The sequence below is a fragment of the Lathamus discolor genome, chromosome 1 (assembly GCF_037157495.1).
Source record: "Lathamus discolor isolate bLatDis1 chromosome 1, bLatDis1.hap1, whole genome shotgun sequence".
Taxonomy (NCBI): Eukaryota; Metazoa; Chordata; class Aves; order Psittaciformes; family Psittacidae; genus Lathamus; species Lathamus discolor.
The window spans coordinates 4,130,929-4,418,374 of NC_088884.1; the positions used below are offsets into that span (position 1 = coordinate 4,130,929).

Here is a 287,446-nt window from a genome sequence, read left to right on the forward strand (position 1 = left end):
TACCGTATCCCTTGGCTGGGCTGCCCGCCAGGAAAACATGACTGGGAGGGTGATAAGAAGGGCGCTTTGCTGGGGAAGGCGGTGGCGTCACTGCTGACAGGGACCTTGCCTCATCCCCTCTGAGTATGCACTGTGCGGCTATCCCGAAACTGGAGCATGGGGTGGCACAGGGGAGCAGGGACAGGGCCCTGTTGCTCCTGTCACCGCGGAGGAACCTGTGACAAATACATGGTGGGATGGGGCTGGGGATGTGCTCTGTCTCGCTGCAGGCTGGCAGTAAGGAGTGTGGCTCTTCTTGGGGTGAGAGCACGAAACCTCTGCCCTGCCATGCTCTGTGTGGTGTGCCTGGGTGCTGTGAGGTCCTTTATGGGCATGGGAAGAAGAAATCACAGAATGGCTGGGGCTGGAAGGGACCACTGGAGGTCACCGGTGCCAACCTCCCTGCTCAAGCAGGGTCACATACAGCACACTGGGTGTGAGGGAAAGCATTTTCACAGTGAGGGCGGTGAAACACTCCAGGCTGAACAGCCCCAACTTCCTCAGCCTGTCTCCATACGGGAGGTGCTCCAGTCCCCTGATCATCCTCGTGGCCTCCTCTGGACTTGTTCCAGCAGTTCCATGTCCTTTTTATGTTGAGGACACCAGAACTGCACACAATGCTCCAGGTGAGGTCTCACAAGAGCAGAGTAGAGGGGCAGGATCACCTCCTTCGACCTGCTGGTCACGCTCCTTTTGATGCAGCCCAGGATACGGTTGGTTTCTGGGCTGCGAGCGCACACTGCAGCCGGCTCATGTTCATTTTCTCATCGACCAGCACCCCCAAGTCCTTCTCTGCAGGGCCGCTCTGAATCTCTTCTTTGCCCAGTCTGTAGCTGTGCCTGGGATTGCTCCGACCCAGGTGTAGGACCTTGCACTTGTGTGCAAGTTAATGCTTGGGGCAGTTAATGCTATTAAGTGATGAAGATGTACGGTTTTTAACTTCTGGGTAGCACTTGGGCTTGGATTACTTAGAGCAGGACTTATCCTCGTGCTGCCAGGGCTGTGTGGTTCATTGTCCAGCTCTGGGAGGTCAGCAGCAAGCAGCCAAAGGACAACACTGATTAAGTGCCCATTAGTGAGCATGGCACATCCTGAGCACAGGCAAAAAATAGCACAGGAGTGTGTGATTAGGGGCTATCAGGACTTACCCACACAAGATGGATCATTGCAAGCTGTGTGGATGACAGGGTCTTCCCAGCCTGTGTTTGCTCTTCTTCGCCTGGTGAGGGTGCTCCATCAAGAACATGCTTGGGTGAGAGCTTCTGAGATTATCCACTGAGGTTTTCATATTGGTTTTGGTAAAACAAGTACTAGGGTTAAGGGAATGTAGGTGTCTGCTATTAGTAACAGTCAACAACAGTGATTTGGGGGGATCTGATCGATGTGTATAACTATATGAAAGGAGGGCACCAAGAGGATGGAGCCAGACTCTTCTTACTGGTGCCCAGCAACAGCACAAGAGGCAATGGGCATAAACTAAACCGCAGGAAGTTCAGAAACCTGAACATGAGGAAGAGCATCTTTACTGTGAGGGTGACTGAGCATTGGAATAGGTTGTCCAGAGATGATGTGGAGTCTCCTGCCCTGGAGATACTCAAGAGCTGTCTGAAAACAATCAAAGAATCATAGAATGGTTTGGGTTGGAAGGGACCTTCAAAACTCATCCAGTTCCAACCCCCTGCAATGAGCAAGGACATCTTCAACCCAGTCAGGCTGCCCAGAGCCACATCCAGCCTGGCCTTGAGTGTCTCCAGGGATGGAAATAGACCTCATGGAGGATAGACCTGGTAGCAGCCTTGGAGGCCTCCTAGCAGCCTTCCAGTACCTGAAGGGGGCCTATAGGGATGCTGGGGAGGGACTCTTCGTCAGGGACTGTAGTGACAGGACAAGGGGTAACGGGTTAAAACTTAAACAGGGGAAGTTTAGATAGGATATAAGGAAGAAATTCTTTCCTGTTAGGGTGCTGAGGCACTGGAATGGGTTGCCCAGGGAGGTTGTGAGTGCTCCATCCCTGGCGGTGTTCAAGGCCAGGTTGGATGAAGCCTTGTGTGGGATGGTTTAGTGAGAGGTGTCCCTGCCCATGGCAGGGGGGTTGGAACTGGATGATCTTGAGGTCCTTTCCAACCCGAACTGTTCTATGATTCTATGGTGCACCCACCACCTGTCTGGGCAGCCTGTGCTGTGTTTGTGACCTGAGCTGTGCAGTGACCTGAGCTAAGATGCCATCTCCTTTCATAGAATCATAGAATCATAGAATAGTTAGGGCTGGAAAGGACCTCAAGATCATCCAGTTCCAAACCCCCTGCCATGGCTCGTGGACTGGCTCGTGGACTTTCTGATTTATGGTACCAAACCAACCGATTTTGAGCTGGCTATTGTTATGGTATCTAAGTGGAGATATGGCCCCCAGCAGTGAAAAGCTGCTGTAGGGATTACCTTGGTACTGTCCCTTGAACTCAACAGGCACACTGTACCCCTTACATGGATGCCTTGACACATTAGAAGACCTATGTATGTTTGTAGGACAAGTAGGACCTATGCAAATGGTCAGGTTTCATGGGTGGGCCGTGGAGTGGCTGACTAAAGCACCTTTCTAATCCACAAGAAACAAAGACTGTAGCATTATAAATGGCAATTGCAGTAATAGGGCTCGATTTGCTTCATTTTAGGGTTGGTATCAAAAATGACAGACCAATCTCTTGATCACAGAGTCCCAGACTGCTTTGGGTTGGAAGGGACCTTAAAGCTCATCCAGCTCCAACCCCTGCCATGGGCAGGGACCCCTTCCACTGGAGCAGCTTGCTCCAAGCCCCTGTGTCCAACCTGGCCTTGAGCACTGCCAGGGATGGGGCAGCCACAGCTTCTCTGGGCACCCTGTGCCAGCGCCTCAGCACCCTCACAGGGAAGAGCTTCCTTATGCATTGATTTCTTCCTTACGCTTCTTGATGCACTTGTATCTCTCCATCAGTGGGTGACTAAGGGAGCTCGGGGTGATGACCCCCACAGTTAGAGGAGATGAGTGCTTCTCCTTTGCCTCTGGTGTGGTGCAGGCCCGCTGGGACGCAGGAAGGACATTGCTTCCTCGTTGCGCAAGGGAAAAGGTCACCCGTCGGGCTGCAGTGGATGCTGACCGATGCGTCACCGCCTGCTCCCGCGCCAGCTTCACCCCATTGCCAGCACTCAGGCGCTGCTGACTTGCAAAGAGTGCCCAGAACAACCCCGTTTCATTGTCTGGACACTGAACCTTGTCCTGGACCAGCCGCAAAGACAGGGCAGGAGTAAAGTCCTCCCCCTTGGTCTGCCTCCGTTGCCTTAGGATGTCACCAAGAAGTTGCCTTCGTGCAACTGCAAGGGAAGAGGCCACTGAGGGCAAGGGGCAGCAGCTCCGCAATACAGCAGGCGCCTGGAAAACTGGCATTCCCTGTGCCATTGGCTCGAGAAGAGCTGACGCATCCCTCAGGAGTCACTGTCATCAGTGGAGAGACCTTCAGTGCCCTTGGCTCTGCGGATGATGTGGCTCCTGTTGGTTACTCAGCACAACACCTGGGAGCTGCACTTGAATGCTTGGAGGCAAAAGCTGCCAGACTTGGTCTCTCTTCCTCCTGGATGGAGACCAAGGCTCCAACCTGGCAGTGGGACAAGTCATGCATAATATCCAAGTGAATAGCTGCGCTGTGGAGGGAGATGAAGAATGAGGTTATCTCAGCTCGGAGCAGAGCAATCCAGGCAGGTGTTTGCTGGATGTGGTGTAGAGCAATGTCCTTGATGGGCTTGCTGAGGAGGGTATGGGCTAATACAAGCTGTAACTTGACATGAAATGCAGCAGTAATAGACCTGCATCCAACCACGCCACTATCTGTCTCCAAGAAAGAGATGCTTCTGAAGTGACTCACAGGTGCTCAAGGTATTTCATCTAAGGTGCCAACATCATTCTTCTGCTATGCTACAGTATGATTGGTTAATGTGTGAAGTCAAGCACGTACCAGGAGTTGGAAGATGTCAGTGCTATGCAGGTGGGGGAGCCAATGAATCGCATTCTTGCACGTGTGGCATGTTTGGGTAACCCACACAATAGACAACACCTTTAAATCCACCACTGAAACCTGAGCAGACCAGGTTCCAATGTAGTCAAGAAACTGTGCTCAACCTTGCATGTGGTGGGTTTGAAGAATGGAGGTCACCCAGGCATCACCTCTCCTGGTCAGAGAGGATTTGGCAACCATGGATCTGGCCACCACAGCCAGACCTCAGCAGTGAGGGTGTTTATTATGGCACATCTAATTGACAGATAAAGAACCTGGGGTGCAGACCATTGAAGCAACACACCCATAACCACAGAAGGAGGTTTCAGGGCTAAGTCACGGCTGTTGGTCTGGTGGTTGGTGCATGTGTCCGTACTTTGGAATATGCAGGCTTGGTGCCCTCCTCCAACAGGCTGCCTGGGTGCCCTCTGAGAAGCAGTCCTGTGAAGCTGAGCTCCATCGTGGCTCTGGGGTCCATAAGCAGGTCCTCCAAGCCTGACAAGTTTGCTTTAGAGCCCACTGAGATAAGAGGGAAGAGCAAAATATCCCAGTTCACAGTATCCATGTTCACAGCCCCAACCCTCCTGCAGAGTAGGGTGCCCTCATGCTTTGCCTTCATAATGCACCAGGGTACCTGGTTTTCCATTCCAGTGATGGTCTGTCTGCAGGGAACACAGTATCCCACCCAACGGTGAAGCAGTCCCACTTTGCAAGCTGTGGCAAAGGCCCTTGGTCTCGCTTTGTCTCGGTTTCCCAGTTGAAAAGCAGGTCTTGGTATCTTCCTACCCTGCAGAGCACTGTGAGGATAAGTATGTTTAAAGCTTGGCTGTCGTTCAGGTTCTAGAGTACTGGGAGCCACTGAAGTGGCTTAAAGAGGTGGTTTAAAGTCAATTAAAGCAAAATCTTTACTCTGAACATAGAAATAGGAAAGAAATCACAGGTCACCCAGCCCTTGTCCCTGCCAGCACAGGGCTGTTCTGTGTGTTCACTGGTCTTCAGCACTGACAAAGTGTATGTGCAGGGGGCACCTTCCAGTCCTTCCACAAGGAGAAAAGTCAGCATTTAACCTAAACAATTCCTCTCTTCGTTTCACTCCTTTATTCCCATTTATCCCCTTGGCAATCCATCACAGAGCTTGCTTCCAAGCTAATAACGGGGGAGTTCCAGCAGCCCTGAGATAACGTTAAAGGGATGCCTGCTACCACATCTGTTTGGCCTGCGAGCATCGCTTGGCTAAATTAAAAGCTCCCAGGTGCCTGAACTGATGCAGAATGGATTCCCTGCATGAGGTCCCCTCCTTCTTCATGCTTGGCCAGGGCACAGTGTAGGGTTTCATCCATCATTGGATGAATCCAGTCTCCTCCAAGTTACTCTTGAAGGTGGAAAAAGTGTGCTAAATGCATGCAAACGGTAGATGTTGAAACACTCCATGCTCAGAAGCCCACAGCAAATACAGCTGGGATTGCCCATGCCACTGGCTTGCATATTGCACCTTGGATCCTGTGTTCAGCTCCAAGCCCCTCACTACAAGAGAGACATTGAGGGGCTGGAGCGGGGCCAGAGAAGGGCAATGGAGCTGGTGCAGGGCCTGGAGCCCAAGTGTGATGGGGAACGGCTGAGGGACCTGGGGGGGTCAGATGGAGAAGAGAAGGCTCAGGGGGGACCTGATGGCTCCCTACAAGTGCCTGAGAGGAGGATGGAGCCAGGAGGGGCTGGGCTCTGCTCCCAAGGAACAAGGGATGGGACAAGAGGAACCGGCCTCAAGCTGCCCCAGGGCAGGTTTAGATGGAGCTGAGGAACAATTCCTGCCCCAGAGGGTGCTCAGGCATTGGAACAGGCTGCCCAGGGTGGTGGTGGAGTTCCTCAGTGCCATGGGTCAGTGGTGGTCTTGGCAGTGCTGGGGAACGGTTGGACCGGATGAGCTTAAAGGGCTTTTCCAACCCAGCTGATTCGATGAGTCTATGAAAACAATGGCACTGCCTTCTCACAGTTGAGCCCTCACCTCAGTCCCTTGGGTGTAAATCTGCCTTAAACTCAAATCTGTTCATTCTCATTTACCTTCTCGTCTCGTTTTGACTCTGACGCTGCAGACACAAACCCCATTTGTATTCCACGTCTTTACAAGCAGCATTTTCTTCACAGCTTTCAGAAGGTGGTTTTTGTTCGTGGTGTCCCTCGGGGGGAATTTTGGCTTCAGCAGCTGAGATGATGCCGTTCCAGCACCACGAGCTGCTGAAGACTTCACTGCATTGCTTTTATGCAGAACATTCTTTACTTTCACTCTAATGACGTGCATCTCAGGCCAATAGATGAAAGAAAACAGGGTATTTTGGTATCTTTTCACTCATGTAAAATGAGCAAAGCTCCTCAGCACCACCCTGGGAAAGCATTAGCTCAAGATGCACAAGAATATACGCACAGGCAAAGCTTTTGTCGCCAGGAAATGTTTCTCCAGCCCCATCCACACGTGTGTTTCTGCCATTTACCACTTTGTTTAAGCCCTAAGTAAGACTGTTACCTAAATAGCCAAAGCATTGTGGCCTACAGCAGTCACGGGGCATGGGACCAGAGGCATGGGCAGGATTTGAGCCGGATGGGACATGGTTTGCTCCGTGCTGGAGGCTGGCTTGACCTGTGTGCCCTTGGAGATCATAGAATCATAGAACGGTTTGGGTTGGAAGGGATCTTAAGATCATCCAGTTCCAACCCCTTGCTGAGCTGATGTAGAATGGATTCCCTGCAGGAAGTTGAAGGGGTAAATGTAGAATCATAGAATAGTTAGGGTTGGAAAGGACCTCAAGATCATCCAGTTCCAACCCCCCTGCCATGGGCAGGGACACCTCACACTAAACCATCCCACACAAGGCTTCATCCAACCTGGCCTTGAACACCGCCAGGGATGGAGCACTCACAGCCTCCCTGGGCAACCCATTCCAGTGCCTCACCACCCTAACAGGAAAGAATTTCCTCCTTATATCCAATCTGAACTTCCCCTGTCCTTTGGTTCTTGGTGCTAGGAGCCTAATTCTGTTCTTGCCACTCACTTTTATTCATGTTTCTCCTCTGTAAACACCAACCAGTCCTGCAGTTGTTATATTTTAATCAGCATCCTCTCATGTCAGGCTGGACCTCTTTGTGCAGCCTTAGAAATGACAACATCTTTATTACGGAGCGCATTATCGGGAGTCACTCTCCTTCAGTGGGGCTATTGAGAGAAATCTGTGCCGTCTTTGACCACTGAAATGGAAATGGTTTCTAAAAACAACTTGACGTGTCACCCTTCCCTGTGAGCTCACCGATGACTTGAGCCATTCGCCTCTGTTCATGCCACCCATTCCCTCACACGCTGAGAGGCTTTTCCGTCAACTTGGATGACAACAGCAGGTCCAGCTCCCGGCAGTGACAGCATCTGGGGTTGGATGAGGCCATAAACCTCTTTGAGCTGGCTCTTTTAATGCTGTTGATGCAGGTGCCGTGTTTTGGGAAGCCCAGCTCAGACATTCATCCGCGCTTGCACATCACCTCTGAGATTACATCCTTCAACCAAGCTCTGAATTCAGTTCAACCATGAGCTTCTCCTGCCTCACCGAAGCTGCTGTTTAGCAAGTCTAAGCTGATTTTGGTCTTCACCCGAATAAAAGACATCCCATGGACCGGCGTGGCTCTTTGCTGTGTTCTGCTGTCTGAAGCGGTACCCAATGCATCAATGTGATGCTGAGTGCAGCTGATTAGTGCTGCCTCATTGAACCCATTTCTTCACTGGGTACTTTCTGCAGTCACTTGTTGAGAAGCACGTGCTCTCCTATTGATTTGTCCTCAGCACTGGATGCAAAGGGCAGCAGGGATCCTGGGGTCTCTTAGATGCTCCATCTCCAAGCATCAGCAATTAGTGGTACAGCAGCCCAACTGAAGGAAAAAGGCTTGGCAATGTGCTCTGTCATCCAAAGCCTCCCTTGCTGTCCTGTGTGCTGTTTATTCTGGCTTATGGCTTGTAAAGAGGCAGCAGCACAAAGGAACGAGGCCTCTGTGGTGCTGCACAAAACCAGGACAAGGGAATGGCCCTTGTCACAAGCAGTCAAGACCCCCCCCCCACCCCAGGTCACATCCTGTCCCCACAGTCTGGTTTTAGCTGACCACTGCCCAGGATGAAGGATCTGTATGCGCATCCCATTGCCTGGAGAGGAGAAGGCTGCGTGGAGACCTCATAGCAGCCTTCCAGTACCTGAAGGGGGCCTATAGGGATGACTCTTTGTCAGGGACTGTAGTGACAGGACAAGGGGTAACGGGTTAAAACTTAAACAGCGGAAGTTTAAATTGGATCTAAGGAGGAAGTTCTTTACTGTGAGGGTGGTGAGGCACTGGAATGGGTTGCCCAGGGAGGTTGTGAGTGCTCCATCCCTGGCAGTGTTCAAGGCCAGGTTGGATGAAGCCTTGGGTGGGATGGTTTAGTGTGAGGTGTCCCTGCCCATGGCAGGGGGTTGGAACTGGATGATCTTGAGGTCCTTTCCAACCCTGACTATTCTATGATTCTATGATTCTATTTTATAGGTCTTGGTGGACAGAAGGCCAGTGGGCTGGTAAAGCCTGAGCTGTGCCATGGTTGCCCTGGGAGGAGAGGAGCTGGAGCAGGCTGGGACCTGCTATGCCTCTCTCTTTGCCTCTCTCTTCCCTCCTGTGCTGTCCATTTTCCAAAGCAGCTTCCAACTAAATGTCCATTAAAGGGTAGCACAAGGATGTTGGGGACCATAACCAAGCCTGCTTCCCTACAGAGATGGGTATGGGAAAGGGCAAAGAGATGGTCTCTTGGTTCTCTATCAGCATCTCCCGATGATCAATGCCTTTGGTTTCCATCCCTTCACCTCTGACTGTGTCTGGGGAGCCAGTGCTCATCCATGGAAGGTAAAGGCAGCTGGAGAGAAAGAAGGGGGCTGTGGGAGAGGTGAGCATCCTGCCCAATGGCCCCTTGAGCTGAGCTGCCTCCTTGCCTGCACCTTGCTCATAAGCAACACTCCAGCTCCCCAGAGGTCTCCCAGCACTGTCAGACCTTTGCTGCTTATGAAACTGCACGGAGGAGGCTATGAGGAACCTGCCTGTGAAAAATGGGAGGTGATTCCTGTCCTCCTGCCCCGCATCTCCAGTTCTGCCTCTCTTCTTCCTTGTCTCCATGCCCCTGCTTTGCTCCCACCATCACCCGCAAGCATCCAGCGCTGCAGAGCATCTCCACTCAGTATGGAGCAAAGATGCTAAAGCCCTGACCTGAGTGTGGGTGATGAGACATCATCTGCTCTGCTGCAGCACCCCCAATAACTGCACGTGACAGCTCCCATAGGAATGCTGAGGGATATTAGCATCCATCTCGGTCAGCAGGGCAGCAAAGCCTGGTTCCTGCATCTGCCTTTCTGAGCTCCTGCATCCGCCTTTCTGAGCTCCTGCATCCGCCTTTCTGAGCTCCTGCATCCATGTGTGCAGCCATGTCCTACTGCATCCCTCCTTTCCCCACCCATGCCCCACTTTCCTCTTTGACCTCCTGCTCTGCTCCATCCTTAGCTGCTCCATCCATCCATCCATTCATCCACCATCCATCCATCCATCCATCCATCCACCCACCATTCATCCATCCATCCATCCATCCACCATCCATCCATCCATCCATCCCCATCTCCCTTTCTTTCAGCTCCTCCTGGAGGAAGGAATCATTTCTCCAGCTCAGCAGTTCAAATGCCACCTCAGCTGACCTGGGCTGAGCCCAGCAGTGGGGAAACACAAGCACACTCAGAAATGAGGCCCCCAGGTCACTATCAAATCCCTGTCAGCACTGCATCTGCTCTGTGCCATGCATTCAGGTGCCATCTATAGGCTCCCAGGCTGCAGCTCCTTGCTTTCCAGACTGAAGACCAGTGGAGGAGATGTTTTGCTCAGCATTGCCACAGGGATGCTCTAACAGAGGTTTTGGGTACCGCCAAGCCACTCGGCATCCCCAGTGAGCAGGAAGGTTTTCAACCCTCATTTTCAGGACGCTTTGGAGCAGGACCCACGTTCACCACAGTGTTTCTCTTCCTCAGGCACAGTGGTAGCAACGAGAGCACTGGAAGTAGCTGATGTTTCCTAATGACTAATTAGTGCGTGTTTTGAGGCCTGACTGTCCTCTGTCCCTTCTCGCGCTGCTTGTTGAAGGGCTGTTGTGCTTCATTTGCAAGCAGCGTCCTTTGGGCTGCGGATAGATGTGCTATATGCAGGAGAGGGGCTGTTTGGGCTGCAGAAGGGCTAGAAGCAACGAGTTACTGCCTCCATTTACCCATCACAACCCCACCCTGGGACAAACCCAGGCCAAATGGGTTAAAACTGAAACAGGGGAAGTTTAGATTGGATATAAGGAGGAAATTCTTTCCTGTTAGGGTGGTGAGGCACTGGAATGGGTTGCCCAGGGGGGTTGTGAGTGCTCCATCCCTGGCAGTGTTCAAGGCCAGGCTGGATGAAGCCTTGGGTGGGATGGTTTAGTGTGAGGTGTCCCTGCCCATGGCAGGGGGTTGGAACTGGATGATCTTGAGGTCCTTTCCAACCCTAACTATTCTGTGATTGTATGATTCAAACCGAGGGTCACATCCAAACCACAACCACTGCTTTTGCCCCTCTGCCCCTAACAGCACTGTCTGCCTTGGGTTACGCCTCATCCTCCGCCTTTTCCATCGCCACCAACCCCTTTCCTTGCAGCGAGGGGTTGTATTTTCCAGCCTAACCTTTGTCTCGTTGAGCCAGTGACTCATCCCACTCATTAGCTGAACTTTGAATATCTCTTTATCCGCTGGATCCCTTTCAAGCTCGTTCCCTGGCAGCGGAAGCGCCTTCGCTCTGCTCTGGATTGCAGAGGAGCTGCCTGCATCGCTCTTGCAGCGGCATCTGCCTCCCTGCCTGAGGCACGCTAATAGAACCCGATGGATTGCAGCCATCCCTGCCTTCCCCTGCCCCGGGGGTTAATTGCTAAGAGGCAGCCCTGAGCATTTAGGAAGCATTCCCCCCCCCCCCCCCCTCCCCTTTGCTCCACTCCAGGTTTTCAGTTGGCACCTCTGTTCTTCCACCCACTGCCTCTGTCACTGCTGCAGTTCGTGTTTGCAAGGAGACAGGATCGCTCTGCAAAGTGCTCATAGCTGGGTGCTGGCAGAGCACAGCAAGAGCTGCCGCCTCTCCAGAAGGTCCAAATCCTTCCTTAGTTGCCTCCTCTGCTTTTCCCCCCTTTGCTCCATGCACAGACCTCCCAGTGAGAGCGGGGATCGCCATGTAGGGAGGAAATTTCTGCTCCTGCTGATGAACGGACAATCTGCTCTAGTGTGAGGTGTCCCAGCCCATGGCACGGGCTTGGAACTGGATGATCGGAAGGTCCTTTCCAACCCAAACCTTTCTGCGATTCTGTGATCTCAGCGGAAGAGCAGGAGAGGGTACGGGTCAGGTGTGAAAGGGCATGGATGCCTTAAGGAGCTTAAAGCAGATTGGAGTGATTTAGTGACCTCAAATCACTGCTTCTGACATGCTCCTTTTACCTGATCAATAAGAGCAGAGGGTGCTCGGTCAGAGGGACAAACCCTTCCCCACTGCTCCCTTCGAGGTGAACAGGAGAGGGCTTTATCTCCGGGGAGGACCACCAGCCTCCCTCGGGCCCTGCTGCCTCCTCCGGCTCATTTAGCAGCCACCCATTATCTCCCGTCCCCCTGTTCTCCTCATTTAGCGGCACCAATCACCTCCCCAAATTGCTGGGCACGTGACCCAGAGCATCTCCTCCAGCATCCATCCCCTGTGCCTGCTTGCCTGCACGCCAGTAATTTGTGTCTCTCCAAGCCAGGGAGCTGGAGAGCTCTTCCCTACGAGGAGCCGATGATTCACGTCCCCAGCAAAGGGAATCGATAAAGCGTGACTAAGGCAGCCCGGCATCAGGGTGGTGATTAGAATCTGCCTCCGCACCTTCGGCCGGAGTGGCGATTTACTGATTGCCTTGACAGCCTTTGTCCCGTGGGGTCTTTGCCAGGCTTCCAAGCAGCCCTTTTTTCCCCTCAGACACTCAGTTTTGACTCCGGCGCAGGGTTTGGATCTGCTGCCTTTCTGAGGATGGGAACTTGTGCCGACCTCCGCGTTTCGCGGTGAACAAGTGGGAATGGTAATTCGCACTGCTCTGCACCGGCCCAAACAGAGAGCTGGGTGCTATAAATCACTGCTGTGCGGATTGCTTTGGGGCAGAAGACTGCCTGAGAGCTTTTGATTTATGAATTCGCCACCAAATGTACCGAACACACAGATAAGATAAGTGCACACTGGACATGGAACTAATCACATACTATTGCAGCCAGGCATCCATGAGGTGGTACGTTAATGCTCTGCCATGAAACAGAGGATGCTTTACGCCTTTTGCAGCCCAGCTCCTAAGGGTACACACATGTAAATGCAAGTACTCCATGGTATGGGGATGGCTTAGTGCTATTTAACCTGCCAAAGGTGGGGTATAGCTGATTTTTCCTGTTCAGGGTGATTTGCGCTTTGCCCGACTGAACTGCACCTTGAGCCATCGTTGTAGCTTTGGACAAGGGCCTGTAGGGCCAGGCCAAGGGGAATGGCTTTACCCTGCCCGAGGGGAGACTGAGATGAGCTCTTAGGCAGAAGCTCTTCCCTGTGAGGGTGCTGAGGCGTTGGCACAGGGTGCCCAGAGAAGCTGTGGCTGCCCCATCCCTGGCAGTGCTCAAGGCCAGGTTGGACACAGGGGCTTGGAGCAAGCTGCTCCAGTGGAAGGGGTCCTTGCCCATGGCAGGGGTTGGAGCTGGGTGAGCTTTAAGGTCCCTTCCAACCCAACCCAGTCTGGGACTGTATGGATCCATGATTCTGTTCCTCAGTGCTCCCCCAGTTCACCATGTGCTGAAGCCTTGTAGGAGCAACGTGTGGGTGCAGGGATGTGCCTGGTCACCAAACCAGCCCCATCATGGCTCCAGGAGCATTTCCCTGCAGCTTTGTCACCCAAGCATAGCCTGGGCAGGGTTTTTCTTTGCCAGGTTAGTTCATGTCGTATCAGCTCCCAGTTCAGGTCATTACACAGCCCTGTGGCAGTGAGGGGAGGGATATGGGGACTGTGGGGCTGTTAGGTAGGGAATGGCAGCCTTAGCTACAGGTAGTGTGGGGATGGGGCTTCGGGCCACTGGCTGGTGCAGGAGGCATCAGGGAAAGGTCTTCTTGTGAAGAGGGGCTGCAATGAAGACCCTCCATGAGGGTAAGGTCCTTGGGGAGGGGGGCACAGAGGTGGTTCTCATCCCCTGGTGCCATGAGGAGCAGAGACCCTGCCTCAGAGAAGTCCCCAAAGGCTGCAGAGGTGATGATGGGGAAGAGGGAAGCCAGGCAGGAAGAGGCACTTCCCTGTGCGCATTAATTCCTGGCACAGAGGTCGCAGTTTCCACAGCAGTCCCTGAGGCTCAGCCTGGCCTCCCTAACCACAGGGAGCTGAGAGACCTCTCTAATACCTGCTTGTCATCCTTACCCCATCCAAGCAGTGTCCAACGGGATCAAGTGCTCGAGGGATGGAGGAGCACAAACACCAGCTTAAACGCTGGGTTTAGGCTCTGCCTCGTCGTATCCCCAGTCCATCATGGTCCCATCTACCCGAAAGAGCTGCTTTAACACCCCAAAAGGACAGCTTTCTCCCTCAGCCCTTCAGATGTCCGTTTGAACTCCTCTCTCCACTCACCCCCACATTCTAACTACAAGCAGCATCTTCATTACCTCCGTCACGGTGCATGGGGCTGCCTCCAGGGGGCAAGCCAGGATGCCTAAATTAGCTATAGGGAACCTCTATAGGTGACTTCAGCCTGTCCGGGAGCAGTGAGGTGTTCCCCCATCACAGACCGTGTCTTCCTGCTCTGCTCAGCCCACTGCAGCCCCTGGCTTTATGGGATGCTCTGGGTGACAGCATCTCACTACCTGGGCATCTCACACTGGATAAATAAGCAAGAAGAGGAGGTACCAGCAGTGCTAAAGCACGTTGCTGATGGAGACATGCATTTTCTGTGGCCTCAACTCACTGCTCCCCTTTATATTCCTCCTAGTTTCATGGATGCTCTTCCAACAGAAAGGAATATAAAAGCCAGATCCCAGCTTGGTGTTGTAGGGGTGGGAGCATCACTGTGCCTGGTGCTCACGTTCCTGAGTGGGGACACCCTGGTCCTGCTGGGGACAGTGGTGTTGCAGGTGAGGGTCCTGCCCCGGATGCTGATGCTGTGGGCAAGCACCCTGCTGAGGACAGTGATGCTACAGGCAAAGGTATCGCTGGGGATGGTGATGCTGCAAGTGAAGGGCCTGCTAGGGATGGTGACGCTGCAGGTGAGAGTCCCACTGGGGACAGCCATGAGTGAGCATCCCGCTGGGGACCCCCGTATCCCCATCCATGCCGCTCGGATGCAGGTCCTCATCGCAGCCCGCCTGCGAGGCTCCAGCTCCTGGTGTGTTCCCAAGCCCCAGTCAGATGACAGGGTTATTTACTAACGCTGGCAGGAAGGAAAGGCCATAAATTCCCCAGATATAACGGCTGAGTCAGAGAATGAGGCGCCTGCAGCCAACTCCAGCATGGCCTGGAAGAGCGGCTCAAAGGGAGGGGACAGGGTCAGCGATGGCTCAGGCTGTGCCCCCCTCACTCAGGAGGTCCCTTGGAGGCCCAGAGGGGTACCACTCAGGGAGGTACCAGACTGCAGGTCCTGCCAGCATCCCGGAGCTGCTTTCCCCATGCAGGCCACCCTGTGTCTGCCTCCCGTGCTTGGAGGCAGTGGTTTCCTTTGGGCTCCTGCCCTGTTTGAGGATCCCAGTATAGTTGGAAGGCCTTGCAGCTTGCCCTTCCACCCCGGGGACTGCTGCTTCTCTGGCACCAGAGCAGAAGGTTCAGCCTTCGGGGGCTGAAGACCACGGTTATCTCCTGCAGGGGTTTCCACAACCCCTTGGGGTTCTTGTTTCAAGCAAATAATAGCATGTTCCTAAAATTAGCCCTGACATGCTGCAAACGCCAGATCGACACATTTCATTAAGGGGAATGCAAAAGCCACGCCATAAGGAGACATTTGGATCCATCCACATGCCTTTTCTTTCCCCTCTGTTTGTTTGGTTGTTTGGGAGTGAATTCTCTAGCAGGCTTCAAGCAGCCACAAGCCAAACCGGATAAGTATTGCCTCTCCAGAAGGGTTTGTCCCATGCTGCCTGCCTCCTGTACAGGCTCCATGGTTCACCCACCTAGACCCCATCCCCAGTGATTTTGCTCCCTGTCCTCTCATCCATCACTGCATCCATTATTTCTGCTCTTTCCAGGTTTATTCCTGTTCCACCTCAGGAGCACTCTGCACCACCTGGGAAGGAATTCCAGTGCATGATCATGGAGGGTCCTATAGTTTTGGATCCCCACCCCGCATTTAAGGCTTTACAAAAGAGTTGGAAATTGCAAAATGTGGAGCTTGAGGACCAGATGCCACCACATCTGCAGGCCTCTCGGGTATTTGCAACCCCTCTACATGCCTCCTGGTCCTGGTGTGATGCTGATGTCTAAGATGCCGTGGTGCTGCAATCCCAAGGTCAAGTGGTGATGCTCTAACTGGAGCATCTCCTACAGACACAGCCAGGAGAGAGGATGAGGTGCTGCGACCTGCTATATAAACCAGAGGTGAAAGCAGCCCATTCCTGCCATCTCCACTTCTTCATTCTGTCCCTCACACCTCCATCCCCAGCACATCCTGAGAAGGTTCTTGGAGCAAGCTGCTCTAGTGGAAGGTGTCCCTGCCTGTGGCAGGGGTTGGAAGTGGATGAGCTTCAAGGTCCCTTCCAACCGAACCAGCCTGGGATTCTATGATTCTAAGGCTGATAAATGAAGGTCTCCCCTTCCCATTGTGTCTCCTGGTTCCCTCTTCGAGGGTAACACTTTTCCCATCACCAGCCTGATTTCCTTGCACCATTGAGCTTTATCTATGAGGAAAGACAAAAGTCACTAAATCAGCCCCAGCAACAACCAGCGTTCTTCTGGCCTCTTAGACAGCACACAGATGCTCCCAGGTCTCTGCTCACTATTCCCTCTCTCCTGATGGCCAGGAGAGCTCCGCTCAGTGCTTCAGGGACATGGCCTATGCTACTTGGGCGATTCATGGCTGTTGCTCAAGACCTCATGGACAGAAAGGTCTTGAGCAACAGCCATGAGTGGCCCAAGTAGCGCAAAGAGAAGGCGGTCGGAGGGGTGCGTAGGCAAGCACAGACCTAGGAGGTTTCTGGTGGAACCAGTCTAAGCCATGTTAGCAAGGTCACAGCACTGGAGGCGGTGAGATGGGACTCATGTTTGAAGGCACAATGCTCAACACCAGCCTTTCGAGAGGTAGGTGGGGAAAGGAGGCAGGTAGTGAACATGGAAAGGTGGCTGCATTCAGTGGGCTGCTGTGTTTGCTCCAAAAATGGATCTCATAGAATCATAGAATCATAGAATAGTTAGGGTTGGAAAGGACCTCAAGATCATCCAGTTCCAACCCCCCTGCCATAGGCAGGGACACCTCACACTAAACCATCCCACCCCAGGCTTCATCCAACCTGGCCTTGAACACTGCCAGGGATGGAGCACTCACAACCCCCCTGGGCAACCCATTCCAGTGCCTCACCACCCTAACAGGAAAGAATTTCCTCCTTATATCCAATCTAAACTTCCCCTGTTTCAGTTTTAACCCGTTACCCCTTGTCCTATCACTACAGTCCCTAATGAAGAGTCCCTCCCCAGCATCCCTATAGGCCCCCTTCAGGTACTGGAAGGCTGCTCTGAGGTCTCCACGCAGCTTCTCTTCTCCAGGCTGAACAGCCCCAACTTCCTCAGCCTGTCTTCATACGGGAGGTGCTCCAGTCCCCTGATCATCCTCGTGGCCTCCTCTGGACTTGTTCCAGCAGTTCCATGTCCTTCTCCACACATCAAACCAGCTAAAGGAGAGCTGGGCATCAGAAAGACCTGCGAAAGACACCCAGAACTATATTCAGAGGGTTAAAAAGAGACACTGAGTGGGCTAAGCGGTGAGTAATGAAGATGTCACTCAACAAGATGAGACGTTTCAGTGCTTTGTATTGGGTGGAAATTTCCAGGTGTTTGGAACAAAACCAGAGAAAACTCTTGATTATTTACAAATCTGCTCCAAATTTACTGTCCTTTGTGTGTCCTGTTTTCTACTGGAAGGCATCGGCCTTCCAAGATCATTAGCAAAGATGTTAATGAAATGTGATCTTTAGCCCTGACTCTTGTTCTTCCCTGATAAATGCGCCTTGCCCAATGTAGCACATTCTAGGATTACTTCCTGCATCTCAATGTGTTTTCACTTTGTACAAACCACAGTGCAGACCAGTGCATTTTTTTCCCCTAATTTTTGTATTTCCTGAGACAAAGAAGCAAAATGCATTAGTCAAAATCAAAACACATGTTCCTAAAGGCCGGGCTTGCCTTTATCCTCTGGCTGTGCCATTCTCTAATGGCATTCTGCTTCACACCAAAAAGAGCTGGAAAAGAAGCACACTGGGAATTATCTGCACCCAGCATCCCTTGAGCCTGACTTTCATGGCAATTTTATTCAGCATCTGGCTTCTGCAAAGTTTCTCCCCATTGACACTGTTGCGTGGACAGAACCGAGCTCTAAATATTTCATTATGGTATTGTCTTAAATATTCCTTCTATTATTTTTATAGGCTGGTGATTGCCAGAATTATTTCTTCCCCTTTTTTGTTTTAAATCACTGTGGCATTTCCTTTCTTCTGCCTCTCAGGATCATATTATCCAAAGACTTCAAAATACAGCCACCCGAGGATCAGTATGTTCACTAACTAATCCCGCTATTAGCACCTACAAATGAACGCTGCATGATGTCCCAACATACACAGATTGATTCCTTACATATAAAATGTCTCAAGACCCCATTTTTCCTCTTTATCACTCCCCTTTTCCTTTCTCCCTGCAGTCAGAGGACAAGATTTAAGGAGCACTCAAAGCACTGACCCTTTTGGCTTGTTGACGGTGTTGTTTTCCTCTTCACTGGCCTCCCTGCCACATTTCTGGGTGCCAAAGCCCTTAAGTCTTCAATGAAGACCAACGACCAGCAACCCTTCACTGTCTCAAAAGGCTCCCCCTTGGTTACCTCCCTCTGCTTTCCAGCCATAGGCAGATGGTCACCCGCAGAGGGCTTTGCCAGCTGGAAACGTCACCATGGCCCAGCTAATTGTTAGTGTCTTCAGCTGGAAGGGACAGTCTGCACCACTCCATCAATGGCAAGTATCGTCCTGACCCCAGATCCGCTGTGGCTGCTCCAGCGAGTGATGCTGCTCCGTGTTAAATGGGATGGAGCAGCTGCTGGGTGGGGAGGAGCGGCTGGAAGGGGAGCACATCCAGTGGCACAGCTGGATCCAGGAGCGCACATCTGTCCACAGCTCCCCCATCCTTGAGGAGCCTCTTGAGACAGCCTGGGCCAGGTTTACATTGGACAACCTCCTGGCCTTCAGCCCTGGGTAAAGCCTTGCTTGGGATTTTCCATCCTCCCTCACTACTGGCTTCCCTTCAAGCATGGATTTAACCCCCCCAGATCCCTGTTTTGCTTTCTAGCCCTGTGCAATTCATTCCATGCTGAACTCCATTCACAAGCTGCAAGCCCAAGCTTTCCCATCCATCCCCAGTCTGTAAGAACCAGATTTAGGAATGTCTTCCAAAGCATAACTCATCACACGAGTGCATGCAGCAGACTCTTGCATTGGGATGAGCAGCTGAGTTGGAGAGAAGCAGAGAGGGGGTGGAGGATTGGCTGGAAAACCAGGAAAGCTCAGCGCAGCCTCAAAGCAGCAAGACAGCACGACCCAGTGGTTTTAGGGAGGCTGGGGTGGTCCTTGGGCCTTTCAGCAGGAGCTGCCTCACACTGATGCTGCAGCGAATGGCGCTGATTAGCCACGGGCTCCTTTTCGAAGCATCATGCCATCCTCTGGCTCCGAGGAGCTGGAGACTCAGCCTCATGCCAGGCAGCCATAACCAGCTGTGACAGCTTTGATTTCGCCTGCGCTGCCTCCAGGCTCTGCTTCACCACCCGAGGAATCAGCCCTTGCTGACAGCTTGGTCACCTCTGTCTGCCTGCAGCTCCTTGCTCCAGTGCGAGATGCTGGCCACGGATGCTCCCAAAATAGCAGGGAGGCTCCTGGCTTTGGGGCAGATGTCCCTGCACTGGCCTTGCTGTGGGGGATGCACTTAGTGCTGGTGTTTCTGCACTCGCCGTCCAGATGTGCATCTGTGGGAGGGGAAAGGCGGAACGTGTCAAGTGCAAGCCTGACTATTTTGTCTGCTTATTATGTAACTAGAGGAGGCTAAGCGGGAAGGAAGCTCACAGGCTTAGGGGATCCTGGCAGGGACAAGCCTGGTTTGCTCAGGCCACCCTGGCTGCAGCTCTGCAGCAGCCATCCCTGGGCAAAAATCACCTAAGGCAGGGTCTCTACAGCCTTTTTCTCCGGCACAAAGGAGTTATTGCCCTTGGAAATACCCCAGACAGCCCCTAAACACCTCATCCCTTCTCCTTACAAACTCAACCACGCCAGGGATGCTCTATTATTATTCAAATCACAGCGATCTGCCTTTCCTCTCCCATGTCCATAACAATAGTTGGTCTTTAAAGGGTATTTTCCCTGCATTTATCCCACACCAGGATGCTCTGTAGTGATTTATACAGAGGGATACTGAGGCAGAGAGACAGGTAAATGTGTTTTTCAGTGGCTGAGCTCTCAGGAGTTGCTGCTTCTTTGGATCTTCTACCCCACCGACCTGCCTGAAATCAGTGGGGAGGAGAAAACAGAGGTATTTGGATGTGACATCCTCATCCTACCTCCAAAGACGTTCCCCCATGCCCTGGGCAAGCCACTGAGTTTATTTGTGAGTCAGAAATAACCACACCACTTAGCAGAACGAGGGTGAAGAAAGGAGAATGTGGCTTAGCAGCACTAAAACCCTACCATGCTCCTGCTAACCCTGGATTTCTGAACCTTCTCCTTCACGCACTTTACCAACACGTTCACAGTTGCTGCTTATTGGATGCAATTATTTAGCAGCAGAATAATTATACGGAATTATTTTGCAGTTTAATGGATAGAATCATGCAGCAGCAAAAGCTTTTCCTAGCGGGGTTTCGATATTTGCCTTTTCTCCAAGAGGTTTTTGCCTCGGTGATACAGATGTGCGGCTACAACCTGCTGCCTGCAGCCATCGAAGGAGGAAGGAGCAGTTTGGATATGCAGAGCCCAAGGGCCCAATGTACCCCACCTGTATTCTCCAGGCTGCAACAACACTTATTTGCACTGAGAAAGCGGTGAAGTTTCCACTGTGCTGAAGCAAGGACTCCAGATGGCACGGAGCCGAAACAAGACGCCTGGATTTGCGAGCGCAAGCCAAAGGTGGGTGGAAAACGCATCTTGGAAACCGTCTTGGTAGCACTTTGCTGCCTTCTGAAGTCTTCCTGGGGTGTGCGAACGTACCTGGCACGTTTGCAGCTGTAAAGATGGTCCTCGCAGCCACGTACAGCGCTTCCAGCGGCACAGACACGACTCCTCTTGGTGCTCTCCTGGAACAAAACCGCGCTTTATTTTTCTCACTTCCAAAATAAACTTCCTTCCCTGCACTCCCACAGAGAATCGCCACCGGGAAGAAAAGCTGTGCAGCCTTTAATACCCAGCAGATTGCCTCGCGCTCCGCTCCCTCTACCCCAGAACCCGAAAGCAGAGCTGGGCTCCTGTTTACAGAAAACTGGAGAGCATCTAAAGATGCCTTGTTTCTAAATACACTCGCTTGTGATTGAAAGAAGCTGAGCTAGTCACATCGGAGGAGCTCATTAGAATGTGAACCCGCATTGCTTTTAATTGCTAGCGCTAAAATTGTCATTATTTATTTTAAAAGTCGAGGTGCATGAGAATATGTGTTTAATTGCAAACAGAAGGAGGAGGTGAATTTTAAACGTACTTTGGAGATGCTGCAGCCTCAGCTCTGGATGGTTGCTTCCATGAGAACATGCCAGGGGTTGGCTTTTTTTCCCCCTGCAATTCCTCCTATGCAAACACATAGAATCACAGAATGGTTTGGGTTGGAAAGGACCTTAAGATCATCCAGTTCCAGCCGCCTGCCATGGGCAGGGACACCTCACACTAAACCATCCCACCCAAGGCTTCGTCCAACCTGGCCTTGAACACTGCCAGGGATGGAGCATTCACCACTCCTCTGGGCACCCTGTGCCAGCGCCTCAGCACCCTCACAGGGAAGAGCTTCTGCCTTATCTCCAACCTGAACTTCCCCTGTTTCAGTTTGAACCCATCACCCCTTGTCCTATCACTCCAGTCCCTGATGAAGAGTCCCTCTCCAACATGGCTTGATATATTTTATTCCTCTTTTAATGCGTCTCTATGTTTGGCCTTTCCTTTTTGCAATCCTATTTCCCATCTCCTGCAATTCTCACTCTTGGAGGAGTCTGGAAAATCGTTCCAGATCCGTCATTATTGGACGTTTTTCTGTTCAAGCTGGTAAATAGCTCGATTGTGTGTAATTAGTTAAAGATGGGAAGTGCCGACTAAGTGCTAAGCAATGTTACAGAAGTGTGATGTATGGCAGACACACGTGCCACCAAAAAAACATAATGCTGTTTTGCACTGAAGTAGCACCTTTTAGCCCAGGTTGGCAGAGCTGCTCGCTATCCCTGCTGGAGGTTGTCAGCACCCTGGCAAATTGCGTTATTGTCTTAATACACATTTAGAGCTGAGAAAACTGAGGCACAGAGCAGTGAAGTCCCCATTCCCCTGGTGAGTCAGCAAATGAGCCTGCAGCAAAGCATCCCAAATCCCACTGCCAGCTTCCATTAGGAGTGATGCTCCATAAGCTACATGGCTGCTGCCACGCTCACTGTTGGGAAAGCCTTGGGGTCGCAGCCTGAGACAAGCTGGGAGCAGAGGGGGAGGATGTTTTGGACGGGCTCTGCAGTCATTGCAGCCCACCAGTGCTTGGGGAAAGGACCACTGGGTCAGTGCATGCCCAAAGGGGATGGTTGTAGTGTGCTGAGACAAGTGGCTTCTGTCTTCAGAAAGACTCCCATCCTAAGAAAGGATGGAGACTGCTCTCCATGGTCAACTGCTTGTTAGAAGGAGCACGTCCATCTGAAGGCAGCAAGGTTCCGTGTTTCTGTAGGGTTTGCTATACTGAGGAGGGAGAAGAAGAGCAGCTTCACCTCTTGCTGCTGGCCTCATGTCATGTCCCAGCTCATGCTCATCCCATGGACACACACGAGACAAAGCTGTCCATTAACTTGAGGACTTTCTGCCTGCAAAACACAAGCAGCCATGTAGTGAGCCAGCAACAGGTCACGACATGATGGAGCCATGGCAGGCCACTGCTCTGTGCCTAAGGTCATAGAATCATAGCATCCCAGATTGGTTTGGGTTGAAGGGACCTCAAAGCTCATCCAGTTCCAGCCCCCTGCCATGGGCAGGGACCCCTTCCACTGGAGCAGCTTGCTCCAAGCCCCTGTGTCCAACCTGGCCTTGAGCACTGCCAGGGATGGGGCATCAGCCAGGAGCTGGGATTTGCCACATCCATGAGATGCTGGTCCAGGCCCAGCCCCTGGAGGGCTTTGAGCAAGATGCTTGTCATCCCTGCTCTGTCTCCCTTTGCACCATATCCCTCTCCTTCCCCTTGGTGGTGAGCAGAGGCCTTGCAGCCTCTCCCTTCCTTTTCAAGACCCTGTATTGCTTCTGTAACTGTGCCCTTTCTGGATTTTGAACATCCTCTGGAAAATCTGATTTCACACCATATTTGTGTGTTTAACAGAAACAATTCCAAACACCAAAACCCAGGCCGTGCCCTGCCTGCCGCTACGTAGCATTTGTGATAATTGGATTCTCGGAAAGCCAAGCACTTTCTGGGCTTTAATGAGATTCAGACTTTAATTACTGTGTCCCTTTCCCAGGCATGCAATGGGAGCAGGGAGGAAAAGGACCATAATCAGGTCCTCGGTATGTTGCAAGAGTCAGCCTTGCCGGATCACGCTTTGGTTCCTTAATGAGGGGCTGTTCTTGCCACACACATTTGGAAAGCCAGTTTCTCTGCATTGTGACCTGTATAAACACCCTTTAGGAGCTGGGCAACAAACCACCGCTGCGTCATCTCAGAAGGCACTTCTTCACTGATGGAAAGCCAGCAGAGATGGCTCTTTGGACCTTCAGGATGAGACAAGGACATGTCTGGGGCTGGTGCACGCTTTCATTAAGGTCTTGATGATAGAATCACAGAATCAATTGGGTTGGAAAAGCCCTTCAAGCTCATCCAGTCCAACCGTTCCCAGAACTGCCAAGGCCACCCCTGCCCCATGGCACTGAGGCCTCGTCTCCACGCTGTGTGAGCACTTGCAGGGACAGTGCCTGCAGCCCTGCCCTGGGCAGCCTGTTCCAATGCCTGAGCACCCTCTGGGGCAGGAATTGTTCCTCAGCTCCATCTAAACCTGCCCTGGTGCAGTTTGAGGCCGGTTCCTCTTGTCCCATCCCTTGTTCCTTGGGAGCAGAGCCCAGCCCCTCCTGGCTCCATCCTCCTGTCAGGCACTTGTAGGGAGCCATCAGGTCCCCCCTGAGCCTTCTCTTCTCCATCTGAACCCCCCAGGTCCCTCAGCCGTTCCCCATCACACTTGGGCTCCAGGCCCTGCACCAGCTCCATTGCCCTTCTCTGGCCCCGCTCCAGCCCCTCAATGTCTCTCTTGTAGTGAGGGGCCCAGAGCTGAACACAGGATTGGAGGTGCAGCCTCACCAGTGCCCAGCACAGGGGCATGATGATGATAACGGAACAGGGTGGTCCTTAAGCAGGGTCCGGAGACCACCATCAGCTTCCTGCAAGCCCTTTGCAGGGCTCTTCTCCCCCTGCCTGGCACAGATGCCAGGCGAATCCTGCCCGTAAGGCTGGGAATGACTCACTTGCTGGCTTTCTCACTTCCCCGCCTCCATCCTGGAGGATGCGGTGTTTTGTCACATCTTATCTGCACTGAGGTTGGAAGAAGCAGATGAATGCAGTGGTTTCATGTCCGCAGAGTGATAGCCTCGATGGAGGGATGGGGTCATTAGCAGAAACACGTAAACTTCATCTGGGGTGGAATCAAGATAACCTCATGGTCATCTGAGAGGACCTTTAAACATTGAGCCATGTGATGATGTTCAGATCCAAGCCAAGAGGAATTAATTAAAAGACAAAAAAAAAGGGCTTTGTTAGACACTACATCGAATTCCTCACAAATGAGTTGATGTATTGCCTTACAGTGTTCCCACATCCACTAGTTTCAGAGAACGATAAGAAATCTCCCTATCTACACGTTCTTGATGGTCCCACGGCTTAACATTTGTCATTGCATCATCCTGTAGATGGTCAGAGATTTATGTCACATCCTGCCTTTCCCTTTGCTGTATTCAGGACCGAAGAATTGCCCTGTTAAAATGTCCAGGATTGCTCTTCTTTCCATTTCCTGACCTCTTTTCCAAGCTCCCAGCTATCTCCCTGGTTTTCCATCACTTATAAAGGTCACCGCTGCTGCTTCTTTCCTTCTCTCAGCAGAGTACACGCTGTCCTTGCCTAGTACATGCAAGCATTTTCTTGGAATTACCTTCTATTTAATCACTGCTGGTTTCACATGCAGTCATGTACTCTAGGTGCCTACACAGCGCGACGTGACTGCTTCTTGCTGGCAGCAGGGGAAGCCAAGGTCTAAGCGGGCAGGAGCAGTGGGTGGCTTGAATCACTCTTGACATGAGACACCCCAGCAGCCACCGTGGGCAGGTTTGGCACCTCCGGTCTGCCTGTGGTTGTGATCTCCATAGGGCCCTAACGTTACCCGGTGCTGCTTGTTCTGTCGGCTGGATGTTGGCATCTCAGCTGGCTTAGGAAGAGGAAACGTTGGGGCTGTTCAGCCTGGAGAAGAGAAGGCTGCATGGAGACCTCGTAGCAGCCTTCCAGTACCTGAAGAGGGCCTATAGGGATGCTGGGGAGGGACTCTTCATTAGGGACTGTAGTGACAGGACAAGGGGTAACGGGTTCAAACTTAAACAGGGGAAGTTTAGATTGGATATAAGGAGGAAATTCTTTCCTGTGAGGGTGGTGAGGCACTGGAATGGGTTGCACAGGGAGGTTGTGAGTGCTCCATCCCTGGCAGTGTTCAAGGCCAGGTTGGATGAAGCCTTGGGTGGGATGGTTTAGTGTGAGGTGTCCCTGCCCATGGCAGGGGGGTTGGAACTGGATGATCTTGAGGTCTTTTCCAACCCTAACTATTCTATGATTCTATGTCTCTATGGCGTGGGGCTGGCATCCAAGGAGCCACATGGGGAGCTGGGGCTGATGGGGCTGGTGCTGCAAGGGGAAAGCCCTGGATGGGGCTCAGAGCATCCTATGGGATGTGTTTTATGTGGCCATCCCCTCCAGCACTGCACAGACAACGTCAGGCAGAGCAGATCCCCATCTTCTAGCCCTTACCGTGTCTCTCTGGAGCTTCTTGCGCTGTCACTTTCGCAAGTCCTCTAACTGTTCTATAGCACCAGTCCCCACGCTCCGCACTTCTCAGTTCCTCTTCCCCTACCTTCCCTTTTCCCGTGCAAACCCTTCTTGATTCATGCTTTCTTCCCTGCTTGCTTTGCCCTTTCTCATTTCCAGAACAAGTTATTTTTATCCTTGGCTCTGTGTATTCCCGGGGGAGCCACGTCTGCTGCTGCTGTCCTGCTGGAAGAGGCAGGGCTGTTCTGCCTCCCTTGGGCTCATTCCTAGGGCTCTGCAGCAGGAATGGGTGGTAGGTGCTTCCCAGACATCCAGGGATTTGGGAATCATGGGCAAATCCATAGCTTTGGGATACATGTAGGGATATATTCGGTGAGGTTACAGCACACCCTCAAGCTTCTTCCAGCATTTCATGGAGCCGGACTGCCCGTCTTCGACAAAGATGATGGGATTCATGGCAAAGGGCAGAAATAAGGGTCTTGGGGGAGGTAAGAGGTATTGAACTGGAGGGCTCCCACGGGCTCAGAGCCTCACCTTGCAGAAGGGCACAGGCAGCCTTAGGCCTCACTGAGACAAATCCCAGGAACAAAGTGTCTGCATAAAGGCTCTTACCCTGAGGCTTATGCAAAGCAAGCTCCTTCCCTCGCTGCAGTGACCAAGGACCTTGAATATCCTTCACTTAAGTCTGGACAAACATGGATAAATAACTGTTCCAGATGAGACCAGGACACTGCCTTTTGCAGGTGTCCATCCTGTCACCCCCAGGACCAGGACAAGTTGGGGTCTGCTTGGTTGGTGTCATGCAGCATCACTTCAGGACACAATTTGAATGTTTCCCTATGTCCCAGTAAACCAGCAAGGAAAACCCATACTGGATGGAGTTACAGGAAGCCTGCTTTATTCCTGGCTGATATCCCCTGTACTGTGCTTTTCCAGGTGCCAATGTTGAAGGATATGGTGACTTGGATCATTCTCCTGTCTCTCTTTGGCTTTGGGTAGGGTATCCTCCTCCTGTGGCGCATCTGGAGCAGGACTCCTCATTCTGAGCTCCATGAGGAAGCCCCTGAGCCCTACATCAATCCATGGATACGGGAGCAGGTCAGGAAAGCAGCACAGATGGCACCGACACAGCCCACAAACCTCTGAGCTCTGGCTGCCAAGCCCATGCAGATGCCTGCCCGTAAGCGTGAGTCCATCCCAAGCCTTCATCACGTCTCCCTCCTCTTCTCAGGAAGCAGATTGCAAAAGCATGTAACCGCAGAGACCGGCAGCACCTGAATGGGCTCAGGCACAGGTCCATGCCCATCTGTGACTCCTGGGAAACTGCTTCCTACAGGGCAGGAGAACTGAGCTTGGTGACACACAAAGCTTCCTGCTCGGAATGCCGCTCCCCTGTCTCCCCAGATAATGGAAACGCTGTCCTGCAATGGACCGGAAACTTCTGGATCTATAGGAAAGAACAGCCCCATCCCATGTGTTATCCCAACGCCTCCCTAAACAGCCTTTCCTTGGGGATAGCCCTTAGGATTGGGCTCTGGGTAGTACAGAGAAGGCTATTTTGGGTGCATTTGCTGCTGGGGCAACCTCTGGAGAAATAAAAATGCAACTTGAGATTCCTCAAATAACTTGCACCGAGAGAAGACTCTTCTTCCTTCACATAATGTTATTTCTGTCTTTGGTTGAAGGAAAATTAGTCCCTCTTTATAGGAGCAGTGCGTTCCCTTTATTTCCAACTTGAACCTGAGTGCCGAGGAGGGTCTGAAGTGAGGCATCTGGCCACGGCCTGGAGGGTGACCTTGATGAGTATATCCTTCCCGAAGCCCTGCCTTTCCCAGAGCTGCTGCCAGTATTCCCACCTACTTAGTACAAACCCAGGAGCAGACACAACAGGCAGCAACCCTCTAGAATAAAGCAGCCTTTCTGAGCCTTCAGGGAATGGGCACAACCTCTCCCTAGGGAGGGCTGGGATGGGGCAGTGGGTTTGGCATGAGGCTGTCTTACAACGGGCAATGCACCACGACAACGTGGCCACAGAGCTGCGTTTCATCAGGCCTGGCAAGCGAAAGGATGCTCTGCTTTTCCAGAGGTCAGGAATTACCCCTCCTTATGGAGCTCTCTGCAAAGATTTAGGAGCGTAAGTGGTGGAGAGGATCAGTTCCAGGTTATCTGTGGTTTCTCCCCTTCCCACTCCTGGCTGTGGAGATCATGAGTGACATGTCCATAGAGGGGGCAGAGCAGTTGGCACAAGATGCTGAGATGGTCTGTGGCTGGCTAAATACATCTAGGGAAAAGAGATGGGAGCTGGCATCATCTCCATGTGGCCTGTGGCTGGGCACTCAACAGGAAACAGGGAGGGCCCAGCAACCTCACCGGAAAAGTCATCTTTTGCATGGATCAAAGCAGGAGATTGTGTCCGGAATGAGAAAATAAATAGTGTGCGAAACGTCTGGTCATTTAGAAAAGAGGCAGAGGGAGAATGTGATTCCCTGGATTGGGCTGGTATATTGGATGTATCCTGGGCTGCATCCAAAGGAGCACTGACAGCAGGTCAAGGGAGGTGATTCTGCCCCTGTACTCTGCTCTGGAGACACCCCCCCCCCCAGTCCTGTGTCCAGCCCTGGAGTGCTCAGTACAGGGAAGACATGGACCAGCTAGTGATGGTCCAGAGAAGGCCACAAAAAATGATCAGAGAGCTGGAGCATCTCTGTTATGAGGAATGGCTGAGAGAGCTGGGCTTGCCCAGCCTGGAGAAGACTCCAGGGAGACCTTATTGCGGCCCCTCAGTACTTAAAAGGGACCTGTAAGAAAGATGAGAGATGCTTTCTAGCAGGGCCTGTTCCAACAGCAGGAGGGATGATGCTTTTAAACTAAAAGAGGGAGGATTCAGGCTGGATGTGAGGAAGAAATCCTTTACAATGAGGGTGGTGGAACAGTGGCACAGGTTGCCCAGAGAGGGGATGGATGCCCCATCCCTGGGGACATTCAGGACCAGGTTGCATGTGGTTCTGGGCAACCTGGTCTAGTTGAAGGTGTCCCTGTTCGTTGCAGAAGGGTTGGACTGGACGAGCGCTAAGGTCCCTTCCAACCCAAACTATTCTATGATTCTATATTGCCTGGCAAGCAGAAGAGCCAGCCTTGCAGAGCTGGGACAGATCTCAGCGGTGTTATCGGGAGGGCACTGGGACAGCAGTGACATTGATAATTCTCACATACAACAAGAAGAGGTTAAAAACATTTGTTTGCAAATCCAGAGCATAATTAGCAATGAGTCATGGAAAGTGTTGTTCCAGCTACTGTAAAAACAAGCCAGTGCTGAAGGGTCTGCTGGTCATTTGAAAGCATGGAGAGAGCTTCAGCCCGACATTCCTTCCTTAATTGCACCACTCGCGGCCACTTGCTCTAAATTAAGCAGACGAGAGCACAAAAGAGCTAATGCACTGCTCTGAAAGACAAACTATTAACCAAAGTGTCTCTCAGATGTTTAACTTCAAGGAGGCATGATCGAAATCTCATCAATTATGATCAGCGGACATGAGAAGGGCTTCGAGTTCATCCATAACGTAATTTGCAGAATAATACAAATTAAAGATGTGAAATCTCTTTTAGGTTGAGTCTATTCCAGTCCCCGGGGTGAGAGAGATGGGTCTCCGTATCGTGCTTCTCGCTGTGCTGCGTGCATGCCATAAACACGGTGTAAGAAAAGGTTCCCCAATGTGCTTTTGTTACTCAGAGGATGTTGTTATTGAATATTTCAACTCTGGGCTTGGAGCAAGCTGCTCTAGTGGAAGGTGTCCCTGCCCATGGCAGGGGTTGGAACTGGATGAGCTTTAACGTCCTTTCCAACTCAAACCAATCAGTATCTGAAGGGGGCTACAAGGATGCTGGGGAGGGACTCCTCATCAGGGACTGTAGTGATAGGACAAGGGGTGATGGGTTCAAACTGAAACAGGGGAAGATCAGGTTAGATATAAGGAGGAAGCTCTTCCCTGTGAGGGTGCTGAGGCACTGGAATGGGTTGCCCAGAGAAGTGGTGAATGCTCCATCCCTGGCCAGGCTGGACGGGGCTTGGAGTAACATGGTCTAATGTGAGGTGTCCCTGCCCATGGCAGGGGGTTGGAACTGGATGATCTTAAGGTCCTTTCCAAGCCAAACCATTCCGTGATTCTATGATTGTGTGATTCTACGATTCTACAGTTACAGACACAAGCATGTTTTGTGCCTCTGCAGGCATGTTCTCTTCTTTTGTCTTCATTGGCAGTTTTCTCTTTCCAAACCCCACCCAGTTGTTCTCACATCTCTTCTCCTGGGTTACAGACAGCTCTCTGATGTCCCTGGCATCCTCTTCCTTTAAACACTTTGCACAAGTCCCCTGCCCTCAGCGGACTAGTCAATGGGAACAATGAACTTAAGAAAGACCGTGACATTCCCCATTGGAAACCAAGATTGAGTCCTTCACTTCCCACTGTGCTGCTGACAGCAATACTACTTAGCACTTCTACCCTGTGACGCATTACCCAAACATTAGCTAATTATCCTGCTGACTCCTTAGAAAGTGGGCAATTAAATAGTTAGTTCCATTCTCCAGATGGGAAAACCGGGACACAAAAGAGGTTAATAAGGGAAAGGCCAATCCTACTATGTAGGGTGGAGAGCATCCTATAGTTTGGAGGAGCAATGGTGAGTATGGGGCTTGTTTCACCCTTCTCATGTCTGCATTAAAGCTGAGCTTCTTCTAGTGTCTGTATAAATAACCGGCACCTTAGGAGAGTGATTCAGCCTCACCCAAGTCGTGTCCCATTGTGGTGGCTGAATCATCCTCTAGGAAGAGCTCGCACAGGCTCCACCTTCTCTACAGAGCAGAGGGGAAGAGAAGGACCTGGGAAGGTGTGGATGCCCCAAGCAGGCAGTGTGAGTCGTTTCCAAACCGCAGACAGCAATGTTGGCAGGATCAGTGCTCAAAGAGCTCCTGGATCCTGGGAAATGTTTTGCTGGTGTCATTTAAGCCACCTTTGATGCGCGCTTTGATGTCTTGAAGCACTGTGACAGAATGCGGGCCACAAGCGATGTCCTTCCTACTATCAGTTTGGTGACCAGCGCTCCACTACAACCACAAATTGAGGCTGTCTCTGGAGGGAGCAAATGCTGAAAGAACCTATTTTTAATGCACAGCGAAAGCGCTGAGCAGAAAGGTCTTTAAAAGAAAGCAACAGAAGGAGTCCAAACCTAATAACAGGAGCTCTAGCCATTGTGACTAAGTAGTTCATAGAATGTGTAATTATGGCACTATAGCAACTATTGAATTCCAAGGCACAGTCTGCATCTGAAACACAGGACAGAGCATCCTCTTTGGGTGATGCAGAGAAATCATCACAACACCCCAAGTGCAGGGAAGGGAGAAGCCCTGAAGTGTGTGATGAGCAGCGGAGGCGCATCCTGATGGGATCAGCGCGGCCCAGGCTGAGCACACCTGCCTGGGGGGGAAAGAGAAGAGCAAATATTTTTAGCCTGCAGCACAGCTGCGAGCATCTGAGCATCTCATCTGCTTCCTACGAGTGCTCGCTGCAGCGTGGAGCAAAGCGAGCGTGGGGGCACCTAATACTGGTGGGCACGGAGAGGGTGACGTGAGGGCATGTTAGAAAGCTCAGTTTTAAACGGGAAGTTCAGGTTAGATATAAGGAAGAAGTTCTTTACTGTGAGGGCGCTGAGGCCTAAAGTCGTCCAAAGAAGAGTTCAATGCTCCCTCCCTGGCAGTGTTCAAGGCCAGGTTGCACAGAGCTTTGGGAGATATGGTTTAGTGTGAGGCATCCCTACCCATGGCAGCGGGTTGGAACTGGATGATCTTAAGGTCCTTTCCAGCTCAATCCATTCTATGATTCTAAATTTTACCAAAGCACTGAGGATGTGAGTACGATTTGTGATGCAGTTCCCATCTCCCCAGCTTTCCCTGCCCTTGGCTGCCCCGTTTCAGTTCAGACTGGGCCGAGCACACAAGGGTACCAAGAAGATCTCCTTTCCTCAGCGTGGCTTGAAGCCACTTGCATCCCTTAAAAGGCATCTTCTGACTCGGATACACTCTCCTCCATTGTCTGGGGCATGTTGTTTTGCAGCTGGAGTCTGGTGAATGAAGCTGAGTTACTGACCTTGATTCAGAAAAAGAGAAAAAGCATGCTTGTGCTTTGTAAAACAAGCCTTTTAAAGCTGCCTTTTATGCAAAGAATTATGCCAATGTGCGTATGGAGGCGCTGGTATTTCTGGTCCCTTTCAATCTTCTGGCTCGTCAGTGAGCTCTTTCACTGATTTCAGCCTTTAACCAAAGGACGGATGCTGCAGGAGGTGGTGAAGAGGACTCAAGCAGGTATTGAAGTGCTTAGTCTGGGAGCAGATGCTTGGATCAGCGCCTGGATCAGAAGAGGTATTTTATTACGTTGAAGGAGGTATTGTTTTGCTCATGAGGAGGCACAGATGATCCCTCTCCCTAAAACCTCCCTGAAAAGGTTATATTTTCCCTTTATGAGCAAAGGGAAAATATAACCTTTGAGGCTTTCTCTCACCTCTTCTCAGTGTGGATACGCATTGTGACCTTGCAGAGAATGGGTCTCCATCAGCTTTGCGAGGTTTTTTTTTCCACTGTGTCATCAAAATGAGAGTGAGCAACCTGGTCTATTGGAAAATGTCCTTTCCCATGGCAGGGGGTTGGAACTGGATGAGCTTTAAGTTCCCTTCCAACGCAAACCATTCTGTGATGTGTGAGGCCAGTTCAGAGAGGTTTTTGCCGTGGCCCCTGATCCTTTTCCAGCCTTGCACACAGGTTAGAGGTGTATTTCTTAGAAGACACTATGGGAGCCAGCACATGTTTGGCTTGGGAGGATGTTCTTCGGCATGGTTCTAGCACAAACAGGTATGTTTAATCCCCTTGCACCATACACTGAGTTAAAATGAAGGTCCTGCCTTTGCAGAAGGAGCTCTGTTAGGTGAGCATCGCCAAACTCTGGTACGACAATACCCCACCAGGCCAGCACTCCGCTTCCGCTGGGGAAACAATAGGAGTTTACACAACTGCAGCCCACTGGAAGCTTTTGCGTTGCTTCACGGCTGAGCAACGAGACCCCAAATGTTACAGCTCTGCCTCATGTCCTTGGCTCTGTCGTGCTTTGGAAGGAAACACGCTGCGGCCTGCGCTGCCAATGCTATTTCCTCTCGCTTGTGCTTTAAAGGTCTCTTTTTCCAACAGCTGATGGGCTCCGCAGCTCCGGGGAGGACGTGAGATCCGGCTGGCCCACGATGTAGCTGGTATGGCCCCGTGCCATGTTGTTGTTTGTATTGCTTTCATTTTTTTGGCATCACTTGGCTCTTCTACGCAACTTGTTTTCATCCTGAACTATGTGCTCATTCCATATCCAAACACCCACGCCGGTTTTTGCATGAGGAAACTCGAAACACACGCGCAGTAGAGGAGCGAGTTTGTGACGGGGAGAAGGAGGGGGGAAGGAATGGGATGTTTGTCCCGAGGCACACACAAACAATTGTCAAATCCTCGAGCTGCCCGTGGCTGGATTTCCAGCTTACTGACAACAAGCATCCTCTTGGCAAAGGGATGCGGGGCACATCTCTTGCGGTCACCCTGGCCTCTCACAGCAGCTCTAGCCACTGCCCAAGGCACCCGGATGGGGACCTCCTTGCTCTCTGGAATGCTGTGCCCTGAACACCAAACGGACCCATTTTTGCTGCTAGGAGAGCTTACACTTCCCCTCTGTGGCCCCATCCTCACAAAGCAGCCAGCCACAGGCAGCTTGGATATAGCCAGCTCTGGTCCTGGAGGCACCAAATCGTGCTGGAGGGTTCATAGGATCATGGAACGGTTTGTGTTGGAAGGGACCTTAAAGCTCATCTAGTACCACCCCCTGCTACGGGCAGGGACACCTTCCACTAGAGCAGCTTGCTCCAAGCCCCTGAGTCCAACCTGGCCTTGAGCCCTTGCAAGGTTTCAGCAAGCTCCCGAGTGAGGGGGTCAGGAATAGGACTGCTCTGCACGGTGTTAGCCTCCTAAGTGCCCTCTTTGGGGTTCTCCAAAGCAGTGGATCTGAGTCTTGGGGTGGTGCTGGTACCATTGGGCTCCCCAGGTTGCATGGATTCAGTGTTTCATTAGTCCTGCAAACACAGCATGGCCCTGGACCAGCAGAGCAGGGTTCAGATTCTCTTGGTTTCTGAGTCTTTCCTATCTTTATGGCCCCACCGCTGGTGCAGTTGAGCTCCATCAGCCACCCTGATGGGGATGCAGAGAGCTCAGCTGGAGGCTCCAGGCTGCCCAGACCCGCAGGATGCTGCTCCCCTGCTCACCACACTCCTCCTCGCCATGCTGAGTCTGCTCAGAGCATGGAAAAACCCTCTCCCAGTAACTGTGTAGCACTGGGGAGGCTGAGAAACCAGGAGGAATCTTGCTTGCAGCTCAGGATTGCTTTGCTTCCTCGCAGCTTTCCCTGCTGCCTATGCTGCAGATGAATAAAGGCTCTCCAGGGCTGTCAGTACTGCGTATTTCACCAGCATTCACTTTGCTTTGAGTCTGAAATGTGCTAAAAATAAGCTGGTTTGGCATCCAGGTCTTGATTCTATTGGTAACAGGATACCAGGGCAGAGAAACTCCTGGGGTGGTTTGCACCGTGCAGCGGTGAGCAAGGGGCTGCTGCATGGCCTTCCTTCTCTTCCTCTTTCTCTTCCTCCTCCTCTTCCTCTGCCTCCTCCTGGCTGCTATGGGGCTGTCACCCACCACTCACTCGCAACTCCTTGAATTTCCTGTTTGGAGGTCACAGGTTTTATATGGCATTGCTCCTCTTGGGCTGGTTGTTAGGGAGGCTCCAACACTGAGGTGGCATCTCTGCCGCTGGGGTTGGGGGTGTATTATTAGTGAGAACCTTAGTAACCTATTTAGTGCTACATCCTTGGGGAAGAGAGGCTGGAAAACTGCCCACAGAGAAGGACCTGGGGGTGCTGATTGAGTGTGGGCAGCTTGTGCCCAGGCACTCAAGAAGCCACCAGCATCCTGCCCTGTATCAGCACCAGTGCGGCAGCAGGGCCAGGGCAGGGATTGTGCCCCTGTGCTGGGCACTGGTGAGGCTGCACCTCGAATCCTGTGTTCAGCTCTGGGCCCCTCACTGCAAGAGAGACATTGAGGGGCTGGAGCGGGGCCAGAGAAGGGAATGGAGCTGGTGCAGGGCCTGGAGCCCAAGTGTGATGGGGAACGGCTGAGGGACCTGGGGGGTTCAGATGGAGAAGAGAAGGCTCAGGGGGGACCTGATGGCTCCCTACAAGTGCCTGACAGGAGGATGGAGCCAGGAGGGGCTGGGCTCTGCTCCCAAGGAACAAGGGATGGGAAGGTCTTTTCCAACCCAGTTGATTCTACGATTCTATCACTCTGTGATTTCTTTTAACACTCCTGTGGCACTCTGAGGAGGGGGATGCCTACAGGCAGCAGTTCTGATAAGCCAAAATGTCACAGGAAGGCCACAAACTTCACAAAGCCTCATCACTGCATCAGGGAAGGGAGATGTGGGTGTTTGTGCCTCACATACGGACTCCACAGCACCACTGCAGAACCGTGTGGCTTTGATAGCAGTGAAAACCCTGCGAGCCCCTCTCCTGGGAAGGGTCTGGAGATGAAGCTCTTGCTGCTCCCTCTTGCTTTTTATAATCCCCAGTCGATGCTCAGCGCTCAAGGCTGCAGCACAAGTGTTCCATCCGCAGGCAGATCCCGCTGCCACATTCTCACTCGCTTGCCTAAAATAAAGGGGGAAAAAAATAAAAAGAGCCTTGTGCTAATTTAATCGAGGCAGGCATCGCTGTCCTGCCTGGTAATACCTCCCCAAGCTGTCATCCCAGCACACAGCTGCTTGTTTGTTTGGCTTCGTGTGTTTTCTGCCCTGCTCTGGAAATAATCTCCTCTCGTTTCTCAAGCAGCCCCAGGGATGTCCCAAACCTCCCCATTGCTTTGGTCTGGGGGAATTACCTTCAGGGGAAACACTGCAATAACCTCAGATAGAGAAATGCGTCAGAGGATAGTGGATGTAGGTGCTGGTTCCATAGGTGTTTGGAGCCAGCCTCCTGGCATGCAGCTCTGCAGTGGGACAAAGCAGTGCATCTAACCCTAACCCTAACCTTCATGGATCCCTTCAAACTTGAGCCTGGCACTGCAGACCCAGAGAGGTACCAAAGCCGCCAGTGAATTATTCAGCAGCAGCAACAGCAAGGGAGGAAATAGTTAATGTTTTAATAGCTGTTTAGTATCTTCATAAGTGATCTGAGGGTGCTGAGGCGCTGGCACAGGGTGCCCAGAGAAGCTGTGGCTGCCCCATCCCTGGCAGTGCTCAAGGCCAGGTTGGACACAGGGGCTTGGAGCAAGCTGCTCCAGTGGAAGGGGTCCCTGCCTGTGGCAGGGGTTGGAGCTGGAGGAGCTTTAAGGTCCCTTCCAACCCAAACCAGTCTGGGGTTCTAGGATCAAGTGCACCCTGATGAAGTCTGCTGATGATACCAAACTGAGCAGGGAAGGTAACACTTCAGCAGGAGTACCTGGACTGGATATTGGGTTAACAAGAACCTTGTGGAGCTCAACAAGGACAAGTGGAAGGTCTTGCACCTGGGAAAACACCATCAGCAGTGCAGCACAGGCTGGGATCTGCCCTGGGAGCGGCTCTGTGGAAAGGGACCTGGGGGTCCCGGTGGACACAGACTCCATAGGAGTGAACAGTGTGCTGCTGTGGCAAAGAAATCCAACAGGATGTTGGGGACCATCAACAAGGGCATCACCAGCAGGGATGAAGATGTCATTGTCCCACTCAGTGCTTGTCAGGCCGCACCTGGAATAACGGGTCCAGTTTTGGTCTCTGCTCTACATGTGGACAGGCTGGAGAGGGTCCAGAGAAGGGTCACAAAGATGATCCAAGGACTGGGAAGCCGTGTGAGGAAAAGCTGAGAGAGCCGGGACTGTTGAGCCTGGAGAAAAGAAGGCTCAGGGGAGACCTTATCATCATGATCCAGTATTTAAAGGGTGGCTACAAAGATGGAGACTCCCTTTAGACAAGGAGGCCCATGGAAAAGATAAGGGGTGATGGGCACAAGTTACTGCTGGGGAGATTCCAAGTGGACACAAAAGGAAAGTTTTCCCAATGAGAGCGTTGGAATCATCTCCCCAGGGAAGTGATGGATTCCTCAGTGTTGGACACTGTCAAGATTCATCTGCACAGGGTGCTGGGACATCTGAACCCAGGTCATGCTTTACCTGGAAAGCTTGGACCAGATGATCCTTGAGGTCCCTTCCAACCTGGGGTTCTAGGATTAAACACGTTATTTCCTAAAATCTCCAAAAGAAAGGAGATAAATAAGTCATTAAACAGGACACAACACGTGGGAAAACACTCGTGCTCCTTCCAGAGCCGAGACCTTCAGGTCTCTTCTCCACGGAGCACATGGCTGAGCTGCTGCATGGGTGGAAAGAGGGACCCAAGGGAAAGAGCCACCGTTAATCCTCAGTTTGCAAGTGCTTTCAAAAGGGACTGTCGGTTATGCTAAATGTGGGCATCACTTTGATTTCACTTGTTATTCGCTTCTATTTATCTATTTACTGTAATTTACGGTGACTTTAATGCCTTTAACTCCTTCTCAGGGATGCAAACCCCCACAGCCAAACCCACCCAGTGCTTAATCATTGGCAGAAGTGTCAAAACAAGCTGCTTGGATGTGTGGGATTACACAGGCAAATATTGGGCTATAGAGGGGAGAAGGGGATGGCAATGTGCAACCCACGGCACAGGGGCCGGTGCAGGAGCGCCGCGGGATCACATCCTGTTGGGTCTCCCTAGATCCCTTTCCCAAGCACTGATCCGCGGCCATGGGAACATCCCATTCCAGCCCCATGGTGCTTTCTCCTAAGCCCCACAGCCCAATGCAGCCCCATGGCACATCCCCCGAGCCCCACAGCAGCACCATGGGGGATCCCCATAAGCTCTAAACCCCAATGCAGCCCCATGGTGCATCCCCCGAGCCCCACAGCAGCACCATGGGGGATCCCCATAAGCTCTAAATCCCAATGCAGCCCCATGGTGCATCCCCTGAGCACCACAGCAGCACCATGGGGGATCCCCATAAGCTCTAAAGCCCAATGCAGCCCCATGGTGCATCCCCCGAGCACCACAGCAGCACCATGGGGGATCCCCATAAGCTCTAAAGCCCAATGCAGCCCCATGGTGCATCCCCCAAGACTCATTTCAGCCCTTCAGAGCATCTCTCTGAGCCCCACAACCCTTCTCAGTCCCATAGACATCCCCTTGAGCCCCACAGCAAGCCCATGGGGGATCCCTATGAGCCCCACAGCAACCCCACGGGGATCCCTATGAGCCCCACAACCTAACGCAGCCTCATGGTGCATCCCTCTGAGCCCCACTTCAGCCCTTCAGAGCATCTCCCTGAGCCCCACAGCCCTCCTCAGCCCCACGGGCATCCCCATGAGCCCCACAGCAACCCCACGGGGGATACCCATGAGCCCCACAGCCCAATACAGCCCCATGACACATCTCCCTGTGCCCCACAGCACAACGCAGCCCCCACAGCCCAAGGGGTATCATCCTTTAGACCTCACAGGCTCCATGCCCCATTGCTGCCCCATTGCTGCCCCACAGCCCATCTCCCCCCACTCCGCCGGGCCCCATAGCACCTCAACGCGCCCCATAGCCGCCGCGGCCCCTTTAAGAGCTGGGCCCCGCCCCTCGCGGTCGCTGCCGGGGCCGCGGCTGCCGCTGCTGACAACAAGATGGCGGCGGCGGGCCCGGCGGGCGCCGAGAGCCGGGTGCTGGGTTACACCCTGCACCGCTGGAGCAGCTTCTCCTCCACCTACCTGCCCGAGTGAGTGCCGGCCCCGGCCCCGGCGCCGCGCCCCGCTCCGCGCTGCTCCCCTCCGCGCCGGGCCGCTGCGGCCTGCGCCGGGCCTCCGCCTGTGGCCTGCGCGGGGAGGCCGCGGCGGCGGTGGCTGCGGTGAGGGGAGCGGGGCAGGCGCTGAGGCCGGCGGTGGTGTGGGGGATGCGGTGGGGCGAGGGGGGCTCGGTCGGTAGGCGAGGGTAGAGGGTTTGTGTGGGGAGGGGTTGGTTGTGGGGCGCTGTGGGGTTTGTGTGTGTTTGTGTCCACAGGGGTTGGGGGGGGGGGGGGGAGTGTTTATATGGGAAGGGATGGTCGGGGTTTAGGGGTCTTTGTGTGGGAGGAGGGTCGTGCAGTAGGATTTAGGGGGGTTTGTGTGTGTGTAGGTCTGTGCAGCAGGGTTTGGGGGGCCTGTACGGCAGGGTTTAGGGGCTGTGTGTGAGGGGGCTCTGCCTTAGGATATGGGGTGTCTGGGGGCATGTGGGGTGTGCAGAGCGGGATTTGGGGTGTCTGTACAGTAGGATTTAGGGGGGGGTTGTGTGTGGGTTTGTGCAGCAGCATTTGGGGGGCTCTATGTGAGGGTCTGAAGCAGGCTTTGGGGGGTCTGTACATCAGGATTCAAGGCGGTTTGTGTGTATGGGTCTGTACAGCGGGATTTAGGGGGCTGTGTGTATGGGAAGGGCCCGTGCAGCATGATTTAGGGGTTCAGTGTGTGGATGCTCAGCAGGGCTGGGAGGGTGTTTGGGTCGGTGGTTGAGCACCACCTCTATGAGGGATGCGTGTTGGGTCTGGGGAACGGTTGAGGGGCAGATCTGGGGGGGGCTTTGTGTGGTGTGTGTGGGGTCTGAGCTGCAGGTTTGGGGGTGAATAAGTGTGGGGGGGTGGCTGCTATGTTAGGGTCAGGTAGGAGCCTTGGGGAGGGATGGACACTGTGTGTGTGAGAGGCTGGTCACCACGTGAAGGGGGGAGCAGGGTCACTAAACCTTCCCCCTGCCCTGCCCCACAGGTCTGGGTATGTCAGGGGCCTGGGGCACTGTGTTATTTGGCTGCCTCTCCTGCCCCTGACCTCTGAAACACTGGGCTCCCGTCGTCTGTTGTGTGTGGGCTTGGGGAAAGGGGGTCAGCCGCTGCCCTCGTGTCCTCTGTATCTGGGGCTTGGCAGAAGGGGGCTGGAGCTGTTTTACAGCCATCAGTTTGTGCCGCTGCGCTAATGTGAGCCCATCCTGCATAGGAAGCTGGGCTGTGCAGCCTGTTAAATTCCTTTACTTACAGAAAGTAAGATTTGGAGTGACTACGGTGTGGTCCGGTTGTGCTGTTTTCAACACACCTCTTCAGGCAGTTGGCTTCAGTGTTGGAGGTCGGGAGGACTTGAGGATTACAGCTCTTGGCCACCTCTGTCACTGCGGAGTCCTGTCTAATCATTGATGGTGCTGGATTTAATAACCTTCGCTTGAACCCACGATCAACAAGCGACAGGGTTGCACGTTTGTGAATAATTCATGACAGGAATAATCTCCGCTTTCCAAAATGAAGAGAGCCTTTAACAAAGCCAAAGTTTTCCTGACTAAGCTCCTTGTTGTTGTGTCTTTCTGTGTATTTGCTTTGTTAGATATTAAAAAGAACAGGATTCTGTTCTATTTGATAATCTTTGGTAATGAAGTAATCCCTTTACCTTCCGTATTAACAAGGCTTGACTTTAAGGTGTTTCAGCTCTGTGACCACACTTGTAGTTGTTTCTACCAGCACTTATGGCTTTTGAAAGCATGTTAGTGTTGGTCCCTGAATAGAAGGATGACAGCCCATTATTGATCTCACTGCTGTGATATGAAAAGATAATTCTCCTCAATATTCCTTTCCAAGGCTCTCATTAGTCCTTTTTTGCTATAGACTTATGTTGGGAATTAATGTTCATGTGATATCTGCAGTGCTGCCCAAAGCCCTTAATGTCTTTGCCTTCTGCAATACAATTCCCTTTCCTGTAGTAGGGCTGGTGTTCTCCAAATGCATGACCTTGCATTCCGCTGTGTTTTATGATGTTTAAATGTGCTTATCACCAGTAAAAACAATGTTAAAGGCTTTTAAGCAGTGTTCAATAATCTCAGTGATGGGGTTGTTCTCCAGCAGACTGACCTTGAGTCTGAGGGATGCTGGTCCTATGCTGTGTGTTGTCTTCTGTGAAAGCTTTGGGTTTTAACTTGCTGTCTGTTAACTTCTGCTTCCCATGTTAACTTCTGGGGGAGAGCTTAAATGCTATGTGAAATGGAACCTGTGATTGAAGATGAGATTCTCCAAAGGAGATGATTTATGAAGGAGCACATGGGAGCGTGGGTTTTGGGGGATGGAGGGAAGATGAAAAACTTTTAACATGCTGGGACAGAAACATAACATCCTGCAGGGTGAATATGCAGATCAAGCTGAAAGTTGGTTTTAGGATTTAATCTGTGGAACAGAATGATCCTTTTCTGGAAGGATGTTGGGAATTCTGCTTATGCTTTAGTTTCAAGTTTCCTAGCTAGGAAGAAACCACATTAACCTTGAAGGAGAGGAACTCTACCATAATGTGTATAGGAATATACTGTTTGTTAAATCATACTGCTTGTCGTTGGGAGCTGTGTGGTATTGCAAACAGAGTGCTTTTGGAAGAGTAGCAGAGTGGATTTACTGTGGTCTTTGTCAGCTAAGTGCAATTTAAACACACTTCTGAAGTAGTTGTATGGTTTGAAATGTGAAACAAAGCCATGAAATATAAAGCTTTCATCATCACTGCCCAGGGGAGAAATGAGATGCCCAGTAACTTCCATCACATCTGCTTAGGTGGTGCTGAACTGATACTGAAGCTTTCCAGAACACTGAAATCATCTGATAACTGCTCTTTTTAATTAAAACAAAACCCCCCTCAACCAACCAACACAAAACAAACACAAGACCCACAAGTGTTTTGCAAAGACCTTTCTGGTCATGGTCTGGTTTGGCATCACTCTGTTGAAAACCACTTCTTTCACTGACAGAGAAGTTTCTTCTGTTGAATGCCAGGTTCTTTCCTGTTGTTCGGTGGTCGTACAAGGGGATTAGTGCTGGATCCAGTTTCTGGCTCTTTTACCAGTGCTGCAGTTTACTTCCATGTTTGCAAAGGCCTTTACAAGCATTAAATGAAGATTGTCCTTCTTGAGTCAGCCAAGGAATAATTCCTCTGTTACCCAAACTGCTGGAGTTGTCCTCTGTTGGCCGGTAGCTACCAGCAGGAAGACTGACTTGAGTATTTGTTTTAAAAGCTCTGTGGGTAGAAGTCAAAGAGCTGATTTAGTTCTAGTGTCTAGTTCAGTAGTTTGTGCCTTTGGGAAGCAAACTGATCCAAGAGGAAATGTGTTCTTGAAACATCTGGTGTTTCCAGACACACTCTGCCTGTGCAGAGGCAACCGTGTGTGGAGAGGCTTTGGCTTGTCCAGCTTGGAGAATGTTCAGCCCAGCACATCGCCTGAGACTCCTCTGTCAGATCCCTTCCTTTGGCTCTCCGTGGTTCCTCTCTGAAGGAATGGAGCCATGTGGGAGGTTGGTTGTTCCCTGATGTCTCACAAGGGGTCATCCCATAGATTCCCCCACCCCAGTCACTTCATGTGAGTACATATGCTTTAGACATATGCTGAGGGAGACCTGGATTTCATTCCCCTCTTTCCTTCTGCAGAAAGTGATGAGCTCAGTCACTCCTTGATTTTGGACAAGGAGGGAATAAAGAACTTACAGAAGGTAAAACAACCGTTGTTCAAACTTGGGTTATTTTCTGTAACAGAGAGAACCAAAAGCCATCGCTCTGCATTCTGGCAGAAGCACTTCATATCCTGCTTTTTTCAATAGCCCCTTTTTGTGCCTGCTCCAGTTGGAACTGAGGTGAATAAGAGGTGAAGCATTGTGCTGTGTGCATGGCAGTCGTGTCCCCTCAATTACTGAATGCCAGGACCATGGTTTCTAGTGCTTGTGTCAGACTTGTGACTGATGGCATCTTGTAGTTGGCTGATGCACTCAGGTCCTTCTGTGACTGTTTTGTGCAGCTGAAATCCCACTTCAGAGACTAACAAGAGCTTTTTGCTGTGTTATCCTCGTGTACCTTTGTGGGGAAGCTTCATCCCATTTATGTTGCTCAGACCTTCAGAGTCACTCAGGTTTTCCTGTAAGATATTTCTATAGAGGAAGATCAGCTGTTCCCTACATTGGTCTTTATGATTTTTATTGCTGTTTTGTTTGCTTATTTCTTGTGATCAGGTTATTCTTAATAATGTTAACCAAGATTGTTTTCCTGGCTGATAGCTAAATGCCATTAGCAACCTCCTAATTGGTATGGGTTCATGCAACCCATTTTTATCTGTTTCACTGTGGACTTGATAATTCCAGGCTTTTCCATTTTGACACCTCGAGTGGTGCTGCAGCAAGTCTTGAAGGCTGAAAGGCTCTGTTCTCTTTCCTAGAAAGCACACTGGAACCTAGAAAGATCCAGCTGACCTGTTGCGAGACACTTTAAAATAGCTGTGTTTTTGGTAGTTTTCTCTATTTCCATCAAACCAGGGGAAGCAAATGAAGTGAAAGATACTTTGTTAGTAAAATCTGAGTGCCTTGTACATTTCCAAAATGAGAATGCAAACGTTTTCTTTGCTTTTTAGTTAGAGGATGTGGCAGTAAGTTCCTGCCCAGTCTAACCAAACATGCACTGTGTTGGGTTTACTCTGAAACAGAGATGTATTCTCCTGTGCTTTCAACTCTAAGGCAGTGCAAAGCATTAGTAAGAGAGTGCTGAGAGCATCTGTACCAAACTTTTGGGGGTAAAGTCCATAAGGATTTAAAAACAACCCCTACAAAACCAGCCAGAAAATAACCTGAATTCCAGCTACCCTGTTCTGTGTGATTTCTGTAACAGGAAACACCATGTATTTGTGGCTAGTGAAATGTGATTCTCAGGTTCTCCTCCTACCACATGAAGCTGATGATTCAGCTGCATCAGGTTCGTAAGTCTCGTTAGAGGCGCAGCCAGGTCTCAGAGAATCTCGTGTTCAAGCTGAGATCAGTGATGACTTGTGAAAAGGTTTGGTTTTTCCTGTTCTGTTTTCTCATACTGGTCTCTGTATGCTTGGTGAGGTGAAGGCACTTCTTTTTAGATTTCAGCAGTTTAACACTGTCTAAACCACACCTAATGGTGGACTGCAGAGTGTGCTTCAGAACTTTTCTGGCAGGGTGATCTGTGTTCATGGTCCATACACTAGAAGTCTTCGTTATGCTCCATGATCAGAGGGCTGGAGCAACTCTGCTCTGGAGCCAGGCTGAGAGAACTGGACTGGTTCAGCCTGGAGAAGAGAAGGCTCCTTAAGGGGAGACCTTAGAGCAGCTCCATTGCCTAAAGGGGCTACAGGAAAGCTGGAGAGGGGCTTTGGACAAGGGCCTGTAGGGACAGGCCAAGGGGAATGGCTTTAACCTGCCAGAGGGGAAAGTGAGATGAGATCTCTCTCTTGGACAGGGTTTGGAGCAACCTTCTCTAGTGCAAGGTGTCCCTGCCTGTGGCAGGGGGTTGGAACTGTGTGAGTTTTAAGGTCCCTTCTAACCCAAACCACGCTGTGATAGTGCTTATGTCTTATGGTTTCGTACATTAACGTGGTACTGATGATTTCTATTTCGATGTAGAACCTTGACTTTGGTGTTTATTTTGCACATACAAGTACAAATGTAGTTGTTTCAACTGAAACAGCATTCATAGCTTTACTTGATCATCTTAATGTAGCCAATTCACTTGCCATGTTGTAATTGCTTTGCCTTGAGTGATGGGAAGATGAAGGGCACACCTGCAGGCTCTCTGGAATTACGTGTTTGTGATGTCTTTGCAATGCAGATCAATAGCATTGACTAAAATGAGCTGGGAGTGCAAACACTGCCCAGCGAAGTGAACTGATGGACTCTGTCACCTCAGGTGAACCCTGTGTATAGAAATGTTCTTGCTTCTGCTCCTTTTCAGTGTGCAGTGGAAAATAGTTTTCTCCCACTTGTTTGTCCAGAAACATGGAGGAAATCCATTAGGTCTTGTGTTATGACAGGCATTTTCTTCCCTCCCTACATCACTTTACCTGAAATTAAGCACTTACAAAGCAAAATAATTCCATAGAAAATCAAGTTATCAACAGGTTGAATATGTGTTAGGTGCTTCCCTAGTGTGAGAAGGGGATGTGGAGAGAAAGGAAAAGGTCAAGGAGGTGGAGGGCTTGAAGAAATAGCACACGAATGCAGTTATTGGCATCAGAAGTCCGACAGCTTTTTCTTCCCAGGTAAAAGCTCAGATGCTGAGGTCTGAGAAGAAATTCCTTTAAGCTTCAGTTCAAACAGCCGTTGCAGGAGAGGTTTGGCAGAGTTTTGTTCCCTGGCAGAAGGCTGAAGGTGAAACGCTAATAGCTCTAGTTCCCTGGTGTGCCTAACCTGGCAGAACCTGTGTAACTCCAGTGTACAACCTTTTTTGGGATGGCATTTTTGGGGAACATTGAGAATGTAAAATTTGCATAGGAGCTGCTAACGCCATCACATTATGGATCATTGGCTCTCTATGTGGTTTTATAGCTGGAAAGTTTAATAAAGGTGTTCAAGCTCCCGATTACTAATTACTTGGCGACTAGAACCCTATTTCAAGCAGAGCACAACGTCTTTTGGATAACTGTTGGTACTGCTCAGACATGTATAGTCTGATTTGTGTTATTCATGGCAAAGAATATAGTTTCTTACTCTGCACGTTCATCTTTTTAGCAGGTCACTGTTAGAATGCACTGTTGGGTTTATCACCTCCCCTGGTTTTATGAAGTGATCACAATTTTTAAGTTGAAGTTAAGTGGTGTGTGCAGCATCGAATCAGTTATTTAGTGGTTACCATCTCCCACCTGCAGTTCTGTGTTCTGCTCTGGGGCCCCCAACACAAGAGGGGCATGGAGCTGTTAGAGCAGGTTCAGAGGAGGCCACGGAGATGCTGCGAGGGCTGGAGCAGCTCTGCTCTGGAGCCAGGCTGAGAGAGCTGGGCTGGGGCAGCCTGGAGAAGAGAAGGCTCCTGAAGGGGAGACCTTAGAGCAGCCCCAGTGCCTAAAGGGGCTGCAGGAAAGCTGGAGAGGGGCTTTGGACAAGGGCCTGTAGGGCCAGGCCAAGGGGAATGGCTTTAACCTGCCCGAGGGGAGACTGAGATGAGCTCTTAGGCAGAAGCTCTTCCCTGTGAGGGTGCTGAGGTGCTGGCACAGGGTGCCCAGAGAAGCTGTGGCTGCCCCATCCCTGGCAGTGCTCAAGGCCAGGTTGGACACAGGGGCTTGGAGCAAGCTGCTCCAGTGGAAGGGGTCCCTGCCCGTGGCAGGGGGATTGGAAGTGAATGAGCTTTAAGGTCCCTTCCAGCCCAACCAGTTCTGTGATTCTGTGTTCCAGACTTCCAAAGCAAGCCAATACTTGACTTTCTTTAATTCCATATTAATATAAACTTCTAGAACCAAACATAGTTTTGCTTTTTTTGATTGTGGTCTGTTGAATTGTGTATAGCATTGGGCTGTAAGTTCATCTGAGTCTGAATTGAATAATATACAAATTACTGGAAAGGGAAGAAGGAATGCTGAAGATGTCGAGTGGTTACCTTAGGTAGCTGCTATTTTAGTCATTACTTGAAACTCAGTATGCATAATGTTAGATAAATTATTTCCTGGGTCAATTTAAATCAAGGAGCACAACCATGTATTTAAGTTGGGGACAGCAGGCTGCATGTCTGACTCCGCACTGCACCAGCAAACTGGTTTCTAGCACTTGCTCCTCCTCTGCTGGCATGTTCTGCCATTCCTGGAAAATGGCATGAGTTGGTAATGGAGGAAAATTACTGACTGCTCACTTTGGATTTGGTGGTGTTTTCCTCAGCCCTCTTTGCTTTTTTTACCCTAACTCCTGGGTTCATAATGTCACTTGCAAGCTGTGGGAATGTGCCTGAAAACACTGCTTAGGGCATGACCTGTGTATTTTTGAATGCTTTTCTCTAGGTACATTCATCAAGCAGCATTTGGTTCTTGTGATAACCATTTAGATACTCATTTCCTCACCTACGTATGAAAGTTGTGGTAGTAAAGAGATGCTCTTAACACAGGGGGTTAAAATGAAAGAAGAAAATTCGGAGTGTTAAATTGACCCGTAAGTAAGGAATTGCTGGATGAGTTCATACCCTGCTCTTTCAGAACACCATGTTACTGCATATTGTCTCCTAAAAATCCTGCTTTCTGGTACAGGGTTTGGAAGCTGCCAAGTATGAAAGTGATGTTGGCTTGGGGACTGGGGGATCATTTAGCAGGAATTGCGTATATTGCTTCAACATGAGGAATTATTCTATAATGCAGCTCCAGGGACAAATGTTTCTGACTTGTAACACAGTTCCTCATGTAACCTGTGCTTAAGGACAGGCTGATGTTTCTTTGCTCTTCCCAGGTCAGTATTTTGTCTTCAGGATTCCCTGGATAGAGTTGCATTGGTAGTAACAGAGCCTTGATCCTGAAAGGGAAGTTGATATAGTTAAGATTGTCCCACCTGGAACCAGGCATTTTACATAGAGTTCTCAGGGACAAAGCTCAATACCTGATGTTACTTTGCGCCTGGGGGGGCTTCAGTCTCTTTATCAAACATACATTCTTTTAAGGGCATCATTTTTGGGTGAACTTGATACTGAGTGAGAAGTTACAGTGCTGATGAGTATTGAAGTTGTGATTATGGCTCACATGAGGAATTCTTCATCTTTAGGTGTAATCACTCTGTTTTTGTGGATTCCTCTTTTAGGTGGAAATATTCCTAACATTGTGGCATGTCAGAGCATTGTTGGAATGCCATGAAATCTACTTCCTTTGTAGAATGTTTCCATATGTGTGTTAGTCAAACAAAAATACTCTACCAAGCTTGTGATGTTTCCAAAATACAGCTCAGGGGATTTACATGGATGTGTGTTAGGTATTGCTTTCCTCTAGTCGTCTTGTGAAGGGGCTGTTGCTTTCCAGGAAACTCATTTTGGAAATGAGGAGCAGTTCTATTCCACCAGTATCATGGAACATTTGTGGATCACTTTGGACAAGGGCCTGTAGGGACAGGCCAAGGGGAATGGCTTTAACCTGCCAGAGGGGAGACTGAGATGAGCTCTTAGGCAGAAGCTCTTCCCTGTGAAGGTGCTGAGGCGCTGGCACAGGGTGCCCAGAGAAGCTGTGGCTGCCCCATCCCTGGCAGTGCTCAAGGGCAGGTTGGACACAGGGGCTTGGAGCAAGCTGCTCTAGTGGAAGATGACCCTGTCTGTGGCAGGGGCTTGGAACTGGAGGAGCTTTAAGGTCCCTTCCAACCTATCTAAACTGTTTCCTCAGCAAGATGTGGTATTTGCTTAAAATGAAAACTGAACTTTGTTACAAAGCAGCCCTGGCTCCTGATGTCTTAAACTGCCAGAAGATTTTACTGCAATATTGTATGTATTGGCTACAAGTCCAATCAGCTCCAGAATTTAATCTCTTTTGACTTTTCCCTTGAATATTGAAGGGTAGAATTTGTGCTATTCTTGGGCATGTTATTAAGCCAGGGATTTATTTCTGCTCGAGGAACCTCTTGGAACCTCATCCAGGCTCAGCTGAGTGCATGCCGTGTCACTTGTGTTAGTGCTATATGCATTGCTGAGGAGGCTGCATTTCAAATACTGTTGTGTCTTAGAGATGTACAGATGAACATTGGGTATGAAATAAGCAAAAGAAATTATTCCAGATAATAAATAACAGGTTGGATGGGGCTTGGAGCAACCTGGTCTAGTGGAAGGTGCCCCTGCTCATGGTGGGGGGTTGGAACTGGAGGAGATTTAAGGTCCCTTCCAACCTAAACCAGTCTGTGATTAGTATATATAATAAATATATTCATATCTATAACATGAATAGTCATTCACTAATACAAGTTCACTAAGGACATCAGCATTTTTAAGCTGTTTTCTTTTCAAAAAGCAGATAGACATTAAGTACATGGGAAAGATCAGTTTTAGTGATGTAACAGTTCTTATATTTAAACCCAAGGCTGCTGTGGAGAGAGAACAAACCTGATAATCTTTAAGCTTAAAGGTTCAGCATCACTCACCAGTTAAGTTGCATCTAAGCTATCATCCCTAAACATTTAGACTGGTGATCATCAGCAATGTGTGAAGTTATGGTGATCACCAACATACCTGACTAAGCCTGACTTTAGTTATTCTCCTCTAATTTCCTCTGTGCTAACACTGTTACAACCACCCTGGAGCTGGGGAGCTCTTGCTGCAAAGGATTTGGGTTGCTCAGCGCTGTGATACAGTGAAAAGTTTAATCCATGATTTAGGGTTGCTGAGTGTCACTGGAATGGAAGTTATTCCACAGGCTCTGATGATTTGCTGGGAATTCATCACCCTGCTGCAGTTTTAGTCACTCCTGGTGACATTTAATTCTTGGCGTGTCAGGAGGAAGCTCTGAGGAATCCAAGTATTTTGTTTAGGGAAGTCTTAACTGGGTGGAGGGAGAGAATCCCAAGTACTTTTTAACTGGTGTTACTGGAAACGGCTGCAGCAGTGTTGGTTTGTGGTTAAGAAGCAATTTGTTTTGCAAAGGCTGAAGCTAAGTGATACCTGTTTTGTTGTCCAGTGGAGTTAGATGCGATCTGGTAAGGTGATTTCTGAGATCACTTTAAATCACAGAATGGTTTGGGCTGGAAAAGACCTTAAGATCGTCCTATTCTAGCCCCCTGCCATGGGCAGGGACTCCTCCCACTAGACCACGTTGTCCAAGGCTCTGTCCAGCCTGGCCTTGAGTAACATCGGATGAAAAGATACTGCAGAATTTGTGCAACCAAGGTAAAATCCCATAAATCTGCCTGTTCTAATGGATGAGAACCAAATCAGAACAATTCTATGAGGCAAAACTAACCTCAGCAAACCCCAACACAGCTCTTGAAGTAAAGTTTCACTTGTGAAGTGCACCAAGACGAAACAAGCACAAGCAATGGCCAAACATGGGAATGGGATCGACTGTGCATGTATAATTTGATTTTGATTTTTACCACTGGTTTGGTGTTTTGATTTGTTTTGCGTTTTCTAAAGTACAGGACTTCCTCTAACCCCGCTGCTGAGAAGTGCAGCAGCACCTCTTGCATAGTGAAACGAAGCTTGAGTAAAATGTGTGCAGCTTTTCGGTTTTAAATGCTGTGTTGTCATGGGGCTTGCCAGTTTACTTAGGCTGGGCAGGAGTATCTCTGTTGCTGGTGCTTTGTACTGGCTGGTGTGATGCCTCCACATGCTTGAAGTAGTTGGTCCACTACACCTTGCAACCATCTATAAACTTGCTTCAAGCTCCTCAGCAGTTTTGCACATGCATATGGTAATTATAAGCTTACCTGGGCCCCTCACTACAAGAGAGACATTGAGGTGCTGGAGCAGGGCCATTTCAGAAGTGCAATGGAGCTGGTGCAGGGCCTGGAGCCCAAGTGTGATGGGGAACGGCTGAGGGACCTGGGGGGTTCAGATGGAGAAGAGAAGGCTCAGGGGGGACCTGATGGCTCCCTACAAGTGCCTGAGAGGAGGATGGAGCCAGGAGGGGCTGGGCTCTGCTCCCAAGGAACAAGGGATGGGCCAAGAGGAGCCGGCCTCAAGCTGCCCCAGGGCAGGTTTAGATGGAGCTGAGGAACAATTCCTGCCCCAGAGGGTGCTCAGGCATTGGAACAGGCTGCCCAGGGCAGGGCTGCAGGCACCGGCCCTGCAAGTGTTCACACAGCGTGGAGACGAGGCCTCAGTGCCATGGGGCAGTGGTGGCCTTGGCAGTGCTGGGAACTGGTGGACTTGATGAGTTGAAGGGCTTTTCCAGCCGGATTGATTCTATGATTCTGTAAAAGGCAAAATAGCAAAGCAAGTGCAATGTAGAAAAATAAACTGCTTTAGAAATCACCTGAAAGAAACGGACTTACCAGGTCACAGCTGACTGTTGGACCGCAAACCAGGTATCACTTAGCTCTGGCATAGGAATAATTCTGTTCAAACCAGTTTCTCACTTATTTCTTTCAATGACCAATTTACTTTTGGTTCTTTTAAGCTACCTCTCATCACTGCAGCCCAGTGATACTCAGAGGCCTTGACTAAAAACCAACCACACAGTGACACTGCTGCAGACATTGCAGTAACATAGGTTAAGAAGTACTTCTTTATTCACTCCCCATAGTTAAGACTTCTTTAAGACAACCAAATTCAAAACTCCTTCTCTGAATATATCTGTGCACTGCATAATACTTGTGCACGTTTTAGTGTCTCAACAAAGAAATGTTCGTGTGTTTGTGCCCTTAGGCCATTTGAAGTTTGTGAGTGCTCCATCCCTGGCAGTGTTCAAGGCCAGTCTGGATGAAGCCTTGGGTGGGATGGTTTAGTGAGGTGTCCCTCCCTATGGCAGGGGGGTTGGAACTGGATGATCTTGAGGTCCTTTCCAACCCTAACTGTTCTATGATTCTATGAAGTAGAGAACTTTTCCAATAGAAAGGAGAGAAACTTCGTAACAAAATCTATAAAGCTTCTTTTTGTACTACTTTAGGGGAGTGCCAGTGGCCCACTGAGGTTTTTAAAACATGGTTTGAAGTCAGCATTAGTTGCATTAAGTGTCTGGGAGTTGCATGAGGGGAAAATTCCATGGTTCTTTCCAGATCCATGAACTGGGCTTTTTGCTGGTTGTGTTTCTCCCTTCTCCCCCCTGTTTTTTCCTGCTTAAGGCTGTGTGTACATTCCAGTGTCATTTAGGCTGGGCAGGAGTATCTCTGTTGTTGATACTTTGTACTGGCTGGTGTGATGCCTCCACATACTTGAAATAGTTGGTTCACCATGTCTTGCAGCCCTTTGTAAAGTGGTTTAGTGGTGACTTTAGTGCAGTCTAGTTGCTGTCTCCTTGCTCGTCTGTTTTGGGGTGGTTGTAAGAAAAAATGAGGAAGCATCACATAGACAACCCTGAACACTTTGTCCGTTTTCAGTCAAGCTGGGTTTTGTTGCATTCCAAATGCAGTGTAATGCTGTGGTACCTCCTCCTCTCCATGAGCTGTGTCTGAGTTCCAAGTCCTCTCAGAGCCGTGTGTGCTCTTTTCTGCACAGCTGCTCTCTGAAGAGCACTTTGAATGTACCAAGCAAAGCTGGTGTTTTGGATTTGTTTATTCTGAAGGACTTGTTCCTAAAGTCATGGATTTCTTGAGCAGCAGCTTCATGAAAATATTTAGGTTGGATACAAATTATAGCAGCCTTAAACCATATTTTGAGTGTTTTCTGCAAAGTTATCTTATTCCTCCCTTCCATCCCCACTGAAACAGAGAATAACTCCCCTTTAGGGACTGTCATGCCTGAAACCACAGAGCTGTTTGCACAGAGAGGTCCTCTGGTAGCATCAAGTGTGGGGACATCTCTCCAACTCCAGCAGAGAGCAGTTGGTACAGCGGATATGATGGTTTCTGGGTTGGCAAAAGGAGAAATGATCTTCCAGCAGTCGCAAGACCAGTGTCTGCAGGGGAAGAAAGAAACTTCCACTGCGGTCTGCCAAGCGGGCTTTCTCCATAAGGCAGCCACTTCTACTTAGCAGTGGGAATGCTTACAAGAAAGGCTTAGCTACTAATAGCTGGGAAGGAAGCTGGGTTATGAATTTAAGGCACATTAGTGCCTGTGGACATAGTATTGTTTGTGCTGTGAATAAAACAGCTCCTTCTGCTTAGCATTTGGTGCAGGATCGCCCCCAGAGTAGCAGAGCTACCATGACATCTAAGTTCTTCGGTAGCTACTTGCCAGTGTTGGAGATTGGGCGTTCTCTCTGAACCCCTCAGCCAGATGCAGCTGCTAATCCTTTCCTTGTCCTTTTGTGCTGGCACCAGTAGGAAACTGAATTGGAGCAGATCTGACTGAAGGAGTTATTTATGCTGCTCTTTATTATAGGTATGAGGAGAGGGAGGATCAGGCATGATGGGATGGAATGGTCTCTCTTGGCAGTGTAGATTGATGCTAGACTAGATCTTGGATCTACAGTTGATGGTTAGGAGTTCTCTCAAAGCACGTTTAATGGGTTGCTTTTCTTTCACAGGAAAAGCTTGCATAAAACTATTTGGTGCTTGTGGTAGCTCAAGGGCTTACAAATACCTTATTTTAATGCCTTGTGAAAATTCCATTGAAAATCATTGAGTTAATGGAATTTTCTGGAGTTTCTCAGATGTTAATCTAGGTGTAATATAGGACCTCCAGGTACCGTGTGAGAGTTTTGTGATGTCCACAAAAAGGGCTTTGCATGGAAAACAGCATCTGTCACTAGGATATGCATTTGCTTCTTACTATCTCATGACTTCTGGAATGCTTGAATTCCTCCAAGCTCATAAATTTCCCTAAAGCAGTGCAATAAATTGACTTTTTACATATGGACTTGTCTTCATTGTTTGTTTAATCTTCATAAAATAATAAACCATGTGTTTTTAAACATTTATAACTGCATCGACATTGCCATCTTCATCTTTTAAATTGCTTTTCAGCCTTAATTTTCGGTGAGCTGCCTGTGCCTCTCTCTTACAGAAGAGATGTACCGATTGAGGTCCTCTTTAGTTGTGGCAAACTGAGCTTTGGCCTGGAGAAGCAAACAAATCTACTGTTAAAAATATGATCTTTGGGATCTGTCCCAGTTATAAAATTCCTCTTTCCAGCAGGGCATTATCTGACCATGTACCAGTGCCAATTCCTGCAAATGTTGCTCAACATATGAAGAGCTTATCTGTTGTTTAAACAAATGTAATAGCATCATAAATAAAACTTCTTCTGTAGAGTGAGTTGTCTTCTTGTGTGCTGGAATTAAGTTCCACAAAGGAGAAGAGCCACATAGTGGTTCTATCTCCCTTCATGTCCCTTAAGTATTTAACATGATACAGATCTCCTTCAAGTACAGCAGTTTTTCCTCTCTCCAGATATTAAAAGGTATTAGGAAATTAATAGGCACCCTTTTGCTTTGCCTGTGGCATGGTATAGGAGGCTGCAGGTATGGTTGTTCTCAAAACAAGTGTGTTTTGGTTTCTAGTGGTGACTTTGTAGTTTGAGACTGGCAACTTCTATTAGAAATCTGTGTCTTATCCTAGAATCATATGGTTTAGTAAAGGTCTTTAAGATCAACAAGTCCAGCCGTTGCCCAGCACTGCCAAGGCCACCACTAACCCATGGCACTGAGGGTCTTGTCTACATGGTGTGGAGCACAGTTCCCCTTGGCTTGGTTGGTTCATGTTGTCCCTGTTACAACTAAAGACAGCAACTAGGTTTTCTTTTGGAGTTGAGCCTCTTTGTGCTGCAAACTAGATGTAGCTGGGTGTTTAATTATACAGAAATGATGTTTAATGGTGATGTTTCCCTTTTTGATGAGGTTAGAGCAAGAGAGTAGTGTTCAAATGTGTTGAATAAACATGACTAAACCAGCTGCATAGCTGTGATAACCACCATGCTATGATGGCAACCAGCTAAAGGGAGAGGGAACCTGAGCTTTGTTTCTGTGCTGTATAAATATCCTGACATATCTCAGCCAGCTCTCAATGTGTGTATTATTTTGGGCCACCTTGCTCTGGCTCCTTGCTCTCGCCCTTGTCACAGCACAGGACTGCTTGGATACCGTTGCTACTGTGGTGATCCTGGTCTGCCCAGTGTGGAAAGAGCGAGCTAATAACTCTGTCTGTTAATGCTCAACCTCTGACTTAACCTCTTTCCCTTCTGAGCTTTCATATGAGCACTTTTTCCTCCAGTTCTTTAGAGTAATCCAGATGCTCGTGTTCTTTTCCTCCTACACAGCAGATGGAGATGGCATAAGCCCTTTGGTGATAGCTTCCTTCTTGCTACATAAATTTTATGAGCTGGCAAGTTTGGTAGTTGGAGGGGGTAGAGCTCTTAAGCCTTGTCCAGCAGGTGATGCTTCACTACCCCCCCCCCCTCCATAATTATGGATATATATTAGTTTATGTATATATTTTAGTTTAATCTTTGAAGTAGGCTTTACCACATGGTTATAGGAGAGGGAAAGGCAGATCCCTCATCTGACTGTTGTGATGAATGGTAGAATTGTTTGGGTTGGAAAGGGCCTTAAGATCATCCAGTTCCAACCCCGCTGCCATGGGCAGGGACACCTCCCACTAAACCATGTCACCAAAGACTCCGTCTTGGCCTTGAATACTGCCAGGGATGGAGCATTTGTCACTTCTGTGGGCACCCTGTGCCGGTGCCTCACCACCCTCACAGTAAAGAGCTTCTGCCTTATAACTACCCTGAACTTCCCCTGTTTCAGTTTGAACCTATTGCCCCTTGTCCTATCACTGCAGTCCCTGATGAAGAGTCCCTCTCCAGCATCCTTGTAGCTCCCTCACACACTGGAAGCTGCTCTGAGGTCTCCACACAGCTTCTCTTCTCCAGGCTGAACAGCCCCAGCTTTCTCAGCCTGTCTTCATATGGGAAGTGCTTCAACCCCTGATCATCCTCGTGGCCTCCTCTGGACTTGCTCCAACATCTTCACACCTTTCTAAAATGAATGTGTTTAACTTTAGCCAAGAAACCTATTCTGAATTCACATTTGTTACCTGAATTTGTAAGAAAGCAACTCGAAGGTGTTTTTGCTGGGTTGAAGAGTTGGCTTTCTCTTGTTTTATTGTTCTAGGCTTGTAGCTCACATGAAAAATACTTGTTAAAAGTTGGCATGAGTTTGATGGTCATCTTCCACGCTCTTAAGTATGTTTGCAGCCCTCTCTTCGTTCCAGTCTCGCCTGTATAGTAAAGAACAGTGTTTGGCTTTCAAAACCATTTTACTGCTCATCAGTAACCTTAGTGAAAAGTTCTTCTCCCACTGAGGTGAATGAGCCCATTTTTTCCACGTCGCTGTGGACTGGAGCCTACGTCAATTCATCTGGTTTACATTGATTTCACAATTTGGCTTTGATTTTGCAATGTGGAGCTGCATTTCACAACCACAAGGGTTTGGAGGCGGATTTTGATGGGTCCTGTAAAACGGCAATGTAGAAAACCTCTAATAAGAGGGGGAGAACATTAGTCTCTGCACAGAGATGTAGGTAGTTGCATGAGAATCATAGAATCTTAGGGCTGGAAAGGACCTTAAGATCATCCAGTTCCAGTATTACCCAGCTGCATGTATGATACGTCTTACTGGAGACTCAAATACACTGTCGCTGTTCCTTAAGTGACTTCTGTCTTCTTGTTTTTTCTTTTAGGAATATCTTGGTGGATAAGCCCAATGATCAATCCTCAAGATGGTCTTCAGAAAGCAATTACCCTCCCCAGGTAAGCATCTGAATCTCTGCAACTCTGTAGTCATTGTACAGCTTGATATAGACTGGAATTCTCATTAGGCTGCTCCTATTTGTATTGACAGCCTTTGGGGGCTACCTTCTCTCTCTCAAATACAGGTTGTTGCTATATGAGTTATTTACATTTCCAGCTATTTATTTGGGATCTTTCACCAAATGCTTGGGTTTTGTGGGGGGGGAAGTTTCATGTTTCATCCTTGACAATAGCAGTCGTGCTGGAAATCATCTACCTTATGGTTGGATTAAGCTGCTAATGAGGCGTGTGGGTCCCCCTTTGTCAGTGCTGCTGGAAGCTGCTGGAGATTCCTGGCCTTCAGTCCTGGATCTAAAGAGCTTGTGTTTGTTTCTCCTAATAGCACATTTAGAAATGTAGACTCTGTTTAAAGAGATTTGAATGTCACCTCTTCTGTTCATTGAAGTAAGATTTATATTGATTTTTAGCCTCTAATTTGCTTTTCCGCTATTAATTAGATTATCCAGGAAAAAAATGATTAGCCTTTTTTTTTTCCCCTCCAGTAGATGTGTTATCATTGTCTTTATGCTAGTTCTGTACCTTATTCCTCTGGTGCTGTTTGGGAATCCCAGACTGGATTGGGTTGGAAGGGACCTTAAAGCTCACTCAGTTCCAGCCCCCTGCCATGGGCAGGGACACCTTCTGCTAGAGCAGGTTGTTGCAAGCCTCGTGCAACGTGGCCTTGAATGCTGCTTATTCTAGATATGTTTGTTTAAACACTGATGCAAAGTATTTATCCCTCTCATGCAAAGTTCTTTTGCTTAACTACTTATTTAATCCGGGTATTCTTCATGAGTTAAGTCTCACAGAGGATCTGTGTAGGTAAATCTTCCTGCTTTGTTTCGAAAGTGTATTAAGAATCTATAGTCTGGACTGGTGGCTTCCTTATAGCAGCAGCTCATGTCATCCAGCCGCAAAGCTTTCATCTTGATATTCATGATGAGGTTTCTATACTGTTGTGTCTCTAAAAGTGGGGTTTTCTTAGGAGGAGATGGAAAACTCCCCTATTGATTCCATTTATGTGTTTCGTAAACCTACTTGCGGAGGCTTAATTTTGATCCTCTGTGCATCTACTGCTCTTTTAATTTGATTTGTATATATATATATTGATAAACAGCAGAGGAATTTAATCCATAACCTTGAGCAGTTTTGGTCTATCTAGGAACTATTGATTTCAGGGTGATAGGTATTGAGCATATGCTGTATCCGTCTATGCCATCCTTTACTCCTTTCATGCAGGAAGCACATGTTTTCCTTAGGGCTTTCTTGTTCACAAAGCAAGGTTGCCTTGTGGCACAGCTTTTGAGTGGGTTCTTCACCTGAGGTGCTTTTAGTTGTGGCTAAAATTTGCTGTTTGATTTTTCTAAGCCATCTTGAATGTTTTGTGCTTTTAAAAACCTGATTTTAGCATGGGAATACATCTCTTGTAACTAGGTGCTTTAGAATATTCCCAGTTCATGCTTAAAGTTGACAAGCAGTGATACACGTTGCAGTCAGACATGTAGATGAAGCAGGGAGTGATTAGAGTGGTGAACTCCTATACAAACCGCGTGAGCTTGTTAGAGATGTCTTCCAACAGGTTTCATAGAATCATAGAAGGGGTTGGAAAGGTCCTTAAGATCATCCAGTTCCGCCCCCCTGCCATGGGTAGGAACACCTCATGCTAGACTGTGTTGCCAAAGGCTTTGTCCAACCTGGCCTTAAACACTGCCAGGGATAGCGCATTTACCACTTCTTTGGGCAGCCTACTGCAGTTCCTGATGAAGAGTCCCTCCTCAGATACTGGAAGCTGCTCTGAGGTCTCCATGCGGCTTCTCTTCTCCAGGCTGAACAGCCCCACCGTTCTCAGCCTGTCCCCATACAGGAGGTGCTCCAGCCCCTTAACATCTTTGTGGCTTCCTCTGGACTTGTTCCAACAGCTCCATGTCCTTTCTATGTTGAGAACACCAGAACTGCACACACTGCTCTAAGTGGGGTCTCATGGGAGCAGATCAGAGTGTATGTGTATTGGTCATGGCCTGAATGACGATGCTTTTGCAGAGCTATTGAGTCAAACCCTTGAGAAGTGGGCACTGCCCCACATACTGAGCAAGTCATTAAAACCAAACTTTAGGGTAGAGATGAATTAACATTATCATATATATCTACCTATATATCTCAGATCAACCTACATATATATATATATGTGAGGTATCTAGGTTTGAGGTCATTTCATCTGACTTGCAAAAAGGTCCTCTTTGTAATGGCGACTGAGATTTTGCAAGACAATAGTTGAACTTTATTAAATGTTAAAAGACAAAGCCAACAGAAAATTTGTCTGCTTGAGTGGAAAATGCTGAATTCCTCCTGCCTCAACCTCTGTATCCAGCAGTGAGAATATGAAGTGCTGTGTAGTTGCTCATGCACTCAGCAATCCCAGTCCTGAGCGTGCTGAGTGTGATGATGTATTTGCAGTGTCTCCAGTGTGTACTTGAGCTCATTCTCTTGCTTCTAACCTGAGAGTTTAATTATTCACATAAAGCATTTCTTTATAGTGTAAACTTCTCTGTTGAAAAGTTAACTGGAAAGATGGACCAGGGAATTGCAGTTTGTAGAGTCTGGTGTGCAAAGAATGCAGTTGTTGTTTCTGTGTATAGAGTTCCAAACTGTCTTGCCTCACAGTTGACAAAAGAACTTCAGATTTGGGCGCATTTTGCTCAAAACAGCGAGTGTTTGCACCTTGACCATTGAAAAACTGCCACATTTTAATGGAGGTTAAACTTTATGCAGGTTCTCTGCTTCCTCATTCTTGCAGATGCTGAAGTTCTTAAAGTGGGTTCGTAGCTTGGGAATCTTCAGTTGAAATAGTGGTGATTGAATTGTAAGTGTGGTTGAGAACTTGGGGAGAAATGAGCTGCTTTGTTAGAAGCTGGCTGTTTCCAGAGAACTGATCTATGCACATAACTCCCCAGAGTAAACATGGTGTTTTCTATGGAACATGGAGTTTCGAAGTGTTTTATGGTTTGGGTGTTGGCATCACTTCATTTAAGAACTGTTCACTTTTGTGGTGACACGAAACAAGTGGGTGGCTTTAACAGTCCAGGACAGGAAGTGAACTCAAACTTGGGCAAATAAAGCTTTCCTTGTTCCCAGCTGTGTTGGCTGACCTGTGGGCTAAGACACAACACAAGGACTAGTGTCAGTTGTGCTCACTGGAACCTCTGCAGCCCTCATTGCTGCTGTTTGACCCATCAGTGTCTCACCTTTGTGGAAGGATTTAGTAATTCCCTGCTGAAGGGGTAGGTGCTGTGCTGGCTTAGAGGTAAAAATACTAGGTTGATGAGAAACTGAACATGAGCTGGCTTCAGTGTGAGCTCACAGCCCAGATACTAACTGTGTGCTGGACTGCATCAAAAGGAGGGTGACCAGCAGGTTATGGAGGTGATCCTGCCCCTCTACTCTGCTCTGTGAAACCCCACTTGCAGCCCTGTGTGCAGTCCTGGTGTCCTCAACATAAAGAGGACATGGAACTGTAGGAACAAGCCCAGAGGAGTCCATGAGGATGGTAAGAAGGCTGTGAGGAGAACTCAGAGCAGCTTCCAGTGTCTGAAGGGGGCTACAAGGATGCTGGAAGGGACTCTTAATCAGGGACTGTAGCGATAGGACAAGGGGTGATGGGTTCAAACTGAAACAGGGAAGTTCAGGTTAGATATAAGGAAGAAGTTCTTTACTGTGAGGGTGCTGAGGCCCTGGAAGAGATTGCCCAGGGAAATGGTAGATGCTCCATCCCTGGCAGTGTTCAAGGCCAGGTAGAACAGAGCCTTGGGTGACACGGTCTAGTGTGAGTTATCCCTGCCCATGGCAGGGGTTTGGAACAGGATCTTAAGATCCTTTCCAGCCCATTCTATGATAAGTGAGTCCCTGAATGTTGTTATTCCCTTCCTGAGTGAAACCTTCCAGGCACCTTGTCTTTTAGAGCATTCCCCTTGCTGGGATGAGCACAAATCAGAAGAACATAGGAAAGAATCTGAGAACGTGTTCGGTAGCTCAACAAAGGTACATGCTTGGCAGTAAACGTGGCAGAGTCCCTATTAAACCCCTTTGAAAAGGGAAAGGAACTGAAAGTGGAAGTCTGGCCATTTGAAATGCTGCCATGTGACTATATTTAGCAAAGGGTTTCCCTAACTTTATGGGTATGGGAGAGTTAAATAATTCCTGTGGCCCTGAAAGCCACCAGTTGGTTGTGAATGAGTGCCAGGGATAGGAAATAGAGATGACAGCTGCTTTTCTGTTTATTAAACTAGATATCTTTTTCCAGTCAAAAATAGAATGACCCAGAAACTATATATTTAATAACAAACCTGTTATGTAGTAACCTATTCAGGCAGAAGAGGGCTGATGGGTCTATTTATAAACTAGTTCTAGGCTTACATAGGAAGTGTGAAGCTGGTGATGCTGCAGACCTGTCATAAATGCTCATCCTGGTGGCTCCAGTGATGGTCTGACTTGGAAGACTGAACGCAGAACAGCACTGAACTTCCCTGGGTGGCTTGATTAATACTGTGGTGAACAAAAGGGGCTTCATTACAAAGGCAATGGGTAGGTTTGTGCAGCAGCCCCAGTTATTTTGTTGGTTTGTGGTTTTATCTTTATGTTCCGTACAAGTTTCACTCCTCCCTAATTAACTATGTGAGCAGAACAGATAAATGAATAGAATCCAGTGTGACTTTAATTGCACTTGCAGCTTGCAAGGTGCAGTTTGAAATCTGAACCAGTCTATTTGATGTGGAGATGTAAGTTCTGCCCAGTTAAAGAGCATATGTCTAAAGTTAGTGGCACTGTCCAAACAACTGGTTTCAGTTCTGCATCTGAGAAGACCAGTTTTCCCTCTCTGGATTTACACCCTGCTGTGTCAGTGGTATCAGGAACTAATTTAAAGTCCATTAATAAAACTTACACTCAGTTGTGTGATGCACAAGCATTGCACATGGTTGTCATTAAATAGTAGCACATACTAAAGCTTCAAATGAGCTTGCAGTTGGCTGCAGCTGCCTGTGTGACAGGGCTGGATTTGCTTGTTGGTGTTGGGGTGTGTACCCTAACAAACTGTTAAGGTGCCATACATGACTTGCTCTGCTCTTCGGGTACCTTCACTTCCAAATGTGTTTAATCATAAAGCAAAAGTTTTACTCTCCTAATGTTTTGTAGCATCTTTGTAAGTGTTGCAATTTGAGGCTGAGGTTTTAGTGCTGTTACTCCCATTCGTGTCTGTGCCAGGCTTCTAATGAACAAACACTTCAGCTGGTAAGTCTGGGTTTTTAGAATGCTTCATGACTACTGGGCAATGAAACATACTGATGTTGCTTATAGAAATAGGATGGAAGAGTGTCAAATAGCTTGGTGTATGTCTGAAATCTCTAGGCTTGTTCTCTCCAGGTTGAATAAATCACTTGATTTTATGTACACTTGTATCACATCTTTCAGAGCTATAGTCTGACACATGTAAAAGCCTGGTAGCAGTCCAGAAATCTGCACGCAGCCAGCTGTTTGCAGCTCTTGAGGCAATATATAGCATAGAATCCCAGCCTGGTTCGTATTGGAGGGACCTTAAAGCTCTTCCAGTCCCAAGCCCCTGCCACAGGCAGGGACCCCTTCCACTGAGCAGCTTGCTCCAAGCCCCTGTGTCCAACCTGGTCTTGGGCACTGCCAGGGATGGGGCAGCCACAGCTTCTCTGGGCACCCTGTGCCAGCGCCTCAGCACCCTCACAGGGAAGAGCTTCTGCCTAAGAGCTCATCTCAGTCTCCCCTCAGGCAGGTTCAAGCCATTCCCCTTGGCCTGTCCCTTGTCCCAAGCCCCTCTCCAGGTTCCCTGCAGCTCCTTTAGGCACTGGAGCTGCTCTCAGGTCTCCCCTTCAGGAGCCTTCTCTTCTCCAGGCTGCCCCAGCCCAGCTCTCTCAGCCTGGCTCCAGAGCAGAGCTGCTTCAGCCCCTGCAGCATCTCCGTGGCCTCCTCTGGCCTCACTCCAGCAGCTCCATGTCCCTCTTGTGCTGCTGCCCCAGAGCTGGATCAGGGCTGCAGGGGGGTTCTCCCCACAGCGCAGCAGAGGGGCGGGATCACCTCCTTGCGCTGCTGCTCACGCTCTGGGGGTGCAGCTTGATGGAGCAGTTTAGCATGAGCAGATTGATGCCCATGGCACTTTTTGCTAGTGTCTTCTCAGGAACCACAGAAAGCATCTGCGTGCATGCAAATCCCGTAGTTAATGTTGATAAAAGACTGAAAATCCTGCATCATGTCTGGTTTGGCAGTGCTGCTTGCTTGGAGGAAAGGGCCACCAGCAGTGCCTGCAGTGGGAGGTGTCCTACAAGGCTTGATCTGCTTGTGCTGTGCCCTTATCACAGGGTTTTGTAACAAAATCCAGCAGGATGAGTAACTGTGATTCCGCACTTTGCCTCCTTTCTCTGTTGTGTCCTTTCCCAGAAGTCAGGCAAGAGAATTAAACACACTGTTTTCAGGTGTAAAACTTGATGTGTTCTGCAAACCAGGGTGTCTCCAGGCTCCTTCCAAAACCTGGTTCGTAGGGGGAAGTTAAATAAACCTGATGTTTGGTGCTTCCTGATGAATGGTGCAGGTGCTTCTCTACACAGGCTTTTCCAGTGGAACAGAGCTTTTCTTCCATCAGTGCTGGTGAAGCTGATAGCTGGGACCTGAGATAATCTGACTGTTTATACACTGGGGGGGTGGGGTGGACATTTGTGTAAGGGGGGAGTAAATGTTCACAAGGGAGAATATCATCATAGAATCCCAGACTGGTTTGGGTCGGAAGGGGCCTTAAAGATCCAACTCCCTGCCATGGGCAGGGACACCTTCCACTACAGCAGGTTACTCCAAGCCCTGTCTAACCTGGCCTTGAACACTGCCAAGGATGGGGCAGCCACAGCTTCTCTGGGCAACTTCCTTACAGTAAAAAACTTCTTCCAGGCATCATTCCATGTGTAAAGCCCCTTTGTTGTCTATTAAGTGCTTGGGTATATTTGCTATGGTTAAGAAGCAGTTGGTTCCTACATTGGCCACGCATCAAACTTGGTCTGTGTTCAGTGGTTAAATAGTGTCAGCCCAGAGAGGAAAAAGTAATTTGATGTTCTCTTAGCATGTGAAACATACTGTATTTATCTAATTGTGTATTCAGTTTAGGTTTCATTTCAGGCTGGAGTGGGCGTTTGAATCATCACTCTGTGTAGTTTTATCCTATTTGCCAGATTTCAGGAAGTCTTGCGTCCAACTTGAAGGAATGTATGTAAGCCCTGAATAGAAATGCTATTTTATAGGTATAGGTGGTTCAAGCAAATCTTTTTCCTGGTTAAACTGCTTTTACAGTAATATTCCTAAACCCCCTTTGTTTAATCCCAAGAGAAAATATAATAATGGGGAGGAACCATCATAGCTTTCATTCTTTGGCTCTGGAAACTAAGTGTTTGAAGGCTGTAACGCTTCTCCCTCAGTGTGTTTTGCAGCCTTGGCTTTCCTATTAAAACTTACTTGTTCTTTCTTCCACAGTATTTGATTCTGAAACTTGAAAGACCTGCCATCGTCCAGAGCATCACATTTGGCAAATATGAGAAAACACATGTCTGCAATTTAAAGAAGTTTAAAGTCTTTGGTGGAATGAATGAGGAAAATATGACAGATCTCTTATCCAGGTAAGATGGGATTTCATCAGCTATGAGAATCGTAAAGGCTGGACCAAAAGTCTTTTCCCCTTCACACCTCAGCAGACACATAGCTCACTGTGTACTAGAGCTGTGGTTGTGATCCTGCAGTTAGTTATCCTTGTTTTTATGGGCAGGTCAGAGAGCAGCAATCCCCAACACTTGCTCCAGGAAGCCCTCCTTATCCTGCTCTAACCACAGAGGATTTGTGGAGAGCAAATTCTTGGAGATTTGGAAGAGCTGAGGGCAGGGTATGATGTTGCTGGGTTGTGATTCCTTTCTTCTGTGTGCTTGAGGCACAAGAGAAATGATTCCCCAGGTGTGGCTAGCTTAGAGTAGCTTTTAAAAGCCCAAAGAACCTGCTTATGTCAAGAACCTCATTGCAGCTGAGAAGGCCTGAACTAGTCAGCTGCTCTGCCTGTCTTTAATGGGTAAATACATTAAATAAGCAGCTGGAAAAGCTGTGTTTTCCTGTGTTTAGTTTGATAGTTGCACTGATAAGGGCTTAAAGAAAACACCTTTTGGTTATTCCAGATATCCAGAACTGAGGAGTTGCTAATGTAAATTGACAAAGGCCTTCTTGAGGAGAAGAAAAAAGAATCATATTGAAATGTCTTAGGAATACAGGAGAAATGAATAGCAAGAAGCAGTCTATTTTTGGAGGCCAACAGAAGGAAAGTCCACCTCCAGGGAACGTATGGGTGTACATCATCTGTAGTCAAGTGGAATAGCCATGGAAAAAATGCAAGTTCTTTGTTGCAGGAGTCCTTCAAGACCACATAGAAACTAGGCACAACCCTTCCCACCCTTTTGCCCTCTTTAGATAGACCAGCCTTGCAGTTTGACTTCATTGCTGTTAGAATAGTGATTTTTGAGACCTAATGTCATGTCACTTGTACTGAAGTTGAATAAAAATACGTATTTTGGGTCCTGCACTTGTATCTTCAGTAAAATTCTTTAAGCTTTTTGATAAATGACACTAAATATTTGATGTTTTTAGGAAGTAGAGCCCATGAATAGCTCAGAAAGCACTTTGGTGGTGTGGTAACAGAGAGCTGATCCATCCCCCCTCTTGACAACGTGGTTGAGGCAGATCCCTTCCTGAAGTCACAGGGTGACAGGCACAGATAAGCAGCATTGATCCCATGTCAGTTCCCTCCTAAACCCACTCCCCAGTGCTCAGGAGATAGAAGGGAGATAGAAGGAAGTGGAGATGTCCCAGGGAGATAGAAGGTGGTGGAGAGGAATCCAGGCATTGGTCCAGCATGCATACTTATGATTCATAGTAACATGAACCATTTCAGGCATGACCTAGATTGCATTTATTAGCTAGTTCTAAAATACAAGGTAAGATTTAGTAACCTTATTTATTTTTTCCCACAGTGGCTTAAAGAATGATTATAACAAAGAAACATTCACCTTGAAGCATAAAATTGATGAACAGATGTTCCCCTGTCGATTCATTAAGATAGGTAAATGCATTTTTTCAGCATTCTGAGTAGAAATTAATCTCTTCTTATACTTGTGCCGATCTTGGCACTTGTGACTTCATTGTACTCAGGCAAAGTATCCAAGCTGTTCCATTTTGTGATCTTTTAGGCTGGTTAGACTGGAACCTAGTAATGTGCTGTTAATAAGAAGTAACAGCTTCATAATATAAATCCTGGGGAATGAAAGGGAAATACAGTCGTTGTCAAAACAGAGTTGTTGAGTCAACTAGTGGCTGGAGAAGCTCTTTCTGTCCTACTAGAAATTACTATCTAGAGCTTTAAATAAATCATTAAGTACTGGTACAAGTGTCAGCATTGGCAGCCCTAGAGTTTGAAAGAGGTTGAACTCTTACTCTCAGACATTCTCACAACACATAGAGCAACAGCAGAAGCCTTCCTTGTTCTCTTCCTAGTACTCTAATAGCTATGTCTAATCTCTGACTAAAGGTGACATCCAGGGGCAAAGAAATGCTATCTAGTGTTGTTTCTCTGGTGGAGCTAATGAAGGCAGGTTGCTGTGACCTGTGATGGGAGTGGGTAGGGAGCTCTCTTCCTTGCTTCATGCAGGCCAGAGAGAACAAGAGCCTTACAGTGGCCATCAGTGGATTTAAGCCAAGAATTTAGAGCATTTCAGCTTAAGTTTATCTTGCCCTTCCTATACTGTGATAGTAAAATAATGACTGGTTTTAAACTGGCTATTTAAGGTTAAAAATGGAGCAAAGAGGTAGCTGCTGAAAAATGAGATGTGTTGACTCATTGAGATGAATTGAGGAGTGTTTTGAAGCTTTGAGTAATTCCTTTGCCAAGACTTGGATGATAGCGGCTGTGCAGGGGCTCTCCTCAGAGCCCTCTGCTCGTGTCTCTACATGACTTTCTGCATCTTCTCTCATGTTTGCTTGTGGAATTGAAAGCTTCAGGCTGGGAATCAAACAGTTGTGTTTGTGCCATGAACAGTGGTGTTTCCGTTCTTAGAAGAGGAGAGCAATCGGTTGTGCATTGGGCTTGTTTTTGGCTGTTACTTTTGGAAGCATCCATAACACTTGGCTTTAGGAAACCTCAAGAGGTGCAGAGTAATAGAGTTAAAGGTTGACTACAACAGGAAAGTTGATTTCTGGAGCTTTCTGCTTTAGGTTTTTAGGAAATGTTATTTTTCACTGGCTAGAAACCAGCAAGTAGTTACTAGAGGGCTAAAGGATGGAAAGATTACCAGCTACTTGTCTGGATGTGTGAATCCTATCCAGCAAAATGGGTTGTGATGTTATGAAGTGTTAGCAGCAAGTTGAAACATGCGAGGGAACTGAAATGCTGGTTAATTTCTACTACTAGAGTTTTATTTTCTCTGACATGACATGAGTAATATTAATAGTTACATGGCTTGTTCTGTTGGGAAGTGGTTCCACACATAGCAATAGGGATCGAGGCCAGGTTGGACAGGGCTGGGAGCAACCTGCTCTAGTGGAAGGTGTCCCTGCCCATGGCAGGGAGTTGGAACTGGATGAGTTTTAAGGTCCCTTCCAACCTGAACCAGTCTGGGATTCTGTTTTACATACATTAACATCACTTTTACATCTGAAGGGGGCTACAAGGATGGTGGAGGGGGACCCTTCATCAGGGACTGTAGTGATAGGACAAGGGGCAACGGGTTAAAACTTAAACAGGGGAAGTTCAGGTTAGATCTAAGGAAGAAGTTCTTTACTGTGAGGGTGCTGAGGCCCTGGTACAGGTTGCCCAGAGAAGTTGTGAATGCTCCATCCCTGGCAGTGTTCCAGGCCAGGGTGGACAGAGCCTTGGGTGAAATGGTCTAGTGTAAGGTGTCCTTGTCCATGACAGGCGGTTGGAACTGGATGATCTTAAGGTCTTTTCCAACCCAAACCATTCTGTAATTTTATGATGTATATACATTAAACTCAAAAAAGATTTGTATTTAACAGGCATTTGCTTACTAGTTATAATTTGAGATGACTTCTCCTTTCCAGTTATACCTATAGCCTTGTGTTTCTTAACACTGTCTCCTATGAAGAAGTCCCTGTGCTAGGACAGAAATGAGAATCTCTTCCCTAATAAAAGCTTAATAAAGCCTCCAGCTGATGGGTAATTTGCTCCTGAAGTTCTGAGGGTGTTCTTTGCTGTGACACAACTGCAAACCCAGGTTACGAAATGGTGTTATTTTTCAGAGACACAGCTTGACTGTGTTTTGGGTTTGTTAGAATTTCCAAGCTCCTAGCCAAAGGAACTCACAAATGTGCAACACCGTGCTATGTTCCTGGTAATGCTGCCAGGACACAGGAGGCCGAAATCTGCCCTTTTGGACTTGCAGAGACTGACACGGCCGAAGTTGCTGCTGTTGGTGAGGTTTATGTATTTGGGGGAGGTGTTACAGTGAGTTCTGCAGCGACTTCCACCAGGCATTTGCTTTCTCATTCCACAGCTAAACATACTGTTAATAACACAGTGGTGAGGTTAATGTGGGGGGGGGCAAGGCAGGAGGAACAAGATGTGAGAAAGCTCAGTGGGGACCTGATGGCTCCCTACAAGTGCCTGACAGGAGGATGGAGCCAGGAGGGGCTGGGCTCTGCTCCCAAGGAACAAGGGATGGGACAAGAGGAACCGGCCTCAAGCTGCCCCAGGGCAGGTTTAGATGGAGCTGAGGAACAATTCCTGCCCCAGAGGGTGCTCAGGCATTGGAACAGGCTGCCCAGGGCAGGGCTGCAGGCACCGTCCCTGCAAGTGTTCACACACCGTGGAGACGAGGCCTCAGTGCCATGGGTTAGTGGTGGCCTTGGCAGTGCTGGGGAATGGCTGGACTGGATGAGCTTTAAGGTCTTTTCCTTTAAAGATGTTTTCCAGCCCAGTTGATTCTATGATTCTATTATTTTATGGGTAAATGTGTGAGAGGGGAAAATACTTCCTACTCCTACGAGTTCAATTGCTCTTGTAGTAGAGAAAGTTTCAGATTCATAGAAAGCAGAAGGAATAACTTCTCACTCTGTAAAGAAAAGACTTAACACTTCTTTGACTTAAATTAGTTCAACTTCAGCTCCTGTTGCTGTGCAGGCTTTTGTCCTCCCTGACAAGGAACTTGTGCATTTCACGTCACACCTCATCTAAGAACTTGGGAGGGGGAAGAAGATACGTATCCAGACAAAATACTGAAGAATAATCATTTTAATGCCTTTGAGCTTTGTTTCTGGCTCTGCTTTGGTGGTTACTCAGAGTAAAGCTTTTTCTTTGTACCGTGTCCTTGAAAGCACCAAGTATTGTAAAGGCTGATTTGCCATGAAGGAACTTGAAGAACTGCTGGTGTAATTCTCATGCCAGTTTGTTACTAGCATGGGAGTTACTAACAAGGCTTCAAGATTCTGAAGCTTTGGTGTGATAGAAATGAGCCAGGCTTTATTTATGGATGTTCTCAGTGTTTTTACACACGTAATTTGTTTGTCTGTCTACTGCCTGGAGAGGAGGAACACAGAAATTACCTTGAGAGAGATATTTGAAATGATTCTACTGTGTTTAATGCGTCTGCTACTATTTTCTCTAGTACATAGACTTTCCGTCCTTGCACCCAGGATCTTACATTGCTGTTACGTCCAAACTCTGCCCAGAAATAGGGATGAGATTTGTGTGTCACACTGACAAGTAATGCTTATCACTGTCTGTGTGACCGTTGCTACTTCCTTGCTGCACTTACTGTCTCCTCCTTCCAGGTCGGAGTTAGATGTGCTCTAAAAGGAGATGTGTCAAATGGACACCTCAGAAAAGGGCAGAGGATCCTGGGATCAGGGAGTAGCATCAGAAATGAGGAGATGATGCAGCAAAACGCTTGATCTTTCCTAATTGGTATAGAAACCACTTTGCAGTTTTAACCCTTTTGCTCTGTTGCTGTTCTTTCCCCTATGGAGTGGTTGTAAAAAGATCAGCTTCAGTTTTCTGTGCTTTACAGCACTGGGGAAGAACTTATTTTGTGTTCCCTGTGTAACTTAAGGACTATTTAAGGCTTTTCTTAAAGTAGGTAACCGCACACCAAAAATCTTGATGTTAAAATCACCGTTTCTAATGTTTTATTTCCTTAATGTGAACAGAACTGTTGAAAGCGCTGAGTTAACAGACGAGAGAAGTGTTAGCAGGTTGATGGCTTTGCATTGTTACTGGTGATAACAGTGGTGGTAGCTGCCCAGGATTCTGGTGCATATCGCCAGGATGCCTTTCATGTCGTGTTTGGTTACCAAGAAGGTGAACTGTAAAGTTTTCCTGGGAGAAGCTCATGTAAGTTCTGAGACAAACTGTTGAAAAGGAATCCCAGCCTGGTTTGGGTTAGAAGGGACCTTAAAGCTCATCCAGCTCCAATCCCCTGCCATGGGCAGGGACACCTTCCACTAGAGCAGCTTGCTCCAAGCCCCTGTGTCCAACCTGGCCTTGAGCACTGCCAGGGATGGGGCAGCCACAGCTTCTCTGGGCACCCTGTGCCAGCGCCTCAGCACCCTCACAGGGAAGAGCTTCTGCCTAAGAGCTCATCTCAGTCTCCCCTCTGGCAGGTTAAAGCCATTCCTCTTGTCCTATCCATACATGCTCCTATAAAAAGCCCCTCTCCAGCTTTCTTGTTGGCCCCTTTAAGCACTGGAAGGTGGACATTTCTTTGCGTTTTGCTGGAATACAGTGGGAAAGTGGTAATACTTAGCTTTAGTTTTTCACCCAGTGATTTCAGTGTTACAGGGTTACCCTCAGGCTCACCATCAGGAAATTGATGGCCTTAGTCCATTTGAGGTGGTCTGTGATTTGGCGCGGTGTTTTGGTGCAATGAGCTGATGGATAGACTTTGATTCTTTATATCTGACCAAATACCAACTTTAACTTCAGTTTGGTCTTGGTCTGTGTGTTCAGGCTGAAGACAGATCAAAGGTGTTACCCTTCCATGTGGTGTTTTGTTAGTCTGCTGCCTCAGTAGGTGGAATACCCCAGATTAAGCTGTTTTGTGGTATTAAGGTCCCTTATTGTAGCACTCATCTTGTGCAGGGGACAGAACTAAGCAGGGAAGAGGTTTCTTGGGCAGAGCATCTGCCATATGAACAGCAGATAAATGACTTCTGGTTGTTCTGACCAGTATTTCTCTCCTGGTTCCACACACATGCCATCCACTGGGAATGCTCTGAAAGCAGCTCACTCCATGCTGAACAGTCAAGCAGAAAACTGCTTGAACAGGATGATTTGAGAGCTCTAACATATAAAGTGTCTACTTATGGGTAATAAAATCATTTAAGAGTCCTATATTCAGAATCTCTTTGGCTCTTTTCTAAGAATCTCTTCCCTTGATGACTGTTCCCAGAAGTTGTCATGAGTCTTTAGCAATAGGGTTGTAGAAAAACCCTTTAAAATAGAGAAAATCATGTGTTTGAACATATGCTTTGTGCCCAGACGCATTGCAGAAAGTCATAGATGTTGCTTGCTTGAAGTATAAATACTTAAGAACCTTGAAGAGCTGAGGAACAACTTTAAGGGACATGTTAGGTTTTATTTCCTCAAGGAGCAGGTCAGAAAACCCCTTAATTGACCAAGTAAATCTCCGTGGTATTTTGTGGTGGTTTGAAAGTCACAAGGAATTTCCCTTTGTAAAAATAGCTTTGGTGGAAGGGAGGATGTAGTGGATTCCACGCTGTTGCTGGGAACTCCTCATTCACCTCTAATACTATCTTTTCCTGTTTATTAGCTCCAGTCAGCTAAAAAGGAAACAGAAGTATCTGAAATGAAAGCACTTGGTTTCGCTGCAGTTTGAAGGAGTTGGAGTTGCTTCAACAAGCAGAATCAAGCCTTAACCTGCAGCTTAATCAATAAATGAGTGCAAGACTGTAGGTGCTCACTAGAGAGGGGGAGAGAAGCCTTAGGTGAGAGGCTGCAGTGTGTGTTTCATGGGTCAGTTAATAATGTTTGTTCCAGTATGTAGATAAAACATGAGCCTAAAAGCTGCCCGGATTTAAGCTTTTTTTAAGTAAAAAGAGGAGTAGATGTAGTTTCTAAATAGAAAACTGACAGTTTTCCCTCCCTCCCTCCTCCACGACTTGCAGATGTTACTAATTCTGTCCCATTGAAACTACCCAAGCTTCTTGTCTTCACCATTAGGGGAAATAATTGTTGCTGACAAATGGGGAAATAAATGTACTGTGAGGAGCAAATACTGTCGCTAGTGTGCTCGCGATTCTCATCCATGTCAAAGCTTGTTGCCTCTTTGAGCTGGTTTAAATGATAGGATTTTTGCTCTTTTTGCTTGAAGTGAGCTTCTGCTTTGCAATGATCTGCTGTGTTAATGCTGCTTGGCACAGGTTGCTTGAAATGACAGCTTGAACATGATGTATTTGGTAATTCTCCTCAGCTTGCTTAAAGGAGCTAGAATTTATGTCAAATCAGAAATACTGAGTTTTGTGTGTAACCTGTTAAAATCATTCTGTTTGAAATAGTACTGTGTATATAGCCTATGATGAGATTAACACAGTGGTGCTTTGATGTTTATGCATCCTTTTTTCTCCTTTTCCTCTCTTCTCCAGTTCCACTCTTATCCTGGGGACCTAGCTTCAATTTTAGTATCTGGTATGTTGAACTTAATGGCATTGATGATCCAGATGTGGTCCAGCCGTGCCTCAACTGGTACAGCAAGGTAGGCCTCCATTTTAGATGCCTGTTTGAAGATGTGTCCTCTCAGAATCTTGTGAAACTTCTTTTACTGGAATTACTTGACCTTTTCATTCCTTGGAATATCAGCTCTTGAAACAACAAACATGCATCGTTGCAACTCAAACCACATGGTTGAGTTTTTGACTCGGAATGAATCCTGTTGGATTGTATCTGCTTATTCACTTAAACACAACAAAACACACCCCAAAACCACCACCAAAAATCCCTACCACTCCCCCCCCCCCCCCCCACACATAGACATCACAAGAAAGACAAAAGAAAGACTGAGTCAAAGGGGACAATATGGGTAAAATAGCACTTGTATTGGACGGGAAATGAATGTTAGCAAACCCACATTCCATTTCTCCCTCTTCTTGCCTTTTGATTACTCATTCTTTTACCATACCAGCCCTTCTGTAGAGCTATATGTGAGCATAGAGCTGTATGTGAGCCTAGAGCTTCTTGGATCCTATATGCAGCTTTTGTTACAGGGTATAAAAATGAGCTTGTTCTAAAGAGAATCCTTTGATGTCTTTCCTGTTGCAGCTCCTTGTACTTCCAATGTTTCCCTCTTAGTGTCTTCTTGCTGAATACCCTGGAACAGAGGGGAGCTGATGCCACTGGGCTGTGGGATGAGCTGATTTATGCCATTTGTCACTTTGATAGACAGAAAGTTCAAAGGGTTCTAAACATGAGTTGTATAAACTGTATGTAACTGAGTACAACAGATGTCTCTCCTGTGGGAGGGAAGTGCACATTGACAACCAGAATTCATTTTGCTGCTGCTTTTTATGCATAGATTTTTCTGGACCAGTTTAATGAAATTCATATTGTGTTGCAGAGATTCTGTTCCCAGTTAGAGTAATAGTGAGGAGTGGAGCAGCATCTCTCTGCTTCCAGAAAGAAGAGCTTAAAAGGGGATAAAGATTGTGCCTTGTAGTATTGGGACTGCCTCACCAGTTATAGTGCTGCCAGTATGTTAAGGAAACCCTGTGGCCTCTGCTGCTCATAACAGCATCACAAGCTCCTTCATGGAGGATCTAAAACCACCACTGGCAGCCTCAGTGGAAGTTGTAGCTGCTTTATGATTAAAGTGATACTGATGGTCCTCAGTCTTCTGGTTACTGATGTCCGATTCTGAAAGGTCCAATTGCTGATGGTTTTCTGTGCTTCTTTCTGCTGCTTCTGCACATGGTGGTGTCTCTGGCATTTTGGACCAGATGCTGCAACCAGGAAGCTCTGATTTTTTGCTTGTGTTGCTTTTTGCTCAGAAACCATCTGATGATGATATCACCATCTGGTTTGTTCCCTCTTATCCCATAGAATTGACACTTCTTGCGGTCAGCATATATGTAGTGACAGCTTCTTCAAGGGCTGCCAGCATTGTTCTTCTAAAGCTTTGAGCCCTGAAGCAGCAGGGCAGAGACTTAGTCATGATTGTCTGGGCTGTACTAGAATCAGTTGCCAAGTTTTTGGTGGTGGAAGCATATCTCACTGGTGTTCTCCTATCTTACAGCCCTGAGAGGCTGCTGTTGCTGGATCCACATAGGGAGGATCTGTGTTGACCCATATCTGGGGAAAGGTTGACCTGTTTCTTCCACTTCTTTGAGCTGGTGTGAATATTTTCTTGGAAGTCTCAAAAGCTCTGAAATCCAGTAATCCTTTACTGCCTGAGACATCAGACGGGAATAAGGTTCTACATGAAGTTGCCCATCCTTCTTGCGTGTGCTTTAACCAACAAAACACTCCCTTTAAGAAGGGATTAGAGTTGGGGATAACAGATATGGACCCAAAACAGCAAGCACACTCCTCATTCTCTAGGGCTCCCCTACTGCACTCCCTCCTTGCTGCTTTCTCCTTGCTGTCCAGCTCAGCCTACTGCCTCCTAAAGCCTCATCACTCTGCTTTTACTAAGAGTGGGTATACTTTAGCAACTAAATGGCAGTTAAGTAATGGCTATCACTTTGATACTGAACACTTAAATATTTCTACTAGTGTATTTGACAGTGTTAATATCTTAGTCTCATGTTCTCATTACATTTTTAACCATAGGAATTATTTACAGCTTCAAATCAAAGCTATTATTTGGGTTGTCATCTCTGACAGCGTTTAAAAAGGAGCCTTTTTAATACTTTTTGTACACCTTTTTGCATTAAAATAAGCTTTTTACATTCAACTTCTGAAGTATTACTCTGGTGTCGCTGAAATAGAAACTTTAATATTGCATTGAGTGGCCAACCTGTACCCAACAGTCATTTTGTGTTTTATAAACCCACTCTGTCAGTCACGAGAGGCTCAGTGGAAATATGCCAAGTCTGAGTTTTGTCTCACATGTAAACTGAAGGAGCTGAAATGCAGAAGCTGGTTATTCCTGGTGTGCAGCAAATCCTTTTGCTTGCTATCCCTTTGAGCAGCAAGGAACCTAAGGTGGTTTTTTGTCCTGGAATGATGTGAACGTTTGCTTAAAGACAGTGTCTAAAGTATCTCTTCAGAAGGAAAAAGAAGTTGTTGTTTTCAAGTTGTGCTGCAAAACTCTGCTTTAGCTTTAGTATTCCTTTGCCACAGTCTTGCATTTTTATCAGTGCATGTCCTTGGCCTTTTTCATGTGGGCTGGGAGCTGCTTATCTAAAACTGCATAGTTCTGACTATTTGCAGCTGTGAAATACTGGTGGATTAAGACCTAAAAATACAGCACATGGCCGTGTTTCTTTTTAGCTGCTTCAGTGTATGAGGTTCCTGCTATTCAGACCTCTAATTTTTGGTGCATGTCAGTGTTACTTCCAGGTTTTCAGGAAGATGGTAGTCATTTAAATACCATAAACTTCACTTGGAGCGGTGGGGTCTGTTTAGGAGCAAAATCTTGCCTGTAACTTCATTAGTTTTACAGATGCTTGAAGTTACATTTGCTTTTTACCACGGTGGATGTGTGTTACAGATGGAATTGGGATTATTTATCTTCATGTCCTGCTTAAACCACGACACTTTAATGCTTTAGCGTTTAGGTTGGAGGAGTCTATGTAAAATAAGTGGCTCTGCTCCTTATCAGCTTAAAAATCTGTTACTTATAGTTAGCAGCTTTGAAAACACAGTGGATGTTTGGTGTGTTAAAGCGCAAGCCGCCGCTCTCACACAGTTTACTCTCCTCTCACGTTTCTGTGCCTGGATGTTTGACCCAGCGTGGGTTTCTCACCCCTTCCCACAGCTGAGTGGGAAATGGGCAGCTTTGAATCATCCAAGGTATGAAAGCAAAGGTTCTGCTTCAAGATGCAGGGGGGGATATTTGGAAGGTAACGCTTTGGCGTGCACATCAGTCGGTGCTGCCATCGATCCGAAAGCCGCAGGATTTGAGGGCAGGAGCGCTGGTCATTCCAAGTATTCCTGATTCTCATGTTTAGCTTTTTCTTTCTTCTGCTTCTAGAAAAGCTGTGACCTACTTTTCCAAATTATTTTGTTATGTAAGAGTCATACAATCAACTTACGTAACGCTGAGAGCAAAGGCTTTTTCCTGCTCTGCACTTTGTGTAGGCCTCGAGCAGTGGATGGTGGGGAAGTGATGGTCACTCCAGAGATCTGGGGCACTGTGGCTCTCTCCTCCTGTGCTTATTAAATGGGATGCTACCACCTTGTACAACTTCTGTACACTGTTGGCAAGTAAATCCCTGCACAGCTTATGTCTTTCAAACAGCGTTCCTCTAAGCTTGTGAGCAATTTATGAGCAGCATCTGTAAGCTTCTGTCTCCAGGCATGTTCCCAGGTACAGTGGTGGTAAAAGACAAATCTACATGTCTCATAGGTTTTCTTGTGTTCCAGTAGTACCGTGAACAGGAAGCCATTCGCCTTTGCCTAAAGCATTTTCGTCAGCACAACTACACGGAGGCTTTCGAGTCGCTGCAGAAGAAAACCAAGATAGCTTTGGAGCACCCCATGTTGACAGACCTGCATGACAAGCTGGTGTTGAAGGGAGACTTCGATGCTTGTGAAGAGCTCATAGAGAAAGCTGTGAATGGTAAGAGAACCAGAGGGGTCTGGTATGTTAATTAGAAAAAGCATTGAGATGTTACTGCTTTGAATGTTGATGGGCTTAGTACTTCCACTGCATGTCTTAATGAAGAAGGGATGGACTTCTTCACCATTAGGAGTAAGACACGCTCCTAGGAGGGTGTCCCTTTCCATGGCAGGGGAGTTGGAACCTGCTGCTCGCTAAGTTTCCTTCCAACCCAAACCATTCTATGATTAGTAGTAATATAGTCCATGTGCTGTTCCATATCTAGCATGGTGTACTGTCAGCTTTTGGACTTGTGAGTATGTGTACGATGAAGGCTAAAAACTCGGCCAATGAAATGTCTCATTGCTGCTACTTTTAGAGTCTCTTTTCCCCAGAGATGACAACGTGGTGCACTTGAGGTGAAGATAAGCTCTTCATGTAAGTGTATGGCAAGCTGAAGGAGGGCCTAACTGTCACAAAAGTCACTGGAGTGGTGAGCAGGGAAGTGTAAGACTTCTCAGTAGTGATCTATGCCATGGTTTCTGGTTAGAGCTTACAGCCTAGTTGATGTTTCAGCAGTTTTCAGTGTTTGGATGAGAGTGCTGCCTTTGCTTATGTGGAAAACAGTGCTTGGAGAACGGTGTAGTTGTTACAGTGACTGGAGGCAGAGCTTGTTTTCCCTGCAGAGCATGAGCTTGGCAGCAGTTTTCATTGGAACTTCTATTAATTTTTTACTTGGAAACTTTCAGCTCAGAAGCACAGTGTGTAAACACCTCTCAGCTCCTAAAATGGGGGATATGGACTTTCTGTTGATGGAATGGGATACAGAAAGAGGTGGACTGTTGCACTGAAGTGTCTCCGAAGAGCTGTGCAGTGGTTTTGGATCATGGTCTGATAAAGCAGAGGTGCTCTTGGCTGTGGTGCAGTTACTCTTTGTGGCATAAGGAGAGAACTTTGTGTCTGCCACTGGAGTTAGGGGCTTAGTGGATCAATTCCGTGGATGTCTGGCACCAGAGATGTTTCTTCTAATTCTGGGCTAATCAGTCATTTTGTGATACCTTTTGGGTAAATGCCAACATAGGTGCTCGACTCCCTCAGTGTGGTTTGTATCGCTGAAGTTGGAAGTGGTTCTTGCGATCTGATAGAAAAGACAGCTTGACAGTCAAGGTTCGTCTGCTGTGAAAATCCACCATCTTCTTTTGAATAAGCTCCATCCTTGGCTACGTTCAAGGCCAGGTTGGACAGGGCTTGGAGCAAGCTGCTCTAGTGGAAGGCATCCCTACCTGTGGCAGGGGTTTGGAACTGGTTGAGTGTTAAGGTCCCTTCTAACACAAAACATTCTATGATGCTGTGAATAAGCTATTCCAGTAAGCACAATGTCATGGAGTTTACTGCAACAGGTCAGCAAAACCGGCAGTAAATCGCTTTCTACAGCGTTTGGCCCAAGGTTTCTCGACTCTATAGAAAAAACGGCTGAGTTCTGCCTTGCCCTGAGCTCCCTGAGCAGCTACAAGCATTGACACAGAGAGCTGCCAGCGTTCATCCTGCCCTCCTGAGACAGTGCAGCGGTGTTGGCTGGGCCGGCAGCGTGAGCAGCTTCCTGCAATGCAGCGGCTTTTTGGAGCTGGCAGCCTTCTCCTGAGGCTTGCAGGATGGGAAAGAAGCAGGGAGGGCTGGCTGGCTGGCTGCTCCTGCCTCTGCAGTGGTTCCCAAAGACAGGACTGCCTGGGGGGAGCTGATGAGCCCACCGACGTGAGGCAGGATCTGCTGCGAGCCAGAGCAGTACCGTGTGCTGATGAAGATGATTTTATCAATGTCTGCTGCCTTGGTTGGGGCTTAATCTTGTCAGTGCCTAGAGGCTGTCCTCTGTCTACTTCAGTGCAGGCTGCAGTAGAAACTATTTCTTGAATGAAATGGCACTAGACGCATGCTGAAAAGGTTCCCTTAAAAATGGACTTTTTATTTTCTTGGCCACTAATGAAGTGGATGTTTGTGCCCCAATTTTTTTTTTGTGCTGTTACATGTTAATTTCTTTTATTACTCAGTATTTAACATGTGGCATTTCTTCTGTCCAGAAGTTTTCCCTTAGGATTTGAGGTGTTTTGTTTCCCATTCTGTGTTGGGAGTGGGACTGCTGTCTGCAGTGCTCAGCTTTTCCACGTGTGGAAGTGCTGGCAAAGGACTTGGCAGGTAGAAAACCTCCTGCAGTGGAAGGTGTCCCTGCCTGTGACAGGGGTTTGGAACTGAGTGAGCTTTAAGGTCCCTTTGAATCCAACCCAACCCAGTCTGGCATTCCATGATTTCTAATAACAGACTGTGAATAACATAGCAGGAGAGTCTTCAGTTAGCATCATTATGTGTTGTCACTGCTTCTGAGGGACAGAATAGCATGCATGAGGATGTTTATATGGCTTCCTTTTAACGTGGCACTGGGCTGGCTGAAGTTAAAGGTCAGTGCATGCATCTGCTGTTGCTCTCTTGACCATCCTGAATGGTTCTTGCTTGTGGTTGAATACATGAACCTTCCCCCAGCCTCCTGCAAGTCTTTATACTGACTTCAGCTCTTGTACCCGTTTATAGCTCTGTCGCCTCCCAGCAGCCTTTGGAGGGAAGTGCCATCTATCCTGTGATACCAGAGCTGTATCCCGTGTTTGCTTGAAGTCGACACAACTGCAGGTTTTGCTAACTGGGTCGATCCTGCCCTTCCTCAGGACAGTGTGTCCCCTGTCCTCTCACTTGCTGGCACCAGTGCTTTTGCTGCCACTAGTGCTTTTGCTGCCACGTGGCAAACCAGGTCAGGGAGCTGAGCTGTGGTGGGGGAGAAGACAGGACAAACCTCTTCTGGTGGCCACAAACCCCCTCAAACTACAGCTGGAATAGACTGAAGCTGTACAAGGGGACAGCTGAATGCAGCTGGTATTAACAGCTGGATCCTTCTGCTTGATAGGATGGGAATAGATGTTTTCAGCCTTCAACATAGCTTCTACAGTATTGCCACCATCTGCTCCCTGTGGTCCTCCACGGTTAGCTGTCCTTCCGCAGTTCTGCATCTCTCCAGCTCAGCACCCAGCATTTTACTGTTTTGCTGTCTTAGCATCTCCATAGCTTGCTGCTTAGTCTCTAAGGTGTGGGTGTTCTTACGACTGAGCTCCTCTCTCTGCTGTTTTCCCAGATTAACTTTAATCCTGTGTATGGTCCGTGTGGTGTAGTTGAAGTGTGGAGTTAATTGCGATATACATATCCTTGTAGGATCCCTGCAAGCATTCAGCGAGCAAACTGTTCTGTTACACACAGGCCATAAGTATGTGAACTTGTGACCTCTTGCTGATCGCAGTTTTCATTGCCTTAAAGAAGCAGAAGTGCAGTGAGATTGACAGGGATCCTGCACACGCACTTCAGCCTAACCCATCTCTAGAGGCTGATGTTTGCAGCCGTGGGTATCTACGAAGCGAAATGCACTGCGTCTCTTCACAGGCTATTTCCGTAGGCTTAGTCATGGAGAAAAAGAGTAGGTGGTCAAGAATTAGTGCTAAGCAGAGAGCTAACTCCTGTTCTTTTGCATTGCTAATGCTGAACGCTGTCTTCCACCTCACAGCACCAGATGATTTCTTTTGAGCGCTCGGTGGCAGGCAGCCACGCTCTTCCCGCAGATTCTTTTGACTTGTGCATTACACTTAGAAAATGGGCAAATGGAAACTCTGGCAGCTGCCTGACTTCGTCTCAAAAAAAGAGAAAGGTTCCCTAAATCTCAGCTGCTTCACAGGCTCACTTCAAATGCTGCACATTTGGATTCATTCCTATAGCTTTCAGATGGCCTTATATTATTGAAGGGGGAAAAAAATCTGCTTAATATTCCTCCAAGGGGGGATGCGGAGTGCAAATGATTCAGTTGAGCTGTTTGCAGCTCCTGTAGACATTGAAAGCTGCTTGAAATGGGTTGAAGATCTGCTGGTTTCATATTAGTATTCTAGGGACTGAGGCGTTGCTTCTGGCAGGTCTCCTGTCACTGTGTGATATGTTTATCTGTTGACACATCGGCCCCATATGACAAGTAAGAGGTGGTGATGCACAGCCTGTGGGCCCGAGTGTCTGCAAAAACTTAGGATGCACACGCAGGAACAGTTGTATTCTCCTGGAATAGCTCTAGACAGACACACATGCCTTCCAGTATCCGAAGGGGCCTACAAGGATGCTGGAGAGGGACTCTTCATCAGGGACTGTAGCGACAGGACAAGGGGTGATGGGTTCAAACTGAAACGGGGGAAGTTGAGGTTAGATATAAGGAAGAAGTTCTTTACTGTGAGGGTGCTGAGGCACTGGCACAGGGTGCCCAGAGAAGCTGTGGCTGCCCCATCCCTGACAGTGTTCAAGGCCAGGTTGGATGCAGCTTGGAGCAACCTGGTCTATTGTGAGGTGTCCCTGCCCATGGCAGGGGGGTGGAACTGGGTGATCTGAAGGTCCTTTTCAACCCAAACCATTCTGTGATTCTCTATATAAAATAAGCTATATATATATGCCTTAATTGTACTATTAAATATGGTTGGATTCAGTTCTGAGAAAGTGTGGATGCTGGCTTGTTGCTCAGTAGTACTGGAATATATGGAAGGGAGAAGCTTTGCTGGAGACCCAGAGGCTTTGCTAGCGGACCCAAAACCAAGTAGATGGCAGAGTTTGTGTCCAATCAGCGTGTCTTGTGGGGAGTTGAAAGCAAATCTGATTTCTGGTAAGCAGAAAGTGCATGAGAATACTACAGCTTTGAGGCTGGAAAACCTGGGTGTATTTTCCTTGTTGCTCCCATGACTTGAGGAATCATTGAGTGATGGCTGGGGTTTTGTCTGGTGTCAGGTTTGTTTTCTGCTTCAGCTTTTCTTTAGAAGGAGTTTGACTGCACAGTCTCGTGGGGGTTTTGGGTGCTTTTCTTTGATTCTAGGAATGTCTCAAACCCCAGCACCCAGAATTTAAGGGCTACGTGCCCACTCGAAAGTGTTCGCAGCCATTGGCAGGGAATAGATTTTAGGAATCCTGTCTAGAGATGTGTGTTGTCTAAAAAGAAACTTAATACAGCTTTTACTTGTTGCTGAATGGCTTCAACACAATACATTTGTCTGTGGTGTTTATCCTTACCCTTTCCGGGTAACCTGTAATTCACAGACAAAATCAAGGCTTTGGTTATCAGGGAGGTGGAATTTACTGAGCTTTAACCACTGTGAACTCGATGTTGTTACGTCCAAAATGCGTCACGACTCGCTGTGAAGGGCTTGAAAATAGCACAGAAGCAAAGTACTGGTTTTGGCTGGGATTGTGGAGAGTAAACACAGGACAATGAAATGAGAGCTAAGGAAAAGGCTTCTTTTAAAAGCTTCCACTTAACACTTAGCTTTCTGTAGGAGCCTTGAGAGTTCAAGTGATTCATTGGGAAGAGCTTGACAAACCTGAGCAGGCCCAGGTCATCAGTGCCTCAAAAGCAGAAGCTTTGGAGACCTTTTGGTCTGCAGTGTTATCCTGGCAAGAAATGTAAGTAGTGCGCTAGGATAGGGCTGCTGTCGGATGCAGGATCCACCTAGAAATCTGCCTTCATTTCCCTGGTGGTGATTCAGCTTCCAAACCAAGCTGCTGCTGGTTTGCAGTGTGAGTAGAATGGATGTGGAACTGCTCCCAGCAGAAAGAAACATTTCTGGGAAGCAAGCTGGAGTATTTCCAAACCAGTGTCCCATGGAAGACAAGAACCATTATTAAGAGACTTGAAAGCACAGTAGGGGAGAAGTGTCATATCTTGACAAGTGCAGCCTGTGGGTGTGGAGCATGAGAGAGAGGTTAAATCACCCTTTCACATGGTATGGGGTGTAATTCATCCCTTTGAGCTATTTATGTCCGGTTATCTGTTAGCTGCCATAGGGATAAATACGGTTTTGCATTCTGTCCTGAAGACAACTGATAGCCAAAAGGCTGGATTTCTGTCTAGGTTTGAGGCTGGAAAAACCTGCCTGAGTCATAGAATCATAGAAGGGTTTGAGTTGAAGGGACCTCAAAGCGCATCCAGTTCCAACTCCTGCCAGGGGCAGGGACCCCTTCCACTGGAGCAGCTTGCTCCAAGCCCCTGTGTCCAACCTGGCCTTGAGCACTGCCAGGGATGGGGCAGCCACAGCTTCTCTGGGCACCCTGTGCCAGTGCCTCAGCACCCTCACAGGGAAGAGCTTTTTCCTTATATCCAGCCTGAACTTCCTCAAGTATGGGATTTCTTACAGCTCATGCATTTGTTCTGTTGGCTTTTCTGCATCAGAATTCACAAACTCTCAAGCTTAAAACATCTCACGTCTGGTCCCATCTTGGCAGATGCTGAGGAAGTGGGAGTTTGGAACCCTCCTCTTACAACCAAAATAAACCACTTTCCTACCTACGTGGAACAGACCTTTGGCTTCCCTCAGTTACCTTGTGCTGGGAGAAAGATGCTTTTGGCTCTAAGGCAGGTGAAAGAAAAACTGCTTTCATAGAGCATTGAATGCGCAAAGCTGAGTTTAGCAAAGCTGAAAGCAGTTTCATGTTTTAACACCAAATTCAGCACCTTTCAGGAGCTCTTGAGTGCCCTTCTTTTCCTATTAGAAGCTCTCTAAATAGAGGATTCATCTTCTCCCAGCAAACACTTGCTGGCTTGGGTTTTAAATAAAACCTGGATTTCGGTTATGGCAAACTCCAGGATGCCAAGAAAACGCTTTAAAATATGATCTGAACATTGTGTTTGTGCTTAACAAAGGTGTTTTTTTTTTTACCTTTTAGTAAATAAATAGGGATGTGTGCAGGGAGGATTATTCCTTTTCTGTCTGTCTGCCTCCCAAGAGATTTTCTATAAATAAATAGAGGCATTGGTAATCTGTTAAATCGTTCCCTCAAAGCCACACTTGGGTTGGAAGAACTACAAAGTATTAGATGCAGTTTGGTAACTTCTGTTTTCCTTGCTGTGCTCTGGAATGCAAAACTGATTCCTGAGCAAGTTTGCAGGGTAGTGTTCTGCCGCAGAGCATCGCTGTTGTGGTCTTACTCTGGTCTTGGACAATGACCTGTCTTGTGTTAGGTGACTAAGGACCCCTGATTGCATCTTCCATCAGAGCAGTGTATGTGCGATGTACTGTTTCAATACAGAACAGTGTGAGTCTATGATTTTGAGTCCTCAGTCTGCCTGTGGTAGTTGAACTGGGTGTCTGAACTCCCTTTTTTTCCAGGTAATGCATAAATGTGGAACAAATGTTTATTATAGGCTCATAGAATGGTTTGGGTGGAAGGAACCTTAAAGCTCATCCAGCTCCAAACCCTGCCACGGGCAGGGACCCCTTCCACTGGAGCAGCTTGCTCCAAGCCCCTGTGTCCAACCTGGCCTTGAGCACTGCCAGGGATGGGGCAGCCACAGCTTCTCTGGGCACCCTGTGCCTGCGCCTCAGCACCCTCACAGGGAAGAAATTCTTCCTTACATATAACCTAAATGTCCCCTCTTTCAGCTTAAAGCCATGAAGAACTTGTGTCTGGAGGTTGTGGGGTGGTTTTGGATGGGGTATAGCCAGTGGGCAAGAGGCTGGCCATTAGTGGTCTAATAGTTTGTTGTGCCTGCAGGAACATAAGGTAGGTTTAGTGGAGACATTTGGAGAACAATAGCAACAAGTTCCCCAAATGAAGCCCTTCCCAGACTAAAGAGCAGCCCCAGAGAACGTGGGTGCTATGAATCTCCTTCTCAAAGGATTAACGTTGATGTGATGTTCTGGTAACACGTAACCAGAATTGGGAGCTGCCTCTTGACGCTGCAGAGATGAAATGCGGTAGGTATACAGAAGGAGAGAGACAAGAGAGCTTGGATAGTGCTGGAGTTACAGCTTTGTACAGAGATGCTGCACTTGGTGTATCTGGCCACTGACCTAATGCATCTTCTGCTTCTCCTCTTGCTCAAGTCTGAAGGGAATGTAAACTGTTAGTTTGTTTCTCATCCAGGACTTGGTTGTCCCATATCATAGCGTTTAAACAATCTGCTTTGCTGCCCTTTTCTTAGCTGAAGCTCCAGAGATGCTGCCTGACCTGGTTTTAACTTAACATGTACTCAAATGGTTGAATTTTACATGTACTGGCAACTTTCCTTGTGCTTAAATAAAGGGGAGGGATTTTGTTCTGCATTAAATACTCTGCACAGGAGATTTATAGACAATTGGCATAACCTGGCAGGCAAAGTGAGGAGTATTTTTTATTTTAGTACTTACATATTTAGTTCAGTAACAAGTTTAACAAACTAACTGATATATAGAGAGAATTTACTTTAAAAGAAGGGTTTGGAGTAGCATTCTGGGTTCAGTTAGGCTGAAGTTACCTGCATTAGACATGATTCTGCTATAGTGAAAGTATAAATCGTAGAATCACAGAATGGTTTGGGTTGGAAAGGACCTTAACATCATCCAGTTCCAGCCCCTGCCACTGGCAGGGACTCCTCACACTAGACCATGTTGCTCCAAGCCCTGTCCAACCTGGCCTTGAACACTGCCAGGGATGGAGCCTTTACCATTTCTCTGGGCACCCTGTGCCAGGGCCTCAGCACCCTCACAGGGAAAAACTTCTGCCTAAGAGCTCGTCTGAACTTCTCCTGTTCAGCTGGAACCCATTACCCCTTGTCGTATGACTACAGACCCTGACGAAGGGTCCTTACCCAGCATCCCTGCACCCCCCTTCAGACACTGGAAGGCTGCTATGGGGTCTCCGCGCAGCTGAACAGCCCCAACTTTCTCAGCCTGTCTTCATAAACGTTTCACACAGCATAACTTCTGTTTTGCAGATGGCTTATTCAATCAATATATCAGTCAACAAGAATACAAACCTCGCTGGGGGCAGATCATACCCAAAAGCACCAAAGGTAAGGATTTCTCTTAAGAAATAACTCATGTGTTGCCAGTTCTGTCTTGTTCCTTTGAGGATGTTGAGTAAGAAAATAAGGCAAGAAAACCTCCTTTAGGACAGGGAAAGGTTTCCTCTATGAAAAAACTTGCATTTCTCTGCAAAGTTGGTGAAATGCAGCCTGGTATCTGGTTGAATAAGGAATGCTACAGGAGCAGTAGCTGTAAGTTCAAGGATAGCTAATCAGTTCAGAATCTAATCTCGGAATATAGGTTAAGCATGAGAGCAGTTACCTGTGTGACTGGATTGAACACGTGGAGTCAACTTGAATGTATAGCAAAGAGTGGCAAATACATGCATTATCTTAAGTGGGAGTATTTCAAATCAGATGCATCTTTTGAAGTCTTGGTTTGTTTCACAGTAATTCTAAACTGCAGGATCTCTTTCCATTACGCTTTGCCCTGGAAAAAGCAATGGGAAGAGGAGATTCTTAGCAGCAGCCTTGAGTACAGAAATCATTGTCATAGAGCACATGTAGGATTCCAGGTGTGACAGTACCCAAACCTCTTGGGAAGGGTTATCTATGAGTGCCAACAGAATGTGGGTTATCTTTCTAATTTTGCTTCCCATAGATGACACCTGTCCTGAATGCTTAAGATACCTAAAGTGGTTGGAAAGCTGCTTTAATGGGATAGTTGGAATTCCCTTATATGTGAGAATAAGTAATTAGCACAGAGCTATATCTACACTGTTACCTCTTTGCTGCCATCCGTGGTACATACCCTGTCATTTGAGTGTCTGGTCTCACTGCTAAGCCTTCAGGTAGCTCTCAGCTGGGGAGAGATGGAAGGAGAGCAAAAGGTTGTCTGTGTCCTCACAGCTGGAGAGCTGCAAAGGTAGCTCAGACCTCATTTGTGCAGACCTGCATGCTTCAGGAGCTCTCAGGCTCCTTTCCAAGGCTCTCAGAATCACAGCAGAGCACTGGATTCACTTCAGCTCTCTGTACTGTCAGTCACCAGGTAATTCAGTGTAAAGCTCCACAGTTTATAGTGCCCAGAAGAACTTTCCCTGGGAAAAGTGTTGTGCTAATGCTTAAAGAATGGTGAGTTACTAAGTTACTCAGCTTCCTTCTATATAGTATTCAGGCCATATGTGAGGCTGTATCTTTGATTTTCAAGTCTTCTTATGGCAAACTTTCCCTTCCCTCTTTGTTTGTTAAAGGTGATGGAGAAGACAGCCGACCAGGGATGAGAGGTGGCCATCAGATGGTTATAGATGTTCAGACAGGTGAGCAGTTGTTATATTGCTTATTTAATCAGCCATTTTTCATATAAATATGCAAATATGTTTTTCTTTGGTGACTGTTTTAACTTCAAGTTCTAAGGGAAACCAGAAGGACTTTCTAATAACTGGATTAAATCCTCTGCTTTCCCTCTGGAGCTATATTCCAACTGCCATTCCCAACCCCCTTCTTCTTACTAGCTCTCTGTTACACCTTAGTCATTGTCTTGACTTAACCAAGAAACCAAGAACAATTGGTTTTAATTTTCTGTCCCTCCTACCCTCTTTGAGCAGGAGCTTAAACAAGAGAAAAGGAAATAGGGACAATGATTTCCTTTATCTGCTACGTACTATGCTCTCTGAAATAATGCTCAACAATAGATCCGATGTGTTGAAACATGCCTTGGAGTGGCTTCTAATTTCCACAGTGTGCGAGAAACACTGTGTTAAATAGAAGTTGTTAAACATTTTTCTACCAACCTGTTTCCTTACTATGTTAGTGAGTGGTTCAGACTCAGCCTGCAGAGAAAAGAAAGGGGGTTGTGTGTGTGTGTGTGCATGTAGCAGCTCCTGGGATTGATGATCCCCATAATTCCCTTTATCTTGCTATTGTTTAATCAGATTTCTGTGGTATGTCTTAGAATCATAGAATGGTTTGGGTTGGAAAGGACCTTAAGATAACCCAGTTCCAAAACCCTGCCATGAGCAGGGACACCTCACTCTAGACCATGTCACCCAAGGCTCTGTCCAACCTGGCCTTGAGCAGTGCCAGGAATGGAGCATTTACCACTTCTCTGGGCACCCTGTGCCAGTGCCTCAGCACCCTCAAGGTAAAGAACTTCTTCCTTAGATCTAACCTGAACTTCCCCTATTTCAGTTTGAACCCATCACCCCTTGTCCTATCACTCCAGTCCCTGATGAAGAGTCCCTCTCCAGCATCCTTGTAGCCCCGTTCGCTCCTTACTAAACTAAGGAATGCATCTGCCTGCATTGCATCTTTGCTAAGGAAATAACTGTATGAGTAAAAGGATTGTTCTCGGGGAAGGAGAAACAAGATCAGGGAGTGAGCAGCAGGGAAGGCTATAGGGTGGCATTGAGAAAGTTGGCAACAAATTGCCATGCCCGTATTTGTTGTGGTCATATGGATGGGGAGTGAGGCATGTGACGGGATCGTCCCTTCAGGAGTAATCTGCTAAGTCACAGTGACCAAGCAGAAAAGCAGCAGTAGCTGCAGTCCTTGGCTTTTACTCAGCTTGTAGTTACTGCTCTGGAGGAAGCACTTGAGTTACTTTGTCTATGAAAGCAAACTGGGTTTTTTTCTCTCCTTTCGGTGGAAGAGGTTTGAGCCTCATTAGAATAAACGGCTGCTGGAGCGCTGCTGGTGTTTGCCTACAAAGGAAGCTGGGAACGCTCCCTAGTGGCATCAGCGGATACAAGTACCCGGTGCCTGTTTGACAAGAAACATGACGCTTGTCGAACTGGAAACGGTATAAACCTCCTGAAAGCAGGATAGTCCTGGTAGTGTGAGGCTTCCTTTCCACTCCTGTTGGTCTAAGTCTTAGTTAAGTGTATTATCTCTGCCTTTGACTCCAATTTTCACTCTGCTTTAACAAGGCAGTGAAAAGCAACAATATTTCTTGCACAGAACTGGCTGGAGACCACCTACTGAAGTAGAGTCACAGTGTGGGAGAACTGGACCTCCTTCTGTCCCACCACTCCTTCCTTCCTGCAGCTGTAGCCAGTGGTGGCTGAATGCCTTCAGGAGGGTTCTTTGTGGGTTATATGGAAGTTGTTCTTAGTTTTACTTCCAGGCTCACTGGGGCTTCTAAAAGCCTTAATCTCAAAAACATTATAACTTTTGCCATTCAGTTTGCCTCATGACAGGCCAGGGGAAGTTCTTGGTGCTGTTCTTAAAAGTGGCTGTTGCTGATCACTTGACTTGAGTTTTCCTTTTGAACATAGGGAGTGTTTAATGAGGCTGTGGGAATTGAGCCAGTTTTGTCAGGATGTGTTTTACAGACAGGAGCTGTGAAGCTGGTTAACCTGTAACAGATCTAATGTCAATGGAAGAAAGAGCAGTGGAGTACTTTATCCTTCAAAGACATCCTCCCTTCCTTATAGAATCACAGGAGGGTTTGGGTTGGAAGGGACCTTAAAGCTCATCCAGTTCCAACCCCTGCCATGGGCAGGGACCCCTTCCACTGGAGCAGCTTGCTCCAAGCCCCTGTGTCCAACCTGGCCTTGAGCACTGCCAGGGATGGGGCAGCCACAGCTTCTCTGGGCACCCTGTGCCAGCACCTCAGCACCCTCACAGGGAAGAGCTTCTGCCTAAGAGCTCATCTCAGTCTCCCCTCTGGCAGGTTAAAGCCATTCCCCTTGGCCTGTCCCTACAGGCCCTTGTCCCAAGCCCCTCTCCAGGTTTCCTGCAGCCCCTTTAGGCACTGGAGCTGCTCTGAGGTCTCCCCTTTAGGAGCCTTCTCTTCTCCAGGCTGCCCCAGCCCAGCTCTCTCAGCCTGGCTCCAGAGCAGAGCTGCTCCAGCCCTTGCAGCATCTCCGTGGCCTCCTCTGCACTCGCTCCAACAGCTCCACGTCCCTCTTGTGCTGCTGCCCCAGAGCTGGACACAGGACTGTGGGGGTGGGGGATACTGGCACCCACACACTTGAGTTGTTTCTTTCAACTCAGCAGAAGTCTTTGGTAACTGAACTAGAGAGCGCTCACTTTGTGCTTTGGGTTAGAGGCGTTAGGTCCTTTTCAAACATGAATATTTTCTTCTTCTTCAGTTGCTTAGAGATGAAGTGGAACACCAAAATCATACATATAAGGAGGTTCTGAAATTTCATACCACGCAGAATAGGTGTTGGAAGCAAATAGTATTCTCTGATGTGAAGGCCTGCTGTAGCTCTAACAGAACTATTAACAGCTTTGCTTTTTGATTAATCTTAAGAAAATATCAATCAGTTATTTCTGCCTATAGGAATCTAAGTTCATTTTGAACTTACTCAAAACGAATAAGTTGGGTGATGATAGCGAGCCTGCTGGATGCACGTGTCGGTGTTGGGATGAAGGATACATGTTGGTAGCAGTTGAGATAGATCTGAAGTTACTGATAGTATGTTAAGTCACTGAGACTCTATAGGTTCCACATAGAATGTAGCTTAACTGCATCTAAACTGCCTTTTAGTGTGTTTTGTCTTCCAGTTAGGGTAGGCTAAAGTAACTACAAGATCAGTTCTGGGCTCTCTGCTGCCAACAAGTAACTTGTGCTGTGGCTCATTTCCATCTGATGTTTGCACCCTTAATACCTGCTGCAACTGTCTTAAGAATAAGTGTAGTCATTTTTGTGCTTTGGAAAACAGTTAAAGCAGTTTGTAATGAACATATTGGCCATTTTGGGATACAGAACTGTGGATGCAGCCTGAGATGTTTCTGTATTAAAGAAAAAGGAGGTACTGATACAGTGTCTTCCATGCTTTTAATCGTATTAACGCTGAGACTGGAATGATGCTAATGGCATCATTTTGGGATGCTTATACAGAAATGTTTACCAAGAGGCATTCCTGGTTATAGTTGGAAACAACTGTTATGTACTTTAAAGCTTTAGCTGTAAATGAAAACAGAAGCTTTATGCTGTTTCTGCTTTTTTCCTGCAAGGTGCATGTCTTTATGTGGTTGTCCATTTGGGTGGCTGGAGAGCTTTCTGTCCTTTTCTACAAGGAAAGGGAAGTGTTTGCCTGGTCACAACCCATGGATTAAACCAAAAGTGAAACCAACCCCAAACTACGCAGGAACACACTGTGTTAAGTGTGCTGAATGTCAGTCATGAAAACCTACACTGCTGTTTATGTAGGCTCTGGTGAAATACTCTGGCAGTAAGTGTTGGCTTGTGTGTAATGCTGTGTTCCCTGATGCATTAAGGCCTAATACAGTTTTGGATGAGGATGCAGGCATCTAGTATTGGTACCTTGATTAATACCACTTTGATTGTGCCCTCTCAGACCTTTATAATTGAGATGTGCATGCATTTTGAAATACTAATGCTTATTCTGGAAGAAAGTGGGAATAGGATTGCCAAATTCCAGTTCTAAGGAATAATGTCAGTACTTTAGAGGAATGTGTGTACTGTGTTGCAGAGATTTGGTTTTATACTTCCATAGCTAAGGTGGAATTGATCTTCTCTGCTCTTACAGGGCAGACATTTCTTCCTTATATCCAACACGAGCTTGCCCTGTTTCAGTTTGAACCCGTAAATACCAGCTAAGCAACCAGGATGACTTTCTGTCTGCATTTCTCTTCTCTTTGGAAAGAGAATCGTGTTTTGAAGGAAAACATTCGTGAAATGGTCTGTATTGATGTTACCTCTGTTCACTCGCTGATGTGAAGCTCCTCTGTCATTTTGGTTGTACTTCATTTTGCTTTTCCTTTCACAGAAAGGAACTGTGCTTATTTCATTCTGTTAGATAAGTGCCAACAAATCTAAGTCGGGAGCAGTGGGAGATGCAGAGCAGTGGGCACAGTGTGCCCACAGTATATGCCAGCAACACTGTGGAAATGACGAGCCTGGCTCATAAGCAGCATAGAAAGATGAAAGCAGCAGACATGAAGGATGCTGTTTTGCCTGAGGAAAAAACACTGTTATCCGTAAGATACTTAAAGACAGGACTTGTGTACAAGAGGAAGAGATCTCTGAAACAAAACACAGATGGCTTCTGAGCTCTGAAACACAAACAGCTGCTGAATCCTGGAGGTTACTCAACTTCATGGTGCTCTCGCATTTGAGAGCAAGAGTGTATGCCTGAAAAAGCTTATATCCAGCCACCATCTACACTGAACTGTGGTGTGATACCTTGCAATATTTAAGGTCTGGCTTTACAGGTGTGTTCTAAGTGCTCCTTAGAAAGTGGCTGACGCTGCTTGCAGATAACTGAATCTGTGGTTACTACATGGGGAAATGATGTCCTTCTGCAGAAGGCTTTTGAGATATCTTACACCTAGATAGTAGGACAATCACACCCTAGAAGCACACCTTTATATTATAGAATCCTAGCCTGATATGTATTGAGATGGATCTTAAAGCTCTTCCAGTTCCAACCCCTTACCATGGCCAGGGACAACTTCCACTAGAGCAGGTTGCTCGAACCCTGTCCAACCTGGCCTTGAAGCTTGGGCTGGTAGGAGACTGAAAGTGGGATGCAATACCTTTGGGCAATAGTGTGGGCTGGGGCCTGACTGCGTGGAAAGAGGATTTGCAAGGTGGGAGATAGCTCCATGTGCGTCAGCAGTGCCCTTGTAGCAATGAAGGCCAACCTCCTCCTAGGCTGCATTAGCAGAAGTACACCCAGGAGGTTAAAAAGAGGGATTAACGTGGCTTCAAGCTTGGAACAGAGGAACATGTGGAGTGCTGTGCTCAGTTTGGGCTGTCTGGTATGATAAGGATGGTGCCAATCTGAAGGTGAGCCTGGTGAAGGGCCACCAAGGTAGACGGGGCTGGAGTGGAGATGTAATGTATGGGGAGATGCTTATGGAGGTGGTTTTGTTCAGCTTGTAGAAGAAAAGCCCTCCTCCCTGTACCCATGGGAGGAGCTCAGAGCTGTCTTCAGCTAGCTGGTGGGAGAGCATGAAGAAGAACGGCTGGGCTCGTTTTGGGTGGTGAAGAAGGATAGGATGAAGGGCAATGGATTCCTTGCAGCAAGGGAAATTCCAGTTAGATATTAGGAAGAATAATCAGCCATTGGAGCAGGGCACCAGGGCCTGAAATTATCCATCTTTGGAGATACTGAAAGTGTACCTGAACATTTCCTATGCACCCTGGTCTGTTGCTGTAGTTTAGCTCTACTGTGAGGGGTTTGGGAGATGACTGATGGGCTGGGTGACTTGCAGAGGTGTTTTAGTTCCTCAGTTCTTTCATAGGCAAGGTTAAATACGTCACAAGGATTGGAATGTGTTCATTGTACCAATCTATTAGGAGGTAAAACCCAAGGATGCTCAGTCATATCAAGCATCTCTTACCAGCCTGGCTTCAGCAGTTTGCCGTGAAACACCCATTAGCTGAGAGACATCCACTGAACCAGGATCCCCCCATGTGGAAAAGATGGAGTTAAAAGGAGTCAGAAGAGCTGACTTGGAGAACATATGAACCTGGACTGAAACTACTCCAGGAGTTGGGTATTTAACGGGGATTGGAGAAGGCTGCTTTGTGTTCTCTTCTGAAAAGTAGAAGTTAAGGAGAGGTTGACAGGAAATAGGTTAATTTTTGGGAACATAAGTTCTCTAATAATGTGAGGAATGCTCTTGCACCTTCTGGGCTTCTAGAGAGTAAGGGAAGAAAAGAATTCAGACATTATAGATACATTTTAGGCTGAGCAAGCAGTTTAGAAATAGTCACAGAGCATCTTTAATTCAAAGTGTTGAATTTGTATTCAAAAATAAATGTAGAAGAGATAAGGTTAAGATGCTGGAGGAGGAATTGGAGTTCCTAAATGTAGCTGGTAAAAGCTGTGGGTAAATATAACCACTTTCATGTTTTTCTTGTTGCCTTGCAGGTAGGATTGAAAATCCTTCTGCTCTGTCCCTAAAGCAGAATAGAGGTTTGCTTTAATAAAGCAGCATCGATATTGCTGTGTTAAATATTGCTGGGGTACAAAGAAATAATCCTTCCCTCTGCCAGAGCAAGATGCCCTGCTTGCATCTTCAGTTCCCCAGTGCTAATGAAGTAGAAATAGCTCTGTTGATGTGAGACTGTTGTGCTCTCCTCCTGCTGCCTGGAAGTTTGTGGTCTCTTCCCTGCATCTTCTTTGGGTATTTGCTGCTATGTTGTTTAAGGGACAATGCCTGGGAGCACTGGGCATGCATCGTGGGTCTGTCCTGTTGGATCTCTGCATGCAGGGTGAAAAATAACCCTAGAATCATCATAGAATCCCAGACTGGTTTGTGTTGGAAGCAACCTTAAAGCTCATCCAGTTCCAACTGCTGCCATGGGCAGGGACCCCTTCCACTGGAGCAGCTTGCTCCAAGTCCCTGTGTCCAACCTGGCCTTGAGCACTGCCAGGGATGGGGCAGCCACAGCTTCTCTGGGCACCCTGTGCCAGCACCTCAGCACCCTCACAGGGAAGAGCTTCTGCCTAAGAGCTCATCTCAGTCTCCCCTCTGGCAGGTTCAAGCCATTCCCCTTGGCCTGTCCCTACAGGCCCTTGCCCAGAGCCCCTCTCTAGGTTTCCTGTAGACAAACGCTCCCCATAAAATCTGAATTAGATAGAGCACAATGTGTGATACTGAGTGGGGAGACAAGTGAAGTTTGACTTCAAAACAAAACAAACCTCCCCCAAACCCCCAAAGTCACCAAACTATTTTCTTTATACCACAGGAGAGCAATTGCAAGTTTAAACCCTATGAAAAATGATTTTCTTGACATGACCAAGAGATGCATTTGTGCACCAAGGAATGTACCTTTAGAACCACAAGCCCTCTTATAAAAATATGTATATTGTTCTGTTACTGCATCATAAGAGTGAAAAATGAGTCATTCTGAGTCCGGGTCCTCATGGAGCTTGTCTTTCATCCGAGCTACAGTTTTCCATCAGGCCGAAACCCAAGTTTGGCGTGCTGTTCATGGCACTCGTGTTATTGCTGTTGCTGTCAGGCTCTAGGGATGCTCGCGGTTTACACATGCCATAGGTTTGTCCTCCTCTTTCAGCACTTGCATGCTCTTGAATTCTGTCAGCTCCCTTTAGGTAACTTTCAAAACTGAGAGTTTTCATCAGATTCATTCAGGTTTGCTATTAAATTTCATGTGAGACAACAAAGCCTTCACAGGCAGGCATGAAGTTTGGCAAGCCCCCAGTAGGATACGTCGCTTGGTGCCAAATCCTTTCTTTTCCCCGGCTATCAATGAAGCTGTTGTGGTAATGTGGGTTTTGTGAGCTGTGAGAATTTATGTGCACAAAGGGACCTGCTCTTTGCAGGGAACACTGGGAGCCCTGAGTCCAGGAGGAAGGGTAATTAAAGTTAATGAACCAGGGTAACCTTTCCATGGTGATGACCACTATCCTGATGGTAGGTAAGGGTCAGGGACTATTCCCGTTTCATACTCATGCTTCTAACTCTGCTCTTTAATTGGGGTTGGATTAAAAATTGGCTGTTACCTCCCAAATGGAAGTGGTTTGTGGATTTTAAAGGGAGTTTTTCAAAGCTCTGCAAGTCTTCAGTGGCTTGTTCTTCTTGGACTTGGCTTTGTGTTGTGTTTAAAAACAGTCTAAAAACCAAGTATTTTTAGCATTTGAAACCAGCTAGTAATGTTTCTATAATGGGAGCAGCTTTAGTTATCTCTCCATGTCAGGACAGAGACTCCTTCCTTAAATGCTTCCCGTGTTTGGAGGCTTCATCTGGTTTTATCAGTGACTCTGAGAAACCTTAGAACTCGCTATGCACAACACAGTTGTGGGTTTAGGCTCTGAAGATAGGCCTGACTTAAATCTCTAACTGTTCTGCTTCCTTGCTTTTGTGGCATCAGGTAAGTTACTTTAGGCAAGGCATATATTTCCCTTGAGGAGGACTTCATAGCTGAAGTGAGTTTTTCTTTCTGAGGGATGGACTAAACAGCAAAGCTTTCCTGCTGCTCTCTCTGAAGCATTTCTAACGTACAGATCTTGCACCAAACTGGGTGCAAGCTGAGATATCACTGATTGACTGCAATGCACAGTATCCAAAATGTTAACTACTGTTCTATCTTGACTGTTAATCAGGAGGCTGTGGGTTTGATTGTAAATGTTGAAGCAGCAAATATTCAAATTCCTTGAGGATACTCAAATTCCTTGGGAATTGGCTGGCTATCAATCCCAACAACTTCCTTTACTAAACCTAACCAGATTTCTTTGTCCTGGTGACTGGTTCCATTCAAAGTAAGAATCAGTTCCTGTTTCTCTTCTGTTTGTGTTTGAACAGGCCAATACCTCCCAAACACATGGGACATCTTTTAACGATAAAATTACCATGTTCTTTCTTCTTGTTTCCAGAAACTGTCTATTTGTTCGGTGGCTGGGATGGAACACAGGATCTGGCCGACTTCTGGGCATACAGTGTGAAGGAAAACCAGTGGACCTGTATATCCAGGGATACTGAGAAAGAGGTAAGTTCTGCCAGCATCCTGTTGTTCTGCTCTCTAACCATGTGCTGTCTCTTCGGCTGTGGAGTTGAACTGAGTCATGTTTATCAAACAAGCTCAGTGGGAGTGAAGAGTGTGCGGCTGTGACAAAGAAAGCCAGCAGGGTGCTGGAGAACATCACTAGCAGAGATAGATGTCATTGCTCCACTCAGTGCTTGTCAGGCCACACCTGGAATAGTGGGTTCAGTTTTAGTCCTTGCTATACAAAAAGGAATTGGGCAGGCTGGAGAGGGTCCAGAGAAGGTTTTGCCCAGGGAGGTTGTGAGTGCTCCATCCCTGGCAGTGTTCAAGGCCAGGTTGGATGAAGCCTTGGGTGGGATGGTTTAGTGTGAGGTGTCCCTGCCCATGGCACGGGGGTTGGAACTGGGTGATCTTGAGGTCCTTTCCAACCCTAACTATTCTATGATTCTATGATTCTAATATATGAATCATAGCATAGGAAAATGCTGTGCTTGAAGGGCTTGTATTCATGTGTAACATGCAGTGAGAACCACAGAATACAGACCCTTCAGTTCTGAAGGCTTCTGAAATGCTGACATGGGGAAAATATGAATGTGAAGTGTTGAGATGGCTGGAGGGGAAAGATTATTTCTCAAGAGTAGGTTGATTGGCCAAGAATCACTTCACTGAGTAGAACATGAGGTAAATAATTTGATAGGGCCTGAACACACAGACTTGCTGATAAACATTTCAGACCTGGTGCTGGTGTTGAGCTTCAGAAACAAATTGCTTATTTCTTTTCTTTAATCTTCTGTCAAAAAGGAGGAGAAATGGACAACCAACAGCTGAAAGTCTCTAGAGTAGCTGCCAGAGGCTACACAATCCCAAGAGCTTTTGTGGTATTCATTTGAGCCATTTGCCTTGACCTGTTTTGCTCAGTGTTTGACGTATGAGCCCTCTGAAATGAATGTAGCTTGGGTTAGAGGAGGTAACAAAAAGAAGGTCCAAGACCTTTGGCTTGTGTAATTCATTTTGCTGTACACAGTGAAATGTTAAAGTTCTATGTGTTTTTTGTGTTTGGAGTTCTTACTTCAAGTGCGTAACTTCAGGAACTCCATGCAGCCTCTTCTTGAAGGTATGAAAAGTTGGAGATTCCACCACTCTGTGACAAATTCAGCACCTGATTTCCTCAGCTACTTATAAAGTCTAAAACCACCTTATTTCCCACTTGTATTTTTCCAGTTTCTTGTTGCAACTGATTCATGAGCTTCTGTCCCAGGTTAAATAACGTTTAAGTATTGTCATTTTTTCCTGGCAAAGGTGGTTAGAGGTTGTAATCAAGTAGGACACATAGCCTGAGCTGAAAAAGTCTCACAGTAAGGCACTTCCTTTAACCTTCAAACCTCTGTGTGTTTGTCATGCACTTGCTGATTCTGATATCCTTTACAAAATGGGCAATAACAAAACTGAACTGACATTCCAGTTTCCATCATAATAGAGCTGTGTGAAGGTAAAATTGTCCTTACATTTCATACCTTTGTAAGTTGGTTTTAGTCTGATTTTAAGGTGTTTTTTTACTCTTAGTCCTTTCATCATTGCTTGTGACTACTTATAGAATCATAGAATGGTTTGGGTTGGAAGGGACCTTAAAGGTCATCCAGTTTCAGCCCCCTCCCATGGGCAGGGTCACCTTCTTGTGTTTAATGATACGATGCCAAAGGTGGTTTTAGCCTTCAAGGCGCCAGTCCCTGTTGTGTTGCCCCTGTTTCTCTTGAGCCATGGGTTTTCGTGTTTTCCTCACTGTTTCCTCAGCAGGTAACCTATTTTTAAGATAAGGAGGGGTGTGTGTGTGTGACAGAGTAGCAAGTAGAAATTGGGACTCATCCCTTTTCTCAACTGTATGGTAAACAGGTAGACCTTCCTTTCCTTTGCCTCCCTCTATAAGGAGGTTGGGAAAACGAAGAGCAGGTATAGAAAAGGTGGTGCAACAAATTGTCTCTTCTTTTACTTCTTGCTCTGTAGCCACTTAGTGTGTACATTTGGCTGGCTCAGGACACAGTGAAATATGGCCTGCTGTCAAAGAGGAGTTACCATGTTTTCTTCCTGCACAAACCACTGTGGGTAGTTCTAGTGTTTAAGGGATTGATTTCCTTTCTTGCTGGGATCCTGACCCATCCAGTTGGGCTTCTGTAAAGCTTGGGAGACCTGGCTGGGATGCGAGGCGTCAGCAGTGCCAGCAGCAGGGTATGTTTGCTCTTGGAATTCTTCCTGTCTGGCTTTAGCAGGGTAACACTGGGATGGGAGAAAGAAGGAATATGTGAAGGAGGGCTGCAGTAGAAGAGTTAGTTATTACAGTGAAGTGGCAATATAGAGATTTTGGGGGAAAAAAATACAGGGTGCAATGGAAGGTCAGGAAATGAAAATGAGAAATGGGAAGGGCTGAGAGGAAGCAAGGTGCGGGAATTGGAAAAAATAGGGAGAATGGGTTCCATGTATGGGCAGTTTTGAAGCAGAGACCTACTTAGTGGAGAAAAGTGCAAAGAAACGTGTGTAGCTTGGGAAATGGAGACCTAGAAGGACTTTCTGCATGGATATAGTCTGCAGTGGAGTTCAGAAGGAGAAGGGTGGTGGTGACTGAAGGGGGGACATTATCTCTCCCTACAGCTGCCTGACAGGAGGATGGAGCCAGGAGGGGCTGGGCTCTGCTCCCAAGGAACAAGGGATGGGACAAGAGGAACCAGCCTCAAGCTGCACCAGGGCAGGTTCAGATGGAGCTGAGGAACAATTCCTGCCCCAGAGGGTGCTCAGGCATTGGAACAGGCTGCCCAGGGCAGGGCTGCAGGCACTGGCCCTGCGAGTGTTCACACAGCGTGGAGACGAGGCCTCAGTGCCATGGGGCAGTGGTGGCCTTGGCAGCGCTATGGAATGGTTGGACTTAATGATCCAAAAGGTCTTTTCCAACCTGTGTGATTCTATGGTTCTATGATTCTGTACTTACAAACCAGCAAGTGGGTTTTGGGTTTTTTTTTTTTCCCCTCTTTATGAAGAGGTCTGGATAAAGCCTGATGTAGAAATGGAAAAGGTCAATCTCAAACGTTGAGAAGTAAATTCAAAAACAAAGACTCCAGATGTTTCTCTGATGGGGACATCAACTGCTCACAAACAATTTGCTAAAAGGAAATGTCTGTTGACGTGGAATTTGAGAAACTATTCAGAGTGGATTCCAGTAGAACTTAGTCTTGTTTTTATGTTTTCTTGTGCTGGTTCTGCTTCTGGCTCTTTGGTGCTAATCCATCAGTGGCTGTGGTTCAGTCAGCTTCTCAATCAAGTCGGCCACTCTTGGACAAGAGCAGGATATGGGGAAAGTTGCATTTTACCCAGTGTTTTCATGGAGGTAACACACAGCAACGCTTCTGGGATAAAGGTGCTGGGAGCTTCTGTTGCAATGTGTTATGAGAAGCTTGTGTGACCTTTTCAACACCCTCTGCTGCTGTTGTTGTTCTGAATTTGCCAGCGAGCTGGAGAAGTGGCTCTTTGTCTCCTGGAGTTAACAGTTAGACTACCAAAGCTTATTCTCCAGAGCTGTTTTATGCCAGGAACAGATGCTCACAGCACTGTTGGAGTAGCTGATAACTTAAGAGTCTTCAGGGGGTGTAGAGGACTTGCTTGCAGTGTTGGGCTGAACCTCCAGTGTACGTACCATAAAGGATGAAGAGACCTGAATAAGAACTTCCTACTGTCCCTTCAGCGTATGGACCTGGCAAAGCTCCTCCAGTCACGGTCAAATCCTCCTTCTTCTCCAATCTTGCATCTTTCTAAGGAGCTACACTATGGAGCAGCTCCTGACCTTTCAACTGGATGCACAACTTTGCCCTCTGTGGGGTTCTTAAGTACACAACAGCTCTGTGGCTCAGTTGGCATGGGGCACAGCCAAAGCTTGTTTAGTCTAAGAGCCTTTAAGGGTTTTTACCGTGAAGCAAGTGGAATGTTGTGACAAATGCTGTTGTCTCCAGGGTTTAGTAGTGGTGGTAGATCAGGATTTGGGAATAAATAGCTTTTGAGAAAATAAACCTTGTCGTTCCTTGGGCGTTTTGATCCCAGGCCAGTGTCAATGAATAGAGAAACTTAATGTATGTGTTTTGCTGTCTTAACGTTTTGAGTTGACAGCAGCTTCCTGTCTTGAAGGCTAATGTAGTGAAATTCATAGAATTATGGAATGGTTTGGGTTGGAAAGGACCTTAAGATCATCCAGTTCCAACCCCCTGCCATGGGCAGGGAAGCCTAACCCTAGACCATGTAACCCAAGGCTCTGTCCAACCTGGCCTTGAACGCTGCAAGGGATGGAGCATTCAGCAGTTCTCTGGGCAGCCTCTTCCAGTGCCTCACCACCCTTACTATAAAGAACTTCTTCCTTATCTCCCACCTGAACTTCCCCTATTTCAGTTTGAACCCATCACCCTGTGTCCTGTCGCTACAGTCCCTGATGAAGAGTCCCTCTCCAGCATCCTTGTAGCCCCCTTCAGACACTGGAAGCTGCTCTGAGGTCTCCACACAGCTTCTCTTCTCCAGGCTGAACAGCCCCAACTATTCAGTGTAGGAGGACAGCTGGAGTGAACTGTTGGAAAGACTTTGCTTGGTGTAAATTGATAGTTATGTGCACTCAAAAATAGGATTAAAATGCTGAGGGATGTTGAGGCCTCTGGAGATTTGATAAATGAGAATAAAGCAACGTAGTAGTTGGCATATTTTGTATGTCACTGGTATTCCTGTAGCTTGTCTCAGTATTCCCTAGAGACATGAGGAGAGATACAGGATCTCCCTTCAAACAGTGTGTTACTGCACAAATTGGTGTCTTCTGGGGTGTGTGTTTGTAACTGTGGTATGTTGACTCATCTTCATTTTGGCTTTTCTAGAGGAAAACCCTGCTCACAAACCAGCTCCTTGAAGGACATGGAAGTGGTGTGAGTGGGTTAGGTTCAGGTGACACTCTTACTTCAGAGCTCTTCAAGTGTTTCATGCCAAAGGTAGAAGTGGAGGTCTTGTCACGGTTAACTGCTTGAGAGGAGAAATCATTCCTCACAATGAAGTGTAGGTCAACAAGTACCTCCTGTTCAGCGAGTTCAAAACGATGCAGAGAACTGGTGTGTTGTAAGGTGACAGCTTGCTGCCAGCACCAAGTGCTTTTCCAGGGCGCTGAAAGTAAAAGCTGACAAGTGTAGAAAGATCTCATAAGAGTGAGAGTCAGGGTGAATTTCACCTGCCATTGTGTTTCCAGTTATGTTTTCTATGGTGTCTGCATGCGTCTCTTTACATTTGTTGACAGGGATGAGTTTACCCAAAGCTTCCAATGTCACATTACCACTTGATGCATCTATAAGCGTTTGTGACACCTATGACTGGCGTTTCTTTGGGTGTCATGCAGACATATGTGAGCTTCTCCATGTAAAGCTTTTACCCTGTGCTGTTTGAAGTGTAGGAACTGAACTAGTCTCAAATATTGACTCCTTCCCACAGATGGTGATAGAGTTTGGAAGATGCTTGAAGTAACTTGAGTGATTTTTTTTGTTTCCAATACTATGATGTTTATGGACTTGACATCTGATACACTGCATGTGCCATGTCCTACTTGTGAGTAGTTCCAGTTGTACGGATGCTCACTTGTACGAGATGCCTGGTGCCACAAAAGCTCACAGGGAGAAAGCAGCTGTCCCAAAATGCCTACGAGAGAAACTTGGATACTGCAGATACACCTCGGAGCCAACTTCCTAAATAGCATAAATGCCTACAAAAGCAGGAACATAGGAGGCAGATGCTGAAGGGAACCAAATGAAAAGTATTCCAGGCTGATCCTCAGTATCACATGCTAATGTTTTGTTTTCCTCCTTCCTTAGTGGCATAAGGGATTTCAGCTGTTCCAGCCCAGTATTCTTTCTCCAAAGGGTTAGAGAGAGACTTTGAGATGCCTGACGGACTTCTCCAGTGATTTCCACATAGGCAGCCTGCACCAAGAAGACCTTGTTGAGGGAGGAGTATCTCTGTTGTTACTGTTATTATCATCATCATTATTATTGATAACAGTAATATAAACATTTTTGGGAAGGTTTTCAGCTTTTAAAGATAACTCTTTATTTGCTTATGTTACTTCGTGTGCCGGAGGAGCTCTGTCCCCTCCTTTATTTACCCTTTTCAACTTGTTCTTAAAGAAAAGATCATCCCTATTTGCAAACAGCTCTGGGTCGTTAGTTACTTAGTACTGTCACTAGTGCCTGTAGTTCTTGCTTCCAACTTAAAAGAAGGCACAGAAAAGCAGCCAAACTTCAAGTATTTCTGACACCAGATGTTTCAGTGTGTGGAGGTACCTTTCCTTCACACATTGGTGGTGAATTTGGTCTTAGAGAGAAGGGACTGCTTAAATAAATGCATTATGTTCTAAAGGCAGTCCTCGAGGTTGTATGTGCCAGTCTATAGTTTATATGTGGATTTCCAAACTATCTTAAACCCTTCAGACGCAAAGGGTGCAGCATCTAAACTACTTTTACCCCTTGAAGTAATGCATCAAGCATAGATGATTTGTGGTGTTGGGTGCTGATAAAAATCACTGCTTCAGCTCGGGCTTATGATGAGTTTACTGCTCTGATCCTCATCTGGAATGCAGCTTTATTTTACTTATATGGCTTTCTTAGGAAGTTATTGCATCATCCAGTTCCCTGTAAATTGCAGATGAGGCAGTGTACAGAGACACACTGGAGTGGTTGTGAATGCATCCCAGGGAAGATGACACATTATTCAAATGCTTAAAACATTATGGAGTTTTTCAGGTAAGGATTCAGTGAAGCAATGGATATTGGTATAAGGAGCGCTGCTTTATATCCTTTTGGGTCTTAAAGACAAAGAAGTACATACCTGTAAGGGAAGGGCCTGCTGGAATCCCGGGAACCCTGCATTTCCACTGAATGGATAGGGAAAAAGGATTTTAAAGAAACAGGGGAGTATATGGAGGCAAAAGGAAAAATTATTCTCATGCCATCCAGGTGAAAGTAGCTTCACACAAGGGCCTGTAGGGACAGGCCAAGGGGAATGGCTTTAACCTGCCCGAGGGGAGACTGAGCTGAGCTCTTAGGCAGAAGCTCTTCCCTGTGAGGGTGCTGAGGCGCTGGCACAGGGTGCCCACAGAAGCTGTGGCTGCCCCATCCCTGGCAGTGCTCAAGGCCAGGTTGGACACAGGGGCTTGGAGCAAGCTGCTCCAGTGGAAAGGGGTCCCTGCCTGTGGCAGGGGTTGGAACTGGATGAGCTTTAAGGTCCATTCCCCTCATGTGTGGTTCACACATGAGTCAGCTCTGCCTTGGGAGCAGAGTAGTCTGTTGTTTCAGCTCGACTGTGAAAGACTTGAGTTACATTAGCACTCCTCAAGCTGTACAAATACAGAAATCCCTAAAGAAATATCAGTTATCCCAGTACGGTAGTGTAGGGGAAGCATTCTCAAGTAGTATCATAGACAAATCCTTTAGTTAAATTGTCTGGATAATTACGTGCTTGAAAATGTAGTAGGTTTTGTGGAGCTTGCTACTGATTATTTCTACCAATGGGTTTTGGACATAATAAGGGCTTAAACTTTCTGGACTGTCTTGAGAGCATGTACTGGCAGAACCGGATAGTACATTGATAACATATCAAGTTTTCAGACCTGAAAGAGCTTCATATGCTTAATAGCACTTAACCTATGAATTTTCTAGGGCATGTATGTGATGGGAATTTTACTGATACTGGGCTTCAGGAACTATTGGCTTCCAGTACTTGCACTGCCCTGTGCATGCTTTGGTTTTAGTGCTCTGTCTTTATAAGCTCCTCCACATGTGATTGCTGCCGTATGTTATGCTTGTCATAGAATCCCAGACTGGTTTGTGTTGGAAGGGACCTAAAAGCGCATCCAGTTCCAACCCCTGCCACAGGCAGGGACACCTTCCACTAGAGCAGCTTGCTCCAAGCCCTTGTGTCCAACCTGGCCTTGAGCACTGCCAGGGATGGGGCAGCCACAGCTTCTCTGGGCACCCTGTGCCAGCGCCTCAGCACCCTCACAGGGAAGAGCTTCTGCCTAAGAGCTCATCTAAATCTACCCTCCTTCAGTTTAAAACCATTCCCCCTTTCCCTATCTCTTGTTGTCCTCCTGTTACATAGAAGAGAAAGGTTAAGCATGGTGATTCCCACACCTCCAGCGAACATACTTGCACTGTTTCTTGTCTGATTTTCCTCTGTGTAGATCATTGTAGTACTGAAAGTGCCTTGTTTCTGCAACTGTGCCGCAGCAGAGACGAGCCATGTGCTGCACTTGCAGTCGTAATAGATGTGGTTTCTGGAGCTGGATAACTAAATGTTCTGTGAGTAGCTGAAAGATGAGAAACAAATCTCAGAAGACACAGCTTTCATTACCTACCTCTTAGTTCAAAAGAAGGGATGGCAGTGTCCACAGCTGTGTTTTTTCTATGCCCAAACCACTCTGTTCTGATGTTTTCCTCTTACCATGTTGCTGTAACAGCTAACAGAGGAAGCCTGCATTAAACTTAGTGTCTGTATCCCTGAGGTGGCAATCCCATAGCCATGCCTTAGCCCAAGGGGACAAATTATACAGCCACGTGTATGACTTTCCAGCACTTCTGGGTACAAACTACCCCTGTCACTTGTTGAAGACTATTTTCCTGTTCTCAGACAGCCTGTGGCTCTCAAAGCATTTAGACTTCTAATGTCATGTTTATCTATCACCAGCTCTTCATGGACAATTAATACAAGGAAAAGAAATCCCCTTTCCAACATTTTGGCCTTGCTGCATCCCCATCTTTGTGGCTGAACAGTTTATAAATGACAAGTTGAAATGTCTTTTTTAGCCTGTTGAGCTGAAGCTAAGCCCAAGAGTTTGCATCTATGGAAAAATCTCTTCTTGGCTGTCCCTTTGCTAGTCATTGTTCTTGGTAATGAGAGGACAGGGTGAACTTCTGATGCTTGCAGAAATGACCTCATTCAACATCCTGCAATTGTTAATGGGGTTAGTTAAATTCAGCACATGAGGGATGTTGTCCTCAGGGCCGTCTTTGGGAGCTGCTGAAAGCTCTGGTTCTGTGGTGGGTCATCTGTTGTATGTCATCGGTGGTACTGAAAGCAGAGCTGAGCAGCTGATGTGTGACAAAGCAACAATTTGCTCGTGAAATGTAAGAAGCTATGGTTTTAGTCACATTTCATCACTGGGTTTGCAGGTACGTTGTGGCTTTTGGTAGAAATAGCACAGTATTGATGTCCTTTCACTGTGAGGTTGTCCTGTAGTAGGGTATTACTTCAGTGCTTCTCTTGGTTGCATTTAGAAGTGAATCACATAGGCTGGATGACTAGTTTTCGACTGCAAACTAAAGCCTGGACAATGTTTTTGTACATGTTCCTGCAGCCTTCTTCACATAGATGAAAGAATAATCTGCACGTTTGAAGCTCTGGAAGGTTTTTTCACTTTTGCACTATTCCACTTGCTTGCTTAGATATTCTCTTGGTCATAGGATGCCTTGGTTTATTTACTGCAATATGAGACCCACAGTGTTACGCATTGCTGGGAGCCCTTGCTGATACCTTGGTGTGAGAGCACATAGCTCAGAAATGACCCAGGAACACGGCTCCCTGCGTTGGCAGCAGCACAGGCATCAGTAGCCAAAGTTGTTTCTGCACTGTAGGTAAACTGATGCACCGTAGCTGTCAAAAGCAGAGTATTGGTGCTTTAGGCAGTTCGTAAGTCGAATCGTAGGGTATGCTTTATTTCTTTGCAGGCGTGTTCATCAAGGTTCATCAGAACCCATCTGATGATTTGCTGGGTCATTCCTTTATGAAAATACCCTGGGATTAGTTGTTGTTGCAGGCAGGTCTGCAGGGAGACTAATTTTTTTTACAGGTTATCTCATGGGAATAGAGCATTAAAAGCAATAGAGCGTGAAGCATCTATTCTTTTTCATAGCAATGTTCATGTGCTGCACTGAGTCTGTGCTGTGATGAACCTGCACTGGTCCCTCTGGCAGCAGCTCTGTTCTGGAGCCAGGCTGAGAGAGCTGGGCTGGGGCAGCCTGGAGAAGAGAAGGCTCCTGAAGGGGAGACCTGAGAGCAGCTCCAGTGCCTAAAGGAGCTGCAGGGAACCTGGAGAGGGGCTTGGGACAAGGGCCTGCAGGGACAGGCCAAGGGGAATGGCTTGAACCTGCCCGAGGGGAGACTGAGATGAGCTCTTAGGCAGAAGCTCTTCCCTGTGAGGGTGCTGAGGCGCTGGCACAGGGTGCCCAGAGAAGCTGTGGCTGCCCCATCCCTGGCAGTGCTCAAGGCCAGGTTGGACACAGGAGCTTGGAGCAAGCTGCTCCAGTGGAAGGGGTCCCTGCCCGTGGCAGGGGTTGGAACTGGATGAGCTTTATGGTCCCTTCCAACACAAACCACGCTGGGATCCCTGAAGGATTGAGCAAACTGTAAGTTAAGTCATATGTAGGACTAGAAGGGATGGCCCTTCATGGACCATCAAATCCAGTCCATTCCCGTCATAAGGATCATGTCGTTTGATCTCTGAGCTTAATCAATTGACTTACAAGCTCATTGAACTGTCTTTCAGAGAAAGAACACTGGGGTGTTTATTTTTTGCTTCCAGTCTAAGCAGGGAAAGTCTCCCTGTGGAAGTTTCCGCTGGAGCCCAGGAAGTATCAACAGTGAGGAACTGGGCCTGTCCCAAATGTGTGCGGGCTTTTACGAAGGAGAAAAAGCAGCACTTCATCCTGTTGTGTTTTCCCAGCTTCGAGAGAACTGTGTGCTAAAACCCACCTCTGACTTTAATCTGCTCCATCATGTCTGAGTCAGATGCCCAGAAAGGACTTTGCAACTAAATCTATCTGGTTGCGTTGCTATAGGAGGGTGCTCGTAAGCACATTAGCCATAGCTCAAATACCGTGTCAGCTGCCTGACCGGAGGCTGCCTTCCTTGTCTTAGGTGTGGCTGCACTTAGAATCAAAGAATCATAGAACACAATGGGTTGGAAAGGACCTTAAGATCATCCAGTTCCAACTCCCCTGCCATGGGCAGGGACGCCTCCCACTAAACCATGGCACCCAAGGCTCTGTCCAGCCTGTGCCTCGAACACTGCCAGGGATGGAGCATAGCTTACTCAGAGTTAACTATTTGCAAATACTTGTTAGAAGCTTCCTAACTAATACTTAGAATCATAGAATCATAGAATAGTTAGGGTTGGAAAGGACCTCAAGATCATCCAGTTCCAACCCCCCTGCCATGGGCAGGGACACCTCACACTAAACCATCCCACACAAGGCTCTGTCCAGCCTGGCCTTGAACACCGCCAGGGATGGAGCACTCACAACCTCCCTGGGCAACCCATTCCAGTGCCTCAGCACCCTCACAGGAAAGAATTTCCTCCTTATATCCAATTTAAACTTCCCCTGTTTAAGTTTGAACCCGTTACCCCTTGTCCTGTCACTACAGTCCCTGACAAAGAGTCGCTCCCCAGCATCCCTATATAATAATATATATAATACTTGCTGTAAGACATTTAAGTGTTCTGTGTGACAAATGCTGTAGACCCATGGCATTCCAGTACTGGGCCTGGGGGGGTTTAAGCATTGTGGTTCTTAGCCAAGTTCTAATCTGTTTAATAGGCTTCCCAAAATGTTTATTATCAAAGCATATTAACTTGTATATTCTCAAAGAATATTCTTCATAACTTGTACAGCTGTAAAGGTATGTTGGAATATCTGTTATCTTTCATAGAGATTAGCAGGAATATCTTCCAGTGGAAATCTGTGGCTGCTGACGTGGTGTAGCTGAGAGCTTCATGTGCTGCTTTAAGCTTTTACTTAAGGCAGACTTGCAGAGTAATTGAATGAATGCAGTGTACATTCATCACCCAGAATATGTTTCTTGGAGCTAGACTCCCATCCTGTGTTCCTAGAAACATCTGAGAGCCCAATTTCATCCTTTGCTGTGCATGTACCCTCTGTGACATTGAAAGGTTTTTAAGACTATTGCTAGAGTTGTCAATTCATAGACGCCAAAAGCCATGCACAGCAGTCGCCCAGAGAAGCTGTAGGACCCTGGCAGTGTTCAAGGCCAGGCTGGACGGGGCTTGGAGCAAGCTGCTCCAGTGGAAGGTGTCCCTGCCTATGGCAGGGGTTGGAACTGGATGAGCTTTAAGGTCCCTTCCAACCAAAACGAGTTTGGGATTCTGCAATTCCTACCATCATGGAGAGGAGGAAAAGGGAGCTGGGATATGCTCTTTATGGGAGGGTCTTGCACACTTAAACCCTTGTAGACAGCACACGTCCCATGCCGTGGGCCTTGCCAGGCTGCTTTGAGCACAAGCATGGTCATGATGTTCCTGTTGTGTGACCTGCTCCCTCCTGTGCCTTGGTGCTCCTGGCACATGGTCAAGCATTGCACATGCATTAGAGCAATACATTAGCCATGTGCTGTGTGGTTTGGGCTGCTGGGCAATACGGATGTCCTGTGCTAAAACCCAAGAGATTCAATTATTTTATTAGGTTTCTGGTTGAGAAACTTAAAATGCCTTCAGCGAGGAGCTTGTCTGGGATGCAAGTGTGTTGTGTGTGGTTATAGTAGTTTCTCTTGCTGAATTTACTACACATCCAGAGTAAAGCAAATCGTTTTGAGCCACAGCTTCGATGAAGCATTTTGGGAAGACTCATTAACTAAGCCTGGCATTGATAAAGCACTAACAAGCTCTCATCGTAAAAAACATATAGACTTGAATGAGCCCCAAGAATAATCTGCATTTCCTTTCATTTCCAACATTAGGAAGAACTTTCCCTTTTCTTTTTTTTGGGGGGGGGGGAGGGATGGAGGGGTGGGTGGAGGAGGAAATGAATTCTCCTCTGGAACTGGGAAATGAGAGCAATTAATCTCTGCAGTTGTGTGTAGGCAGGAGGGACTATTTGTTGCCTGACAGCCTGCTCTCAGCACTGAAAACAAAGTAGGTTGTTTATGTCTTTTTATGTCCTTGTCCTAGTTTGCTTTAGGACAAGAGCATTTACCTCACGGTGCTTATTTTTGAACTTTATACTGGAGGCACTATTCACATTCCATTCAGTCTTTTACAGCACCAAGAAGGGAGAATTAGTCAGCTGTCCTTTGTTTTTATTTCCCTGGCTCTTGAACGGGCTCCAGGCTTGCTCCTGAGGTTTTTCATCTGGATCAGTGTGAATAAAGCAGATCATCTTGCAACTGCAACCCCTTTATCTGCAAAAGGTTATGATAACCACAAGAAGCCAAGCTCCCCTACGTTTTGTTTGGGGAGGTGAGATGGGAAGTGGAACTGGCTTCCTGTGGTCCTGTTCACATTAAATCAAGTTTATAGGTCCAAACTGAAACAGGGCAAGTTCAGGTTACATGTAATGAAGAAGTTCTTTACTGCGAGGGTGCTGAGGCGCTGACACAAGTTGCCCAGAGAAGTGGGGAATGCTCCATCCCTGGCAGTGTTCGAGGCCGGGGTGGACAGAGCCTTGGGTGCCATGGTTTAGTGTGAGGCGTCTCTGCCTATGGCAGGGGGTTGGACCTGGATGATCTTAAGGTCCTTTCCAACCCAAACCGTTCCATGATTCCGTGATTATAGGACACTTATAGAAGAAAATTGAAACAAAAAATGAAAGCTATCGTGTCTGTGCCTTAGTGGATGCCAGGATGCTGTTGCTAAGATGATGCACGCTGATTCTGGCATCAATAGTTACGTTGAGCAGACCCTCCCCTAAGGAGCTGAGTCCCAGTCCTTTCCCTCCTGTATAGGAACAAATCAATTATTCCATGGAGGCCGTGTTGTCTCTCGATGCCGTTGTGTTGCCTTTTGAAAGCGTTTTGTAAGTTAGTCCTTAAGTGGGATAATTGCTTTCAGCATTTGCAAGTTAAATGAAGAAAGCTCTAATTAGATTTGATAAAGTGGCTTAGCATGGGGAGAAGGCTTTTCATAAACTATAGTGTGTATTCACTTGGCGTTGCACAATTGAATCTCGTGTAGCATTGATGGAACCAAAAAATCCTATTTGGCCATGGTTGCTCCTTGGTGATTAAAGGCTTGAAAGCCTGTTGTATGTACTCCTAGTTGTAGATACTCTCTTCCTTTCTCTTACTATCCCATCCTCATCAGGGCATTTATCTGTATTTTAGAGATTGGAGGAGTTGCATCAAGACCAACCTGTTTGAGGAAGGATATTAGAGCAGGCTGCAGATTGTAACGCTGGAAAAACAGGGCCATGGCAGATAGTGTTTAGTCTGTTGTAGGCATTATTATGCTGTGCTAATTGTACAGTGGTGCTGGGTGGCAGAGAGCCATTTTGTTCAGGTTAGTTGTAGCTCCATGTGGGCACTTATTGAGTTCCCCAGAAACTGAACAGTGCCCATGCTTAGTAATGTTTGGTATTGTTTGGTGTCCTGTGGGTTAGAAATGTGATATGCTAATGCTTTACTATAGCCATCACAGCCTTGGCAGAAGCACAGGGACTGGCCAAAGCAGTGTAGCATATTGCTTGCTATCTGAATAAGAACTTAGCTTGGTCACAAGCTTCTTTCACGTGTGGTTACTGCACTGTGTGTGCCAGGAGCTTCCTGATGAGAATTGGAAAGAGTCCCCAAAGCCGGTGTTTGTTCAGATCACTCGGGCTGTTGCTTGATGTGGCTTACTACAGCCTGTTTTCACAGAATCATTGGGGTTGGAAGGGCCCTCTGGACATCACCCAGGCCAACCCCCTGCAAAGGCAGGGCCACCCAGAGCAGGTCACACAGGAACGTATCCGTGGTGGGGCTTGAATGTCTCCGGAGAGGGAGACTCTACAACTCCTCTGGGCAGCTTGTTCCAACGCTCTAATGTAGAGAAGTTCACCTCATGTTGAGGTGAAACTTACGTTTTAGTTTATGGCCGTTGCTCCTTGTTCTGTTGCTGGACACCACTGGGAAGAGTCTGGCTCCATCCTCCTGGTACCTGCCTTTGAGCTATTGATCTGCACTGATGAGATCCCCTCTTAGGCTGTTCTCCTCTGGACTAAACAGGCCCAGCTCCCTCAGTCTCTCCTCATAAGAAAGATGCTTCAGGCCCCTGATCCTCCTTGTGGCTTCTGCTGGGCTATTTCTGATAGCTCCTTGTCTAAAACCGGGAGACTGGTTTTAACCAAGAACACTGTTTGGCAAGCAATACCTCTACCAAAACAGTCAACGCTTTCTTGGTTCTTCGTCTGCCAAACTGCAGATCCCACATGTGAATAACTTTGAATGGTTTGAATGAAAGTTTGTGATATTAGATCTAAAGACAAGTACTTAATGAGGAGTCTTGTGTTGCTTTGAGGTGAGTTCAGATAACCACAGAAGCAGATAAGTGGGAACAGGTCAAAACTGTTGACTTGTCTTCTGCTCTGCTTGAGAAGACTTGGGCTTGTTTTATCTTCTCTTGTGGTTATCAGTGTGCAGGTAAAATTGTCATTAGCTGCAGATACGCTTGGGAATGGCAGTTGGCATATTTAGAGGAGCAGAAGTAAATGTGTTTGGTGCGTCTGTAATTCATCTTTGGTGATAAGGGCCAAATTTGCATATGGGTATAGAGATCTTTAGTAAGATCCACTTACCTTGGGACATTAACTGCTGGTTTGTCAACCGGCCTATGTCTTGGCAAGAGGCGACAGAAGGTTGTTCTGCTCTCTAACCATGTGCTGTCTCTTCAGCTGTGGAGTTGAACTGAGTCATGTTTATCAAACAAGCTCAGTGGGAGTGAAGAGTGTGCTGCTGTGACAAAGAAAGCCAACAGGATGCTGGAGAACATCAACAAGGGCATCACTAGCAGAGATAGATGTCATTGCTCCACTCAGTGCTTGTCAGGCCACACCTGGAATAGTGGGTTCAGTTTTAGTCCTTGCTATACAAAAAGGAATTGGGCAGGCTGGAGGGGGTCCAGAGAAGGACCACAAAAGATGATCCAAGGACTGGGAAGCCATGTGGGGAAAGGTTGAGAGAGTTGGTTTAGTTCAGCCCGGAGAAGGCTCAGGGGAGACCTTGTCCCCATGTACCAGCATTTACAGGGTGGCTAAAAGAAGATGGGTGATGGGTACAAGTTACTGCTGGGGAGATTCTGACTTGGACACAAGAGGAAAACTTTTCACATTGAGAGCAATCAGCTGTTGGAATAATCTCCCAGTGGAAGTCATGCATTCCCCAACGCTGGACACTAAAGATTCAGCTGGGCCATCTGAATCTAGGCCGTGCTTTGCCTAGAAAGGTTGGACCAGATGAACCTTGAGGGCCCTTCCGACCTGGGGTTCTATGCCTCTGTGATTCTATCATGGTTGTTTTTTCTCACTTGTTGCTTATAAGGGGTCAAGTTCTTTGAACGCTTCTGGACTCAGACTCTTTCTGTTTGAATTTGGTGGGTCACTTCCTCCATGGCAAGTTGTGGCAGTGTGTTCTTTGTGTGAACAGCCTTCCTATTGTAACCACATGAAGTACACGTCTTTGGATGAACATTCACAACCACCCACAGGCTCCTGATTCACTTAACCACATGTGCCTTAAAGTGTTTTACTCATTCTCAGTGTCTGCCCATATCTGTCTCCATAAATGGACTTTGTGTCCTCCTTTGAAGTGTACACATACTACAAGGGCTTCCATGGTCAAGTCAAGTGAACACAAATTTAAGCCTTTCTCATCTTCTGTCTCAAATATCAAACCAATGTGTACCACTGTTTAAGGGAGTTAATGACTCAGTGATAAACGTTGGCAGGTTCTGCGTGATCTTGTAAGTGCTATGCAGGAGTAACTCCAGTTTTCTTTGGGGAGAGGTTGGATGGAGTTTTCATTATTACAAGAGATGGTTCATGCTGTGACAGGCTCTGCAAGTTGGTAAAGTTGAAGTTCTGAAGTGAACTTAGATGTGATAAAACTTCTGTGCCTGTATAGGTGAAATGATCAAATTTGAAGCCTTTAATAGCCCTTTTTAAAAAGGCAAATGTTACTGTGAGATGTGACCAGAGCACAAGAAAAGGTAGTTTTCCTGAGTTCTCTCATTTTGACATAGTCCTAGGAGTTGAAAGTGGTATGTTGTGTACTTAACATAGCAAATGTGCTGTTGATGCCCATGGCTTGAAACTGGTATTGCAGGTGTGAAGTGTCTCAGCCTCATGTCTATCCTCAGACAGACTTCAGCTGAGGATGCAGTTCATAGAATGGCAGAATCATGTGGGTTGGAAAAGCCCTTTAAGCTCATCCAGTCCAACCGTTCCCCAGCACTGCCAAGGCCACCCCTAACCCATGGCACTGAGGCCTCGTCTCTACGGTGTGTGAGCACTTGCAGGGCCGGTGCCTGCAGCCCTGCCCTGGGCAGCCTGTTCCAATGCCTGAGCACCCTTTGGGGGAAGAAGGTTTTCACTCGTGTCCTAATCAAATCATACACGCTGGAGGCTTTATTGCTGGGGTCATTTTACGTCACTATGCCAAGCTTCCAAATCCAACCCCCTGCCATGGGCAGGGACACCATTCGCTAGACCAGGTTGCTCCAAGCCCCAACCTGGCCTTGAGGGAGTGAGGAAAGATACTTAAATCAATAGGCTCAATTCAAAACCTTCCATGACCTTTGCAAAGAGGGGAGAGTCGGAAAGCACAGGTAGTTCCGAACGTTTCATCTACAAGGCAGCTGAGCCAAGGCAAATATGTGCTCTTTGGCAAAGGAACAATGGCATATCCTGAAGTGTCCCAGCTGTGTGACTGGAGGTGGACTTTGTCTGGTCCTGTGAATCAGGGCAACCTTTGTGTATTCACAAAATCAGTACTTTTCAGGCAAAGAAACTACCCTGGGTGTTTGGAACAGGGTCCTCTGGAAGGTGCAATATTATAGGGCAAGAAGAAATGGCCTCAAGCTGCACCAGGGCAGGTTTAGATGGAGCTGAGGAACAATTCCTGCCCCAGAGGGTGCTCAGGCATTGGAACAGGCTGCCCAGGGCAGGGCTGCAGGCACCGGCCCTGCAAGTGTTCACACACCGTGGAGACGAGGCCTCAGTGCCATGGGGCAGTGGTGGCCTTGGCAGTGCTGGGAACGGTTGGACTGGATGAGCTTAAAGGTTATTTCCAAACTGGTTGATCCTGTGATTCTAAGATGCTATCTTGTTTTTACTAAGAGCAAGGCAGTGTATGTTGCTGGCCTCCATGCAACCGAAGGCAACGAATGAACTTCTGCTGCATTCCAGGATTTTATGCTAATATTTCACTTCTATCAGTGTTTTTTCAGAAAAGAAAATGATCTTAATTACTGTCAAATAACTGCTTATAATAACCTGTAATCCACATAATGCTTCCTATTTACAAACTAGGAACAGTTCACCTCTTCAGATTGTCATTTGTTGCTGTAAACAGTTCCCTGTAGCAGATGTTTATTGAAGAAATTGAATTCTCTAACATTAATACTAAAGTCTTTTCACTGCACTTTAATAGGCTTGTGTTTTGTCTTTCATACTTCAGTCTTCTGTGCGTCTTGCTGTTCTTAGTCACTTGCAATCAGTTTTCATGTTGGTTCCCAGCCACTTGACGTTAGTTAGCCAGCCTTGTTCTGCCGTTCTCATTTATGAAGTACCAAAACTACACAAACTAAGGCCAAATAGCTTTTGTCAGAAGCTCTTCCCTGTGAGGGTGCTGAGGCGCTGGCACAGGGTGCCCAGAGAAGCTGTGGCTGCCCCATCCCTGGCAGTGCTCAAGGCCAGGTTGGACACAGGGGCTTGGAGCAAGCTGCTCCAGTGGAAGGGGTCCCTCCCATGGCAAGGAGTTGTAACTGGGTGAGGTTTGAGGTCCCTTCAACCCCAACCATTCTATGTTAAACTGTAGAATTCATCTATAGACATAGTTGCCAGCTTTTTCTTCTCTTGTTTGTCTGATATTTTGCAAAGACATTTTGCAGTGTTATATTTTGCCTTTGCGCATTTTGATTTCTGGTATTTTGGGGTACAGCTGTTGTGGTTTGAAACCAGGGCAACAGGAATATCACTCCCGTTCTTCAAGATGCATGTACAAAGGCTCGCAAAACCAGATTTTGGAAGCAGAAAAGTTGCTGCCGAGCACCACATAGCATCATCTTAATGTCATTGACTAAATCAGCCCATAATTGAACTTGAGCACTCCTGAATGGATGGATGAGCGCATAATAACTGAACAGGGCCTCTCTGTGTTCCTCTTGAAGATTGTAACTCATGGCAGTTCTGTTTACCATGGGAAACTTTCTTGGATCTTGTGTCTGGAATGGCCTTATCTATTTGGGAAGGACAGGGGGTGCTTTTGTTACCTTCAGAGACCCATTATGGGCTGTGATTGCTTGTGGGAGTGTCTGCTTATGAGCTGTTAGAAAACAGCCTATTAATAAGACAGAGCTTCTTGTAATAGAGCACTTATTAATCTTCTTCCTGTGTGGTTATTTATAGACTGTGACATCTTAATTTGCCTCTCATGTGCATCAACCTGTGTTATTTTAAAAGATCAAGTAGCTTTCGCGTGCCTCTGAGGATCATTTCTGGAGGCAACAGGCTGTTTCCTGAGGAATCTCACAGGCTTCAAGTCTGAAGTTGTGAAAAATAACATGAAGGTTGTTACTGGTGTCTTTCTAAAGGACAAAGAAGTTATGGGATGTCCAGTTATATAGATACGTATGGTGAGGCACTGGAACAGGTTGCCCAAAGAGACTTGGGCGACATGGTCTAGTGTGAGGCGTCCCTGCCTATGGCAGGGGGGTTGGAACTGGATGATCTTAAGGTCCTTTCCACCCCAAACCATTCTATGATTATCCTGGTTTTGATTGCAAGGAGATTTCCTTGACTTCTCAAAGGCTTTCCAGTTGCTGATCGTGCTTTCTTGCCTGTAGTGAGTGTGCAATGACCTACCTGGAACGATACTAGATACCTAACTCTATTTTTGTGGTTGTTTTCTTTATTAGAGTGGTCCCAGTGCCAGATCCTGTCACAAGATGTGCATTGACATTCAACGAAGGCAGATCTACACGCTGGGACGCTACCTGGATTCCTCTGTGAGGAACAGCAAATCTCTTAAGAGTGACTTCTACCGCTATGACATTGACACCAACACATGGATGCTGCTGAGCGAAGACACCGCAGCGGATGGAGGCCCAAAGCTGGTGTTCGATCATCAGGTCAGTTACACTGATACTCCTATTGCAAGTTCTCAGTGTTCATGAATCAATTTTGATTGTAGTATCCTGTGATTTAGAAGTGCTCCACCAGGTAACAGCAGTGATAAGGAAAGCTGTGGTCTGCACTCAGTTAAATCTTAATAGCGCTGTTGTCTCATGCCACTGACTGCTGGTGTTCTAATCAAATCGCATCAGAAGGATCATGAAAACCTTTGCTAACAAATTTATTAAGACAAATTTTATTAAAGCTCAAAGCACAGTTCATCTGGTTTTAATCAGTGATTGAGCTGGGTTTGCAGATTTGCCTACTCAGGGGGCACTGAGGAAGAACTTGCAACGCTGTGTATGATACCTTCAGAAGAAAGCTATAAGCAAGCTGCTGAAATGAGGCAAACAGGATCAGGATTCTTCCAACATTGCTTGTCTTTTACACTTTGTCATATGTTCTTGCTTTGTTTTGGCTTAAACATCTTTGAGTAGTGGCTACTAACCTTTAAAAGACCATACCTGTCCACATACTCAAACCAAATACCCCTTTACTTGTGTGTTCAGTGGCTTTTGCACACTTGAAAAAGGTATTTTGCCCTTAATTGGTTTTTACAAAGCATGGCCAAGAAACAGCACAGCAGTACTCATCCTTAAAGCAGGCCCAGAACTGCTTTTATTGGGACTAGCTGTTTTGTAACCAAAGCTGTTGTTTGCCAGCACAATACGAGTTTCTGCTGACACCGAACATTTAGGATGCATCTTGTCTGCAGAACAAAAGCCAATCAGTCTTCTGTGTTCTATTAATAACAGATACCAGTCTCCCAGGTGTTGGGGTAAAGGCAGAAGTAAATTGTCAGCTGGCAAGGCTACTCTGGGTACCTTGTTTGTTGCCTCTGAAATGGTTTCTTTTTCCCCCTGCTGTCTCTTTGCAGAGAATGTTCTCCCTGAATTCTTTATCAGTCTGCAGCTCTTCCTCTCCCTCACTACCTCCTGTGATAGCGCTTTTTGTTTAACCTTCAAAACACGTGCTGCCCTAGACGCGTTTTGTGGAGGCTTTGCTGAGTAGCATCTCTGTCTGACTGTAATCTTGCCTTGTTTTCTGGTGTTCTGTTTCTTTCTTTCCCTTCCCCATGGTGTTTTGTAACCCTCTGCCTTGCACTGTGACTGAAAACATCACCTGGAGTCAAGAAGATTGCTGTTTGATTTGTACTGCAGTGCATCTCTTGTCTGCCATAACCTGAATTCAGGTTTTGGGGATAAACATCTTCCTGCTGCAGTTTCATCAAAAATCCTTGGCCAGGTTATACTCCTGCTTTGTGTTGAAGCAGTGGGGGTAGCAGTCAATGTGTGCTTAGGATGGAATCTGAGTAACACATCACAGGGTGATTTTTGGATTGATGGAGTGGAGGTCAGTGAATTAGCAGTGATTTTTGATTTTTACCCTTGCATAGCTATTGTCAAAGGTGCCATTCTATTAACTTGCTGGGAGAATTGATTACGGATCCTGTTTAAAGACTCTAAAATGTCTTTCCTTTAAATCAGCAGTTAAAGGCAAAGTTTTTAGGTGGTGAAGGTTACCTTTAGTGTTTTATTTCTCTTTCCCTTCTTTTGCTTATTATATTTTTCCTTATTTAGTAAGTTGAAATTAGACACATTTTAAACTAGTTTTCACATCAGCTGTGAAGATGTGTGTGTTCTATTTATTAGAGGCTCAGGAGCTTTGTGAAGTACCATCTAACTTAGCAAGTATCACTTGCAGGGGGAGGGATGTTTAATCTTAGTGTTTAAGTCTTAATATGCTGGCTTAAAACTACTTCTCTCTTTCTCCCAGATGTGTATGGATTCTGAAAAACACATGATCTATACCTTTGGAGGCAGAATCCTGACCTGCAATGGCAGTGTGGATGACAGCAGAGCCAGTGAACCACAGTTCAGTGGGTTGTTTGCTTTTGACTGTCAGTGTCAGACATGGAAGCTTCTGAGAGAGGATTCCTGTAATGCTGGACCTGAGGATATCCAGTCCCGAATAGGACACTGTATGTTGTTTCATTCTGTAAGTATCCACACCATACTTGGCTTTATGATGCTTGACTTGAAGGAGAACATCTGGGTTTGATTTTCCTTGGAAGTTTAAAGCTCTTTAATCTCCCAAGTGGTGTGTTGGCTGGCTTGATTCTATGTTTGCTGACATTTTGTTGCTGCTTTGGTAAGTGCAGGTGGTATTAATTCAAGATTTGGAGCTTTCAGGACTTGAAGGGAATAAAATTCCAAGTAAAAAATGAGGTGAATTTTACATGGTTGATTTAATAGAATAATTATAAATAGACCCAAGGGCTATGGTTTGGTTTGAGCTTTTCTGTTAAAGTTGGCAGAGCAACTTAGAAGCCTCTGGTCTAGTAGGTAGTCTACATAGTTACTAGAATGGAAACCTGTCTAGTGCAGAGGCTTCCTGCATGTGTATTGAGATGCATAGGCCTCCTATTCTCTTGTGCTGAGCCCCTTGCTGCTGCTGCTTGTCTTGAGCAGATGTTAACAGCTGCACACAGCTGTCTGTGTGGGTACTTCCTCCACAGGCTGATGGAAAGGCAGAGGGATGGGACAGTGGGGTGTGTATGTAGCATTTTATTTATCATTATTAGGTATTAGAACCCATCTTCCATTGTCTTTCCAGTGCGGAACTGCAGGGGGAAGGTGGTCAGGGAAGATGGTTACTGGCCTGGGTGTTCTGGGGTGCCTTTACACGTAGGTGTTCTCAGGGGAATAGCACAGTACAGAAGAGATTAGCATCAAATAGGAACGCTTACATGGTGCGTTGGCAGTTCTGCACTGTGTTTACATGGAGCTTCTAAGTGGTAATAAGTGGAGTTTGTAGAGTTTTGCTTACATTAAACTTTGACTCAGAGGTTAAGAAGAGAATTAAAGTTATTATTGTGGTATTCAAGTGTATGCTGATACCACCTATTCGGACCTGCCCAGTTTGAGCAATTTACTGAGTTTATTTCTCTTTCCCTTTCAAATGAAGGATCGGATTTTTTATAGTGAATACCATGTTTTCAGTGCCTTCAATTTGATCTTTGCTTTGAATGGCCCTCTAAAATCTGGTGAAAAGCATATTGCCACACACAGTTCTGCACAGGTACCTGAGGATTCTTCAACTATGTGTCTGTGGCAAACGTAAGAATACAGGTTTCTATAAGCACAGGTCCTGGAAGTTCAGTTCCCTTGCTGTTTTCTCAGCCATTTGAAAGAAAAATAATCTGCCTCTTAGAGACTTTCCACTTGGCAAACCTCAGAGAAGTAATAAACCTGTTATTCTTGGCTTGCTGGTTGCCGCTTGCCTGCTCTGAGTTTAGTAATGTGCTGGTACCTGGATGATTTTTCTTACAGACCATCTTTTATTCCTATTTGGATTTATTTAACAGTGAAGTTATGATCGAAGGGGTTTTAGACGTGAAGACTAATAATTGTTTAATATTAAACTTAAAAAATGAATTGTTCTCTTAATGTTCTGAAGTTGTTGCTGGATCAGGCAGGGCTATAATAGTTAACTGTAAAATCTGCCTAGTCACTGTGGAGCTGCAGCCGTTGGATCCAGGTTTGTGGGCTCATACAGATCATGAAAACTTTTTATAATTGCACTTGCAAAAGAGGCTTTTTGGGGTTGGAGAAACTCTAAGCCCTTAATGGTTTAGCCCTTGAAACTGAGAAATCATAAATTCAAGACTCCAGACCAAGAATTCTTAAGGTTTTTATTGAGTTTGACAATGATACTGTTGGGAATAATTGTTCCCTCTGAATCTCTCGAGGTGGCAGTAAAAGATACTGGTAGACCTGATAGCTAAGGCATGATTTTAAACTCTGAAGGAATATATCTATTACTCTCTGATGCATTAATGCTTCTGTTAATGGTCACAGTTGGCCAACATACTTTATAAAGACATCCTTTCGTTTTCCTTCCTAGAAAAATCGCTGCTTATATGTATTTGGTGGCCAAAGATCGAAGACTTATTTGAATGACTTCTTCAGTTATGATGTAGACAGCGATCATGTGGATATCATATCAGATGGCACGAAGAAGGACTCAGGGATGGGTAAGAGAATAACTACATATTAATTGATAAATGCTACAAATGAGAATTATATTGTTAAGTAGGTGAAAGGCCAGCTTCAGTGGCATGGGGTGTCAGGTTGGCATCCTTAACCAGCCTTCCGCATCCAAGTAAACTCCACACTATATAGGTTAAACTTATGCCAGCTCTTCTGTCCGTCCTGTCATTTGACACTCACCATCTTCATCTCATTACAAATAATTGATGTGTGAAACCACATAGCACTTCAATAGAAAAAAATACAACAAAATAAGAACTAAAACCATCTCCTTCAAAACTGCAGCAAGGAGCAGAAAAAAAAAAAAGGCTGAAAAAGTCATTTTCTTTAAACCAGGAAAGGAGAAAGCAAATTGTTTTCCTAGTTTTCCACCAAGTGAAAGATGCTGTAAAATGGAAATAAGCTGCTTGGTTTGAGATGCAGAAAGACAGGTTGGATGCTCAGAGAATTGGAGTAGAGGGACAGAGATTATTCTGCGTGCCAAGAACTGAATACAAAGATGAGACCTGTTGGCCTGTTATTCTTGTACTGTATTATCATACAACCATAGAATCAACTGGTTTGGGGAAGACCTTTAGGATCATCAAGTCTGACTATCAGGGAGAGGCAAAAAAAGGGAGGAGGAGGGAGCAAGAATTTGGTCTTGTTCAGTTCACGTCACAGAACGATAGACACCAGGCGTAGTTCTGTATACCAGAAACCTTTAAAAACAACCAAAAGCTGTTGCAACAGAACCATCAAGAACTGATTTTACACCTTTTCTTTCAAATGATGTAGAGAAAATGCTCTTGTCTTTTCCAAACAGTATTTCTGCATGTGTGATCTTAAGGTCCTTTCTAACCCTAACCATTCTATGTATAAACACAGTTTTCTTCCTGCAGATACCCTGACCTGCAGTACACAGTTCAGAAGCTGAAATCTGTGTACTACTGTAGGGCAGAAGTTTCGAGTATTTCTCATATTATGTATATTTAGCCCTGATTTTTTTCTATTCTCCCACTTACCAGAATCCCAGGAAGCTCAGTTATCTTAAATTTAGGCTGTCTTCCTCCTTTTGATCAGCCTTATTTCTTAGCAAGTACTTTTGCTGAACTTCTGAAAGTGAATTATTGATGGTTATGAGTTACTGTTTGCTCATTCGGTTGGTTATGCCAGGGAGGGAGAAGAGTACCCAAGCTCTTATTCTCTGGAGTCATTTATTTACTTGAGTGCTTCCAAGAAAGAACCAGCTTGTATTGTTGACAGTCTCCTTTATTAAGGTGCCTGCATGTTGCCTGTTGCTGCTTTGCACACGCCCACACACCATTTGTTGGCCTTAGAGCTTTTAAAGAATTGATTTTTTTTTTCCTCATGAAATTGCATTCTACCATTTTGCTTTTTTAAACCCGTATTTCTTTATAGCTTTAAAACACGTGGCTTTAAGCTGACATGTGTCTACCTCAGAGTTAAAGATGCTGAGCTCATCATACAGCTGGTGAATCATAGAAGGGTTTGGGCTGGAAGGGACCTTAAAGCTCCTCCAGTTCCAACCCTGCCACGGTCAGGGACACCTTCCACTGGAGCAGCTTGCTCCAGGCCCCCGTGTCCAGCCTGGCCTTGAACACTGCCAGGGATGGGGCAGCCACAGCTTCTCTGGGCACCCTGTGCCAGCGCCTCAGCACCCTCACAGGGAAGAGCTTCTGCCTAAGAGCTCATCTCAGTCTCCCCTCGGGCAGGTTCAAGCCATTCCCCTTGGCCTGTCCCTACAGGCCCTTGTCCAAAGCCCCTCTCCAGGTTCCCTGCAGCCCCTTCAGGCACTGGAGCTGCTCTCAGGTCTCCCCTTCAGGAACCTTCTCTTCTCCAGGCTGCCCCAGCCCAGCTCTCTCAGCCTGGCTCCAGAGCAGAGCTGCTCCAGCCCTCGCAGCATCTCCATGGCCTCCTCTGCACTCACTCCAGCAGCTCCACGTCCCTCTTGTGCTGTTGTCCCAGAGCTGGATCAGGACTGCAGGGTGGTCTCCCCAGAGTGCAGCAGAGGGGGAGAATCCCCTCCCTCGACTGCTGCTTACGCTCTGGGGATCAGCCCAGCATATGGTTGGTCTTCTGGAGAATACACTGAACTCTGCTTCTCAGCAAGTACATTAACCTCGAGGTTGGGCTGAGCAAATGAGATGATGATATTTAGCCCTCCTCCCCATTCCCACAGGCCCCAAAGTGGTGAATAGTAGACTTTGTAAGAAAATGACTAATTGGAAATAATTCATGAGTCGATTTTCAATTCACTGTTCTCCTGTGTGTAGAAAGTCAACAAACAGATACGAATGTTTCTCTTGCCTTTGAAAGAAAACGAGAGGATTATTTGCATTTTAACAGGAAGAGAACAAAATGCTTGTTCCATTCAGACAGCAAACGTTGACAGCACTACTTTCAACCTCCAAAAGCAAGTCTTTATTGTGCCCTGTTAGGTAGTGCTATACCATTTTGATCTGTATGAACAAAGTGATTCCCTGTCTGGTCGCTGCACAGTTTCAAGCTGTTCAGTGTGATGAGTCAAGTTGAGGATGCCTGACCTAAATGTTCCTCTAAAGTCCCATGATTACATTTTGTTCCTGGCTCGCATGTGGCATTCAGTTCTATTCTTAGTGGAGCTATTTTGATTTTTACCCTTCTTAAAAGAACTTAATTGTGCATTTGTGCTGTTAGAATAGCGAGAAGATTTCTATAGAACTAGTAAAAGGGGTGGTTAAGGATTATCAGCAACACGGGGTTGTTACAGTGCTAGAAAACTATGGTAATTCTAAGTTGGTTTTGCTGCTGTCATCTTCTAGATGAGGTATTTATGCTGTTTAGTGTTTCTTTGCTCATAGTTGTGCCTTTGAACATGGAACCAGTTCCTTGTGTAGGTGATGTGTTTGAGAATATTGGGTGAAGAGTATCACTTAAATCTTCATAATTTGAAGTAAAGGACTATAATTGTAGCAAACTTCTTTTTAATTCCTGGGAAAGTTCACATTGGATCAAGGAAGTTTCTAAAACACGCAGATTTGCCTACTAAACTTGTCTCCTGACTTGATCTGCTTTGAAGCATAGGTAGGCCTTGCAGCTCGTGGTGTCTGGCACATGCCAGAATGGCACCAGATTATGGAATCACTATCCCTGGAAGTGTTCACAAACCATGTAGATAAGGCCTTACTGGCATGGGTTAGTGGTTGCCTTGGCAGTACTGGGGAATGGTTGGATATGATGAGCTTAAGGGTGTTTTCCGATCTATTTGATTCTGTGAATCTATGTAAAATCCTTGTGCTTTCTCTATTCTGTCAAAGGAGAGCACTACAGTGAAATTAGGCCATTAGGGATGGTTATCTTTCTGCTGCTTGGTAACTGTTTGAAGCAAGAAATTTGTTAGTTCAGCTAGTGAATGGACAAAATGGGACTGAGGAAAAAAGAAAGCAGTAGTGGTACAAATTGGAGGAAGTGTAGTACAGATGAGTAGATCCTGTGGTTGGAGGGCAGGAGGAAATGCATACACTGATGGACATACCCTTTTAAAGCAGTCGTATACTTTTAGTTACTTAAACCCCAAACCCAACAAACAGTAAGATGCAAACAACAACAAGAAGAAAACTAGACCGTGCTTGTGTACATCAGAGTGTATCTCTGAAGCATACACGTGGTCTGGAGATGCTACCAGTATCAGTATTCCCCCCAATCCCTGGCAGTGTTCAAGGCCAGGTTGGACACAGGGGCTTGGAGCAAGCTGCTCTAGTGGGAGGTGTCCCTATCTGTGGCAGGGGGTTGGAACTGGACAAGTTTTAAGGTCCCTTTGAGCCCTAACCCTTAATGATTCTATGATCAGAAGTCTTCAGCTATACTGCCAGCTTAAATGACTTGCTTAGCACACAGCCCATGACTAAATCGTGGGCAGTCATTTCAGGTCTACAGGAACGGGAACTCTTGTGGTCAAGGTTCCTGTGATAATCCTTTTATGACTCAGGTGATGTATTAGAGCTGTTTGTCAGAGGGAGAATTTCCTTCTGTAGGAGAATCTTGATCACTTTACATCCTTTGGCATCGATTATCTTCAAATGAAAACAAGCCTTAAACATTCTTGTGGCTCCTATTTAAGGTGAAGTAGGCCCTATGGACAAATGGCAAGTATTTATAGCTACTGGTCGATGTCCCATGTCTCTTCCTGGGGCATATGCTCATTTGGGAGACAGATTCTATGATTCTATGTGTGCCCCTGGCAGAAGGGAGGTTTCATTGATAAGTACCACGGACAGAGGCCACACAGTCCAGCCTGGGGAATGCAGAGCCAAACCTAGACCAAGGCACAAACACATGAATCAAAGGAGATAGATAGCCCAGCTCAGCATGGCCAGGATCCAACTCAGGCCAGCAGTCTGAATATCCCATTTTGGTCATCTCTTTGTGACACCTGGCATGATTTGCTCTTGTTCAGCTCAAGTTCTAACTTCCCACTAGCTACTGTGTCTCTTGCTATGGAAGCACTTAGTTTTGTGAGGGCCCTTATGAACCTTATTGGTTCATCTGAACCAATCTCAACATGCTTTCCTCTGGCTGTGAAGGTGAGGAGGAGAGCAGGCAGGCACCACATCCTGAAGATGCTTTACAGAGATGGCGCAGCAGCAGCAGAATTCCATTCAGATTCACTAGCTGACCTGTTGTTTCCAAAATCTCATGTTGCCTGGGAGACAGCTGAGCATTGGATGTCGGGTTGTTGCTTTTTCAATGTGACAGCTGCCCTGTGTGCTATCACTCACTCATCCAGGTTTGCTCCATTAAAGTTCAGGGGAGGTGCTGCTTCAGTTCTATATGGATTATAAGTTGTGGTATGGAATAGTTTGCTGCCCTGCTGCTTTTTAAAAGTGAATCTAAGGGGGAGGTGCCAAGTTCTGGTGAACATCAATATCCAAGTGATGGAGCTTCTTCCTGTTTTCTAATCACAGGGAGGAAGGATGCTAATCCCAATGCAATTGATTTGCAAGTAGTAATGTGTTCCGAGGCTTTCATAACTTAGGTGGCACTGAAGGGCTGTCAGTGAAATTGCTTCTCTTGATGATCCTTCACGAAGCCTTCAGAAGTGGGCTGTAGACTGCAAGTGCTGTATCATTGTTTTGCCAGTGCTCTGCTTCAAAGCATGTTTAAAAAGATGCTTTAGTATCCCCTCAAAGGGGAGAGGTGAGATGTAATTCCCAAACTTCTGCCTAGTGTGATGAGAATCACATCTGTGAACTTGGATTTACTGCTTTGCAAGCTCTGCCTCTGTTTTCTTGCTTGGATACAAGCAGCAGCCAACACTGTGCTTTGAAACAACTGTGTTTGCACATAGAAGCAGCCAGAAAACATTCAGCTTGCTGAATGATCACTGGAATCCAATAAATGCCTCAGAGTAGGGATGGTGGTAGTGGGAATGTATCTATTTCATGATTTGGTGTCGCTTCTGTAGGAAAACTTTTCCCATGCATTATATTTAAATGGGAATTACATTGTACAGGGTTATACAGCCCCTCATCAAAGCTTTCTCAGGAGTTATTCCTTGTTTATGTAACTGGCTGCTAACTCAAGGCCTATATGGCTGAATATTGTTTTCACGTATTGAGGCTGTGAGCTCTTCACTTTTGCTGTATAAAGATAAATGAAAATGTGAAGTTCTGGAGGGAGGATTCAGACCTCTTATTTCCAACTAGTTACTGCGCTCCTACCCTGGGCTGGTTAATGAGATTACAGTGGCAAAAAGCAATGGCACAGGAAAAGCATTCCCCATCTAGTAGGCTTTTGGGGATTGTATTGCTTTTACTAATTTCTCTGTACAGCTTTTCCTCTTCAATCAGTAATGTATTGTCACAGGAGCCAAGTTTAATATCGCATAGCGACAGGCCAGTGCTGTGTTCAAAACAACCAGGGCTGAGTCCTTACTCACTGCTTTATGTCCTTCAAGCTGACCTGAGGAATCCCTGGCCCTAAGACACACTTTGAAAGGTGTGAAATCTGTGGAGATAAGCTCCAAAGCTGACTTGCATTAATGTTAAGAAGCAGAAGAGTGAGGAACTTCTATGGAGCCACTTTCACCATTTCATGCCCCCCTCGGATCTACTACAGTGCAAATCATAGTTCTTTGCATTGCACTGCTTTAACGTGTCCGATTCTTACCCCTTGTTGTTTCTGACTTTGTACTCTTAAGTCTTTAAAACGTAAATCCTAAGCAATCAGCTGCTGTCACAGCTTCAGTTTTATCTCCTATGCAGAATTAAATTTCCTTCCCAACGTACATTTTGTTACCTAAATATCACAAGTACTTTTCTCAGGTTTACAGCCCGTGTCCCTCTCTAATGTGCTGACCACAGTCATTTGGATTACATCCAGCAGTTACTGCAAGTCCCCTGCACTTGCAGATCGTGATGCTCTCTTACCCCCTAGTGGAAGTATTTGTAAGTCATGAGGATTTTATGCCGCTCTTTTGCTCTGTTCAAGGATCAGACTTCCTTGGCAAACAGCTTTTGGATGTTGCTGTTGTGTTTAAAATATCCCACCATTTCCTGCTTACTGTGTAGGAGCTTGCCTTAGTTTCTATTTATTTTCAGGGACTTATTAACCAAATCTGTGTTTTGTTGTGTTTTATTTCATCATATTGCATCTAACTTCACAATTCTCTGCAAAAGACTAGATGTCAACTTTGTCTCTAGCCCAAGACACTACTTAAATATATTTTCTAAACTGTTGCTTAGATAGGTCAAAGAGCCTTCCAGTACATGAATGGGGCCTATCGGGATGCTGGGGAGGGACTCTTTGTCAGGGACTGTAGCAACAGGACAAGGGGTAACGGGTTAAAACTTAAACAGGGGAAGTTTAGATTGGATATAAGGAGGAAATTCTTTCCTGTTAGGGTGGTGAGGCACTGGAATGGGTTGCCCAGGGAGGTTGTGAGTGCTCCATCCCTGGCGGTGTTCAAGGCCAGGTTGGACGAAGCCTTGGGTGAGATGGGTTAGTGTGAGGTGTCCCTGCCCATGGCAGCGGGGTTGGAACTGGATGATCTTGAGGTCCTTTCCAACCCTAACTATTCTATGATTCTATCTTAAGCTCTACTAGATGTAGGGATAACTATATATATTATATATAAATATATAATAAATATATTTTCTGATATATTATTTTTCTATCCTTTCTGCATTTCAAACAGTCTCAAGAAGACATTGATTTACAGCTGAGGGAAGCCTGAAGTGACTTGACTTGGATTTGGTTTTGATTGCAGCTGCTGCAGATAAATCCTATCCTTACTACCAAGAGTAAACAAGAAAAGAGGCACTGAACTTTAGTGGCTTTTCCCTTCTTCATTCCTGAAATAATCATTTCAGTTTCAGGAAGTCCAGAATAAACTAGATACAAAATTCATTTATTTAACAACATGGGGATGGAATTCCATAGACAAGTTTCATACTCTATCAGCATTAATATAGCAACCATATTGCTCATGGTTATAACAACTTTCATTTCTATGAGCCTCAGGTGTTAATGCTGTGAAGATTTCATGCTTTTCTCTAAAAACGTGACATGGTCCCTACCATTCAGAGCAGCAGATAGGGTTGCAAAGACATTTTCCATGTACATTAGCACTGCTGCTCAAATTCAGACGGTTCTCCTGCCAGAACTGTCTCAAATCAGCCTTGAATTTAATCCTTTAGGGTCAATGCAATTAAAGCAAGCATATAACATAATGCTCTTCAAAAAAATAACAATATATAGTCTGTAATTGTCTTTATATTTAATCTTTAAGTCCCTTTTTACTCTTTATTTCCTTATTGGGTAACTTTGACAGTTTTTATTAGATTTTATTTCTTTGTGCTTTGCAGGTAAAACACGGTATGTAGTTGTTGTACCAGAGTTTTGTTCCCTGTTCTTTCCTCTGCTCTGCCACCCATTTGCTTATAAACCAGCTTAATTTTCCTTTGAAACCTCATGGCAAAATTGGAGGTTGAGATAGCCAGGTTTAAGCTGATGAGGGCTCCAAAGCCTCTTCCTCCTGCTTTACCGTAGAGCCACAAGCAAGGATTTTGTTGATGGGACTTCAAGAATGAATTATACCAATAGATTTCAGTTCTTATTGAAGTTTATGTAAGAATTAAGCATTTTTCTTCAAGACATAGGTAGGTTTTTTGGCTTTATTAAACGTTTCAGTAGGGGCTTGAAGTGGAGAAAACCAAAGTCTGCTCTGAATTCTTTTAACTGATGCTTGGCCTACCCGATGAGAAGTATGAAACCAAAACCTATTGTAGAACAGGCTGGGAAAATACAATTTAGTGTGTTCTTAAACAGCAGTATTATCGGTTTATTAGAGCTTGTTTTCTGGGCTCTGTGTGCAATTTACGACTAATTGCAGGGAAGAATTTGCAAAATACAAGAGTTGTGAGCATTTTTCATGCCAAAATCTTGAGCGAAGGCCAAGAACCTTCACCAGCCTTTGTCAACTGACCCAGAAAGAGAAATGAGACAAACAGGATCTGTAAACAAGGATCACGTGCCCTTCACAAATCCATTTTGGAAGGATGGTTGCCTAGGGAAACAGGAAATGGGGAATTAGACAACAAACAAAACGGATTTGCCAAACAAATTTGCTGACCTTTTTTTTTTGGGGGGAATTATGATGAAAACTGTTGGAACCCTCAGGATTTCACCACATTTCTAAAGCTGAAGGTGGAGCAGAAGAAGAGCTGGGTAATTATACCACAACTATTCAGAAAGTACAAAAAACCCCACTTCCTTGACATCTTTGTCCTAAAGGAAGCAATGGGAGGCATGGAATCTTGAGTTCATCTGGAATTTTGTTGAGTTTCCCAGCTTTTCCAATTAAGCTTTTTGGAATCAATGCCTCTTTTTACAAAAGAGACAATAACAAAATCACTCCGTTTATATCTGCACGGGTCATCTAGCTCTCTCTTCAGGCAGTTTAATCCTCATTTCTGAGCTGGTAGTCTCCCAGATAGCTCTAGCTGTACCTTTCCAAAGGAAATAGCAACTTTAAGAAGGGCTTTTTGTGCTTCCAGAAGTCACGGATGGGAAGGGAACAAGAGATTTTGCACTGGACTTGTCATTAACAGGGAGGAAGTCAGCCTCTGGATGATTTTTCTTCCTCTTACCCCTCTCACCCTGCTTTAGAGGGCATGTGCAAGAAGGAAGTTGGTTGTGTGGTGACTTCTGCATGCTTCTGAGCGTGGTTTGGGTTGGAAGGGACCTTAAAGCTCATCCAGTTCCAGCACCCTGTCACAGGCAGGGGCACCTTCCACTAGAGCAGCTTGCTCCAAGCTCTGTCCAACCTGGCCTTGAACACTGCCAGGGATGGAACAGCCACAACTTCTCTGGGCACCCTGTGCCAGAGCCTCAGCACCCTCACAGTATTCTCCACTGTTCCGTGTGTAACTTCTCTTTTCTTTTGTCAGTTCCGATGACAGGTTTCACTCAAAGGGCTACCATTGATCCAGAACTGAATGAAATCCATGTCTTGTCAGGGCTCAGTAAAGACAAGGAGAAGCGGGAAGAGAATGTAAGGAATTCCTTCTGGATTTATGACATTGTGAGGAACAGCTGGTAAGTTGATGAAAGGGGTGCTATTTCTAACATCAATGCTGACTTCCTTTAGAAAGCAATCCTGTCTCCCAGGTAATCCACAACCTCTTAGAGCCATGGGATAGTAATGTTGAAGACAACAGAGTTCCCTTGAGGCACCTTGTTTTCCCCATGGTCTTTAGAGACACCATAGCAGTAAGCCACATGAGGGAGAGATATCATCATAGGAACTTCTTTATTGGAGACAGGTGGAGGGATGAGGGGAAGTGAGCCAATATAAGGAGCTTTTCCTGTAGGAAGTCTTAGAAGCCAGGATTCATCAGTGCAGCAAATGCAGTCAAACATAAGTTGTTGGTAGCAGCCCACATGGTAGGAGGAAACTGCTGCATGAACAGTGGTGGTGAAGTCTTCATGCAAGATCTACCAGCTCTTTCCATGCTGCATCAGGGGTACTTCAGGTAGCTACTAGATCCAATAGTCTGAGAAAATATTTCCTTATCTGTTTGCTGTATTGTATTTGGCAGCTGGTTCTCATTGTTCCTTTCCAGAGCTGGCAAAGTTTTTGCATTCAGGGTCTCTCTTAGTGTGGGGGCAATCACTTTGAAAGGTGTGAATGTTGCTTATAAAAATGAGTTTTCAGTTACAACTTAATTCTGCTTAAATCAGTGCTGGAAATGTTAGCTTTGCTCCAGTCTGTGGCCTGTACTGCTGTGTCCAAGACAGTATTCTCCATAATGAGAAATACTTCATGCTGATAATTCTGCTGGCAAATCATGCAACATCTAAAGATACCTCTAAAGCTCACGACATAGTTTTCTAGAATTGTTTTCCTGTTTGGCTTGTGATTGAGGATTATGTTTGGCCAAGATGACCTTCTCTGCTTGTTGGATGGGTTTTTTTGTAGTGTTAACTATGGGGATGCAGTTCACTATTGTCGTCTATGTAGAGGACAGTATATATAAAAGAAAATCTGTGGTGTTACATGTCAGGCAGTTCAAGTTGACATCATTTGTACCTTAAAGTCTTTTAGTAACTTTTTCTACTTCCTGTCGGTACTGCTAATCATTACTTCCTGCCTTTTATTTCAGGTCTTGTGTCTATAAGAATGACCAAGCAGCAAAAGAGAATCCAGGTAAAAGCCTTCAGGAAGAGGAGCCCTGCCCAAGGTTTGCCCATCAACTGGTGTACGATGAGTTGCACAAGGTATGAGGGTCCAGTTTACATATACAGAGTTTTAAAGTCTTAATACTCTTAAAGTGTAGTTTCTTCTTTAGAGATGATATGATGAATATAGCTTCTTGTATAGTGTTAGTGTGGAGGGTGCCTTTCATTTAACTTATTCTGATCTTTTGCAATCAGGTGCTAAGCTACTTGTGTCAATGTGAAGTAAACATGATAGGTCCTACATGAAGTAAACATGCAGACAATGGGATATACTAAACCTTTATAAAGTTGTCAGGCAGCTAGCTCCTATCTGTTCTTAACTGAAGCTTCCTTCTTTATCCTCAGGGACTTAATGTCACAACCTGTTGGTGACTAAAAGGTCACAGATGGTTACCCATGTTTCTAGGAGAAACTCTGTTTGAAGGAACTAATCACTGTTAACAATCTGCTCTGCCAGAGATGCTTTCGTTTGCCCTGCATGTCAGCAGCAACTGCCGTTCTTTAGCACTGTCTGACTTGAATGGACATGTTTGTGCTTAGATTGATTTAAAATGGTTTATAGTGTACGAGTGCTCAGTAAACTTAGGGCTTTGTGCACATTAACCAATAAAGCAAAACCCCATGGATTAGATACCATAATTGTATTAACCTATGAATTTGTGTTACTGTGGCACATTTACTTAATCTTTCACAGATATTTTGCAATTGAAAGAAACCTTTTCTTAAGCTCCTTTTTAGTCTGAATTGAAAAAGAAAAATATATTGTAGTCTTATCATTCCATGGGATGTTCATCAACTTTGGGAAACCCAACTAGCCCAAGGGGATAAAGAGGCTTTTAAGGAGGAATAGGTGCTTATGCATGGAGAACTCGTATTTTTTGTCATCTTCACAGACTTTAATGACAGACTGTAGATACTGTTCTGCCTTTAATGGCTTACTTCTAAGTATAAGAACAAAATAGAATCAACTGGGTTGGAGAAGACCTTTAAGATCATCAAGTCCAGCCGTTAACCCCAGCACTTCCAAGTCCACCACTAAGGTACTATGAGATTGAGAGTAGTATTTTGTAAGTTACTGTGAAGGTTGCTAAATCATGGCCGTTGCCCAGCTTTATCTGAAGAGCTGTTTGATGTGCTTGTTTTGAAGAGCCTTATTTTTAGAAACCTCTGTTCCAATGACCTTTCTCGACTTCTCTGATATAAATAAGGAGAGCCTACATCAATGGGATGTAGAATACATTGTTTGGAGTGCTTATTTTTAAAGCTGTGGAGAAAGGTAGCCTCTTGGACTTCTTGAGCCCGCTCACTGTTTTGAAGACCCATGTGGCATGTTCCGTATCAACAGTTCAGAGTTTGAAATACCAAATGATGTGAAGGGAAAAAGGTAAATGAATAAACAGGCCTTTTTTAACACTTCCACTTGAGATGTGCCTCTCCCGTAAACCTAGCCTTGCATTTCAAAGGTGGTGTGTCCTGAAACTATTGGAATGGTGTTAGAGTGCTTTATTTGAATCACTGTGAATGCAGAATGAGTTTTGGGTACAGATATATTTAATGTTTTTGTTTGGCATCTCAGCATTGCTAGAACCTTTTCTGAAGGCAGTCACAGTAGTGGTTGTGACTCCTCATTCTAGATAAGATTGGTGTTTTCATCTTCAGTTGTTTTTAACATTACGTTTTATCTTTTTGGCTTATTCTGTATTCAGTTGACTGTTTCCTTTGTGCTCAGGTAGTGTATTTGGCATCTTGTAGCAAGGCTGCTGAATTGAAACAAATCTGCCCTTCTAGGGACCATGGAAATACTCTCTGCAAGTCAAACCAAGGCTGTAGAGAGTTTATGGGACACTTTGGGACACAGGCCTGTTGGTCATCTCCCAACATCATGTCACTTTGAGCATCTCTAGTACTTCCCACTCACTTTATCAGTGACCCTTGTCTTTGGGGATGATAACGGTCTTCACTGCTCATCTGAACTGTGGTACTTCATAGTGCAGCTTCACCAGCAGTGCTCTGATGGGAACCAGAGCATTAGTCTGCAAAGTCCCTTTTATCTGAGCTTTCCTAACAAGCATGGAAATGTTTCTTTTTCAAAGAAGATGTGTGATTGCTGGAGTCCTTTCACACTGTATGGGTGAAATCTGCTTATCCCCAGATGAAAGACAGGCTTAATACAGGTTCTTTATTTACCCTCTTGGGTGACAATGAGAAATTGGGGTCTTTGAGGACAAGATTGGAGAAAAGGTTGGTAATCCGTCAGTTTGAGTCGTGTTTGCATCAAGGAGTTTGAATGGGGCAAAAAGAGTTGGCTCAGATCCTTCTTTTCTACTTGTATCTTACGTGCTGAAGGGTTTGTCATGTTCATAGGTTTTTCCTAAAGAAAGAGATGAAGTGGTTTGGGGATGTTTGTTTGTAAATACCTCAGGAATCTGCTAGAGGGAGGTTTTAGCAGTGTAGCTGTTTTATTATCTTAAGATGTAAGCAGTTTAAGAGAAGTTTCTTCATCTCCTAAGGGACTAAGTAAGGCTAATAGTAAGATGGAACAGCTTGTCTGCACGGCAGAGTTATCTCCCTCCAGAATAAACCTCTCCAAAGATGCTGACATAGTGAATAGCCTTTGATGTACACAGTCAGTCAACTTTTTTTGCTCTGCTTCTCATTTGCTTAGGTTCATTACTTGTTTGGAGGGAATCCTGGCAAGTCCTGCTCTCCAAAGATGAGATTAGATGACTTCTGGTCTCTGAAGCTCTGTCGACCTTCAAAAGAATACCTGCTAAGACACTGCAAATACCTCATAAGGAAGCACAGGTACAGAAACAAAAGGGGGTTTGCACTTTTCAAAAATGTCTTTTTTTTTAAAGTTGCTAAAACCTGAATGTCTTGTAAATGGCTTTGGGAAATATCCCTTTGATGGTTATATACTGGTCTGCAGGTTTCTCGATTCTTTTTCATTAAAAACCTAAGTTTAATAATAGGACAAGGGGGAATGGCTTTAACCTGCCAGAGGGGAGACTGAGATGAGCTCTTAGGCAGAAGCTGTTCCCTGTGAGGGTGCTGAGGTGCTGGCACAGGGTGCCCAGAGAAGCTGTGGCTGCCCCATCCCTGGCAGTGCTCAAGGCCAGGTTGGACACAGGGGCTTGGAGCAAGCTGCTCTAGTGGAAGGGGTCCCTGCCTGTGGCAGGGGTTAGAGCTGGATAAGCTTTAAGGTCCCTTCCAACCCAAACCATTCTATGATAATAAAAAGCAGTGGGGTATGGCTGAGCTATAAGATGAACTTCATTCTGGTGTTACTATGTTATTCTAAAACTAGAAAAATCTTGGTATTGTGTGGGGAGTCATGGGGGAATTTTTAGATTCCCTTTTCACTCTGCTGCTCATCAACATGTGTTTTGGTGCTGTCACCTCCCAGGGAAATGGAATGTGTTTCTGAAACACTGTGCTAGGAGATAGTAACAGCTCGCAAGGATGCTAATGAAGTCTGGGGGCTGGATGCCTTTGCACATCTGAGACTCAACCATGGTGAGGTCATCAGAGTTTCTCATGCAGAATCACTTGAAAGATCTCACTTATGTGGAATTCAGCTACACTGTGACGCTTCCTGTACTGTGGCTGCTTCAGAGCTGCCTTATATTTGCTATTTAGGGCAACAGCTTTTTAAAATCAAGCTTATGGTGTTGCATTAGGCAAGAAATTGCAGCAGTAAGACAGCCTTTCAAGACCCAGCAAATGATTTGAAGGCAGTAAATAGCTCTTTCTGCATTCTTGGTGAGAATACTTTGTTATCGGGTTCTGCCAAGTGTTGGAGGTTAGTTTTTACTGATGATATTTTACTTCTGAGGCAGCAAGCAAATTGCTTTACCTAACTCACAATCACTGTGGCTTGATGAGGCCTTTTGCAGATTAGCCATGCAGTAGATGAGAATACCTACAGGAATGAATAAAGGTCTGGCCCAGTAATCTGGGAGGTTTATTAAACCCACATGTGGTTGTATGCATATTCAGCTGTACAGCCTCCAGAGACAGCTCTGGATGACTTAGTTATTACTTCCTAAAATTGCACTGAAAGGAGAAGTTGCTGCATGTTACCTGGCAGAAGTTTGGGGTTTATGCACCATGCTTCCTTTTATTGAGGTCCATAGGAGGGAGCCAGCCATGACCAGCCCAGGGGCTGGTATGATGGGTGCTTTGATGGATGTGCCTGGCAGGGCTGGAGCTGAACTGCTGTAGAGTCACTTGGCTGCCCATTATCTGTATTCCCTCAAGCTCTAGGTGCCAGAACAGGTACTTGACTTTCAAATCCACTGTATTTGCTGGAGCCCTGTTTGGCCTATTAGCTTGTTTATAGCAGTCAAGCCATAGTGAAGAAGAGCAGTGAGGTGTCAGTGGGTCCCTTTGTTTTCAGCTCTCTGGATCGTGGTGATATCATCTAAGAAAATCTATGTGAGTATTGGAAGAAATCATACTTAACTACCAGAATGTCGTGCACATCAGGTAATAGGCATAATCTTTGTGCACTGCCTGAATGCACTTGCATGTTTAGGTGGTACCAAATTTGGGCTACAGATGTCCACTGCATTACAAACAGCCAAGTAGATGACCCAAATGGAAACATAACATGATTAAATCTATTCAGTGTGACTTTTTTCAGTTTGACAAGCTACAACCTCTTACAGGTAACTGAAATGTATTATGTATAAAACACCTTGTGTTTCTATAACGCAGTTGATACAAGGCAGTTAAGTAACTGAGAATGTGGTTTTCAGGGTCCTCATTTCTGCAATCTGAAAGTGTCTGAGCTGTTTTCCTGGAAAGGTTTAATTCTGTGTATTGGTGATTCAGAGGATGACAGTGTGCTACTGCACTCAGTGGATAGGCGATAGGAGAAAAACAGAGATCATTTTAAACCTCATTCTTTCCAGGCTTATGCACGCACCTCAGAGCTGCGGGGAAGGAGCTCTGCTCACTGAAGATGCTGAATCCAGAATCACTTTCAGCTCTGTTAACTTCATAGGGAATTCATAGGAGTTATAATTTCTGTTCATTAAAAGAAAATGAGGAAATAAGCTGGTGGTCATAGGATTTCCATGTACATGTGCTTTTCCTGAAAGTGGGAATATTTAGGCCCAGTGTTCATTGAATCTGGGGGTTTCACCCGCATCATCCCTTTTTCTCTTGTTTGCCAGCAGCAGGGAGCCATCTCCATCCCTGTACTTACAGTTACACTTCTGCGTGGTCAGGAATGTAAATATCCCTGGGACGTAAGTGCTCAAGGCTTGCCTGTGTCTGAGCTGTGCTCCTCACATGAGGTGCTACTCATACCTTACTCTGTTTGTGGAGAACAAACTGTACTAAATGGTTTATGTTTCTGTATTAATCATAGAAACCCAGACTGGTTTGGGTTGGAAGGGACCTTTAAACATCAGCCAGTTCCAACCCCCTGCCACGGGCAGGGACACCTTCCACTGGAGCAGCTTGCTCCAAGCCCCTGTGTCCAACCTGGCCTTGAGCACTGCCAGGGATGGGGCAGCCACAGCTTCTCTGGGCACTGGCAGAGGCCTCAGCACCAATTAAGAAGTTGCTGTACATACTCCTTTGAATACTTTTAGTAAGAGTGTGATACTTCACCCTTGTAACTCTCATACACCTCCCCAAAAGCCCCTCCTCTGTATTTCAGCTTGTCTGGAAAGCATGTGCTTCGGTGGATACAGGACCAAGCTGCCATTGTTTCGCTTGGAAATATTGGGCTGAAGGTTTTCTTAGATGGCTTTTGCTCTCTGTACCAATGGCAGTAGTCCTGGAGGAAATGGCTGTGTTCAAGTCTTCTGTCTCCTCTTTTCAGGTTCGAAGAAAAAGCTCAGACTGAGCCTCTTAGTGCACTGAAGTACCTGCAGAATGACTTATACGTAACTGTGGATCACTCAGACCCTGAGGAGACAAAAGAGGTAATGATGAATGATCCCTGCTTTAGTTACAAAGAAAGGTAAACTCATGTGAGAGTTTTGGGCCTCTTAAACCTTGTTTTTTATTCAGGTTGAAAAAGCTCTACAGGTGTATGACACTTTGTTGTATCACCTATTTCTGTGCACTGAAGATCATCGTGCTTTAGCAAACAGTCACTTTTACAACTGCAGTTCCAGATAAAATAGCTTTTGCACTCAAAACAGTGAAGAGCTAGGCCTTTGTTTTAATTCCAGGGTACTGGTGTGTATTTTGGGAGCTTTAATTGAAATGTAAACTCTGAAATGTCATGTAGTTGGTTGTGTAGTAGAAAGTGAGTAAGAAACTCATGCTGCCTTTTGGCTTGTCAATATTAAATAGCTCTGGGGGAGGGAGAGAGGCTTTTTCTCTAGTTGATAAGTATTTCTGGAAGCAGATTGTGGATATGCATTGCTTTCTAGCCTTCAAATCTTGTTTCCTCTGCCTTTTTGACTATTATCCAGTAGGCATGTTCTTTTGTTTGTTCCAGGCATTTGTTCCCATTTCTTGTTTTGATTCCATGACCGCAGTGTGTGTTGCTTTACAGCAAGGATTACAGAAGGAGTGAGAAGTGTCAGATAAGGTGGTTTGATTGGCCTCTGCCATGAATTTCCACATGGAACTTGAGGCAGCTAACTAGATGCCCAAGCATTCAGGGTAGAGGAGGAAGAGGAAACCATGGTTCTGACTCTCTACTTGTGTTAATGACTTGGGAGGTGATTTGAGAGTTCCTTCTATAAAGCTGTGATAAGGGGAATGGGCGCTGTTACTTCATGCTAAATCTCTGGATTAAATCACTTAATCTGATAGTTCTAACTTGTTACTTTATGTAAAGAAAGGATCCTCATCCAGACCCTAAAACCTTTTGAGGGAGAAAATGCATCTTGCATATGCACTGTATAGAGTTGTGGGGTTGGAGGAGTTAAGAAAGTATTTACTTGTGTCAGTACCTTGGAACTGATCACACTGGTCATAAATTCTGGTTAGTCTTTATAATAATCTAATCCAGTAAAATATCCAGGTGCTGTGCTTGTTAGTTCTCTGTTAGATGGCTTCTCAGTTCAATTCATAGACTCACAGAACTATGCAGAGACCTTAAAGCTCACCCAGTGTCAATCCCCTGCCACAGGCAGGGACACCTTCCACTAGAGCAGCTTGCTCCAAGCCCCGTCCAACCTGGCCTTGAACACTGCCAGGGATGGGGCAGCCACAGCTTCCCTGGGGAACATGTAGTTTCACATCCTGTCTAGACCTTTCTAGCATGGGGAAGGTAAATAACACATAATCCTGCATTATTTCAGGTAGAAAAGGAGGTACTTCCTTATCATTCCTATGCAGCATGCCCCAGTTATGCCCCATCTCCCCAGTGTGGTAACACTTTCCTTTATATAGTTGAACTTGTAATAACTTCTAACATAAAATAACCAGTCTGCTGCTCTCTTCATCCCTTCTTCTCCTTCCCACCCACTCTTAAGGCCATGTCCTATGTCCTCTGATCTCCCATGTTTTCTCAATGTGTGCTGGTAGCCTATGAAAGCCATGTCTCTCTTTGGCCAGTTACTCCTAAAGAGACCTTGTGTCTCATGGCTTGCTGTGCCTTTTTGTTGCTGAACAGGAAACATTTGGGGTGTGATCAGAAAGCTCCTCTCCTTTTAGATCGTGCTGCCTGCTGTCACAAGCAAACCAAAGGCACTGCCATAAAGACTCCACGTTGTGAACATCTGGCACAGGAAATCCTTTTAATACTCTACATTTGATTTACCCAATTCAGTGTGTAGCATTGACCTTGGCCACCTTGTAAGAATGAAGAATTTACCTGACTGCACAAGCTCCTCTGAGATTTTGGGGGAAACTAGTAGTTTTATCATATAATGTAGAAATAGAATATATATTATCCCTTTTCACAGAGCATACTAGTATTGTGCACATTAATGATGTAGCCTATGAGCCGATGAGCTTTGAGGTAGCTCAATACAGCTGAGGGAATATATTGTGAATCATTTCTCTGCAGGCTTAATGCCTGATCCAAACAAAATTCAATAGCTTCTGTCTGGTCTGTCGCATCAACACGTACCATTCAAGCTTCCCTTCCAGTGGTCTCCTAAAGCCATGTCACAATTTCCGGGAGGCTTTTTTTGTGTCCTGTTTTTCTTGCTCATTTTTTAATAACATTTTTAATTATGCTGTTCCAAGAGCTTTGACTTCCCAAGTGTTCTACACTGGAGCAGATCTGGCAGGGATATGGCCCAGAGCCAGCCTCTGCACTGGTACTGACTGGGTGTATTTCCAGTTGACGTCAATTTACCTTCCGGTTATCACATTGAGTTGGCTTTTTGCTCTGGCATCATGTCTTCAAATAGCTCTTGTGCTTTCCAAAGGACTGACGCAGGCTTTTTGGATTCCATATCAAATTTCAAGCATCAGTTTGGTTGTGTATCTCAGCCTAGGCACCTACATGCACTGTCTTTAGTTGTATCTGAGTTCGTCTTAATATCAAAGCCTGTATATCTAATCAGCTTGTTCTGGGCTGGTTACAGCTGTTGAATCATAGAATCATAAAATAGTTAGGGTTGGAATGTTGTAAGGCTTCTTAGCATGGCAAATCCTAAGGCAATTGGTTTCTGCCTGTTGTTTCCCTTCTCTTTAGGCCAACTGTTAAACCTATTCAACTTGGTCATTCCCAAGTTTATCCCAAACTTCATGCTGTTGTGATTTTGGAGGCTGGTATATATGGTTTCATGTTTTATGGACTGGTATATGGGTAATCTTATATTACAAGCAGAATTGCACTTTGAGGCAAGGCTGACTTGCTTTATAAGAGAATTTATTCTAACTTAGTTAGGCAAGTCCCTTCAGCTGTTTTGAGTTGGGTGCCAAAGAAAACAAACAGGCTGTTCTTGAAGCTTGCTTTGGTGTTAGTAACCAATTTTGTTTAAAGTAGCACAAATGATTGATAGTAGGAACATACTCCCAGATTTTTTCTCCTTTGTTATGAATTTTAGGTATGTTAATAGGATTACAGTTTTATTTCTGGGGTTTTTATTATTCCAAATGAAGTAGATGACTGCAAGTAACGGGTGTCATGCAGTACATGTTTTAGTGGCCATAGGCTCTATGCCAGCTCTGTCTCTGCTGTTGCCCATAAATGCAAACCCAGTTCTCTTTGACTGTGATTCTGCTTGAAATCATAGAATCATAAAGGATTTGGGTTGGAAAGGACATGAAAGCTCATCCAGTTCCAATCCCCTGCCATGGGCAGGGACACCTTCCACTAGAGCAGGTTGCTCCAAGCCCCATCCAACCTGGTCTTGAACACTGCCAGCGATGGAGCATTCACAGCATCCTTGAGCAGCCTGTTCCAGTGCCTCACCACTCTCCAAGGCTATAGATTATGTTCCTTGAGCACTAGAGTCATCATTCCTGGACATACCCTGCTGAATGGGCTATAGGAGAAATGAAGATGGTACAAAAAATGGCTAGTGCTGTCCATGTAAAGGAGAGCAAGATGAGTTTGTACATGGAGATTCAGTTCTTGGTGAAGCTCAATCCCATGACTGCTGTAAAACGGATACAAAGTGCAAGCAGAACTTGCAGTGTGTTTTTCTTGGAACATGGTAGGAGAAGGAGCAAGGACCTGGAGGCCAATTTGAGGCCTGACTAGCCTGTAGACTGAGGCAGGAGGCCCCTGTTCAAGGCTGCTTCATACTTTCCATTCTTAAGACCTTGTCTCCAATAAATTTGCCAGATAAAGCCAGCGGGGCCCAAAAGTATTGTTTGAGTTTGCATTAGACTGATGTTTCTGGGAAAACTGAAACCCAAATGGGAAAAATAGTTCTAGGAAGGAGCTAAGAAAAGCATGCTTCTCCTCTTCGTGTCCTGCTGTGATTCTTTGTAAAGCTTCAGAGGCTGAGTGCTGCAGGAGGAGAGGTTTTGGAGACAAGGAGCCTTTCAGAAACAGCGTTCAGCCCTCCCAACTTCAGCGAGGGATGGCTTTTTCCTCAAAGGATTTGAGCCTCTCATTGCTGCTTTGAGCTGTGCTACGACAGACCTGGTCAAAGCTGAGGAACTGTTTTATACTGTGATCTGAGCACTTGCTGTATATTACAGAGGGGGAATTATGTCTGATTCATCCAACCTGCTGGGTATCCCAAGCAGGAGTTACTCATTCCCCTTTAACTATTTCATTTGGCAGAGGCATGCAGCAAATATACCAAGACTTCTATATGGCAGAATTGCTTTTTTGCTGTAGGTAGAACCAGCTTAAAGTGCACACAACTGGTAAAAGAACAGTATTGTTGGGAACACAAAGGCCATAGCTTGGAAAGTGCCAGAATTAGTATTACTCATGTCTTAATCTGGCCTCTTTCTGAATGTGGTTGATTATATTCATTAACTTTGTATTAGCCAGATATCTATAACTAATATATATATAACTAATAGAACCTTATATTAGTTATCCAGATAGATGTATCTCCAAGGAACCCCTGCCTCAGTTCAGAAGGTGGATTTGGGCTCTGAAAGAGAAGTTAATTGTATAACAAAAGGGACCTGTTGTCTTCTGAACAGAGACTTCATTTGGAATGGATGAAGGCAGCGAGGCAGAGGGGTTGTCAGCAGAAAACAGGTGGTGCTGGGATCAGAGCACTTGGATGCTTCTGCTGGATAACGGAGTTCTGCTCTTTTCTCTGTAGCGGAGTTGCTATGTGACGTTAAGCAAATGGGTTTTCCTAGATGGTCATTCATTAGATCTTTCGGTCTGGAGCCTGATGGAAGTGATCTGAGGTGTGATTTGCTTGAGAGCTTTGCTCTTCTGCCTGCAAGTGAATTCAGGAGCTGTTGCATAATACTGTGTGTGTTGAGAAATCCGGTTCTGGCTGTTTCAAATGGGGGGCCCAACATTAATCAGGATTTGAAGGGTGTCTGTTGTGATAACAATTAATATGATGGAAAACCTGATGAAGAAATGAATTCTTTCTTTAGAGCAGAGTTTGAACTTCAGGGGAAAAAATAAAGCATTGGATATATGCTGTGAACACAGTGTGGGGAAACCTGGTCTTGAGGAAGCAGTGACCATCCCATGTGTGGGGAAAAAGAGATGGGGTCCTTTGGGAGAACATCCTGGGGTTAGTTGGCATTGTAATGCAAATGCAGAGCGAACCAGCTTAGGCTCAGTGCTGTCCATAACTGATACCCTTAACTTAGGTGCTTGACTTCGGTGTGAGAAAGAGCTTTTTAAATGTGAAATGATGCATAAAATATAGCTTCAGAACAAACAAAACAACAAACCTCAAGGTTAACTGAAGTGCAGTGTCATCAGTGAAGGAGGAGACTGGATATTGCTTCCCCACACAGCTGGAAGGAAACCGGTAGCTGTGAAAATCCATCATGCATTGTGCAGATGAGGCTGGGATACTTGGCAAAAGATCTTTTCAAGGGATTTTTGGTCTCAGTTCAGCGAGTTACTGACTGAATCCTGCTTATATGTTCTCTTAGCTGGGCATCCTGAGCCCCAGCCTCAAGCATGGCTTGCTTTCTGTTCACAGCAGGATGGCTGCCCCGTTGCTGGGGGAGGCAAGGGAACCCCTCGAAGCATGTGGATCCGCTTTGTCCCAGCAGAGCCAGCTTCATGTGCTACCAGGCAGTTGGCAGCAGGCCTGTAAGGCAATTGTGTGGGATGGAAAGATGGCCAGGACATGGCATTTGCTATCAGGAGCAGCATGGATTTAGCCACAGGTTCTACTGGAACTTTTTGAGCTATTTATTCTGGGCATCTGGTTAAGTACATTGCTGATTCAGAGCCAAGTTAGGCTAGTGGTGAAATACATGTGTAGCATTGCAGTCCCCTTTGATTCATATAACCAGACTTCCCACTCAAGAGGGTACTTAATCAACCTCTTTCCTGTGTTGTGCAGTTTGTCAATCCTGTATCTGTCTAACCTGTTCTTAAATACCTCTACAGTATTACTTGCATGTTGTAGCCTCTCCAGAAGATGCAGACTTATTCTGATGCACCATTGGCCTTATTTTGCACTGGGTTTTCTCTTGGTATCGTGTTGATACTGATCTTGCTGAAGTGTTCTTGTGGTTTCTTGTACTTAGGTGTAGATTTACCTTTCTGTAGCAACCTTTTGCATTTGTGACTCTTGCAGTTTTCTCCTTGGATATTCTGTGGTGGTTGTACAACCTTGACTCCTTTGAACTTTCTTTACAAGAGCTTCATGTTTCAGACCACTTGGTTATTTTCCTAGTGCTTTCTTTATATGTTTCTACTTGGTAGAGAGCATCCAAAAGTGGTTGCCTTGTTGTAGATGCGACTTACAAGTCTAACAGCAAGAGTAGTCAATTTATGTGAAGATCCCACTCCTTTTCATGCATTTTCTATGCATTTGTCATTTTTGCTATAGGATGATGCTAATCTATTTTAACTCCTAAATGTGTTTTCAGAGAGCCTGTGCACCCCAACCTGTTTGGTGTAGCTGATTTTTCCTGTTCAGGGTGATTTGCACTTTGCCCTAGTGAACTGCGCCTTGAGCCATCATTGTAGCTTTGGACAAGGGCCTGTAGGGACAGGCCAAGGGGAATGGCTTTAACCTGCCCGAGGGGAGACTGAGATGAGCTCTTAGGCAGAAGCTCTTCCCTGTGAGGGTGCTGAGGCGCTGGCACAGGGTGCCCAGAGAAGCTGTGGCTGCCCCATCCCTGGCAGTGCTCAAGGCCAGGTTGGACACAGAGGCTTCGAGCAAGCTGCTCCAGTGGAAGGGGTCCCTGCCTGTGCAGGGATTGGAACTGGATGAGCTTTAAGGTCCCTTCCAACACAAACCAGTCTGGGGTTCTATGTTTCTATAAGCTGGATGAAATAAAGAAGCAGTCTGCAGCCTGTCTGCTGCCATGCTGTCAGTCTGTCTGAGTATGGTGTGAGGTCTGTGAACCCAGTGAATGTGTCCTATTCTATTCGGGAGGTTCTTGCTGAAAACCCGAAGTGATGCTGACCCTGGGGCGCAAGTGAATCACTTGTGATTCACAGCTCCATCACTTGTGATTCACGGCTCCATTTTGATGTCAAGCCGGTGATGCTACCACCAGTAAACTCATTTGCCTCACTTACTGTTCCCTGTTAATTTAATCTAGATGAGGCCATGATAATTTGTCTTAAATACCATATAAAAGCATCAGAAGTCCTATGAAAGTCAAAGTGTACAATGTCTATTGCCAGGTCCCATCCATAGGGCCTGCTGCCTTGCAGAAGAAATCAGTTTGATGTGATACAGCTTGTTGTTGCCAAATCCACGTTGGCTGCTACTCGTCACCTTCCTTACTCCTACATGCCTGCAAATTGTCTAGGTTCCCATTTTGTCTTGCAATTGAAATTAAACCGATGGATATGTAATTCCTGGCTGTCCTTCCCACTCCTTCCCTGAACATATTTGCTTCTCTTCTGTTTTCTTCCCCCTCCCCCCTTCTTTCCTTTGGGCTGTGTTCTGTAAAGACATGCAGAGAAGTGGCTAAAGATTATAAGGCTTTAAGGAATCTTCTAATTCTTGAAGGAAACATGACAAAGCACAAAGCTTTGTCTCTATGTGGGTAACTGAAAACAGCAGCCACAGGCAGAGGAAGATTCCATGTTCACTATCATTAAGGCATGAAAGGAGAGTAAAACCATGAATGCGTTACTTAAAATGTTTTTGTTCCTGATTCTGATGTTCCCGGTAAAAGTAGTTATTTTGATGGGCTTTCTTTAGTTAAAAAGACATTGTGATATGAGTTCTCTGGCAGTTCAGAAAGGTTGTGGCCATATAAAGCTTTCTCTGTGTTCAAGAAGTTGATTCTGCACTCCAGCAGTTACCCTGTTCTCATGTCGTGTAATCCTTGCTGAGGCTGTACCATGTTGTGGTTGTGTACAAGAGGCTCTACCTTACTCCTGCTCTCTGGTATCTGCCAGAGAGGCAAAAAAGAGTATATGAAAAATCAGCTTTTAGGGCTCCCAGTCAAGTACCTTTCATTGCTTCAACACTGCTCTTAATTCTAGGAAAAACCGTCCAGCTTGCTCTGCCAAGGTGACAAATTGTGTTGCTCATATGAAAGTTGCTGCAGTTATTCACATGTATGGCACAGTAGCTCCCAGGACTGTGGAAAGAGAACTCAGCAACTCCAAAACCACTCTGAGATCTACGAATCTTCTAGCTTTTCTCCTGTGTGCTGTTAATAACACTTTTTTCTTTCTCCCTCCTCTCCTGCAGTTTCAACTTCTTGCCTCAGCATTATTTAAGTCTGGCTCGGATTTCACCACTCTCGGTGAGTATTGTGTATCAGAAGAAATAGACTGTGTTCCCTCTGATAATTGCTATTAGTTTCTACTGGTTTTCATATCAGATGTTACAGTTCACATGAGCTCTTTTTGGTTTGAAAATGCAAAATGCCGCTACATAGACATTAGAGAGAGTATTTATAATGACCAGTGCCCAATGCCCGTCTGCCACCAGTGGTTTTAAACCTGTGCCTCCTGGGCTCATTTTGTGGCTCTTATTACAATTGGTGCCTCACCCAAATAAACAGCAGCTTTGGTCAGAATAAAGCCCCTCCTGTCTTGTCACTTGGGAATGTCACAGTGTGGCTACAGCTCTGTTTGCTGTGATAACTGCAGTTCCTGGAGCAGTTCGGTTCACCCTGTTCTTTGCAGAACTAGTTCTGTGGGCAGAATGTCAAGAGCACTGAGAACAGTGGTGTGGAGGGCTGGAAACAGGAGCTCTGAGCCAAAGCCACAATTTGTTTCACTCTTCTGTCCAGTTAACTCTTCTGAACAGTCGAGAGATTAATCCTGGGCAAGCTATAGGAAGGCTATAAGCATAATTTACGTCCTATAATGTGTTCTCCTTAAGTCACCGAGCTCTTGCTAAGAAGCATGGATGCCTTCAGTTTTTAATGAACCAGCAATTCCCAATCTAAGCAATTGATGGAAGGAAAAAGCCCACTCCACTGTCAGCCCAGCTGGATGAGAAAGCTCAGCTGAACTTGTGTGATTTGGAAGGTCTTATTTAGTTGATGTGATATGATGGATTCCTTAAAGGAGGAAAACCTAAGTTTCAGAACGTTGTTTTCTCCGCTAGTTTTAAGTGTTCTCAGAGATGGATTACTTCTTGACGCAACACTTTGTTCAGAGGTTGGCTCTACAGATACATATATCAAGTGGTGCTTCTAAAATACAACAAAAAAAAAAACCCAAGCCCTCCTTGATTTGATTAACTTGCTTGACTCTGATTAACTGGAGAGTGAGTTCACTGAATTAATAAGCATTCCTTGGAGATCCCACTGATGGAAGTCATACAAAGCAGAGGAAATAGTTGTATAGCCCGCTCTATTGTTCTTGCTGTTGATGGTTTAAGTATGAGGATTTGGATAAGCAATGCTCCAGACTAAACCCTCCCCTTTTGAGAGGCAGCACTTCACAAAAGGGGTTTGTAGAGCGAGCACCCTTGTGCCAAGATGCAGCTCTGATTCGGGGCTCCTGCCATCAGCAGAGCTTGTCTAGAGAAGAACTGCATGCAAGACGAGTACCAGTTCTGGGTGAGACAGTCGTGAAGATAATGAGGAAAGCCTGAGGACAGAAGAAATGAGGCACCAAATAAAAATAGCTGCAGAGATTTTGTTTTCTGGCACATCAGAGCAGCCTCGTGAGGATTCTTGCTTCCTGCAGTTCTTCAGGGCTGTCAATGAGCTTGACAGCCATTTGCTTATTACTTTTCATATAGTTCGATTGCAGCGTTGGCTTGGGGTGGTGTGGTCTGTGTGTGTGTCTATGCTCATAGTAATGGGACAGGGAGCTGGTGGCCTTGGTTGTTAGCAGAGGTAGAAACAGCAAACAGGTTGAAGAAGGTGATCCTGCCCCTCTACTCTGCTCTTGTGAGACCCCACTTGCAGCGCTGTGTGCAGTTCTGGTGTCCTCAACATAAGAAGTATATGGAACTGCTGGAACAAGTCCAGAGAAGGCCATGAGGATGATCAGGGGCTGGAGCACCTCCTGTATGGAGACAGGCTGAGAACATTGGGGCTGTTCAGCCTGGAGAAGAGAAGGCTGCGTGGAGACCTCAGAGCAGCTTCCAGCATCTGAAGGGGGCTACAAGGATGCTGGAGAGGGACTCTTCATCAGGGACTGTAGCGATAGGACAAGGGGTGATGGGTTCAAACTGAAACAGGGGAAGTTCAGGTTAGATCTAAGGCAGAAATTCTTTACTGTAAGGGTGGTGAGGCACTGGAATGAGTTGCCCAGGGAAGTGTGAATGCTCCATCCCTGGCAGTGTTCAAGGCCAGGTTGGACAGAGGCCTGGGGCGACATGGTCCAGTGTGAGGTGTCCCTGCCCAAAGCAGGGGGTTTGGAACTGGATGATCTTAAGGTTCTTTCCAACCCAAACTATTCTATGAATATATGAACATCTGTCCACAATGGACAACCAGCCTATTGGAGCAGTGAGCACTGACTTCATTTCCCCTTTTCTTTCTCCTCCAGGATTCTCAGATGTTGACCACACGTATGCGCAGAGAACTCAGCTCTTTGACACACTAGTCAACTTCTTTCCAGACAACATGACCCCTCCTAAAGGCAACCTGGTGGACCTCATCACGCTGTAACAGAGCAATCACTGGACATATGGAAGAGGGGAAAAGCATCCATTTTCAGTATTTTCATTTTTTTACTGCATTGATTGACTGCTGGGATGAAGTAATATAGTAACCCCTAGGTGTTTGCAAGGGGTTTTATACTTGTATGGTGAATCCCTGAAGCTTTTCCCTTGGAGTAGGTTAATAAAATGTAACTGACGTACTTCTGACTAAATATATATATTTTTTCTGACTTTGGATTGTGAGTTAGCAAATGGAAGATTGAAAGAAAAGGTTTGGGAGGCGGGGGGAAGAGGATAAAAAATAAAACCCAATCATGCAGTGATTACCTGTAGGGGGAAATTGTGGGTTGTCTGGAATTAATGAGGATGGATTTTATTTGGGGGGTTGTGAGGAAGTGGGGAAGGTTGTTCTTTGCTCATATGTAGCTAGTCATGGTATGTTGCTTTATCCCACAACTCCATCCTCAGCAGCTGAATAACTTGGAGGCAGGACACTGGCACGTGTTGAGGTGATAGTAATGTTGTGTCTTGAGTCTTGTATTGCAGTGTGTCTGTGAAGGGGGGCATGTGTTACAACCTACGTGCCCCCTCATCCCAGAATCAGGCTGAGTAATGTGTAATTGCATCTGACACCCCATTTAAACCTTAATACCTGCCTGCCTATCTTCTGTTCTCTGGAGCTTCCACTTAAACCTGCCAGGCAAGTGGGTACCTCAGAGAAACCAAGGGAAAACAGGAGTGCAGTGCTCATCTGCCCCTTTTCAGTGGATGTTCTGGTTTTGCTGCTGTACTCTTCCAATGGGAATCCGTGTGGGTACTGGCAGGACTGGGTCTTCCATCACACGCATCCCAACCTCTGCAACCTGACTCTGGGTTGGGTGTAGGATATCTGAAGCAGATTGTCTTCGTTTACATGCACCTATGCTTCTGTGTGCAGTGTTTGTCAATGTGTAAATGTAAAGAGGATTGCTCCCAACAGCTTGTCTGCTCCCTCTGCAGTGCAGCTCATTCACTTCTAAATGCATTTTAGACCTAGATCTGAATGTAAGGGAGGCCTTTTTAGCATACATCCTTTTGAAAGCAAGCTGATGCATATGTATAGAATATGTATTCTTCTTAGCTGAAAGCCTTCTTTATAAACAAGGTAAGGGCTTGGTGCTGCACTGTCAAGTGGAATGAAGGATACACATACCCAGCAGCAGAATCTTTTTGCATTTGCTGTCAGTGCAAACTGGCAGATGTAAATATTGATATGAGACTGCAAAGCTTTATGTCCAGAGCCGTACATGCCAGTGGGGTTTTGTTGCTGCACCCACCATGGCTACATGACTCCTGTTGAACTTCATGGAAGTCTCGTGTGTGCAAAGATGATTTGGACTCTGAAATAAAAAGAGTTAGTGAAGTGTCTTTTTCAGAGCTCGAGTGTCTGCTTGCTTTGATTGCATTGTATTGCCTCTTGATCATGTCCTTTGTGTGACTTTTGTAGTCCTGGTACGTTAGAAATAAATTTATAACCTCATATTAGTGTTTAAGCACTTAGAAAGAAAGGAACAACATGTTGGAGGCTGGGCTTTGCTTTGGCTTCAGGGAGGACCATACAAACACAGTGTTTTTAGGTAACCTGTAACTTGAGGAGACTGTTTAGATGTATGCTTCAGTGGACAGCAAATCAGATGTCTGGTGGGAGAATCCACTCGGTACATAGTGCAGTAAAGGAAATCTGTTGGAATTGTTTCTTTGAAACATTGCCATTTAATGTGTTTTCCAGTGACATGGAAAGCTTTACGTCATTGCTGGGCTTTATGATGTGTTACTTTTGATGCTTTGTTAACTAAAGTAGAGCTTATACGGTACGAATGGAGATGCTGGTGGTGCTGGAAGTGGTTTTCCATTGAGATTAAACTCGGTATTCTTAATGCAACCAGTCCAAATGCAGCCCTCTAGTACTTCAAATTGTGTAATGCTGTTATGTTCCCCTGTCACTTGTTCTCATTCCCTGTGTATTCTCCAGTGTCAGTTAGATGGTGAATCGTGCTTTTGGTAACAGTTTGCTACTCAACCAAGCCCTTCATAAACTTCTATGTGTACATCTTTGGCTATACATGAAGCTGAACCCAAAAGATTAAACGGAGGAGGAGCCATGGCGAGCAGACAGTACTTTAGGAACGCCAAAAGCTGTGTGGATGGTAGTGCTGGTGAGCAGAGCATTGTGTCAGGCTCGATTAGTGTTACAGAAGTTCGATCAAAACCCATTGTCCTCTGCATCAGGGTGCGTGTGAAGCCTGGCAGCTTATGTTCTTGTAGCATGGCATAAATGGATGCTTGTCTGAGCGAGGTGAACATTGCTTCTGCGGGACCGACAACCCCAGTTAATGAGAGCACTTCAGGATGATCAGATACTGACCTACCTTTATCCCGAGCAGATCGATTTCAGCTCGCACGACTACAGTTTGTGGGTTACAGCTGGGCATTAACCAGCAGAAGCTGTTTGCTCAGCTCCAGTGTGTTTGTGGAGCAGCAGAGGCACCCTGTGGCCAGAGAGGTTAATCCAGAGTGAAAGCTTTGTGGCTTTGCCAAGGGTCTTTCCTGCTTCTGTGTCCTTTAAGAGTCAGAATGAAATGATTACTCTGCGTTGGTGTGTGCTGCACTACCTGCTTTAAAACCTAATTAAAACTTGGGAGTGCTGAAGTATAAAGTTCCTTTCAAAACAAGCCAGTTATTGACAAGCAGCGACAGGGAGAGTTTGAATGTAATTACATGCAGATCTTTCAAGATGCTGGTGATGTTCCAGGAAAGCGTTGGATGTGATCAGGACAGAATTAACTGAAGTACAAACTGCAAAGAGAACCTGAAAATGTTGCACAGCCCACTGCATGCGGTGGTATAAATAGCCAAGCTGTGCGTAAGAAGTCTCTGAACCTCACCCTTACTGCTTGCAGGCTGGAGCAGAGACTGCTTTTTATCTTAGATGAGACTATATGTGCCTCTACATTATACTATAAGGTGACTTTGTGTATGGATTTAACACCACTGCACTCTAGTAGCTGATATCTAAATTAACTGTTAACTTGTAAATAAGGGTATTGCAAAGAAAGGAGCAAGGAGGGGACTCATTTATGGTGACTGGAGCCTTTAAAGCCAAAGTTACAAGGTTCTGGTATGATTTTTGAAGCTGTAGGTAGTCAGGGTGGGATAAACTTGTTACAAACAAGACTTTAGTCCTGATTTAGCTTTTGAGATCTATGAGTTTGGTTCTTCACTGGCACTGGCTTTCAGCATAGCTGCCCTTACAATATTAATCAGTAGATCATCTCTTTGGAAAACTTTATTCTATATGCGCATATACAATAATATTCTATATATGCAAAGTTGTTCCTATCAACTAATGCATTCTTCCAGAGAAATAAAGCCCTTCTGATTAGATTTTGGGTCTCTGGGATTAGGCACAATTGAGTTCCTTAATGTTTGTCTTACGCAACCCCTGATAGTAGCCATGAGGCAGAAGTCCTTAAGAGTTCTCCCCAAATGTCTTCTCTAAACAAGTACTGCTGTATCACAGTGTGACCCAACATGTTTTCATGTGGCAGGTGGCAGCAGAACCTACTTCTATGATGCTAAAAATGAGATTACAGCCACCTTCTTGGCCTTTTTTACTTTGAGGATGCCATTCATACTGATCCTGTGGAGGCAAAGTGGTGGTTGAAATGTAGTTTTTATCTTCTGGCTCTTTTAAAGGCATAACATTTGTGACATATATTCTTAAGCATATGTTCCTTTTGCTGAGTATAATGAGGAAGGAGAACATTGTCTTGGAAGAGTTTAGTTTGCCCTCTCTCTGGAGAGACAGCATCCTGTATGTGTAGTTTAAGTAGTCATATCCAGATGTAGACGTGAACGTCAGGGATTTGGTGCTGTGTGTCCCAGGATGGCTCTGTGTGCGCAGGTACGAACTAGCTCCAGGTTCAGAACGTTAATAGCAAAATGCCACTCTCCTTTTGGAACATCAATCTGGGAAGACCCAGTTGGAAAAGCTTTTTCTAAGGTATTTGCCGTGTGCAGTCGTAACTGAGAGGGAAATGAGGAAACTTTCTTGAAGAGCATACTAAAGCTTCCCTTTGTGCACCTTGTACCAGAGCAGGGATGCAGTGCCAGGCTTCAGTTATTACTGAAACGTTTTGGTCACTGATGATAATAAAACACCTGAAAATGTAATGACTTAAGGAGTCAGTAAGCAAAGGAACTGGAGCCACCTATTTGCAGGAGGGCAGGCTCTTTGCAGAGGGGTAGTGGCCAGGGATTGCGCTGGCTTCATCTGTGTATTTAATCAGCAGCCACAAGTGTCAGGGTCTCCATTAGCTGTTCCTTCTTCCAGAAGGGACTCCTTCCAAAGCAGGGGAATGACTCCGGAAGAGCGTTTTCCATAGGGCTTTGTGGGACAGCTGTTTTCTGTATCGTTTTCCTGATGTGTGCAAGTTTTTCAAAGGGGGTTTTCTGTGTCACAAAGTTAAAACGCTGATCGTGTGCTGCCGTGTGAGTGCTGCAGACAGCGGGTGATAGAGCTGTGTTCTGACTTGAAACTTGTTTACTGCTCTTACTGTAAGATAGATGAGCATTAATGCTGCTTGTTTCAAATGCAGGAGGGTGGCAGGTACCTGCAACTAGTAATTCTCTTGCTGCCTGCTGTAGTTCAGAACTGAGAAGGAAATATGTTTGTAGAGCATCTTGAGTGAAACCTCCAGTACAGATGAGCTCTGTGCACCCTTAAACTACATCTCCTTACATGCAGTAATTCTGTTGGTGTCATTCGGTGCTGCTTGTGGGGAAAATGGCAAAAAATCATTAGCTTTCCATTCATTTTTGAAGTAGAAAAATGTCTTGTGCAACCTTGAGCTCCAGCGTGCTTTGAATTCATAGTCGGCTGGCAGTGAAGGAATGTTTGGCTATTGTCAAGTGAAGTCCTGACAGTAAAAACAACTCGTGTACGTCTCTGGAAGTGCTTGTGTTGTTTTATAGCTGAACATGTTACAGAAACAGAGGTGGGGCCGGTTGAGAAGATGAACATGATTGCTGTTCTCATAGAGGAGGAAGATTATGGAAACTCTGAATGAACTTGGCCACGTTAATAAGTACATGTGAGAATTTGGAGGTGGGTCTTTTTGTGAAAGGGGAGTTTAAGAGCGATTACATGATTTGTTCTTAATATAGACGGATAGTCGTATGGAAGCTGTAAACAGCGTTGAAAGGTAAATGTACTGTCAGAAGCTTGTTAGTGTATCTAAACGCCTTTGGGTATGGTAGAGTTCATCATATCCTTTCATGGGAAAGGTTAGGCTGGAAATGATTCAAGTTGCGGTCATAACTTATAGGCAAAATCCCTGTTTTACTGAAAGCCTCTATTATAATGAAAAGTTGGAGTGGCAAATGTAGGTTTACTGCACTGGAACCATTAGGAGCAGTCCATGGCTCAGGGCTCGGATAAATTGACTCCAGATGCTTTTGTCTGGAAGCGCTGCATCCAAATGTGGTTACAGAGGGGAAGCTGGTTAATGACCTGCTTATTGCCATTGGAGAGTTCCATAAGAAAGCAGCACAGTTGATGCCAGCAGGTATGCTCTTGGCATTCCTCAGAGGCTAAAGAACTGGATGGAGTTCTGGATTATCCACCTGTGCTTTGGCTCCATACATGAACCTCTGAGGAGGACAGTGATTGTGTGGGTTGTCTGTATCACCAGCAATATATCTTAGGGCTAGAGGTCCGCAAGGCAGCATCTTCCCCAAGCAGAGATCCTCGAGGTAACATATTGCTGCTGTCTCCTTTGCTTCCACCTAGTTGAACTCAATTTGTTAGCAGTGAACTCCAGATACTTGCTGTGACCCAAATTCAGTGCTCTGCTTCCAAATACCTACAGCCACAGACTTGCTTACGCTGCTGTCAGTGTATCAATTGAGCATCCTGAAGTCTTAATTTATACTTGGTGCAGACAGAGATACATGATGCCTTGGCTTCCAGCTGTTTGCTGTATGTCAGCGCAGCTTTTACTTACTACCTGGAGACTGTAAGTGCTTGAGTGCTGTCAGAAATCACTTGACTCTGTTCAGCTCTATGTGGCATCTCAGTTCATCCCTGGGAAAAGTGATGTGAGTGAATAGCTCAAAACTGGCTCTACCAGGTTAGATGTTTGGTTTTGCTACTCATTTGTAAGGAGTAAGCTATCACTAGCATAGATGCTGACCAGCATGATGGTCAAGGCATGGCCCCTTGGGTATTCCCCTCTATTTTGACTTTCTCTTCCCTGTGTGACTGTTCACTGCTATTAAAATGCTATGTCTTCAGACTTCCCTAAGGTTAATGGAGTCCCACTGAAGAATTAAAGGTTAGAGATGTGTGGTGGTTGTTGAGGCATCGGTTTCTCCATGTGGCATCATATCCCAGCTGCTTCCTTTGCAAAATGCCTTAGTGCTGCCTCTGAAACAGGAAGGATGCTTGGGATTCACGTTGTTCTCCCCAAGGGCTCTTCCTCCTCTGGGGTAAGGATGGGGATATGTGGGAGCTGATTTTCCTGAACACTGAACCGTATTCAATGTTCTGATAAGTTTCCCTTTTTGTCCCTGCAGGGTTTATTTTGCGTGGCCCCAGGGGTGTGATAGCTGTTTGTCAGAAGAAAAAGGTGATGACACCAACCCTAGGTTTCTGCCACTTGCTTTCACCATCCCAAGTCTTCTATTAGTGAAGACGAACAGCTTATAGTTGGGGTGTTTGGGTTATTTCTGCAGTGTAGCAAAGGGAATGGGAAGAGAAATAGGCTTGGGGATAATGTGGTGGCTCATGGGAGTTGTGTGTAAGATGTGGTCTGTCTTGTGGAAGGACTTGAAGATTTAACAAGCAGTTCTGCTGTTTAGAGGTTTTTATTCCAGCAAGCTGGATTCTTCGGCTCTTTCTTGAATGGAAGGGATGCAATACCAGGATCTAGTCCTGGAGCCTCACCTCGAGCTTTTGCCCTTCCCACCCCGAAGACACCAAAGAGAATAATACAAGTCCTTTTCCCTCCTCAATCCCTTTTGTAACAGGGGCAACAAAGCCCGCTGGGCTTAACACTGCTCACACACGGTGGTGGCTGTGCAGCACAGTCAGCTATCAGAGCAGGCCTTAAGAGACTGTTAAAGCCTTTTCTGATGAAAGCTGCCAGTGAGATTAAGGGAGATTAGCTGCTTTTTAATTACTGTGATGGTGGGGAGGCTGGACCACAACAGTGGCTCAGTGGTTGCTGTCTGCTCCATGTCCCAGATACCAATAGACAGGTTTTTCTCCCTAATGATGACAAAATACACTTTAAATATCCCGACTTTGTAACTGGCTCCCAAGGGATCCAGTCAATTATTTTGTGTTTCACTTAAATAGAAGAGTGTGAATGGGGTCTGCTTATTAAAGGAGGCTGAGAAGTGAATTCATCACCCCAAAACTCAGCTTTTAAAAGGGGCAAAAGGCTCTTACGAACCCTAGGTGCAAATCTGTGGATTCACTGCATATAGTCCGGTCTGAACAGCAGAGGATGCTTCTACCTCTGTTGCCCTGTAGTCAAAAGGTGACAGCTTGATTTCCTTCCCCAGGCAGTGTGGAGACCTCCCATACTTGAGAGGACTTTTATCTCTCCATGGAGGAGATAACTCTTGTTGCTGAGTCATTTTCCCTTTCTCATCTGCCACTGTAATTGGGAAGGCAAAGGAGCAATGAAGGCTGAGTTTTGCCTTCATCTCTCCCTCATCATTCCTCTCCTTCCTCCCGTCTCCCTCCCCTTGGTGTTTTGATGTGCAAAACACTTTCCACTTCAGAAGCTGCTGTGCTGGGTAGTGGAAAAGAAAACAAGCCCCTTGTAGCTTGTTACTCCGTACTAAAGCTGTATTTTCTGCTGTGCCTTCCAGCGCACGCTCCTCCACAGCAGGAAATGAGGGGATGCTGGAGAGACCTTTAGGAAGAGGAAAGAGCTTAATTACACAAATAAACCCGTTTGTAGGAGTTCTTGAGCCTTGGAGGCCCTGACCTGGCAGACCAGGGTAGAAAGTTAGAGCCTTGTTGGCTTGTTCGCAGTTAATGGGAGATGATGACCCGTCCTTGTGGGCTGGGGTGATGTGCATCCTGTACATTTAGATGCTGCAATGCAATGTGCCTCATTTAGAAGCATTGAGCCTCAGCATTTTCCCTGTGAATATTCGACTTTGCTGAAGTAACTTCTCTTTTAGGTGATAGCATACACAGGATTTGGGTAGCTTGTGGTTGAACACCAATATCTGGCTGGCTGGACACCATCACCTGGTTAGGGGTGGTTTTTCAAGCTGTTTCTATGAGCTGTTGCCTCTTCTCTTACCATGACACTGTATTGTGTGGTGTTTGTATTGTGTGAGGACCTTCAATGTTCATTATCTCGTCCTCTGCACCCTCACGTGGTCCCCAAAACCTGGTTTTCCCTGTGTAGTGCTTGGAGTTGTGAGTGTCCAACCCTTGTCCGCAGTTTGGCCTTTGTTTCCTGTTGTGGCATCCGACATGAAGCATCCCTCCAGCAATCCCACAGACCGGCGTCCATCTGAATTCCCTTTGGTTTGTGTCCTGCAGTTGTTGTCTTGGGTACCTGACCACAGCAATGCTGAACCAAGGGGTGCAGACAGCCCTGGGCTGGAGAGGAGCATCCATGGGGAACACTGTGACCTGCACACAGGCCAGTCAAATACTGACTAGACCAGAGCCCGTGGTGGTTACAGGCATCATTCCTGGGCTCTGGTGATTCCCCATCCTGCTCCTTCCATTACAGATGATCCTTGTTCAGCCTGGAGTGGGGGTATTTCCTTCCTTGGTATAAATCATCTCTGATGGTTTCTGGGTCGATGTGTAAGCGCCATGCTGTACATAAACGAATGGGTGATACAAGGAATATTACAGCTGTAGTTATGTTGTATGTAATGTACATAAGGAGAGAATGTATTTTGTTCATTTTTTTTTCTTAATAAAAATGTATATGCCAGCAGGGGTGTGTGAGATCCCTTCATCCTAACTGCTTGCTACATCCTTTGGGAAGAGAGGCTGGAAAGCTGCTCACAGAGAAGGACCTGGGGATGCTGATCGAACATGCATCAGCCAGTCAAGAAGCCACCAGCATCCTGGCCTGTACCAGCACCAGTGCGGCAGCAGGGCCAGGGCAGGGATTGTGCCCCTGCACTGGGCACTGGTGAGGCTGCACCTTGAATTCTGTGTTTAGCTCTGGGCCCCTCACTGCAAGAGAGACATTGAAGGGCTGGAGCGGGGCCAGAGAAGGGCAATGGAGCTGGTGCAGGGCTTGGACCCAAGTGTGATGGGGAACGGCTGAGGGACCTGGGGGGTTCAGATGGAGAAGAGAAGGCTCAGGGGGGACCTGGTGGCTCCCTACAAGTGCCTGACAGGAGGATGGAGCCAGGAGGGGCTGGGCTCTGCTCCCAAGGAACAAGGGATGGGACAAGAGGAACCGGCCTCAAGCTGCACCAGGGCAGGTTTAGATGGAGCTGAGGAACAATTCCTGCCCCAGAGGTGCTCAGGCATTGGAACAGGCTGCCCAGGGCAGGGCTGCAGGCACCGGCCCTGCGAGTGCTCACACAGCGTGGAGACGAGGCCTCAGTGCCATGGGGCAGTGGTGGCCTTGGCAGTGCTGGGGAACGGTTGGACTGGATGAGCTTAAAGGGCTTTTCCAGCCTGTGTGATTCTGTGATTTTAAGTCTGCGAAGGCCTTGTTGGAGGTGTTGTGAACCAGGAGGTGGGTTATGCCCCAGTGGCTGTCACTGTTGCTGCTAGAGGAGCCTCCTGTGTTCCTCCATAGCACAGAACAGCTGAGAAAACACCCTGTTCCCTGCACCCATCCATGGGCTGGGTCAGTGCCCCATAAATCCAGCCTGTGCTGAGCAGCTGCAAGAACTTAATGAGCAGGAACACAGAGTTAGAGCACAGCCCCACGCAACCCATCAATCTTTAATCATGGAGTGGTTTGGGTTGGAAGGGACCTTAAAGCTCAGCCAGTTCCAGCCCCTGCCATGGGCAGGGACCCCTTCCACTGGAGCAGCTTGCTCCAAGCCCCTGTGTCCAACCTGGCCTTGAGCACTGCCAGGGATGGGGCAGCCAGCTCTGGAATATTGATATTTGAATCAAATCAATTTTTTTTCTTTCTTTTCCTACTTCCTTTGCATAAGTGGAAACTTACCCTGGGTCAAAATGTTTTATTTTGGGCACTTAGAGGTCAATGGAGCTGCTGAACTGTCCATGCTGCTGCTGGAGGAGATCCTGCTCTTGCCCTTGGTGTTCCTCTTTCATCAGGGTCTTTTGGCTTAGGGGTTTGAGGTTTGATTCCCTCCTCTACAGCATGACTCAAGTGTAAGGAGGGGCGGCAGCCTAGGTTTGAGTTAGGATGAAGTTCAGAAACAAGGGCTTAAAGGCACCAGTAAATCGAGCAGATGCTCTGGTCATGGTGGGGCTGCTCTCACCCACATCATGAGCATCCCACCCCTCTGAGCTTTCTCGGGTTTGAATTACAAGATGTTTTCCACCACTATCTTACTGCCTTTGGCATGGGAAATCACAGACGGGTTTGGATTGGAAAGGACCGTAAGCTCATCCAGTTCCAACCCCCTGCAATGGGCAGGGATGCCTCGCACCAGACCACGTCACCCAGACCAGAAGTTCTGAGGAACTGAGTGCACCCTCAGCAAGTTTGCTGATGACACAGAACTGGGAGGAGTGGCTGACACACCAGAGGACTGTGCTGCCATTCAGCGAGACCTGGACAGGCTGGAGAGTTGGGCGGGGAGAAACTGGATGAAATTTAACAAGGGCAAGTGTAGAGTCTTGCATCTGGGGAAGAACAACCCCATGGACCAGTACAGGTTGGGGGGTGACCTGCTGGAAAGTAGTGAAGGGGAAAGGGACCTGGGGGTCCTGGTGGATAGGAGGATGACCATGAGCCAGCAATGTGCTCTTGTGGCCAAGAAGGCAAATGGCATCTTAGGGTGCATTAGAAAGGGAGTGGTTAGTAGGTCAAGAGAGGTTCTCCTCCCCCTCTACTCAGCCTTGGTGAGGCCGCATCTGGAATATTGCGTCCAGTTCTGGGCCCCTCTGTCCAAGAAGGACAGGGAATTGCTTGAAGGAGTCCAGCGCAGAGCCACAAAGATGATTAAGGGAGTGGAACATCTCCCTTATGAGGAGAGGCTGAGGGAGCTGGGTCTCTTTAGCTTGGAGAAGAGGAGACTGAGGGGTGACCTCATCAATGTTTACAAATATGTAAAGGGTAGGTGTCAGGATGATGGAGCTAGGCTTTTTTCAGTGATATCCAGTGATAGGACAAGGGGCAATGGGTGTAAACTGGAGCATAGGAAGTTCCACGTTAACATCAGGAAGAACTTCTTTACTGTAAGAGTGACAGAGCACTGGAACAGGTTGCCCAGGGGGGTTGTGGAGCCTCCTACACTGGAGATATTCAAGGCCCGCCTGGACAAGTTCCTGTGTGATGTACTGTAGGTTACCCTGCTCTTGCAGGGGGGTTGGACTAGATGATCTTTTGAGGTCCCTTCCAACCCTTGGGATTCTGGGATTCTGTGATTCTTCCTGCATCTGAAGGACTGGGTTGGGTTTGCTCCTTCTCCTCCAGTGTTTTCCCATATTCTTTGCTAGGAGAAGCCTGCAAGCCCTGTGCCGTGTTTCCAAAGCTCAAACCCCATCCCGTGGTAACACGTCCACCACTCAGCAGAGAAATGAGCCTTTTACATAAGAACGTTTATTGACAGAAATACATGATGCTTTCAAAATATATTTGTAGGAAAATGCAAGAATAATCTCTACAATCCAGTTCCTCAGTAAATTCCAGTGTAAATCAGACTCCTGTCCCCGTGAGAGATGCTGCTATACAGTACGTAAGAGCTTTTAGTATATGTGCAAGGTTCAACGGGTAGCCGCCTTTGGGAAGTAGGTTCTCCTTCTGCAGTCCCTTATGGATTATGTCTTCTGTATGTCTTCTGTAGGCAACAACAGTCACAGTATCAGCCTCAGCGCTTGGGTCATGGCACTGCGAGCGGGAGATGAATGGTCCTGACGTATTTACACGTTCCATGTGAATCTGAAGATAGAAAAGTCTCTTGCAAGGACATCTGAGCTGCTTGTAAAGCTCCCACCAGGAGGTAAGGGCAAGAAGCTCTTTGTACAACGTGTTAAAGCTGGTCTGGGGGAGAGAAGAGTGTGGGGAAGGGAGGAAGGAAATGCTGGGATAGATTTGTTTTACCTGTTATTTTTGGTTTAAATGTTATGGCTACAGTCTATAACGGGAAGGATTAAGGCCAAAGATGCTCGATTGCTGCATTTCCTACCTCTTTATGTCTCTTTTTTGATCCCAAAAAAGAATGTTCTCAACATAAAAAACATACTGGTTTTATCTTTTTTTTTTTTTTTCTTTTTTCCTCATGGAAATAGTTCTTTAAATAGGGGGAAGGAAAACTCGACTATAAAATATCAGTGGATTAAAAATATGGTGTCTGGAAAAATAAATAAATGTACAATTCCCATTCAACTAGAAATCGCTGTAAGCACTTGCTGAGCAGCCGACATCTCCACTGGGCTCTGCAAGGAAAGATCTCAGCTTGCTTCACCGCAAGCCTTGTGAAGGATTCTCTTGGAAAGTCTTTGGACCTGATTCATTAAAGCACTTTGGCATCTCTTTGCTGGGAAGGGGGATCTTTAGGCACGTGCCCAAACGCCACTGCCAGGAGATGCTCTGCCAGAGGCATCCCTACAGCAGCTCCTGTGGCCAAAACCCCATCCTTTGGCTGCGTTCATCCCATGCCAAGGGCAGGAACATGAGGTCACCGTGTTCCTTGGGGCAACAGGGAAGCGAAGGCGCTCGGAAAACAACTGCAAATGCCAAGAGCAAGGTTCTTGGAGCCTTGCTGCAGCGTTAGAGGTGAACTTGGTGCTGCTGTGGCACAGGGTTACGTGGGCAGGAGGTGTTCTCCTGCTTCGTGTTGAATTGGATCCCCTCCCAGACTGGCCATTAGCTTTCTCTTTCCTTATTTTTTGCCTTTTAACCCCCCTCCCCTCCGGAATGACTTCCCCACAGTGCAGTGCAGGGGGTGAGTGAAGGGTGCTGAGTACATCGCTGATGAGTAGCAGGACTATTTACATACAAAAATATAGAGGTTTGAACACTTCAAACTCACTGCCCTTCGGTGCAGGAGAGAAGGGAGAAGAGCCAGGCCCTTGGAGACGACATCTGTCAGCTTCTGTCCCACCCCGACCCTCTCCTTCACGTGTATTCCCAAGGACCAAATCGATCCGTGTTTCTCCAAGCTTTCCATTGCTCAGCTCTGCTTCTCCCCTCATTCAGGGCAGCCATGGGAGCGGATCCCCATCGTGTTGACTTGGTGGCAGAGCCCGAAGGGAACGGGGTGTTGTGCGTTGGTGAATGCCTGGTTCATGGCAAGCAGGGGAAAGGAAAGGCCGTGCTCAGGCATTGCTCTTCATCTGCAGCCCCTGTGGCTTGCAGAGGGCTTGGGACCACCACATCCTCCTGTGTTGGTGGACACTCTCACCTAAATGACCTTCCCATCCTCTCCTCCGTTTCCTATGTGATAAAGGATGGAGCCCTGCTCTGATCCCTGCCTCTGCCAGAGCTAAGCTGGAAAACTCTCCCCATCCTTTTAGAGCCATTCAGGAGCTGTGATGGGGAGTTAAGAAACCAGGAACAGCCTCAGTCCAACCACTCTCTGCTCCTGTGTATTCTTCTTTTCCCCTCTAAAGCAAAAGGAGACCTGCACAACAGACCAAGGGCTGCAGGACAAGGCTCGGTCTCAGCTTTGCTGCTGGTCTCTTATTTTACCAGCTATTGAAGAAGAGCTGGAGGGTGTGGGCTGAGCTTCTAAACTGAACACCAAGGGCTGTACCAATGGAAAACCCGGAACACCACCAAGCTACCTGGCTCGTGCTGCTGTTCTTTTCCCTCTTCTGCTGCTCATGCAGGAAAACGTGACCACAGGAGCCACAAACCACTGTGGTGCGCGTAACCCACGGCCTCAGGGCAGGATGGATGTGGGCTGTGAGATGCTGCTGTGTAATGACTGGAAGGCAATCAACACTTCTGTAGGGGAGTGCAGTAACAGAGTTAGACTCCTGCACCAGGAATCATGGAATGCTTTGGGTTGGAAGGGACCTTAAAGCTCCTCCAGCCCCAACCCCTGCCACGGGCAGGGACCCCTTCCACTGGAGCAGCTTGCTCCAAGCCCCTGTGTCCAACCTGGCCTTGAGCACTGCCAGGGATGGGGCAGCCACAGCTTCTCTGGGCACCCTGTGCCAGCGCCTCAGCACCCTCACAGGGAAGAGCTTCTGCCTTAGATCTAACCTGAACTTCCCCTGTTTCAGTTTGAACCCATCACCCCTTGTCCTATCACTACAGTCCCTGATGAAGAGCCCCTCTTTGACATCCAGAACCCCCAACCTTGTGCCTTGACCAGTGACCAGGCATCGCTCTTGGTCTCATTTCACCCTTCCTCAGAGGAATGAACTCAAGGAGTTATTCCTTTTCCTCTCCCTTCCCTTTGCATCAATACAAGGAGCTGCTGTGCCTCTCCTGGTCTCCTATTGTGTTCAGGATCCATCATACAGGATGGAGCATCCCTTGGCACTGCTGCATCCCTCCCATCCAGCCTGGTCTGGATGTGTTCATTTGCCTATGGCACAACACAGGGTCTTGTGCGTTTCAGCCGGCAGTTTATGGGGGGAGGATGGAAACCGGATTAAAACGCAAGGAACAGGCTGGTCCGCTCGATACGCGGGTGTTAGGAGGGCAAAGTGACAACTAAACAGCATGGGCTAGAGGACTTCCTAGCTCTACTTGCTCTTGGGACATGTGCTCCCTCTCCCACCCTATTGACATCTATTTCTCTTCATCTCTGAGTGATTCGGTAGCTTGGAGGATGCAGTTGGTGTGGTTGGACTTGGGATGGGAGGGGACACGCTTGGAGGAGACACCAGCAGCTCTCCAGGAGCAAAGCCCCCCCGTGAGCCCATGCCTGGTGTGGTAGGTCCTGCTGAGCACCCACAGGTGATGGAGGTGCTTGTCCAGATGTGGCCACCACAGTGGCTTGTGTTGACGATGCGCCCCAGAGGTGTCTTCTCGTGTCCCTTCCTCTTCCATGGCACAAGGGGTCATGATGAGTTCAGGAATGGATTTTTCTGAGGTTTATTGGGAATTCCGCCTTGTTTTGGAGTTGTGTGTGTGCGTGTACGTAGGAATTGTGGGGTTCTTTTGGGGGGGGTGGTGGTTGGTTGTCCGCTTGATCGAGTTCTGCATCCTATAGATGCGTGTCCTCCTCTTCCTCCAGGTCCTCCTTCATTAGCGTGTCGAGCGGCACGATCCAGCTGTCCCCCAGCTCCCCGTTGAGGTTCACCTTCTTCTCCTGCATCTCGGAGGAGGTCTCCATCACCTCCAGCGTGGGGTTATCGTGGTACCCGTTCTCCATTGTCTGCAGCTCCTCGGTCAGGCGCTGCTGCGAGGAAAGCAAACCAAGAAACCCCAATGAGGAACAGCTTGGCCGTGCTGTGTGTGCCACCTCGGGGCTGTCACCCCCCAGCTTACCATGACCACTGCCCCATATAGATGGATATAACCACGTGTAGAGCCTTTCGTGGTGAGGCTGAGGCTGGGGGCTGCAGTCAGTGCCAGCGCAGCGAGGGGATAGCATGGAGCTGGCAAGAGAGAGACTGCTAATGGTGGAAGGGAGGAAAGAGCAGCCAGAGACGTGTGGAAAACCTCCAGGAGCAGTTGCCAGCTTCAGCCTGGCCATGGCTTGGTCCCCGCTGGACCTCAGGAAGAGCTGAGCATCGTTGCCTCACCCCAATCCTGCATCCCAACTCCTGTGTCCTTACCTACACTCTGTTCTCTCCCTCCCCTGTATGCTGTCCTTTTCTAGCTGCTTTATTGTTATTCTCCCCCTTGACCTGGGGCAAGATGCTGCTGGCCCATTTGCCCCTCCGTAAACATCATCCCTCCTTGTTCTGGAGCTCATGGTGGAAACCAGGCAGGGAAAGATGAACCAGGCCCTGTGTCACCCTCATCCTCTGGTACACCATGCTTCAGGCTCCAACCCAGCCCTTCAGCCTCTGACCCTTCCTAACTCTGCATTCACCACCATGGCTTCTTCATGCCCATCCTGCCCTGGAGCGATTCACCAGGGAGCTGCAGTCCTCGGTCAGCCCTTTCTGGGAAGCCCAGGGCTCTCTGTGGGCACCCCTGTTAAATTCCACCTGAATTCACAGCTTGATTCATTACAGCGCTCCTAATAAATGTCAGGAGACAGGAATGGGAGGGAATCCACAGAGAAGGAAAGGGATGGAGAAGCAAAACTGCAGCTTTGGCACTAGCAGAGCGGGGCTGCAAAGGTGCTGCTGGGGGTCCCCTGGGTCCATTTTGGCCAGGGATGGTGGGATGCTCGAAAGCTTTTAAGGGGCTGTTTCAGCCCATGGAGATGCTGGTACCCCAGCATGGATGGATGCTCGGGCAGCGCTTCCTCCCACCATGGCAATGCACCCCGCACAGCGTGCAGCAAGGGGAAGGGGGTCTTTAAAGCTGGGCTTTAGTAGGCTTTAGTCCTGTTAAAAGCTACTGAATCCTACCAAGCACTGGGGGTGAGAGCTGGGGTGTTACGGATGCGGCGCCCGCCCCTCCGATCCCTGTGTTGGAACTCACATTAAAGATCAGGGCCACATGTCCATCATCAAACCCGGGGAGATCAGGGTGGATGTGCTGGTTATTTCCAAGGTAAAACAGGGTTTAAAAGGGGGGGGGAGGGAGGGAAAGGGTTGGAGAAAAATAAAAATAACAAAAAACTTTCAAGTCATTTTTTGGACAGAAGCAGGAGGAAAACCAAAGAAACCACCCAAAAGCAAACGCAGAGAGGAGAAAGGGGGTTGGTTTTGTCTGAAAACCTTTTCCTGTGGTCTAAGCAAGTGCTGTGCTGAGGAATCATGGGTTAGGGTGGGAAGGGACTTTGTGATCATCCAGTTCTAACTGGCAGCCCCTTGCTTTGGTTGTGATACCCTACTCTGTGGCTGGTGGGTACCGGCCTCCAGAGCATCCATTAGGGCTGGGACCTGTTCCTCTGCACCACGTTACATGAGGGGTACACATTCCCATCACTAACATTATCCCATTTCTGGCTGTGTTCTGAACAATGCAGGGAAAGAACAGTGTTGTGTTTCTCCCTGTCCCTGCTGGGATGTTTTTCCCCCTGATCAGGGACATTTCAGCCAAGAAATGCTGTGAAATCCCATAAGCTCCAAGGGGACCACAGTGGAGGTCAAACATCTACCGAGGTCTTGCATCCTCTCCCATTCCCTCCCCAAAACATTAAGCCTTTTAAACCCAAGACTGATGCTGCATCCGTTTCCTCTTCTCTGCCTCTTGTGTTCATCTCTTCCAGTGCAAACGCTTAAAGCAAAGGCTGCTTTAGCCTTCAGCATCACACAGCTCCTTGGGCTGAGGTTGGGACCCCATGGGGAGGATGAGCCGGTTTTGGGGGAAACGAAATGCAGGGGTTTGCTTCTCCATCGGGAGGGTGGGTAACCCTATTTCAGCCTCATTTCTGCCCAGCTTTCTGTTGCTCTGGAGCTTAATCCTCAGCAAGAGCAGCAGAGGCTGATGCAAACCTTGCTTATGTGGCAAAGCTCTTCCTACTCACATGGGAATGGCCAGTCCTTGCAGGTGGATACTGCACCTAAATCACCCAAAACTGCTTCCTAAGATAACGATTGTAATGATTTGGGGTTTTTCCATGTCTGTTCTTCCTTAAATCCCGCTGCTCTGAAACTGGGCTCTGGTCCAGGTCTCCCAAAGGCTGAACCGTGCAGTGTTGATGCCCTCCTGTGGCTGCTGTGCAGCCGCCCTGAGCCCAGCCCCTGGCACCAATGGGGAGGAACTGGGGTGATGCTGGGCACCCAGAACTGCTCCCCTACTCATAGAAGTATTTTAAGGGGTTTTTTTTTAGGTTGGGAAAGCCTTTCTTGTTGAAATTATGACCCAAAGGTGCGGCTCACCCACCCTGTACGTTGGGCGGCAGCACGGATGGGTGCTGCTGGTTTTCATGCTGCCTCAACACCCCCAAAGAGCAGTTCCTGCCCCTCCAGAACACGCACAGCATTTATCATAGAATCCCAGCCTGGTTTGTATTGGCAGGGACCTTAAAGCTCCTCCAGCCCCAACCCCTGCCACGGGCAGGGACCCCTTCCACAGGAGCAGCTTGCTCCAAGCCCCTGTGTCCAACCTGGCCTTGAGCACTGCCAGGGATGGGGCAGCCACAGCTTCTCTGGGCACCCTGTGCCAGCGCCTCAGCACCCTCACAGGGAAGAGCTTCTGCCTTATCTCCAACCTGAACTTCCCCTGTTTCAATTTGAACCCATCACCCCTTGTCCTGTCACTACAAAAGAAAAGGACTTGGGCACCCCTTGAGCAACATGCAAGGACAATACTCGCTGGATAAGCCAGGATGTCTCTACCAGCAGAGATGGTAACAGGGATGATCTTCATCTGAAGATGCCATTGAGTCAAAAAGGCCTCATGGTCCCCATCCCACCCCTATCCCGCTGTACCTGGTCCTTCTTTTGGGAGAAGCGCTGGTGGCAGCAGCCGTAGATGGCAGCAATCAGCAATAGGGAGCCAGCCAGGGTGACGATGGTGATGATCAGGGGCGTGCTGAACTCATCGGTGATGACCATCTCCCTCTCCATTCTGTCATAGGTGATGTTGGCGATGCCGAGCTGCCACAGAAAGGATGCGTCAGGCCTCGAGGAGGACTCCCTGCATCACCCACCCTGGGGGATGTCCATAGGGAACCCACGTACCTCCTCTAACTTGTCCTTCTTCTCCTTCAGCTGCTCGAGGACTTTTTCAGGGTCCAAAGGGACTGGGGGAAGAAAGCGGCTGCAATGAGCATTAGGGGAGCGGGGCAGGTTGTGCCCCCATCTCTCAGTCAATGGGTAACCCTCATTCTGGAGGAGGTGGATGGAGATGTGCATGAATGAAGCCAACTCTATCAGGTATCTCCACTGTTAGACAAGGAACTGGGACCTCTGGTCTTGGAAGTGGGATACCCCCAGAGACCCCAGTCCCCAGCCCCAGGCTGTGCCCACACTGGTGAGGGTCTCCAATGGGCCGTTTACAAGTGAGACCAGCGAGGGGCTGTAACCAGCTACTCGAGGCCATGATGAAGTGGTGCAGGATTAGTCCTCAGCATCCTTCTGCCCTGCTTGTTATTGGGTACTGGAGGCTGGACACTCCCCCCCAGCCCTTGCTTTGATGATGATGATGATGGAGCTGAGTCCTTCCTCCGCCTCCTGCTAGAGCAGTGTGATGTCTGCATCCTCCCAACACCCTGGTACTAAAGGAGTGTTTGGGCACCCCTGTCCAAGCCAGATTTCCCCAAAGGGCTCCAACATGGGCAAGAACCCCAGCCTGGTTTGGGTTGAAGAGACCTTAAAGCTCCTCCAGTTCCAACCCCTGCCACGGGCAGGGACCCCTTCCACTGGAGCAGCTTGCTCCAAGCCCCTGTGTCCAACCTGGCCTTGAACACTCTGTAGTCTCTTGGGGAAGGATGTAGTCTGGACACCGGATTTAAACACCTTGGGAGGAATTTTTCCTCCTGGAAACTGCTCCCTGCCTTGACTCATCATGGATGAGAGAATGATCTGATGCATTCACTGGGGAGCAAGGCATTGCTGGGATCATTGTGCCTCTCCAAATCCATTGAGGATGGGGCAGCCCAAGGAGGGGAGCCCCTTAGCTAAGATCCAGGATATGCATTCAAGGCCAGGCTGATGTGGTTCTGGGCACCCTGGTATAGTTGAAGATGTCCCTGCCCATGTCAGGGGGTTGGAACTGGATGAGCTTTAAGGTCCCTTCCAACCCAAACCAATCTGGGATTCAATGACCCAGGAGTTGTGCCAAGCCTCAGTCCGCATCCCCACCCCAGTGTCCCCAATCCCATCTCACTCCATGCAGGATGCTGGGATCATACTCACTGTGTATGACTGCGTGCACAGCCCAGTGCTGGGAGCGGGGCTCGTGGGTGCTCAGTGTCACTGTACATGTCTCCCTGCTGGCACTGAACACATGCTGGGCTGTGGAGCAGAAGCTCTCAAAGAAGGACATGTTGGTGCTGGCAGCTCTCCACTCCTCCTGCAGGGACAGACAGGGCTCAGCATGGTCCCCCCAACCCCAGGAGCATCCCATCCCATCACCAGGGATGCTGTGTCCAGCCCCAACCCATCCCATCACCAGGGATGCTGTGTCCATCCCCATCTCCCCCCATCACCAGGGATGCTGTGTCCATCTCCATCCCATCCCATCACCAGGGATGCTGTGTCCATCTCCATCCCATCACCAGGGATACTGTGTCCATCCCCATCACCCCCCATCACCAGGGATGCTGTGTCCATCCCCATGCCCCTCCATCACCAGGGATACTGTGTCCATCCCCATCCCGCCCCATCCCGCTGCACTGCCTGGAGGCTGCCGGTCATTTCCAGGGAACAGGAAAGGTTTAAGAGGAGTTTCTATACAAGAAGCCAAGCTCTTGGCTGACATTCCCCACCGGGGCCTTATCTGGGAGCTGCAGCTTTTGGCGTTACAGGAATAGCAGGTTCCCAAGGGAAGTGGGGCAGGGAGGACCAGGGGCCACGGTGGGAGCAGGATAGGGCTGTGCAGCCGTCCCTGTGCCCTCATGGGTATCTGCAGCCATCCCAGCCACCCACATTTCTACCCTCTTTCCCCACCAACATGGGTCCCTGTCCTCCCCAGATCTTCCCCATGGCTCTGCAGAGGCAAAAGGAAGAGTTTTCATTCCGGATAAACTGGAGCGTCGCTGGAAGGGTTTAGCCTGGACATAGCTGGAGGGGTGGCAGAGGGGTGGATGGAGCCCATTTTGCCTCTGAGATGTTCCAGAGGCTTTTTATATCTGCTTGATGCTTTGTAGCAACTGGGTGCTCACTAAGCTAGAGACAATCACCGGCTGCATGCACAGGTCCTGTATGCGGTGATGCTGTATGTACAGCTCCTATAGAACCCCAGGCTGGTTTGGGTTGAAGGGACCTTAAAGCTCATCCAGTTCCAACCCCTGCCATGGGCAGGGACCCCTTCCACTGGAGCAGCTTGCTCCAAGCCCCTGTGTCCAACCTGGCCTTGAGCACTGCCAGGGATGGGGCAGCCACAGCTTCTCTGGGCACCCTGTGCCAGCGCCTCAGCACCCTCACAGGGAAGAGCTTCTGCCTAAGAGCTCATCTCAGTCTCCCCTCGGGCAGGTTAAAGCCATTCCCCTTGGCCTGTCCCTACAGGCCCTTGTCCAAAGCCCCTCTCCAGGTTTCTTGCAGGCAAATCCCACCCAGGGATGCAGCTGGGATGGTGTGGACTCAGTAGAGGAGCCAGAGGGAAGTTTCTCCCTGTACAAGGTGAAAGGACAGGCAAGGGCCATTGGTGGTCCCCAGGGACAGCCAGGGCCTCACAGTGCTGAGCTCACCCTTGCACTGTGCCTAGGACCAGTCTTCCGCCCCGGCAAGTGCATCCTGTCTCCGCCGCTGCTTCCCAGATGTTTAGATAAGATGGGGTGAGATTAGGTGCCTTCCTCATCCAGGCCTCTCCCATCCTTGCAGTGGAGCAAGTGGGATGCTGATGGATTGGAGCAAGCAGGACCCAGCAAGGATGGTCTGGATGGGGCTTGGAGCAAGCTGCTCTAGGGGGAGGTGTCCCTGCCCATGGCAGGGGTTGGAGCTGGATGCGCTTTGAGGTCCCTTCCAACACAAACCATTCCATGACTCCACGAACCCTGCCGCAGCCCTGTGCCAGGGCAGCCCTTGGGCAGCAAGACAAGACCTTAGTGTGGCAGCATCCCCCTGAAAGCTCATCCCCAGCAGGACAGGGAGGAGAGGGCTATGGCTCAGGGCGGTGCTTTTATCATCTTTGGACGCTGGGTTGTGCTCCTACGCTTTAAATACCCTGTGTTTTATCAGTCCCTGCCTGTGCTGCATTTTCTGCTCAGCAGAGGCACGAAAAGCCTCTCTGCATCCCCCTTCCCCAGGTTCTGCTGCAGCTCTGCCTTCACCCAACCCTTCATAACGCACTTCCCCTTCTACCACCCCATGGGGGAAGAAAAACCCCTTCAAAACGCACCTTTTTTTGCGTAGGAAGTTAAATCAGATGCGAGGCAAAAACCCAGCTGAGCACTGAACCGCTTTGCAGTGAGCAGAGCCTAAACCCTTTCAGAGGCTGATTTGGGAAGATCTACCCTTTCCAGGGTAGGAAAGGGGCATGGGGACCCCACTGCATCCACCGGGGATGCCCCATCCGCAGTGCCCGACCCTGGCAGCTCTCCCCTCCAGCCGCCCGGAGCCGCTCGCATTCCTTGGCCCGAGTTGAGAGGCGCTGCCGAGCAGCTCGAATCCGGTTCCCACACTGGCGGGGACCAAAAACCAACATCCCCGAATGAGGTAACGGCACTTGAGTCAACAAAGCAGCCCCGGCAGCTGGACGGGGCCCGGGGACCACGACCCTGCACCGTGAGGGGTCCCTCTGCCTGCTCAGAGACCCTCCTGCTGGCCCCACACTGGCTGGCGTCACACAGCAAACGCCCTTGGGCACGGGTCCTGGTGGCCCCACTGTTGCTTTTGCATCCCCTGGCTGGAGCAGGCTCGGCATCCTTCAGCTCAGCTCGCTGGGCACATCCATGTCCCTGCCTGGGACACGATGGAAGGGGAGGATGGCTCCCTGGCTGAAGCACAGCTCCAAAGACACCAGCCACCCCAGCAATCTCAACCTCTCGCTTCACTTAACACGTTTTGGGGTTGGGATGAGGAACAAAGCATCCATCCATCCATCTATCTATCTATCTATCTATCTATCTATCTATCTATCTATCTATCTATCTATCTATCTATCATCTATCAATCATCTATCTATCATCTATCTATCTATCTATCTATCTATCTATCTATCTATCTATCTATCTATCTATCTATCATCATCTATCAATCATCTATCAATCATCTGTCTATCATCTATCTATCTATCATCATCTGTCTATCAATCATCTATCAATCATCTGTCTATCTATCTATCTATCTATCTATCTATCTATCTATCTATCTATCCATCCATCCATCCATCCATCCATCCATCCATCCTTCCATCTATCCTTCTATCCATCCATCCATCCATCCATCCCAAGGCTGGAGCACCTGAAGCAGCCAACACCCCACTGAAGCTACACTTGTGAGCCACACCTTGGGAAAGTCATCCTATGGAATGCAACGCATCAAGCTAGTAAGTATCATTAAGAAACTAAGGTCCTGTTGTAATCAAAGGGAGGAGAAGAGGAAAAAGGGAAGGTGGGGGAACACGGATCAAACTGTTAAGCATCACCTGAAAAGGGAGGATGTTGGGAACTAACCAGACCATAAAATACCTTTGGTCCACAAAGTTGTACTAACCATGTATTTGAGGGGTTTTGTAGGATTTACCTTTTCTTTTTGGCTTTTGGGGGAGTTTTGGGGAGGGTTTTTTTGATCTTTACGTTTATTGCAGGTGGAGAAACCCAGTTCTTGGGTTCGGTCCCAACCATTTCCCTGGGGCCCCAGCATCACCAGTGCTGCCGCATGCATGGAGCTGGTCTGCACTGCCCTCCTCCCTTTGACCTGGACACATCCCCACCAACACCCATGTCTTTGATGCTTCTCAAGCCTCACTGTAGCTGAGGGAAGGGAACCAACTAACAGCATTGTTAGCACAGTGCTGCCCTGACTCCGGCTCCTTCTTGAGCACCACGACTGGATCCATTTCTGGAACACTCCTCCTTATAGCGCGCGCTTTCCTGTTTTCCCACGGCTTGTGAAATGCAAAGGCTTTTTTCACTTCGCTGTCAGGATTTGGCCAGAGCCTTGTTTACCGTCCCTACAAAGCAGGGAAACCGGATAGTGCCACTCTGTTATCTGCTCGGCTTGGGAGGCATCCGAATCTGTTGGAGTTCAGGAATACACCGAGTGGAACATTAACGTTGAGCGGGTGGGAGGTGTTTTGGCAGCCGAGGAGCGCGATGCGATGGGAGGATGCACCCTCACAGGCTGTTTCAAGCTCTAAGTGGCATTTGGTACTAACAATGCTTCAGGCCATGATGGTGCCCAGAGGAATTTGAGGGAAGCAGGGCAGCAGACTCGCTGGCTCGCCAGCGCCCAGCGGAGCGGGCAGACAGGAGGGATGGATGATGCCAAGCTGTGATGTCTGCACAGCGCTCAGCTCAGCAACACATCTCTGTGCACTGGCACTTCCCAGCCAAACCACCCCTGCTGCCAAAAAGCCTCCCAGCACAGCTCCAGTGAAGCCATGGGGAGGAAAGAGCATGCAGTGATAGAACAAGGGGAATGGCTTGAACCTGCCAGAGGGGAGACTGAGCTGAGCTCTTAGGCAGAAGCTCTTCCCTGTGAGGGTGCTGAGGCGCTGGCACAGGGTGCCCAGAGAAGCTGTGGCTGCCCCATCCCTGGCAGTGCTCAAGGCCAGGTTGGACACAGGGGCTTGGAGCAAGCTGCTCCAGTGGAAGGGGTCCCTGCCCGTGGCAGGGGTTGGAACTGGGTGAACTTTAAGGTCCCTTCAACCCAAACCAGGCTGGAATTCTATGATGCTATGACACTGGCTCCATCTGCACCCAGAAGGAGAAGGGAAGACTTAAACAGCAGCATGGTCATAAGGCACCCCGGTGCTTTGGGCTCTAAAATTAGACTTTATCAATCTGATGAAATTTGTTTATGCATCCGATTTAAAACTTGTTGAGAAGCTGCAGGTTCAGACATTGCACAAAGCAGGGCAGGGGATGGTATCAGGAGAGGCTGTCCTGCCTTGGACATGGTCATCAAGGTAATAAGCTCCCTCTTTGGAGTCATCCTCAGTGTTGCGGGCAGCACAGCTCAGGGCATCGTCACTTCTGTGGGTGCACAGGCAAGGAGCATTTACACCAAGCAAAAGCCAAAGCAGGAAGGTGATGACCATGAGATGGCAGCAGACCTGTGCTTCTCCTCCTCCAGGAGCACAGTGGGTGCTGTCATTTTACACCCCTAAAGTGGTTGTACTCATTTTGATGAAACCACTCTCATCTTTACAGGCTCACACGCTCAGGGTACCACAGGTTAAAAGCTGATCTCCAACAGCAACACAGCTGCTGTAGGGTTCTACATAGAAGTCCCAAAGGGTGGTACTTACACAGGTTTTAGCTTCTTTCAGGTATATGGTGGGCCAAGTATTTTGCACTTGGTCTTTACAGATGACCTGGAAGGACAGAAGAAAAGCAACTCTCGCATCATTGACATAGATTGGAAGGAGAGTTGGTCACCGGTACAGCACACTACCCTGAATCAGGAGACACCTCAACCAAAGCTCTGACCCACTTGATGGAAATGAGACAGATTTGGGAGCCCTTCACTCAACTCTTTGTATGTGAAAGGGTTTTCACAGGTAACTGACAGGGCCGTCTGCGGGATGTTGCTAATGCACTTCCCAAACCAGGTTTAGGATTTGCAGTACGGGGTAAAGCAGGAATTGGCTTGGACAGTGGGGAGATCCATGCCAGTGGGCCTGACGCAGTCCTACTCTACAAAAGACGAGTATCTAGGAGTAGAATCCCCTTCCTTCCTTCCAAGCACTTTAGTTATTGTGGCTTGTGTTTTAAGAACCCCTACTCTCCCAAACTGTTTTCTGCTAATAGCATCCATGCATGGTTTATGCTAATTGGATTCTTTGGCCTCTTGTCAAGCCCAAGTCCACCCCAAGGCAGCTTCTGCTCTACATAATGGCTCTCTCCCTCTTCCCAAATTATACTTCTTCCCTGTTCAGCACCCAGACCATAATCCCCTTCACTTCCATCCTCCATCCTCCGTGTCTCTTCACTGGAAAGCAAGAGGAGAAAGGGGTTGGACTAGGTGACCATTAAAGGTCCCTTCCAGCCCAAACCATTCCATGATTCTATGGTCTAGAGTTATTTTGCTGCCCCATGTTCTCCTAAGGCAGATCTCCCTGTGCAGTGAGAAGAGCTGCAGACTCCACATGTACACGGGATGCCAGCTAAACAGTAACAGACACCACCATGAAGTGCTCACCTTCCCTTACGCTTCATTACCTCATTTTGGAATGAAATGTTAGGGTGCTGATGGCCAGGACTGCAGCTCGCTGTCTGGTCCCCCAGGGATGGGGATGACGGCTGTGCACTGGCAGGGCTCCGGTCAGCACTTGCAGGCTTGGTTGATGGATGTCTTCTCTGGTCTGGGTCCCCAGTAGATACCAAAAAACAAGCAGACAGACACTGATACAGTACAGAGGATACAGGTGACACAGCTCCATTTGTGAAGCTAATGGTGCCGAAGCTTGGAGAGGCTTTGGATTGCTCTTTTTTTTTGGGTTAAAAATTAACTTTGATAAGGAAAATGTCTTACTGCTGGCTTTATTTTCTGCTGGTGAAACCCATCAGGCTGTTGTGGAGAGGTGAACCCCAGGGCAACGTAATGACTGTGTGTTGGTAGCTGGGGAATGACTTAAAAGAGGAGTATTGCTGGGAAAATGGGATAGCCCTCATTTAACTTTATCTAGTGGGGATTCCATAGACATTTCTACACCAAACGTAGGCTACCTGAGCTGGTTACCCAGACCTTGCAGTGAAAGGAGATCGCTGCGCAATCCCACTGACAACTGCAGCCACTGCCATTAGGAGGGGATGAAAGCCCATAACCTCTGTTGGCTGCATCTCCATCAGCTAGGAAGAAGCCCAGGGTAACGTGCTTAGGAGTAGTGGCTGGTACTATGGGAGACAGCCTGGGGTGTCCTGCCTGCCTGCTATTCCCAAAGGGCACATGCCCCACGTCTACCAGCCCAATGGAGGTGCCTCAAATACCTGAGATCACCTCAGATGCCATTGTTAAGGTCCATAGCATCTTACAATGCAATGGAAGTAGTGCACAGAGTAAAGCAGCCCCCTGCCTCCCCATATCCTTGTGAATAAATGGATCCCCATCCCTGAATTCCTAATTAATCTGTTGACAAAGAGGATTAAAATGCCGCATCTCTTTCACATCCCATTTGCTTTTGAGGCTACTTTTTGAGACTACAGAAAAGATGAGGGATATTTCTTTCCCAGACCCATTCTGAAGGCTCCATGAGAGCCGTCTGTTTCTATTGCCTTTTCTCACTAACTTATCAAATGCAAAAGTTTTTTAGACCTCTTCATGCTCAATGCTCGAGGTCAAATCTGAATTAACACGATTTCATGTCTCATCTTTTAATAGAGAACTGTCCTGTGGAGCAGGAGGGGAAAGAAACATCCTTCATGAAGATACCCCTTTCACCTCCTCAAGCCTGCTGGCTTGCTCAAAACATGACATGGATGAAGCCAGTGAAGGTGGTCTTGCAGTAAGTGATGCTTAAGGCTGAAGGGGGATGGAGATGGCTTTTGAGTGGCTTCTGTATTGCAGGTAACTGAAATTGGGTCAAGAACAACATTGTCCAGGGGAAGTTAAGGAAGGGCTTCAGTGTCATCACAGCTTTTATTCAGGGCCAGATGGGAGCTGATCCCACAATCCCACCCAGGTCTGGAAGGCTCCATGGAACCCTCACAGTCCCACAGTGTGATTCCAATGCTACCAGACAAAATGCCAACAGGGAGCCTAAGCTGTGCCTCACCAGGGCATGTGGGAATTAACACAACTCTGCAAAGCTCCAGAGAAAACACATTAATGGTGCTCAGCAAGACCCCAAACACCACATAGGCACTCGTAATGCTGCTCAGACCAAAGTCAGCAGCCAAACCCCCTGCAGCGATGATGAGTACCCTACCTAGCTACTTAGACTCTCTAGTGCTTGTAGACTCAGAGTTTAGCCACAAAATCTCCTTAGTCATCTAAAGCTTATTTTCTGTGCATGCCCAGACAGCCTTCACTAAGCCGTCAGCCATACCAGGGATCTTCTGCAGTCAGCATTTGGGTGCTGTCAATCTGTTTCACCAACTCTACAATGCCTACAACTCATTGCTGCTGGCTCCCTTCTGCAGTCACTGAAGATCAAGTCACTGCAGTCAATGGTGCTTTGGGCACAGTTTGATCCATCCCCATCCAGTGTCTACGCTTTGGCAGTTGAGTCATGCCTTGAATTTCATTAACTGCATTGACTCGATCCCCAGCAATGAAAACAGGGATGTAAGCACCCAGCAGAGACAAGGATGCTGGGAAGTCCTACAATGAGATAAGGAGATGACACCCCCTAATGACAGGAAGTAGCCAAAGGAAAAGATCACAGAAAGAGAACTCCCAGCATGAGAAATTAAGGTTCTCATCTTCTGGTACCTGCTGCAGGAGTCGGCGTGGTGGCTGCCTCTGAGACCTTGTTGATGCTGCCGGATGGTGAAGTCAGAGATGCTTTACTAGTGGTGGGGGACATGGATGCACCAAAAGGGGGAACAGAAATGCTGATGCTTCCAGGACTGGTGGAAAAGGCCAGTCCCTGGCCTGGAGAACTGGCAGAAGAGTGAGGCTGCTTGGTAGCAGATGTGGAAGAAGGGACACCATAGTCCTTGAGCCCAGGGGAAGGGATGCTCCCTGGGACCCTGGTGGTCGCAGTGGTAGTGGTCACCTGGACTGAAAGCTGGGTTCCCTGAGCTTTCACACTGGGAGAGGATGCGACAGCACTTCCTATACTCCCTGTGGAGGCTGCAGAGCTGCTCGTGTGTGTGAGGACAGGACTTGCAGTGGTGGGTGCTGAGCTCCCCAAGCTGGCTGCAGGGCTGATGCTGGAAGTGGCAGCCGGGGTGGCTGCTGAGGCTCTGGAGCTGGTTGAAAAGCTGACCTGCTGGGATAGTTGCGGTGATGTAGGCAAGAGTGCTGGGTTTACTGGGTTGGTTGTTGGGGTGGCCCCTTGAACTGAGGGGGGAGACATCGCAAGGGTGGGTGATAGGTTTCCTGGGTTGTTTACAGGGGTGGTCGCTGAAACTGTGGTGGGTGATATCACAGAGGCGTGTGTTGGGTTTCCTGGCTTGCTTGTAGTGGTGGTCTCTTGAGGTGGGGTAGGTGATGGCATAGAGGTGGATGATGAGCTTCCCGATTTGCTTGCAGGGGTGGTCTCTTGCATCTTCGTGGTGCCTGTAGTCGCGATGATCGGCCCAGTTGCTCCTGTGCTTGAAGGAGATGCATTTGCATCATCCTGAGAGCTGACACCTAGGGAAAAGTGAGAACGCCAAGATAAACTTCGAACTAAGGAAACTACCCTTGGTTTACACCCAGAAATATAAGCTGACCAGAAACCATGAGTCATTCACTCAAGGCTCACACCAAATGCTGTGTGCTGGTATCGCCATGTCCAGCAGAAAGCAGAGCAGAGGAGGAGGAGGAGGAAGAGGAAGCCTGAGAAACCTCCATGACAAATGTAGTCAAGAGCTACAGGGGTTCAAAATCACAGGGCTTCAAAGGGGTTGGAGGGTGAGCAGCAGGGAAAGACCTTGTGGTTGCCAGCAGGCAGTTCTCCCTCAGATGGGAGGTGCACGTGGTAACCATCAGCTCTGGGCTCTTGTTGAGATTTAACCCAGGGAAGGTTCTACCAGTTTTAACTCTATAGGAACTGTGGGCTGCAGTGAGCCACCTCATCCATAGATCTGTCTGCATTCCAGACAACAACCTGATTTGGGGAGGGATGTGTTCTGCCATTTGATGACTGTGCAGAAATGACTGTTTTCTTTTGCCTCGTGTAACACTTGTGATTTCCACTCCTCCAGAATAGGAGTCACACTTCCAAGGTTTGGTTTTCAGCCATATCCTAATGCTGCTTCTTTCCTCCATGCTGGCATACTGGCAATGTATTTTCTCTTACAGAGCTTGTTTATTAGCACTGGTTGTGCTTCAAAGATCTGACGAAAGCTCTTGTTTCTGACATTCATACTGCTGGGGAAAGCTAACACCATTAAGATCTGAGTTTAATTGAAACCAGCAGCATGAATTATTTGAGGAAACCCTGGGCTTGTGACAAAGCATCGCCACTACATGTACAGGAAAAGAGCTTTTGTGGAGGTAAGTCATATTTCCTATAAACTGACCACTATCATAGACTAGACATCATATAGAACTGATATCATAGAATCATAGAATCGTTTGGGTGGAAAAGGACCTTAAGATCATCCAGTTCCACCTGCCAGCCTGTCTGGCTTGAATCCTTAGTGATGGTTGCGGCAAGCTAGAGACCAGGCATCCAGTTAGCCACAAAGTGGGACAATCCCCTAAATAGGGCTGTGAACGTCTGACAGAGGTTTGACAACAAAGAAGGTAAAAACCAGAAGAATAAACCCTTTAAAGGCAGAAACAATACAAAATAGATGTAAATAAAGAAAGGGTCAAAAGGAAGGTGAAGGAAATCCCCAACTGCTCCCACTTCCTTTTCATGCCCCAGCCCCATCCCAGAGAGGCAGGAAGCAAACAGGCACCAAAGGAGAGGTAGAAAAGGCAATTCAATTCAACTTGGTCCAAAAGAGAAAGGGGCAGGCCCATGTTTTGTCTCTGGGACAGCCCCCATGGTCAACTGGGACCCTGGGCACCAAGAAACCAGCATCCCTGCCCCAGCACTTCCTCATCCAACCCTGGAGGGCTGCAGATGTGTTTTTACCACTTTCAGCAAAAATTGGGTGATAAAGCACAAAGCAAGGGGTTGCTCTGCTGGTGGAGAAGTCTGGTGGGATGCTCCAGGCTTGCCCTGGCTGGGCAGACAGCAGGGCCTCTTTCAAGCCCAAAAAAGCAACTGGGAGAAGAACCAAGACTCAAGTTGATGCCTACAAAGCTTACCAGTGTTTTATCTTTCCGTATCTCTGTATCCTTATCACTCTTAGCTACTTACTACTCTCTTGCTAAGGTCAAGAGATAATAAGACATCAATTTATTTTTATTCAATAAGCTAGGACCAGTGATTTAAATGGGCTCAAAGCAACCTGAGGAGCCATCACACTCCTGTTTGCAAGTGGTGAGCCACCATGCAGGGGATGGACGGATGGATGGATGGAATTCAACAGGTTGGACAGAACCTTGGGCAACATGGTCCAGGGTGAGGTGTCCCTGTCCATGGCAGAGGGTTGGAACTGAATGATCTTAAGTTCTTTTCCAACCCAACCCATTCTATGATTCTGTGATTCCCTTTCCCCCATGTGTTTTTCCATAGCTGCCTGTCTCAAAGCAGACTGTTTTGAAGAATTATTTTTGCTGACCCAAAGGCAATGGCTGTGGTGAACAGCAGCCATGGAGATGGCCATGGGAAGATGAAATCCTGGCAGGTTTCAAACTTGGCACTCTTCCAGACAACGCGGGGTCCCCAAAACAAAGGGGACATGGAGCTGCTGGAGAGGGACTTTTTACAAGGGGGAATGGCTTGAACCTGCCCGAGGGGAGGCTGAGCTGAGCTCTTAGGCAGAAGCTCTTCCCTGTGAGGGTGCTGAGGCGCTGGCACAGGGTGCCCAGAGAAGCTGTGGCTGCCCCATCCCTGGCAGTGCTCAAGGCCAGGTTGGACACAGGGGCTTGGAGCAAGCTGCTCCAGTGGAAGGGGTCCCTGCCCGTGGCAGGGGTTGGAACTGGATGAGCTTTAAGGTCCCTTCAACCCAAACCATTCTTGGAGTCTATGAACGTACACCACTGTGGACCCACAACACACCAGCAGAGCCCAGCCAAGGCTATGGCTGGGTGAGATCTTCCTTCCGTGGGGACCAGCAGCCCCATCCATCCTCATACCTGTCCCACAGATTTTTGGGTACCCATCTAACAGTGAAATTTACCTTCTCTCTCCAGTCGCATTCAACTAAACTGGACTCCCCACTGTGGCACAAGGAGCCAGATGCTGCTGCAGTCACAGGGCTGCACACCTTTCTGTGGTTTTATTACTCTGGGCTTAATCGCAGTTGTTTGTCCAGGGACTCTTTCTCACTGCAGCATTGGGGAAAAAACGCATTTTATTTCGACTAAGGAGAATCAAATCATGGTTTTTGGCAGCTTCACCACCTGCAGTGCAGAAGACCTGGCTTATGCGAACTCATTGCTCTCATTTACAGAGGCCTAGCAAATGCTTAATTCCAAAGCAGAAACAAACCCAGTGAGAGCACTGCAGGCCCAGGGGCCACTGCTTTCCTTCCACATGTGCTGTATATCCCTTTCCAATGCCAGATAAATAGTTTTTATCTCTTCCTCCTTAACTGGCCACCCGTGCCAAATCTCGGCGGCAAACCCAGGGGTAATAACTGGTAATGAGCCCCTGTTTGCCTGGGCTGATAGCCAGAACTGCCTGATGACTGTCTCCTCCATAAAAGAAATGAAAAGGATCTAGTTGATGGAGGAGAAAACCCCGGTAACCACAGACTGGTGATAATAACAGCCAGACGGGACAGGATTATATTTGGTGTTCCTTTAGCATGAAAATTAGTCACAAAAGATACAGTATGTCCTTTTGCAGGGAACAAATGACCCTTTCAAGCCATGAGCCCCAGAGATAAAAGGATTTAACACGTGCTGTGAGAAAGAAGGAGGGTGGAGAAGAGGTCCTCTAAGCTATCACTCCCTTTCCCAGGAGGAGACCCTTTCCAAAGGAAAGTGCACTTGAATTTCAGCCAGAGTCTGTCACCCTGTTTTCAGAAGGCAGAAAATGCTGCGTGTCCCTGACCTTCCTGGCTGCACTTCGGCAGGGCAAGGCGACTTACGTGATTTCACTTTTGGACCATCACGAATTCCTCAAACTAAGGGAAATGAGGGTCATACAGCAGCTGTTTGCAGCGAGTCTAATGCTTTGATCTGCACCTCTCCTCTTGCATGCATCAGTCAGAAAACCCCACACCATGTGCTGGTTGCAGGGCAGACCCACAGAAGGAGAGTCCAAGCCCTCCATGCATGCCTCCCTGGGCACAGCGGCCAAACAGCCTGGAGGAAATGAGTCCACTGCAAAAACATGATTTCATTTCCGCATATGTGTATGCGATGACCGTGCCTCTGATATGGTGTCTGCAATGGTGACAGCCCCAGCGTGGAGAGAACTTTCCCTTATTGCTGGCTATAAAGAAGCTGTGGCTGCCCCATCCCTGGCAGTGTTCAAGGCCAGGTTGGACACAGAGGTTGGAGCAAGCTGCTCCAGTGGAAGGGGTCCCTGCCCATGGCAGGAGGCTGGAAATAGATCAATTTTAGGGTTCCTCCAACCCAAACCATTCTATGATTTTATAAGCAAGATGGGCTTGTTCATCCTCCAATGAGCAATATTTGGGGTGGTGGAAGTGCCATTGTTGGTCCGTGCTGCTGTGATCTCTCCTGGACTAGGCTGGTGTAGGAGCTGCTGCGATGTGAAAAGGCACCCAAAATGTGAAAGGAAAGGAGTGCTGGTTTGTGCCAGCGCAGCTCTCTGCAGTATCAGCTGAGGACCATGGCTTTGAGCTGCTGTGCACCACCGCTAACCACGCCATGAAGTGATGCCCTTGTCATAACCTCACTGCAGTAGACGCGTGATATTCTGCAGGCTGAGGAAGAAGCTCAGGGGGATTAACTTGCTTGAAAAGGTCACAGCTTGGAGCAGAAGAAGAGAAGCAAACTGGCTCTAAATGCAAAGCGAAAGGACATGTCCCATCCCTCCTCCCATCAGCCCACCCGTAGCCAGCACCTCTCCACACGCAGGTCCTCTGATTAATCCCCTGCCCAACAGCTTCCCTCTTCCTATCTCAGTGACGCCTCCCCCCTCCTTGCATCCACCTCGTTGGAACAGCTCAGATATTGGCTGGAAATCTATTAATAGTGAGAAAAGGAAACCCAAAAGAATAACTTAGGAAACGGCGGGTGACACACCCCACGCTGGCGGGCTGAGCCCGGCTCGGAGCCTTACGCCAGCTCCTCCCAAGGCGGGATGAGAAAGCCAAAAAGCCCGAGCAACCCAGGGAAGGGGAAGGGATGTGAGGCAGGCCTGAGGAAGTTCCTATTTTCCTCCCCCTTTTTGCAGCCTTTCCTGATTAAAGAGGAGCAACGGGTTGAGTTTGTCAAAGGGAAAGCGGGGGGTTGAGGCTCCAGGGGTGGCCTTTGCTAGGGGAAAGTATGTGTCAAAGAGAGTAAAGAGGCTCTTGGCCTTTCATTTGCATTGCAAGACACTCATGGTCGAAAGGAGGGCATATCCAGCCATTGCAATGCATCCGTGTCTGAGCTGGAGCATGGAGTAGTTACTGCAGAGGACAGGAAATTTGTCACCTCCTTTTCAAACTGTGAGAGCGATCAGATTGGCAGAATATCACAGAACAGTGTTATTTATCCTGGAATGAAGCTGGGCTACCAGAGCAAACGGTTACCTCACAGGGCTTTTTAATTTTCCCTGTACAGGGGCTTTCTCCCTTCTATCTGCTTAGGGAAAGGTGGGCTCCAAACAGCATCATCCTCCCTAGCTACCTAATGCCTTCGGCCAGGGATGTGGTACAAGGATGCTGTTTGACCCTTCGCCCTTGCAAAGAGGCACTCTCCACATCAGAATGCGCACTTCCAAGCTGGCATCACCCATCCCTTTGGCTGCCAGTCTCACCATCAGCATTATGAAATGGTTTCATCTGAGCCAAAGACCAACTTGGCTTCCTGGGTGAGAAGATGGGGAAAGGTCCAACAGCGCTGCCGAAGCGTTATCAGAATCTAACCCATCAGTCCAATTACGCAGTGCAGGGATGTCAATCCTCTCCGAACCCCTGCCAGAATAAATATGCTGCAGAACAGGCTTGATAGAGTCGCTCTGCAAAAATACTAAATATGAGCCCTAATAGCTGCATCCCATTTGTGCTACAGTATTGCTTGGGAAGGAAACATGCCTGGATTCTGATATAAAGCCATTGGGCTTGTTTTCAGCAGGGAACCTCCTTTACCCCACTGAGAAAAGGCTCTATTTAAAGAGTCCTCCAGATCAGTGCTGTTTAGATCTTGCATGCAAGTGACAGCAAAATCAAGGCAATAATACAAGTGGCCTCTTCTCTGCTGTCAAATGAAATGAACCTGCAGCCACAGCCTCTGTCCTGAAGGTCATAGCCAATAAGCCCTTCCTGGCTGGACAGGGAGGGGTAAAAAGGATGTGCTTCAAGCCCTGAAGGGTTTTGCTTCATCTCCAGATGGAGAGAAGCATCCAGGACTTCCTCCTGCATGGCTGCACTGCCAGCCTGGAGATAGCCCTCGACTGGGGCTTTGTGGCATGTATCTGCATCATCCAGAGGACTCTTATCAGTCTGCAGGATTTTGCTGTCACTCACAATGCTACAGCAGCCAGAAGCTGCTTTGCTTTAACTCAGAGCTGGGAAAATGTTAAGTTGTCCCTATTTTACCCAGGGGAAGTAACCCTGAGGCTCAGAGAGCAAGACTTGGATCAAACCTCAGGCGAGTTTTGGCAGCTCTGTCCCTCCTGTTTGATCTGCTTCATTTTATTCACATGACAGCCTTTAAACCTCCTTGGTTTTGACCAAGAAACCCATCCACAGCTTGAGACATCTTTCCTGCGAGGACTGCAACACATACCCAAAGTGTTCTGATGAACTGGCATTTTCTGTTGAGAAACTTGCTTCATTAACAAATTCCCCATCAGCTCTTTCTGCACATATTTGAGCCAGCTCAGCTTGTCTGCTGTTTCATTTGGAAGTATGACAAATACGAAGAATAATCATCCCAAGGCACATCTCCCCACTTGGATGCACTCCTCTTCCCCTGCAGCCCTGACACTTCTCCTCACTCCCTTGGCCCCTCTAAACACATTTGGGGAGGCAGAAATGGGTTCATTTGCTGTACTAATTAAAGACCAGAGAGTGGATTTGAGGTAGAAGAAGTATCTCAGAACTCCTTACTCCTACTGTCGTTGAATTATCTTCCATGTCATGCTTGGACATCTTAATTTCTCCTCAAAGACTGGTTATTGCCAGAAAATTGGGATTAGAAGCATATTTCACCCAAATAGACCCAACTGGTCCATCCCAAGAAGTGCTTCATCACAAAGCCAGCTCCATCCAGAGAAAAGGGATGCCAGTGGTGAGAAGAATCATTCCAGCTTCTCGTATGGATAAATATAAGACATTCTATTCAGGACTGTGTCTCCACAACTCTTGCCATGGAAAGTCTGTAGCTATCTAAGAAGTGAGGGGAAAGATGAAGATACAATTGAAAGGAGACAGGAAGACCAATGTGGAAAATGGAAGCTGAAAAATCCTTCACACAAGGTTGTCAGGGAGGCAAACAAACACAGACACACATGCACGCCTCTATCCACAACACCCCAGGCATCTATCATCACTGAGCCTGGAATTATCCTTTTTCCACTGTGGGCTGAGAGGACTTGAAGGGACCTGGCTCCAGCCCTATACCTTTTCCAGGCTGCAAAATGAACCATGGGCTCTTTGCAGCCCAAACAGAAACAGCCCCATCTTGCAGGAAACGGTAGTGGAGCTGCTGGAGCGGATATGTGGGGAGCACATGCCAGAAAAGCTGCACGTCCCAGCCCAACCAGACCCTCCAAAGCCACACTCTGCCCTTCTCTTACCTCCTTTATGCCATTAGTGTGGACTTATCCCATGGTGACCTTGCTGCTCTGAAGCAAGATTTGTGGCAGTACAGCCTATTCCTGTATCAAGTAGAACATCAGTCACCCATCAGCTGAAGGACACCGTGTCTGGTACATTTAGCACGAAGACCCCTCTATTTATGCAAAAGTCACCCAGGGACTTTGGAAGAAACTCAAGGTTGCACTGCGGAATGGGCCAGAAAAGTTGCTCTGCAGCAAGGTAAAGCCCAGCTACATCTGGCCCTAAATCATGGCTGTGAATCAAAATGACACTGAAAATCACAAGAAAGACATAAAACCACACGACTTTGCTATGTGCTAAACATTTGGGATTTTTCTGGTATAACTTCCACATTATAAGTAAATCTTTAAGATATTCTTCCAGGCTTTTGTCTGTGAACATGAACGCTAAAAAAGCCTGTTTCTTAAAGAAGCAAATAGATTAAATAATAGATTTGTCCAAATTTGGAGAGGAATCACAGGAAGGCCTGAAATGCTAAGATTATCAGATAGGCAATGCCACCTTGAGCTCATTAGGAGACCACTCAGCTTCATGACCTCACCGCAGTGAGGGCTGAAGACTGACCCATTGCCCTGGGTTCAGCAGTAGCAGTCGTTTTTCTCCTTCTTAGTAGCTGGTGCAGTGCTGTGGTTTAGACTTTCAGCCTGGGAACAGTGCTGATAACACCAATGGTTTTAGTTAGTGCTCAGTGATGTTTACTCTGACCAAGGACTTTCTGAGCCTCATGCTCTGCCAGGGAGGAGGGGAAGCCAGAAGGAAGCAGAGACAGGACACCTGACCCAAACTAACCAAAGAGGTATCCATACCACAGCACGTCATGCCCACTATATAAATTGGGGCAGTTACCCGGAAGGGCGAGATCCCTGCTTGGTCGGGCTGGGTATCGGTCGGCGGGTGGTGAGCGGTTGTATTCTCTTCCCTTGTTATTTCCCTTATCGTTATTATCATTGGTGGTAGCAGCAGTGATTTGTGTTATACCTTAGTTACTGGGCTGCTCTTATCTCAACCCGTGGGAGTTACATTCTTCCCATTCTCCTCCCCATCCCTCTGGGAGCGGGGAGGAAGAAGCGGGGGGGGGGAGTGCGAGAGAGACTGCATGGCTGACTGAGTTTGAACCACTGCACCCATGGATTGACTTCAGCAGTAAGGTAAGGTGGTGGGAAGGAGACCTTCAGAGAAGCCAACATGAAAAGCTGCTTGGCCAAAGCCACTGCTTTGCTCTTGAGGGCTGAACTGTCGCATCACAGCAGCCCTGACCTCCTTCCTCCAGCCCTGCCGCAGAGCTGCTGCTCAATGTGTCTGGGGGACAGATTTATTCATTAAGACCTTGCAGAAGTTCCTCCCCATGCTTTTCACCCCAGAAAGATGAATCATCCCTCGCTGGCTTTTCCTGGAGGACTCTACTCCAGACAGCTTGGGAAGTAGCAAGGACATGAGCCCACAGGGCAGGAACTGAGCTTTATTCAGCTTGATGGCTTGTCTGCACAGAGGTACTCATGAAAATTAATCTACAATTAAAAGAAGGTCTGATTTCAGAGTGGATTAGTCCAAGTGCACACAACCCACCAGGTGGCCACTCTTGTTTGGCTGGAAATCAGCCCTCACTTCATTTAGCCCAAATGAAGTAGGTTCAATCAAATTAAAGTCTCCTTAGCTCTGAAAGCTGATGAGGGGGAGCTGGTGCAGTGTCAGAAGGTTAATTCAGGAGAAATCTGGTGATGGTGCCCACCTAAACAAGCCTCTAAATGTCCCATTGGGCACTAACACTGACCAAACATCAGAGATGGGGCACTCCTCCCTTGGCAGCTGAAGTTGGTCTTCCCTGATTCCTGTACATAGAAAGCTCTGATTGATGTCAGATTTGATGTTACATCAGCAGCTCTTGCTGTTTGGCCAGTTTTTGTCATGGGGAAAAGCAGAACAATAAGAAGACAGTGGACAGACCCCACCATAGCACCGGGGAGTGGGTGCACGGTGCAGCAGGGTCCATCCACTGTCTGCTGTCTTCTAGGATGGGACAATGCAAGTGTACAGAGAGGCAATGTGGGTTTACCCATCCATAGCAAGAAGCAGTCTTGCTGGGCGGCATGGGGAGACTGAGTTCATCACCTTGCCCTCCTCTCTAGCTGGCTGGGCTCATATCTGGGTTCATACTGAGCAGTGTTGGAAGGAGTTGGCCTTGAGCTACTCATGCTGCCAGCTGAACCTCTGCCAGCTGGCCAGAACCAGGGGAGAGTTGTCACATCTAATGTCACTCAAGTTAGGCGCTGTGCATCAGCGATGTGTCTAGACTCTAACCGTGAGAGATGAGGGGCACAGGGGTCCTGCAAAGCAAGAAACACAGAATCATAGAATGGTTTGGGTTGGAAAGGACCTGAAGATCATCCAGTTCCCACCCCCTCACATTAGCCCGTGTCATCCAAGGCTCTGTCTAACCATGCAGATCTCCTGTGGGTAGGTTTTGCAGCCAAAAAGCCTACTACTTTTCATGTAAGTATCACACTAACTCTTGTAATGAAGAAGAGGAGCAGAGGGATTAAGACCCTTCTTGTGGCTGAGGCTCTTTCTGAAGGGGAAGAGTCAACCCCAAACCTAAACAAGGACTATTGGCTTCTCTGTGACCTCTATTGGCTTCTCTGTAACGTAACAACCCAACAGAGCCAGGCCACAGAGGGGCATTAAAGCTGGCATTAGCAGCAAGGGATCTCATACCCAAACTTTTGCCATCAAACTGAGGATGCCACCTTCAGCTGGGGGCCTAGCATGGAAGACATCCAAGCTGCAGCCCTAAGGGGCAGAAAAGGAGACGAAAGGCTCCAAACCTAGCAGAATAAGAAGACCTCAGCCTGCTCACAGGCAGCTTTGGTAAAAAGGGAAAGAAATGGAGCTGTGTGACTGGAAGGTCAGTTTGTGCTGGCACGCAGCACCACTGTGGTATTTCAAAGTGCTGTCCCCCGTTCTTGCACCTCCCTTTCCTCCACACCTCCCCTGAAGAGTTACAGCAGGAATCACCCTCCTGCAACAGCCTCAGCCTTCTCCTGCCACCGAGGCTTTCAGTGGGGATGCTGCCAGCCCCCAGCGCTCAGGGCAGGACCAAGAGGATGCTTGTCCACCCGGAGGGCAGAAAGGGCCAGCGGAAAATCGATGGCTCCGAGGCGATAAGAGTTGAAGCCTCACCCTCCTTTGTGCGCCCAGCACCTCCAATGAGTCACCATCCAGCCCAAATTTACGCCCTCCGGCAAGAAACTTTATACTTAACCTTTTCGGAGTCATGAGTCAAGTTGCCTTCCCCAGCCCATTCATGCATCACCCACCACTGAGACAGGATGGACCCAAAGATGATGACTGAACATGTCTTGGACTGGACTAGATGATCCTTATGGGTCACTACCACCTTGAGACTGTTTATGAATCTATGATCTTTGGTCCATAAAGACTCAAAAGTGCTGTGATGTCTCAGAATCATTAGGGTTGGAAGGGATCTCTGGAGACCATCTAGTCCAACCCCTCTGCTAAGGCAGAGCCAATGTCAAGTGGCTAAAGACACATGTTATGCCAAGTGATGTAGAAGCCACCTCCACGAGGTACTGATGGCTTCCTCAAGCATCCATCCTCTCTAAGTAAGTCCGTAACTCTCTAAGCAATTTTGGGTGATTCCTAGTTAAATACCCACTCCCCAGTGCCATCTCCTTTGCTGCTATGTTGAGGACAGGTTTTCTGCAGCACATCTGGGACATTTGAGAACCTTCACCAACAGAAAAGCTGCCACTGTGTGCCCTTCACCCCATGTTTTTACAGAAGAACCCAGCTGGATGGCAGGATCCATCCCTCTGCTGTACTTAGTCCCCCATGACCTCGGCTAGCCAAGGTTACCAAGCCAGCAGCCTGGAGATTTCCTGTTAGCGCCGCAAGGAGGGCTCCACATTTCCTTGGGATCCTTTGTGTGTCGGTGCTATTTTGGGTCCCACCTCTTTTCCTTCAGCTCCCAACCCACATCTCCCTCAGGGTGGGGCCTTCCCGGATAATTCAGAGCTCTATATATACACATGCATATACGTATGCACCTACATACGCATGCGAGTTGAGCCTTCGGGCATCGGGTGGACATGGGGGACTTGGCAGGAGGCTCGGTGCTATTCTTTAGGTGGGGAGAGCCTAGGAAGGGAAGGACACAGCTAACCCTCCCTCCTATTCAAAACTATTTAAAGACTGTCTGGCACAGAGCAGCTTTCCCACCAAATGGCTCCAGTGACGATCTGGCTTTACAGGCTGCGTAATCTGATCAACTTCTATTGTTGGCAAACTCGTAATTGCCTCATTATTTAACTCTCCTGAAACAGTCGGGTTTACACAAAAAAAAGAGAATATCCATTTTTGCTCTTTTCTTTTGGACTTATTTTGTTTTTCGAGAGCACTGGGACTCAGTTTCCATTTGAAGAACTGTTCTTCAACAGCTCCTGCTCTTCCCCTCCTTAAAGTAACACGCATGATCACAGGCATGATAACACTGATGAAAGGCACAAACAGTAAGAGATGACCTTTTCCAGTGCTACACTAGCACAGGATTCTCTAGCACAGCATATTTATTACGCAATGGTCTCTTATGTGTAGTTGTGAGCAGCACAAGTGGAGGAGCTTTAACCATTTCCCCCCAGAGACGAAGGATGCTCGTGTAAGCGCTATGCATTGGCTCGCATCCTTGCTCAGCCACAACCCTCTGAAACAAGCCTGGTTCCATTTCTTAACCTCTCCCTGCCTCAGTATCCTCCGTCCCTACATGCAAGAGTGGATAGATTTTGGATAGAGGAGCTGTCTTCATTTATAAGCTGGTCTAGCACCTTTCTAACCGGGGCCCCAACTTTGGTTAGGTGCCAGAGCAATACAAATAATTACTAATAGTAATCCCCAAGAGAGTCTATTACATTATGGTTCAGCTTCCTCCCAAACAATTGCTCCTCTTCCTTGCTTTGTATGTTCTTCAAAAGAAGCGGCTGCTGTGCTTTAGGGCTGGGACACCAGCCGTGGTAAACATACACCCAGCGTTCCTGCTCCGCTGGGCCTGGGCAGCAAAGAGAAGATAAATCTGATTTAAGACAATCACATTGTGGGCAGGGAAAAAGACTCAAGGGTTTAATGGAAATGGCAACCTAGCAGCACTAAACAGCGTTTATCCTGAGAAGTCCCTTTGGGCACATTTATTCACTGTTTACAGGATGATCTTATGCAGAATGGCAATAAGAACAAGAAACGTCAAGAGAAGAAGTGCCCGCTGGTCTCTGTGCTCAAAACGTCATTCAGAGAGTGGTAGAAGGTCTCAACACTGCAGGAGCACTGAGCGGAGGGAGGTAGAGATTTACTGTGAACACGTAGATGGCCAGTACTTGGACACTTCCCTGCTTTCTACCTATACTGCAGGCGCCCAAAAGATGCATAAAGGGAAAGATGACCCATAAATGAGAAGAAAAGGTCCCCTGGTCCACAGCCAGTCCTGCGCTGAGATTGGCCCATCCACTGGGTGTATGGGTCAGGCAAATTATCTGTCAAATACACAGGGTATAGGAGCACCCCAATGCTATAGGTTAAGGTGCAATATCAAACTCCTATGAGAGCTGGGAACCCAAAATGTCAAGTGTACAACAAAAGGTGGGATGGCAATGCAGAGAGGCCATCCACAACGGTATGAGCTGGGTCACTTTAGAGCGGAGTCAGCTTTGGGTGGGCTCTCTTGAGGCCCTTGAGTCCTCATTCAGTTAGCTTGCTCTGAAACACACGGTGGCACATCTCAGAGGAGGTTTTTCCATTGCCAGGACTTGGAATTTAGGCCTACACAGCAAGTAGCAAGGTGGAGAAGGAAAACGGGTCTCACTTATTAGTTGGCCAACTGGCCTGAGTTAATGCTTATGAAGAACAATGTGCATTTTGGTCACCCCTTCCAAGATGGAGCCTCCAACGGCTTTAATTAGTCGATTAAACGTGGCTTTGTCATAGGAGATGAGACACAACCGGGATCAGCCAGCTGGGCTCTTGGCTGCTGAATGACATTGTCTTTCCAGCCCAATGACCTCATTGTTATGACTCAATAGGGGAACAATGCTGTCCACCCAGCAGCCCAGCAAGGAGTGAGATTCCTGCATGGTTTCAGATGAGCAGAAGAGCATTGGGAAGTTATGAGATGTCTCTGGGTTGGGGATTAGGGTTGTTAGGGTTAGGGTTAGGGTGCACTCTGTGGTAGGTTTAAATGGCATGGTTACATGCTGAGAAATTCTAGCAAAAATTATAATACAAACATAGCATGAAACAGTGTCAGATTCAGCTCCCAAAATCTCCCTGGACAAGTAGGTCCAGGTAGGGAGTTTGAGCATCAAGGGCTTCGCTGGTTAGGCAGGAAAATCTTAGTGGAAAGAGAAGCTTGCAGCCCTCAAGTGCAGGGTTATCTGGATGGAAAAGACCTCTTTTCCACCAGGGAAACGTCACCTTTTGAGATCAGAGCTTCACTGCTACCAAAACCCATCTCCCCATGGCAGCATCTGGAGGTTGTGCCTCAGGGCAGGCCATGGAAGGGCAGGGGAAGGGAGCAAAGGAAACAGGAAGGAAGAAGGAGCTGCATCCCCTCCCTGCTGTTAATCATCCTCCTCTTTCTTCTAAGAGAGGCTGGCAGGTCTGCAAGCCCCACAATGGGCTCCCACCTTGCAGGGGACCCAGGAGGTGACCTGCTCTGGGGGGTAGCAGGGGGATGCAGGACTGGGCTTCATGATAATATCCAAGTTACTCTGCTCCTGGAAAGGCAGACACTGGATCCTACTTTTGGCTCAGCAGTGAAAGTCTGGTACATCAGGTTGGGAATTTCCTTTAGAAAACCAAGCTGGAGTCACAGTGGGGTTGGAGATGGGAGGAGAGGGCAGGGACCAGAGGTCAGGTCCATGACGGAATCCACAGAAAACCATCTGAGATAAAATGTGTGTGAGTGCGAGGGCGCTGAACTGGGATTCAGTGGATGCTACTGGTAAACCTGGAGCTGGGGAGCAAATATGGGGAGGCTGAGGGAGAGCAAATGCAGCCCCATGCTGGAGATGTGCTACACTGGTGAAGGCTGCAGCTACGTGAACAGCCCTGTCATGTTTGTAAGTGATCACTTTCAAATCAAGCATGGCTTTTCTGCAATAACTACCCTATTTCATGAGATACAAGAAAAAGAGTCCCTGATTATAGAAAGGCAGAAGAGAGAACTGAAAAATCCCCACACAGACTACAAATCCAAAGGATAAAGGGCATAAAGCCACTGCAAGGAGCTAATGAGCCTATTAAGAAAGGATACTGAAGGAAGAATCATCTCTTCTTGTCAGACAGGACCATATCACTGTGAGGGTGCTGAGGCGCTGGCACAGGGTGCCCAGAGAAGCTGTGGCTGCCCCATCCCTGGCAGTGTTCAAGGCCAGGTTGGACACAGGGGCTTGGAGCAAGCTGCTCCAGTGGAAGGGGTCCCTGCCCATGGCAGGGGGTTGGAACTGGCTGATGTTTAAAGGTCCCATCCAAACCAAACTATGAAGTGACTCTGTGATTTGGAGAAGCACAATTAAATACACAAAAAGACCCCCCTGTTGCCCTAAGCCCCATCTCATGCTGACATCAAGGCCTGGATTCTGATGACCATGGAGGCAAGAAAAGCTGATATCAACAGCAAATAGCAACTTTCAGCAATTCTTACTGATAACTCTCAGTAGTTGATTGCCATATTATTGCTTTAAATAATTCATAACTTGCAAGCCTCTGTACTCCAGACACTGCTCTCTGGTGCAAACATATTCCTGGTCCCCGTTAACTGCCATTGCTCTGCTTGTCCATCACCCACTTCTTCCAGTATCCAGACCTCATGGATGGATCTCATCTCACGGATGAGAGGCTGAAATGATTGAATGATGCATAAACAAGCACCAGGTCCTTTGCCCAGCAAGTTCTGCACAGCACAGTGGCCAGATAAGTAGGACACACATGCTGGAAGCCAGGCATTGCATTGTGAGACTATGGATGGAGCAGATGGCCAAGCCCTGTGCTGTTGCAGGAGCTGAACCAGCTCTCCCAAGCAAAAGCGGAAGAGTGTTGGAGAAAAGCAAGAAGTGGAGCAAATCCCCATTGTGCAAACATGGAAACAGCCCAGATGCATGGAGGGCTGAACCTACCTGTGATGGAGATGAGTTACAGCAGCAGGACATTGGGCACTGCAAGCGCAGACTCTCACCCCAGGAAGCTGGCTCAAATCCTGATCCAACCAGACCCAAAAGCTGATATTTATTAATGTGAAACAAATGCATTACTACTAGTAATTCCTATATTACCAAGGACAGGGCTCCTCCTTTCCCTGCTCTTGGTAGTTTCATGGCGACAGCCATGGATTGAACAGGCTAGACCCTTTGACTTTGGGAAGTCCTGTGAGGCCTGGGTAGCCCCAAGTTGCACCAAGTAATAAGCCATTCCCTGCCTTTTGTAAGGAGGAGTATGGGAAATCTGCCCACAAGCACCTCACACACATCTGTCCATCTCGGTACAGAACAGTCTTGTTGCCTAAAGCAGGAGCTGAGAGATCTGAGAGTCTTTCTCTGCCTCTATGAAGTAAATTCCTGCGGCAAGAATACTTTCCCCACTTCAAAGACAGGCTGTGAGCATCTGCTGTCATCAGATGTGGGCAGAGGCAAAATCTGATTAACCCTTGCTCCCTCCTGTCCCTCCATGGGGTGCATGCCTCTGCTCTGAGGCAAAACCCTTGCAGAAACAGCTTGTGGGCTGCACTTTTCTTACCCTTCCCCTGCTGTGATGAGCATCAGCCTTCAGGATGGGAGTAAATAAATAAAGTGCAATCCTAAAAGCGCTTTCCAAAACCCAGCTTCAAAGCCAGTTCACCCACAGAGGTTTCCCAGCGCTTCTCCCACTCACCCATCTTCATTATCAGCCCCCTTCTTCCAGCGCCTCCGGGTACCGGTTTTCCTAGCCAAGATGGAGATAAACCCTTGCCCCCAAACTGCTTCTGAGCTGGATTATTATAGGGAAACCCTTCCCTGCAAGGCCAGCTGGGCTGTGTTCACTGCTCTCGGGGCGCCCATTCCCAAGGAAAGCAGCTTACATCCCAGCATCGCTGCTGCCGTCCCCCCGAGCGAGCCCCTTCCTAATCAGATTGGAGCGGCCCTGCCAGACACGCAAAAAGCTCTCATGGAAGACAAAGAGTAGAGCTGCAGCCCTCCTCCACCAGCTCAAACACAAATACAGCCCCGAAATAGCCGGCATTCCTTTGGCACGCTGTCCCCAAGTATTTTGCATCAAATCCGCAAGACACACGCAGCTTCTTCTTTTGGTGGTTTCCTGGCTTTTGTTGTTTTTCCAAGCAGATTTTTGCAGGTTACCTTACTGGGATTATTAGTGGGTTTTTCTGTGCAAGAGCATAGCTGAGATAATAGAGAGTTATACGCACTGGGACCTCAGCAACCACCACGCCAGAGCTTGGGTTTGGGTTTTGTCCAAACAAGCTCTCTGCAGTTCCCTCTTGACTTTCTCGCTAATAAGCATCATGCCAGGACTCCGTACTCGTCCTGATGCCTATCCAGTTGTTCACAGCATGTCCTGCAATGACAGAAGGTTCTGCACTGGTCAGGGAGTGAATGCAGAGGGCCCCGCAGGAGCAGGAACTGCTGGTGAGGCCGATAAGATGATGATGAGATGCTGTAATATCCATTCCTAATGTGATCAGGGGATGGAGAGCCCTGCTCCTAGTGGCTGTGCCACTAAAACCCCTCTAAGATCCCCAAAACATCACCCTGCTGTTAGCTCCCCATGTTTCATAATAGAAACACAAAAAAGATGGATATTATTTTAAGCAGAAATAAGTCTTTCATTTATCAACCCATCAGTTTGGGCTTCAGTGTTTCCTTCCCTAACCCACAAAGGGCATTCATAAAGGGCTGTAAAAAGTACACATTGACCATGAGGTCCCCTGCTTCTCTTGCTGCCAACCCAACCTCATGTGCCCACCATGATTTGGAGGACACTGACAAGGGGAACATGGATAGTGATGGGTGCTTTGTTGTGAAGTCCACAGTGGTGGTTGTATCAGCCATCCTTGTCCTCATTAGGAATAGCTTAACACCACCCAGTCAACTATCAGCCTTCTCCTGGTTGGAAAACTCCACAGAAAACAGGGATCTGGTGAGATGGTAAGTTATAGGCCAGACTTTGATAACCACTCACCATGGCAGAGCTTCTCTGGAGCATAACTATCATGGGATAGTGCTCCTCCTAACAGCTTGAGAAGGAGTTGGCCTAATGAAACACAGAGTGAGGACTGCAGATCTGGCCCATCTGCATGATGCTAGTGCATCCTCTGCCTTGAGCTGGGCTGAACTGTAGCATATCAGACGACTTTATCAACCTTAGCTGATGTGTTGTAGCAGAAGCAGATGTGTCCACACTGTGGAGGTGATACCTCAATAGCTATAATGGCTATGGGCAAGAACATCGATAGCAGGAGTGGCAATTGCAACCATCTCAGTGGCAACGGTTGCTCGCAGCAGCTTCCTGCCTAGTGAAGATGCCCTTTGAAAAGGGCCTCCTATGGTGAGGAGCTCAAAACACTGCACCAAGAACATGTCTGTTGTCAAGAGGTTTGGGTTTTATCCTTCTTCTTTTCCCCTCTGGTGGTTGCCTTAAACTGCAATGTTTTATTTGTTAAGCTTGTTGGAGAAAGCAAGGAGATGCATCTAAATAAGCTGGACAAGAGGATCCAGGCTTCACCAGGTTCTGCAGAATGGTCTATTAATAGTGATTTACTTTGGAAAGAAGAGGGGGGATTGAGTTTATCACTCCCACCCTCCCCACACTCTCATGATAGGCATGCAGTGTAGATGGATGGAGGTCCACCAGGACCTGCTAGGCTATGTTTCTCTCTTGGACACAAGGATCGCTCTAAGCTGGCCTCATACCATTGGGAGAGGCTGTGCGCACTGTCATGGGCCTCAATCCATCAAAGCCAAATCTCTTCCTAATTTGTGAAAGACCAAAATGAAGATTTAATCTATTGCATGCTAAACCCAACTAAGGACACCCATGGCTCTTGGAGAACTTGGGTTTTCCAACACTAAACAGGACTAGATTTGGATGTGAGACAAAACCTAGGCAGGCAATTAAAGGAAGCTTCGTTAATTCTTGCTTTTCTTTATTACAGTTCCTGTCTGTTCATGCTGTGGGCAGATATCCAGGGTATCCAGATACTAAGTGTGGGGTTCGCCTTCAGTTAGGTGGGCAAAAGTTATATATACTCTAGGATATAAATCTCAGCTACCCATTTACGTTCCCTTTGCAGCTCAAGGAGAGACACAATCAGCCGCTCCAGCAACAGTTAATCCTAAACCACAAAAACAAGTGGAAACTGGCAGCTGAAAACCAAAATTGCTTCTTCCCCCCTTTTAAAGAGTAAAAGTGAGTTTTAAAAGAACGATTCCTGTTTATTCAAAACCCTTGAGGGACACAAACTGGTTCATTTCAGTCACTTAATTCCGTCAAAGACCGATGCTTGAGATTTGCTCAGTGAGGTGTTTAGCATTAAACTCAAAGGTATGTTGAAAAGTTTATGCCATAGGTAACCAGGCCCTTGGCTACCTGATGTCTCTTAAAGGAATTTTAAATGCTGTTTTGCATCTGTCAGTTTAACAGATTTCCTCTGCAGGTAAAGAGCGATTGCCACCAACAAGCCCCAGATCAATTAGGCATCAAAACAGAGCAGTAGCAGGCTATAGAACAGCTTAAACAAATACGTTTGTAGTGTGTCCACCTGGATAGAAAACACAGCTGAAAACCAAAGAGGGGGGTGTAAATCTCCAAGTTCTACAATAAGCAACTGGGGAGAATGAGCCCTGATGAAGGGCTGTAGTTATGAATCGTAAATGAAAAACATGATTAAAATCAAATAATTCAAATTAAGGCTTTCTTCTTCTGTATTTTAAATGGTGATTAAAATTCATAAATTAAGCCACATCAATTTCAATCAAAGCACCCTGTCATAAAAGGAGGTTTTGAACCCTTTGTGAGGCTTTAATGAGAAAAAAAAAGGACACTCTTCTGTTGAATGCAGTTGATGGGGTTTATTGGTGCAATTTCTGGGTCGGAACTATCTTAGGAGCCTACAGAATTGCATAGACTGAGAGTCTTGAGGGCTTTTTTTTGAGCTGTCTGGGAAAACTCAGGAAACAAGATGATTTTCTATACTAAGGTGGTGTAATAAGCTCAAAACTTACTTTTCCACAGTATTCCACATGACTGTTCAGGGCAGGAATATTTATCACTTGTGCCAAGAGGTCAGCATCTCTCCTTGTTTTTTTGGCATGGGAATTACCCCGAGGCTTGGGCGAGTGTGGAGGTGATGGTGAGCTGAGACTAACTCCTGCATGCTTGAAAAGTAGGGTTAAAGGTGTGATTTTTACTTCATGGCTTTAAGCCAATGCGATACCATGTCCTGTTTTGCTTATGTTTTGTCCCAGTTGTCTCCTGGCTGGATCAGGAGCCCCATGGGAATTGCTGGTTCATCCCATTTTCAGCACACACATCACTGCTGCCCAGCTTTGCCTTGCCACATGGGATCTTGGTGTGCCTACACCATTGCTTTGCTTTGGTATCAATTCATATGCCCTTTGAAAGAGGCAGTGAAGAGAACGAACATTTCATAGCATTGTGTCAAACCAGATCAGGGGGCTGATGCATCTGAAAACTGAACCAATGTTAGAAGAAAGAATTAGAAAAAGAGGAAAATAAAACAAGAGGGGGTCATTTCATGCTTTTACTGCATTTTGCTGCTCTCTCCACTTTGCTAAGAAAAGCCCATGGGGACAAATGTTTACTCCTTTATTTGTTATTTTAACCTGTGTAGGCTCTGGAGCCGCATCAGGTCACCAGCAGCTACAGTGGGGGACGATGGCTGAAAACATGCATGAATGGGAATGCTGGGTTTGGAGTCGTGCAATCACAGCGTGGTTTGAGGGTGCTCCTTATTAGCTGGCCCAGTGCCTGGTAGAAAACTTGCTTCCCTTACCTGTGCTTTAAATATTTTTTCTGTTGCTTATTAAATCGAAAATATCCAACAAGGTCAACTTTAATTCTTTAATTCCAGATATATATATATATTTATATATACACTATATATATCCAGGACATTGGTTACCTGATGCTATTCCAGTATAACGCCTGCAAACCACATCCGTGCTGGGGAGCACAGTGCATCCCTTTAAATACTCTGCTTTTTCTCCTAGTCAAGCATACAGTATCTCGATAAGCAGCATATAATAGTCACCCTGAGACCTATCCAATTCCCACAGGCTGCAGCAGGATCATTTTCACTTTCCCATTTTTTTCTCCCCATTTGCGTACGTGGTGGAATGTCTTATCTCACCCTCCTGCTTTAGACTCCAGGGAAGAGAAAAACTATTGCTATTAGGTTTCAAAGGAGGACTTTCTCAAACACAGTTTCTCCAAACCCTTCTTGCAGAGTCTTTCAAGTCCCCTTTGACAAAGTTGGAAATCTGGCTTTTTCTCTTTGCCACTCAGAGTAAATGTCTGACAAGGTTGTCTTCTCATTTCTCTACAATGGATCTAATAGATATTTAATCACTACAGCTCAACTCCAAGCCAATTTTTACCTCCTCCTCCAGTTAAATTTACTAAAATCAATTAAGGATGAGAGGGAAAATTTCAGCCTTTGCCACTAATAACTAAGGCCTTATTCTTCCCCTGCAAAATGACCTTCCTCCTCTGTTTCACCAGTCTCAGGAGCCACGTGGCATAAGACCAAAGCTCCCTGCACACAGAGCTTGTAAGACAGAGGAAAAGCCACTGGATTAATCCAATTTTTATTAAGGATGCTAAGAATATGAGCCAGACCTCAAGCAACATAGAAAATGGGACTAACTCAGAAATAAAATATAAGCTTTTTCCATTTTGGAGGAGGTTTTAATGCAAATCGTGTCTGCCCTTTTCTAAGGCATCTGACCTGTACCTGCCTTCCAACACAGACCTAAATCTTTAGGTTTTTTAAACCTAAAGACTGCATTCTTCTTATTGGCCTTTCCATTTTGCAGCCTTTAGGGTGCACTCCTGACCCAACACCAAGAAGTTCTTCCAAATCCTGAAAACCAAATCTTTTTGACCTTTTTAAACAAATAGAGATACTGTTATGCAACATAAGTGCATTCAGGGGCAGATCCTGGGTATTTCCAGTGTAACATCAGACCCTGTTAGGTAGCATGTATGGAGACAAGCATCTCTAGGGGCTAAGTCATCCCAAAACACATCAACATTGCCTTCAGAAGATGCCCATTTCTCTCTGACTAACAGCAGCTGGATTCCAGAACGACTCAGCTCCAACCTCAAACAACTTGGTTACGTATCCCAACCTACACAGCATTACCTTGGGTCCTTCAGTGGGAGGCAAAAGCAACTTGCCCACAACTGCAGAAGAGCTGGTACCACCAGGACTCCCAATTTTCCCTTTCTCTGCAAGGCAGCTCATTCCAGCTTGCCCAGATGGGGGCCATTTCTCTTTCTGCTGTCACCCAGCCCCAGTATTACACCGAGACGAGGGACCTTGGACATTGGAAGCCAAATCTCAACTGGCATGTTGTCGTCCTGCAGCTGGTTTATTGCAGATGCACATTGCAAAGCAGCTTAGTCCCAATAGCCCTAAATAAATCATAGAATCCCAGACTGGTTTGTGTTGGGATGGATCTTAAAGCTCATCCAGTTCCAACCCCTGCCATGGGCAGGGACCCCTTCCACTGCAGTAGCTTGCTCCAAGCCCCTGTGTCCAACCTGGCCTTGAACACTGCCAGGGATGGGGCAGCCACAGCTTCTCTGGGCAACCCAGAAAAGGTTCATTCCCCCTTGTTACCCCTTCTGGTCTATGCTGGGCATTGAGGCATTGCACCGAGTTAATTTTAACAAGTCATTTGCATTCTCCTGCCTCCTTGCAACATTTTGTCACCAAACTGTCACCAGCGTCTGCTGCGTGGTGCTGGCCTACAGCCATGGGATGTACTTAATCTATGGGACAGAAAAGGTGCCTGCAATATGCAGAGCAGAGCGTGCTGCAAAGATGCAGAGATTTACAAAGCTGCCATGTTTAGTGATGAGGAAAACATCAGCAAGAAGAGTTGGGACCCAATAAACAAATGATCATTTGAGGATATTGATGCCATTGGGGTTTGGAGTAACTTTACCTCTTGAAGTAGAGAGGGTTTTTATTTCTTTAGGGTTGATGGGACATTCTGGTATTTGCTGGTTCAATAGCTTTCAGCAATATTCAGTACTGAAGGCTGACTCTGAGACACAGTAAGGCTCAATTCAAGTGAATATGTGCATGAACCCCTAAATAACACGCCACAGAGCTTTGCCTAGAAGGCAGTAATGCTACTACTGGTTCTTTCCATGACTCCCCAGGCACTCACTATTTCTAGCACTATTTGCAATTCAAAGCCAGCAGCTAAGGTGAAGCAGGCTAAATCTCAAAGAAACCTGGAGACATTTAAGGCCAGGCTGGATGCGGTTCTGGGCTACCTGATATACTTCAGAATGCCTGTTCTCATTGCAGGGGGTTGGACTAGATGAGCTTTGAAGGTCCCTTCCAAGCCAAACTGTTCCATGATTCTGTGAAACCTTCTCCCTTAGCTGGGGATGGAGGAGAGGACACTGATACCCATGACTTGGAAGTGTAGCTAGAAGAAGACTAGCGCTGCAGCAGCATGGCCCCACATTCTCACACTGTAAAGGGGTAGAAACCAGAAGTGCGAAGTCAGCAACTTCTCCTGAATCACAGCAGAGAGCCCGGCTCCAAACTTATCAAGTGTCATGATAAAAATGTCCCTTGTCACTTCTCCCCATGCAGCATCATGAGGTTGCTTCTGGCCATGGAAAGCTGTTGTTGCATTGCAGGCTCCTGTTCATCAAGTCTTTGTTGATGCTATTTGCACGGCAGCAGCCCCAGAGATCCCAACTGAGAGCATCTCCCCGTCTGTAGACACTCACCACATGGTCTCTCCACCAAACAGCACACAGTATAAACAGATGCAATGCAAAATAGAGAGAGAAACTGTGGCATAGCCAGTCCTTTAAACAGCATTTCAGCTCTTTGGTTCATAGCATATCATATATGATTTAATTACGGTAACAAGGAAGATCATTGTCTCCTCAGCTCTGTCTACCTTTTCAAACAGGGCTGTTAAGCTCAAAAGTAACACATTTTCAGGCAAAAGCTAATCCCAGTGCTTAGACACCTTGAAACTGGAGCTGTGGCATGGGCAGAGCACATCCCTTCTGCCTCTACTCTGTTTTAATTGGATCTCCATATTCCTCAAGGGCCTCCTGAGCAAAGCACCACAAGGCTTCAGCCCAGCCTACAACACACAAACATGCAATTAGAGCTGCTGGCACCCAACAAAGCACAGATGAGCTGACCCCATCCCTCCCAAAGAACAAAGAAGCAACAGGAGACAGCACCTCATCCCGTGGTGTGGGACGCCATCACACTGGGCAGTTTGGGGAAAAAGATGTGTTTTAAGGTTAAGCCCCAATGGCATGTGGAAAAGGTTTTGGGGGAGATGCATTGTGCATCTCCAAACCCCATTGTGCAGTAGGACCCGCAAGGCCCCCATGCAGAATTAGTTTTGAGCTTGGTTGTCTCACAAGCTACAAGTCTCTTCACCAGGGGTTGTAGTGGTAGGACAAGGAGTAATGGGTTTTAAGAGTGAATTTGCTTGGCAATCCCAAGACCACTGCATCTCTGCAATGTGGATTATGCATCAAAGCACTGGGGTTAGTGGTGAACTGAGCCCAGGTAGCTGTAGAGCAACAAATGCCAGATGACTGCATGGTTTAGAAGTGAAAAAAAGCAAGGTTGGGTCAGGTCTCTGTGAAGGAAAGGGCAGGCATTGCAAGAATTCCAAAACAACATCCTTAGGTGGAGGTTGGCCAGTTATGGGAGAAGCTGTGCACGTAAACAGGCTTTCGAGAAGGAAGTTGGCAGAAGTGTGTGAAAAGGCCTCAGATGGGTTGTGAGATCTCACATGCCTGCACACGGGGAACGGACCAAACTGGGCTACCCGGATTCCTGCAAAGGGCAAACCCTCTCATGACGCTGAGGTTGGCTGTGGAGCAAGACTGAAGGTGAGGTGGATGCTCAGGCTGCATGTTTCTGCCTATGCGTTGTTCCCCATCAGATCAACAGCCAGAAAGGAAGAATTTTTTGTGCCCCCGTGGGTGCATTGTTCACTACGTGCTTGGTCCTGCTACTGCTTGGACCACTTGGAGATGTAGTTACTGAATGCAGCTGGGGCTGGGGCTAGAGAAGCACAGAGCAGCTCAGCTGGATGTGGTGAAAAAGGTTAGATTTAGGTTATATATTAGGCAGCAGCTCTTCCCTGTGAGGGTACTGAGGCGCTGGCACAGGGTGCCCAGAGAAGCTGTGGCTGCCTCATCCCTGGCAGTGCTCAAGGCCAGGTTGGACACAGGGGCTTGGAGCAAGCTGCTCCTGTGGAAGGGGTCCCTGCCTGTCAGGGGGTTGGAACTGGATGAGCTTTAAGGTCCTTTCCAACCCAAACCAATCTGGGATTCTACAGTAGGATCTCTTCACCCCAGAGCATCACCCTATAAGGATGAAGCCGCATTTGCCTCATCCTCCCTGGCCCAGAAGAGCACCACAGGGCTCTGGCTGTTGCAGTGGGTCCTTAGAGATGCAGCAAAGGGGTCACGCAGCCACCATCATGGAGAAGGGGCAAAATTCAGGGCAGGTATGAGCAGGTGGGATGAATGGGGTCCTGCACCTAACCCCAAACATCTCCTCTCAGCTCTTGTACAGCAATATAACACCCAGAATAACACGAGGGGGCTATTGCACAGCCTGAGGGATCCTCGCTGGCTATAATCAACCTCCATCAGTCTCCACTGCCTGAACCCCAAAGCACCCCAGAACTCGTGTCAACAGGCTTAGGTCTTTCAGAGGGTGCAGATGGGAAGAGAAAATGCATGATTTACAGGGCAAATAATAACCCAAGCACAACCGCAGCCTCCCTGCAAGTGCTGAGAGCAGATATTTCCAGCCAGTCTCCCATCAACGACAACATGAATGATCACCATCCTCCTCCTCATAAGCCTTTAAAGCAACTCTCTGGAATTAAATCAGTGTCTTGCACGGTTCCAGCTCCTTTCATCCCAGGATCTTCAAGTGCTTTACAAACAATTCTTTAATTAAGCCTTCTAAACAGACCCTGGGGTATGGTTACTGTGTCTGCTTCACCACTGGGGAAAATCAAAGCATTGCACTGCTGAAACAGCTCACAAAAAGGTTGCAAAAGCCTTATCGAAGTTCCTCCAACAGCAAATCCATAAGGAGATATGCTCTGCTTCGATGCTGATTTTAAAACCCTCTGGTTAACAATGGTTTTTCTCCTCCTGCAGGCATGGCCCCAGTTGCCCTCCGCTGCCCGTGTCAAGATTAGTATTCAGTGGATAAAATGGGGTTTGAAAATGCACATCTTTGACAGCGTGTCTTGGACAAACACAGCTCCGGGTACCCAGGAGCCAGCACAGCTTTGGGAATGAAAAGGAGTGTTTTGGCAACAAGGATGTAAACCCCATCAATCTGTTTGCTTTGAGCTGGGCAAAGGGTTGAGCTCTGGTTAAACCCCCATCCTGCCTTTTTCTGCCCCCAGGACAGGTTGGAGCTGTGGCTCTTTTTAATCCCCTGAGAATAAAAGGTATCCTTTTTCTCTTCCTGATGCAATTTGGCCAAAATACCCCATGTGGGATAGAAGATGATGTATGGAGAAAGCATAAATAGAATCAAACGTCCTGTGAACACGCTGTAATGGATGAATTTAAAGATGTTATTTGCCCGATGTCCTGTTTGCTGCCTTTTGTACACACTGGCTGTGACTTCTCTGAGCCTGATTCCGTTCTGATTCACAGCAGGGAAATAAAGGGAGAACCTCTGCAGATACAAACCTGGGAGCTGGTGTTTCTAGTGAAGTAGCTGTACCCCAAATACCTGCTTTTAAGAACTTTTGCAGCTTTTGGCTGAGGCTGCTCTGTTGTTACCTTCTTCCCCATGATACCCAAAACCACGCTCCGAAATCCCTGCTCATGCACCCATTTCACATCCAAATCACGAGGACTCCATCCCAATTACTATTAAGATACCCCAAATCTTACAGTTTCACTTGCAAACCCAGCTTCTCCCCATTTTAGCAGGTGAATTTTGGGCTTTGAGTAGCTCAGACGACTGCAGCAGATACCAGCCCTACAGTTAAACACTGCTGGGTTCCAACCCCTACCACCGATCAAAGAGGGGTGCCTGTTTTGGGTCTCTAAGGAAGAAAACCCTGTTGCCAACGGCCAGGGAGCAAAAAAGCACCTCTAAGGAGCTTGTTTTGAAACCTCAGAGCAGCAACACATGGCAGAAAACACTGTTTCAAAGGATTTAGTACATTAATTTCCGAGAAAAATGTAATAGGATCATTTGGGAGCGCTACAGAAGCAGGTCCCACCACCCCCCTCCTGCTTAAAGCCTGTTTTGTACCAATTCCAGCCTATTTTGAAGAACAAAACCATCTGAGAAGGCAAAGTCAGCTAAACTCAGCTAAATTTTGGCCAGCACATTAAAAATTGCATTAGCAGGCCCTACTTTATGCCAACACTAATGAGGTTGAGGCTTCCTAAGTTTTAACACGAACAGAAACCTTCTCTTTTAAAGCCCAAGTTGACATCAGGGAGAGATGGGCACTTCCCACCTGCTCTTCCACCAAGCCCTGGCATTGGGAGGAGCAGGAACAAACCAGACCGACAGCGATTCTATTCTACTCTACTATATTTCATTCCATTCCATTCCATTATACTTTTTCCCATTCTACTCCATCCTATTCTGTTTCATCCCATTCCATTCTATTCCATCCCATTCTAGTCCATCCTATTCTGTTCCATCCCACCCTACTTTATTTCATCCTATGCTATCCATTCCATTTTACTCCATCCTGTTTCACTCCATAGAATCATGGATCCTATTTTACTCCATCTTATTTTATTCCATTCTATTTTATTCCCTATTTCCCCCCTCCCTCATCTTCCCTGAATATAGCAAAGAAATACCCCTCTCCTCCCTACCTTTATTCACTTTGGAAACAATCACTGCATTCCCTTTCCCCACTCCTTCCTGGCACAGTTTATGGTAATCTCTCCGATGCAACACCCCACCAGAGAACAAGACCCTTATCACCTGCAGCTCCCTTAACCCCAGCACTATCACAGGACCCCACACACTGCTTCCAATGCCATTCCCAAACATCCCCGGCATGATGCATCCTGCATGGGCCCCCATCCACCCCACACGGAAGGGTCTCCAGAAGTTTATCCTTTTTCCGATTCCAACATCAACTTCCATCAGGGAATTGCTGTTTCCCACCAGCTTTTTCCCCCTCTTTTGCCACGCTATCAGGGGTGAGAGCTCACATTCAATACACACAGCACTTGGCACACCGCATCACACAAAAGTGGACGCACCAAACCCAACCAAAGATCCCCCCCCCTTGCTCCATAGGACCCCAAAAGATGAGTGCGAAGCTCAGCACTTTGCACATCGACCTCCCAACAGCCCAAACCCCTGCCCAGCGGCTTTGTGAAGCCGGATGAAGGAGCGAAGAAGCGGCGTGTTTAGCTCACTCCGCTGCATAAAGAAACAAGCACTGCGGCTCTTGAGCCTCAAGTTGAGCTGCTGCGGACGGTTCGATGTGCTTAGTTTGTAAATAAGCAGGTAAATAAGCCTGGATTCACAAAGCGGGTGCGTACGAAGTGTCTTTTCCACCCTTCTACCCTATTTGCTCCCAACTAGCGAGTAGTAAAGGGGGAAAGAGGGGAAAGCGAAGAGGCGAGGGATGTTGGAGGGGGTCCGGCCGGCACTTACCGAGCAGCAGCAGCGGCAGCAGCAGCGGTGCCCGCATCGTGCTTCGGTGCCGTCCCCACCGCGGCTCCCGGCTCAATCCCGGCGGGGCGGGCAGGCTCTGCCCTCCCCCGGCCCCTGTCCCCCCTCCTTCGCCTTCTCCGCTGCCGGGGGAGGGACAACGAGGCCCGGCCCGCCCCAGCCTCCGCCCCCCGGGAGAAGGGGGGAGATGGAGGGAGGGTGAGAGGTTGGGGGGGCACCAAGGGGAACCCGCATCCCTCATAGGATGGGGTTTGGGGGGGGGGGATTTGGGGTTCTCAAGTGCATGGGGAGGATGTGGGGGTTTCAGTGGCATGGGGCTTTAAGGAGATTCGGGGGTTTCGTTGGGATGGGGACTAAGGGGGGGATTTGGGGTTCTTATTTGCAAGGGGGGATTTAGAGGTTTTGTTGGGATGGGGCCTGGGTTTTCTTGGGTTTTCATCAGGGTAGGAGGTTTGGAGGGATTTGGGGCGTTTTGCTGGGATGTGGGATTTGGGGGGGATTTGGGATGCTCATTGGGATGGGGATTTAGGGGAGATTTGGGGTTCTTAACTGTGTGTGGGGACTTGGGATGTTCATCAGGATGGGGATTTGGAGGGTGTAGGGCTCTCAACTGCATGGCGGAAATGGCCTGAAATCCACTTAGAAATCAGGCTGGCTTCCATGGCTTTTGGTTTTACGCTGCAATGATTGTGCTGAGAGTTAGGAGTTTAACCAGGGCAGGAGGTTTGGGGTTTTTGGGGGGGATGTGGGATTCCCCCGTGGAATTTCTCCCCTGGAATGGGATGGTGGATTTGGGGATTTCATTGGGGTTGGATTTTGGATTTTCATTGGGCTGAGGGTTTGGGGCTGTTGGAATTCCCACCTGCATTTGTGGGGGATTTGGGGTTTCAAACAGAGTTGGGACTTGTGAGGGATTGGGACTTATCATCTAGATGGGGGTTTCTAAATTGACTGTGGATTCCCAGCCACACAAGCAAGGAACTGGGATTTTCATCTGGATGGGGCCTTGGGGATCAGCTTGGGATTCCCACTAGCATGGAGGAAATTTGGGATTTTTTTCAGGATGGACATTTGGGGGTGGATTTGGGATTTTCAGCTGGGTTTGATTTGCAATTCTCACCCTGCTTTTAAATGCCATTTAAATAAATTAATGTACATTTGCATAAGATGTTTTCCAGGAAAAGTTTGGGAATGTCTGGAAGGAAACAACACGCCCAAAGGACTAAGGACAAGATTATCCTCAGATTATTGCATTCACTATGGCAAGAGAGAAGGGTGCTGGAAGTTCTTTATCCGTGTTCAGGCAAGGAGCACTCACTGCAGCTAGGAGGGGACTAAAAATCAGCTCAGGGCTTTGCACTGCATCCTCCTCCTTGCACCAGCTAAACCATGAACCAGCGTGGCCCCAGGGGTGGTAAAATCACCCTTCACCCCAAAGGGGACTGCTCAAAGGTGGTTTTCTTGGTGCCCTCAGTTAAAGGTGGGCTGACTTCTTGTTGCAAGGTCACCTAGAGGAGACCTGCTGGGAAGCCTGGGTTTGCTCACTCAGCCCCTGCTTTGAGTGTTGTCCCCACTAAAGGCTTCTTGTCCTGATTTTAGCTTCTGGGTCAGTGCAATGAGACTCTTCGTGTCCCTCAGCCCAGCTTCACCTCCCCTTGCGATGACTCTGCATTACACACCAGCTAAAAGCCATGAAACTCGAGTGCAATGAATGAATGTGTTGGTGCACATTATTAATCTTGCCAGCATCAGAGAGGCAGTGCTTTCTATCCCTGTGCAATGCTCTCAATAACAGATCACATCCCAACACCCCCCCCCAACACCTACACACACACATTTTCTCCCAATCAGCATATTTTGGTGTTAAGTGCCAAGTCAAGACAGCCTAGGGAAAAACCTGCGCTGCATCAGTATAACAGTGTCCCTGGGATGGAGAGGAGGGAAGTGATGCTCTGTTTACTGCACCAGCACTCATAATACACTGCAAAAATAGCCCATGGCCCATTGCTGTGGGGTAACAGTGACCGGGAAACTGGGGCTCCCTGAGGTGTGTTGGGTCTTCATGTTGAGTGAATGCTGTGGTAAGGACAGGAACAAAGCTTCCTTGGCAGCAACTAAGATAGATCTATGGGAAACAGAATGGCCTGAAATCCACTTAAAAATCAGGCTGGCTTCAATGGCTTTTGGTTTTACGCTGCAATGATTGTGCTGAGAGTTAGGAGGAGAAGAAATTCATCTGGCTGGTCCCATCAGCAGTGCTGGTCCTTTTGCCTTGTGCAGGGAAGAGGGAATCTGAGCATTTGATGCCTGGAATCTTTTTAGATCGCTGATCTGGGCTGTAGGTTTCCTCTTAAGTTATCACAACAGGCACCCCGCCACTTACACAGGGAGTTTAGTCAGTTCTCAGCAGGGATGCTCTCTGCATGTTTTTTGGACCTCCTTTTGCCTCAAGATACAAGCAGGAGAGCATAGCTGCCACAGGGGAGGGAGGATGCTGTGCAGAAAGCTTCCTTTGAGGGCTCTGTGGTTATCATTGGATACTGGAATCATAATGGCTCTGCCACCTATGCTGGGTATTGCTTCTCACTCAGCAGGGTTGTCTCCTGGGGGTCTCCAGCCTCCTTTCTGACTGCAGTTCCTCCCTTTGTGCAAGCCTTGGCTGCTGGCAATTGCCGTAGTGGTTAAAATAACAGCACAACATCCACTTCTTGGGAACACTGGTTCATCCAGAAACATGGTGATGATCTTAAGGATCACAGAGTTACAGACTGGTTTGGGTTGGAAGGGGCCTTGAAGCTCATCCAGTTCCAACCCCTGCCACGGGCAGGGACACCTTCCACTAGAGCAGGTTGCTCCAAGCCCCATCCAACCTGGCCTTGAACACTGCCAGGTCTTTTCCAGCCTAGCTGATCTGTTGATTCCATGATCCTATGGTGCTAAACCTCCTTTTCCAAGGGGTAGCAGAAAGGACTCACATTATTTTCGGCTGCTTTGCTCGATTGTGCCGGCTCAGAATCTGCCTCTTGTCTCTGCTGCAAAGGGGATAATTACTAAGAGGGTGTCAGATCGAGACAGTGAATCATGAGCAGCTGCAGGAATAAAGAAAGGGATATTTAACATGACTGCTTCAGTATCTGGATGTCTATTAAAGCATATCCCAGTCCTAACCAGCCGCTGGGGTGGAGGGTCAGAAAAAGCCCTAACTCTGGAAACCGTGCTTCTGGGGATGTCAGAAAGGGCTCCATAGAAAGAGGTGAACACTCTTCTGCACCCCAAGATACATGGCACTGCTAACTGGGAACTTTATCACAAGTGGCCCAGCTATGGAGGTTTGCCTAAGTGCCAGCATCATGGGGTCAGGAAACGCAGTAAAGGCTTTGGCTTTCAACTCCAAGCATGAAAAGGCATGTTTAGAGGTGCAGAGAAACCCTTGGGGGAATGGTCTGCACATCTGCCTGAGAAATGGGAACAAAAAGAGAAGAATTTACTCTAAAATTCATTGTTATTATTATTATAATTATTATTATTATAATTATAAATCTCATGGTCTTAAATCAGTCTCTAATCTTCATATTGATTAGCACAGATTCACGTATAACCGGTTTCTGTGTCCCAGCTCAATATTTATCCAAGATTGTGAAAGAGCAGGACAAGAAGCCAGTGGTTTTAAGGTATGCAAGTCATCTGTGACAAAACTGCCTCAGGAGGGGGAAGATTTCACATGACATAAGGTTTCTTTGTTGGGGAAACCCTAATACGCTTTCATTGTGCCCCAAATGCTATGGAAACCCCATTTCTTTTGCAATGAAAAAGTAAACTGGACAAAGGAGAAGAAAGCATAAAGCAGGAGATGCTCCCATGCCTCACAGTGCTGGGATGAATTCCCAAAGAAAGTTTTCCTTCTCCGTACTATGTAAATCCTTCTCAGCTGTGTTCAGATTCACCATAACATTAGCCTGGAGAAGAGAAGGCTGCGTGGAGACCTCATAGCAGCCTTCCAGTACCTGAAGGGGGCCTATAGGGATGCTGGGGAGGGACTCTTCGTCAGGGACTGTAGTGACAGGACAAGGGGTAACGGGTTAAAACTGAAATGGGAAGTTTAGATTGGATCTAAGGAGGAAATTCTTTCCTGTTAGGGCGGTGAGGCACTGGAATCGGTTGCCCAGGGAGGTTGTGAATGCTCCATCCCTGGCAGTGTTCAAGGCCAGGTTGGATGAAGCCTTGTGTGGGATGGTTTAGTGTGAGGTGTCCCTGGCCATGGCAGGGGGGTTGGAACTGGATGATCTTGAGGTCCTTTCCAGCCCTAACTATTCTATGATTCTATGATTCTAACATTTGACTGACATCTTCATGCATCCTTGCAGTATTTACCTCTTTGCACAGAGAATGACTGAGGAAAACCTACGCAGCAAGAAAACCCTCGGGCTGAGATCCAGCTTAGGATCATTTAACTTGCCAGGAATCTGGTTTTATTGGATGTCATCACCCATCTTCCTTGTACAAAGTAATAACATTTGGAATTCAAGTTTGGGTTTAAGATGAGAAAAGGAATGGCAGCGCATAGGGCTGGTATTTCTGGCGTGAGTAACTGTAAACAACAGTACCTGAGCTCCTGGAGTGGAGATCACCAGTGGCTATTTCAGGCAGGATAGCATAAAACACCTTCCAACCTCCCCTTCCTTCAGCAAGAGTCAAAAATACCTGTTTTTGGTGTCTGATGTCTGCCTGACAGCCCCAAGGAAATGGGACTGCTCATGGAGTTAAACTTGCAGCCAGATCTGAAGTGACGGGAAGTGGTGATCTGTGAGATAAAGCACAGTGGAACAGTTTGTGATGGACATGGCATGGGGAATGGAGGCGATTGCCTGCTATTTCAGAAGATGGGGAGTTGCAAGTGTCATGACAGGGACTGCTTCTTAGCCTGGACCTGACCCAGCAGGAAGAACTGAATTGCAGCTTGCTTCAGGATCAGGAATCGTAAAATCATAGGGACCTCAAGGACCACCTGATCCAGCCTTTCTAGGCAAAGCATGACCTACAGTACATGTCCCAGCACCCTGTCCCAATGAATCTTAAATCCATGTCCAGCACTGGGGAATCCACCACTTCCCTGAGGAGATTGTTCCAGTGGCTTGTTGTTCTCATGGTGAAACGTTTTCCTCTTCTGTCCAATTGGAATCTCCCCAGGAGTAACTTGTGCCCATCACTCCTCTTTTCCATATGACTCCTTGTCAAAAGGGAGTCTCCATCTTCTTTGTAGTCATCCTTTATATGCTGGAACATGGAGATAAGGTCTCCCCTGATCCTTCTTTTCTCCAGCTGAACAGTCCCAGCTCTCTCAGCTTTTCCTCACACCGCTTTCCAGTCCTTGGATCATCTTTGTGGCTCTTCTCTGGACCCTCTCCACCCTGTCCACATGCAGAGCAGGGACTAAAACTGCATCTAGTATTCCAGGTGTGAACTGAGTCCAGTATTCCAGGATTAGACATAGGTGCTAGGATACATCTCAGGTAATGGAAATGTCTTCATGGAAAGAAGCATACTCCCAGAGAGAAGTGGAGCTAAAACATAGGATATTAGTGGTTGCTGCATAGCAGACGCACTGGAAAGGATAACATGTAAAGGCAAAGCTCTACCCACTGGGGCTAAGGAGAGTTCATAAACACATCTCAAAGTCTCGTATCACATTTGTCTCTCATTGTCCTTCATAAAGAGCTCACCTAATGGTTTGCATTGAAAGGGAGGAGGGAAGGGATGGAGGACAGGAAAACAAACAGCCCTTTAGGAGGAGCAGGCAAACAGCTAGACACATTTTCCACTGCTAGAAATAGGCACTGGTGGAAACCTGTCACTCTGCCTGTGTCTAGCTAAATAGAATAGAATAGGCTATTCCAGTTGGAAGGGACCTAAACCAATCATCTAGCCCCACTGTCTGATCAATACAGGGCTGACCAAAAGTAAAAGCATGTTGCTAAGGGCATTGTCGAAATGACTCTCAAGCATCAACTACTTCTCTAGAAAGCCTGTTCCAGTGTTTGAGATCCTCTTGGTAAAGAAAAGCTTACTCATGCCCAGTCTGAACCTCCCCTGGTGCAGCTCTGAACCATTCCCATGCATCCTATCACTGGATCCCAGGGAGAAGAGCTCAGCATGCCCTCTCCACTTCCCCTCCTCAGGAAGCTGTGAAGAGCAATACAGGCATCTCTTTTTCAAGCCCAGAGTGAGTGAAGAATTGTACCAGTTTTGCCCCAAACCCCCTTCTGTTCACCCTCCCCACAAAGTCCTGCAGAGGTCTACAGGCTGGAAAGGGTCAGTAGGAGACCCCTGCAATAGATTTGGGGTGGCTTGCTCCCTTTTGCTGGACAATAGACCAGCATCATTTCCTTCTGGCACTCCTTGGGTTCCCAATCTCGTGGCTTCAGTGGGAATTTCCCGAGATAATCCTTTGGCCCTTGGCACTGGGTTCCTCCAACCCAAATATATTCTGTGCCTCCCACTTGGGTGCAAACTCCAAACACCAACTCTGCATCTCTTCCCCTAGGCTTTGCCACTTTCTCATCCCTCTTCGAAAAGGATTTGCCCCAAAAACAGCCTTGGAGTTACCAGGGCAACCTGCAGAGGTCTGGCAGCCAGGATCATTGTTTGGGGCTGCAGCTGCCCTGAGGAATTCACTATTTGTTTTAGAGATAAAAGCTGCAACTTCCACACATTCTTCTTCCATTTCACTCTCCATTAACTGCATTGCCCTGTCATAACAAAGCTCATTGAATTATTAGAGATGAGGGCCGGGGAAAAGGATGGGGGAGAGCTTGTTGCACATGATTTTGCTTTGTGGGCCCTCTCCAGGAAGCATCCGTTGGTAGCAGGATGGGTTTAGGATGTGGCTAGGGCTTTGTGGGAATGCATGGGGGACAGTGAGGGTTGTTGAGTGTCGCACTGAGCAGGGAGTCAGGATGGGAGCGTTAATGGTCTGGTTGAATAAGGTAGTCTTGGAGAAGTCCTGTCTGCTTGTCTCTCTGGTCCTGACGTCGATCGTAAACATTTCAATTCATGTCCTGCTTTCCCTTGTGCTTTTCTAGACACGATGGAAAAGTAAAGGGTTAAATAGGAGGTCAAATGGATGCCTCATGTCTGAGAATAGTGGTTGACCCCTACCTCCTCCAGTACCACCAAAACCTCATACTCTCTCCCTTACTCCATCACCAACTGTAGAGTTGATGTTCCCAGCTCATCTTAGTGAATAGTTTCCCTTGTGTCTGGTGAAAACTGAAGGTTGGTGAGATATGAATCACCAAAGCTGGATTCCTTCCTCCCTGAAAACTCCTTTCTGGGCTATCAGCATGGCAGAGCTGGTGTAAATCCTGTGTCACCCCACCACCCCCATCCTTACTCTTTCATTTACTTGTGGTAGGCTAAAGGGAGAAATATGCTTTTTGTGAGGAGAATTCACTTCTTCAGTGGGAAGCCAAGTTAGGTCAGAGCAGTCACTTATTGCAGCCACATGAGGTGAGCCCCATTCCTAAGTCTCAGTTTTAATACTGACCCTGGTTTAGTTTCTAACATGTGTTTTTCTCTTTCAATGCCCCAGTTTCCAATGCAAGCTGTAAATTGCATCCTGCATCTCAACAAGCTTAATGAGACAGTATTGGCCCGGGTCTATGAAAGGTTTTGAGACCTACAGAAAGAACATGCAGCAGATGTAATAAATATTTTTATTTCCAAGAACGAAAGCTTTTTCCAGATAAACTCGTTTGCTCTTTTTGCTTAATAGTTGTTTTGGTTTTTAATATATTTATTATGGAGCTCTCTTGTATTTAAAGACAAGACTAAAAGCAAACTGGAAGCTAATTGAAACACTGCCTCCCTTTTATTTCCCTACCCCTATGTTCTAGTGAAGACTAATTTAAAGGACATTCATGCAGTTAGTGGAAATGCGTCATTCTCATCAGCAGTAATGGGAATTACAGAAGGACATCGGTTGCACAAAGAACCCCCTTAAATCCCTGCAGCCTGAGGAAAAGAAGTACAAATCACAGCACGTTTCAGTTTTATTTGGCATGGTTAATGGACAGCAAAGCTAAACGGCATCAGTAAGACATGCTGGCTCACTCCTTGGCACGTATCTTAACAGTAGCTGGTGACTCTTGGCTGGGGCAGTATCTTTCTGAGGCAGGAGAAGAAATAAAGTCTGTCTTAGATGAATGCAGCATCGTTTAAGGACTGACAAGGATGGAGATACAAGTCCTGCATTTTCCTGCTGGACCAGTGCAAAAGAGACAGGAAAACCCCTGCTTTCATCACAACACATGGCCAAAATACTTTACAGTGGAAGAGAGCTGAAGCACTCTATCTTGTTGCAAAAGAAACCACCACAATAAACAGCCAGAGGTTTAATGAATTTAGCTTGCTTGTGAGAATGGAGTAAATAGGGACTGATTATACCCTGATACTGGTATAGCCAGGAGTCCTGATGAAACCAGACCCTGTGCGACATGCAAGATCCTTCAAAAACTAGTTGCACCAAGACACCCTATGGATCATCTTCTGGAAGCAACTTCTTAAGGTTCTCTGTCTTCCAAACACATAACACCAAAGAACATCCAGGTACCCAGCACTGCTGCCAAGCCTGGCTCAGGAGAGGAAGACTAACACAGTTAACAGTGCTTTTTTGACCTGTTCTCCTTCCCTTCAATCCTGCATTGTAAATCAATCCAACCTAACTCCATTCTTCTGTGTGCCCCTCTCCCTTTACTAGTGACAAATACAGGCAGAATGGAACTACATGCAACAGAGCAACAGTGCTGACCTGGGTACACCTTGAGAAAAGTTTATGGTATGTTTCCCTGCTGCATATGGATATTGGGCGTCAGTGCTGGTTTAACTTTCTGATGTTCAGGTCTAGGACACATTAGGCAGAAGTTATTAACCCAGATCACCCCAAATGTGGAGTCACTGTTGATTCAGCTTAAGCCACTTCCAAATCTACTGCCCAGACACTAGGAAATTGTTGCCAGGAGACCTTGTACAAATATTTTACCCATTTGAGATCAAGCCAGCCTGGAGGGAGTTTGCCTACAGCCTTGTACCAGTAGAAAGATACTATTCTTTTAGCCTGGGACATGGACAATGAAATGGGACTTATTAGAGCTAAGGAATTCATTCTTGTGCTTTGGATCAATCTAAGAAAGCTCAAATGGATTCAAAGCTGTCTTTTGCTATAAGCTATGCAAACAAGTGTTGGAGAGCATCCCTGTCCCAGCACAGGATAAAGCCACATCATATTGGCTGGGTTAAAGATGCTAATTAGGTACCAGGGGAGCTGGCATAATGTGATTGTTCCCAGGCACCCCAAAGGAGAATTAGCAGCACTCACAAGCCTTCGCCTCAGTATCTTACATCAGGTACAACCCTGCTTTATACAGCAATCACCTCAGCTCTCTGCTACCTGCAAGAGGAAGGATTCAGCTCACAGATGCAGGCAGCAGTGTCAGGGGAGTTGCTTTGTCCTAAAAATGTCAGTTTTGCCTCTGAGGTTGGGAAGCCTCAAGAAGGGAGCTCTGCAAGTGCACCCCTACACTTGCATCAGCCGCATACATGCATCCACTTAACCCCTGCTCTGCACTGTGACAAACTGCAGCTGTATTAAGGTAATAAAGAGAGGAGAGTTAAAAGCCAGGGTGGGGAGAAACAGGATTAACAGATAAGGCAATAAATGCTCAGTAATCTGTAGCATGTGGTCTGGTCTCTCTTTGGGAGTCTTTGCAGCAGAGTAGTTGCAGTTCCATGAGGTTTACAGTATGCATCTAGCAAGCTGGAAGGGTGCACATCACATCCAACAACCCCCCTTTGCCCTTTGTTGAAATGCAACCACTCCTGGGGCACGAGTTAAGGGTGGAGCGTGATTCAATTTGCCAGTTTTTTGGACATTTATCCATAGCAGCAGATATCTCCCCATAACCAGAGGGGGCACGTGTCCTTTTGGAGCAGTAGCTGGAAGCCATGGGGGATTCTCTGGAGCAGCTCAAATGGATACTATCGAGGGGACCAGGGAGACATCCTGTGCTCCTGGAGGTGAAAGATGTGCCTGCTTTGTTGGTATTTCTGCATTTAAGAGATATATTTATACAAAGCAACCTGTGCAGTGGTGCATGCACGCAAAAGGGCAGAAGATGTGAAGATACGGCAGAGAGACATGAAGGGTTTTGCAGTATTCAGCTCTGTGCCAAGTGCAAGATAAGGCACAGCAAAGCTGAGCTGTTCTTCCAGTTAAAATAACAGCTAACCAAGGAGGCAGTCTGAGTCTCTCCTTCCAGAGAAGGGACTAAACATCATGAAGAAAGGCTGCTGGTTATAAAGCCGAATATCCATAAGAACACTCTGGCTGAAGTCTATGTTTCACACTGTTGAGATTAACAATAAAAGGAAATTCCAGGAAGAACAGCAGGCTGGGCTGGAGACGCTCCAGTGTGCTTACTAACTCTATATTGAACATGGTGGGAATGCCCTGTTGTAGGGATAGCTTTGCTGAAATTTCTGGGATCAAAGGAAGTTGTCATTACAGCTACATCCTGAATGCGAGCGAGCTGTGGTCTGCTCGGGAGAACACCTGCAAAAGATGCAAAAGGACACAAAAGACTTTGGCCTTTCTATAGCTGGTTGGATGTGATTGATTCCCCTGCTAACAAATGACAAATCCACTCAAAGAAAACCTGCAGTTCCTTCCCAACTGGCTTGCAAATAGCCACAGCTAAACTCACCATCAGCAGTGACCATGCTGGAGAGATCCCATGACTCTGATGATTGATCAAGCTTATGGGTTTGGAAAATCAACAGGGAAGAAAGAGGGGATGGAAAATCAATAGGAAAGAAAGAGGGGATGTTTTCTGTGCTTTGACTGATTGACCTACCCTATTATTAGAACTAGATCCCAAACATAGGAAGAGCAGGGTGGAGCTGGAATCTATACTGCAGTCTTTAGCAGTGGCTAATGTTAGATGAAGCATAGTTATCCTCTCATGCCCCAGAAGTTAGTGGCATACTAATTTTCTTGGTATAAGGAGATATTTGGGATGCTAAGTCAACAAAGATAATGTAAGCCTGCTCTATTTCAATATTTATAACCCCTGGGTGATGGGCTTGAGCACTGAGGTGGCAATGAATCACTTAGGTGAAGTCATGGTCTGCGTTGGGCAACATAGGACTGGTGGCCAGGGAGCAGAGTTTGACTTGGGCCTGGAACTGAAGGCTGGGTGTATGGTTGGAAGAGTTTGGCCAATGGGACTTGGGACTTTGCCATTGAGGAAACGTTCTCCTATTTCCTGGAAAAAAAAAATATATATATATATATTACTATGATTATTATTTTTTCACTTTTTTAAAGCTTTTAAGTTCTAGAAGTAGTAAATGCTCCATGCCTGGCAGTGTTCAAGGCCAGCTTGGACAGAGCCTTGGGTGACGTTGTCTAGTGTGAGATGTCCCTGCCCATGGCAGGGGTTGGAACTATATGATATTAAGGTCCTTTCCAACCATTCTATGGTTGCCCATCCATGGGTATTGTCCATGCTGATGATGGGGGAGCACCCCATAGGAAGGGTGGGAGAAGCAGGGTGGGTTCACAAGGGTAAGAAGGGTGCTGCAGCACTGGGAGGTTGGTAACTTTGCAAGTATTTCCAGCCCTTTTGGCTCTCAGATCTTGAGCCCCAAATGAATTCCTACCTAGACTCCAGAAACCCTACTATTTAATGTATACAGCTTCATGTGAATCAATGCAAACTGCCTTCTGTATAATGGGGAAAAACCTTTCTGAAACAAGGAATGTGGAAACAACTGCTGTCCCATAAGAATAATCCCTGGAGGAAATGTTCAGCTCCTTCAAAGCAAGTCTGAAATCATAGGGAAGATGACAAATACAGCTTTTGACTCTTAAAGTTGCTGTTCAAGACACTGGATTAAAGAAGAGGTTGGTGCTGTAACATTGCAGTTCATATGCTGAATCATAAAAAACATTTATCTGAAAAGAGCCTTCTTGTCCTCTTCAAACTCTGCTTTCTTTGTCTCTTTAATGTGTCTGCATGTGATGGCATTAGAGAACAGCTTTGAGTGCTGCTCAGCCTGCAAGTAGTCCTGGAAGGCAAACATGGAAAACAGGCTACGAAACATTACTGACTGTTTCCTACAGATAGCAAAACAAGCTGTGGAAGGCCTGAACTCACCCTCAAACTTGGGTGAGTGAGTTCCCAACATAGCTGTCTTTTATGAGTGTTTAACCTCAGGTAGGTGAGAACCAGAGAACCAAGCTACAGTGATGGCTAGCCCAAGGTGGGATCTCTCTTCACCTATTTCAATGAGACATCTCTGAGTCTGAATCATCCACAGCACCATGCAGGGTAGACCAACCATTCCTTATTAAATAGCACAGGGGTTAATCACAGGAAAGAATGAGAAAGAAAACGGAAGCCTGGAACCTGCTCTGGAGCATCAGCCACAGCTTTTCCTCTCCAGTGAGCTCTGATTTCAATAGGAGACATTTGTTTGTCAATGAATGAGATGCTCTATGGATCTCACTCTGCAGTGCTAGTGCATCTCCTGAACATGGTCAACAGAGGGCCAGCAGGCCCTTGCAAACCAGTCAAAAGCGAAAAGAGGACTAGGGAAGGAAAGGTGCGAGAGGTGGTCAGGAGTTTCCGATTTCCTTGAGGTCACTCTTGGCAAGAGACAGGAGCACAAGGCAGCACGTATTGAGGGATAAATGAAGTTCTTCCTGCCTTGGTTCCGTGGCTGTTGTCATATCTTATTTGTTAGCCAAGGGCTGAACTACTGTCACGGCACATATTCCACCCCACCTACCTGTGCTCAAGAGCAACTCTATATTTAGCATTCACCATCTTCCATTGTGCAGGCAAACACACTCCTGCTGGGTGCCCCATGGGTGTGCCGAGGTGGGGCTGGGTGATTTCTGACGGATGCTCCCTATTTTTAGCCATCGGATGACATGTGGATGTGATGGATCATTGTAACTCTTTCCATGCAACAGATCTGGACAGTTTATAGCTCCCCACGATGCAAAATCCCACATGTTTTTCCTTTCTGGTGCCAAGCAGATGGAGGAGTGGAGAAGGACTGGGAGCTGTGTCCTTCAAATAGGTTGGATGGAGAAACACTGTAATTGTGTTTTATTCCCGTCTTCTTATTTAACTTGTGTTAAAGGAAAAAGGAAGCTTTTCTAGAATTACTGTTTTCTGCCTGCGTTCAGTGCTGGTCATATTTTCATTTGTTCACTCTACAATTTGTGTGTACAAAGATTATCATAGAATCACTTCATGGTTTGGGTTGAAGGGACCTTTAAACATCAGCCAGTTCCAACCCCCTGCCACGGGCAGGTTGCTTCAAGCCCCTGTGTCCAACCTGGCCTTGAACACTGCCATGGATGAGGCAGCCACAGCTTCTCTGGGCACCCTGTGCCAGCGCCTCAGCACCCTCACAGGGAAGTACTCCTTCCTTGTATCTAGTCTGAATTTACCCTCCTTCAATTTAAAACCACCCCCCCTTTTCCTCTGCCTGGAAGCCCTACTAAAAAGTCTGTCCGCATCCTTCTTATGAGCACCCTTTAAGTACTGGAAGGCTGATCCAAGGTCTCCTCAGAGCCTTCTCTTCTCCAGACTGAACAACTCCAACTCTCTCAGCCTTTCTTCATAGAAAAGGCTATATATTCGTTATAGATTCTATATATTAATTTCCGTAATTTCTATATATTCACATAAGACAAGATGACTTCCCCTATGGCAGTCAACTCAGGCAGAGCTCAGGAGACTACCTCAGTGCTCAGGTCTTCTGCTGTTAGACACATTCATCTTCTCATGGGATCATGTGGATTACAGCAATACCTCTTCTGGGAATGCTCCCTCATGGCCACCAGAAAGATGTAGGCTGAACATCAAAAGTGAGACCATCCAGCTACTGTGTGCTTTCTGACCTCTTTTGCTGGGCTCTGCTGAAAGTATGGGTGAGATTACGCACGGGTCACATCCAGTCTGACTGGACTGATCCAGTCCCCAGGAAGACTATCTATAGTAGTACATTCCCAGTATAGAATATCCTATACTCATAAACTGCAGTGGATTAATTAAATGTTCAAAACTGGAGAACAAAGAATAGGAAGGCATGCCTGATTTCCCCAGGAGAGTTGTGAAGAAATCCAGCCTCTTCTAGTCTTGTTCTACTCAGTATTTTCAGCAGAGAAAGGTGAATAATGAAACCAGTAGAGATTCACACATCTGAAAGCTCGGCATGAAAAACTGCAGAAGGATTTTCTAGTCTGCAGGAAGTGAGCAGGAAAAGGGACAGGCCACGTTTGATGTGGAAAAGTGTAAAAGTCTGCACATGGAAATAAAGCAGCCTGGCCACACATGGGCCCCAAATTAGCCATTCCCTTTGTGACTGAAGAGCTCAATGAAATGTCATCAGTGCACTGAGCCAGAGTCAAAAAGGTCAAAAGGAAGTATTCAGTTTTAAAGAAAAGAATAAGGTTAAAAACCCCTTACCCATGGCATTGAGTGTATCTCTAGGGCATAGACTTCTTGCATGGTGTATACAATGCTGATCCCCCCCACCTCAACAGGCTACAATAGGACTGGAGAAGGTAAAAGCAGCAGGAACAATTATAGGCCCTGAATGACTTCTATGTAAGCACCGCCTAGGGAATAGACTGGGACTCCATTGTCTGCAAAAGAGAAAGCTGAGCAGGAGAACAACCCCTGGGTCACAACATCCGCAGGGATACGATGTCAAGTGGGAGGAGGCAGAAGCATTTGCTCCTTCCCGTAACTGCTGGCAAGGGAGCTGCATCCCTCAGCCAAACAACAACCAGGCAGAGTTCAGGTGTGGTTCTAGGGATGCAGGGATCAGAAGCATGAATAAAGCTGGAAAAGGAATAGAAAGCTTCATGGAGGATGGGTCCAGCAATGAACACAATGCTCTGGACAGACATCCTCATGCCAGAGCTCCTGGGGAGCTCGCCTATTGCTGCAGTTCCCATGCTTCTCCCTAGGAATATTCCTCCTTTCCCTATGCCCACTTTCCTTCTTTATCCATCTCTAGCTATACTGGGGACATGGCGGTGGCTTAGACCCGGCTTTGCTCTGACCCACAGTGGTTGCCGTTCTGCCCTGAGGAATGTGACAGTGAAACAAAGCAGTCTAGCATCATGTCACAAGAGGAGCCAGGGGAGCTCCATCAGATGGCAATTGTAAAGCTAAGGCAGAGAAAAAACTGAAGGGATTGAGCCCCCAAGAATGTATGGAGAAGATCCCCAGGATGCATGGAGAAGATCTGAACAGGGCTTTCCCACAGCGGTCAAAAGCAGTCAGTGTGATCAAGGGAGATGCCAGGGGGACCTCGGAGCTCCCTTGGGAGCCGTGTCTCCCTCAAAAACCCCACCACATTTGTAGGTATTTTTCCTTGGACGCCGACTAGGGAAGGGGATAAAAAGGCTCTGAGTTCTGCAAGTGCAATCCCTTCTCTGCTGGAGGGGGCAGGAGGCTTAGTGCAGCTCCGCATCCCTCCCTTTCAGTTCAGCCCCTAGACACAAAGGCAGAAAAATGCCAGGAATTTCCCAGCGCCCTCCCCAGTCCGGCTCCCATCTCACTTTCCCCCCCTCCACCACCTCCTCCCGGCTGGGAAGGAGGAATACTAATGAGAAAACAGGGATCTTTAACAGGCCCCTTGCCCTGTCACTTGGGGGTTGAATGCTGAAAGGGATGGACGTGACCAACCATAAAGAATGAGGCTTCTTCAAGTCTTCGCATTTCTTGGTTTCGTTGCTTTGTTTTGTTTTCCTTTCCCCAATTTCTCCCCCCTTTTGCTATGCTGAAAAAATTCCACTCGGCCCCTCTCCTCTGTTTCTTTCCCCTTGGAGTCAGGCAGCAGCTCTAATCACTGCTGGGTGATTAGCATGTGAAGGGAGACTGGAAAACAAAATCTGTATTGGTGGCTTGTGGAGCAGGAGCAGCTGTCTGGATGGATGCTGGCTCCTGTGTTATCCTCACCACTACCACCGATCTCTTTCACTGTGAATGCTTTCCTGTAAGAGCGGGCAACACACCAAAGAAGGGCAGAAAATGGGCTGGGGATGAAAGTCAGAGCAGGTGGAACTGTTTTTCATGGGGGGAAAAGAAGAATTGGATTCTTTTTCAGCATTGAACTTGAAACACAGGGGAGGACAGGGACTTCTGCTCTGTGCCGAGGGGATGACAGCAGGAATGAAAGGACAATTTATAGTGCTGACCTCAATAGGAGCGGGAGGCACAACACTGAGCCCTTTGATGAGATGAAGCTGGGGATGGAGGAGGTGGCTTGAGATGGAGGTTGGGAACAGCACACGCTGGGGGGTGGTGGGGACAGTGGGGTAGGGAACAGTCCTTTGCCACCCACCACTGACCCTTGGCAGAGAGATCTTGGCCCTTGGGACATGAAGGGCTGACAGGTAGATGGCATCTTTTTGGCTCACCCTCACCAAGTGCCTCGACAAGAGACAGCATCTGCAGAGCTTGGTGTGCTGAGGGGGGGTAAAGAGCATGTAGGCAGCCTGGTGCTGGCAGATGGGCCAGCTCTTTCTGTGGTGATTAAAACCTAGCTAATTGGAAACTAACTAAATCCACCATGATAGAGGGTAGATTTAGATGAGCTATTAGGAAGAAATTCTTCACCATACCCAGCGAAGCTGTGGCTGCCCCATCCCTGGCAGTGTTCAAGGCCAGGTTGGACACGGGGGCTTGGAGCAAGCGGCTCTAGTGGAAGGTGTCCCTGTGAGTGGCAGGGGATTGGAACCGGGTGAGCTTTAAGGTCCCTTCCAACCAAGCCTGATTCTATGAATTACAGCTTGATCCTGGACAGAGACTCCAAATGGACGTGCTGCTGGAATGGAAAACGTGATCTGTTTGTTCTTTGTGATGGGAACACCAGTGCTTCTGGGGCGGGTATTGCCTGCAAGCACCAGAGCTGGCCATGCTCAGCTCCTCCTCCCATAGTCCCAGGTGTTTCCTTTCCTGAGCTCACTAACGACATCTGTGAGCCCGAGCCAGGTTATATTTAGTTTCCACCGTTGCTGGCAGGTTGCTGGTGCGTAACAAACAGCAGCAAAACAACACTGGTAGGTGCCCAGACCATAAGGTTCAATCATCCTTCATACCTCAGTTCCTGCTTACACACTGGGAGCAGCTGGGGTATGAAGGATGGGGACTGTCAGGATGGGGCTTAGCATACTGCTCGTCATGCCATTAGCCACTGCTGTGGACTAGCCCCCCACAAAGCTATGAAATCCAGACTAGTTTTGTTTTGGGAACTGTCTCTGGCTATGCAAACTAATCCCATATAATGTCTGGTATTCCTGACCTGTCTCTGCTCCGTTTGTGAAGAAGCTCTTAGCAAGTGCAGGCAATCCTAAATCTTTCATGTCACTTGTTCCTCAAACTTATCACCACTGAGACTACTGCCCATGCCACTCGATGTAGGTGGGATTTGGATGCCTAATCACAGATTTATTGGGCATCTCAGTTGTCTCAGTATCTGATACATCTATAAGCTTATCTATATCTCACATGTCCTAGAGCATCCCAGCTGGTACTAGGGTTCAACTCATTCGAGCCCTCAGTCTCCATTAACTCTCATGGGAGCTTAGATACCCAGCTCACAAGGATACACCCAATGCAGGTGTTTTAATTGGAATGTAAAAGTTAGGATTCTGTTTCTGAAACAGAGGTGCCCAGTGCAATGACATCCACTTTGTCCTGTGTGAGACCTACAGTCTACAGGGGGCTCACCAGTATGACACAGGACCTAGAGAAAAGCCATGGCTTTTTGGACAGGCAGAAGAGGACTGACCATAATACTCAAAAAGACACCAAGAACTTGCTTCCTGAGGCCTGGATATTCCCCAGAAAGTTTACTCTAAGGCACAATTCTGTTATTTCTGGCTAAGTCTCGGAAGATGATGCTGCTGTGCCACTGAACCTACCACGCATTCACCTGGTTGGTTCAGATTTGGTCAGAAGATAGCCTAGTCAGGCATGTAGCATCCAGCTGTATCCTGGGCTGCATCAAAAGGAGCGTGACCAGCAGGGCGAAGGAGGTGATCCTGCCCCTCTGCTCTGCTCTTGTGAGACCTCACCTGGAGCATTGTGTGCAGTTCTGGTGTCCTCAACATAAAAAGGACATGGAACTGTTGGAACAAGTCCAGAGGAGGCCACGAGGATGATCAGGGACTGGAGCACCTCCCGTATGAAGACAGGCTGAGGAAGTTGGGGCTGTTCAGCCTGGAGAAGAGAAGGCTGCGTGGGGACCTCAGAGCAGCCTTCCAGTACCTGAAGGGGGCCTATAGGGATGCTGGGGAGGGACTCTTCATCAGGGACTGTAGTGACAGGACAAGGTTAAAACTTAAACAGGGGAAGTTTAGACTGGATATAAGGAGGAAATTCTTTCCTGTTAGGGTGGTGAGACACTGGAATGGGTTGCCCAGGGAGGTTGTGAGTGCTCCATCCCTGGCAGTGTTCAAGGCCAGGTTGGATGAAGCCTTGTGTGGGATGGTTTAGTGTGAGGTGTCCCTGCCCATGGCAGGGGGGTTGGAACTGGATGATCTTGAGGTCCTTTCCAACCCTAACTATTCTATGATTCTATGATTCTATCCTCCACACCTCCTTCTGAAGTGGCACTTGCTGATGGCTTTGTTCCCTGTTTGCACCCCCTGCACATCCTCAGAAGTGATGTGGGATGAGGTAATGTGCATATATAGATTCTGATTGACATCTTAAGATCATTCTTAACACAGTTGCTTCTTCCTGAAAACTTTAGGGTACATGTCCCCAGCCTGTACACAAACATTCTGTCATATCCTTCCCCGACCAAGGGCAATACATTTTTGTTAGAACTCAATTGAAGTGGGAATCATTTAGAACAAGGGAAAGTAAAGGTCTGGACAATGTTGCCCGTGGGTGCTATAATTTCAAATGGTATAAAACTGAAGAAAAGGAAGCAGGAAATGTAGGTACTAGAAGGAAGGGTCAGAAGTGGGAAGAAGGGAGAGAAAAAAGGGAATAAATTACATGGATTTCTAGAGGTGTTGATCAGGGAATGGGACAGAGTGAGATGACTTGCACAGGACAAAGCCAGGTTGGACAGGGCTCTGATCAACCTGGTCTAGTGGAGGGTGTCCCTGCCCGTGGCAGGGGCTGGAACTGGGTGAGCTTTAAGGTCCCTTTCTACCCAAACCATTCTATGATTCTATGAAAGTGAGTGATGGAGCAACTATGTCAAGCTGGAAGGACTCTGATTCAGGAGTGAGTAATGGATGGTTTAGAAGGGTCTCGAACGTCTCCAGGGTGTCCTTTCTGTTCTGGCACCTCCTGCTCCTGAATGCTTGTTACTCATTTGGCTTACAACCGCACACTCCTTTTCTGCACCATTCTCTGGCCGTGCCCTTCCTCTTCCTGCAGATCACTGTGTTCCCTGCCCACTTTAACACAACCACGCTGTGCACTTTGTCCATGCTCCTGGGAACTCCTGGCTGCAAGGCAATGCAGAGCTCCAGTGGTTGGAGGCATCCAGCAGACAGATGCTCTTGTGCTTTCTGAAGAGATACTTGCCAGTCACTCTCCGCTCAGCTATTGCTGCAGCATCATTTTGACATGGCTGGACTAGCACTGGGACAAGGAGGGAAGCAGGCAACGAGAAAAGGGAAGGAAAGAGAAGAAGGACAAATGTCGATTCCTGGGGCTATGCCAGGCTTTTTCTGGGGAGGTTGGTAGGGTTGAAAACCATGGAATTTGGGGAAGAATACATAGCAAAAAATATTCTTCCTGTACCACTAAGCAACCTGAGGCTGCATTGAGCACCATCTGAAGTCCGTCGTATCTCAGAAACTCCCAAAACTTGCCTGATCCACAGGGAAGTTTGAGCAGCTGAATCCCCATCACTCCTAAAGAAAAATTAAGTTATCTACTGTTTTGCCAAGATTTAGGCCCAACTGGACCCAGTGGTCTTTGGAAAACTGTTTCTAGGGCATGTTTTGATTCAGGCCTTAGGAAGAACTTGATCTACTGGCATCCTGTAGGATACTTGAGCTCAACAACCAGGCAGGATAGAGAGGAAACTTCTGAGAGCTAGATCCTCACATCTGCTCTTAAATCATCTGCTTGTGGTTTTGTAACTCACTGGCAGTTAAGAATTTCTTTCTAAGATTAAATTAGAAACATCATTGAAATTAATGGACATTGGGCAAGGAACTCTTGATATTCCCAGGGTATTTATGGCACTGAAAGTCATTGTGAGTGATGGAGATGAATTACTGCAAACAAGGTTATTTTTCAAACCCTTCTGCTGTAAGTAAGCTAATGCCTTACAGTTACAGTGACTTCTGTCATACTGGATCCTAAACCAAAAAGACTGTTGGGTCAGGAAGTCTGACACTACTGATTAGGTCAGAAACTCATTCAGCATGTGTTTAGTGCAATGGTGATGTGATGCTTGTGTCTCTGTTTATTCACAGACAGAAAATTCCAGTCATGGGGGCAAAAATGCTATGTGTAGACTCATGTATTGATGTACAAACGCACTTCCACTTATTTTAAGGTAATATTCCTCCATCTCAGTAGCTAAATGACTCTATGTGGCTTTCATGACCAAATAAAACATCTGCAGCATCAAATTTTAAATGCTGAGCTGTTTGCAAGGAAAACTACTACCCTCAAACTATCAAACCCAACAAAACTTGTCCAACAGCACTAGGGGAATCATAAACCAGAGAGTTTGGGTAGCAAATTCCCTAGCCATGTCTAGGAAGAATTGCCCAGTTCAGAGCTGAGGCTGTACTAGCTGTACAATGGGACTGCTGAGATCATCTGGCCCACTGGAGACGCCTTACAGAGGGATCGTCCTCAGAAGTCTTGCTGTGTTTACACTAGTCCCCAGACAAAATATTGTTGTAGGCAGCCTACTGAACCTGAAATGGAGAGTATATTCATGCCTAATTCTGCTAAAGCATTGGAACTGAGATATTTTATCTCATAATAAGTTCAAATATATCAATTGTCGTTAGTTCTCAAGACCTTTGATGTTTTTCTTCATTCTTAGCTAACAGCTCCTGTGTTACCATCTGTTCAGTGGCCTGGAAGGACAGTGAAGTGCATTGTTTGTCCTCAAAGGCAGACCTTGCCATGGGTTTGAGACCATCATACAATGCCAGTAGAGATATATTTTTGGCAAAAGCAGTGACGTTTAAAGGAACATCCTTCTTGATGAATTCTATAGATATTTCCGTTAAAAAAGAACTTTTGTTTAGTCAAGGTTTCCATTGTATGCTCACATGCTCTTGAGAGTTGAAGAAAGTAAGGACATGCATTGTTAAATGAAACCTTTGTTTTAGTGGAAACTGGTGGATACAAGCTACTTGAAAGAAGTTTTAAACTAGAAGGTAGTCACTAGGGTTTTCCTTCTGGATAAATTGAAAAGACGCCCTTCCTAGTGTACGAGAATGGGGAAAGAAAAGAAACACATTGATCACTGAGACTGGGTCTGCACTTGCACAAACTTTTACTAAAGGAATCAAAGAAGATTTGCTTCATGAAGAAGAAATAGTTTATACCCTCTTTTTGCAAGGGGAACCTCTTGAGAAATCCAGAGATGAGGCCACAAAACTAGAATGAATTTTACGTAGTTGATATGACTGAGAAGTGGGCTGAGGAGTTTTGGGGTAGGCTGCTGAAACAGTAATCACAACAGCATGGCAAATAAAGCCAAGTGAGTTCAAAGCTCAGAGGAATCAAGGCATAACATTTTCCACACACGTATAACACACCCATGATTCAACACTGCATAAATGGTTGAGGAAAACATCCAGAAGAAGCCATAAAGAACTTTGCATGCTGCCGGGTTGCTGATGGATTCCGCATGGGTTCTCTTCCCTCATATTGGCCACACAAGCAAGGCGGCACACAAAAAGGTGATGGGTGGACAGTGACCACTGTGCTTCTCTGAGAAGGGGCATGTTAACTTCCAGGTGAACATCATAGAAATGGCATGGGAGTTAGAAGTAGCATGATCAGGCTGTACCTAAGACATAAGTGTGTATTTAGAATATCTAATGGTGAAAGTAGGAGGTCTCGAAAGAGATAGCTGTGGTTTGACATGGAGCTGAGGAGCTGGATAAGCTGGGCTCTCCTCCTGTGGGATCTGGATGAGGCACATGCCCACCCTGGCCTTCCCTTCTCTGTAAATTTGCAACAGTGATGTTTACTCTTAAGGTAACCAGAACACTACCCAGTATGCTGACCTGGAGTTGAAGAAGCGGAGAACTACCGCGTGTGGTTGTTATCTGCCTTCATTCATCAGATGACTGACGGAAGCAGCCTTGGAAATCGGAGATTCCCGTGTCTCTCAAACTGATCCCACGTCTCTTGATGTGGGATCTTGCAGACCTGTTGGACAGAGAGGTTCTGGGGGAGGGAACAAAGCCCGGGTAACAAGAAGAGCGAAGCATAAAGCAAGTGAATGGGCATTGTATAGCAAAGCTCACCAACCTAAATGTATCCTCTCTTGCCTCTTCCCATACGGATGGAGCAACAACACCCCCATACCAGAGGCACCATGCAACCCCTTCTACTGCTTTACACCTACAGGCCTCCTCATGAGCTGGAGAAACAGAGGATTTGAGGGCAAAATTGAAGCCCGGCTAAAGGCTCTGCTGTACTGCCCTGGCACGGGTGAGCCAGCTTTGTGCCAGTGGCTGCAGGAAGCTAAGAGGGTGTGATCCTGCATCCGTTGCTCTGCAAAGCATTGTGGCCAAGCACTGCAGTGACCTGCCTGTTTGCTGGAGCAGGCTGTGAGCCACCGGACGGGGAGAGCTGATCCCAAGGGTCTTGATATTTCTTTGTGACTAGTCATAAGGCACGTCCCACCTTATTATCTCTTTGCTAATGCATGAGGCAGGGCTTGAGTGTACACTGCATGCAAGGGAGATGCTAAAAGCGACCAGGAGTCAGGTTCAGAACAAGAATCTGCACTTTGTTTGCATAAAGGAAAAGCAAATAGTCACTGATGTTATCCCTTTTCCAGGCAAATAGTAAGCTGCTTGTGTGTCTCACCCTCAGAGCCCTGCACTAGTTTAGGCAGGGAGTGAAAGTTATAGCAGACACCATCTTTTCCCCAAGAATTGACCATATCTTCTCCAGTAGTGCTGCAGACCCGGTTTTAAGTCCATAATGGATTCATATTTTAAACCAGCTCAAGCACTAAGCATGTATTCATACTATTCTGCTTTCAGAAGACACCAAGGAATACTTGGCAGTGATTTATTGAGGCGGTTCAAGGGTAGGGACATGGTTTGGGGACAACAGCATGACATTCCTGCTCTCCAGATGGACTTGCAGTGTAATATTTGAGCCCGGATTTGTAAGTCTGATCCTAGAACTTGAGCGCAGCTGCTTTAAAGTGTGTGTGGATGTAACCAGGCCAGACACAAATTCCTTTTGGTGAACCTGGTTTCCTTCTTGAAGCATTAACTGAAAATCATTCCATCTTTGCAGCTGGACCTGAGTGAGTTGGAATGTGAGAACCTGATCTAAGGTCCCTCTTGGAACACATGACATGGCCAACAGCTCTTAAGCACTTGCACAGTTTTCAGTGCATCTTCAAGGCAGTCAGCCTATGAGGTATGCTGGTTAGAAATAAAGTCAGTAAGTAGAGTCAAAGAGGAAATAGATTTGAAAGCAAGCAAGATATCTGCTGCTTGGGGCTTCAGTCAGTCTCTTGAGTTAGATCATTCATCTTCAGTACCCTTCCCTGGAGGACCTTGGGGGTACCCTACATGGAGGTGTGTCCATAGAGGGTCATCCACAGCAGGCTGAGCACAGGGATATGTTCCAGGAATTTAGGAGGGATTTCTGATTTTGTTGATGCAGGGAAATGAGGTCTCCCATTTTTTATAGGTATTTGCCAAAAAATATCCACCTAAATGTAGATGATTTCCATAAGAACAGAGAAACAGTGTTATAGAATCATAGAATAGTTAGGGTTGGAAAGGATCTTCAGATCACCTAATTCCAACCCTCCTGGCTTGGGCAGGGACACATGTTCAGTGATTATTAGCTGGTAGTCTGCATTAAATAGTAGAACAACCAGAGTGTCAAAGAAACGCTCAGAAAATGCAGTTAGTCAAAATAAAACCCCTGGTATCGATTGAATCAAAATGAAATGTTTTCTTTTTTCCTTCACAGAAAAGTTCTTTGCTATGAGGGTGCTGAGGCACTGGAATGGGTTGCCCAAGGAAGTGGTAAATCATAGAATCATAGAATAGTTAGGGTTGGAAAGGACCTCAAGATCATCCAGTTCCAACCCCCCTGCCATGGGCAGGGACACCTCACACTAAACCATCCCACACAAGGCTTCATCCAACCTGGCCTTGAACACTGCCAGGGATGGAGCATTCACAACCTCCCTGGGCAACCCATTCCAGTGCCTCACCACCCTAACAGGAAAGAATTTCCTCCTTAGATCCAATCTAAACTTCCCCTGTTTAAGTTTTAACCCATTACCCCTTGTCCTGTCACTACAGTCCCTGATGAAGAGTCCCTCCCCAGCATCCCTATAGGCCCCCTTCAGGTACTGGAAGGCTGCTCTGAGGTCTCCATGCAGCCTTCTCTTCTCCAGGCTGAACAGCCCCAACTTTCCCTGGCGGTGTTCAAGGCCAGGCTGGACAGAGCCTTGTGTGACATGGTCTAGGGCGAGGTGTCCAAGGGCTGGAACTGGATGATCTTCAGGTCCTTTCCAACCATAACTATTCTATGATTTTATGAAATCAAAGAGCAAGCAAAAATCATGTCAGGTTTAGTCTCCACTTTGGTTTTGTCTTAAAATTAAACCCTTCATATTAGAATGAGATGGCTTTTTTTTTTGCTTATCTCTGCAAACTTGTAAGAAAGGTCAACTGAAATCACAGCCGGTTTCACAATTTAACACTTCATACTTTCAGTTTGGAAAGGAATAAAAAAAGTCATGTTTTTAAACGTTTCCAACCTTTAAATGTATTTGTTTTAAGTTTCTTCTTTATTTTCTCTTTGAGAGTCCTTCTCTGAGCAGTTCACAGGCAGATCTGTGGTACCCTCCAGTAGTACCCTCACCAGCACAACTCATTTTGGAGGATGTCTCCTACACTGATATTGGACTATGGAGATCTATCAGCTTTCAGATAAACCTGTGAGAATAGCACATTTTTGACCCCTGTTTTCATATGTAGTAACTTAGGCAGCTGCAGAAAGGGAACCTGTCAGTATTCAAAGCCCAAACTGCAGGAGTCATGCCAATGAGCTGCCATGGCCTTTCCAAATGAGAAAATAAGACAAAAAAGACACATTTTTGGGCATTGTGGTAGCAGAGAGAAAAAGGACATGGCAAAAGGACAATTTTATCTCCTGTCACTTGTGAGTGAACAACAAAGTACTCTCTTTGGAAGAAAAAAGGCTAATTTAGCATATCTAATATATCTTTTTTTGGGGGGGTGGGGGTGATGGGGAAGTGACCAGCTGAGAAATGCTCACCTGTATGTCCAGTCCTACTGCAGTGAGAAGCCAAGAAAGCAGGAGGAGGTGGAGGGATGGCTTCCCAGGGGCTGCATCATTCCACTGCAAAGCAGAAGCAAACCCACGATGGGGAGCACACCTCAGAAGTGTGACCTGGCTCAGGGAAGTTCTCAAGGAGGTATGAAGACCCTGTTCCGTTGATAAGGCTTACTCACCCTGTGCATATCTGAGCAGAGCACTATGTGTACTCATTTCTTTCGTGCGGTCAGCCCTAGCTGTGAGGAATGTGATCCTCCTCTCTCTTTCTTTTTATCAGCACTGTAGATTTGCAACTATCTTGGATTTGCCTTCATAACCGTGACACAAACCCGTCAGATCTGTGGGGTGAATTATTGCTTTAATTGGGACACTCTGCTTGGCTCTCCTTCCACATGCTGATTCTGTAGTGATGTCTGTCTGTGTTGACAGTGTCCTTCGCAATGTTATTCCAACCCATCTCAACTACTCATTTGATGGCTGAGACAGCTTAAAAACAGCCATAGAGAAATCTTCAAAATTCAGCAGCGTAAATGGATGTGTAAATAGTTGTGAGACAGTGATGAAGGAATAGCTGGGACCTAGCTCTCTGCTAAGAGAAGCCAGCTGTTAGGTGTATGCCATTTGCTGATCATCTAGCCCAGCTTTGTCTATCACACAATCTTTGGTGACCCATGTGTGGTAGCCAGTGTCTTGGCATGGCCGAAGAAGGGCTTTGCAAGGCAGTTGTGTGGGATGGAGATGGGTCACACTGTGCACACATCTTATATTCAGAGCAGCACCAATACGGACCTGCTGGCAGGAATTTGGCCCCTGTGGGCAATAGCTTTGTGAACATTGACCCTCTTTCTTTAAACAAGGGACATTAAAGATTTTCAGGATAGATCCACTATGAAGACTTCTATTAATTCTATACATTACATCTTTGTAGGTTAAGTGCTTTGCAAATACATTATCCAGTCACTTTAGACAAATAGATATCTGACTTCTTGCAGAGGGAATCTCACAGATGCAGACACAGGGAGGAATGGAAAGGAAATGGAGAAATTACCTTCATGCTAAGGAGTTGAGTCATTCTGGGACTGAGTTCGCTTATCAGGGGGAACTGGTACATGGTGGAACGTTGTTTAAACGTAGAATCCCATCTGTGTCAATGAAGCAGCAGAACATAAATGATGAGGAGTAGAGGGAAGGGAGGGAGACTTGCATGTGAGAAGGCAGATTTCAATTTGAATTCAGACCACAAAGGGAGAGGGCTGAATTTAAGGCACCAGCACTGGGGCTGGGGGAAAAGAAGGAACTCTGCACTGCAGAAAGAGGAACAGATCAAAACCGCGCTTATGTTCTTGTTAGTATTGATCCATATTAGTAGTGGAGCCCAGGAGCTCCAGATATGGTTCTCTGAGCAAGCACAGGTCAGACTTAATCCTCCTTCAAACCCTGTGCAGATACAGAACCAGATTCTGCTTTAGGGTACATGCCAATTCAGAACCAAGGACTGAGTTACACCAGAGTAAGGATCCTGCAAAAAATGACAAGCAGGATGAACTACAGCAATGATCCTTCCTCCACTCTTCCAGCTCAGCTTTCCAAGCAGCACATAGCGTATATGTTGGGTTTCAATCCTGAAGCATGGGTTAAACGATAACTAATGGATAAGATTCTTTGACCTGCAGCAGTGATGAAGAGGTTACTCTTCTTTTCCCCTACTTAGCAATGTCAGGGCTGGGTTGCCTGTTGATAGGGCCCTCTACAAAGACAGCTCTGCTAACTGCCCGACATCTGTGGGAAAGGTTAGCATTTACTGAGCATGTATCCTTGTGCAACATGTCGAGAAAACCAGCTTGAGCTCCAAAACAAGCAGCTGATATCGTCATCAGGTATTCCTTAACTCTGTTCAAATGATGATGATATTACATAGAAAGGCTACCCTTAGAAGTGAGCGTGTCTGATTAAAACTGCTCCAGGACAAGGTCATAGAGGCAGCTGCTTTCTCTGCTGTCACAAAGCTATATAAGACTATTTGTATGGAAATAACGAAGGTACATGGTGTTTCCTTTGCATCAGTATTTGCTGGCAAGTTCTTCTCTCAGATTTCCCAGATATACCTGCCTCATAGGAAGGGAAGAGAGATACTACCCAGAGCAGAGGAGGATTAAGTTAGGAGCTATGATGGTAAGCTAGGCATGTACAAGTCCATGAGAGAACTCATTCAAGGGGGGTGAGGGAGTTGGCCAATGGAATTGTGATGCTTTTTTGACAAATAGCTGTGGCAAACCCAGGAGTTTCCTGGTGGAAAAAGGCAAACATCACACAGCTTCAAAGGGGCAAATAAAAGGGCCCAAGGAACTTAAATCTGGACAGCTTTTCTTCAGTCATTGGGAAAATAATGAAACAAGCCTCAAAGCAAGCCAATTCCACACAGGTGAAGGACAAGAAGGTGACTGGGAGCATTCAGCATGATTTATTGAGAACAGATTGTATTTGGACAACTTCTTTGACTTCTGTGATGAGCTGATTTGCTCTAGAGACAGGCAAGAGCAGCTCATGTCCTGTACCTCTGCTTAAGCAAGACTTTTGACGTGGTCTCAGTGTCTTTGTATGCAAATTGGAGAGGTGTGGACTGCATGGGTAGGCTATGAGACTTCTGCAGAAGATGGAGATAGACTTTGTTAAGAGCAGAAACTCCTCAAAGGTGAACAGCAGCAAGAGACAAGCAAAAAGTTGCAGAAAAGGAAATTTTGTCTGGATTTAATGTGCAATTCTTCACCATGGGCATCACTGATGATTTTGACAGCTGCAGAATCTCCTTCTTAGAGGTGTTCAAAGTCTCGCCAGATGAGATCTTGCATAGTTGAATCTAACTTTGAGGTTAACCCTGCTTTCAGCAGAAACTTAGACCACAGGCCTTCAGAGCCTCGTCTTTCCAGGCTACGATTGAATGATGGTTCACGGATATGTCTCAATGTACCCTTATCAATGACTGCCAGAGTCCAGTGAGTTTTCTGCTCCCTACCAGAGGTATAAAAATGGTTAAAAAAAGTTATGTAAAGAATGACATGATATAGGGGAAATCACAGGATTTTATTTCCTTGTTCCTGAAGACTGTGAATTCCAGCAGCTTCTAAAGGCAACCTGCACTGTACTGTGATAGTGAATATAATGTACATAAGCTCAAATACTTGCAAGAAAGGAAAAGATGAAAGAGCCTACTAATAAAACTTTGTGTCCAAAAGGGGTTTAAGTTAGTTAAAAGGGGGAAGCTTTCAAAAAGAAACTGTTAGTAATGGCAAAAGGTGCAAAATATCTACAGATGGCATGGCAAATACTTTGAAGGCAACAAACTGGAAACTCGAAAGATAAACATTCAGTATGTACTAAAAGGATTTTGAAAAGGGCTAGACCTAGATAAATAAGTTGTTAGTAAAGGACTAAAAGCGATTGAAATAAAAAGGTAATCCTTAGAAATATTTAAATAAGAATGAGGAACAGAATGGAACTTAACTGTCGGGAAGTTTAACATGAAACGTCAATGAAGCATACCACAAAGATTTTGAGAGCCATTTTACTAATGGAATGAAATAGTAATAAAACCTTTCTCAGAGTTACTGGTGAGGAATCTGACAGGGACACTATGGGATTTAGGCATAATTGGAGTAAAAGAGATGTGCAAAGAAGACATGGCCACTAACTGCAGCAGAAGGACTTGATGAATTCTTCCAAACGTTCTTAAACTATGAAGTAGTTCAAGATGGTTCCTACATCAGCATTTATCTTGAGGAGGAAGAGTCAAATCGAAGGAATCAAAGGGTCAATCAAAGGAATGATTCCTAACAGAAAGGTTAATAAATTAAATTTAAAATAATCAATGAAAAGAAAGGAAACGTGATTCAAGAGATCTAGGGGAATGGAGACACAAAACTATTGTATTATTAATAGTGGTATGGAACTTCATTTCAATCAGACTTAGCTGCAGGGGAATATAAAGTAACAATTGTGAATTTTTGAGAAGGGCATCATGAAGGAATTGAGAAACTGTGGTTCAGTAATGCTGACACTGTATTAAACTGACTGGTAGGGTCTACAAGAAGGAACAGCATTCATGGTCTCAGGGCTTAATGCAACATACTGAGGAAAAGAGAGACTTACAGAGAAATTCTTCACCACGAATCACAGAACCATAAAATCCCAGACAGGTTTGTGTTGTAAGGGACCGGAAAGCTCATCCAATTCCAACCCCTGCCACAGGCAGGGACACCTTCCACTGGAGCAGCTTGCTCCAAGCCCCTGTGTCCGACCTGGCCTTGAACACTGCCAGGGATGGAGAATCAAAGTGTTTTGCATGACTCTGTGGACATGCAATAGAATGATCCAGGTGGTGTAGTGGAAATGGAAAAGTTCTCAGCAAGGTCTTTCAACAAAGGTTTACAAAGAATGAAATTGTTGTGGGATGGATTACTCTTGTGGGTTATTGACTGCTTAAAAGGTAAGAAACAATTGCCTGGTTTTGATAATAGAAAGCACTGCCAGGAGGGTCCTGCAGGGTTTTCCACTGGGAGCTGGGTACTTGAACACACTTGTAAATGATTTGGAGAAGATTGACGATAAAGGAGTGATAAAATTTCCTGATAACAAAGAATTATTCATGGTAATTGAAACTAATGCTCCCATCAGGAGCTGCAGGAGCATCTCGAATTCTTGAGACACCAGGCAACAGAGACAGGTGGAACTGAGTGCTAGTAAATACAAAGTAATGCAAAAGCGGGGAATGCAGCCCTAAACATTTGTACACAGTGTTGGTCTCTAGAGTAACTATTTCCACTGAGGAAAAATCAGAGCTCAGGGAAACTGAATGTTAGCAATTACTGGAAGGGAATAATGAACAAAACAGAAAGTAACAGCATGCAGCTGCTTAAATCTTCAGTGTATCTGTATCTTTTGTATAGCATTGTTCTAGCTTCATTTCTAAAACCACATTTAAAAACTATGAACAGTGGGTGAAGAACGGAGAAGGTGAGTAGGAAACAGTTACTCATAACATTCATAACGCAGGAATTAGGAAGCACCAAGTAAAAATGAACAGGACTCAGACTGGAAGACAAATGAAAGGAAATACTTCATCACACATGCCTGTATTAATGCAATTCCTTCTCTCTGAGTCACTAGGGTGGGATTCATCTGACCTAGCTTCAAGAGTGGATTCACCCCACTTGAACTGGGCATCTTTTGTGCTAGAGGCCACTTAGCTGGGGACTGAGGCTCCAATTACAGTCAACTTATAGTCAGGAGTAGTAGGCAAGTGACTCACCTCACCAGCTACAGACATTTGTGTTAGCAGAGGATGCATCATACCTCCTTGTCCACTGACTGTATTGGCCAGCTCCCTAGTGTGTACATAGAGCCATGGAATCAGAATGGTTTGGATTGAAGGAAACTTTAAACGTTATCCAGTTCCACCCCCGTGCCACAGGCAGGGACCCCTTCCACTGGAGCAGCTTGCTCCAAGCCCCTGTGTCCAACCTGGCCTTGAGCACTGCCAGGGATGGGGCAGCCACAGCTTCTCTGGGCACCCTGTGCCAGCGCCTCAGCACCCTCACAGGGAAGAGCTTCTGCCTGATATCTAATCTAAATCTATCCTCTCTCAGTTTTATATTGTTGTCATTTGTCCTGTCACTATGGGCCTTGGAAAACGTCTTCCTTCATCTTTCTTATAACCCCCTTTATATATTGAAAGGCTTCTCTTCTCCAGGCTGCCCCAGCCCAGCTCTCTCAGCCTGTCTCCAGAGCAGAGCTGCTCCAGTCCTCACATCATCTCTGTGGCCTCCTCTAGACTCACTCCAATGCATCATGTCATTCTTATGTTGGGAGACCCAGAACTGGACGCAGTATTTGAAGTCGGATCTCACAAGAGTGGAGTAGAGGGTGAGGGTCCCCTCCCTCAATCTGCTGCTCATGCTATGGGGATGCAGCCCAGCACACAGGGGGGTTCTGGGTTGCAAACACACATTGACAACTCATGTCCAATTTTTCGCCACCAGTATCCCCAAGTCCTTTTCTACAGGGCACAAAAGGACCCTTTTCTGGCTAATTCAGCTGTAGATTCATTGTGGACATCAGCCTTTACACAGCTGAACACCAGCAAGTGTCATGCTGGCACAGCAGCTGCGTGGGTTTGTCTGCAAACGGAGCTCAAAATGCTTGGGATACGTTTTCCAAGAGGAGGATAAAAGGCAGGCAGAAGTCCCATTCCCCAGTGATTGCCATGATGACAGGCATGTCCAACACCCCCAGGCTGCTAGTGAAAAACACAAAGCTTAAAAATGCTACTTGTATTCTTCTCCCTTCTTTTTTTTTTCAGCAGGTTGACCTTAAAGGGCAACTTGCTCCACTCTGTCTGGTTTACAGGCAGATAAGAGCCACATCCTGACTCTGGGTGGATGAAGGGGAAGATAAGTTGCTTTCATGGATGTGTCTGGGAAGGGGATAAATTATCTCCTTTATGGGCTCTTTGTTGCTCCTTACCCTATTCAGGGCTGTATCTCTGGCAGAGCAAACGTGTACTTGCAACAGGGTGAAGCGCTGTACATCACAGCAGGCCATTGCTCTTCTGACTGGACTGCACACTCTGTGCTCATGGCAAATGTCAAGAGAAAATGGATCAAGATGGGAAACACAGAGAAAGAGGGTCAGTGGTTTTTCTGCTGCTTTTGATACTGGTAGTAGAAGGGGAGGTGAATAATCATGTTTATAGAACAGAAGCATCAATGAGATAAGGAAACCTGGTACTCATGCAAGCAAGTGTTCTCCCTACAAACCATACTACCTGTTTTTGTCACGTGCCTGTCCTTCCCTTCCTCCAGCTTTTGATTCTATCAGGCAGGGTAGGCAAGAGAATAAAGCAACAGCCTGCCAGGAAACCTGGATTTATCTCCTTCCTCTACCAGTGATCTACTGTCAACGCCTGCATGTGTCACTGTTTTCTTTTCAATACTTCTTCTCTCCTCTCAAATATGAACAGCATTTTTCTAAGTCTCTAAAGGTTTCTCGGAGCAAGCCTCACTTTTATTATGCTTTCATATACAATGGGAACATGCTCTCTCTGGGGCTACTACACACTCCAGCTTTATGAATAGTATTAGTTAGACAAGAAATGCACAGTGAAGTAGCAAAGCCCAGTTCAAACAGCTCCCAGAGCTTCCTTACTCAGACTTGCTCCATGTGAAACCTAAATCTTCTTTTCCCAGAGCCTGTCTTTCACCTCCATGCATCTGCGCGATGCAGAAGACCATTAGTTTCTCTAAGTCAGAGCTCAGCAGTCTTTTGTCAATGCAGCAGTGACCGAAGGCACACTTGCTTTCTACTCCTCACTGTCTCAATTTCTTCTATGCCCATGTACCCACAGTGCTGAAAGAGTGTTGATCAAGATCAGCAGTTATGGTTTCGTATGTGCAGCTGTGTTGGCACTGGTTGTATCTCAAGTAGCCAAGCTCTCAGAAGTCTGTTGTGATGCCTTAACCGAGAGCATTCCTCTGTGCATATTAGTAATGGTATTAAGTACGTATTAGTAATGTTATTAAGCCAGGAAGTGCAGGATGCAATTAAAATTGAGATTGCCTTTATAGAATCATAGAACCAACCAGGTTAGAAAAGCTCTTTAAGCTCATCCAGTCCAACCATTCCCCAGCACTGCCAAGGCCACCACTAACCCAGGGCCTCATCTGTATAGTATGTGAACACTTGCAGGGATGGTGACTCCAGCACTGCCTGGGCAGCCTGTTCCAATGCCTGAGCACCCTTTGGGGAAGGAATTGTTCCTCATCTCCATTTAAACCTCCCCTGGTGCAGCTTGAGGCTGTAGGATGCACAGCACTAGTATATCTATATAAAGCACTCTAGCACTTGCTTCTAGTGCTGTATATCCTACTGGTCAGGTGTGGGAAGCACATACAACTGCTCATCCCAGATGAACTTTCTCACTCAAAGGAATTTCCCAGATGTCTTGGGCTGACACGTACACACAGGGTCTGAAGCCGCTGAGGGCTTAGAATCTATTAACCGTCAGCTCAGCCCTCAGTAACTGCTTGTATGAGTGGTCTGAGCCAGCCCTGCCATAGTGCAGGCTGATGCACTTGGGCAATCCATATGTTTTAAGACCATAAATGTGGGTAGTTTCATACTGCAGATCAGATGATGGGTTAATATAAAAGGTTTTACTCATTTTTAACATCAGAGCTTGCAACAGTGACCCTGCCCTTCCTAGTATTTTTTTTTTTGGAAATGACTTCCTCCAAGAATAAAGCATTCCTGAACACAGGTCCTCCCAGCAGCCCTGGGAAGGATGTGTCCCTGTTAAAGCAGAAGATGATTCACTCTAGTGAGGGCTCTTTGCCCTCTGCATAGATCTTTCTTAGCCTGAAAAGTGCTTTTAAACAGCTCCTGACAAAGACATTAGCTGAGAGTGAGACCTATTTATACCAATGGGCTTGTGTCTTTCCCCCCATCTAGTCTGCTGAACAAGCATGTTTATAACAAGTGGGATATTCATTTTGTTTTAATAGAAAATATTTAAAAATGAAGAAATATTCTGCCTTGTTCTTCCTGATCGGTATCTTCAAGGGTTGCACTAGAAGAAACTTGCGAGTTCTTCTTAGGAGGCAAATGAGCTTTTACTCTTGGCAGTTTAATGGTAAGGGGTTTGCTTTTACTAACTTGAGATTCCTCCATCTGATCTGCTTATCTCTTATGCCTTGATATTTAAAGGAGCGGAACAATCACTTTTAGGGATGTTTGCCCATATAGGTTTGGCTATCTGTTGTAGTATGAGATGAATTGCATTCTGGAGTTGCCCATTTTACCCTGTGCAGGGGGCCTAAATGATTGCATTATTGTCCAGGTAAAAGCTATTTTAGCTTATGAACAGTTTTAGGAACAGTATTGGGAGAAGCAGATCCATGAGATACAAGACAGTCTGCTCTTGTCTTGAGTTTTGGTAGGAGTCAGATCACAGAATCACACACTAAAGGTTGAGAGGGACCTCACGAAGTCTCTCTGTTTCTTATGGCATCATTAACTCTAGAAGTGGCTTTGAAAATAGAAGCATTGCCAATAGATTGAGCTTCCTGGAAAAGTGACATCATGAATTAGTGTCTTAAGTACAAAGGCAGCAAAGACTGGCATACAAAGTCACCTCTTTATTTGAAGGTGATCTTGATAGTTACTAATGGCTGGCAGGAGAAACACACCACCAGGAGCTTTAGAAGAAAGGGCAACACATCACCTAGTAAGAATATGAGGTGGAGGTCTACTGGCATGATTTATTCATGCTTTCTGTAGCATTAGTAGGGAATTAAAATCCTTATGTGCCTGAAAGAGTTTGACAAACTTCTATGATCTTTCTGGATATCTCCAGGGACTACTGGCTGGTTAACCTAGTGCAGATGCTTTTCAAGAGTAGATGCTGATAGTTTTGCCTACATTTGGAAGAACAGACTTTGCCTACACAGCCATGAAAATAAGCTTAAACATGTGAACACCCATGGTCTCTTTGTTTTCCATCCACAACAACTATTTTTGGCCTGGTAGCAGTTCAGATTCAAATGTTCTTTTAGGAACAGAGTGGATGAGTCCCTCAGCTCAGTCCAGGTCTGGCCTACAAAGAGTATGCACACCCTAAGCAGAATGATGGGCTCGTTACAGCAAGTGTTATTTGGGTATTTAGAAGCATATCTCTCCAAACCAAGAGTCGTATTATCTGCTTGCAAAACTGTTTTGCAGGGGTACCATCCTCCAGAAGGAGAAAAATGTGGCATCCTGGCAATGACACCTGGGTCAGCACTGGGTTGTGAGCTGGCGCAGAAGTTGAGATATTCCGGCTGTGTTTGCTGTCCAGACAGCTGCCTGCTTGCCCCTGGATAAGATGCCAAGACAGGTTTAACTATCTGTGCATTTGCAAGCATCGGTTCAGCTCGTATGTGTGTGTGTGTGTGTTTATGTAGACCACTGAATGACCTTAAGGTTTTCTACAGCTTCAGAACTGCTGAGCTAGGCCCTTTCAGTGGCCTCAGTCCCTGGAATATCCATGCATCTGCCAATGTAAATCAATGGAAATAGCCAAGTGGTGGAGCCAGACTTCTGCTGGAAACGGGTTTTTGCCACTGGGACTTGAGGCTGAAAAAGGCTGTAAGTATTGGATGTGTCATGCTTATGATGAAAGGTCTATCTTCAGAAAGGGCCATTTTCTCAGAGCCTGACTCCATTTCCTCTGGGTATTTGTTGTTTAACCAGTCCCCTTGATTAGAAATGCTCTGCCTGGTAGCTCTCAGGCATCTTCTGATCTGCCTTGTACCACTGGAGGAGGAGCTGTGATCCATAAGATGGAGTCTGGTCTTTGAGCAGCAGGGATGGAGTCCATGATTTCCTTTGAAAATGATGACTCTGCCTTTCAGTTGGCATTGGAAATGGACTCTCCCTGACTTCAAAAGACTCAGAGGATCTCTTATCAAATATCTTCAAAAGCTGTGAAAGGAAGACAGGGAAATGCCAGCCAATTTCCTGTTTTTGTAGTAACTTGTTTCTGTTTTTCAAGTTCTACCCAGGAAAAGCAGTTGGCTTGAATTAATATGCAATGCATTTGGGGTTTGCTGTTCCTGTCTATGTGCACTTCATTTGATTCCCAGTGGCTACCTCTGCCATTTTTTCTCAGAAAGGATCAAATCATTTATTTTGCTGTTATTCTGCATTACTGTGCTCATCTGATGCAAGTTCTTATTTCTCCCCTTGCTGCAAATGAGAGCTTGATTAAAAATGAAAGGAACCTTCCCCTCCTCCTATTTCCTATTTTGAAGCAAAGAACAGCACTGCCTCAGAACTGATGAGAAAACTGAGAATGGTTGTGATATAATAAGGTAGGGCTTACCTGGAGGGGTGATGGAGGAAGGAGCTGTGTATTTCAACTCATGAGTTGCAAGGGAGGGCTTGCAGGAATATTGTCCCCTACATCTACTTACATTAATCAGCCTTTAATTCAAACTGGTTGGTTCTTTCTACTTGCAGAGGGAGGAGGATGTGGCTGCTAGCAGATGAGACTGTGCATCTTTCTTGCTTACATCTGCAGGTCAGAGTGAGAGTGGAGATGTTTGTAACTTGGTGGTCCAATCCCTTTCTTGGTGCTACAACTCTTCTCTGTATGTGGTCACCAAGGATGGGCTAAAGATGAGCAGGAACAGGGTTTCCAGGGGAAGGAAGGAAGAAGAAGATAGCCACAACCCTCTTGTCCTCTGTTAACAGCATACATGTCTTGCCAAGTTTTGGGGGAGCGACTGTAGCACTGATACGCCCCTTCTGACCCAAGGACCAGCTGTGTCTGGGGGAAGACTGAGTAGTGGAAAGCCACAGGACTTTCCACTACTGCTGGATTAACTCAAGGTGGGTTACATAGGAAAAGAGAAAGGAAGCTAGCAGGTGTTGGTACAAAGCCCTTGATCACCTCATGGTGGAGAAGCCATCGTGTGAGTCTCCACACAGCAAGACCTGCCAACCAGATAAGGCTGTCTAGACAATAAAAGATCTAAAAAGTAAGACAAGAAACTAAGCAAATGGGAATAATGAAGGAGTGAAGAGAGAGGAGGGAACAGGGAATAAAGAGAGAGGTGCTAGAAATACCTTTAACAGAACAATGCCTTTCCAGCATCTATGAGTAGTCAAGGTCTTATACTTCATGATGAGGGTGTAGAAGGCTTCTTTCTTCTCTTATCACTGCCCTTCTTCCATATATTTAGTTCCCAAAGGGATAACTTTTCCAGCTTTTCACCATTTATCCTCATTCAGGTTGCTATGTATGAAGACTTCACGAATTACAACTGACCCAGAAGTGTTAACTGCCTCTTAGCCTCTGACTTACCTTTCTGGGCCAGCCAGCCTTGCAAATGGCACTGCAGTGATATTAGGCCTTCAGATATCAGACCTTCAGAGTGCTACAATGAAGTGACATAGAAAGCAGTGTTTCCCACTCCTTATCATCAGCCTTATCCCACAGTCTTTCCCAACAGTTTCATCATCCAGGATCAAGTGTCCATTGAAGCTGCCAGGGTGAGCTGCTTTTCTTTGGGTTTTGTGCTATCCTCCATTTCAGGGATGAAAAAGAGGACCCAGCTACAGATTTGAGGCTCAAAAACCCCATGTAGAAGTCCTCAGTCCAGTCTGATGGGCTAAAAAGTCTGAGGTTATGGGGAAGGGAATCCTCCAAGAACATTTCTTGAGTTCTGGTGTTGGACAAGTGTACTGTCCTTGCCCCTCAAAAGGGCAAGTGAACCATCCTTGTGAAGCCACACCACTGAAGACAGCATTGCTTCACCTGATTGCACACTGTGCTCATGTTCACACCAATTCTTTCTTCCATATGACCCAGGATATGACAGAAATAATCTCCCTAAACCTTTCAGTTAGAGAATTCAGACTTTTTGGTGAAAAATAGGTGTCTTCCCCCCCCCCCCCCCCCCTCCAATTTGGGGCTTTGCAAAACAGGGAAATCAAAAAATACAGGAAAACCACTGTAACAAAGCACTTTTCACCAACAAACCGAACAAACCAACAAAAACTTGTTGAGAAAACATCCCCACATGTTTTAAGGAAAATTTCACTTAAAACCCTGGCTCATTTCTGACAAAATTTGAGGAAGAAGGATAAAAAAATCATCTCTGAGTGATGCTGCCCAAAGCTCAAAGTACAAGAGGTTGAAACCCCGTAGGAAACCTTCAGAGATAAAGGTCACCCAGACCTCCCATGAAGGGAGTCAGATTTCAAGAAGGTTTTTACAGATTTCAAGGAGATTCTAAACCCCAGTGAAGTGAAGTCAAAGTTTTACTGACTTGAAATGCTGACTGTGCTGATTTATGGGGCTCTGCAGTCTTGCAGGGATTTAGTCAATGTCTTTCTCCATCTGCTCCATAGCTTGCACTGTTCTCCTCAGACTATACATGTCTTTACACCATACATTCCCATGCAATTTCCAGATTTAAATTACATTTCTTGGGATTGGTAATGAAGAAATCATCTAGTTTTCCTTAAAATAAAACCCCTTTTTGCGGTGGATGAGCACAGGATCTGCTTATGGACACCCTAGGGACTGTGGACCAGCATCAACTCATACCAGCTCACCTTATGGGAATGCATGTGTAAGGGCTGGTTTGTTTGCTTTCCTTGCAGTCATTTCAAGGACAGCTTTCTCATCTCCAGCAGAGCAGCAATGGCCTTCTGGTACCTCAGAATGGGCAATGCTGCTTTGATATAGCACTCTTTTAACACAGCAGCTTTCTGGCATGGTGAAGGACAAGCTCAGTAGGGTTGCATGGAGGAAAGCATGGGTGCAGGATAGATCCTGGGACCCTGTGAGGTGCAGAGGAGTGCAGGATAGGGGCTGAGAGAAGGAATTACCAGCAAAATAGGAGAGAGTGATGCATCTGCTAAAGCACTTTAAAGGGTGACTTGCCTTAACTCATAGCCAGGGATGTTTTAGCTATCACTGAGCTGTGTAAGTGGACTCATAGCTATATTTAATCACCTAGGTGTATTAGCTCACAGCCATCCAGAAAGCACCCTAAAGGGTGCTTATGCTTGGAAAAAAAGCTCTTGCAGGGCATATGGATGCCTTCACAAGATAGTATGCAGCATCCTCTGACCCGTGTCCTTTCTGCAGTGCACTGTCCTTTCTGCCAGGCTGCAACCACTTCTTGTTGAGGTCCTGGTTGCCCTTTTTCTTCACCTCTTTATTTATACCTCCAAGGACTCAGGAAATAACAGGATGTCCTTGTCAACCTCAGCCTTGGCAAGAGAACAAACCAGGGTGGGAGATCCCAGCGGCAACAGGGACAGTTTCTGTTCCCTTGTCCTTCCAGGACTCCACCTATAGCACGATTTGGCAGCCTACCATCTCCTTGGACACATTTAGGAGCATCTGGGCTTTAAGCACTAATATATTTCACAGTTTTGCCCTTTTCCTCTGGCTTTTTGCCTTTTAGAGAGGTCTCTATGGGCAGCCCAATCCTGCATGTAAGAGGAAAACCAAGAGAAGAGTATCCGCAGACAGACTCCAATGGAGTTGTCCAAGCAGTGCAAGCACATGTAATACCCCTGTCCAGTTATTGTCAATATTGCAGTTATTTTCAGTGGCATGTCTATCTTGTAGCCCCCAAGGAATCTCTCTTTCCAATACTTGCCTTCTAAGGTACAAGACCAGACGTCTCAAGTGGAGACGCAACCTCTTCAGCATTTATATTTAATAATACTTCTTTTTTAACTCCATTAAAGCATGCTGGAAGAGGAAGTCTCTTTACCAAACAGTGGGGAAGTGGTTTAACTGGAGCAGACATCCAGGAGGATGACAGCCAGGCAGAGATCTGAGCTGACATGTGTATGTTATGGTTTCATCTTTAACCTCTGTCCTTATGGAGCCAGCTGGGAGATGAGGCTGGAATTAACCTTTCCCCATTGCAGGATGCCCGCAGCTATCTGCTTACTGGAAAGTTTTCTTCTTGGGCTATTTTAATTACAGTGATTTCAAGCAGCTGTTGGCATTTCCCTGCTCTTCCTGTTAAGACGAGATTTGTAAGGAGGGTTTCTGTTCAGGAAGGCAGCTGGTTCTTCTCATTCTTTCACTTAATTAGGATATGAACTTCTAATGCAAAAGGTGTCAGAAGTCACATTGGGCTCCATGTTAATGAGTCATCTGAATTAGAGGTCCTTAAAGGGAATAAGTGATGTTTAGGTCCTGCTCAAGGGTGGGGGTTTGCATGGTGCAACCATCTGTTGGATCTGGTAGCAGTTTATTACGCACAGAGATGTGTTATTTGACAGTTTGCCTGCATTCACAGAGGTGACTGTGACATTGGCTTTGGCACTTACCGTCCTCAGAGGTAAGCACCCAAAACAGAAGCTGAATCTAATCATCTCCACAGACAATATCTGAGATCTGAGCTTGAACCTGGAGCAATGGACAGTAAGATCAGACAAATAAAGCTATGAGATGTTCCCAGAAAAGTGGTAGAATCACCATTCCTGTAAGCGTTCAAAACCCATGTAGATGATGCCCTCAGTGCCATGGGTTAGTGGTGGCTTTGGCATTGCTGGGGAATGGTTGGACTTGATGATCTTAAAGGTCTTTTCCAATCTATCTGATTCTATGATTCTATGATTCTTCCTCCATTTTAAAATCACCTAAACTCTTCCTATTTTTCTTCTGCATTAGTGCCTATAATACTGCAGCTCTTCAGAGCTGGCTGAACCCCTTAGGACCTCATTTGTAAGACAACAGTGACAGCAGCAATAAGGAAAGCTACCCCTTCAGTGTTGTATCCCTTTTTACAGTCAGCTGGAAGATCCATTCACAAGGCTCTGCAGAGGCAATGTCTGGAGCATCTTTTAAACTCAAATTGTACCCTGAGCTCATGGGGAAAAAATCACCTTGTGTTGCTTTTTGGGGCAAGTGGAGGCAGAACATGCTCCATGCCACCAGGTTGTTGCAGGTCAGAAACAAGCTGGTGCATCATGATAGCTGAGAAATAGGGAACTGAGGTAGCAGTATCACGGGTGGTGCTTCCAGCAAACCCTGATGCACTTTGTTAATGTTACTGTTCATGCTTACGTGACTGAGCTTCCTGGGTTTTGTTCGTAAAGTATTGAGGATTTCTAGGAAAAACCTTTGAAACTAATGTAACGTTAGTTTCTAAACCCCAGTGAAGTCAATGCTTATTTTAAATGCTGGCTATTCTGAATATAAAATAGTGGTGGATTTTCATCATTCAATGGTTTTAGAACCACCCAGTGTTTTCCCCACTGTCTCATAACTGTGATGAGAACAGAGATGGAGGAAGTGTGGGCAAAGAGGAGAAAAACTGCCTTTACTTGGCTTTTTACCATGCTTTTTTTAGCATGGTCCATGCCCCACCTTTCTTTTGGGCACACTTGCATTCCTGGTGCTCTTGTTCATCTGGGACTTCACTGTTCTTCAAGGCATTTGCTTCTGGGGTGTGTATTTACCCTGGAGTCGTGGTCTCCCACTAGCAACACTCAGTCCAAGAGGTGTATTTGCAGTTATGTGACACAGCCATGGCCAAAGTTCATGTCCCTGTGATCCTTCCTTCCCATGTGCATGTGGCCTTTGGAAATAGTCTTGTTGGTTCATTTTAGCTGAGCTTTTAGTGTTTGTGCCTCTGAAAATTGTTCCTGTCATGAAAAAAACAGCTTAGATTTAGAAACACAGAGCCCATTATTGTCATTGTATGAAGAGGCACTTGACCTGTGCTTTGAAGCTGAAAAAAAGACTGTGAAGGGCTGGATTTCCACACAAGCAAGCAAAGTGCTGTGTCAAGCAGTGTTTCTCTGTAAAGACACGGACACGATGGTGTTAGGTCTCTGCAGTTAGCTTTTCACATCTCAATTCACCAGTGCTCCATCTCTGTCAGTGAAAAAGGCTTTGCTGGGAAGGGAGGCACATTTCCTTTGGGAACGACCTGAAAGGATGGTTAGATAATGCCTACAGGTGGGTGGGCAAGCTCAGAGTCATGGTTTGTGGAGGTCTTTAGTGTGGGTTAAGACTAGAAATACCCTGATGGTAGAGAGTCACAGCAGAGAGTCACCCCAACAGCATTCCCTGGGGAACAATGTGGAATTCCAAGCTCAGGATCCTTGTCATGATCTAGTAGGTGAAAGGCTTGGACTTGTGAGCTTGCAGGCTGTCCCTGCAATGGCGATTAATGGGGATTTGTCCTTGCAGGTCATTTTGCAGGAACCTGACGTGCTGTGTAGGTCACTATGGGTCCTGTGAGACTGTTATACCTGACATATCAGGAGTGCAAGAAGAGAGGACAACCATCTAGCATGGGCTTCCTTGGATGGGGGGACAGAGGCCACTACTAGGTCAGTTATTGCCTCTTCCTTGGTCACTGTAAGTTCATGACTTCATTACTCTCCAGATCCCAAACCAAACTTCCCAAACTGCTAAATTCAAGGAACCAATACATGTGCCATACCTTCTAGGGGAGAAGAGTGGGAACGATTCGCACCACTTAATAAAGGACATTGAAGATTTCTGATCCCATGCAATGGAGACAATATCCAATGGAGATAGGGCAGGACAGATACACTGGTCTCCTATGCATGGCTTCTGTCATCTGTATTTTCTTTAAGGGTCATACAAGTTACAGATGGTTTAGTGGTGGACTTGGCAGTCCTGGGATAAAGGTTGGACTTGATGATGTTACAGGTCTTTTCCAACCTACTTGATTTTACACATGAATACCCAAAAAGGATTGTTTGAAAGCTGTATTCACCCCTTTAACACAGGACTTGCTCAAGAGGAGATGACTACAAACTCCTCCAGATCTCCCTTTTTAATGCAGTTGGCTTTCAAAAGCTCTCCTCCTCACCACACAGCCTGACGGGGTTAAACACCTCTGAGGAGGCTGCGGGGAGGAATGTTTTTAATCCCACTGATTTATTAAAATAGTCTAAAGATAGCCAGCTGCAATAGATGAAACTGCTGCCCTCTGCACTTCAGAGAGGTCCTCCCTGACCCAGCTCTGCATGGAAAACATTGCTAATGGCTTAGTGACCTCTGGGAGATGGTGGTACCTGCCTGGCAGTTGCTGGCCAAATCCAGCCTTCCTGCGTCTCCCTTGGTCATAGGGTTCACGGAGAGAGGTGGTGTAGGAGCAGTGGAGGTAGGCACCGAGCTCACTGAGGAAACTGCTCCCAAAAGGATTTCAGGCTTTGGCTGAGAGCAGCAAGAGCAAGAAACAACCAACCAAAAAGGATCCTGGCAAAGGGAGATAGAGGGATTTGTATTTTTCCCTAAAACTATTTATTTTTGGGTATTTATGCATGTGTATGTGCAGATGTACACACTCATCTGGGGTCTCTACCTGAGAGTTTTGAGCAACCTGCTCTAGGGGAAGGTGTCCCTGCCCATGGCATAGGGTTTGGAACTGTATGATCTTTAAGGTCTCTTCCAAGCCAAACCATTCTATGATTCTATCATTCTTTGATCTGATGATCTGGAAGATATAAGGGATAATCATGAAGACTTGTCTGTGCTTCAAATCCCTGCTATAACCAGATCTCAGTAGTGCTTTGCTCTTCCCCTCCCAGTTGCACTCCCTGGACCACCAGAAGAGCTCTGGCAAAGCCAGTGTTGCGAAACCTCATCCTTCAAGATTAGTGTTTGAGGCTGGGGAATGAGGCAAAAGAGGCATCTGAATTTCTACCCCACACCTCTCCTGCCCATAAAGAATGGTTGCAAGAAGGCAGGGTTCAGAGATCTCTGCACTCCAGGCCAAACCAGGGCTCTGCAGGACGTGACAGCTTTGATTTGTGCCTGTCCAGGGCCCAGCAGAGACAAAAGACAGCGTCAAGAGTAATTGAATGAGTGTGGCAGGCAGACCCAGCATCACTCTTATCAGCTGGGGGAGGCAGAGCAGATCTGAGGCGCAGAGCAGGTACCAGGAACCAGATCCTAAGGTTACATTCCTCGCATACGTGGGATTTCCTGCTGTCCCCCCTAAGTTTTCTTTGTAAATTGGATATCTAAAATCTGCAAGAAACAAATGAAAAGAATCTTATTGAAGAAAAGTAATTAATTTCCTGAGCTGTATTAATATATAAAGTAATACAGTATAAAGAAACCCTTAGCCCAAGCTAGAGGGAGTGTATCGCTCAAACCCCAAGAGAATCAATGTTTAATTTAATTTCACAGATAGCTATTCAGCAAAGCCTCTGAGGGAGGAAACTCTTCCAATGCCACCATTCCAAGAACTTGACACAATATAATTCATATTGCCATTGTACTAAGAGGCCTCAGGATGTTGCACACAAACGTGGGCACCCACACACGACCACAGGGAAACCCTCCTGTGGAATTCCAATGTAAAGACACAAAAGGGAAGCATGGAGAAGAGCAGTGGAATTGGCCAAAGTCTGAACACAAGTCTGTGATGAGCCAGGAGCCTGGTATCCCACGACCCTGTCCTGGCTGTTCCCTCGGGATCATAGTGTTCTTTTGCCTGCCTACTTTTACAGGGGTTAGGAGACAGTGTGTACATGAATGCTGGTTTTTAATATCTTTTCGGAGGGAGTAAACCTACAGACAAAGCATATACTTGCTATTGGTGGCCTGTCTGAATGTCACAATCATGCCAAGACTGCACAACCTCCTTCAGTGCTAAAAGGCATTGCTCTGCAGGGTAAAAGAGAGGACCTCCAGGTACCATTCACTCTCTTTTCAGCTTCTCATCCATTCCAGTCTTGATGGAGGTTGCAGTGAATAGCAAGAGGTTTCAGTCTGCATGGACAGAAAGTACAAGTAACATCACAAGCAGCCTAAAACTATAGTCCAAACCCCAAGGGTTGTAGTGGTTCAGTGCTTTCTGGCAGAAGTTTAATTTCATTAACTCCCCTGGGCTCTGATCTAGCCTTAAAACAAAGTGAGAAGAGCCTTTTCCCCATGTTGTTCCCATCAGTCACTGATCAGAACCGACATCTCTCACGCATGGAGTGATGGACTTGCAGAACTGACTCCCTTGCTCTCTCCTGCTGTTATTGCACATCTTTTCCTCCAACAGCCCACCAGCCAGACACTGCAGGCTGGGATGAGCAGCAATTTCCATCTCCTTTTCATGTTACGGTGATGACGACTGAGAAGGTTGGAGACTATAGCATGCCATCAACTGGTATGCCATCTAGCTAAATCCCAGTCTCATGTAACCCCTGGAAAGGGCACGTTTCGCAGGCACAAGCTGGTCCTACAGCCCAGGGTATAGAGACCAGACACTGCCCTCCCCTGTGGCACAGGCCTGTGATGTGCTCTTCAAGCAGCTTTCACAGGAGCTTTTCACCAAGATCCATGCTATGAACCCAGCGGCTAATTTAGATCAGGGTGGGACAACCTATCCCACATCAGTCACTCCAGTGGAGGAGAGATACCCGAGGGACAAGGAGTTTATGGCTCAAGGGCTTCCACTTTGCTCTGCTAATCCCTTTCCAGTTCAACAGCTGTCCCATGGCACTTTGCCACCCATGAGCTTGTTGAGCGTGAAAGGCTCTTGCTTCACAGCTAGCTTTGCAAGATCTACGTTATTAGGATTTCAGAGAGTTGTTCCTGGTCCAAGATAAACAGAGAAACAAGCAGCCTTGCGAGACCAGTCTCCTGAAGGGAGAGACTTGAGAGGGCAGATTAGGAAATAAAAGGAGAAAGAAACGTGTAAGTCGTGGCCAAATTATGACTAAGGCAAAGATAGGATAACGGCGTTCGGTTCTTTGAAGGACGTAAACACCACAATGTGAGAGCAGATACAGTTCAACAAGATGGATGGGGCTGAACAGAGAAAAACATTAGCTGCGGGTTAAGACAGGATTTGAGGCCACTGTGGAGGTTATGGATTATTTAGAGGGAGGAGCAGAAGTCCTGTGGCTGTTGTCCTTTTAACAGGTATAGGAAGCATGCCCAGATGGCGTGGCAGTGGCAGGCTGACCTGAAATCAGATGGGAGAAGGCACTGAAAGGAGGGAGTTGTTCCTCTGGGACTGGTGTGGTTTCTGAGAGCAGGGCTTGGTTTACTTATTACACTCATGTAACCCCGTGTGCTGGGCTGCATCCCCAGAGCATGAGCAGCAGCTCAGGGAGGGGATCCTGCCCCTCTGCTGCGCTCTGGGGAGCCTTCTCCCTTCAGCCCTGATCCAGCTCTGGGGCAGCAGCACAAGAGGCACATGGAGCTGTTGGAGCAAGTGCAGAGGAGGCCACGGAGATGCTGCGAGGGCTGGAGCAGCTCTGCTCTGGAGCCAGGCTGAGGGAGCTGGGCTGGGGCAGCCTGGAGAAGAGAAGGCTCCTGAAGGGGAGACCTGAGAGCAGCTCCAGTGCCTAAAGGGGCTGCAGGAAACCTGGAGAGGGGCCTGGGACAAGGGCCTGTAGGGACAGGCCAAGGGGAATGGCTTGAACCTGCCCGAGGGGAGACTGAGATGAGCTCTTAGGCAGAAGCTCTTCCCTGTGAGGGTGCTGAGGCGCTGGCACAGGGTGCCCAGAGAAGCTGTGGCTGCCCCATCCCTGGCAGTGCTCAAGGCCAGGTTGGACACAGGGGCTTGGAGCAAGCTGCTCCAGTGGAAGGGGTCCCTGCCCGTGGCAGGGGTTGGGGCTGGATGAGCTTTAAGGTCCCTTCCAACCCAATTCAGGCTGGGATTCTATGATTCTATGATAAATAGCATGGTTAAAACAGTGCCACAGAGAGATCTAGATTTTACTTTCCAGACTACCAAATCAAATAAAGTGAACTTAACATGGAAAAGAACCTCCCAGTATTTCCAAGCTCTAAAGAAAATCACCTGGGAGCATTTGTGAAACCTGCCTTTACAGCCAAATCTGTAGTCTAAGCTCAAGCATCTGTCAGCAGTTTCACAGGTAATATATCACAGTGAAAATGGCTTCAGCCAGAAAGTTAATGTAATACTGTAGGAAATAGAAGAATTGCTTTTGCAAAGCGTTCGCATTTGATCATGGGTATGTGGTTTTGAGGTGATGCCCCAGCTGCTTGAGCAGTTTGTCGTGGGATTCTCAGAATTACATTGCAGTTGTAGCATGTTTGATTGCAGAGAAAAACAGCAAAATACAATAGTTTGACTTTCAGAAGGCAAATAAATGTCTTGGACGTGGTGTCTGCAGTCTCCTTACAGTAAGGAATGCCAAAACTAAACTGGGGGTAGAGGAGCTGCTGTCCCCAAGGTAGGAAACACTGCAGATGGGGATGAACATCAAGATAACAAAGTGTCATATCAAACACTGGCCAGAGGGTTTTCCACCAGCTATTAGTGTGTGCATGAAGAGTTGCTTGCCAATTGCCAACCTCTTTAATCCTAGCTTAAACCAGATTAAATTATCCATGGTGGAATGAGAGAGGATGGAGAGCTCCAAGGTGTTTGGGAAGCTGTGCAACCTCCACCTTCATCTGAGAGCTATTCCTTATAGAAGCACGAAGCAGAGCTGTTTGCTAGTTCCATTTCAGCAACACATACAGGGAGAGGTGGAGGCCAAGTTTACTCAAACAGCAGATTTGGGGAGACCACTCTAAGGCAAAGTGTGCAGAACAAGGCAACAGAGTAAGTAGCATCCTACATTAGCCTGCGGTAGGGACAGAAAAGCAGCTAACATTTCATTCTCACTTCTCACCATCAGATTTCAGGGAATGGGGCTCTGTGCCTTGAGAAAGCAAAAGCTGGGCCCACTCCTGCTGCCAGACAGGTCCTGGCGGAGCCATATCCTCTCCTACATGTTGACAGGGTTGTGAATTAGAGGCTGTGATTTGATGTGAGGCAAAGACAGCCCAGAATAGATCCTTTTCCTCACTGCAAAGGTATTAGCAAATTGTTTCTGCTTTCTACAGTCTGGGAACAGAGCTGCAGCAACTGCCGTCCATGAGAGCAGAGCAGCTCCCTATAGCTTGGGGTAGTGCAGTGCAGTTCAGACAGCCTGGGAAAATCCTCCCAGTTACCCCAGAGAGACGAGGAATAGATAGCTGGGGGGGAGGATGTGAGCCTTCCTTTACAGGAGGTCCGTAAGGGCAGGTTACACAAACATCTGTCAGCGGGGCCATAGGAGAGCTGATCCTGCCTTGCTGGGATGTAATGGACTACATGACCTTTTCAGGTCCCTTCCCACCCTCTGAGGCTGTGGGCAGAGGTGGGGGAAGGAATAAATCCTTTCTGGCTATATGGACAGATGTGCGTGTAAGGCTGTACTTGCTTGATTGCAGGCTGCACCGTCATGAAACTACAGTATAGGCTGAGACCTGATTTGAGTGCAGTTCTTTGGGTGTCATCGGTGTCTGCTGCCCTGTTCAGCTGCCGTTTGTGCTTTCCCATCTCTGCTGCATTAAGCATGGATTTAGATATGGAGAGGGTGGTCTGAGACCTTCACAGAGGGAGAACTGAGGCAGGGAGGTCTTAATCTACAGATAGATAAGTGGAGACCAGTGCAGCTTCCCTGGGGGCTGTGTTATCTGCTACCTTTCCATGACAGGCTGGGGTTCACTTGTGGCTGAATAGAGAGCCAGAACAGGACCAGAACTAAATGCAGAGCAGGAAATGGGGGAAATCTTCCTACTGTTTAGGTGCTGCCATCAAGATAAAACGATTTGACTAAGATGAAGAACAGGGTTTCTATGGCAGAATCACAATGCATCTTGCGACCCGGAGTCACAAAGTGTCTTGTGATCAAGGCTATATCCCTAACCACCAGATCTTTTTAAAAGGCACCCAAATGCTACAGGAGCATTGATCCAAAATTACCAAGGCTCTTGGAATCCCTTGGGACAGTTGACTGGGATTTGCTACCTCTCTAGAAGCACTTTTAGCAACTACAGGAGAAACTTCTGCTGATTTCATGAATCAGAATCATAGAATCACAGAATGGTTTGAGTTGGAAAGGATCTTAAGATGATCCAGTTCCAACCCCCTGCCATGGGCAGGGACACCATTCACTTGAGCAGGTTCCTCCAAGCCCCTGTGTCCAACCTGCTTGAACACTGCCAGGGATGAAGAATTTACAAGTTCTTTGGGCAAGCTCTTCCGGCGCCTTACAGCTTCCAGTACAGAATTTCTTCATTATATCTAACCTAAATCTTTGCTGTTTACATTTAAACCCAGTGCTCCTTGTCCTATCACTCCAGTCTCTAACAAAGGGTCCCTCACCAGCATCCTTGTAGGCCTCCTTCAGACACTGGAAGCTGCTGTGAGGTCTCCATGCAGCTTCTCTTCTTCAGTCCCAATTTTCTTAGCCTGTTAAAAAGGGAAAATTCCTTTTATTGGAAATTAATAGATGATTAATGGATCACTAATTGCTCCCAGACATCATTAATGGTGATGGCTATCAGCAACAGCATCTGTGAGCTTGGAGCAGCCCCCACGCAGGTTCCTCATAGGGGCTGGCTGAGGATGTCCCCTTAGATGGACAGGCATCCGGGCTGTGCGTGTGCCCTCACAGGGAAGGAATTCAGGGTGGAGCCCAGGGAAACAATCCCAGCTTCGTAGTGGTGATTAAAGCAGCCGTTAGATTACAGCACCGGATCAGGTCAGATTAAACAATGAGGTCAGATGACGGAAAGGAGCCATCTGTGCATTGCAGAGGGCTGGGATCGTTGCGGGGACAGAGTGTGACCCGACATCCCACAGCCCATTGCTGTCACTGAGGCCACCGCTTCCTTCTTGCTTTGTCAGGTGTCACTGCAGCCTCCCCACCGTGACGGGCAAGGAGTGCTCTGCCTAAATCTAATCTGCTTCAGACAGGAGAATACCCCCTGCTGTGGAACGGGAGGTCCTGTCCCCAGTCCTCTTCCCTTTCTCTGTTTCACTTTTCCTCTATGGGACTCGGGGGTGTGAGGAATGATGGGATGAAGGTCTGGCTTCCTCCGGACACTGGGCTGCAAGGGTAGGAATTTGACCATGGCCAAGGGATTGGGGATGGGCAGGAGGGTTTGTGATCACAGTGAGAATAGGAAACACAAAGAATTGCAGAGATGGGAGAAGCATTTTCTACAGAAACTCCTGCTGCAGTTTCCAGCTGCACATCTCACCTTTTATTTACACTATTTCTATGAGATGCTGGAATCATGAGGTCTTCTCATTGCCATCTCCAGCCTTAAGTACATATCCTGGAGGAAGATGCTAGATTTTAGAGGATATTTCCTACCCCCAAGGCTCTCCTGTGGCTTTCTGCACCCTGAGGCTCAGCCCTGGTGAACAGTGGGAAGATGCCTCAGGGAGTGGGAGGTCACTTTGCTCTGTATCTCCTTGCACTTCCCTCAGCCTGAATTTATTGCCATGTTTATCCATCGTCCCTGGTCCTTTTGTTTGTTCTCCCTTACTCGGTTCTCCAGTTTCTACGCCCCAGGAAGAGCTGCAGGGACTTGACCAAGATATCTGTGCAGAACTGTCTGATGCCACTGGAGATACCCCAGGGTACCTGTGATATCCACACAGGGCTAGGAAGACCCACAGGAGACCTGCATCCTTTAGGGTACTTGGTAGGGCTCTGGGCATCTCCAGTGACACTAAGCGTGCCCTTGTTAGCAAGTTAATGATTTAATGTCTTTCTAAATTGATTTTGATAGTCATTTTTATTGGTTTTATTTCTTTTCCATTTATTTTTCAGGGTTAGCTTAGGTCACCCGAGGGAGGAGTGGGATGGGGAGCAGCAGAGGCTGCAGATGCAGATATGGTACAACTGTCACCCTCCTCCCTCATCCCTCCCCTGGTCGAACGTTGATCCCTAACTGTTGTGACAGCTTAATTCTTCGTGTCTACAACTGGCAGTTTTCTTCTGTCATTAATCATAACGACTCCTGGCTGCTGGCAGGAGCTGATAGATTGAGGCTGGAGTTTCCTAAGGAGCACTGCAGGGGTCCCAATAGCTTTGAATCAGCGAAGACAGTAAAAATGCTCCTCTAGAGGACAGCCCAAGGAGGTGTGTGCAGGAGATCAGTGAGGACATTAGTGATGACCACGGTTGAGTCTGCAGGAGCAAAGACTTTCTTTCCTGAAGAACTAACAAGTAAACACGAATTCAACACTAGAGTTAAACACGAACCATCCCCTGTCCCATTTTCTGCAGGGGGAACATGTGCGGCTGCTTTTAACCCAGAGCTCTGTTGCTGTGGGGATTATCGGCTGCGAGGTGGACTGGAAAAAGCCCTAATCTCTTTCCTGCCAAACTTTGTGCTTATCTGCAACCAAAAAGGCCACGTTGGGATTTTCGTTTCTGTTTTTTCTCTTCTCTTTGGAGACTTTGGTGATTTACGAGTTCGCAGAGTTACGGCTTTTTGCTTTCTTCATTCGCCACCTCCTTTGGCATGGAGTGTGAGCCAGCTGCTCTTTAAAGGAGGATATCTTGTTTGGGGTCTCTGTAGCTTCAACGTGTCTTTGGGTCTATCAAAATGATATAGAGGTGCTTTAGAATTACAGAATCACAGACTGGTTTGGGTTCAAAGGACCTTAAAGCTCATCCAACCCCTTGACATGGGCAGGGACACCTTCCACTAGAGCAGGTTGCTCCAAACCCCATCCAACTTGGCCCTGAACGCTGCCAGGGATGGGGCATTCAGAACTTCTATACATTCAAAACTTCTTCTTTGGATGCTTCCTAAAGCTCCAGGGGCCTTCCAGATTCCATCTGGCTAAAGTGACAGTATAGGAAATAGAAAGATGTTGGCTGTAGAAGAAAATTAACAACTTCTCTCCTTTGGTGTCAGGAGATGAGGGACAAGATGGCTTGTTTGAAATGGAAATGCTTGAGTCTTCATCCTTCAGCATGTACAGGGGTGAGAAGACAGGGCTGGGAATGGCTCCAGTCCACCAGAGAACAGAAACGGGCCCTTCCCAACCCTGTCCCACCATGCCAACACCAGCATCTTCCTCCAACTATCCCTGCATAGGTGATAGGAAGTGCCTGAGGAATATCCATGGCACCCATATCCTGTAGCTTCCTGAAACTGCCTCCTTGCAGCTATCTCCCCATTTCCGTAGTGCAGGTATCATGGTGGAGTTTGGCTGGCGGTTAACCCATCCCTGACAGCAATTCCCCAGACACCATACAGACATGTATGGACAACATGACACAAGACCGCGTTTGCCCTCATTGCTGCTCCCTCACTGCCTTGGTACCTTGCAAAACGCACTCCTTTTTCCTTCCTTTCTCGTCTTTTGACATACAGCCTGTAAATAATCCTCATGGACATTTTACAGACACCTTCTTACTCCCGTGCTTGCATTCTTAGGGACTTAAAGCCTAACAGCTTAAAATACTTCATATTCTCTCCCCTTTATTAAAATAGGTTTGTCCTGGCTGTTTGTTGATCAAATACTGAACTTTGTCTTAGCCTATGTCTCTTGGAACACGCATGGTTGCTTAGTTTTTCTTCACTTTTGAGTGAAGCATTGCCTTGCCCTGGTGCGTGCGACACTGTGACTGATTGTGCTAGGCACTGATGTGAACTGAGCTGATCTAGCTGCTGGGAACTATATGCTGGAAGAAAGAACAAGAGGTGGAACGCGTCTCACTCCGGCCAGCAGGCACCATAGAATGTGCCTTAGATGTACCTTTCATCACGTAGTAAAAAGGCATTCCAATGGGATGTGCTCTGTTCACTGCTGTGAGGTAACTACACATGGATGACACCTTTTAAACTGCGTCAGCCAATGTCATCCTCTTGTGCAAGGGATTTATTGCTCTTGGGAGAGCACCTTCAAGGCGCTACATGTGTAGATGTAGCATATAGTGACCCCAAGGCTTTCAATTAGGCAGTATGTCAGATGAAGCACAGAGGAAGGGAAAAGGCTGGGGATGGGTGGGCTGAATTTGTTCAAGATCATTGTTCAGAGCTGCTTGCCAGGGCTCTCTGGTCATGCCCTCTGCTTTCTGAAGCATCACATCTCAGCAGTTGCTCTATACCTGACTGTCCCTTACACACATCTTACAAGCACTGAATGCAGGAGAAAACCCCTGGTGAATCAGGAGCAACTCAGACCTTTCAGATCACACAAAGCAGAGAGGAAGGCCTAATGCATGGGGCAGCTTGGTTTGAACCTCCTGGTGTCTTGTCTGACTCAACTGTGCTCCTTCAAAGCACCCAATACTGCAGAGGCTTTGAGACATCTTTCGTCAAGGCTGTCATGCTGCTTGACATCCCTCCATAAAGAACATTAACCTCTGAGCAAGCTTTAAGTTATTTTGTCCCCTAAATCAAGAGAGTAGCACAAAGAGCTACTATGGAGGACTCCTGTGTCCCCTTTATCAGAGGACGCTTCTGCATTGACCCTCAGAGCACAGAAAGAGCTTTCCCATCATGTAGGCTGAAAGCCATCCTCAGTGGTGACTGAGATTTGAAGCGACAGCATAAAAAAGGGCAGAAGATGCAAGAAGATGTCTAGAAGCTGCTCTTTTGGGCAGATTGAGGAATTGTCCTCTAAATCCTTCATGCTGGCTATACAGTAACCCGTGACTTTGCTTCTTTTTTCCCTATGACTCTAAATTTACCACCTTCTGGAGGGGTAGATCTATCCCAGCATATCCCTGGTCAATATGATGCAGCATCTGTGAACACAGCTAGATCTCAAGTGAGCTTCACCAAAGAGAAACAACAAAGACTTTTGAAATGCTGGCTATGTCCAGAACCACCCCCCCAGGAATTTCCTCTGGTGTCCCTCCATCACTGCACACATTGTGGTTTTGTATTGCACTGGGATTTTCCTTTTTCTCCCCAAGGAAAAATCATTATAGTCTTATTATAAACTGATTTTCTATAGGACCAATTGCAGTGCTACACAAAAACTAGTACACATCTGCTGTTTGTTTGCAGAAGAGCTCATATAATATGACTAGCCATTTCCCAGCCTAAAAGGATAGGGAGAAATATGCTTCCATAATGCTGAAACAAAGGAAACAGCACTTATCTTGGGCTGATAAATGTCCTCCTGCATAGACTATGAGTAGGTAAGGTGAGAGCCAGGGTCTCATCTCTCTCTTTGGAGGGCATGGACCAGATCAAAGGAAATGTCAATAACCTGCTCTTCATCACTCAGCCTTCATTCCCATCCTGGAGATCTCTCCATATTGTGGGCTCCTCTGGTTTTAACCTGATGGATCCCTGAGGATGGCAGGTAGGAGAGATGTTCACTGTTATTCTTTCAGCCTACACAAACCATTCCTGGGGTGGCCTGATGCTAATCTGCTTTCATCATTTTCCCTCAGTGTGGTGCCAGGAGGAGATGACGAATCTCTCTGCAATAAACTGCCAATTCTTCTGTTGCATGTTTATCTGTCTGTGGCAGTTGCCTGATGATTTCTTTCTTATTTGGATGGAGCAGCACTGCAATAAATCATCCCCAGTTATCTTGGGGTTTGCAGTGACTGGATGCACCCCTTTTCTCCCCCTCCTTGCCAACGAATTAAAACCACACCATCTCCTGATCCACATAGCGCTCTGTCAGACAGAATGGGTTTTAATCCAGCTCTTAATTTGCTTAACATGTTAAAGCTGGTGCCAGATTCACTGCTCTGGTACTCAGCCAATTGCTCATGCTCAAGCAAAGTGGGTGTCGATGATATTCCTGACTAACTTGCTGGGACAATCTGCGCATCTGAGGCACTGGGGAATCAGGCTCAAGGCTGCGCAAATTCAGCCCCTCACACTGTCAAATGACACAGCTGGGATGGTGATAGTCCACCAGGCTGGGCTCTGGTCTATTGGCACATCTGCTGTATGCGGATTGTGGCAAGTGTGGGAGGATGCTGCATGATTTGGTAGATGAAGGCTTGGTTCATGGGAAAACACCCTTTCTCTCTGGAGAGGTGAAGGAGGATTTCTTCCAGAGGCTAATCATATACACAGAGCTTAAACACACCACTTCTTCAACCTCTTTAAAGGCCCCCCAGGGAGAAATCTGGGCCCAGTCTTTAAGGAGAGGTCACAGAAAGAAGTTTACTTAATGCTATTCACTGCTATTCCTTCTCTCTCCAGAGATTTTGATGCAAGGCTGGCATCCTCACTCAGGGCTGAGAGCGTGGACACATCAGGGTTATAGTAGTGCTACAACCACCAAAAGCGACCACTCTGGCTCTTCCTGCTGATCCATGAAGGCAGGTCTTTTACCTCCACTGGGATGTGAGTACACAGATCAAGGGTGCAGGGATCAGCAGAAAAGGACACTAGCCAGTGCGGATATTTAACCCATGTGTGCAATTCAGCTCCTACAGAGAGATATTCTCTCCCCATGCAGCGGTTACCCCATCAAACAGCAGCTTATAAATCTGGTGCTACTTCTGGGTGTCACCTTATAAGTAGACACAGGTACCAAAATCTGCTGTAGGTGTAAGAGCAAGAAGAATCTGGTTTTTGCCTGTTGGAGATGACTTGCTCAGGAACACAACATTACGCACGCATCTTACTCAGCAATCATAACATTAATTATGTTTGTATTAGCCAGACACTTCTAGAATTCACAATTTGAAGTGTGGGAATGTATTAAAACCCATCCTTAACAACATTCCTATAGCTCCAGGCATCCTCTTTGGAAGTCATTTAATGATATTTTTTATAATGGGGACATATTTCACAGTATCATGGAATGGTTTGTGTTGGAAGGGACCTTAAAGTTCATCTGGTTCCAGCCCCTGCCATGGGCAGGGACCCCTTCCACTGGAGCAGCTTGCTCCAAGCCCCTGTGTCCAACCTGGCCTTGAGCACTGCCAGGGATGGGGCAGCCACAGCTTCTCTGGGCACCCTGTGCCAGCAGCCAGTACAGCAATATTATCTCCAAGGGACTTCAACCAAACGAAAGATCCTTTTATCCTGGATCCGGGAGGTTGAAAGGGGATTTTTAGCTTGGGAAGGTGGAAGAGGCTGCCCTCGCGTGGTAGCTTTAACGAAACAATCCCTTTCTAACATCTGGCTTTCCCACGTTTAGGGGATTCCCAGGGAAAGATAAGCTCTGGAGGGAAGTTCCCTGGGTCACATTTGCATTCGGACCAGAGGCACTGAGGGTTGAAGAGATGAGTGAAGGGATATCTTTTTCCTAAGCTTCACACAGTTGCTGTCTAGGAAATAAGCACATCTTCAAGATAGTATTAGTCTAACAGTAATCATCATCATCATCATCATCATACCCTTAAGCAAACCAAACCACCAAAACATTGAAGAAGTTTCACAAAGCAAAGCCAGATTCCATCTCAGTGATGCGGTGAAACTTGTTCAGGTCCCAGGTGCCACCTCATGTTCCCAACACCTTTCGTGCAACCTCTGCATTTGTTGTTGTTATATCCTGGTGTACCAGGTATCCAGCCTGGCTCAGGTTGTCATAGGAACTGCCATGGGAACTGTCAGGGCTCTGGTGCCGTATTATTCTCTGTCCCTGGAATAAGGCTCCAGCTTTAGGACTTGCTTTAGGAAGTTATTCTTTTTCCCTGCATCCCTAATAAAAGTTGAGCAGCATTTACATCCATTCCAATAGCAGGCACAACATGGAACATGCCTTTGTGAAGGCATTGCTTTCCTCTGCCCTCTAATTCTGTCTGTGTCTGTGCTTTCTGCATCTGACCCCATCTGGGTGAGTGGTGAGGGAGGACTGCCAGTGGTGCTGATGGAGTTGCTGGTGTCAGCTTCTCCCCACTTGCATTGCTGAGAGCAAATATGGGAAAATGCTCCCATAGAGACCTGGTTTGGAGAAAGCTCAGCTGTGATTCTTCCTCCACAGAAGCCCAGAGAGGCCAGAGAAAGAGCTGAGGTTTGGGTTGGTCTCAAATGGACCACCGAGGTATCTGCAACGTTGGCTCTCAGGCATCTTTATCTGCCTGCATTGTCTGATATTACCTCCTGGGGACATGACCAACCAGTCTGGACAGCAGAGAAACCAGGCTGGATTCCCTTTCCACGTTCACAATGACTCTCTCCCTAGTGACAGACATCTGACCACCACAGGTACTGCTGACAGTGCAGCTGAGAATCTCTGTTCCCACCACGAAGGTGCTCGTGGCACCCCCAAGCAGCGCTTTGACAGCTTGCTTATCAAGGTGGAGCAGCTTCTGTCCCCATCCTTAGCAGCAATCTCCTGCCACGCTTTCCCCAGGGACATCTACTTCACATTCCCTCCCTTCACCTCCAGCTGTGAGATCTGCAGAACAGCAGTTCATGACCACAGATGGTGCTGTCACAGGAGCTGTCAGCACCAGGGATGTGGTTGCAGGCAAACCGATGGCAGCTATTCCTGCCTGTAACCCATGGCTCCTTTCACAATGATGCGTTGTCCTCTCCACGGTGATAGTCCTAGACAGAAGCTGTAAGGAGGGATCTCAGCTATCTCTTACACAGAAACCTACCTGCTTTCCTTCACAGAGATGCCTGGTGGGGGTTAGACAGGATGAACAAGCAACACAGATGAGTGCATTGCTCAGACTTGGTTGTGCTCGCTAGGTTGCTGTTACCAGCTCAGTAGCAGGACTCTTCTGTGGCTGAGCTAGCTTAGGTCTACATAGAATCATAGAACAGTTAGGGTTGGAAAGGACCTCAAGATCATCCAGTTCCAACCCCCCTGCCATGGGCAGGGACACCTCACACTAAACCATCCCACACAAGGCTTCATCCAACCTGGCCTTGAACACTGCCAGGGATGGAGCACTCACAACCTCCCTGGGCAACCCATTCCAGTGCCTCACCACCCTAACAGGAAAGAATTTCCTCCTTATATCCAATCTAAACTGCCCCTGTTTAAGTTTTAACCCATCATCCCTTGTCCTGTCCCTGCAGTCCCTGATGAAGAGTCCCTCCCCAGCATCCCTATAGGCCCCCTTCAGGTACTGGAAGGCTGCTATGAGGTCTCCACGCAGCCTTCTCTTCTCCAGGCTGAACAGCCCCAACTTCCTCAGCCTGTCTTCATACAGGAGGTGCTCCAGTCCCTGATCATCCTCGTGGCCTCCTCTGCACTTGTTCCAGCAGTTCCATGTCCTTTTTATGTTGAGGACACCAGAACTGCACACAATGCTCCAGGTGAGGTCTCACGAGAGCAGAGTAGAGGGGCAGGATCACCTCCTTCGCCCTGCTGGTCACGCTCTTTTTGATGCAGCCCAGGATACGGTTGGCTTTCTGGGCTGCGAGCGCACACTGCAGCCGGCTCATGTTCATTTTCTCATTGACCAACACCCCCAAGTCCTTCTCCTCAGGGCCGCTCTGAATCTCTTCTCTGCCCAACCTGTAGCTGTGCCTGGGATTGCTCCGACCCAGGTGTAGGACCCTGCACTTGTCGTGGTTGAACTTCATAAGGTTGGCATCAGCCACCTCACAAGCGTGTCAAGGTCCCTCTGGATGACATCCCTTCCCTCCAGCGTATCAACCGGACCACACAGCTTAGGAGGTAAAAACATCAGGCGAAGGCATAAGAGTCCTTAGATGTTCAGGAGCAGACCCTTCCATTCTTCCTCCTTTGGGACAAGGAGGGCTGTGCCTTACAACCACTTCACTTGGACTGAAAAGCCTGAAGTGCAGGAGAGACTTTTGTCTCTTTTATTTAACCTCCAGCTTATGTTTCAGAAGCAAGCAAGGCTCCTGTAGGTCCTGTGGTGTATCCACTAGACCCAAGGAAATGTTTTGGATATGCTACAGCATCTCAAAGGGTACCAGAGGGTTGATTCAATTGCTTAAACACTGCTTAAGAGCCTGTGGTTGAGGTCCAGCTCACAGATGAAGATGCTCATGGTGTCTCCATGCTCAGCACCAGGTGAGATTACATCCATGCAATCTCAGTATGATCTTCCATTACTGCCAGAGAAGGTCCAGTTAATGCAGGTGTTGGGAGTGGTTGAGCACATCATTAACACCTACATTTGATCAGCTGATTCTTTCCTGACCCTGTGGAGTCACTGATTTTCAGAGGCTGCAATGGGAGCTCAGTTATCAGCTCTTGTGGAGATGCCTCTAAGTAGACATACGCCCTTATGCCTCTGTGAGCTTAACATGCCCACCCCCCTCACCCCCCCCCACCCCCCCAAAAGTCCAGTGAGACAAAGGCTATTCATGACTCTTTGGTGTATTCAAGAGATTTGGCAGCATATTTGAAGAGCTTGAACACACGGCAGGGCCTGAAACACCTTCAGGTTATGTATGGGACAGACACATTTGCACAGACAGATGCTGTGTCTGCCAGGTCCTAGTGCTCTCGCCAGGCCCTTCCTGCAGGAATTCAGACTGCTTTTCCCATCACAATAGGGCGATGGGGAACGCCCCTGAGCAAGCCAGTGTGACTTTAAAGCTGCCCATGCTTCAACCAGAGACCTTGAGAACCACAGAATCATTGAACAGTTTGGGGTGGAAGGGACCTTAAAGCTCATCCAGTTCCAACCCCCTGCCACGGGCAGGGACACCTTCCACTGGAGCAGCTTGCTCCAAGCCCCATCCAGCCTGGCCTTGAGCACTGCCAGGGATAGGACATAGACAACTTCTTTCCTTTCAACCTATATTGTTCTAGGAATACAATATTTTACACATGTCCCACACTCTAGGAGCCCTTACCAAGCAGTGGCTTCAGCCGCAGTGGGCTGTAGTGTGATTGTCTTCTGAGCTGGTACAACCTGAGGCAGGCATAGGAACACCCACAGCAACACCCCTGAAGGTCTGATGGGACCCAGACCACCAGGAGCAGCAGCCAGAGGCTGTAACTGTGAATAACCATTTCTTGTTCATCTCCACATCCCAAAGGTCTTTCCTGCAACCGCTCCCAGGCAGACGTGGAGACTTGTGCTGTGCTTTCCCAGCAATATGAAGGGGTCTGGTCTCCACTGGTTACCCAGGTACAGAGTCATAGAATAGTTTGGGTTGGAAAGGACCTTAAGATCATCCAGTTCCAACCCCCTGCCACGGGCATGAACACCTCACACTAAACCATGTCACCCAAGGCTCTGTCCAGCCTGGCCTTGAACACTGCCAGGGATGGAGCATTCACAGCTTCCCTGGGCAGTGGGAAGTATAATAATGTCTTCATTTCATAGGCAAGGGAAACTGAGGCATGGGAGAAATGATTGACCCGAGAGCTGGGAGTAAAACAAATGAACCCTTAGGTGCTTGTTTGATGATGTTGTAATGACTGATATTGATTTTTGCCTTTGTTGAGCTACTGGGTTCCTTTCACTAAACCACCCATGCAAAGATTTACTGGGAAAACCGAAGTTCCCAAGTTTTCCAAACATCCCAGCATGGCAGAACCCACGTGAAAGACGCCTCCTTTTTCCTGGAGAACTGCTCCAAAAAGCCTATTTTAAAGACCCTTTTTAATCATTAAACAGATCTATATGTGGACCTACACTCAATCTTGGCGTACACCATGTCCTCTCAGTTTCAAGTCACCACAATGACATTAAATAAGGATGTTGCTGTAAATATATTAATGTCTGAATAATACTGCGATGCTGATGTAACCACCCTCATCAAATATGTTTTGTGGAAGGATTTTTCCTCTTCCACTTGTCCGTGAGTTGATTCCACACAGTTTAGGGCCCTGTGCTCTGGGAGCCCACATTATACACCACCCTTGTCAAGGGTACATCACTCTTTTCCCTCTGTTCACCATCAAAGTTTTACAGCTCAGACCTTGCTCTAACAAGTTCTTTCCACACTTCCAATGCTTTCCTTGCTAACTGTAAAATCTTAATTCAAAGTTAATACAGATCAACACGGAGAGCCCCTCACTGAGCCCCAGCTCAGCCTTTCTTCAGTCTCATGTCCCCAGCAGTATCCGTGTCTCCATTAATCGAAGTTAGGGAGAAGGACTGCATCAAATGGTCTTCGGGTGTTGCTGAGGGGAAGTCTTCTCTTCCATTCAAACTGAATTAGCAATAGGCGTGATTTAGGAAACCGGGCTCTTTGCATTGCGATGTGCAGCCAGCTGAGGGCAGGAGAAGCCCATGCATTAGGCGAATGGGTGTGCATGTATTTGTGACTGCGAAAGGGGGAGAAGAGGAAGGGAAGAAAACAGCTCTGCCCTGAGCATGCTTCCTGCAGCAATTCCTCCTGTTTCAAAGCTCCATGACTGAGTCTGGTCCCAAAAGAAGGACTAGAGGGAGGCTGGGATAGGGGGTGGTGATGTTGAACATCCCAGAGCTGGAACTATAGAAGAGAAGGGGTGCTGATATTATGCACTATACCAGTCCCAAGCATGAAGAGGAGTCCACACAGACCTCAAAAGTCTCTCCAAAGACCCTGGGATGGAATAACCCTGCTCAAGGACTCAGGCAGGTGAGGGGCCACTGCAGTGCAGCAACTGGTGCATAATGAGCTCCCTTCAGGCAGGCAGATGGGAGATGACATCTTTGCATTTCCTATTCTGATGGAGGGATGCTGTCCAGGCAACAAGGCAGGTTTCTGTGATGGGCAATAACTGTCATTAAGCTGTTGCTGCTGACAGTCTCTATGACCCACTCACCACATAGACCACAATTTTTCACACAACTCCCTGGGTGTGCTGGGTAGTTCAAATCCCCTTTGCAGCGGGGCTGAGCTCAGGGCTGTTGAACAGCACCAGTTTCCTGCAGACCCAGCTTCGCATCCAGCCCTGCCTTGAGAGTTTATAGGTCTTGTACTGAGCTTGTTTGCTGCAGCCTGAGATCTGCTCTCCGAGTCCCTCCTGCCCATCCGAAGCTCTTAATGACTTTTCATCATTCAAAGATTTGAAGATACATCACCTAACACCACTATGCCAGTGTCACCCTTGTGTCACACATTACCACAACCATAGATCACTCAGTTTCTCCTTTGTCAGTCCAGGACACAGTCTCCATAGGGTGACAAGGGACAGTGTCACACTGGGACATCTTTTGCTAATGATGTCTTCAGACCTTCCTGCTCTAGTGAGTGTGTAGTGCTAGGTGGAAAACCCAAACATTAGGGGAAAGTGGTAATGCTGCAGGGAATGTGATGACGTGAGTGCATCTCAGGCAGGCTGCTTGCACTTTGGTGATAACTGGGTTTACTCTGATCATAGAATCATAGAATAATAGAATGGTTTGGGTTGGAAGGGACCTTAAATCTCATCCAGTTCCAACCCCTGCCACAGGCAGGGACCCCTTCCACTGGAGCAGGTTGCTTCAAGCCCCTGTGTCCAACCTGGCCTTGAACACTGCCAGGGATGGGGCAGCCACAGCTTCTCTGGGCACCCTGTGCCAGCGCCTCAGCACCCTCCCAGGGAAGAACTTTTTCCTTATATCTAATCTAAATGTCCCCTCTGTCAGTTTAAAAGATCATCCCAGCTTTGCACAGTTCCAAACTGACCTCTGATGCATCTATTGACAGCGTGTCTCTGAACCCTTGCCTTTAGTACCTGCAGTATCTCATGGTCCAGTCAGTCCTATTGCTTAGATAGACTCCTATTTTCACTATAAACTTCCTTCTGCTCACTTCTGCATACTTTTTGTTATTATTTATTATTGTGCCTTGTATCAAAGTTAGGCAGGAGCCTTCATGGCTTTCATTTTCTGCTTAACGTGTCTCTAAGCACAGACACGGTGTTCTGAGATACAGCTACTGTGTTTTCCCTCAGGAGTACTTAATATTGCTTCATTGCAGTTGGTTTTCTTCCTGTAAAATAAGTATTACAGCTCATGTAAGAAAACCAAAGTACCTTGGGGTAGCTGACAAGACTTTTCTCCCTCTAGACCATTCACATGGTTCATATAGCTTCTGCAAACGTTTTGCCTGCCTCTCCAGGTTGGATTGATGGACACAGCTATGTCATAACCTGGACAGAGAAGTGATGGGGCTTCAGCATCCCTTTCCCTTCCCAACATGATGTACAGGAAAGGTGCTTAACCTTTGCTTCTGTGCCCTAAATTTTAAGCGTGACTTTTAAAGGGTTTTGGTGGGTTTTTATGAGTATCTTTCTCTTAGACTATTTTTTTTGCCTTCAGAATTGGTTTGCAAATCTCATTTTCCTTGAGATTTGTCAAAGCATGTTTGCAGGAGCTTTATAGCTTCTTTTCGTGAGTGTTTTCACCTGAACAGGAAGCAACAGCATTTTCTCTCTCTGACAAAACATGTTCTTTCTCCCAAATCCTATGCTGCGACTTCTCCTAATTAAGAAATCAACCTAAATGAAAGGGGTTGAATTTGCCCCCAAAGCTCTTTCTGCAACAGTTTTTCACCTTTCATCTTATGTACTGTTGCAAAAGCACATTGTCTTGGAAATAGCATATTTTGAATGCTTCATGCAACATTCATATTGCCTAATTTTACCCACCTACAAGTTAAGCAGCTATATTTTAACCAACTAAAAAGGTGATTCAGAGGAGTGAATTGAATTGGTTTATCGGTGCAGATCAGCCCTCCTATTACATACGAGGGCTGGAGTGATGTTTGATATTGGCTAGAAAAAACAGTTGTCATATCTATATAGCTATATAAGTAAATTCTTACAGAAAGATAAGATATATATGAGTTATGTATGAAGAATTGATTTTGGGTTTGAACCAAATACAAAGGCAAACTGCGATACTAATGTAACCAGAGCAATGCAATAATATGCGCTTGAAATGATCTGTGTGGTCAAAACCAGCACAATATTTTAATGTCATAGCTAGAAGTGCTAAGAAATTGCTAAGAGAAAATAAGACAAAAAAGAATGTTTAAGAAGAGGTGGCTGTTGGGAGCTTTCTGGGCAACGTTTCTGGATGCCCTGAGGACCTCAATAGGAAAAACCTGCACATATTCTAACCCTTGACTTCAACAGAGGCAATCTTACAGTTTTCTGTGCTGAATTGTAGCATGACTGGCCCAAGCTACAGCTAGAACAAGATGGGCTCATCAGATCTTTTTAGTGCTTCCCTGTGTCTTATGGACAGCATCCCACCCATCAGCCGAGCTGCTGAACACCAGACTACTTCTGAGCGTTCCTCAATAGTCAAGCTTGGAAATCTCCACACATTCTGCAACAGAGATTCACTTCCCCCAAATCTCTCTTTTGGCCAAGACCCAGTGTTTCAGGGTATTTTTGCAGCGAGGGTAGTAAAACACTGGCACAGGTTGCTCAGAGAGGAGGTGGATGCACCACCCCTGGAGACACCCAAGGCCAGGCTGGATGTGGTTCTGGGCAACCTGATCTAGTTGAAGATGTCCCTGCTCATCACAGGGGGTTGGACCGGATGAGCTTTGAAGGGCCCTTCCAACCTAAACCATTCTATGATTCTATGTCCCACCAGGCTTCTGGAAGCTCTAGGAGTCAAATGATCTTGGTCTCATCCCATCTTACACTGCTCAATGGACAAATGTGATGGCAGAATTTCCCATGTAAAACATCCCTGCATAACCCAAGTGGTGGTGCATCCTAGTGACTGAGCAGCTCAGCACAGTCAGGTGTCCAGATCCATCTCCTTGAAACCCCTCTGCCAGCTAGCACCCAGAGATGGCTCTCCTAAGGAATATCATTTGCAGGTACAACACACTGCAGCAGGTAGCACTTGTAACACAAACACAAATACCTATGAAAAGCAGTCAAACCACAGCCCCAGAGATGCTTGCCACCATTTCATAGAATCATAGAATCATAGAATAGTTTGGGTTGGAAAGGACCTTAAGATCATCCAGTTCCAACCCCCCTGCCATGGGCAGGGACACCTCACACTAAACCATCCCACACAAGGCTTCATCCAACCTGGTCTTGAACACCGCCAGGGATGGAGCACTCACAACCTCCCTGGGCAACCCATTCCAGTGCCTCACCACCCTAACAGGAAAGAATTTCCTCCTTATATCCAATCTAAACTGCCCCTGTTTCAGTTTTAACCCGTTACCCCTTGTCCTGTCTCTACAGTCCCTGATGAAGAGTCCCTCCCCAGCACCCCTATAGGCCCCCTTCAGGTACTGGAAGGCTGCTATGAGGTCCCCACGCAGCCTTCTCTTCTCCAGGCTGAACAGCCCCAACTTCCTCAGCCTGTCTCCATACGGGAGGTGCTCCAGTCCCCTGATCATCCTCATGGCCTCCTCTGGACTTGTTCCAGCAGTTCCATGTCCTTTTTATGTTGAGGACACCAGAACTGCACACAGTGCTCCAGGTGAGGTCTCACAAGAGCAGAGTAGAGGGGCAGGATCACCTCCTTCGCCCTGCTGGTCACGCTCCTTTTGATGCAGCCCAGGATACGGTTGCTTTCTGGGCTGCGAGTGCACACTGCAGCCGGCTCATGTTCATTTTCTCATTGACCAGCACCCCCAAGTCCTTCTCTGCAGGGCCGCTCTGAATCTCTTCTCTGCCCAACCTGTAGCTGTGCTTGGGATTGCTCCGACCCAGGTGTAGGACCTTGCACTTGGCATGGTTGAACTTCATAAGGTTGGCATCAGCCCACCTCACAAGCGTGTCAAGGTCCCTCTGGATGGCATCCCTTCCCTCCAGTGTATCAACCGGACCACACAGCTTGGTGTCATCGGCAAACCTGCTGAGGGCGCACTGAATCCCACTGTCCATGTCAGCGATGAAGATGTTAAACAAGACTGGTCCCAACACCGATCCCTGAGGGACACCACTCGTTACCGGTCCCCAGCCGGACATCGAGCCATTGACCACAACTCTTTGTGTGCGGCCGTCCAGCCAGTTCTTTATCCACCGAGTGATCCATCCATCAAATTGATATCTCTCCATTTCAAGCATGACTTACACCCATCCTGCATCCCGAGTGGTTTGCAGGCAGGGAGAAGGACATCTGCATAATCTGAAATGCTTGATTAGTTAAATCACCTCTAGCAAATAATTTGCTTTCTCTGTTAGCACAACACAGCTAACTAACACAGTCTGTTAGTGATACAAGACTGGTCCCCAGTGCTGGAAATCCTGTGCTTCATTAAATAGTGATCAGTCTGATCACTGCAGAATGGGTTAAAAAGCCACTGCATTCCTCTCAGCGAGTCCTTTTGAGGATGCAGGGTAGGGATTTCTTAGAGCAGAGAGCTCAGTCATTCAGCAAGGAAAAGGGTAATAAGATCCATGCAGCCGGCATCCACAGCAAAGAGAGAAACACATGTAAGTGTTTAAAACTGTGGCCATTACTCTTTCAAACCATTTACTAATGGAGGGCAGAGGAGAAAGGCAAGAATAGGGACCAGGTGAATTCTCCTCCTGGCAAAGGAAGCCTGGATATCTTTTTTACACAGATCCTCTTGTCCCAGTCCAGGGATAAGGCTCTGGGCTTATCACAGGAATGCTCAAGGCAAAGCCATCGGGACCTGCAATGTGTGAGGTCAGAGAGCACAGTCTGATTATGGGTATGGGTTCGAGCCTGCAGGCAAAGGGCAAACTGCTTAGATTAGAAACAAAAGAGGAAGGGTTTTTTTCTTTTTTCTTTTTGGATTCACTTTCAAAAATTGAATTAAAAAGAAAAAAATAGAAGAACAAGAGAACGAAGGAAGAATGCCCGAAATACAACAAACACAAGAACACAAGTCTGCCTCTGTTTAGGGCCTGGCTGGAGATGAAACCCAAATGTTTCTGAATTAGAATAAACCCAACAAAGTGAAGGACATTGTGTTTTGATGGGTTTCATTTTATCCTTTGATAATTTTTCATTTGTATCCAGCAATGACATTTCATTCGGGGCTCTGCCTCACTGCACATTTTATTCTGGAGCTTGATTTCACGCTATTGCTGCATACATCAGTGGCTCCAGAGATTCGGTAACTTGGTCCTGCTCCTTAGCAAATAGACACGTTTGTGGTGTGCTTTGCTGTAGATACTTTCACAAGCCATTTCCCCATTGTGCAGGCTCATAAGTATTCCTCCAGCATGGCTTTTTCTTCCAAAGGAAAAAACAACAGCAGTGAAACCGAGAGTCAAAAACAAGTAAGCAATTTGTCAATGGCATCTTTGGACAATTAAAAATCCCTGCGTCTCTGCTTGTTTTCTCTATCCTCAAAAAGAATAGAGAAAACTGAAGATGAAGTACAAGGAAATGTACTTGCTGCTCATCTGACTTAATTAAAATCCAGGAACAGGAGGAAAATTGCAGAAGTGCTTTCATCACTGTTGGCTCCAAAACAACCTAAGCAACTGATACTGATGTCAACTGGGAACATCAGGGGTACAGTGAGTCTTGGCTTTGAGCAGAGGGAATGGTTTAGGTGATCTTGCCAAATCCCTTTAAGCTCTGCTGTTTGCTGATCCTATTTGTTGCTGATTTGGAGAGGGGGTGAAGCTGTCTCAAACCATGAGTTAAGTGTCCTGTGTCTCAGTTAATGCACCAGAAAAAAGAAGATGCAGCCTTCCAGTATCTGAAGGGGGCCTATAAGGATGCTGGAGAGGGACTCTTCATCAGGGACTGTAGTGACAGGACAAGGGGTAACGGGTTAAAACTGAAACAGGGGAAGTTTAGATTGGACAGAAGGAGCAAGTTCTTTACTGTGAGGGTGCTGAGGCACTGGAATGCATTGCCCAGGGAGGTTGTGAGTGCTCCATCCTTGGCAGTGATAAAGGTCAGGCTGGACAGAGCCTTGGGTGGGATGGTTTAGTGTGAGATGTCCCTGCCTATGGCAGGGGGGTTGGAACTGGATGATCTTAAGGTACTTTCCAACCCTAACTGTTCTATGATTCTGTGATTCTATGATTCATGACACAAGGAATTAGTCAGGGCTCAAAACCCCATGTCCTCTTTCCAAGAGGAGACTCTGAAAAGGGTGTGTTTGATGCACAGCACTCATTGTACAGTGCATGTATACAAGAAGAGGTGAAGGTTTGCAGGAGACTCTTTCTGTCTTTGCAGCTTTACCTTTCTACAGGGGACCAGCAACTCTTTTACATTATTATCAGGATCCCATTCAGAGGAAGCTATTTCTTCAACTTCTCTGGCCTGGAGACCAACTTCAATGGTATAGAGAACTTCTGACATTGTAAATCCAACAGCAACCTCCATGGCCCAGCCTAAGGGTTATGTTGTCCTGAGGCTCAGCATACTGCCTCACCTCTGGAAACACCACTTTTGAGAGATGCAGTGGGTTGTGAAGCACATCTTCTTGGGGATAATTCTCTACACAGTGGGATATCTGCTGTATTGCAACATTCAGAGCCAAGAAGGGGAGGAAATGTTAGTGGGAGAGGAGCAAAGCAGATACATAACACATGGGAAAGAGGTGTCCCTCCCACTAATGCATGTTGCCCAGGGGGGTTGTGAGTGCTCCATCCCTGGCAGTGTTCAAGGCCAGGTCGGATGAAGCCTTGTGTGGGATGGTTTAGTGTGAGGTGTCCCTGCCCATGGCAGGGGGGTTGGAACTGGATGATCTTGAGGTCCTTTCCAACCCTAACTGTTCTATGATTCTATGATTCTATGCTCCCTTCAGCGTGTCCCATAGTGTTTGGCCTCCCTGAAGCTGAAAATATCTCCAGGAACAGCTGCTTCCAGCATTTCCCTTTGAAAACAGTCATGTATCCAAGAGGCTGTTTAGGGAGTTTTTCCCAGACACCTAATATTTTTACTCCACACTGTTGCCCATTAACCTGTTAACCCCTTTCATGTTTTCCGAATCATCCCACTTCCTCCATCTCAGGCTGCCATTGAGATCTTCCCTTAGTCATATGCATTTGACCAAACCACATTGCTTGGTTCTGCATGGATGCAAACTGGCTTGAACCCAGATTTGTAGCTTCAGGTTCTCTCCCTTTTCTACTAAAAACTGACACAAACCAATTTTCTTGAGCTCATAATTACTGTTTCCAACCTGAAGAACAGAGTCTGTGCTCAAAGCATGTTCCTTCTTTAGATACCACTATTGTGTTCCTTCAGAAAAGAGCCCCGCATATAAATCATAGAATCTCAGAATGGTTTGGGTTGGAAAGGACCTTAAGATCATCCAGTTCCAACCCCCTGCCATGGGGACACCTCACACTAAACCATGTCACCCAAAGCTCTGGCCTTGAACACCAACAGGGATGGGGCAGCCACAGCTTCTCTGGGCACCCTGTGCCAGCGCCTCAACACCCTTACAGTAAAGAGCTTCTTCCTTAGATCTAACCTGAACTTCCCCTGTTTCAGTCTGAACCCATCACCCCTTGTCCTATCACTACAGTCCCTGATGAAGAGCCCCTCCCCAGCATCCTTGTAGCCTCCTTCAGACACTGGGAGCTGCTCTGAGGTCTCCACACAGCTTCTCTTCTCCAGGCTGAACAGCCCCAGTGTTCTCAGCCTATCTCCATACTGCTCCAGCCCCTGATCATCCTCATGGCCTCTTCTGCGGTTGTTCCAAAAGCTCCACGTCCTTCTTATGCAGAGGACACCAGAACTGCACACAGTGCTGCAAGTGAGGTCTCACAAGAGTATGAGAGAGGGTCAGGATCACCTTTCACTTCCTTCAACCATCCTGGTCACAAGCAGTGTGATCACAGTTGCAAATGGCTAATGCCAGAAAGTGAAATGTCTTTTGGCTGAAATGACAAAGGATGGTGCTTGTGGGCCAGGGAGTGGTGTGTTATGCTGTTGTAGTTCAGCTCATGCTGTTCATTGTGGCTGTGATTTACAACCTGCTGATGGGTGTAGCGTGGGTACTCGGTGTTGTACTCTATCGAGAAAGGCAATCTGTGTCCTGAAGAAATGACCATGTAAATAGAGAAGCCGATCTGGAAAGAGGAAAATCATTTACCCATTCTGTTAAAATCAATCTCCTTGAGTTCTGTAATTAATAGACACAAAGCAGGCTGTGAACCTGTAGCCAAGCAGGGATCTGAACCCAGGTCCCAGCCCAGTGCTGTAATCACAAAGCCTTCCTTCCTCTATTATCGGTGCATTAGGAAAAGGTCTTTGCGACCTAGAATGATCTTTAAATGACTCACTTTTCAATCTTTCAGCATCCCCTTTGAGGGGAGGAGGGATGCGAAGAAAGGCAGAGCTTTGGTTATTGTTGTTTTCCATCTTTTTAATTTGCAGCTACATTGCTTGTTAGTCTAAAAGCAAATTGAGACAAGGCTGAAGTAACCATCTCAGCAATAAAAGCTCTCTGCTGAGACAGACCAAACACTCTATGAAAGTGCAAGCAGGGGTGAAAAATTGGCTGCTCGAGCTAAACAACTGCTCAGGTTGACTTTCAAAGACAGTCAAGTCTCATGCCCTCAGTGGGACGGACACACACACCATGTCCCCTACCACCCCTTCCTGCATACATTTAGAGCCTTTTTCCTGCTCTAAAGGGGACCTCACGTTGGACACAGCAGGGGGACCAGGTCCATGTTGTACTAGCAGCAATGTTTTGCCAGATCTTTTGTCTATGGTGGGAGAAGGATGCCGATCAAAGAATCCCTAATGCTTCCATGCAGGTGATTTCCTTTTCACGGGCCCTGAGGGATATGATCCTGGATCACCTTGGTGGGGAACCCCTTCATAGGAGTGAACCTGTAGTCTCATATGTGGGAGGGAAGGAACTGGGTGCTGAGGTGCTGGCACAGGGTGCCCAGAGAAGCTGTGGCTGCCCCATCCCTGGCAGTGTTCAAGGCCAGCTTGGACACAGGGGCTTGGAGCAAGCTGCTCCAGTGGAAGGTGTCCCTGCCCATGGCAGGGGTTGGAGCTGGATGAGCTTTAAGGTCCTTTCAACCCAAACCATTCCATGATTCTGTGATTCTATGACTTTAGTGAAAGCAGTCCATCTGCAGGATTTTTGGATAAAGAAGAGGAAGCACTCAGCATCCTCTCTTCCAGAACCCAACAAACTATCAGAGGTTAATAACTAACCTTTAATACATAAATGTTGAAATTTCCACCCTTTCACCATAACCACAAGAGTAAAAAAACTTGGACATAAATACAGAAAATATGAAAGTCTGAAATTATCCATATAACTCCAGAAGGGGAGGCTTTGAGAAAGCCACAAAAGTCACCAGCCAACAGAACTGAGAGCACTGCCTTTAAGCTCAAGTGTCTTAGGAAATATAACCCAAGAGGTGATGCTCTGGTAGGAACTGAAGTGGTGTTTTATTTGGAGCTCTCCATAGACAAATAGTGAATATTCAAGTGAAAGGGTGAAAGGAAGGGCCCATGAAACCTTTCACAGCTCAGCCAGAAGTGCTTGCTTCCCTGCAGAGCCGCAGGATGGATCCAGACCCACTTCAGTGCTGGTGTCAGGATCTGCTCTTGGGTTAGAGGCTTTTGTTCAGCACTATCTCCTGAACGTAGGCTGCATGTCATTAAAGTATGTGAGCTTTTCCAGACTTATCTGTATTGAACCTCTCAAGGCTCCCTCACTAAACCCCTTCTGTCTAACGAAGTAATTGGATTAATAGGCAAAAAGCAAATCAGTGTGCTGAATTGATGTTCCCAGGTAAATCAGCACAGGTAGCGCTCATGTTTAAGGGCTGCTCCCGAAGGGAAAGCAGAACTGAATGAAATCCTTTCCCCAGCTTTCTTACAATGCCCAAAACTGATGTGAAAGGTTGTGATTTTCTCCCTGTTTGCCTTTTGCACTCGGAGTCATTTGGATCTCTGCTGTCCTGTTTGTGTATCTCATACTCCTGGAATATACCACGGGTGAGCTGAAAACTGATGGGGCTGCAGTATTGAACACTGAGAAGTGTGAAGGGACTAATATTTAGGGATGGAGGGTTTTTTCTTATGCCTGGTTTAATTTGTACTCTTCATTTGTCTGCATGTAACTGAAATGTCTGTTAAATGGTTGGGAGGAGAAGCACTTTTGCTACAAATCCAGCATGCTGGCTCTTTGAGTTAAGAGCTATGCAGGTATGAAGGGCTTCTGCCTTTGGCCTTCCAGAGGAGTGCAGACCTTCGTTCCATCCTGCTCTTCCTCAGGATTAAACAAGCAAGGGAAATAAATCACAGATATGGAAAGAATGCTGTTAAAGGGAGAAACAACTAATCAAGGCTTTTCTGATTTGCTTTCCAGCTCACTGTTACAGACGTGACACATAAAGGTATTTTGAATCAGGGGGCTTCATGATGCGCTGTGTCTTCAGCGACTCTGGGTTGCACCATGGTAACTTGACCACGGTGCTCCACTACAGACACTCAGAGGGAAGGATAACGATGAACAGAAGACAGTGGAGAAGAGAACCAAGAGTAGCCTGGAGGAACTGGTTTATAGGCTGAGATCAGAGAGAGCTAAGCAGGGCAGAGCAAGGAGAGAAGGAGGTTTATGAAGGCTATTCCTCACGGGGATTTTCTCCACCTCAAGAACAGGGAAAGACTGAAGTGGGATACCGGAGGTTTCCACAGGACTGTGGGATAGCCTACATTAGTTCTTGGGACATTTTAAACATTATGAGGAGTAGCTGAGGGACCTGGGGGGTTCAGTGTGGAGAAGAAAAGGCTCAGGGGGGACCTGATTGCTCCCTACAAGTGCCTGACAGGAGGCTGGAGCCAGGAGGGGCTGGGCTCTGCTCCCAAGGAACAAGGGATGGGACAAGAGGAACCGGCCTCAAGCTGCACCAGGGCAGGTTTAGATGGAGCTGAGGAACAATTCCTGCCCCAGAGGGTGCTCAGGCATTGGAACAGGCTGCCCAGGGCAGGGCTGCAGGCACCAGCCCTGCAAGTGCTCACACAGCGTGGAGACGAGGCCTCAGTGCCATGGGGCAGTGGTGGCCTTGGCAGTGCTGGGGTAAGGTTTGGACTGGATGAGCTTGAAGGGCTTTTCCAGCCTGGCTGATTCTCTCATTCTATGATTCTACTACTCTAAGTCAGGGTGACTCAGAGCCTGTGCTAGGGAGAACACAGGCAAACCTGATTGACAGACCTTTTTCCCTTTGTATTTAGAGTCAGTTTCTTCTTGCAGCCCCTTATGTACTTCTGCAAGACCCCATGAATGCAGAGCTGTCCCCATGCCTGCTCCGAGGAATCAGCACCTTTGCCGCGGCGTCTCCGCTCCCTGCACGCAACCTCTGCCTCTGGCCTCACGATGGCAGCATCGCGCTGCAGCAGAGCGCGGCCGGGGCCCCCCAGCCTCTTCCCGAATGATCCCGACCCTTCCCTGGGGCGCATCGAGCGGCATCGCTCGGGAGGCAACGGAACCTGTCTCGGGGACTGCGCTACAGGGCTGGGGTACAGAGAAAGCCAGCACTGGACAGAAGATGGGACCTTGCCTCCTTGCTTCAAGCAAAGGAGCTTTTTTCATCGGGCTTCCTCCTTTTTTCAGGATGTGTCCAAAGGGTTCCTGTAGCTTGGCCTCTGATTTTTCACAGCTCCTAAACATAAAACACAGTGGGTAACTTTGTGTGGAGCCGTGGAGAAATGCCCAATCTGGAAGGTCCACAATGAAGGGGTGTGGATGCCTGGGACCAAAACCCTGTTTCACCTGCACCTTTGCGTTGGCAAGAAGAAAGGGTGCTTGCTTGCAGACGAAGGCAGCAACACCTTCTATCTTTGGTCTAACTTCAGTGTATCTCACTGTCAAACACAGGTTCCTGAAGGTTTATGCTCTGTAGTCTCCATGTGTAGCAGGTCTGTTTAGGTAGCAGGGCTGGGACAGACCCCATAGAGCATCTTCTCGCATCATCCTACTGCACATATCTTCTGGCTAGCACAGTGGTGGGACCAAAGCCTGCTTGGGGAGGAGGACAAGGATGCTGCGGGCACAGAAGGGTTGGTTTCTGGCCCTGCCTTTGCCATTATCTTTTTACCTGCTTGTTCGTGTGCTGTAAAACCTTCCCCAGTGTTACCTACAAAAGCTGGGAGCAAAATTGGAGAGGTGGGTCTGGAGTTTGGGAAGCATTTTGTGCAAGGTAAGAGGGGTTACATGGGGACTTCAGGCAGCACTGGAACAGAACTGCATTAAATCAAAACCATATGTCTGCAGATTTACTTCCCTCTGATCTGGTGTAGATGTTTGCCTGGTCCTGTGCACAACCAGTTCAAGACATTAATCTGTTAGAAAGCCTGTTTTTTTCTTGGTTGGATTTATTTTATTCCTCTTTAGAGAGCTGAGCTGGCACACTGAGGTGTTGTGCAAGAGCCAGACTGACACCAAGGACATGCTATGAGTGAGGAAAGGGGCAAGGTCAGAAAGTTTGTAGACCAGTTCTGCTGGTTCTGTGATTGACACTTTCACAGGGCCAGGATGCTGCTGCCTCCAAGGGTTTCCTTCTCTCTGGATGCTCAAAGGCAAAGACAACCCCGCAAGAGCATCACGTGTAAGCCAAGTTGCTTAATGTAAACCCAGCCTCTCCCTTCCAAATGACAGTGTCACAAGCCATTGGTGACTGACCCCCCATGCATCAGACTTCCCTCCCAAAGACATGCAGAGCCTTCTTGACTCCTCTGTGTGAAGGAGCCTTAAATCACAGCCAGCAGTCGTCACAAACTGCCCATTGATTTTTTGCAGCTTTCCAGTGTGGCAAGTGGCACCGAGTTGATACTGCAGATCCATAATTAATGCTTTGTGATCCCAGATCTGAAGGCCCTTTCACAGGCAGAGGGACTGCTGAACTGCCCCTGAAGATGAGGGATAGAGTCGCGGAAGGGATTAACAGCCAAGGCAGTAAATGAGCTTGGAAAAACATAGGCATAGGAGATGAAAAAACATAATCTGAGCTGTGAGTGAAAGCCATTCATTTATGAAGTGCTTTTTTTCTTTTTTTTTTTTTTTTTTTTTTGCAGAAGGCGGATGCTTCTGAAGCCATCTAAAGAGCTGATATTCTTGTTGCTTGTTTGCCTGTGAAAGCTGGAGTCAGACAGTTTGGAGCATAGACTTCCCAAGGCATGGTTCGGGCAGATCAATCTGGAGGAAGGTCTGGGGCTAATACTCTCTATTCAGACAATAGAGCAGTGACACTGGTCTCCAGTGAAGGATGAAGGGTCTGGTGCAGGGCCTGGAGCACAAAGTGTGATGACAAATGGCTGAGGGACCTGGGGGTTTCAGCACGAAGAAGAGAAGGCTCAGGGGGGACCTGATGGCTCCCTACAAGTGCCTGAGAGGAGGATGGAGCCAGGAGGGGCTGGGCTCTGCTCCCAAGGAACAAGGGATGGGACAAGAGGAACCGGCCTCAAGCTGCCCCAGGGCAGGTTTAGATGGAGCTGAGGAACAATTCCTGCCCCAGAGGGTGCTCAGGCATTGGAACAGGCTGCCCAGGGCAGGGCTGCAGGCACCGGCCCTGCGAGTGCTCACACACCGTGGAGACGAGGCCTCAGTGCCATGGGGCAGTAGTGGCCTTGGCAGCGCTATGGAATGGTTGGACTGGATGATCCTAAAAGTCTTTTCCAGCCTCATTGATTCTATGATTCTATGAATATGCTGCTCTGCGAAACTGCTCTGTGGTGTTGGCATCCACTGTGAACCTACCCATGCTAAAGGGGCAGATGGGTCATTTTAGACATCCGTTCCTTACTAAGATGGACAAAGCTTGGTAGTGTGAGGGCTTTTCAGACCTGGTGATGGATATCCACTGGGACTTAAGCAGAAAATATAGACACACACACACACACATGCACATACACATATATATATATAACTGTAGTATCATAGAATCAGCGAATGGTTTGGGTTGGAAGGGACCTTCAAAGCTCATCTAGTTCCAACCCCATGCAATAAGCAGGGACATCTTCAGCTAGATCAGGTTGCCCAGAACCACATCCAGTCTGGCTTTGAATGTCTCCATACATGAAGAAATATATATACATACATACACACACATATGTATACATATATACATATATATGTATAATCACAGAAAAGTTCGAGTTGGAAAGGACATTAAGATCATCTAGTTTCAACCCTCCTGCCATGGGCAGGGGTGACTCACTCTAGACTACTTCGCCCAAGACTCTGTACTATATACTGTACTATATATATATATCATTTTATACAGGCAACAGTACCAACATTCTCATATGTGCTGGAATAAAAAAACCTCATCAAAACGCAGTGAGAGCCAGGGAAGAGGTCTCAAGGACAGATGCAATATCCCACTTAGGGGTATCGGCTGTCTACACACCTTGAAATAAAGAGGGATTTGTATCAGCTGGAACCTATAGGTAGATAAAGAGCCCACTTCAACAGGAAAGCCATTATCCATTGCACAGTTAGCTTATGAGAATGAAAAAAGAGCATTTGGAGAAAATATCTGCCCATTAAATATGAAGTTGAGAGCTTGGCTTAGGTACAGAAGGGGAAAAAAAGGCTTTTGATTAACCAGTAAAGCCAGTGGTGATGTTGAGATTATTCAGGGCTTATTGCTTTTATGAAAAGAAAAAAAGGAAAGAAAAAAGTGAAAACAAAAGAGGGAAAGGGAGAAAATAAAAGAAAAGACAGCCTGTTTTACATTTTTGGAGACATCAGTAGATTGCTCTTGCCAGGCTAATAAACAGTAGCTTTGATGCATCATGCAAGGCTGGTTACGAAGATGAAATATGTTATCTCTTTGGGTTTAAAAATGGTTAGAGGCATCTTAGGTGACAGCACAACCTTCTGATGCCTCCATGGAGGGAAGATTGACTGCACCGGCCTTGCTCCTGGTTACTTAATCTCAGTGTGATTCTTCTCAATGGAGCAATGGGAGGCCTGTGGTTTATGACATTTAGATGGACCCATTAGAAAGAATCAAGAGGAGAGTGATCCCAGGGCTCCTTCTCCATGAAGAAAAGTGGAAGAAGTAGGAATGGTTTGGCCATGGAGGGGGGGAATTTCAATCTGTAGAAGGCTAGCAGAGGGGAAAGGAATATGCCTATGTAAGACATAATGTAAGACACAATGTAAGACACAATGTAAGACATGAAGCTCTAATATGAAATCGAGGGAGGTTCAAACAAAGAACTGAAAGACATTTCCTAAAGGGCTAGATGGTTTGGGAGGGACAGAAAGAGTCTCACAGCAGGTTAGATGCACATCAATCTGGAACAGTCCAGGCAGGGTTGAGGCTTGACACTGCATGATAACACATGTCAAGATTCCTCCAAGACTTAATTATCATAATCAAAGCCGTAGATGGCATAAGATTCGGGGAATCATAAATGTAAATGGACAAATGAATGGGATACAACACTGCAGAGTACCCTGCTTGTGCCCCTCTTACAGTGGGTCACTAAAGCAAAGTCACTGCTTCCTGGAAAGTGGACATAGATGATAATTTTGAGACTGTTGGAATAACCTGCAATTGAAGTCACTGGATGCCTCATCGCAAAGGGACTTTGGGATTGTCACCTGGTAAAAAATGGATGTAAAAGGAAGTTCTGGAGTGATCAACATAGTTTATGGAAATAGCACTGACTCTGATTTGCTGGTATGGCTAATACAGAAACTCAGAGTTATCTGAAAGGTCCTTTCTAGGTTTGAATTATTCCCCTGTTCCACCGAGTCCATCATCTCTTATGTCTGAGTCTGCCTCAGCCAGAGGTTTTCTTCATACTCAAGACATCCATCACACAGAACTGGACTGTGGCCATGCCCCGTGTGCAGACAGGACTTGGCTTTCTATGGCAGACACCCATGACAATCAGAGTCTGTTACAAAGAAGGATTCCCTTGTCTGGTCTTTTGGCTGAAACCTGATGGGATTTCAGCTCCAAGTTCCCTCATTTCAGCATTTTATTTTTTCTCTAAGGCTGGAATTGCATTGCACTTGTTCTGAAATGACTTTTTGGGAGCATCCTATGAGACACTAGAAATGATCACTGCAGAAATCTAGTTTTCCTTTGCTGATTAATAGTTCAGAGGGAAGAGAATGGCCCCATTTCACTTGTTTTCCATCTGCCAACTCGAGAGGACAGTTCCCTACCACAAGTTCCTGGAGGTCCATGAAAACATCATGAAAACACCCATGGTCCTGAAAACATCATTTCCATAAGAAAGCTCACACAGGACACCATCAAAAAGTGGTGGTCCGTTGCTCAGCTCAGTCCTCTTGGCTCCTCATGTCTCAGCGTTCAAGACCCTCCATTTAGTGGTACATGACCAGTGGGATGTGGGACTGATCCCTAACCCTGCATTGCAGCCTCATCTGCCACGTGGTGGGAGAAACTCACAACCCCTCAGTGAGCAATCAAGAAGTCCAGGAGGACTGCAGTAGATCCTTCTGTTTGCAGCATGAACATTCACTCCCAGCTCTCTACTTAGTGCTGTGAAAGGATTTCAGGCTTGACCTGGCTGCTGCATCCCCCTCCCATTGCCTATGCTCTCCCTCTAATCTCTGTCTGCCTTCCCTGTGATTCCCTCCAACCATAAGGAAAAGCAGGGGCTGTGTGTGCTGCTAGGATAATTAGAGTGCTGCAGGGTGCTTGGTATGCAGGCAGTCGCTGTGCTATTGCTTAGGGACAAAGAAAAAGGGGGAAAAAAGAGCAACTGAAAAAAAAGCCCATTTGCTCAAACAAGCACTTGATTCAATCTGGTCTAAGGGAAGGTTGCAGGCAGTTGGAACTGGATGAGCTTTAAGGTCCCTTCCAACCCAAACCAGTCTGGGGTTCTATGATTCTCTACTTCAAACCTCTGCAGAGAGGCATTTCTCCTGGTTGCTGTAGGGGAGAGCTGTCCTTGGATGGATAATCGGGCATTTGCCTCACAGTATGTCAATGCTATCTGCTGATGGCTGCACAGATGGCTGGAAGGGGCTCTGCCATTTGCCTTTTGCGATGGAGAAGACTGCAGAACCACAGTTCCTCCAGGGGTGGCATGTTCGGTGCTCCCTTCAAAAGAAAGGGCTGTGTTGAGGTGTGAGGGAGCTGAGATGTTCTGTTTGCATGTTTAGGGATAGCTGACCTGGTGTTCAAGGCTAGGTTGGACGAAGCCTTGGGTGACATGGTTTAGTGGGAGGTGTTCCTGCCCATGGCAGGGGGTTTGGAACTGGATGATCTTAAGGTCCTTTCCAACTCTATTCTATGATTCAATGGTAGCTGTGTGATGCAGACATGATGCCCCTTTGATGTCCTCCATCCCAAATGGGAACCAGGTCTGATACCAGAAGAGCTGAAGCAGAATGCAGACACAGAACCAGGAATGCAAAAGGGAGCATCAGGGGAGAGAAAAGCTGGAGATGCTACTCACCAGGGGACATTTCCACAACAGATGGTAAGTATAAGGCTGGAAGCTGTATGGATGCCCTTGTTTAGACAGAGAACAGAGACCCCATCCTTGGCCAGCACAAAGCAATTACCAGCTGCCACCAGCCATCAGTTTGCAATGCCCATGGTCGTCCCCCATTCCCATCAGACTGAATCCAGCATAAAACCTGAGACTTCCCACTAAAAGCGGCTGCTTTCCAGGTGGAGGTGGAAGGGTTAAACTTTCCCCTTCACCTAAACCACATGCACAAGGCAATAATAGTAACAGCAGGGATTACAGCAGCACTTCAGAATTGCAGGCAAGGCTGAAGCACAGCACCTGGCACAGAAAGGCAGCAGGAAGCATTCCCCACCTGAAAAACCCATAGGTTTTGGGGATGAGAGAAAGCGATGAGAAAAGGCACATCATCGTTCTATTTTACAAGGAGGGAGATAAAGCACAGAAGGGATCAGTAACATGGCCCATGAGTAGGTTGTGGCAGAGCTGGTTTCACAGGAGGGCCATGTTATCTGAACTCACAGGGCTGTTATCTGAAGTGCTCTGCTGCAGATGTACTGTTTCTCTCCAGCTCAATGCATCCAGTATGAATCAAACCTGGGTACAGTCACAGGAAGACAATGAAATGTCTAGTGCTATTCTCATAGCCCCAACAGATCCTGGGGGATCTCAGGGTCCTTGGGTATCCTCGAGAAACCAGAGGATCCAGATAACACAGGCCAGGAAAAGACATTATCCCACAGCCTTGTACCATGTACCCTCTAGAGCTCTCCCAAAACGATCTACCATCTCTGTTGCTGTGGTGCACATAACTGCTACTCAGGATGCTTTGCTTTTTTGGGTAGCCCTCCAGTTTTCTGACATTTCACCAGCCCAGGCAGAGCAGAATGTGGCCGACATCCAGAAATCCCAATGAATGTCACAGTGACTCGATGTGATTGCCTGAGCACATGAGACAGGGTCTATTGACTTAATACTGATGTCTGTGCAGATGTTGGCAGATATGCTAACCTGCCCCAGTACAAAAGATGCTATTATCTTCCTAAGATCATCCTCCAGTGTTTCACAGCCTGGATGTGAGGACAATTTCCCCAATGCCAGCAACTCTTGCCTGAAATTAAACTAACTAAGCAACTTCACTTTCTTGGACAGCTTCAGGGACAAATGAATTGTCCTTCTGGCTTCATGAAGTACCCTTGCTGAGAAACACTGAGATGTTCTGCTAAAACAGATTTACTTTTGCATTATGAGCTCTGAGTGCCCTTCATTCCTGCCCCTAATTATCTTGTCCAAATTTCTGCCTATCCTGTCAATTCCCATTTTCAGATATCCAGTTCTCTTTCCTAAATTTAGCCACTTGCACTGGCAGTGAGGTGTCAAAATAGCTATGAGCCGTTGCCCTGGAAGAGGAATGGAGACAATGTGGTACCTGATGAAAGCCATTTGAGCCGGATTGGCAAACAGTGTATGTAGGGCCAGGTTGGATGGAGTCTTGGGTGACATGGCTTAGTGTAGGTGTCCCTGCCCATGGCAGGGGGTTGGAACTGGATGATCTTCAGTTCTTTTCCAACCCAAACCATTCTGTGATTCTATGATTCTAAGGAAAGCACAGAAAAGGGTGTGGATCTAAGCAAAGTAAATGCATGTAAGAAGTGGGGCAGACCCACCTTCGGGTTAGAGAAAGCTTGGAAGTAAGGAACTGGAGCTGTAATGGATTTCCTATCTTTTCCATTCTGGGTAAGGATTTACAAAGTGCATTAAGGCAGCAATGATGGTGTAAGTCTGGAACAACCAGGCCTTGCCTTTTGGGGAAGTTTCCTATGCAATTTGTATATGCGGAAGGGGTAGAGACTTCATCAGAGAGACAAGTTGTCAAGAGGTGAATTAAACACTTCCTTCAGCCCTGGAGAGAGGATCTCTTCCATTTTGCAAGGCATGAGCATATTCTAGTATGGCTGAAACACAAACAAAGAGGTCAGTGCCCCTGGGCTGGGCTGGCACTGCACCCAGCAGTGCTGTTTTGGATATTTATTGGTGCTCAGTACCATTCCCTCACTGCTGTTCATTTTGTGCCTCTTGACTTTAGTCACCAAAGCAATCAGTAATTATCTCACTAAGCAGAATTTAAAGCAAGTGGAAGGAGTGAGGGAGGGAAATGCATTTTCCCAAATAAACTGTGTTTTCCTAAGCTGAGCATTCCCAAGTGGCTGGAAATGTTGACTCTGAATCCAGCCAGATTTACCTAACTACGGATGGAGCAGCGGGCTATGTGTGCTCCAGAATTACAGATGGATGATGACAATAGCGAATACCTCATCCCAGAGAGACAAAAAGTTCTTCTAATAAATCTATGACTTTGGGAAAAAGAACTCCCTTGGCTTGAGTTATGCAGATGGTCTTGATGGTTTCACTGGGAACCTCTTAGCTCTTGCATGGTGCGGTCAAATGCTATTTCACCCTGCCTCACCAGACAGGCCTTTAGAAACCAGGAGGCAAGCTGAACTCAGACTGCTTCTAACCCCACTATTTCTTATGCAAACAAAGTCCAGGTTTTCCTTATAGAATCATAGAACAGAATCATAGAATAGTTTGGTTGGCAGGGACCTTCAAAGGTCATGTAGTCCAACCCCTCTGCAATGAAGGGCTTGGGGTTGTGTTCTCTGTAGACCCCGTGATACCACTGCAAGATGAGTTGGAGCAGGGTCTCCCAGACCTCAAATGGATGGGATCAAGTGAGGCTCCACAGATTCAAAATTCCCTTGAAAGCTAGATCCAGCTGTGACCCCCTGGAAGCTGGATGTCCCCAGAGATGGCTCCAAGGAAACCCCCATAGGCAAGTGTTATGGATGGCAGAGAGCTTGTCCTCATGCCCTGCACGGCCCTGCTTCAGAGCCTCAGCCCATCAAATGGGCAGCTATCAGGATTCATGCTGGTGTGGTGCTGGTGGCCCTGATGAAAACTAAGGGAGAGGAAGTAAGCTAAGGGAAGTAAGCTAAGGGACCTAAAAGTAACCCAGTGAGGAATATGATTGACTTGTTCTAGGACCCATAGAGAACCATGCCAGCATCTCCTGTCCTGGCCATGCACATCTTTACTCAGACAAAGGGAGCATGGGCAGCCTGATCCCACCCTGCAGCTGACTGCAAAGAGTGACTGCAAACTCTTTTCAATAGAGTTTTCCTCCCTCTCCTCCCCTCCACCAAGTATTGAGTCACCGTGAGTCATTTAGCTGTGATATTTAAGTCACTCAGCACATTTTCAATGGGCTTTCCTCAAGCTGAGTGCTTTATGAGACATGTGGCACAATGGATAAAGCTGTGAGCAGGGAGTTTGGGACTTTAGGATTCTTTTTTTTGTTCCCCTGTTTCTTCCTTAGCTCAAGATGATTCAACACTTGTGGAACACCTGAAGTTGTGGTAGACATGATGAGGGCTCTGGTCTGGCTTCATTCCTGGTGTCAGGGTTTGTGTTTGAGTCCCTGTATCCTTGGTTTTGATGGAAAAGCAGAGACTGATTTTTCTGGTGAAAGCAAGCAGATTTGGGAGTACAGGATTTGAACAGTTCTCAAAGGGAGAGGCCTTTGAGAACCTCATCTGTTGAACCATTTCTAGTTCAAGCAAGTTGCCTGGATCCCTGGAGAAGGTACTGGAGAGACAAATGCATTTTCAAGGAAGATTTTTGTCCTACTGCTCTCCAGGTGGGCTAAAAACCTTGTGAAATTGTCTTAGAGTCATACAATCATAGAATGGGTTGGAAATGACCTGAAGATCATCCAGTGCCACCCCCCTGCCATGGGCAGGTACGCCTCACACTAGACCATGTCACCCTGTCTTTAGCCATCCGCTATCAAGGGATCCCAGGGTTCAGGACACCTACCTTGCTAAATGCTAGCATAGGTGATATTATTGGATCTTAGGAGAACAGACATTGCTCTAGTGAGAAGAAGGGTCACTTCAGTGCTGGAGACCTGGAAGTCAATAAGGAACTTTTTGGGTGTTAACTCTGGAACCTACTAAGGGAGCAGGCAGTCATCTAACTGGTCAGAAAATGAGATCCTGAGCAAATTTCCCTCCTTTTCCCTTTCAATTCTTATTCATACCTGGTATACATCAAAACTCGAAGTGGCTGGTTGCCCTTCCTGAGAATGGCTGGTGTCACTGAAATGAGAATCCAATCAGCTT

General features: G+C 47.0%; 2 protein-coding genes across 7 annotated transcripts; one reads left to right on the forward strand and one right to left on the reverse strand.

Annotated features, from left to right (window-relative positions):
* Window positions 1-38,362: 38,362 nt before the first annotated feature.
* Window positions 38,363-146,716, forward strand: MKLN1 (muskelin 1). Of its 3 annotated transcripts, none has more exons than XM_065671985.1 (18): window positions 38,363-38,493; window positions 55,759-55,828; window positions 63,401-63,543; window positions 64,936-65,024; window positions 71,576-71,685; window positions 75,516-75,708; window positions 84,491-84,568; window positions 85,771-85,836; window positions 94,840-94,952; window positions 114,901-115,113; window positions 116,933-117,154; window positions 119,063-119,192; window positions 128,640-128,787; window positions 129,855-129,969; window positions 132,596-132,735; window positions 135,767-135,869; window positions 144,138-144,192; window positions 146,402-146,716. In XM_065671985.1, exons 1-18 carry the CDS (start codon window positions 38,402-38,404, stop codon window positions 146,521-146,523), a joined length of 2,202 nt encoding a protein of 733 aa, XP_065528057.1. In that variant the 5' UTR covers window positions 38,363-38,401; the 3' UTR covers window positions 146,524-146,716. The 3 variants fall into 3 exon arrangements, with proteins under 3 accessions (XP_065528057.1, XP_065528233.1, XP_065528147.1); XM_065672161.1 differs by lacking the exon at window positions 38,363-38,493 and adding an exon at window positions 55,520-55,595; XM_065672075.1 differs by lacking the exon at window positions 38,363-38,493 and adding an exon at window positions 55,590-55,678.
* An 11,561-nt stretch (window positions 146,717-158,277) lies between these two features.
* On the reverse strand, window positions 158,278-204,244 carry PODXL (podocalyxin like). 4 transcript variants are annotated; one of them, XM_065672380.1, is made up of 9 exons: window positions 204,139-204,244; window positions 174,925-175,791; window positions 172,713-172,855; window positions 171,800-171,865; window positions 166,582-166,738; window positions 165,406-165,467; window positions 165,154-165,321; window positions 163,256-163,312; window positions 158,278-162,053 (listed from the first exon to the last, which is right to left on the reverse strand). In XM_065672380.1, exons 1-9 carry the CDS (start codon window positions 204,173-204,175, stop codon window positions 161,862-161,864), a joined length of 1,749 nt encoding a protein of 582 aa, XP_065528452.1. In that variant the 5' UTR covers window positions 204,176-204,244; the 3' UTR covers window positions 158,278-161,861. The 4 variants fall into 4 exon arrangements, with proteins under 4 accessions (XP_065528452.1, XP_065528368.1, XP_065528611.1 ...); XM_065672296.1 differs by having other exon boundaries at window positions 158,278-162,056; XM_065672539.1 differs by lacking the exon at window positions 163,256-163,312.
* Window positions 204,245-287,446: the final 83,202 nt, after the last annotated feature.

Bases quoted from the DNA above. Each gene is read 5' to 3' on its own strand.
- MKLN1 (XM_065671985.1), top strand. From the start codon at position 38,402: ATGGCGGCGGCGGGCCCGGCGGGCGCCGAGAGCCGGGTGCTGGGTTAC. The intron at 38,494-55,758 runs GTGAGTGCCGGC...TTTTTCTTTTAG, and splicing joins TCCTCCACCTACCTGCCCGA to GAATATCTTGGTGGATAAGC. The intron at 94,953-114,900 runs GTAAGTTCTGCC...TTTCTTTATTAG, and splicing joins CCAGGGATACTGAGAAAGAG to AGTGGTCCCAGTGCCAGATC.
- PODXL (XM_065672296.1), bottom strand. From the start codon at position 204,175: ATGCGGGCACCGCTGCTGCTGCCGCTGCTGCTGCTCG. The intron at 175,792-204,138 runs GTAAGTGCCGGC...ACTTTTCCCTAG, and splicing joins GCTGCCGCTGCTGCTGCTCG to GTGTCAGCTCTCAGGATGAT. The intron at 171,866-172,712 runs GTAATGAAGCGT...CTGTCCTTCCAG, and splicing joins ACATTTCATTCCAAAATGAG to GTCATCTGTAAAGACCAAGT.